Source organism: Thamnophis sirtalis, unplaced genomic scaffold (assembly GCF_051295495.1).
Source record: "Thamnophis sirtalis isolate CommonGarterSnake01/CBP01778 unplaced genomic scaffold, rThaSir2_p1.2 scaffold_3, whole genome shotgun sequence".
In the NCBI taxonomy this organism is placed as follows: Eukaryota; Metazoa; Chordata; class Lepidosauria; order Squamata; family Natricidae; genus Thamnophis; species Thamnophis sirtalis.
In genome coordinates this window covers 48,097,918-48,386,275 of record NW_028261383.1, presented here as the reverse complement: position 1 = coordinate 48,386,275, position 288,358 = coordinate 48,097,918, and the positions used below count along the sequence as shown (strand labels likewise).

The window sequence follows — 288,358 nt, the reverse complement described above, 5'->3', positions numbered from 1 at the left end:
AAAAATTTTCTAAACAGTGATCTACAAATACGGACTATATTCTAGCTCTGTCAAATATTATATCTATGCATATGAAACACCACAAATATTACAAGAAAAAAAACCTCTAAGTTAATTTTTTAGGAGAATAGGCCCATTTAATTTCCATATTTTCTGCTTTAGTTGACTCTGTGGGGTCCTTAGTGCTCTCTGAAGTTGGATGTTTTATTGCTTGATGTTTGATTAGCACTACTAACCCTGATGATATTACCTAGATGGGTAATGAAACTTTCTTGGATGCTTAGTGACTCCTCTGCCTGCTTCAAGGAATCTATATATGAAAAAATAACTGCTCATGTAGAGTGGTAGAATAGAATGTTTAATGAATGAAAAAGTTCATTCAAAAGTTAAACAATTACTCCATAGTAAACAATTTTCAAGGACTTTCTGCCACCATAAATATTGTGCTCAATATTGTGCGCTTTCTGAATTCCTTTAAATATGACAATGAATAGTCCCATAGTGGTTTGGGCTGGTACTATGGTGTATGAAACTGCTGGAAGAAATGGGGATTCAGTTTGTTGTCACAGCTAGGAATTAATGTAAAGAAATTGCATTTTGCTGGAACAATGTAATGTGATGTAATGTAATGTAATGTAATGTAATGTAATGTAATGTAATGTAATGTAATGTAATGTAATGTAATGTAATGTAATGTAATGTATGTATGTATGTATGTATGTATGTATGTATGTGTTCTCTCTCTCTCTCTCCTATCTATCTATCTATCTATCTATCTATCTATCTATCCATCCATCCATCCATCATCTATCTATCTATCTATCTATCTATCTATCTATCTATCTATCTATCTATCTATCTATCATCATTTCTCTGTCTATCTATCTATCTATCTATCTATCTATCTATCTATCTATCTATCAATCATCTATCTATCACCTATCTTTTACTGTTGACTATCTACTTAACCTACCTATCAACAATTTATCTATCTACCATCCATATCAATCTATTGTTTGCTCTATTTTAATGACAACAGCAAATATAAGATTAAATTGCAAATTTTTGTTTAAATAAAATCATACAATTGGTTTTTACTCATTATATATGGAAAAGCTTATTAAACAGAATAATAATATTACATTATCCATAAAACAATTCTTTGGACTACAGCATCCTTTTAAAATACATTTTCTGGAGTCTTACTTCATCCTTATAGCCAATTTGTTTTGCTGAACAAAAAAGTTTCCCAGAACTTCCAAATGTGTTGCATTAATGCATATTTCTACCTTAAATAATAATCTTTTTAAAAATACATTCATGCCCAATGAAGGAATGCATTTTACTGCCCAGGAACTCCTGTATATTCAAATGGTCAAAATCCAGAGTAAACATTCAAAATGTAACACTTGGTTTAACTTATGTTTTCCATATGACTGAATCAAAAACTGATACAAATAGATGTATCTACTCTTGTAAAACTAAATTTGTTCTAAAATAGACTGAAAAAACCCCATATTTAAGACACATTAAATAGTCTAAAGACAGTGACCCCCAACCTTTCCAGCTCCACAGACTGGCAGAGGCTGATGGTTATTCTTAGATCCTGAGAATAGCGATTTTGTAATCCAGAAAAGTTAGCACCCAAAACAAAGTCTATATTTGGGTGTCTAAACTTGCAGAGCTTCTGAGCTTCCATCATCGTCATTATCATTGTTTAATGACACCATAATCCCTTGCCGGGTGGAGTCTGGGCAACTGAATGGAGCTAGCAGTGTGTTTACTGGCTGGATAGCCTTCCTGATGCCAATGCGGAGATTTGTTCAGCAGATATATTCTTATTGTGCCCAGAGAGAGAAATATCTGCCTCTGCTTAGATCCAACTCACAGCCCCATGATTGTGGGGCAAGAGCCCACCTCTAGGCCACCGCACCACTCCAGCTTCTGATCTTCCTTGATTTGCTGAAATCATGATTCTTTACTTTGACTTACTTTGGATGCCGTTTTGAACCATGAACTCTGATTAACACTCAGCATTTTACCACCAAACGTGAATTCTAGACCAAGTTTACTCTATTGATGCTCTTTATCACCTAAAACTGTAGCAACCCTTAAGCGAGATCATCTTGATTTAACACCTCCTCTGTGACATATGCACAACTGTCCTATTAATATCTACTGCCAAGTTTCACGGTTGTCAGTGAACAACTTACTTTGAGAAAAATGTACAGAAAATAGCTGCTTCAGAAGAGGAGGACTGGATGTGACGGAATAATTCAGTGCTCAATGACCCTGCAGGGCCTGTATCAATTCCGGTCAACCACAAGGCTAATGTTCTTGCCTGGGGTTGTTTCTCTTTTGCCTGGTGATTTAACAAAACCAAGAAAGTAGAAGTATCTTCCTCTTACACAGCTAGATCAAATTAACCCAGGAACAAGACCAGATGGAAAGCCAAGATACTGAATTTTTTAGCAGGAGATGCCAATGGACTAACCAGAAGGCAGCTACAGCCTTTATCTGTAGTCATGTGCCATAGTTGTGAGATGACCCACAAGAGAAATAGATGCTGCCAGAAAGAACTTGAGAACTAAGTGTGGCATAGGTTAAGAAAAGGGAGGGAAACTGCTTGATTTTGAGGACTATATTTTCTTAGGCTAATTTGTAATTGATTAGAAACCTGCCACAGGCAGATGCAAAACCAAGAAATCTGAAGACAGCTTGCAGAGCATTTTGAAATGAAGTAAGGAGAAGCATAAACAATTGCAAGAAATACACTATATACTATCATCTCTCTCTCTCTCTCTCTCTCTCTCTCTCACACACACACACACACACACACACACACACACACACACACACACACTTTATATCCTACAACAGCCTAATTGTAAATCCCCAAAGCAGGTAATAAAAGAGTAAGAAACAATAAATGTATAGTAAAGCATACAAACAGGAATAATTTTAAATTGCCACAGTTCATTCAGTCAGTAACCCTAAACTGTTCTAATGTGAAAAAGACTGTACCAGTGACTTTTAAAGCTCTGGGAAGACTTTATTAATAGCTTGGGACAACAACTCTCTGGAAAAGGCTCAACAGCTAGAAGAAGAAAGAAGAGGCTGGTCAAACATGTAAAAGATAACAGCTAAAGGTATAAACATAAATATGAACACAGTACATGGGTACAAATAAATGGACAGGGATGGTAGGCATGCTGGTTCGCTTATGCATTCCAGGCATTGACCACTCTGTTGCTGAAGTCATATTTTCTGCAATCGAGTTTGAAGCAGTTTACCTTGAGTTTGTATCTATTGTTTACTCATACATTATTGTGGTTGAAGCTGAAGTAGTCATTGACAGGTAGGACACTGTAGTGGATATTCCAATAGAGAAGCAACCACCATCCATCTATTTTCAAATGATGGACAATCCAACAATCTATGACCAAAGCCAAGAATATTTGAGCCAGACTCATGCCAATCAGAGGGAATTGCTGTTGGGGGTGGTAGTTTTGAGTGACCGAAAGTCCCGCCTGGCATCAAGTCTGTTTAATTACTTGTGATCAGAATGGATGTTGCTGAGATTATGATGGAGAACTCAACATAGGAGAGAACTTCTCAAACTTATAAACCACATTGCCCGGTCCTGTCAAGGGCCAGCATTTTTGCATAAGAAACAATTCTCTGCCATGAGAACATCGGTTTATAAAATTACAGGATCTCAATACGTCACAAAAGAGGCCTAATTTTCAACTGACAAGTTTAATGGTTTCCAAAATTAAGGTATTTTATTCAAGGTTTGGTATCATTATATTATTCTAAAATTACTTTTAATTATATGGCATTGATCTATTTTTATGACAGCGATGTGACAAGGGTCAAAAATTATAAAATAATTGCTCTATGAATGTAAAATGAGAAAGATGTCAGTGTGACAGGAATATAATGGGTTTGCAGCCGCCGCCGTAGTGCATCCAAGCTATGGAATGTGGCATAAAAATTATTTTTTTCATCATCCCAGCTGCTGCTCTACCTGAGTACATTCCCAGATCTAGATATTTTCTCCCAACTTTTTCTATGAGTTTTCAGCTTTAATCCCTGGGTAAAATCCACTGTCCTGACAAAAAAAAATCTGGAAAACCAACATAATTATTTAAGAAAGACCTAGCCAGAAAATACCTTGGAGGCAAAAACGTTTACAAAGTGTTATGACTTTGTTTTACGTGCTAGAAATGCTGGGTTTTTTTGCTGCCTAATATAGATTGAATGGTCTCCTGAGAATATACGTCTTTTTTTAGTAGTTCATCTGCTTATGGCTCATTGTGTATTCATTTAGAAATAAGGGAACTGTTCCTTCCATTTTCATCTCTCCCTCAAATCAGAAAAATGTCTGGGGTGATTTCTGAGCCAATGCAACTATGCAACCATATTTCTCCATGATCAGGAGATGACAACAAGGGACTACAAAGTCCTACATGCCTATAGGATAATTGGCCATTAAACAAACATTGAAAAAGCTCAATTTTATAACGCCAGAATGGATTTTTGATGGGAAGGAAACTCAGAAAAACTGATGATCTGTAACTCACTAAAAAATCTCCATAAATACACATTTGTAAAATAGAGAGAAGAAGGAGCCCAAACTAATTTGTGTAATGTTGTAGGAACCACACAATTGTTAACGTAGATAACCATGATCAGCCATAAGCCACAATGCAGAAGATTTTGTGCTGATTTAGGCATATAGTACAAAACTCAGAGATTTTGATTTGTTCAGCAAATTTATGCAAACCATGCCTATGCACATGGGATGAATTCAGGTTTTGGTGAATAGGTAAAACTGCATCTGTTGCTAGGCTGCACTTGAACTTTGGATTCTGATTATTTTGACATGAATTTTCTTAGGGAAATGCTATTATTCCTAAGTAGGTTCAAAAGGTAAGCAGAAAATATGCATATTGAATCCCATAATATTGCATTGGCATACTTTGTCTCAAAAGACTATGGTATCGTGCTCTGGAAAGAGGTCAAAGCTGGAGTGTCCTCCCTAGCACAAGGCCTAGGTAGATTAATATGGAGGATAGACTGTTAGCCAAGCAGCAGATCCGCCCTCTCCATGTCGCTGAAATTGTCAAATGGAACAACAGAGCCGATATGATTAGTTACAGCTGTGTTGCAGGAGTTACCAGAATGTGGTTGTACACTGTCACGAACTGCTTCCAGGACTCCAGCTCTGGATTTTGCCTCGAAGTTGACTCCTGAAGCCTTTTCCAGTAGTGTGTATAGCCACAAGGCAGTGGAGGTTTGTAGTCAGAGTTTTGCTAGAATATGGTTCTGCCGCTTTACCTGCCCTTGGGGCATAGAGCCCTCTTTCATCTTCAAAACCATTGACCATCTCCTGTAACCCTGGAAAGGGACTCTTATGAGGTGCTACCAGCTGAGCCAGCTGGACCAAGGTTTTTTTTTTAAGGAGGACACCTTTTGTCCTGGCTTGTGACAGGCAGAGCCTAGCTTCCCAAATGTTGGGCCCAGGATGGTGGGTTTATCGGATCCCATAATAAATCAGTAGATATGTGTGTGATGAAGGGAAAAGTAAGAAAGTCATGCTCCTAACTGTGAGCACCTGCAGAGTCAACACTCAGTCAATTTAAAGACTGAAAGTCTATAACAGATCAAGAGAAAGCTTAGTTTAGTGGTTAAAGCACCAGACTAGAAATCAAGAGACTGTGAGTTCTACTCCTGCCTCAGGCATGAAAGCTGCCTAGATGACTTGGCCCAGTCATTGTCTCTCAGCCCAACCCACCACATGGGTTTTGTTCTTGCGGGGACAATAGGACAATGAAGGAGTATTAGGTATGTTTGCCATCTTGAGTTATTTATAAAATTAATAAAGGCAGGATATTAAATAAATAAACATTCCAGTTATATGAAAGTCAGTAATGAAAGCTACATCATGGGCATCAGCATAGCTCATGACAGAACTCAAAGAAGATGAGGAAATATCTTTATCAGTAATGTTTCACAATGACAGTTATAAAAGATGAAGGATTCAATTCAACGTAAAATGTTCTGGTGTAGGTCAATGATAGGTATAAAAGCCAAGATGTAAATCTGGAGAAAGTATACAAGACAACCATTCTTACTACAGCAGCTTGGAAGGCAAAGAATTGGAACAAAGATACTGCATGAAGAATTGTGTGCCTAATTCTACATGTACTTAGAATGGTTCATTGAAATACAAATATGCCTTTTGTTGAGTCAAGCCTGAGATCCATATAGCTCAGCATTGTTTAAACTGACAGTGGTTTTTCCATAAATTGAACCTGGCATCTACTGCTGCATGTACCATACTCTATTACTCAGCTGTAGCATATCTCCAGTATGTCTATGGAGATTCTCAGTCATCCAGATCATGGTTGTCCCAAATAATTCAAAGATCCCAGTGGGATCAAAGAGACCTTCTATGTCAAAATTGAACAGCCCTCTCTCAACAGAGGGGGAAGAGATACAACATCATCTATCTCCGGTCTACAACACAGTCCTTTCAGCAGTTCCAAGAAGGCTCCACACCCATTTGCACTACTGAGGTGACCCTGATGACACAGATAAACCTCCAGGTGTCCTTAATGACTCACTAAAAAAAAGCAAATTTGAGTATTTGAGTATTTATTAATACTTATAGGCCGCCCTTTTCCCTGAGGGGACTCAGGGCAGCTTACATAAAATGAAGGGAGGGGGTATACAGACAATAAACACAAACAATACATAGAAGTAAAATAGTAAGCAACATTCATTCATCATTCGGGTGGGGGCAATTATCTTTGTCCCCAGGCCTGACGGGCTAGCCAGGTCTTAAGGGCTGTGCGGAAGGTCTGGACGGTGGTGAGGGTACGAATCTCCACGGGGAGATCGTTCCAAAGGGTTGGAGCTACTACTGAAAAGGCTCCCAACTGTCTGCAAGGAGTATAAATCCTTTCATTCCCCACCATCCAGTCAGTGCTGATGGATGAGAAGAAAAATGTATTCACTGAAAAACCAGAAAGTCCAGCTGCCTCTTGAAAAAGCACCTTTGGGATGCGTGCATATTGTCTGGAAGATTTGCATACCAATTCTTTTCATGAGTATTGAGTCAAATATTTTGCAGTAGTTAAAAAAAGACAGAAATGAGAGCTGGGCACAGAACTTAAAAGAGGTGGTTCACAAAGCACATTAGCATGAGTAAAGCATCTCTCCACAGACTTTGAAAGCAGGCATGTCCTTTGGAAGGCTTGCTTTGAAGGCTTCTGGCTAGTTGATGTGTGTCTGCGTCTACAAACAACTTTATTTGAGGACCAGTAGCATGTCTGAGCAGACAACTGAGGAACAGACTTTGAAGCAGCCTCATGTCTCTTCCAAAGGACATGGTTGCTTCAATGATTCAGAGAGCATTCTTGGCTTGCACTCCTGGCTACGTCACAAAACCTTCGATTATATATATGTGTGTGTGTGTGTGTGTGTGTGTGTGTGTGTGTATGTATGTATGTATGTATCTATCTAACTAACTAACTAACTAACATGTATGTATGTATGTATGTATGTATGTATGTATGTATGTATGTTATATTTGTGCTGATAAATAAATAAAGGAAGACTAGTATAGATCTATTTCAAGCTATTTAGCTTTCATCAGTTAGCCATACCCTTACTGGGAATCAAACCTGTGCTGTATTGCCTCTTAGGCAGATGTGTTAACCACTGAGCTACAGGGCTCGACTCCTTATCAGCCAAGCCAGGGTGAAAGGTATATATTTAGATTTACAACCCCTGGTATGCCCAAATATGGGAGGAAGATCACTACTTCCATTCTCTGTCCTTCGGCTTGTCACAAGAGACCATCCAGACAGAAACCCAATATTTTTTATTTATTTATCAGCACAAATATAACAAATGTAACAAAAAGGCAACAGTAAAAAATATTGGGTATATATACACACACACATAAATACATACATACATACATACATACATACACAAAATACCACTCACACATCATCATGAAAACACCAGAACTGTAAAGCCTACAAACTTGAAATTTGGCACTTATATTCCTCTTGCTTCTAGATTTTTCTTATTCCTAGAAAAATCTAGGATTTTTCGAAATGACCATCAAATCATTAGTATTTCTTATAGTATTATTAACATGCTCTGATGCTAAGGAGTTCTACCCCCCCCCATCCCACCTGAAAATAACTTTGTTCCAACTGCCACTTGGGTGTGGGTGTGGGTGTGGCCAGCATGTGACTCATCCAGCCTTGGGCTCGGAGTTTAGACATTTTATTCCCCCTCTCCACCTGAAAAACACTCTGATGCTAAGGAGTTAGACTGAGGGAGAGAAGAGGATAGGAGAGGATCAATAGAGCCAGCCTGAGGGAGAGAAGGGATTAAGATAGAAGAGGCTTCTGTGGGTCAAGCCTGAGGGAGAAAAGGGGAGCGGAGAGGCCAATCGTAACTACTCATTTATTTTCAAGCTGTAAGTGTCGATTTATCAAGCCTGATCACATAGTTTGGTAGCAGTATTGGTATTCAGCTAGTATTTTAAATAGCTATATAAGGAAGCCCTGTTTATTTTAATGGGGGTTATTTCAAGTCAAGTTTCTATAGGAATTGTCCTTCTCAATACATAACAAGAATTAAGTCCTATAGAAAACAGTAGAACTGGATTGTACTCTAAGCAGGCAGGGCTAGTACCCTCCGTATTCATATCGTCAACAACCTTGTTATTTTTTTCTCCTTTCAAAGGAATGGGAACTTTTATTAATTTAAGTTGATAATGAAGTTAGATCTCTTTGTTGAAATCCAAATCCAGTGCTCTATTCACTAGAATAGAGGAATAATTTGAATGCAGAATAAAATTGCTATTCAAGAAATATGTATTCAATTGTTAATAATCTCTTTTTTCCATTTTATAGCAATGCAAGATGCACTCATCTCTCTTGGGAAAAAAATATTGCTGATCTTACTAAAATTCTTTCAATTTCTCTTTTAATTTCCATTAAAAATTAATACTCAGAACTCATCTTGACTTTTGATTGAGAAAACAATGCAGTACTAATGCTTGGCTTTGCTTAGGTATATGAATTTGTTTTACCTTTTCAAAGCAATGGCAAACAATATTGCCAATTGTTACTGCAATGATTACATAGGGACTAAAATGGAAAAGACAAGGAAATATATGGAAAACCATGAATGCATAGTTTTAGCAGACAGGAAAGGGGAGGGGAGGAGAGGGAGAGGGAAGAAGGAAGGAAGGAAGGAAGGAAGACAGAAAGAAAGAAAGAAAGAAAGAAAGAAAGATAGATTATATTACTGAATGGATTTTTTTAGCAACATTATTCTTGAGTTATTTAAATTAATCTACAAGTATGTTATAATATACAGTAAAAACAATATTTTATCCAAATTCCAGGTTAGGCTTTCCATTCATTCTTGGCCTCAAAAAAGTTTCTGAAATGGAAACTGAACAGAAATAAACCCAGAACTGGTTGTAGAGGAAACTGCCAAACATCTGTTGAAAGGCAGCAACACAGACTTTGAACAAAATTCCCAAGTCACCCAGTTACCCAGTTTTGGAAATTGGAATAGTAGATGCATTTGTCTAGCAGACACAACTGTATAATGTCATTGTTGGAAATGTTCATTTTGATTACTCCAAAAACACATAATACCAGGAATAAAATTAGGTAGCATTTGAGTGAAATTGTCTAAAAATTTTGCAACAGTACATTTTGTTGTTTTGTACTAGGAACATGTTGAAGTCTTTTAAAAGGCAGTGGCTTTACCCATTCCTCATGTAAATTTTAGAAGATTTTTAAGTGAATCTTCAGAAACCTTCCCTTGAGCCCGAATTAGCTATCCAATTTTAAATCTCTATCCAGGGTAGATTGCACACAACTGCATAGATTTTAGTTTGTGTCACTTCCTGATTTCAGCAAAGCATGTAGGTCTAATACAGAGCCTGAGTTCAAACACAAAAGAAGCATTTTTTCCAGCTTTAATCTGCTTTTCTGTCATTTGCTTTTGCTGGCCACCAAGCAAAGAAGCCCATCATCTACCATATTCCACTGTATTTCTTAGGCCATTCATTCAAAAGTACACATCGACTCTATCCCTCCCTTATTGCTTGCCTGCCAATCTGATCAGCAAAGGCATAACTCCTCTGAAACCAGAGTTTCTGTTTAACTAACAATATGAGAATTAGCAACAGATGTTCAGTCAACAAATTTGTCTAATCTGACCATCAAAACTTGAATTGTACCCACAAGCCAACAGGCAACCAATACAGTTCTCAAAGTAGTCCTGTAACATAGTGAACTACAATACATCAATACAATACATAAGCCCATTTTCTGGGTCTTTATTTGTCTATATATGTCAGTGTCCTAATGCATTATGTCATTTAATTATTTATTGTTCTTTTAATTAGTTGTTGGCTACCTACTGTTTCATAGCAAGTGGGTATCATACAAACTGACTGACTCACTAATTGATGCCGAGGTTGTTGCGTCAGGCCCGACGCAGCCAACAGCCAACAGCCGCAGCCAGAGCCAGAAGTCTGATTGGCTCTGGCACGACTGCCAGCTGGCGGGAGAAACGCCGCCACCCGATTGGTTCCCCGCCTGATAGCTGTCAGTATAAATAGCTGTTCTCGTTCTTCGCGTTCTGAAGTGTTCTTCTGTTCTAATAAAGACTGTTGATGAAACTTTCCCTCAGTGCCTGATACTTAAAACTGGCAACGAGGATGAGCGACATGGACCCTGTCCACGTTCCTGCCACTGCCGCCGCTTCTTCCTTCACTCTGTTCCGTCCTGAGGCAGAATCTTGGGATGCGTTCCTCGAACACTTTGAGGTCTTCTTGCAGGCTCACGACCTGACAGATCTCTCTGAGGGGCGAAAGCGGGGCGTTTTCCTGCACTAATGTGGTTCAGAGATCTTCGCCACTGCCCGTGCCTTGTCTGCCCCTACTCCAGCTCATTCCATGCCACTTGGCCTGCTCTTAGCTAGACTGAAGATCCTCTATGAGCCTGCCTCCTCTTGACATGCTCGCTGCCAATTCTTCTGGCGCTGCATTCAGGTGGAGGGTCAATCCATTAGTCAGCACGTGGCTGCTCTGTGGACCACCACAATTAACTGTGAATTCCTGGACCTTGATGACGCGCTCCTAGAGCAGTTCATCTTTGGCCTTCAGGACATCAATCTTCATCGCCGCATCCGGTCCCACGCTGAACTGACACTGATGATTGCTGTGGATGAGGCACGGGCCTATGAAATGGCTGGAAAATCCACGCCAGATCTCCGCCACTTCCCCCCATCAATTATGGCCTCCCTGCCTCACTTCTCTGTCCACTGTCAGCTGGGTCCGGAAGACCCTCACTCGGAAATCAATGTGGCTGTGGATCGCCTGAGGGCCATTTCCCTCAAGGATGCCAGTGCCTGCCTCAGCTGTGGTGGTCGCCACTCCCGCTCTTCCTGCTGATTCCGCTCTGCTCTCTACCGCAAGTATGGGAAGAAAGGTCACATTGCATCCATCTGGTGTTCTCCTGCCGTGGACCCAAGGGCTGCCAGGGTCCCTGGCAGCCACCAGCCCACCTCTGCCTCCTCTTCCACCCGCCAGGGGTGCTACGCCATCTCGGAACCTGAGGGGCCCTTTCCCGACTGGCTGGTGGACTCTGTTTCAACGGCCTCAGGGGGTCGGGGTAAGATGCACCTTTGCGTCTTACTCAACGGCCGACCCTGCACCATGGAGCTGGACACTGGCTCTGCCCACTCCATCATTTCCTGGGACACTCTCCGAACCTTGTTTCCTTGCCTCCGTCTGAGGCACCTTTCTTCCTCCCCTTGCTACATCAGGGACTACCAGGGAAACCGCATCCTCGTGCTGGGCTTTGGCATCTTCCTCATCCAATATGGCCAGTTCAAGGGCCCTTTGCCCCTGATTGTAGTTCGGAACCTCTTGACCACTCTTTTGGGACTGGAGTGGTTCCGCGCCTTCAGCTTTTCCATAGCAGGTGTCAATTCTCTCTGCCTGGCTTCCGATCTGGACTCCCTTTTAGCCGAATTCACCGACGTGTTTGACAATGCTCTGGGTTGTTATAAGGGCACCCATATTTCCCTTAATCTGGACCCCTTGGTAGCACCGATTCGCCTTAAGGCCCGCAGGGTGCCATTTGCCCTTAGGAAATGGGTGGACGCTGAATTAGATAAGCTGATCTTGCAGGGCATCTTAGAACCTGTAGATCACTCCCCATGGGAAACCCCTATAGTCCTTCCTATTAAGTCTGACGGATCCCTGAGGATCTGCGTGGACTATAAAAACACTGTGAACAAGGCATTGCAAGTGCACCCCTACCCCCTGCTGGTGATCCAGCATGTGCTGCACTCCTTGGGTCAGGGCAAAATTTTTGGAAAATTAGACCTGGCCCAAGCATACCAGCAACTGCCCATGGACGAGGCCACTGCGATGGCACAGACGATCATGACACACTGTCGTGCCTTTAAGTGTCGCCGCCTTCAATTTGGCATCAGTGTAGCCCCAGGGCTTTTCCAGGGTTTAATGGGGTGTCTACTCCATGGCATTCCTGGGGTGACACCCTATTTTGATGATGTCCTGATTGCCGCTGCCGATCAATCAGGACTCATCAAAACTCTTCGGGCAGTGCTGGCCAGATTTAGGGCTTCAGGTCTCCACCTGAAGTGCTCTAAATGCCAGCTGGGCATACCTGCAGTAGAAATTCTGGGTTACCTCATAGATTCTCAAGGTATTTACCCTACTCATGCCAAAATTGATGCCATTGTCTCCGCCCCCACTCCCTCCAATAAGGCGGAGCTCCAAGCCTTCTTGGGTCTTCTTAACTTTTACACCACCTTCATCCCCCATAAGGCTTCCATTGCGGAGCCTCTTCACCATTTGTTGGATGCCTCCGCCCCTTGGGTATGGACTAGCCATGACGCGCATGCTCTCGTGGCTGTCAAACGCCTCTTGAGAGCTGCCCCCATATGATGAGCACCTGCCCCTTCGCTTGCGACGCTTCTCCCTATGGTGTTGGGGCCATTTTGAGCCATTTGCTCCCTGATGGCTCTGAGGCCCCAATCGCCTTCTATTCCCGTACCTTGTCCAGGGCTGAATGCAACTACAGCCAACTGGACAAGGAGACCCTTGCGGCTGTAGCAGGGGTGAAACGCTTTCACCACTACCTCTACGGCTACCCCTTCATGCTGTTAACGGACCACAAACCCCTTCTGGGCATCTTGGCGGGAGACCATGCAACCCCCCATCATCTCCCCCCACATGTCCTACTGGTCCGAATTTCTGGCCTCCTATTCCTACTGCCTCCTCTACCGGCCGGGTAAGCACATGGGCCATGCGGATGCTTTAAGCCGCTGCCTGCTGCCTGCTCTGGTCTCAGACCCAGCTCCCTCTGTGGCTTCCTTATCGATGATTTGGAGCTCCCGCTCTCTGCTGCTGACATAGCCCTGGCCACCCAAACTGACCCTCTCCTCCAAAGGGTCCTGGACACCGTCCGCTGGGGCTGGACAGCGGACGCTCGGTCCACCAAGTTCCTGCCGTTCTTCTGTTGCCGAGACAAACTGTCCATTGCTCAAGACTGCCTCCTCTGGGGGTCCAGGGTTGTCGTTCCGGCTGCCCTGCACCAGCAAGTCCTGCGCCGCCTCCACGAGGGCCACCCAGGCATTATACGAATGAAAGCCCTAGGCCGTGGCTATGTCTGGTGGCCCTCTATGGACACAGACATTGCTGGTTGGATGCAGTGGTGCTCGCCCCGCCAGGCTGTCTGGCCTGCGCCACCCGCAATTCCTTCCTGGGAATGGGACTCCCCCTCCGCCCCCTGGAGCCGCCTCCATGTGGGTTTCTTTGGCCCTGTGGATGGTCACACCTTTCTCTTGGTCATTGATGCTCTGTCCAAATGGGTAGAGCTCTTCCCTATGCGTTCCATTACCTCCGGCGCCACCATCCAAATCTTAGATGCCCATGGCATTCCCGATGTCCTTGTCTTCAACAACGGACTGCAGTTCACCTCTGAGTCCTTCCAATGCTACTTGGCCAGTCTGGGCATCTGCCACGCTCCGGTGGCCCCATACCACCCCGCTAGAAATGGGTTGGCAGAGAGCGCTGTCCACTCTGCCAAGGAAGCCCTGGCCCGGCTGAGTTACCTCCCCTGGCCGGCCAGGCTCCAAACATACCTCCATGCCCAGCATTCTACCCTGTGTCAGGCGTCCGGCAAGTGCCCCTCCGAAATTCTCATGGGCCGCCGGCTCCGGACCATGCCTGACCGTCTCCACCCCCATTATGCCCCTTTGAGTATGCCCTTGCTGGACCCCCCTGGTGGGGGAGGGTGTCTTCGTGAAAAAAATTACACGAGCAAACCAAAGTGGCTGCCAGGCGTAGTAACGGAACTAACGGGGCCCTGTTCTTACAGGGTCCAACTCTGCAACGGACGACTTTGACGGTGCCATATAAATCAGCTGCGCCGCTGCGAGACATCACAGTTGCCCTACCAACCAGCTGCTTCCAAACCGCCTCCGCAATCACATGCCGCACTCCAGCCACAACCAGCTTGCCCCGGCCTTCCCAGCTGCATGCTGTCCACTGAAACCACGGCCGGGAACTTACCTTTAAACATTTGCGCAGGGCGAGGGGCCAGGCCTTCAGCTCAGCTACGTCATACCAACAAACCTCCTCCTCCAACGTCTATGGCGAACACTCCCAGACTGAGGCGTTCCCAACGCATGAGCAGACAACCACAATATCTGGATGATTACGGATGTGCAATCCGGGGGGAAGGAGTGTTGCATCCGGCCTGATGCAGCCGACAGCCGCAGCCAGAGCCGGAAGAAGATCTGATTGGCTCTGGTGCGGCTGCTGGCTGGCGGGAGAAACGCCACCACCCGATTGGTTCCCCGCCTGACAGCTGTCAGTATAAATAGCTGTCAGGCAGGCGCTATTCTCGTTCTTCACATTCTGAAGTGTTCTTCTGTTCTAATAAAGACTGTTGATGAAACTTTCCCTCAGTGCCTGACTACTTAAAAGAGGTCACTGTTTTCTAGACTGTGTGTAGCTTCTGAATAGTTTTCAAGGGCAGCTCCCATCATGCAAATTGTAATGGTCTAACTATAGGTGCAAAAGATAAACGTTATAAGCCTTCTGATCCAGAAATAGTCACAACTGGCACACAAAATAAAGTTGAGCAAACTCCTAATAGTTAAGTCTGCCACTCTGAATCCAAAAGGAACCCTAGATGGTGGACTTGAGGTAGTCCAGGATCACAGATGGAAAATCTCTTTGATATCTCACACCTCACTCAAGAATAGCATAAACAATGTAGTATATTGTGCGAATGGCTGCAGAAACTGTGGCTGCATGAAACTGCAGTGTTGGCTGATCAGAGCAAGACTTGTTATCACTCTGGCTGGAATCTCAGAGATTTCCAAAATAATAAAAAAAATGGTAAAAACAAATATGATCATGCAAAATCCATTCTCAGCAGAATTGGAACATTTGAACACATCCATCTAGTTGGCAAAATGTGACTCTCTTCATGTTTTATGCAATACAGGACTAGAGCTTTTCACAAAAAAGCACTAAACTTCTGTTAATGATATTCCTGGGTGAGACAAGACAAATTCTAAGGAAATTTTTGATAGTAGTATTCCAATATCTAAGAGGGTGCCATAAAGAAGAGGGAGTCAGCCTATTCTCCAAAGCACCTGAAGGCAGGACAAGAAGCAAAAGATGAAAACTAATCAAGGAGAGAAGCAACCTAGAACCAAGGAGAAATTTCGTGACAGTTATAACAATTAATCAATGGAACAACTTGCCTCCAACGGTTGTGCAAGCGCCAACACTACAGGTTTTTTAGAAGAGATTGGACAACAATTTGTCTGAAATAGTGTAGAGTTTTCTGCGTGAGCAGGGGGTTGGACTAGAAGACCTCCAAGGTACCTCCCAATTCTGTTATTCTGTTATTCTAATCTGCTATTCCATGCCATTATGTGGGCAGATTCCTCTGTGAATGCCAGGTATTTCGTTTCTCCCCTAGACCAAGGTAAAATGACCATGGGGAACAGTGACCAATAACTAGAGCAGAGGGAGTGTGCCCACTATATGCAAGGTAGCCAGTAGGAACCAACTAAATGCAAATATCTGACTATATCAGCAGCCCCTTAGTCAAAGAAGCGTTGCCAGATCATGCCCACATTAGAAAAAGGAAAAAAATAAAACAGCTAAAGATGGCTTCAGAACCTCATGAAGACTGAGCCAGGGCGGGTGGGAAAGGTTCCTGGACATATTCATGCCATTATAGAAAGTGGAGAAGACCCTATAGTGACTTAACCTCTTGCCTTTTCATCTATGGATAGATTTAAATAACACTGTTTTTTATAATTCAGCAGCTCTTCTGAGAAAAAAAAATCCTTTTTTACAAAAATATTACTATACTCCTGAATGTGCAGGTGTTTGCATGTGTTTGTGAATTCAAGTAATCCTCCATTCTGAGCGGTTTGCAATTATTTTATCTTTGTTTGCATACAGCTGTTATCGGTCTTCCTGCTTGATTATCTGAAGACTGGCATATATTTTCAGGGTGGCACATAAAATCCACAAGGACATTTGTCACTATCGAGTGAGAGGAAAAAAAGCCTGAATTCTGACTACAGTGTGGCAGGAAAACAAGCTGCCAGTAACATCATCTGAAGCAGATGGTTTGAGCTACTAGGAAAATTCCTTCCTGTGGAGTCTTGAAATAACAGAAAACTATGCAAATATGAAGAGATGGGAGGAAGATGAACACTGCACTAAATTATCTGTCATGCTCCTTGATAATAGTTTCAGTCTCAGTTCCTTGAGGGCCATCATGGAATGTTTGAATGCCAAGCATGAAACATATAAAAGACTGGGAAAAGTGGAAAATTTGTAGAGTAGCACAGCTAGTTTGAAAGTGCTTTCAGTTTGCTACCCATCAGCATATTATGATCTCTTTAGGAGTAGCAGTTTTCTGGCTGTTAGTATCAAAACTAGTTCTGGATGATTCCAATTGCCTATATGTCATGACATTACAGATAAAGTCCCTCAGATAATTCTGTCTTCATAGCAGTTATTACAGGAACCAATCTGAGATGAGACAGGAATATTTGTTTTTTTAGTTATGTCTCTCTTCCCATGTATGGTAAACACATAGATTACCTCACATACAATTCAGACATTATAAATAAGATCCACATCATTGATGCAGTCCAATTTAATGATGTAGTTCAATGGTTTGAACTGATTTTGATAGGTTTTAAGTGAAAAAAGGTGAACTCTTTCTCAAATTGTTTGAAAGTATCTGAACTGATTTACCTGGTCAAACTGAATAACTTATTTGATTCAGAGAGTTGATCTAACCACCTTCTAATTTTCTAAGCAAACCTTTGCATAGTCATGATGGGGACATTTTCATTTCCTGTTATTAGTTGCGAAGTCATGGCCATCGCAACCCCATGGACAACATTCCTTGAGGCCTTCCTATCATCTACCATCCACTGGAATCCATTTAAGGTCACACCTACTGCTTCAGTGACTCCATCCAGCCACCTCATTCTCTGTCGTCCCATTCTTCTTTTGCCCTCCACCTTTCCCAGCATTAGGCTCTTCTCCAGTGAGTCCTTCCTTCTCATTTGGTGGCCAAAGTATTAGGTGTAAAGTATCATTTCCTCATCTTGGAATAAAGAAAAGAATATCCATATCTGCATGATCACAAGGCTGGACTACAATGTTTTGTGGACATTGTATGAATACAGTGTTTACAGTGGCAGATTAAGGCTCACTGGTGCCCTAAGCACTAACAAATTTTGGTGCCCCCCTCCTCTACAAATCTTCATTGGTTTTTTTCTTTCTCTTTCAACTTTGTAGTGCCCCCTTTGGGCCTAGTGCCCTAAGCACATCCTTATGGTTAATACACCACTGTTTGTTTACAATGCCTATTTACCATCTTCTGCATATTTTGATATGTACAGAAAATGTGGGGTGGTGATGCTGACCATGGCTTCATAGCACAGGCAGTAATTGGTATCTGAATTTCTGTCAGTAAGCTATGCAGCAGGGGTGGGTTTCTCGCCCCGTTCCAACCGGTTCGGTTGGAATGGGGCCGGCGGCGTCCTCGTGCACGAGCGCAGTGCACGCATGCGTACTAGCGTCTGTGCGATGCTTCAGCTGCTCCTGGAGGATCATGCAGGCTCTGTATGCGTTCTGCGCATGTGTGGAAGCGCAGAACTCGTCAAAACCGGGTAAGAAACGTGGGCGGGTGGGTGGACCCTTCGGCGTTCCCGGAAGTTACTTACTTCCGGGTTCGCCGACCAACTGGTTCGCGGGGACCGCCGCAAACCGCCTGAAACCCACCCCTGCTATGCAGTCATAACGTGCCACATCACATGCCCTTAGTGCTGGCAGTTCCATCAGTCACTGACTTGGGTTGTTAAGTGATGAACTCAGGTGAGTGCAATGTCTGACTTCTTGAAGCTTCCCCATTGACTCTGCTCTTGAAAAACCATCAAGGAAGGTTTCAAAGCATGTTTGTGTGACTGTGGGATGCTGCAGAAGTTGGAAATCTGGATGGGTTGCCAAGAGTCTGGATCATGATTACATGACTGTAGAAGTGCTGCAGCCAATGTAAGTACAAGAGCTGGTGATAACTACTAAGCATTCAGCACTGTTGCATGTTGGAACGGTCACTGAACAAGTGGCTATAAAATGAGGACCACCTGAAATGCTCATGCTCTACATCCAGAAAATGTCACTCAGACAACCTTGTATGAACCATTACTATGTAACAAGGTTGTCGAAGACTTTTAAGCTTGGATGTTCAACAGCCACACACCTCTGCAGAGCTTAGCAACCTGCAGCTTCAGAACTTCCGGAAGTCCCTCCATCACTTTTTATCTGTACTCTCCAGAGCTCTCCTCAAACATCAATAGCTGGATTACTGAAAATCAGAAGTTCAGCCTCCCACTATTACAAGATACTAAAACTGTAGTCTAGCCTCCAAAAGAGGGCTTGCATAGTTTTTTTTTAAAAAATTAGAAATGTATATTTTATTTTATTATTATTTCTATAGTTGCCTCGCTCAACAAATGCCTCTTGCAAGTCCTCTGAAAATTGGGGAAAGAAAAACCACTTTTTGTTTACTGTGTTCATATCCATTTCTCAATTTTATCTGCCCTATAAAGCTGGAAAATGGACTGGACCAGAGGTAGGTTGCTCCTGGTTCGGCCCAGATCGGGTGACACTCTGTCCACCTGCCTAGACGTGTTGCGCGCAAGTGCAAGTGTGAAACAGTAGTAAAAAATTTGGCAACGCACCACTGGACTGGACTCAAGATGAATGTGAAGTCCTGGATAGGAAAACTAGAAAAACAATGACAATGAATCATGACCTCATGGAGATGCTGACAGACTCTACTTTGCGAGGAAAATAAGTGGGCGTGGAATGTTGCACATACAGTATTGACTATCTTTAACGGAATGGAACTCACTACTTCACATTTTGATATACATCATAGTAAAATAGTTCCTGTCCCATATTCAAATGTAACTGAAAACATCAGCTGGGTAGATCCCTCCTACAGAGGAAAAGATAAACTGCTCAATTTCACCAATGAAAGAATTAACGAGTTTTGGTGGGGATGATAAGACATAGGGCAAAAAAATTAAAGAGAAACAAAATTAAATAAATACCAGTATGAGTGCCAGTGCTAGGCAGCACTATGCCATAATTGAAAGGGTAGTGACTTATTGTTAGCATTAGTTTTCTTCTTCTTTATCTAGGTCATCAAATAGATTAATATGTATCTGCAAGCTGTTCATTCATTGTGCAGGCGTGTGTACATCACAGTAAATATCTCCCATGGCACGGATAAACTCTCAGAGGCTACAGGCCAAGGTGTTTCTGCTTCAATGGAGACATTTGTGCCAAGTCCATGCTTCTGATGATATACTTAAAGGCATTAAATTGCAGTTTCACACATCTACTGTGGTCTTAAGCATTTATTGTTTCTGTGGTGGACACCTCGCACTGTTTCTGTCATCCATTTATTGTTTTCAGTAGCTCTGAGGGAGATGGGGATGAAGGAATTTTAAAGGTTGGGTTCTGAAAGGAAAAGAAAATGGTTTAGCATGTTTATATAATACTTTATTTAATATCCAAAAGAGGGTTCAGAGCAGTGCAACATAGCACCTGCCTCAATATTTTAAAGCAGCAGTGTCTCCTTGTGAGATTGCCACTCTATTAGCTTATGGATTGCAATATGTCTTCTCTTTGTAGCAATGGCATCCTGTAATATAATTTTACTGAGTATTGTTTGAACCCCCTAGATTAGAGCTGAGAAACATGCAACCAAATTTGCCACAGCAAACCTGGATGGAGGAATTTCTTCAATTATTCCCCAAAGAGAGGAGACCCTTTAGCAGTAACAAGAAGACTACTAATGAGAATGGCCTGGGAGTAAAATACAGTGGGGTTGTATTTCCTTTTGACTAAATGGAAATCTGGGAAGTCCAAAGGTATCAGCAAGTTGCAAAGATAAGTCTACAATGAAAGGTTATATGGTGTCATCTTATCCCTAAATCAGAGTGAGGGCACCATTGTCCCTGGGATAGTCTCAGTGAAGAAAAAAAATCTTCCTTCTTTTTAGAAAGAACTTTTGAAAGTAATTTCTCCTTCATTAAATCAAACACAAACTTAGAAGGGAAGAAACAATGCTTTATTCACCTATTCTACAGCAGTACTAAGTGTTAAGAAAGGGAATTATATGTTCTCAACTTTTTGCATAAAATATTACATAATAAAGCCAAATAAAATAAGACAGTTGCTTGTAACAAAGGTAGTTGCTGAAAACCTTTATGTAACCAAGGCTTCATGACCTACTTTCAATGAAACAATTGTTAATAAAACACTGACAAGACCAGTATAAGGTAATAATTATGTAAGGCACTGGCCAAATAAACAGCTGAACATTTAACCTTGCTGTTGATAACAATCTCAATGTTATTGAGAATGGTTACCATTAATATCAGTTAATAAAACAGCAATATTGCATGTTATGTCTTCCCAAGAAATGACTTAAAATTAAAGAAAATGGCAAATTTAAATTCCTGTTTAAAAGTCTGTCAGTCAACATGTAATCTAATATAAATCGACATACATCATTAAAAGGTATGTATTAACATTAAAAGGCATGGACTCTTACAATTAATGTTTCAGCAATGAAAGAACGAGAATACCTAATTTTAATCCACTTGTTTATCTCCACGCAGTCATTTTTAGATCACTCAACATGTTTTAATAGTGAACATAAAACAATATCCCCTTCTATTTGTTCATTTGTAAGTCCTGACATTTCTAGTTAAGCACACATAAAACAGCAGTGGTTCTGTTTATTGGACAGGTATACAAATAGCAAGCTTGCCTATACTTAGTTTATAAAATATTATCTATTAATAAGAAAAGAGGCTCCGGAAACATGAGGCCTCTTAATATTTAGGCATAATCTCAAATGTTTAAATAGAGCAGGATCTCTGAAAAAGTGGTCCATTGATTTGGCTGCCAACGATGGGTTTTGCCATCATAAATCTTAGCCTGACAACTTCACAAAAGCCTCCTTTACCTAAACACTGCCAGGCATGGGTTTATATTCCTTGATTGGCTGATAGTCACTATGACAACTGATGCCACAATTCCCAAGTCCAATCCACTTTCAAACAGGCATACAGTTCATTAATTCAGCTGGACGTTTTGTTGACAATAGGGTTTGAGGGAAAGGTTTAGTACTATTTTAAGGATGATGGCATCTCCTGTTTTATGTGGCAAAAATAATAATCCATTTTGAATGAAACAACTGCCTAGTTAGAATAAAGTACCTCAGTACCATTACCAATAAGGAAGATTTAGGTGATGAAGCAGAAGTAAAATGATGGGTAAAAGTGATGTGGGAGTTCATGATTTGAAGGGAAAATAAAGCTCAACAGGCGCAGTTATTTACCTTACAAAGTAACAGATCTTTTAATAAACTCAAAGTAATGATAAACGATAAACAAGGGAATAAGGAGGAGGTATTTGGCGGTATCTGTTGCAGAGTGCAAAATGGATGACCGCAAATAAAATATGGTTTCACAAAAAGCTTATTGAAGATTTGAAGATATAACAAAGCAACAAAATAAGCCACCCGGGAAATGGAAAGATAGCCAGGTCACAAAGGAAAAATACAGAAATGCTGAACTGGTATCCAGAAAGCAAAAGTTCAGAATTGGCTAAAGTAGTGAAGGATGTGAAAAAGATATTTTTTTAAATGTACATGGTTCTGTTCAAATTAAGAGGAAAAAAAAGCAAAACGCCAACATGTATTTAATATTTTAGGTGCATTTCTCAGCATTACCTCCAAGTTATCTGAAATGACAATGAAGATTCTTACAGGGAAGAGGTGAAGGCTCTGGTGGACTGGTGCAATAGAAGTAACCTGATTTTAAATGATAATAAAACAAAGGAGATCATTGTAGATTTTAGAAAGAGCTGGCATAGTCATACTCAGTATCAAGGATGCAGCTGTAGAGGTGGTGAACAGCATTAAGTATCTTGGTGTGCAGATAAGTACTAATCTGAACTGGTATCTCCACACATCATCCTTAATGAAGTATGCAAACCAGCACCTGCATTTCCTGCATTGGATGAGGAGAGCACAGCTTTCTTCTTCTGTTCTTGCCACTTTTTACAGAGGTACGATTGAGAGCATTTTAACAAAGTGCATCACTGTTTGGTTTGGTGGCTGCAGTGCCTCAGATAGAAAGTCCATACAGAGAGTAGTAAGGACAGTCAAGAAGATTATTGGAAGCTCGCTTCCTGTTATTCAGGATACTGCTTATAAGCACTATGTGATTATTGCTCAAAGCATTGTCAGAGACCCCACATACCCACCTTATAGCCTGTTTCTGTTGCTCCCCTCTGGAAGGTGGTTTTGAAGTATATCTAGCAGGACTACCAGATTCTGTAACAGCTTTGTTCCCTATGTCATCCGTCTGGTAAACTTGCAAGATTCGTTTTTCTCACCAAGAATGTGTATACAGCCAAACTAGACTGTGTTGTTTCTCCATATCATATAGTATATGTGGATATATGCACAATTTTGAATTGATTTTGTCATGCTTATGTAGTGTACATTGGAGGTAGTGATCCTTTGAGAGCTGTATATAATGACATTTCATTTTAATGTAGGCAGATTAGTGTACATTCAAGTGACAATAAAGTTATTCTAAGTCTAAAGTACACTCACCTCAAGCATTCCTGAATGTTTGTGGCAGTGTACTTTGGTTTGTGGCAGTCTAACTCCAGCATTTCATTGGCTACTAGAGGAAGGAAAGCTTCTTTAGTGAACCACAGGATAATATAATACCATTACTCTATATGTGCGCCTTCAAGTTAATGTTGACTCCTAGCAATGCTTGAAGAAGTTCCTGCAGTTTTTTTGGCAAGCTTTCATAAAGCCATTGCTTTCTTCCTAGGGCTGAGAGAGAGTGATTGGTCCCAGATCACCTAGCTGACTTTGTGCCAAAGGCAGGATTAGAACTTATGGTCTTCTTGTTTTTAGCCTGATGCCTTAACCACTACACCAAACAGGCGTTGTTAATACCATCTAGAGCAGGGATGTCAAACTTGCGGTCTGGATACGTCATCCGCTGGCCACGCCCCGGTTTAGCGAAGGGGGAAAAAGTCACGATACATCACATGATGCCGCTGTGACGATGTGAGTTTCATACTCTTGATCTAGAGCTACTTTTACCATGAATTCTGTAGCATACAATGGTTATAATTTCTGTTGTAGAAGCAGAAAGTCACTAGTTCCTAATCCGACAGAACTTTTTCTGGTGAACTTAAATTATTTGTGTGGCTCAAAAAAGAGAGCTTTGGAAAGTGCTCCAATAAAATATAGATAATGAGGGAATGAGCATTAACATAACTAATATAATTCAATGTATGGAAGAGTAAACTAATGCATATTGAAATTGTAATTTCACATAAGCACTGAGATATGATCTGAGCTGGCAGTAAAAGATCAGGAAAGGGATCTTAAAGTGATGATGGAAAGTTCAAGCAAAATGTCAGCTCACTGTGTATGATCTGCTGTGAAAATATAACCATTAGAAAATGAGTTAGAATTAAGCAAGAATGCATAACATTTTACAATTTTAAACCACTTAGTTTTTTTTTTCTTTTACGTGCATAATGCACACACACACACGTTTTAGATCAGACTAAAATTCTACTTTTTAATTAAAAATAAAAGTAAAACTATGTCTGTTATTATAGTTTTAAAAATAAAAGCACTTTAGTCATTTGTAGGCAAGGCACCAAGAAGCCACTTCTTGCCCTTTTAAAAGTAGTTGTGGGGGTGGACCCTGAATAAAATACAAGACATCGAGTTCTACAATAAGCTGACCAAATTGCAGATGGAAAGTTGCTATGTTGAGTTCCTGTGGGTTAATTAAACAACATCTATTCAGGGAAATGGGCACTGAGTGTCTTCATTTCCTAAAGTGATTCTTGACAGCTTCTTTGATTATGCCCTACATCTGCTCCCATAATTCTTTGGATACTGAAGCCTTCAATGGGACAAGTGATTAGAATGATGGAGGTGGACAAATAATGCACGAGAATCACTGGAGATTCTAAAGTTGCTTGGTTTATGGCCTATAAAATACAGATAATCACATTAGTGTCATGCTAAGGCATGTCAGGATATAACATTGGCCTGTTGGGCACACAAAGCATTGCAAATGACATTGCATTCCCTTGACATGCCTTTAAAGGCATTTAAATTAGTAAAGACAAGAAGAAACAGAAATTAATTAGCTAATATGAAAAAAAAAACAACCCAAATCCTTAGGACAAAATCTTGCATTCTGTTGAAAAACCTGCGACTTAGCCAGCTGAATATTAGCTTCTGTTGTATCTCCTATAATGAAATAATTAAAGGATCAAGGAGTTGGCCTCTATTTTTAAATCTGAGATTCTTCAGTCTTCTTTTCCCTTTTTCAAAGGGAGACAGAAGGTGGAGAACTGCAAAAAAGACAGGTGGGTACAAAAAAACCATATTCACATTCAACGAGAGTACATATTATAAGTATGGTCATTGTACAACATTCATTGTCATATTAATAAGATTTAAAGAAAATATTTTAGCCTATACAAGTAGCTCTTGACTTGCATCAGTTTATTTAGTGACTGTTCAAAGTTACAACACCACTGAAAAAAGTGACTTATGACAGTTTTTCCACACTTACAACCATTGCAGCATCCTTGCGGTTATATGATCGAAATTCAGATTATTGGCAACTAATGGATATTTATGATGGTTGCAGTGTCCCTGGGGTAATGTGAACACCTTTTGCGAATTTCTGTTGAGCAAAGTCAATGGGGAAGCCAGATTCACTTGTAACTCTGTTACAAATTACAGCAATTCAGTTAACAAAGGTGGCTAAAAAAAGTTGTAAAATGGGGCAACATTCCCTTCACCACTGTCTCACTTAGCAACAGAAATGTTGGGGTCAATTGTGGTTGTAAGTCAAGGATTACCTGTATACCTTCATCTAGTACAATCAAATGCAATGGAACTGTTACCATTTCCAAAGAGTAGATCTGAAGGATCTACTGAAGGATAGATAGGATATCAGAAAACCCATCAAGGATTTTAAGGTTTAAGGTTTAAGGTTTATTGCATTTATATGCCGCCCTATTCCCTGCGGGACTCAGGGCGGCTAACTAACCCAAAGGGGGGGGGGGTTAAAACAAGAAGGTAATTTTTAAGACAACAACAACAACAAAAATGTGCTATATGAGAATCTATATAGTGCAAAGATTAAGTATGAGTTTAGGATGTGAGAGATCTAAATTCACTTATTGGGGCAACTCTTAATCCAACCTAAATTATAGGTTTTTATTCTCAAAATAAAACAAGATAAGCCCTCAACTCCGACTTTAGTTTTTGGAATAGGACAAAAATACAAGAAATAAATAATAAACAGGAATATAAAAGAGATCCTGCTGGATAACATCATCACCAACATCCTGTTTCTCATAGAAATGAATGTGACACTCCTGGGAATGGTCAGAAAAGAAAGTCAACATGTCCTTCCTTGCATTTGTTAGCCAGAGTTATTTTCTCCAAAGGTGGAGGACTCATATTCCCATCATGACTTACAGTCACTGACAAATCTCTCCTTCTTAAATCTATTTAATTGCCATATAAAGATTGAAGGAAAGTTAGGTAAAGAGCAAGTGCAATGTTACGATTTAAACATCAGATCAATTCCAGAGTCTGTCTTCCATTAATGCGTGACGCTCACTGGATAAACTTCAGTCAGCTAATATTATGAATCTTAAATGAATTCCCAGGTCAGTGTTCAAGATGAAGAACAGAAGGGAAATAATTATAATTAAAAGTCAGGATAAAACCATATAAGATTGGAATTTAAAGCCATTCAGGTAATTGACTGGAAGTCAATAGAAGATAGTCAAAAAGAAGCATTTTTTTAAAAAATATGTAAGCCCTTAAACTTGTATTTAAAACTACTTTAGCTAAGGGTTAAAGAAAATTCATCTGGGGCTATAAAACATGTTGATCGGAATATTTCTAATAGTTGACAAGCAGTTTACAAGTGATTTGAAATGAATGATTAGAAAAGGAAGTATGTAGACCACTAGTGTCCATAAAGGTGCCATTTGTGGTGTGAGTATCTATGAAATTCTCAATCATCTGTTCATGGTTCTCCACTATTCAGCCAGAAATGAAGAAACTTGTTGGATAAGAAACAAAACATTTTCAAGGGAAAAAAACCCAAGAAAGTCCAGTTGTCTTTGGAAAAGTACATTTAGGATGAGTGTGGCGTGACTGCAGGTAGCTTTCACTTGTCTCCAAGAGCAGTAAACCCTTCAGATGCCACTATCTTGCAATCTTCTCACAAGAAACAACTGTCTGGAGCACTTATGGGCAATCTCAAGTCATCTCCTTGTCCAGAGAGGAATTACAAAGTGCTGATCTACCTTTAGTGGAGCTGACTATTAATACTTCTCCTGAAGCCATGCAATTTCTTCCCCTGAAGCCATGCTTTTGTTTTTGTTGTTTTAAACATTCTTACAAAACCCAGATGTCTGGGCTGGAGCAAATGAGACATTTGAATAAACATTTTAACAGAATATGAAAGAGCCTTAGAATATTTTCATCCCCCCTTCACATTTGTTCAGATGGTAATCTACAAATAATTCAACAAGCACACTTGGAAGGATCATGCAACTAGTCAAACACACAAAAAAAGTCCAGTTTCCAGTTCTATTGGAAGTCTTGCTGCAGAGATTTCTTTTGACCGTTAAGAATTTCAGGCATGATTATTTGCATAAATCTTATTTCCTCTGCCATCTCCAGCTACACCTTCCCCTTTTCTCACTTCACATGCTGAACATTTTTCAGCTGCAGTGTAAAAAAAATGAGGTCCAGGGATAACTTTAAAAAACTTTTTTTGTCTTCCTTCTGAGTAGAATTGTATGATATGTTAATTAAATAGCACACAACTGACTCTTTTTGAAAATTTATACTAGAATACATTTGCAGGAATTCCAGTCTGAACTGAGACCACAACACATTTGTGAATGTTAGGCCAGCCCTCTCAGCAATTTTATTATGATTTTTTTATTTCTCTGCTCTAAAAGAGGGTACAAAAGCAATGATCAAGCACATTCATTGTTTAGATTGAAACATTACATATGGAAAAACAGAGATGTAGTAGTAAATGAAATAAGAATTAAGGGCAAAATTAAAAAGAAGAGTCATTGCTGGATCTAAGAGTAGGCAGGGGGCTCTATAAGAATAGTGGGATAGATTGCCTTCAGACGTTGGGATGCTCCATCTTTGGACATTTTAAAGAAGAGATTGGACAGCCATTTGTCCAAAATGGTATAGGGTGTCCTGCTTGTGCAGTGGGTTGGACTAGAAGATCTCCAAAGTCTCTTCCAACTCTGTTATTCTGGATGACCCTTGATAGAGAGATGAGAAAGAAACGTGACACTGTCTGCTGAGTTCTTTTTAGATGCCAAGGCATTATTGTGCTACAAGAGAAGAATTTTTCCCAGGATTCCAGAATATGCCTCCTTGCAGTCACTTTCTGTGACATCTTCCTCACCTCCCTGTTTTAATTTTTTAAAATAGGCCCACTCCCAAACAAAAGGAGAGCTAATTTAATGTAGTGGTTAAGGCACCAGGCTACAAACCAAGAGATCATGAACTGTACTTCCACCTTGAGTACAAAATTGGGTTAACACACTCACAAACCTGTTTAACACATTCATATAATCTCCCATCAAACTTTCAATGTACTAATACCAGGAAATAACATATGCATATGATTTTAGAACAGTCATACTTGGTTGATAGTTATGTGAACATCACAAGAAAAAAATGGATGATGAGACTTAAGAAGAAAGATGACAGATTCTCTGAGCAGTCCTCAGTCTGCCATATCATTAAATCATTCCATTTTTATTCTGTGCTCCTTAAAATTCAACGATCTGTTAATGAAAAGGCATAACATAATAGTAGTAGTATTAATACAAGTGCGAAATTCAGCATTATTCCAATATTTCCAAATCACAAAGCTTAAATCAACAAGATGGCCTCAAAATACTATATATAATTTTAAAAAATTAGAAAGAAAAATGTTAGCAATTGCTAGAAATATTAAATAAACCTTCACATTTTTACTATCTATTTCAGTATACTACATTTTCCTAAAATATAATAATATATATTGATTCTTATGGTGCATGTTTAATGGGATAAATATAGTTTAAAGCCACTTTCCAAAACAAGTGTCACTTCTCACTAGGCTGGTCTTGTTATGTTGCATCTCCGTGCATTAAAAGTTAAAAATTATTTAGCCTGATTTGTTAAAAATTTCATTAATGGCAATTTATGTCACTCAAACCAACCTCCTTAGGAAGAACATGGCATGCTTGTACAAACCTATTATGAGAGTTGTCAGAAACATTTGTCCTTATGAAATATAAATAGACAGTGTGTTAGATGATTTAGTAGGAAATCAGTTATTCATTTAAAAACAAACATGTTTTTTTTAATTTCATCTTTCAGCAAACCAGGTCATGTCACTTTCAGACTAATGAGAATGCATTTGTAAATATCACAGGGAACAATATATTCTTTTTTGATGAGACTTGCATATTGGCAAGACAAGAATACCATCAGCGATTTGAAGGCTGTAAAGATAAATTCCTTTATGCTAACTGGGAAAGTTGATAGATAAAGATGACCATACTCTGCACATAAGTCAATTGTTGGTTGAATACCGATGGGCATCTAGCTACCTAGCACATCCCACTTTTTGTTTTAGTGTATCATTCTAGACCTGAAATTTTCAGGTAATGTCAGAAAGTACAAAACAAGAGAATAGTGAAACCAATGCTATCAATGCAGTCAAAAACATTTAATATCAACCTTGATCTATGTTCAGAATAAAATAGCTACAAAAAGGTGCACACAAAAGGACTGTAACTTGAATGTCTACCATACTCTTGACTATGAAGGTGATTCTTTCACAATTCAAAGAAATACCAACATTTAATCAAGATGGCTAATGATTCCAATGCTGATTGGTCGGGAAGGGGGGATTTAGGTGACGGAAGAAGAGGCCTAATTCAGAACTTTGTGATAAGAATACCACACAAAATGCAATGTATCTGCCTAGGTTGATAGTTTAGCTCAGCCAAAAGGACTCAGGAATGCATTTATGGGTATTTCCTGATCACCAGAATTATTTGAATATGATGAAACATGGCTCAAGATGTCACTAACAAGTGCTAACTTCTTGATTGCCCTTGAAGAGTATCTAGAAGCTACAACTGATGCAGAACACAGCAATTCAAGCAGTTTGAACACCCTTTGAGTTGGACCTGTAATATTTCAACTATATGAACTTTAAGTACTAGGACTCTTTCCCTTTACTGAATCAGTGAATATTTGGCCATTTTCCTGCTGGCCTTTATGGCAACTGATCTCTGTTGACATCAAAATTCTCTCTAACCTGGGAAATGTTTCATTCCATGTAACTGAATTATAGAATAAAACTGCTGGAGATAAAAGGGGTCAGCTGGCCAGAAGTACCCTTAAAGGCACTTTGTATGTCCCTCACAACCTTGTTGTTGGTACCAGAAACATCTCTGAAACGTGCTAAAAAAGTTAGTGGCAAATAAATAAGATGAAACCTTATTTCTTTCTGTGGAGACTTCTCTTATTAATTATTCCTGAAGGAAATAAATAAAATATCTAGTAATCTTGCCCCCATCAAATTAAGATGTATCATTCCATCAGTGTCCAACCTTGGCTACATAAAAAGGGTGACATCCTGTCATATACCTTAAGACCTTCCCCTTCACACCCGATTCTGTGCCTCCAGGTGTGATAAAACTATTGAAGAGAATTGTGATGGGGACATAGGCTATTAAACCTGTACTATTCTAGATTTATTTATTTATTTATTTATTTGTTTGTTTATTTATTTATTTATTTATTTATTTATTTATTTATTTATTTATTTATTTATTTATTTATTTATTTATTTATTTATCTTGTATGCCGCCCACTCCCGGAGGACTCCGGGCAGCTCACAGAAGACAAGGGAAAGGGGGGAACGAGACAAAGACAACATATTAAAAACAAAACCAACATTCACAATTTCTGTGGAGGTAGATGCTTCTCAGCTCCCCCCAGCCTGCTGGAACAGCCAGGACTTGGTGGCTTTGCGGAAGGCTGGGAGGGTAGTAAGGATCCGGATCTCAACAGGGAGCTCATTCCAGAGGGCCGGAGCTGCAACAGAGAAGGCTCTCCCCCGGGGAGTCGCCAGCCGACATTGGCTGGCAGATAGATGATCAATGATGTTGTTTTAAAGACTTGCCTTGTCATTTCATTTGCCTCAAAAATAAATTCTGAATTTTGAATATCAGACACGAAAGGCTAATTTTCTGGCAAATATATCTTTAGTTAATATAAAGCAAAAGCCACAATTTTTTAAAAAAGCAGTGCAGGTCAGGGTTGAAGAATAAACAAGAAGGTGGAATAGAAGTGAAGTTTTCCTGATAGTTGAATGAAAGCAATTCCAAATGTGCATTTGGGGCGGGAATGTATCATGATTTTCAATAAATCTTAATATTTCTTTTTCATGTCTTGTCCACCCATCCACAACTGCCTTTGATAAAATGAAAAATAGAAAATAGAGTTGAAGGAGGCTACATTGAGGCTACACTGTGGTGGACTGTAGTTCCAATTCCTGGGAAAGAGGAGTTGTATTCCCAAGGAGCAAGAGACAGGAAAGTTTAGATAATTTGTGTGGGAGAAAGAGAGTTAAGGCATCTCTTCCCTGGGAGTTCTCAGAGTACATGTTTAATGGTGCAAGTAGTCTGCTTTAGTTTGGCAAGATTTCTGTCTATGAGTGAGGAACAATAAAGGAAATTGACTAAAAGAATGACTCAATGTGTCTTTCTGGGATTTTGAAGCCTGACACCACCAGATTTAAACTCTCGCTCAGTGCATTTCATTTAAGTCATCGTATGGGTTTCATATGATCTATAAATCACATTTTTCATGTAACTTTGGCTCACTACTAAAGACAACCAGGTGGGTTATAATTTGATTTGATTTGATTTGATTTGATTTATTGCATTTCTATACCGCCCTATTCCCAGAGGGACTCAGGGCGGCTCACAAACCAAAGTAAGGGGGGGGATACAAACAGGAGGAAAAAACAACGGACAAACAGCTACAGCAATTTAAAAAACACTCAACAACCACACAATTCGAGCAGGGGTGGGGGAACTCATCAGCCCCAGGCCTGTCGGAACAACCAGGTTTTAAGGGCTTTGCGGAAAGCCTGAAGGGTGGTGAGGGTCCAAATCTCCACGGGGAGCTCGTTCCAGAGGGACGGAGCAGCCACAGAGAAGGCCCTCCTCCGGGTAGTAGCCAATCGGCATTGGCCAGTAGATGGAATTTGGAGGAGGCCTAATCTGTGGGATCTAATAGGTCTGTTGGAGGTAATTGGCAGCAGGCGGTCTCTCAAGTACCCAGGTCCAATACCATGAAGGGCTTTATAAGTGACGACTAGCACCTTGAAGTGTATCCGAAGACCAATAGGCAGCCAGTGCAGCTCGCGGAGGATAGGTGTGACGTGGGTGTACCGGGTGCACCCACAATCGCTTGCGCGGCTGCTTTCTGGACAAGCTGAAGTCTCCGAATGCTCTTCAAGGGCTGCCCCATGTAGAGCGCATTACAGTAGTCCAGTCTTGAGGTCACAAGGGCACAAGTTTATATCAGACCTAGGCATTTTATCGCCCATGGGCCACATCCGTCCATTTGTCCCTGTCTAGTCTGTGGGGGTGGCAGGGAGGTTGGCAGGGGCCAGTAGCAGGGCGCAATCAAGTGTCAAACTTGATTTCATTGAGGGCCGCATCAGGGGTGATGGGGGCATGGCCAGGGTAGGCATGGCAAGGGTGGGTGTGGCCAGCTTGATGTCACTCGTGTCAGGGGCACCTGTGGTAGCCAAGTGCTAAGGCAGGACTTCCTTCAGACCCTCCTTCACCCTCATTGTAATCTCCTTCCTTCCTTCCTTCCTTCCTTCCTTCCTTCCTTCCTTCCTTCCTTCCTTCCTTCCTTCCTTCCTTCCTTCCTTCCTTCCCTCATTTCTTCTATTCTTTTTCCTTCCTTCTTCCATCACCCTTCTTCTTCCTTCCTTCTTCCCTTCCCTTCTTTTTCTTTGTCTTTCCTCTTTACCTTTCTCCTTTCCTGTCCCTTCTTGCATGCTCAAATGAAAAAAGGGGAAACCTTTCTCCTTTTGTTTTATTTTTAGTTTGTTTTGATAGCCCTCTGCCAGTGAAAAAGGAGATTGGGAGGGCTGTGTGTTAAATATGTTGAGGGAAAGACGCAGGAGCCATGGAATCAGAGAGTAAGATGTTTATTGCGAGATGACAAGCGATTCAAAACGTCCCTGCAACTGTCAGGGTATTTATAAGCAACTGTCAAATGACCAGCCAATCAGAGAGCTGGTAACAGGGAACATTTGCATATATAACACTCCTTCCCCCCAGTTATTTGCATACTCAACACTCCTCTAACATTTGCATATATAACACTCCTTCCCCCCCAGTTATTTGCTTTGTGTGCAAAGAAAGTCCAAGCCTGTCGGTAACTTTAGTTTTTTGGAGGCAGGTTGGTGTCCTCGTGCTTCAGCCTCCCATCCAGCGCCAGGCCTCGCTTCTCCCGGTTGTTGGTCAGCAGTGGAGTCAACGTGTAAACCATGCAGAAGGAGGAGCTGGGAGGCAGGCAGCTTTGTAAGGCAGGTGGCCTTGGGAGGTAGGCAGCTTTGTAATGCAGGTGGAGCAGCGGAGGCTCCAGGCAGCAGCAGCTGCAGACAGTTTGTATTATGCAGATAGAAAGCCGTGAGGAGACGGATGGCAGCAGCGGCTGCAGACAGGCAGGCAGTTCCAGCCGAGGTTGGCCTTCGCGGTCTTTGGCTCGTCCTTGGAGTTGGCGTGGCTCGTCCTTCAAGTTGGCGTAGATGGTTCGTCCTTGGAGTTGGCGTGGCTCATCCTTCAAGTTGGCGTAGATGGAAGGCTTCACGGTGGCTACTGCTGCTGCTGAGTGCATGCTGGCCATTGGTTCTCTGTTGTGGCTTTTGTGTCTGATTTTCGCGGGGCCGCGACTGGCTTATTTTTTCGTTGTTGTTTTCCAGGCTCTGCGGGAATCGCATATCCCATCCTCGTCGCCAGTGTTAAATATGTTGAGGGAAAGACGCAGGAGCCATGGAATCAGAGAGTAAGATTTTTATTGCGAGATGACAAGAGATTCAAAACGTCCCTGCAACTGTCAGGGTATTTATACTCGAGCCCAAAGCAACTGTCAAATGACCAGCCAATCAGAGAGCTGGTAACAGGGAACATTTGCATATATAACACTGTGCACTCGCGTGCTCCAGGCAGAGGCACCTTGGGCTGGTCCTTTGCTGTTTCCAAGGTGGGCCAGATTTAAGCACCCCGCAAGGCAGTTCTGTCCCATGGGCCTTGAGTTTGACACCCCTGTCCTATAGGAAGATATGTTTTAAACACACCATGCCCCCTCCCAAGATCCCGAAAGTTACAGTAAAGCCAAGCAAGAAATAGAAACAGAAACCCCAAAGAGAGATCCCCCTAAGTCTTTTCCCCTCCCACCAGAATGTCAGTGTCCCAATAGGAATCTAAGGGACCTGACAAAAATTACATTTTTTGAACCACTGTATAACCCTGGGAAGAGTGATCATTTGAGAATTCTGTAAATTACTTTTCAGAACCAAATTGTCTGTAAAAGTGGGTATGTAGAGGAAATAAGACATATCCGTGTGTACCAACCTCCCACCCTTGCAAAAGGCTTCAAAAAATGCATTGCGATAATGGGATCTAATAAACAAGAACAGACAACTGAAAAAGTAAGCAAAATGGAAACAAGGAATGTTGGATTTGAAGAAATTTGGAGCTACTTCCCAGAAGAACCTTGTGATAACTTACCCAATAAATGCTCTGTCTGCATTATCCAACACTGGATCAAACTTTCTATAAATCTTGATGAATTTCCCTGCTTTTCTCATGTTTTTTCCCCCTCCTCATGCTCCACGTCGGGTGGATGTAACAATTCAGCTCAATATTTACATGCCACCCGAGGCAAACAATAGTGACTGAACCTAAGCAAGTATCAGAAAGGTCAGTAAATCCTTCAACTTTGTTAAATGTGGAATAAAAGGAAGAATAACTTGAATTAAATTTGTGTGCCCACTTGAAATGGCCTCTGGCTGTGCTTCTGAACTTGTGCTGGGTTTTTGCATGAAAATATTCTTTTTGTCCCTAACTGATGTTCTCCTTCAAAAAGGGAGCCAAGTTTAAAAGCTGGCAATAATGTAAGATTTTTTTAAGCAAACAGATTCAATATTTCCTTTAATATGATCTCTGCATTCAAGAGCGCTTTGATTCCTCTCCTTTTTTTAAAGCTTTGAAATGCTACCTCTGCTTATATAAAAAAGGACGATTCCATGATTTTATTCCTTTGTTCCTTTATGAGCTTTGTCACTGGTTGAGCGGCACGTTGCTAAAGCCAAGAAATACACACACACACACACACACACACACACACACACACGTATAATTGCAAACTGTGCTAAATGCACCTTTTATTACGTTTAATATAAAGTTCCGTATGCAGAACTGAAGTGAATTATACATTAACTCATACCAAAATAAGTCTTCAATTTTTGTTAAAAAAAGAATCTTCATTTCTATACAATGTGTAATTAAGAGTGAACCAAAAGAGGCAGCAATAAATCAAGAACCACAATACGGTAAAATATTATAATTAATATTTTAGTATATGTTTTGATTACTTTTAGAATAAGTATAAGAAATATCAATTAGAATATATATTCAAACGCTGCTGCTTTTGCCCATTATGTTTGGTAAAGGGTTTATTTTAATTCTGGATATTGCATACAAAATAATACCTAGTCCCTAATTAAATATAAGACGGCAATTCAATTGAGAGCTTCTGCTGATGTCATAAATAATAAGCTCACAGCTCGAGGTATTAATGAATGGCAGTCAGACCCAAAAGACTGAATTACAACTTCAGTATTCCATCTCTGGATCAGTATTGTTATTTGCAGTAGATGGAAAAATGATTATTATTATTTTTAAATACAGACAAAAAGAAGGAAATTTGACTTCAACATCTGTGACTAGGTGGTAAAAGATTAGAGTGCATGTGATTACAGAGAAAGCAGTCCACTGGAAATTGAAATGTGGAAATGTGTGAGAATAATTCCAGTCTTTTGCAATCTCTATATTCTGTTAAATATATAATAGGAGATATTTTTCTTTCCTTTCTTTTGTTATGGGCTAAGCATTTTTCCCCTCCCTGGGGCTTCACTTTATATATGCATGTAGGTGTAATAAAATATCTCCAGAGGAGGAGATGGGCATGTAAAAGGCGTGGTGCATACAACAACTCTATGCATGAACGCTGTGGGTTGGGAAAGTAACACAGTCCTTTTTGAAAACATTTAAGCCAAAGAAGAAAGCTCTCTCCTGTAAAACGAGCAAATTTTGAGTGCTTCTGCCTTTAATTGTTGCTGGTGAAAATGTTCCTACATCTTGATTCCATTTTGAAATGAGGAAAGAGTACAGCAATGTGAATCATCATATCTCAAATATCTCCAGTGTTTGGAGGATTTGGAGGCACAAGGAGACAAGACAAGAAGCAATACTTGCAAATTAATCAAGGAGAGAAGCGACCTAGAGCTAAGGATAAATTTTCTGATAGTTAGAACAATTACCTAGTGGAATGGCTCAGCTTCATAAATTGTGGAATCCCCCCCATTACTTGAGGGTTTTAAGAAGAGTCTGGACAGCCACTTGTCTGAAATGGTATAGGGTCTCCTGCATGATCAGGGGGTTGGACTAGAAGACCTCCAAGGTCCCTTCCAACTCTATTGTGCTATTATTTTGTTATTCTGAAATACAATTTTCTGAAGAGGACACTAAAATAAAGAAACAAGGAGAAAAAGCAATTCTAAACAATCCTGCAGACAAGGCTTACCGATTTAGTCACATATTCCAGGTGACTCATAATTTGTCCACATGCCAACATCTGGAAATAATAAGATATAGTAAAGTTATTAACTAGATCGACACGAACCTTGAAGCAGCTAAATCTAAATTAAATGTAAACATGCCTAACAGCTTGAGGCTAATACATGAAATTCAGAATCCAATCACCTGACTCAAGCTTGGTTTGTTTGTTTTTTGCCGCTTCTCCTTCACCTATGGCTGTCATCGTATGTGTTCTTAAAGGAAAGAAACCCTAGAGACTGATGGGAGAATACAGATGGAAGATGGTATCTATTAGAAGATTAAAACCCATAAAGGTATTTTTCCAGATTCCAGGTTTATGTATATCCAAACAGACTTGATCCCTAAATTACTACCAGTTCTGTAAAGATGCTGATTTACACCAGAGGAAAATATAGTCCCCCAAAGTCTCTCAGTGTCTCAACCATCTATCATATACATGAAATCCCTTTACATTCCTGATAGCCCAAAATAAATAGTTTTAATGCCAAATTCTGATGCTCTCTGCGGGGATTTTCCTGAACAGTCTTAGAAATTCTTTTCCATCTGCAAAGAAGGAACAGAGTCTTTGTCATCTATTGTTTTTACCTGCTTTCCTCTTTTGTCCATCTCTTCTCGCTACCGACAGACCTACCTACATCATCTTAACTCTGAATGGTTTTCAAATATTGTAAATAAATGCTCTGACCTTGAAAAAGCTATTGACACAGGCAATATCTGTCTATATTATTCCTTTCTTCATTTTGCAATTCCCAAAGAACTTAAAATAAAATGGACAACATGGTGTTTTTTTTTAAAAAAATATATTTATTTAGAACATTTCTACCCAAAACAACCATGGTGACTCTGGAAGGCCTATCCCTGCCCCCCCCAAGCTACAAAACATAATGAAAAGAATACGAAGCCACTATATAAATGTCTACAAATAGTAGGGAAACAATAAAACAATAAAATGTCAACCCAAACAGCAATAACATCATCATCTAATAAGTATTCCATCACTTCATGATCCAAAGGTCCTGGGAAAAAGTCAAATCCTGACAGCCTTTGTAAATGTTGCATGTCAGGAAGATGTTCATTCAAAATCTGCCCCACAAAAAGCACTTCTCCAGAGTCCCACAAATAACATTTTACTTAGCGAGACGAGGGAAGAATCAAGAAGACTGAAAGCATCACTCCAGCAAACATTATTTTATTCTTTCTTTCTTTCTTTCTTTCTTTCTTTCTTTCTTTCTTTCTTTCTTTCTTTCTTCTCTATTTCTCTCTCTCTCCCTCCTCTTCCCTCCCTCCCACCCGCCCTCTCTCACACACACATTGGCATGGGCACATACAGACACCACCACCCCTGCAACTCCATTTTATAAGATAAAGCTTTCTATGAAAATACCCCACTAAATCCTGCTTGCTCCAGCCAATACTCTAAAGTTATTTTATAGGACTTATGAAGGTGCTATTCCACAGCAACAGCTTCACTCCAGATTTGTTTATCTGGGCCAACATTTCTACGAAATCTTTGCAATATAGTACTTTTCCTCATATCATATCCTATCGATGTGTTTTGAGAGATTGACATTTCAATCTGTTTCTCCAAAATTGTCCCTTCACTTTGTTTGACAGCCAATCATGACAACTCCCTCTCCCCACTACTCTGTTAGTAGCTGCAGCGGCCAGACGTTTTACAAGTTTTAGAAAATGCAAAAGAATTTCATAAAGTTTAAGACTAATGAACTTTGTGTAATGAGATATATTTCCCTCTCTATCTCACAGTGTTTGATGAAGTTCAGTTTTCTATCAGGACAAAAAAACTGGGCAAATTTTTTGTCAGGACAAAATACTTCCTGTTTTTTTTTACTTATTTCATTATAAGGTGACCAAGGGGTGTATACATATGTCCTTTCTTTCCTTATACAATCTTCACTCATTGTGGCTCCCCACATTTCAATAAATCTCTGGGCAAGTCTTCATGAGATAACTTGGTCTGTTGAAGTTCTCCAGATTGGGAAGTGTGGGCAGGATGCAATTTCATAAACTGCAAAACAAAAGACTGCAAAGCATTAAAAAAACAATAAACAAAAATATACTAATCATTGTTGGAGTTGCTTTTGGAAAAATAAAGTGTCTGCTTTTTAAACAGCAATGGCCAAATTGGGAGACATCATTTTTCCTCTCAGACGTTTACCTCATAAAAATAATCTCAGCCAGAACTTTGCACTTAATAGACTAAAATTTAACCTCTTCATATTTAGAGCAAATCCATAAGAAAGGCAGACCAGAATAAATGGTTGCACACAGAACTGAAAATTTCTTTCCCTGCCAGAGAATCTTAAGATCTTCAGGAAACTGTTTGAGAAAACATATTTAGATTGTCTGTAGTCTTATTTCGTTTCTATCCCCTTTATTTTTCCTCTCCCTTCAAAAGATGCTTCTCTAAGCAATTGAGAATTTTATATCATAGGAGAAATATCAAATCTGGTTGGTGACAGATTTAGGACACAAATGGCCAAGTTAAATTCACTTTTCCTATTTCTTCCTCTTCCCTCAGGAACCAAATTTAATACTATTAGTGGTATCATATCTGTCTTTTGCAAAATATTGTAATAGTTTGTATTGGTTCCCCAAACTAAAATCTCTTGATTCATTCAGCACACTAAATTTATCCCTTATGTATGTTCAGCAAAGCAAAATAGTTTGATTCTAGGCAAAGTCATAGTGGAAAATTGGCTCTGTAGTCCCAAATTTCTTCTTGGATACACTGTTATTTTAGATGCTCTTTGAAAACACTTTATCCAAGTACTAATTCACCTTAATGTTCTTGATCTTATTATTTTATATTTTATTTTAGTGTTTTATAATATTTTTGTAAAGTGTTGGAGATGTACTGTAATGTTACAGAGATGTATGAGCAGTTAAGGAAATAAACTTTTGGGGGCAGATTACAATATTGGGATGTTGCAAAGTAGAATAAAAATTTACAGTGCATCTTCACCCTCCTGTTGCATATTTGTTGAGTAGCTAATACACATGCTTACCTACATACCTACATTAAGTTAACTCAGCTTTGTGAGCTGTATTTCTCTGGCAGAATAACAGAAGAGAATGACAGAATTGGAAGGGACCTTGGAGAACTTCTAGCCCACCCCACCCCCTGCTCCAGCAGGAGACACTATACCACTTCAGACAAGTCGCTGTCCAGTCTCATCTTAAAACCTTCAAGTGATGGAGCACTCACAATTTTTGAAGCAAGCTATTCCACTAGTTAATTGTTCTCATTGTTAAGAAATTTATCCTTAGTTCTAGATTGCCTCTTTCCTTCATCAGTTTCCATCCATTGTTTCTTGTCTTGCCTCCAGGAACTTTGGAGAATATGTTTACCCCCTCTTCTTTGTGGCAGCCCCTCAAATATTGAAACACTGCTATCGTATTCTCACTAGTACTTCTTTTTATTAGACGAGGACTAGACTAACCAATTCCTGCAACTGTTTATTTATTATTTATTATAAAGTAATATCATATGAAGAAAGTTGGGAAAACAATGAGGACTTCTGGCACTGTGTGTTAAATATTTCTACTTTAGTAATATTGGAAAATAGGCTGCAGGGTAGATTCGTTCAACTGAATATGAACTTTTAAAATCCAGCTGACCACTAGATCTAGTATAAATGTAGGTTGGCTTTACAAAAAAAAAGCAAATATTAACCTGAACATTTTTAATGAGCAATTATATGGACAATTTATGATTTTAATTTAAAAAAAAACCATTTAGATAGAGTAAAAAGTGAAGTATTGGGTTCAAACAACAAATTATACATTTTACAATTATTTGCTTTACTCCTTGGATACTTCAAAATGCCTTTGTTGGTTGAAAGCAACGTTCTCCAGCTTAGGTCTTGATTTTGGGTGAAGCTATGAGCAATTGGTGTTTTGAGCTTCTGGTGTTGTTCCCGATGCCCTTCTGAGTTATGCTCACGTACTGGCCCTTATAGTCCTGAAGTTTGGTGGATGTGATGCCTGATAGGATTTTCCATATTTTGTGGAGGTAGGTTATTGGCTGGTGGTTCAATGGTATTGGCTGCTTATAGTTTCATGATTATCACTGACCTTCCTTGTGTTAGCCAGTCTGGATGGGAGCCTGCCATCTGAGCTAGGTGTTCATGTACTGTTATTAGTTTCTTTAGCCAATATCATGTCCTGTCATCAGAAGAATTCAATGCTAGGAATAGATAAGCATAGGATGTAGAACCCTCAAACTCCCAGGCTTCTGGTAGAGAATCCAAGATTGTGTGTATGGAGGGAGGGAGAGAGGGAGGAAGAGACTAATAACAACAAATATAATAACATTTCAGGAATTAGCATTCCTTTTTTCTCTATTATTATTTTAAGCATTTCCACATTCTTTTTTGCTACTTCTTTGCAATTATATTTATGTATTTTGGACTTTTTATTGTTATTTCATGACAATGTTTAAAAATGTGTGGCAAATAGGTGGGACAGAAATGTTTTAAATAATAGTTGACTACATCAATAAGCAAGCTGTTGAAATGTATTTATTTATTCATCTATTCAACTTAGATGCTGCCTGACTCCAATTAACTCTGGGTGGCTCACAACATTAAAAAAAATCAACAGTGTAGTCAAAAATAAAGCATACAATAATAAAAAGATGGCAAACAAATATATCATACACCCAAGGAGGAGTTGCAAGGCCAAGTCTTGGAAAAGTTCGACATAATTGGAGAGCATCAGATTGGGATGAAGTTATAAAACAGTGAGGATGATTTCATATTTTCTGAAGATTGCCACCTTTCTTTGTTTTTATTTTGCCAAAAAGCAAACATTAATTTTTGTGGTGAAGAGAGGACGGTGGCATTTTAAAATTCAGTGCAATTGCTTTTAAATTATCTTGCAAAGTGGCTTAATAATAACATTGGTTCTGATTCTAATTTTGCTGTTTAATGTATTTTCTTCTTTTTTAAGTGATATTTAACTGATAATGTTGGTGTGGTTTGAATTTTTTTAAAGTGCTTGCTAATTTAGATACATTGTATGGACAAAGCATAACCAATATATTTTATGTAAAAATATAAATACATTGTAAGTAAATAAGTGAGGGAAATATCCCCAGGCAACTTCAATTCAGTAATAAAACCTGCTATTTATTTGGGGGGGGGGAGGCTCTGATGTGCTTTTTTTATTACAGCTGCATATTCTCAAATTATGAATCATGATGCTCCAGGAGGCATCTTAAGACTGAAGGAGCAATTTTCTGAATTTATCAAACTTGTTGGTTTCTAAGAGAAAAGCCTAAACTGTCCAATCTGTCAGTATGGATGATAAAAGTAAGCTGAGCTCAAGATCATATAATGAAAATGGCATATTATGCAAAATTTCTTGATCAGCATTAATCAATCAATCAATCAATGTAAAGGTCAAGGTTCCCCTCACACATATGTGCTAGTCATTCCCGACTCTAGGGGTTGGTACTCATCTCCATTTCAAAGCTGAAGAGCCAGCACTGTCTCCATGGTCGTGTGGCCGACACGACTAAATGGCGAAGGGGCATGGAACGCTGTTCCTTCCCACCAAAATGGTCTCCATTTTTCTACTTGAATTTTTACATGCTTTTGAACTGCTAGGTTGGCAGAAGCTGGGACAACTAACGGGAGCTCACTCTGTTATGTGCCATTAGGGATTCAAACCACTGAACTGCTGACTTTTGTGATCAACAAGCTCAACATCTTAGCCACTGAGCCACTGTGTCCCTATAATAGCATGTAATCAATCAATTACATACTATCAAATCTGTATGGACTCTTATTGACCATATAGACAGATTTCCTGTATGATTATCTGTTCCCTAGTCTTTTGACTCTCCCAATGGTGTACTCCTCACCATTGTAATTAAGTTCATACACCTTGCTGTTGGTTGTCCTCTTATCTTTCCTTCAACTTTTCCTAGCATTATAAATCTCTCCAGAGACATAATGTCTCCAAAGTAAGATCATCTGAGTTTAGTAATTTGTGCCTTCAGTGAAAACTCTGATGGAAACCAACATGTTATATCATCCATTTGTTTGTTTTTGCCCCCCCTCCCATCCACAGTATTCTCAGGAGTGTTCTTCAACATCAAAGTTCAAAAAGAATCAATATTCTTTTTTATTCTGCTTCTTCAAAACCCTTTACTCGTCTTAACCTTGTTGGAATATAGAATATCCCGATGAAAGAACAAGGAAGCCTGCATTTAACAGAATTCTTTGAATCCTTTGAGGTTTTAGAATTATCAAAAGACAGCCTGACATTACAGCAGTCAAAATTATAGCATCCACCACCCACAGTTCTTGTTCAGACTCTGACCATATTTTTTTTTTATAATAGCAATGAAAACAATTAAATAAGAGGTCTTTGGTGCTCTCTGAGCTTGGTTCTTTTCTTACAGACATTTCATTACCAAACTAAATTAAATGAATCTAGGAAATCATGTTTTCATTCTTTATGGAATCTAGGCAACTATTAGCTGTTGCTGTGTTTGTGGAAGTTGGTTGATAAAACATGAAAAAATGATGACTCCTTATTTTTTTATTTTTAGTTTCCAATAAAATATACAACTGTCTCCACAGTAAGATAATCTGAACATAAAGTTGGGAGAGCAGAAGTATATTTATAAATTCTTTTCAATCCTACAGATAAGCAAAATAAATAATCCCTAGGTGTAGATTCTTTCCCATGAAGTCACAGATATTCTGTGTAATTAAATGAATTTCTTGAAAGTTTAAATTTACTTTATTGTCATTGCACCTCATACAACAAAATTAAATGCCATCTTCAGTGTACATCATACATAAAAAAGTATTAAAAAAATAAAACAAAAGACATATCCCTCATATTCTATACAATTGAATTGAAAACCCCTTATTCTGAATTAATATTGCACTATAAATACAGTAGAATTCAGCATAGTTATTGCTCTGGGGTAGAAGCTGTTTTTCAGCCAATTTGTCCTTGTTTTTATTGTCCTGTACCGCCTGCCGGATGGTAATAGTTCAAAAAAAGGGTGCCCAGGATGAGATGGATCTTTAAAAATGTTTTGAACTTTCTTAAGGCAGTGGGAGGGCTTGTAGGACTTACTTCAGATTTTTGCAGCCTTAAGGAAAATGATCCACAATGAACCTACCCTCATATTGCTATGAACACATTTCAGGTAACACTCACCTGGAAGTTCAAAGCTTCATTTCCCCCTGACTATTCCAGATAGGGGTTCTGAGATCTATAGGTAAGGCATTGAATACTGGAATATCTTGTCTGTCTCTACCTCTCTCTCATCTAGCTTGGCTAGCTATATCATCTACTTCCTAAATCTACTAACTGTTTGTCATGTAGTAGTCAATTATATATAAAGCACCTCTCAAGTATTAGGATTCAATGGCCCCATAGAGAAAAATGTTCTTTTTTATATGCATATGCATATCAACTTGAAAATAATTCCCATTGAGTTCAGCAGACTCACTTCCAATTACTTCTATATCTTTCCATATAAATGCATCTATAAGGGTATGTCCAAACTCCCTTTTTATGACCCTGCACTCCCTATTCGTGCAAAATTGTATGTATCTTAAACTAACTCAGATATTGCATATTATTCCAAATTTGTAAATGTAAAATTAACACTAAAACTGATTGATTTTATTTTTAGGTGTAGATTCAGGAAAATGATTGATTAGATGAAATTAGATAAAATTCCTTTGACTCAATAAGTGATTTATTTATTTAAAGTTATTTAAACCTGCTTTTCTACAGATAACAATCAGATAGTAAACACTGCATAGATTCATATAGACTGACAATTTTTTTCATATCTTCTAGGTTACAAAACTACAGGAAAATTGTTACAAGCATGATTTTTGTTAGAACAAGGGGGTTGAAGTTTCTTGTCTTCTTATATATATTAAAGAAAGGAAATTATTGAACGCTAAAAAGCTCTTTTTAAAACCTCTCAATACATTAAGCAACATGAAATAGTAGAGACTGTGTATTTCTATGAAACCCAGCTTGCAAATACAGTTTTCTAATGTTTAAGGGAATGAATATCTTGTAACAAGCTATCTTGTAGATGCAAGGGGTTTTACTGCCGCCTTGTGGGCAGTTCTCAGTGCTTCTAACTGAGACTATGGGTTAAGTCTAAAAGTTCAACAGTGTACATCCATTCAGAATACAAACTAACAGAGTTCTTGGAGGTCTTCTAGTCAAACCCCCTGCTCAAGGAGAAGACCCGATACTATTCCAGACAAATTCCAAACTCTTCTTAAAAATTTCCGGTGGTAGAGCATCCACAACTTCTGGAGGCTTCACTCATCAAATGTACTGGGAAGAGCATTTTTATTTTCAAGAATGCTTTGATTTGTCTAAGATACATTGCTAAGCTAGAGGAAATTTATATATTATTAGTGGAAACTTTCAAAGAGCTTAAAGACTTGTCCAATTGGTCTGATCAAGATGGAAGAGGAACGTTTCTTGAATTGCATTAAACATCTTCCAAAGGATTTATTGTTAACTATTTTCCACCCATAGAAATGATGATCTATGACTAGCATAAATTTCTCTGTGTTGAGATGATGTCTATTGGCTGGGATTCAAGACTTCTCTTGCATACCCAGGGATCTGGCACATCTCCTTGGGTTGTCCTTTTTTCTGCCAAGATTGGAGAATTAAGAGAGAACTATAATATTTCTCAGGTTGCAAGGGCATATCTAAGGTGCCACCTATTCTGAGGTCCATACGTTTGCATAGTACATCTATTTTGGTTTAGTTACTGAACCGATATAAATCAAAGCACATTTTTCATTCATTATCGTTAATGTCTCATCCTGGAATGAAATTCCTCAAGGACAGTGACATAGATGGCTTCTTCTCATTGATTAATAAGAACAAGGGAGCCAGAGGGTTACGAACAATAATTGAGACATACCAGTTACTATATAACAAATGCTTCATTCTGTATAATTTGTATGTCATCCACATAAGACGCCTCTTGGCGGTATAATCACAGGCATAGACCATTCTTGTATATAACTGAAGATATTTATTTAATTTCATTGTAGGTTTTTTTTTGCTACTTCCTATTAAACATTATGAAAAAAATTGGTTACCTGAATTGGTTCTAATTGCCTTGGTCCTTCAAGGGTCTCTGGTTTCCTTTTGATTCCATTGCAGCTTTGCCATTAGGATTCACTTAAACCCTCAAGTAAGTAGGTTTATGACCAAGATGATTTTTGATCACCATATACTATTGAACTTCATTGCAAATGATCCCTGATCATTAACTAAGGTGGCTGGAGATGTTTGTCTTTATTTCTGTTGTTGGAATGGTGTGATTATGAGCAACCAAAAGGATGGACTGGCATGGAAAATTTAAGATCAAATCACTCTTATTTTTCATTGATTTCTCCATCATTTTTCAATAAAGTCTGGCATTTTTTTTAACCAAAAATACATCTTGCAAAACCGTATTTATGAGCATTAGTACTTGAAAACTTGGCAGACATATTTTCCTGGACTAATCTGCTTTAGGAGATTGGTTAACCTAGGAGAGACACCTCTTAATCACATATTCTAATCATTCAACTCAGGACAGAAATAGAAGTTTTGAGCTACCATAACTGTGCAATTTTTTTTTTTGCAAATATTGCCTTTCTTCTCAGTGTCTGTCACATTTGGCTGCACTCTGTCCACAATAACGGGGGATAAGGCATGGCAATACTTACTTTATGTATCTCAAATAATGGCTAGGTATCTTTTTCTTGAAATAATTTAACTTTGTAATGAGAAAATTGTCTCAGATTCACTGAAACTATGGGACAGTGATAACCATTTCCTTTCATGGATTTCATTTCATCATTGCAGGATTTGACCATTGGGCTACCTTCATTTGAATAATTATAGCAACATGTTGAACACTTGACTAAACTATGATATTTAGGATGGCAGAAGCAAAACAATGAGCCAACATGCTTTCAAATATATCCTACATTTTTTTCTGTTTTAATTCCAATGTTAGCACCACTTCTCCTTATCCTTTTCCTCCTCCTCCTCTTCCTCTTCATTGACAAGTGGCTAATTTTATCTAAAGTTATCTGTTGCTAGGGATAGCAATTCATTGAGTCTCATATTTTACATGAACCTATCAAGTTCTAGAATCGATATGATAGAGTACATTTGTGCAGTGAAATTTTAAGTTTCAATGTGAAAAAAGTCCACAATTTGAACAAAGAACACTTGCAAAACAATATGTTGGTGGATTAATAGAAATGCACAGAAAAATGTATACAGGTTTTCTTTTGCCAAATTGTTGCAGAAACAGGGCCAAAATGAATGTACAGTCAGGAAAATGAAAACTGAGAGAAATCAAAACTGACAGATTTGCCCATCCTTATAATTAAATCTTCAGTAAAGTTATAGGTTTTCACAAAGATTTATTGTCTTAGAATTTTCAAATTCCCCCCTAGCGATATTTGGATTTTTCTAAAGAATGCCATTTCTACTACCAGATTTATGCAAGCAACTCTTAAGTATTATGAAAAACTTAGGAGTTGATTACTGCAATATACAGTGCACAGAGTTTCTTAAAGATACCTTTCAAAAACCCAGCGAAAACCACAATTTTAAGCAACGTGAGATACCTGATTGATTAATTCTAACCATCCAAAAATTAGCAAGGAGCTTGTTAGTAAAATATCACAAATCACTTTGATTATTTGGATTTCTTCAGTGTTGTAATTGATCTGATTTTTAAAACTAGAGTAGATTAAAAATAAAAAATGTATAGAGCGTCATGAGAGAATAGCGTAAACCAGAAAAAAAATCTGAAAATTTCTTTCTTTCTACTCAAATCTTATGAAAATGTTCAATTAACTTTAGCTTCTTATGTATTTTGAATACTCTAGAATATTTTATTAAAAGAGAAAGCAAGCCAGCTTTCTATACACTTTGGCACCATTTACAGAAGAGTAGCAATAAAACACACATTTTCTGAAGTGTGGCATTTGAGAAAAATGTCACAGTTTCCCATCTTATCCAAGCTGATAAGTCTTCAAGATGCCTTTCCTATTAGAACATGATTTTTTTAGTGATCTTCCTGCTGAGTCACATTGAATTGGCCATTTTCAAGAAAACTGATACAGTTTTTAAGCTCCTACAGAGCTCCAAACATGCTATATTTTCTCTTTCAAAATTCACATTAGGCTGAATAAAAGCTTCTGAAGAAACATCCATGCCTTTTCATATTATACCTTCCTTTTCTCCTATGTTGTAATAATAATAATAATAATAATAATAATAATAATAATAATAATAATAATAATAATAATAATAATAATAATTAAGGCCAAAATCGAAAAATCCTCTGATGATGCCAAATGCAGACTTTGCAAAGAAGCTGATGAAACTGTTGATCACATACTCAGCTGCTGTAAAAAAATCGCGCAGACTGATTATAAATTGCGGCACAATTCAGTAGCACAAATGATCCATTGGAATTTGTGCAAAAATTATAATATTAAAACAGCAAAAAACTGGTGGGAACATCAGCCTGAAAAAGTCACCGAAAATCAGATGGTCAAGATCTTGTGGGATTTCCGTATACAAACCGACAAAATACTGGCGCATAATACACCAGACATCACACTGGTTGAGAAAAATAAGGTCACAATCATAGACATCGCAATACCAGGTGATAGCAGGGTCGCCGAGAAGGAACATGAAAAAATCGCAAGATACCAGGACTTAAAAATCGAAATTCAACGACTATGGCACAAACCAGCAGTGGTAATTCCAGTGGTAATTGGCACACTGGGTGCTATTCCAAAAGCACTGGAATTACATTTAAAACAGTTAAAAATTGACAAAATCACCATCAGTCAAATGCAAAAAGCCGCACTGCTTGGATCTGCACGCATATTACGAAAATACGTTACGACGTCCTAGGCCCCTGGGTGGGGCCCGACTAGTAACCAATGCCAAATCCAGCGAAACAACTGGCCGCTGTGATACAATTGTACAATAATAATAATAATAATAATATCCTCTGATGATGCCATATGCAGACTTTGCAAAGAAGCTGATGAAACTGTTGATCACATCCTCAGCTGCTGTAAAAAAATTGCAGCACAATTCAGTAGCACAAATGATCCACTGGAATTTGTGCAAAAATTATAATATTAAAACAGCAACAAACTGGTGGGAACATCAGCCTGAAAAAGTCACCGAAAATCAGATGGTCAAGATCTTGTGGGATTTCAATTATTATGGCACAAACCAGCAGTGATAATTCCAGTGGTAATTGGCACACTGGGTGCTATTCCAAAAGCACTGGAATTACATTTAAAACAGTTAAAAATTGACAAAATCACCATCAGTCAAATGCTATGGCACAAACCAGCAGTGGTAATTCCAGTGGTAATTGGCACATTGGGTGCTATTCCAAAAGCACTGGAATTATATTACATTTAAAACAGTTAGAAATTGACAAAATCACCATCAGTCAAATGCAAAAAGCCGCACTGCTTGGATCTGCACGCGTATTACGAAAATACGTTATGACATCCTAGGCCCCTGGGTGGGGCCCGACTAGTAACCAATGCCAAATCCGGCGAAACAACTGGCCACTGTGATACAATTGTATAATAATAATAATATCCTCTGATGATGCCCTATGCAGACTTTGCAAAGAAGCTGATGAAACTGTTGGTCACATACTCAGCGGCTGTAAAAAAATCACGCAGACTAATTATAAATTGCAGTACAATTCAGTAGCATAAATGATCCATTGGAATTTGTGCAAAAATTATAATATTAAAATAGCAACAAACTGGTGGGAACATCAGCCTGAAAAAGTCACCGAAAATCAGATGGTCAAGATCTTGTGGGATTTCTGTATGCAAACGGACAAAATACTGGCGCATAATACACCAGACATCACACTGGTTTAGAAAAATAAGGTCACAATCATAGACATCGCAATACCAGGTGATAGCAGAGTCGATGAGAAGGAATATGAAAAAATCGCGAAATACCAGGATTTAAAAATAGAAATTCAATTATTATGGCACAAACCAGCAGTGATAATTCCAGTGGTAATTGGCACACTGGGTGCTATTCCAAAAGCACTGGAATTACATTTAAAACAGTTAAAAATTGACAAAATCACCATCAGTCAAATGCAAAAAGCCGTACTGCTTGGATCTGCATGCATATTACGAAAATACGTTACGACGTCCTAGGCCCCTGGGTGGGGCCCGACTAGTAACCAATGCCAAATCCAGCGAAACAACTGGCCGCTGTGATACAATTGTAAAATAATAATAATATCCATTCTCCATCAATAATGCTAATTCTATTTTCCTTCCTTCCTTCCTTCCTTCCTTCCTTCCTTCCTTCCTTCCTTCCTTCCTTCCTTCCTTCCTTCCTTCCTTCCTTTTCTTGTCAAAAAGCCTTAAATATACTAGATATTATTTCTCCTAACAAAATACAGATAAATTCCAAGTTGCCCTCCTTTGTCCTATGAAATCTATTCACTTCAATTACATTTAGTAAGTTGTGGAAATGCTGGCTAATACCCACTTAACTAGAGCAACTTTACAAATTTATCGTCTTGTTTTGCATAATTAGAATTTCTTACAGTAGATATCTAAATATATCTAAACTTTCAAAGCCCAAACGATTGAAGGATCTTTTTTCCCTTTAATTTAGAATTGCTTCAGTTTAAAAACAATGACTCAGCTTAACAGATATTCATGACTCGTGAGCAATGAGATGCGATCAACTGTTAGCATGACTACTTTGATATCCAATAAGTTTGTTAAGAAGAAATATGGATTCCATTCACCATTATGCATTACTCAGAGTGCCACTTGGGTTGCTGCTTTAAAGGAGTTTAACATATTCTACATTTAGGCGGTTAAGGTTTTAAGGCCTCAATGTAATGCCATTAAATGTTGAACAATCACTTGAAAATAAGTAGCTTTTGGAAGTTATACGTCTTTGAAGTCTCATTAATTAGTCATATCATTGGGAATGTATGGCTAAAGTAAATTGCTGTGTTTAAAATATCTACTCTTTCAGTGTGAAAAATGAAAGAATCCAGCTACCTTGTCTTTATACTAATGAAGATATTATTAATTGGTTTAGCAAAAACATAGATCTAACCATAATGTGCAACAGTTATTAAAGATAATTAACTACAGATCATTGGTTTGAAACATCTAGTCCAAAATGATTTCTGAAGGGCACATTATTCTATGAGATAAAATAATTAAATTTCTAACTGCTGCATAAGACAACTGTGACATAGCTAGTGTTTTAATTTCTTTTGTTCTTCTTTATGATACTATTCTGTTTTACATTTTGAAAATGCTACTAGTATTTCACTATGAACAGCCTCTACAAGTGTTTTAGACTGTGATGCTTCATATTGGAGGAGAAATGATGGAAAGAAAAAGATTAAAAATGCTGCTGATTCTGCTGATCAACCACACATGCCCACACTGTCACATGCATGTACAGACAGACACACAAACAGACACAAAGACTTTTTTTGTGAGAAATGAAAATAAGTGCAGTGTATTGGAATGGAGGTTATATCTCAGCAAACATATTCCAAACAGAAATAAACATGAATATAACAATCTGTCTATGGAGATTATCAGTCATCCATGTCATGGTTGTCGCAAAGGTGCTTTTTCAAAAGGCAACTGGACTTTCTTGTTTTTTGTTGAAGGCATTACACTTTTCACCCAAGAAGCTTCTTCAGTTCAATTCAGTCCAGAATTGAAGAAGCTCCTTGGATGAGAAGCAAAATATCTTCAAGCAAAAATTCCAGACAAGAAATAATGGATGGAAGCTGATCAAGGAGAGATTCAACCCAGTGGTGAAATTCAATTTTTTTTACTACTGGTTCTGTGAGTGTGTCTTGGTGGGTGTGGCAGGAGAAAGATACTGCAAAATCTCCATTCCCACCTTTCTCTGAGGCCAGCCAGAGGTGGCATTTGCCGGTTCTCCAAACTACTCAAAATTTCTTTTACAGTGAGAACAATCAACAATCATGGAACAGCTTGCCTTCAGAAATTGTGGGAGCTTCATCACTGGAAGCTTTCAAGAAGAGACTGGACTGCCATCTGTCAAAAATGGTGTAGGGTCTCCTGCTTGGATGGATGGGGGGTTGGAGAAGATTGCCTACAAGACCCCTTCCAGCTCTGTTATTCTGTTGTTGTTGTTGTTATTATTCTGTTATTCTAGAAACAAAGAAAGTCCAAATGCCTTTTGAAAAGCACCTTTGGTAATATAATAATCATTGACACCCTTTTATGAATTGATTGATAATATAATCACATGCTGTCATAAAGTGCAGGATCACGTTTATTAAATAACTGAAGAAAATGTATAGACATGATACATTTTACGATCCAAGATTCTATATGTGTTTCTGCTCATTGCAATCATTGTCCTAGACAGTTTTAGGTTATATTTTATATTTACAAATTAATTACCTAAATAATCTCATTCATAGAAATTAAGGTTTAGGAATACATACTGTAAGTCTGCCCTACATCAAGAATATCTCAAAAACCATCAGGCTAAATATCAAAATATCCTAAGCAGACCAAAAGATACATCAACCCCAGAAGAAAAAACAAGAGTCATCTACAACATATGATGTGAGGACTGCAACAACCATTCTGTAGGACAAACAGGCAGAAGACTGGCAGAACACATCCACGAACAACCAACTAGCAGTCCAAAGACTGATGGAAATTCTTTAATTTCACAACATATAGACAGATTTAACCATAGTTTCAATTGGGAAAATGTGTCCATCCTAGACCAAGCCAAGTCCAAAAACATCAGGGAATTTCTAGAACAATGTTGGCAAATCTTTGTGTCACCGAGTGCCGAAATGGGAGTGTATGCACAGGGGACCACCAGAAACTAGAAGAACAGTTCCCCGACACCTATGCTGAGCTTCCAGTTTCCGGTATGCACATGTGCTCCAGGGAGCTGCTCCTCCAGTTTCCGGTACTCCTGCACATGTGAAGACCAGCTGGCTGGCGCGCATGCACACGCCAGGACCCGGAAGAGCAATGGGCAATGGCTGACATGCCCTGAGAGTTGGCTCTGCATGCCACTTCCAGCACACGTGTAAAATCTCTATTTCCATCCCACTCCAGGGCAAGGATACTGTAAAATCTCCATTGTCTCTCCTCCCCACTAACCTTTTTTTCCAGATCCATTCTCCTGTGCAGGGCAACAGAAGAAGACCCAGCCAATCAGCTGGAACTTGGGAGGCAGAGAATAGATTGGGGTGGAGCCAGCCTGAGAGGGTATTTGCAGGTTCTCCAAACTACTCCAAATTTCTGCTACCGGTTCATCAGAACCAGTCAGAACCTGCTGAATACTACCTCTGAAACAGGCGGATACAACCAGAGGAGAGATCGAAACACACCTACCCACAAACATTAACACAATACATTAATTGGTTTCCTTGAAGAAAATACAGACGCCTTCTATGGCCACTGCTGGCAAAGGGAATGAAAAGATATCAGTTCCGCATGGGTTTCGTACCTTGTCTGCTTTATTTATCAGTGATGCGGTTGTGCTTTAATACTACTGTAAGCATTTTCAGTTTTCATTTTTTGATTAGTTTTGCATGATCACACGATAAAGTGTTCTTGAAAATAAGTTCAAACAAAATGAATTGAATGGTTTTCTTCCACTTGTGCCTCTAAGAACAATGAGCTTTAAGTTCATCATGACCAGCTGATCAAGCTCAACAAATCCATTCTGAGCATAACTAGATTTTATTGCATGAAGCTAGTCTTAGAGTTAAACACTTTGCAGAAGATATCCCTTTCTAACCATGTCAGTACATGATTAATGGTTTTATGGAGGTCTGTGTAGTTTTATTAGGTATCTTTTGGCTTAATTAAATCATTTTTTGTTCACCTTCTTGCTTCTTGGACAGTTGGATAGTTCTTTCAACTGAGTTAAAATATATTAATAAAGGGACAGCGCACCATAAATAAAAATAATAATGAAGTATAGCAACTTATACTTCTCCTCAAGATTTAGTAATGCTTGAAAATGAGATGGTCAGCACCCAAAAGTTGGCTACAGCCATACTGAATCATAGAGCCATAAACTGAGACCAGGATGTAGGTGAAAATGTTAGTAATACAAAAGTATGGGCAGCTTCATGTAAAGGCAGATAATACTAAAGATATTTGGCCCAAACTAGGTTTTTAAGAAATCTCTTCTTTTAAGAAGAGATTTAAACAGCTATTTGTCTAAATCTGTATAGGGTCTCTTGCTTGGTGAGGAGTTGTATGCTGTCCCTTTCAATTCTATTATTCTGTTGTGTTATTTTGTTACTCTTTTTATAGTCATGTGTATCCATCCCATCAAGGTCAAATAGAATCCAGAATGGTATAGGATCTAGAGCCATGGGCAGGAGGCTGGAGTAGAAGACCTCCAAGGTCCCTTACAACCCTATTATGACATTCTAGGTTCTATTTTGAATTGTTTCTCAAGTTATACCGTGTTTGTATTGATAAAATATGAATTAGGAGTTTAGCAGCATATTCACTTTGAGGGGTCCTTAGTGTTCTCTGAGCTTGGTTTTTCCCCCCAGATGTTTTATTAAACAAATTAGGTAAACCTCCTCAATGCTAGTAAGAAGTGGGGTTTGCTCTCAGTTTATGTTCTAGTGATTTGCCCTGTTGGAACGGTTTTAGAGATTGTTTAGTTGGGCTGTTTACTATTAACTTGTTTGGCAGTTCCTGGATTGGGGTATTGTTTACTTCTTGATTGCTGTGGTGATGTTAATCTATGCTCATCACGGTGCTGATTGGTGATGCGGAGGTGTTTCAGTCTTTTTTTCTCTTTTTGATTGTCTCTTTTGCATAGTATGTAGATATTGTTTATACCTATGTGCCTATTGATTTCAACCTGAGCTACAAATATTCTCCTTTATTGGTAGCATATTCAGTTTGCTGAATCTTCTGCAGCAGGACTGTCAAACCTGCATCATCACGGCAGCATCACGTGGTGTATAATGACTTTTCCCCAGTTTGTTAAACTGGACAAGGGCGTGGCCAGTACATGATGCATCCGGCCCGCGGGCCACAAGTTTAACAGCCCTGTTCTAGAGCCTCTACAAAGACAGTTCCATGTATATGCGTAATTTCCTCATAAGAAGGGACTTTTATACATGGGTGTGAATTTATACAACATTAGGGAGGAATTTAGAGGTTGGTATGGGCTCTCGCATCCCATATTATAGACAAGTATTTACATTTATATTTTTTTACTATCCATGAATTGTGCTTTTCAGAAATCTGCCTAATTTCCAGAATTCTGGAATAAATGAATTATCTTTTGATATGTGTATAGATGGGTTGATCTATACTTGTCTCCCCTGCAAACATTTCCCATTTCTAATGATTTAGGGGGGGGGGGGGAGTCTGTTTTCATTCATGGGTGGTTTGTTTTTTTTGCATGTTCTTTTAAAATTATTGATTTAAAATGAGTGTACTCTAATCAACATGAGTAGCCAATTTTATTTATCGTTTCCAGAAGAAAGGGGAAAAAAGTACATTTTAGTAGAATTTCACTAGAGTGGAGGGTAGAATGTGAGAGACGTGTGAAGCAATCCTAAATGTTAACAACTAACATTTTATCATTATCATTTCTAAATAGCAAGTTAAAATTAACTGCTTCATCTTCATACTGCTCACTCCTTAAGTAGTTTAAACTTACTTTTAACTGTTACATGCCAACAAAACAGGTTGCTTAATTGATTTGACCTTTCACAGTATTTTTTAATTTTCAATCTTCGTTTCATTGTTCCATCTGGCACTTTAAAACGACATCTGGTTAACTGTACTTAAGCAGCTGATCACTGTACAGTTATTTTTAAATGTAATGTATGCTTAAACAGATGTTATTTTTATAGATGCAGATCTAAACTACACTTGTATACGTGCAATGTCTGCATAAGCTCTTTCTGCAATTCCAATGTTGACATCGAAAATTATAAGTCAGGATACTTATGAACTCTATTGCTACGTTACTGTGCTTTTTTTAAAAAAAAAACCTTGCAGCTTGTTAGGTAAACATCAATTCAGTTATTTCCTCTCTTTTCAGTGCACATAAATAAAACATTAGCATTTAGCTAATGAAGAGAACATACATACAACTGCTCTTGGAATTTTTAAAAATTGAATAAATAAGATGTATGGAGTTTTTTGTGCTTTATGAGGTTGTTTGTTTCCTTGAAGACATTTAATTTACCTGACTAGGTAACATCACACACCTGAACAACAGCGGCAGGGCTCTCTACTAGACATAAACAAAGAGCGAACTCCATACTCATTAGCAATGATAGTATTGTCTTGTTGGATAATGAAATGTCTGCAAGCAAAGAACCAAGCTCAGAGAATACAAAGGATTCCCACAGTTCAACCCTGAGCTGAAGATATTTTCTTGTATTAAGATGAATGGGTGGTTGGGTGGGTGGATTTCCAGCCAGCCAGCCAGCCAGCCAGCCAGTCAGCCGGCTGGCCGGCCAGCCAGCCAACCAACCAACCAACCAACCAACCAACCAACCAACCAACCAACCAACCAACCAACCAACCAACCAACCAACCAACCAACCAACCAACCAACCAACCAACCAACCAACCAACCAACCAGGAATTAGGCATAGTATTTTCTCTAAAAGTCAAATATGCCTATTGCCCGAGTGGTCACTTGAAAGTTCATTTATATCTCTGCAAAAGAATATTTTTTTAAAAGGTTACAGCTATTGTTTAAATGGAATATTCAAATGCAACCATTTTCATTGATGCATGATTGTGTTTACTAAATTAAATGTTAAGGATAAATCAATCTACTTGAGTATCATTTTTATATTTGTTTCTCAGTGATAATGCATGATAGACAGGCACGTTTTATTTTCACCACAATGCTCCCTACAGAAATAAAACTATTTCAATTTCAGTTTTGTGTTACTATACAAGCAAAATTATGCACATTTGTCTGCATTTTACATTCCTATTCTTTCTGCTTTAATCCAGACATTCTCAGCAGTTGTAGGATTCAATTTTTTTTGTTACTGGTTCAGTGGGAGGGGCTTGGTGGGGGGCATGTGATTGACTGGTCATGGCCAACATGGCATCACTCACACTCACTCATTCACATCCCCCACCTAGCCACGCCTACAGGAAAAGATAGGAATATTTTTTAGGATCTTACCCCACCCTCCCTTCGCTAGTCATCCCCATTTCCCTGCTTCAGTGAATGTTGGTGATGGCAGCCACTTTTTTGCCAACCGAAGGACTTTTCAGCAGCCTGCAGCCAGCCGCTGGCCTCTTTGACAGCTGTTATACAAAGAGGGAGTACAAGCAAGTGGCGACCATATAGGCAGGATGGGCAGGATGAGCAACTGGCGACAGGGGGATCAGTTCAGGGGCATGGCCAGGCAGCCATCACTATCTGTTCTCCGAACTCGGCAAAATTTCTGCCACCGGTTTGGGTGAACCGGTGTGAATCAGCTGAATACCACCACGATTCTCAGACTATATATATATGCTCTCTGATTTTCCCTTCTGTACTGTATATATGTGTATATATGTGTATGTGTATATACATACATACATACATACATACATACATACATACATACATACATACATATATATATATATATATATATATATATATATATATATATATAATTTTATAAATTCTTTGGTTCTTCTGTTTGATCAAAAGGTGTTGCACACTACAATCCTCAAACACATCATTTTTGACTTTGAGTCTGAAAAAAAAACCTATCACGTTGCATTTGAAAAATGATCTTGCTGAAAATCCTAGGCTTTTGTTTATCTGATTGAGATGACAGAAAGATTATATACATACCATACATACATACGTGTGTGTGTGTGTGTGTGTTGCATAGGCAAAGTATAAATAATGGCTTTCTGTCTGGATGGTCTCTTGTGATGAGCCAATAGGCAGAGAAAGGAAGCAGTATGCTTCCTCCCATATTTGGGCATACCAGGGGTTGTGATATAATACATATACATATACATACATATATTATACACATATATACACATATACAAATATACACATACACACATACATACACACATACATATGCACACAAACACACACACACACACACATATACATATATACATATATACATATACATATATACATATATATAAAAATTTGCACTGTGTCAAATTCTATTATTGCATCCAGGAAATTGCAATAGCAAGTGGATGAGAAAATCATTCTGAGAAATGCCAAATTCAAATAATTTTCATACTTAATTCATGAAAAGCAACATTCCCAATTGGTATTTGGTTGCCTTGTTATTGTATTTTTTGTACTGTAAATTGTATCAATCACAAGCAACAGGAAAAATAAATCTGGTTTAAACTATACTTTGTTAGTTTATAGAGCTAATATCATGCTGTATATCAAATCACATATTCTTTCTTTTTCTTGTATCTTAATACCCTTCTTTTTTCCCCTTATATTTTCTTTTCTTCAAGATAGTTTTTAGAAAGGAAAACCAAGGAAAAGAGTCAAACAGGAAATAAATTTGTAAAAAGAAAAAAGTTGGATAATTTTAAGTAACTTTATATAAATATTGAATATAAAGCTAAATTTATCTGTTAGCTTATTATTAAAATAAAAAAAATACTAATTGACTTTCTAAAAATACTAATATAATTTTCCATAACAATGGTCGACATGAACTGGGACAATTTATCTAACATACCATTGGCTCTGGAGGGAAGGGATGCTCATGTCATCCCTAATTTAACAATTACTTGTCCTCTACTTGCAACAATGAGACTTTAACTGGGAACTCAGTGGGTTCAAGAAAATGAACCAAGATATTAATTTCAGGATAAATAAAACACACACGGTGGTGTGGTGCAATATATAGTTAGGAATTATCCTAACTATAGGGGGAAAGGCCCTTTTGCAAAGAGACAGCAGAGCTTGAATGTGTTTAGGACATAAGAGAGCTTGGACCCTTCTTAGCAATTCACATAGTATATGTGTGGCTCAGGGTGCTTTGTTATACCGGTCAGTACTGGTTCGCTGTCCCCGCGCTTTGCATTCACCTGAGTAAAAAGTGGGAATTAGTAACTTGGGTTCCTTCTCTTCCTTGAACATTTAACTAAATGCTGCATTTAGATATTGCTTTCTTATATTCTGTCTTTTCTGTGGATAATGTCAGGAAAAAAGAAAGCTTCTATCTTTTCACCTTAATCCTATGTAAGCTATGTAACAATATTGGTTGATCTACAGGGATGTTGTAAGAATTGTTGGGATGAAGGATGGGAAATGCTTTGAGCGCTCATACAGCACTATATAAATGCTACGTATTGCTACAATATTCATGTGACTTCTCCTGTCCTGAACACTTGGCTCTTAATTTATTCCACTATCCTAAGTAAAAGTCATTTTTTAATATCTCTTGTTGGGAAAATCTATACACATTAAACTTCTTTCGGATTTTGAAAGGTTAATGGTCTGTGTGGCACACTGTTCTTTCAAACAGAATACTCTTTATATTACAAGGGGAAAAAATATCAAAGTTCACCACAATATACAAGGCCATATCCTACTTTACACAAAGGAGGTGGTCACAGACTTTGAGGCTCTTTTTTTTTTCCTAGAGAAGTATCATTCTCAAGGTTAAAAATTGCTGCTCTACATAATACCTCAGTAATTGATAGACATTTTCTCTCTCCAGAGTCCATTTTCTGTGAAAAACACCACATAACATCTGCTCATAAACAGTCCTTCTGTGAGAACATTGACATAGGTCTTGGGCTTCTACCGGCTCAATTCCCCTGTCATATACAGATGGCATGGTGTATTTATACAGCTAAATTCCTTGTAATATGAGCCCAGTTATATCTTCAGGTAGGACTGTAGACAAATGCGTCTAAGCTATTTCTACTCTTTTATATCAAGATTGACACAAAGACAAATTCTGGTATCATTCCGTTATGTAAGGTTGACTTCGAAATCACCTTCAGAAATCAGCAGTTAACTCTACTGAGACAAGAACGTTGACTGGGATAGCAAAACCTCCAAGTCGCACTTTAATATATAAGATTAAACGCACAGGGCTATTTAGAACGACTGCTCTGTGTACCCTTGTCCTTGCAAGGAATTCCATTTTAATAGTCTAAATTAGTATTCAAGTTAAACAAAAACCAGAAGCAACTAATTCCAAATTCATGTAAAGTCAAATCCTTTATTAGGGCAGTGCAAGGTCACAGAAGACAAAGCAGGCTTTCAAGTTCTTAAGAACTTTTCATCAGGCAAACAAAGGATGGATAAGTAAGTGAGGTCTGAACATTGTCATATTGTTAAGCGAGCTGTAAATCTGGAAATGAGGTCACATCTAAAGCAGGTATGGTGTCATATTGCAGCTGTGGCTCAACTAAGAGTAGATAGGATGCTAAAGCTGTGACTGAGTCCTCCCTTTGAAAGCGAGCAATGTAGTGGTTAAGAGGTTGATCTGGCACCTGAGACACCATGTTCAAGTCCATATTGCAGTGTTTTTCAACCTTTTTTGTGCAAAGGCACACTTTTTTCATGAAAAAAGTCACGAGGCACACCACCATTAGAAAATGTTAAAAAAATTTAACTCTGTGCCTATATTGACTATATATAAAGTGTTTTTCCCAAGGCACACCTTACACTATGTCACGGCACACTAGTGTGCCGTGGCACAGTGGTTGAAAAACACTGCCATATTGAGACACAGAAACTCACTAGCTGACAGTAGTAGAAATATTAGAATACTACCGTCTTGGCTAGGTAATAGTCTTCTAATACTTGAAGAGGGGCATGGTGTCTCAGTAGCTAAGATGCTGAACTTGTCAATCAGAAAGGTCAGCAGTTCAAATTCCTAGCACTGCATGATGGAGTGAGCTCCCGTTACTTGTCCCAGCTTCTGCCAACCTAACACTTCGAAAGCATGTAAAAATGCAAGTAGAAAAATAGGAACCACCAGCATTCCGTGCACCTTTGGTGTTTAGTCATGCCAGCGACATGACCACAGAGGTGTCTTTGGACAGTGCTGGCTCTTTGACTTTGAAACGGAGATGAGCACTGCCCTTTAGAGTTGGGAATGACTAGCACATATGTGCAAGGGGAACCTTTACCTTAACCTTAATACTCGAAGGGCTGTCACAGAGAACAGAGGGTCAACCTAGTCTCCAAAGTACCTTAAGTCAGGACAATAAACAATGTGTGGAGACTTGTCAGAGGGAGATTCAACCTGGAAATAAGGAGGAATTTCCTGACAATGAAAATGATTAATCACTGGAATAGCTTGTCTCCTGGAGTTGTGTGTCCTTCGTCCCTGGAGAAAAGATTGGATAACCATTTTTCTGGGATGTTATAAGGAGTCTTGCCCTGGGCAGGAGGTTGAACTGAAAGACCTTCAATGTAACTTCCAGCTGTATCTTCTATGATCTCAACCCTGTCTATATCACATTTTTATGGAGGGAAACGGGAGGAGGGTAAAGTATGTATGCTTCGTTGAATTTCTCAAAGAAATCTAAAAACAATATATATATATATCAAGACAATGGAAAACATAATCATTCTTTGGGGAAGAAAAAACCAGAAACAAAAATAACCTGGAAAGGGTTATTAACAACGCTGAAGATAATTTTAGAAGATGATAGACATAAAGACACAAAGGCCACACATTTTGCTCTTCTTTTTAGTACTTGATCGGTGTATGGAACTCTTGGTTTGTCCCCTGAATGGAATCATGCAATCACTTTATTCAACTTGCCAGTTAAATATCTGAATTTAGTTAAATCAGAGTTCCAATGAAATGTAAGTGTTAATCCAATAGTCAGCAAATCAATCCAGCCATCTACTACAGTAGGCAAAATGGTTCCGGTAGAGCAATGTAGAAATTTCCATTTCATTCTGTAGTCTGGGATTATGTGCAAAGGATCTCAATCAGCAGATTTCTCAGAGGTCCCATTGGTGAGCTGCAGAGACATCTCTTCCTGGTGTGAAGATGCTGGTTGGATGGACCAAATATTTAATTCATTGTATGGGAGTTTGTAGCAATAATGTTCTTTCTAGGGGAAAAAAACTCCATGTATTATTTTCAGCATTTATAATTAGTTTATTTTATTAATGTTAAGTGTCCTGTGGTTTTATTCTCTATTTTCCTTATCCTAATGAAGTGTTTTATTCAAAGTATTTCAAATGCTTTTAATACAATTTGTATTTCTTCTGGTTCCCTTAAAATTCTTTTTAATTAGCAGCCAACATTTTATTTGAAGAATGCATCTTTGATTTCTGCCTTTGAATTTGGTGACTGTTCTAGTTGTTCTTGTTAGTACCATTTATTTTTTTTAGATAATCATGTTGTACTTTTGTGTATGTGCATTTTTAAATATACTCAGATAAAAATATTTCTCATGAACTTGGTAATTAAATGATTATTCTATATATCAAATAACACAATGAAAATAATAAATTATCTTTCAATTTGCCTCTTAAAACTTAGTTCCTTAAATATAGTTCACTATAAAATTTAAGGAAGAACTTGTTGGAAAGCTGAACTGATCTGCTCCAACCTCTATCTTTCAATTCTATGTTCTTCAGAGCTGCTAATCAAGTCATATTATTGAATCCAAGTTGATGCTAGACTCAATGCTATTTCAATTCCAGTGTGGAATGTTGAACTTGTGCTTTATTTCATTGGTGAAAATACATACATACATACATACATACATACATACATACATACATACATACGTATGTGTATGTGTATGTGTATGTGTATGTATGTAAGTGTGTGTGTGTGTATGTATGTATGTATGTATGTATGTATGTATGTTTGTATTTATTTATGTATGTAGGGTAGTGTGGGAATTATATTAGCAGAAAAATGGAATTGAAAAATAACCTCTCCAGTTGCTAGTATCCATAATTTTTCATCCTAGGCTGCCTTCCCTCTTCTGAAGGGATCTACCTATCATGGATTGGTGAAATACCTGGATTCTTCTTTTTTTGTGCAGACTTCCAGGTAAACCTGCAGAAGGTAGGTAGGCACAAAGGTGATCATATAAAAGGCTATCAATATTAGGGGCAAGGAACCAGAATGACACTGTATGCGTCACTGTATGCGCTGTATAGAGATGCTTCTTTATTGTTGCTCACCTATTTACAAGAATCTTCCCATACTAATTGCATATTCTTGGGAAGAGGAAGATAAAGGCTCTAGAGATTTGGGGAGAGGGGAGGTCTCCATTATTTCATTTCCTGAAGGGATTCCAAGCTTCCTAGTCTCTCCACTCCACATACTGCCAATCCCCTAGCTGGTTATTCCATCACAGTCAGTGGAAACCAGATTTCCTCAATGAGCCATCCCCAATGGTTTCCTTCTCTGTGATGGGTCAATGAGCTAAAGAATCTGGGTTCTCCACATTTAGGTGCTGTCATAACCATTGTTTAGACAGAACACCTGGTCGGCACCATTTTCAAATGGATTGAAAGCAAGACAATATGGAAACAAGCTGTCCTTGTTTCCCTAAAAGCCCATAGACAGACATTTTATTTTGGTGGCCATTTGCTCTCCTGGATTCGTACATTTTATTAGTCCATGTTTTTGTGCTCAACTGTTTTATCCATTGTTACCTACTTTTGGTTTAATTTAACAATTAATCTTTTGGGAGGCATGGAGATTTTGTGGTTGATTTTAATATTGTTATTAGCTTAAAAATGTAATCACAAGGAAAAAAATACACTTTCTTTTAAAAAGAGATAAGATACATGTATACCATATATTCACTGTTTATCTACCTTCATAAGATTTTCTATTATTCATCTGAATAACATTAGTATTATCCTTCCTGATTCTCAGCCATTTTGCTTGGCTAATAGATTTTTCATCTGTACTTCTTGTTCTCTAAATGTTTCTTGTGCCACATGTGGTATTGATCCATTCTTTAAGCACTTACATCATTTTTTTAATGAAATAAAAACAACAGTGGCTCATTATATAAACAAATCATTCTGGATTTTAATGTGATTGATTTTGTTAACTAATTCACAAACCATCTATCAAAAGAGTTACCAACCAACAAAAATACCACCTTTGAGGCATCTTTAGAAAATTAACATTGAAAATAAACTGCAAATATTTCCAGAAAAATCTCTCAATGAGTGGATGAGATAAGAGCAAAATGCCATGCATTGGGACAAGTTATCCAAATGTTACAATTCATGAATTGCCTTGTAAGTATGCTTGGTTCTCAATAAGTTACGGGGGATTGTCAATTTAGTGAAATTGTCAATTTAGCCAATGTTCTTTCACAGAAAAAAAATAAAGAAAATATTAGAAATTAGTTAGAAGGGGAGCAAAAATAGAAGTGAAACTGTTAATCTTACATAAATGCATGATGCATTGAAATATAAGACTAACATAACGAAACTCAATTAGTTTAGTTAGATTGCTTACAGAAGGCACAAACAAGGCAAGTAAATTGGTACAATCTTTTAAAAAAAACATTAATATTAAATCTTCTAGGTTGGCAGAAGCTGAGACAAGTACCGGGAGCTCACTCCATTACACGGTACTAGGGTTTTGAACTGTCAAATTTCTGACCTTTCTGATCGACAAGCTCAGCATCTTAGCCACTGAGCCACCGCATCCCCATTTCTAGATCCAATCTAGAAATAACTAATGCTGTGATCCTAAAACCAAACTTCTGCTGTTTAGAGGAGGAATCAATACAGTATGAGATCTTTATTGGGAGAAATGAAGAATTGCCTTCAGCTTCTCATGGGCAAATTGATCCTTCCAAGCCAATATATGTTTGGAGAACATGAATCCATCCAATGTATGAATTCCTAACATTAGAAATAAAAATAAAATAATAAATACACCTGATACTGGATATCAAATAAGAAATACAAAAGGTATCCCAGAGTCTATCCTATAAGATGTCCAATGAGAAATATTAACTTTGAATGAATTAACTGGTGCTACAAGTTCTGAGTTCTACAAAATGGTGATTGTGACAGATTTTGAAACAGCTTTTGCAGGAACTTCTGTAAAACAGAATAACAGAGTTGGAAGGGACTTTGGAGGTCTTCTAGTCCATCCCCTTGCTCAAGCAGGAAAACCTAAACCATTTCAGACAAATGGTTGTTCAATTTTTGCTTAAAAACCTCCAGTGTTGGAGCACCTATTTTGGATGCAAGTCATTCCCCTGATTAATTGTTTTAACTGTTGGGAACTTTTCCTAAGTTCTGGGTTGGTTCTCTCCTTGAGTTCATCCATTGCTTCTTGTCCTGCCTTCACGTGCTTTGGAGAATAGATTGACCCTCTCTTCTTTGTGGCATTTGTGTTTCAGAAATGATGATATTCTTAGTTTTACCATTATTTCAAGGTAACTTAAAGGCCAACAAAAACTTTGCAGAAGTTTGCCACCCATGCACTAGAAGAAGATGTGGAATCATTATAGTTTTACAAACAAATAATGTTCTTCATCACCTTGTTCCATTAACTTATGACATGTTTGTGTGTGTGTGTGTGTGTGAAAACAATCTGCACTTCTCTGACTCCATCCTAGGGCAGGTTTGGATATTCTGGTTGTTAATTTATTCTCTAGAATGTATTCATCCAAGATCTAATCAGTATATTTTGCTTCACTTTCATAAATGCAGGCTGGGAAGTTAACAAAACTTGAGTCAACTACCTAAATCCTAAAGTATAACAAAGATGTATGTTTATTTTTAAACAATGGAAAAAATTCTTCCTTGCCGACTTGTAGAGGAAGCTGTACTCAACATTTCACCATTGTTTATTCTTAAATCACTAATCATCCCCCTTGATCTTTCAAAAAGTTCCTGGCATTTCACTGGTTTACACATTGATTGAATACAGTTCCCAGAACTACAGGTGGCACCATGCCAAATGCTGTGATAATCAGTTGTAAGATTTATTTCAGTTGAGAAATATTATAAACATAAGGATTCATAAGGTTCAGTGTTGAAGATGAATACTAATGCTTTCCTTTAGATGGGTGAAAATGCTCTCTACCTTTGTGAGCTAGCAATATGTTCATCTTTACAGCCTCTCCTGGAGATAGAATTCATTTTGAAAGACAATCTCATTAAGTTGGGTTTGATATATACGTTAATAATTAACAGAATTCCCACAAATTAAATACATAATTGTGCATCTGCATTTTGAAAAAGAGCTTCAAAAACCCATATATCAATACCTGGTATGGAATCACTCGATTTATTTTCTGCAATAAATCTATATTTTGTAGTAACAGATAATAGTAGGCATAACTGGGGTGGAGAAGGAGGAGGAGGATGATTTAATAGTGTTTTAAAATATGTAAAGAAAAATGTTTTGGAAAATTAAGAAGAAATTTGAGGATTGATGGGAGACAACATGTCTCTATAACAAGGCACATACTTTTATGTTGAAATGATGATAAGGCAGTGCCAAGACCCTGTTACCACTTAATCTGAAAACACTAAATTAGGGGAACCAAAGATCTCATAATGTTATAATCAAGCTAGTACATATTAGGCGTTACAGAGTTGACAATCTATAATGTATGTCTGATTTTTTACAAAAATATCTTTGATACTTGCATAAAGTGAGTGACTATTGATATCAATACCTGGGAAAATGCTACAAATTTTAATTAAAAAAGTGGATTTGCAAGCATTTAGAAAGGAACAAGTTCTTTCTTCAAAGTCAGTGGGTTTAGTTAAAAATAGGTAATGCCACACTATTTTCTTTTTCTGACTAATCCCTCCCTCCCTCCCTCCCTCCCTCCCTCTCTCTCACTCCCATATCTTTCCTTTTGATAATACAGAACAATGTGGGATGGAGATCCCCCTACCAGAAGAATTTGCATCTATACCAAGGCACAGTCCTTAATGGATCTATGTTGACATGGAAATGGATATACGTATTAGCTATCCTCAATAGCCTCTTGAGTGCAAATGTTTTTAAGAAAAAGATCCAAATTTAAATGGAGAGTAATTTTCTGATAGTGAGATTTATTAAACAGTGGAAGATGCTGACTTCTGTCATGAGTACTCCATCACTGGATGTTTCAAACAAAGAGAGGACAGCCATTTTTTTGGGATAGTCTGAGGATTCATATCTTAGCCATAAGTTGGACTAGAACATTTCCAAGGTCCATTCCTTCAATATTATGACTATATGATTCCCTGAACCTTATGACTAAATGACATACAAGAAATCTTACTGGAATGTCCATCATATTTATTTCATCCACATATAACATGTACATTATATATTTATATTGCCACAATCTCTGGGATCAAAAAATGGAGACTTGCATATGGGACTTGCATACCTTAACTTGGAATGAATTACATATTGAAAACTAAGAATCAGGCATTTGTGTGCTATTTGAATATTATTGAACACTATTGCAAAATAAAGTTGTTTGTAAGTCTTTGTATCATCAAAGAATTTGCTCCTTTGCACCTAAAAGGGGTGGGATGGGATGGACTGGACTGGACTGGACTGGAATAGAATAGAATAGAATGGAATAGAATGGAATAGAATAGAATAGAATAGAATAACAGAGTTGGAAGGAATAAATAATGCATGACTTCATCCTTGATGGGGATTATCAGCCATTTCTAATATCTATTTCTGTCCTGGTTTGGGCCAAAATTAGAAAGAAAGTGTTGCTCTTAGATTGTCAATCAATGCACTTTGAGGCAATTTCCTTTGCCTCATTGAACAGCATTTCTGGATAAAGAGCATAATTATAATAGGGCTAGGTTATATAATGTGTTTTATTTAGGGCTTATTTTGAAGACCTTTTGGGAAATACCACAGTGTTAAAAACAAGGTGCAAGATGCTAAATTGGATATGTATGTCCTCCAGTATGCCTGTCCTGTTCCTGACAATTTGAAGTGCAGGTCACAGTATCTGAAAGCCTAAGAAGTTTCCGACCATGATATTTAAATAATTACTTCTCCCTTGAATAATTCTGTCCACTTCTGAATTAAATATTTTTCTGCATCTTCAAACAACTTGAATCAAATTTTTCAGTTGAAGTGTCCTAGATAAAGAACTCTTCTTTATGTCTACAGACAGAGTCACCCAGCACACCATGACCGGGCACCTGCCAGCACCTGAGAACTAATAGACTTCAACATGTTTCATTGTTCATCCTGCGAATGCGTTTTCCCCTTTTGATTTCTTAATTATGGTTTCACTGATTGTAAATTATAAACATAAATTAATTGGGACAAAGCACAGCATTCTTTATCATATTATTTCTCTCCTTCTCAGAGCACAGAAAGAGAAGTTAGCCACCTTAAAGGAACTGAGGTGGAAAGGCAATGGAAATTAAAACACACAATAATGTTGGCAGAGATACAGATAGAAGAATTGGGGGGTGGGGGTGAAGGTCTGCAGAGAATCCAAGAGAGAACAAATGAGGAAATGTATATCATGATCTTATGGGCAAACCTTTTAACCTTGCACTGTAGGGGAGGGTTGCAGCCAGTTTTACTACCAGTTTGCAAGCCCCATGCATGTGTGCTGTTGAATGCCAATTGTTTTTCTTGCATGCACAGAACAATTTACAGTGAACTGTGCACACACAGTCACTAAAAACCGAAATGGTGGCACATGACTTCATTCAGACAAATTCTTGGCTTGCTATAGATTCCCTGGATTGGACATTTTGTAAGATTCTCCATTTATTCCTTGCCATGCATAATTGGTGCTGTGTCTCTACCTGCCCAAACAAAACCAATAAATAAATAAATAGTTTTATTCTGGCCTCTCTTTATGGCTTTTAATTTTATTTGCTTTTATGGAAGATTTTCTTGGTTTTGCATCCATTGAAGTTGGGCAGCTGGAACATATTTCAATCAATAAATGAAACAAATATATAAAAGGTGGAACTTGCACTGTGTCATCATCACATTTGTTCATTTTGTTGAATTCGGAGCTTGCTATGGTTCCGTAGGATGTTCTTCTGGATAACTTCACCATTGCATCCATTTTCATTCCTCAAACCATCAGAAACATTTTGAAGATGGTCTATGACTGTTTCACTGTTGCCGAATATAGAATTCTGAGAACAAGAGGTGAAAGACACTGCTCTGCCCTGAATTGCCATAACACTTGTGGCAAGAAAAATCTCCCTGTGGGTACAACTATCAATTCTGAACTCCATATAAAAGCACTTTAAGAATATGTGCTAAGAGATGTTTGTTTCAAACTCACCATGTTTTTTGGCATGTGGCAGAACAAACTTTGTTTTTTATATAGCATCATTGGTTGGCCTGCACAGCTGGAAAGATAGGGACAATCAGATTGGGGAAAACTAATATTCATGAAGTTGCCAGTTGTGGAAAGCCATTTTCACAAGCTATTTTCTCTTCTGTCTTTAATCTAGATAAAGTCGCTCGGATTCGGACAGACCTGGACTCCAATTGCTTAGAGCCAGCCGAGGTACCGGAGGAAGGTCTTGAGCGGAATTTATGGATTGAGTTTCAACTTGTCACGCCTGAGGAAGTGGACAAGGCCATGGGAGCAGTGAGTGCCTCCACTTGTATACTGGACCCATGCCCCTCCTGGCTGGTCGCGAATAGCAGGGAGGTGACACGCGGCTGGATCCAGACGATAGTTAACAACTCTCTCCAGGAGGGCTCCTTCCCGCTCCTTTTAAAGGCTGTGGTGGTGAGACCCCTCCTGAAGAAGCCGTCTTTGGATCCAGCCATCTTGAGTAACTACCGCCGAGTTTCCAATATCCCCTTCGTTGGGAAGGTTGTTGAGAAAGTGGTGGCCTTTCAACTCCGGCGGTTCTCCTCCTACCTCTCGGACAGGTAGCAGTCGGTGTTGGTCGGAGGGCAGAGATCAACCCCTAGGGCCCTCAATTATGGGGTGCCGCAGGGTTCGGTCCTGTCTCCCCTCCTATTTAACATCTACATGAAGCCACTGGGTGAGATCATTCATCGGCACGGGATAAAATACCATCAATATGCGGACGATACACAGCTGTATCTGTCCGCCCCGTGCCAACTCAGTGAAGTGGTTGAAGTGATGTGTCAGTGCCTGGAGGCTGTCAGGGTCTGGATGGGAATGAACAAGCTTGCACTCAATCCCGACAAGACTGAGTGGCTATTGATGCTCCCTGCCAAAGATTGGCTATGTACTCCATCTCTCAGGCTGGGGTGGCGGTGTGAAATTATACGCCCCTCAGACAGGGTTCGCAATTTGGGAGTCCTCCTGGACCTGCAGCTGACTTTAGAACATCATTTGTTGGCTGTGACCAGGGGGGCATTTGCCCAGGTTTGCCTGGTGCACCAATTACGACCCTACCTGGACCAGGAGGCCCTTCGAATAGTCACTCACGCCCTTGTGACCTCACGACTGGACTACTGTAACACGCTCTACGTGGGGCTGCCCTTGAAGAGTATTCGGAGACTTCAGCTTGTCCAGAATGCAGCCACGCGAGCAATTGTGGGTGCACCTCGGTACACCCACATGACACCCATCCTCTGCAAGCTGCACTGGCTTCCTATTGGGCTCCGGACACGCTTCAAGGTGCTAGCTGTTACTTTTAAATCCCTACATGGTATCGGACCTGGGTACTTGAGAGACCGCCTTCTGCCAATTACCTCCCTAAGAACGATCAGATCCCACAGATTAGGCCTCCTCCAAATTCCATCTGCCAGCCAGTGCCGACTGGCAAATCCCCGGGGGAGGGCCTTCTCTGTGGCTGCTCTGGCCCTCTAGAATGATCTCCCAGTGGAGATCCGAACCCTCACCACCCTCCAGGCTTTCTGCAAAGCCACGAAGACCTGGTTGTTCCGGCAGGCCTGGGGCTGATGAATTTCCAGCCCCACTTCAAATGTTGTGACTGTTGTCATTTTTATTCTGTCTGTCTTTTGTCTTATTTGTATCCCCTTCCCCCCTTTGGTTGTTAGCCACCCTGAATCCCTCGGGAGTAGGGCGGCATACAAATTAAATAAACATTCAAACATTCAAACATATGCTTATTAAAAACTTTGCTTTTAATTAAAAAATAATAATTTAAAAATGTTTTTAAAATCATGATCTGTTTCACTGAACAGATTCAAAAGATTTCACGCAACTCAGTTCTAAATACCTTAGGAAAACTGTTAATTAAATTATCAGGTCAGAAATGAAATCGCTCAGGTATTCTTTAGTCTGAAGTCACATACATTATAATTTCTGGATACTGAAAAATCATCTCTTTATTTAGAGACCAAATTTGTGGAAGTTTACCCTTATCTTAAAGCAGTCTTTCTCTACCTAGTATCTTGTAGCTGGCTAAGATTTGAAGAAGCTTGTGGTAAAACAAGTTATTCTTAAGATAAGTGCAGCCCCAAATGATTCTGATATGGCTTTTTGTTAGTATGTGTGTTCTTACAGTACTCCCTGAGTTAAGGATATAGTTAGGAAGATTAGTATAAACTTTCTGATTATACATTCTTTATTACTTAAAAGCATTTTCCCCAATATTCCCTGAATCTCGATACCCTTTTCAAAGATGCTGCCTTTCCCCCAGATCTAAATCAATATAAGTCATCTTATGACACATAACAAACAGACTAATCATTAAATCTCAAACAAACATGAAATTCTGAGCAGCAACACCATAAATGAGCAATTATTTTGTAGGCATGTGTTTTTCTTTTATTTATCTGGAATCCTGAAGGCCTGAGGTTGATGTGTTTATTCTGAAGCATTTTCTGAACTGTTCTTAATTAGGTTTTCTCAAGATATGCACAACTTGGGGTGAGAAAAAAATTCCTCCCAAAATGAAGCAGTGACATCTGGAAATGCAACCACTACAATACAATATATGATCCTCACATCCTTGACAATCACCTTAACCTTAGAGTTGAAAGATGATGTTCCTACTATGTTCACTTTGAGGTATGGATATGCTGATCTGAGACTTATGATAATGATAAAACATACATACATACTCCATATATTCAACTTCCTCCCTTTGCCAAGAGACATATTCCAGTGGTCTTTGACTTACAGCCATTCATTTAACAACCATTCAAAGTTACAATGCCATTGGAAAAAAATGACTTACAACCCAAGAAAGATACATGGTGATTCTTCCAAACTGATTTCTTTCTTGTTCCATACCTATGGATTGAATCTTCCTAACTAAAGCGCTCTACCATCTGTGCCTGCAATATACTCTGGGAACTGTTAAGGAGGGGTTATCTTCACCCTCTTTCCCTCACACCAAATAGCAGGATTGAACTGTCTCTTACTCCTTTGGCATGCATTCCTCCCTCCTTGGAATCCAGCCTATTACATTCCATCACAAGGGAGGTGTACTTTTTCTGGATATTGCAGAGTGCCATATTTTCTGGTTGGAGTTGATCTCCATTCATTGGCTACGGGAAGGCAGCATTGTAGCTTTTGGACAACAATCTGCATAAAAATGGTTAAAAAAAAGCACCCTAAAAGAACAGTGTCAGCAAGCGAATTTAATATAGTGATAAAATACATCAGCTTGTGTGAAGATCAGAGAGCCTATTGTACTAGCTATTCCCTACCACCCACAATTTTCCATATTTGGAAGTGAAAAGTCTGCAAGTGAATCAACACCATATATTGTCTACTACAATTCAAGAAACAGCAGAAGAGCCACTGAATCTGTGAAGGTTTTCCAAAGGCATTAAGTGGTTCTAAACCTTCTGCTTTGACTTATTGTTTTGAAGTGGATCCCATCTTCCCTTCATGAATCTTCTCTGATGGAATACCTAGATCTAAGTTTTGTTAAATCAAAGCAGTTCTTTGACATTTTCATATCCCTAGGGTTTACTCCAGACAATCCCTCTCTGCTGAGCAGCTATTTGCTACTGAGCAAACATGGCATGCTTTCTCCTCTTTGCATACAGTAGAGGACTTGCCCTTTTGAACCATCTGAAGTAAGATTATGTTAAAGAGTGAAGAGCATCACTCAACAGTAAATGTATGAATTAATAACTCAGGTCAAATTCCTTGGGAAATAAACACCACCAGTAGAAGAAAATCAAGTCTTTTGGAATTGTTCCAAAATTGGAATGGTCACTTCAAACATGATGTATCTGTGTTTTCAATGGATATCAATTAAATCCATTCTGAATTATTTGAAGAGGAGAAACACGCACACTTGTAAAAAAAAATTTGTAACATAGAAAGAGAAAGCATAAATCGTTTGCAATACTGTATCCATGAAGTAATATGCAAAACTACTGATAGCATTAGAAATTGTCTAGAAATGTTCTTTGTTTTACAATCCACTGATGTCATCTGATTTCACAGAAGCATAGAAGAAGCACAAATTGTAGTTGATTACAAGAATCTAATTCTCCTTATAGTCATATAATCTGCAATGTTCACTGTTCAAAGTGTGGCAGTTATTAAATATATTGTTCTTTTGAACAAACAGAAGTGTTCCAGAATGTTGATAAGCTTTATATTGTTTTTTCTATTGGTTTCAAGAGTGAAATGTTACTGGTTCGGACCAGTTTGTCCAAACTGGTAGTAAAAAAAATGTGATAATAGTCAAAACTACTGGTTCGCTCCGAACCGGTAGCTCCGTCGATCAGCTGGGTGACCATCAGCTGTGCTGCATAATTTATATTCACTAGAAAGCAGGAAATCCTGCTTCCTAGTGAATCTAAATCACATGGCACCACTGTTCCCCCACCTCACTGTTCTACTTACCCTTGCAGACTCAGAAAAGGCTTCTTAATCCTTCTTTTTCAGCAGTGCATGTTAGTGCCTGTGATGCGCCTGTGTGCAAAACACACATTTGCTATGCATGCATGCAAAGCAAACCGGTAGCAAAACGAACCGGTAGCAGACTTCAGAGCATTTCACCCTTGACTGGTTCTCTTTAAAAGAATTGTGGAAAAATATGTTTTTTAAAAATGTAAAATTAGATACAGTTCACAATTCTTTCCCTAGCATAGTAGTATAGAAAGGATAACTGAATGATAATTTCATACATTTTAGTCTTAAAGAAGAAAATCAAAGAGGTCATTCCGGCAATGGAGGAAAATGCACCTAAAATGCTAACTTTGAAGTTTGTCAGACAAATCCTATAAACTTTACCCATGAACTTTGAATTACCCTGTCCATTTCATGTTATCCAGTTAAAAGGCATCTATCTGCTCCTGCCATATAATCAACTGATTGCTACACAAGAATTTTCTAAAGCTGTGACAAACTCGGATTTATGAGGTCAACAAGTTCAGACTTAATCCATTCAATAGCTGCAATTTATCGCCTGATGATAATTGTATACACAAACATTGTAATGATTTAGATGACATAGTGTAAAGATGAAACCCGTTTATTTTAAAAGGGTTTCTCACCTCTAAAATATGTTGCTGTGAATACCTTTCCGGGGCCATTTTTAACAACACAATTATTATTGTTTTATTGATCAGGTTTTTATTACCGATTTGACACTTATATTTCACGTTAATCGAAATGGGTGTAATTTTTCCACAGGAAATTTAACAAGATGATGACTGCAATTAATTATATCATTACTATGTTTTCAGTGCATTGCACTTAGAGGAGTCTAGAAAGATGGGACTAATTTATCATAGATTTATTATAAGAAATATGTAAACCTCCTTTAAGCAGGGGGAGAGCATGATCCTGTGGGAGAAGATGGAATATGACAAAGGCTCGATATTTATAGATCACTGCCTTTATGGTGACCTGGTGTTCTAATGATAGCTATTTTAGAATGGATTGTAAATTAGTAACCTAGTTGTCCAGGAAGCTTATGATATTGTCATTGCCTATTCTTAAAATACTTATCAGTGGTCATTCTCTAATGCCTTTAATAGATTAAGACAATTGTCTGCAGACAAGGAAGCAACCACTAGATAAATATGTATTGTATTTGTTTCTTTGTTTGTTCATTTATTGATATGATTTCTAGAGCTGCACATCTCAGCAAACAACTCTGGGTGGCTCACAATTCAGTAGTATATATTACAATTAAAATCCTAAAAACATTTTAAAACAATAAAAAACATTAAACATTAGTAAAGGTAAAGGTTTCCCTTGCACATATGTGCTAGTTGTTCCCAAATCTAGGGGGTAGTGCTCATTTCCGTTTGTAAGCCGAAGAGCCAGCGCTGTCCGAAGACTTTTCCATGGTCATGTAGTCGCATAACTAAAAGCCCAAGGCGCACGGAGCACTGTCACCTTCCTACCAAGGTGGTCCCTATTTTTCTACTTGTATTTTTACATCCTTTTGAACTGCTAGGTTGGCAGAAGCTGGGACAAGTAATGGGAGCTCACTCCATTGTGCAGTGCTACGGATTCAAACCGCCAAACTGCCGACCTTTCTGATCAACAAGTGGAGTGTCTTAGCCACTGAGCCACTGCGTTCCTTACATTAAACATTACATAACATTAAAAATAATATGGGAATATGGGAAAGAGACTATCAAGGCTCTGTCAATATATGAGTTCTAAGAATCCTTAACTACTCTGACAACCGTATTTTCTATGAGACTTTGTGGTAGACTTTTAAATGTAATGCAGAACTCGTAATGATAAGCAGGGCAGACTCTACAGCATTTGAATAAATGGCAAGAATTCAACTGATCTCTAATTTATTGCCATTGGTCTTTACCAAATGTAACTATATTTAGCCCTAAGATATATAAATGTGTATATATACAGGAACATAATTTATGTTCTCAGCCAACATAAATGCCATAGTAGGAATCAGAGCCTTACTTAATTAATGAATTAATAAACAAGCAAAGGAAGGATAGCTGTTCTGCTATAACATCATTCTATCTCCAGCTTTGTGTAATATTTATAATTTGCAAACTTATCACATACATTCAGATTCCATTTTTGACATATTGCCACATATGTCTAATTCATGTGTGTAATAAAATATTATAAGTGCATATAAAAACACATCTCTCAAGTTACATCTGTGTCTTCTAAACACTTCAGCATAAATAATAATCACTTTAGAGATGCGTAGTTGCATGCATAATTATAGTTTTCTACATTATTTAAAAAATGACAAGCACTGAAAACCAAAATTTTAAAAATTTACAATTGCATACTTCAAAAAGCTTTGACTGTAGTCAATCTCTGCCTCTCCATCTCTGCAAACCAGATGAATCTGGAGGAAAAAAGGTGATTTTGCATGAAATCACAAATTTCTTCATTGATATTGATGGAGATACTCTCTCACACATACCACATGCCTGCTTCTTTAGAGAAAGTGAATCTCTATCTAGAATAGGGCTGTCAAACTCGCAGCCCGAGAGCTGGATGCATCACACACTGGCCCCGCCCGATTTAGTGAAGGGGGAAAAAGCTGTGATACATTACGTGACAACGCTATGACGATGCAAGTTTGACACCCCTTATCTAGAATGTGCATCCTGTCAACAGCAAACACCCATACATGTTGCCACTCCAAATTTCACTTTCAGTTCTTTTGTTCTCAGTTAGCATATCCATATATCTAGACATAAGTCAAGGAGGTTATATAATTTCTCCCAATTTATGTATGATCACTCCATAATATGGTAATGGAGGCAAATATACATGTCACAAAATAATGTTGCAGGATCCAATCTGGGTTGGTCACCAATAGTTAGGCTTATATACCGCTTCATAGGGCTTTCAGCCCTCTCTAAGCGGTTTACAGAGTCAGCATATTGCCCCCAACAACAATCTGGGTCCTCATTTTACCCACCTCGGAAGGATGGAAGGCTGAGTCAACCTTGAGCCTGGTGGGATTTGAACAGCCAAACTGCTGAACTGCAGTCAGCTGAAGTAGCCTGCAGTGCTGCATTTAACCACTGCGCCACCTCGGCTCTTTGGGAGTAGAGGTTTGGACTTCTGAGCTTTCAGACTCTTGCTGGAGCCCATTCTCGGGGAACTTCTTTCTTGCCACAATGTGGTGTGAGAGAAGTTCCCTGAGGATGGGCTCCAGCATAAACTTCCAAAAGTTTGGAAGACTAATCCTCTGGTCCCTCTGGTCTGCAATCCACCGGATCCCGCAATGTGGTTACCAGAGGTGGTATTCAGCCAGTTCATACTGGTTCATCCAAACTGGTAGGGGAAATTGTGGGGTGGCCCACCCTCCCGCCCCAGCTCTACGCGGTCCTATGTAGGCATGTTTTCAAGCTGTGCGCATGTGTGCAAGCCAGAGGTGGGTTGCTACTGGTTCACTGATGCTCATGCATGTGCATGATGCTTCTGCACATGTGCAAAAGTGTCAGGAAGGGTGGGCGGAGCCGATCTGCACCAAACCATAAGAAACCCATTTCTGGTGCAAGCCGCATGTGCGATCAAAGTATATGTGTGGAAGACTGAGCGCATGTGTAGATGGGATATGTGTGCAAGCACATGAGTGCTCACATTTGCGAACCGGTAGGGAAAGTAAGTGAATACCACCCCTTACCCACCGAGGTTCTAAATAAAGAGCTGCATATAGGAACAGAATTTATGTGAACCAAAGCTTTAATTTCCAGTTCACAGAGTGGTTCCACAATCCCATAATTAATGGTATAAAAAAACTGAAGATTTTCTGTCGCTCTTCACAAAAGTTGGGGGGGGGGGAAATCAGGTAAACAAACTAATTAAACCTAAAAGCAGTAATTTCATATAGCATCATATGGATGATGCTGTGATGTTATCCATTCATTCCAATATATTAGTGGTTGCATTTATTCATCCATTGAAATAAATAATATCATGAAAGATGACCTAGGAATACATAAAACATGTTTCAGTCTTTTCAGTCAACAGGATTAGACTCTAAATATGCAGTGCTTCAGCATAAAATACCTAATGAGTGCTTCAGCATAATATACCAACCCATTTTACTTTAACTGGTGTGTGAGCCCTATGCTTTACTGAAGTTAATAGCATTTGCACAGCAGCATAACTTAGCAGGCAGATCAAACTGCAATCACTCTTTCCACTATAAAATATACTGCAAGAGTAAGGATTTTGAGGGGTTCCAATGAAATTCTTTGAAAAATGCAATTTGAGGATAATCAAAATAAATAAATATTAAATCCCCAACTTCTTTCTCCATCCATTCCTTCTATTTCTTGCACTTTCTTTGGCGATCCCTAACCTGACCCACTCTTCTAAACCCCATAATGTAGCAGGCAAGGAAGCTGACCTTCCTTTCTGTCTCTTTTATTGCCATCATATATCAGCTGGTGGTACAATAGGAGAAGAAAGCTTTGGGCCTGGCAGAGGAAATTCATTTCTCTTTGCAGAGTGACTTCAGTTTTACATGATTCCCCAGCCCTTTTTGCACACAAGGATGTCTTAATCTAGTCTACTAAGACCAAAGAAGCCCCTTCCAGTTCTCTCTAGTTGCTCCATTCTAGCACCCACTGCTACATAAGTTATCTGTAACCTCTACTTTGGCCACCTAATGAGAAGGAAGGACTCCCTGGAGAAGACCCAAATGCCGGGAAAGATTGAGGGCAAAGGAAGAAGGGGATGACAGAGAATGAGGTTGCTGGATGGAGTCACTAAAGTAAGCATGAGCTTAAATGGGCTCCTGGAGATGGCAGATAATAGGAAGATCTGGAGGAACATTGTCCATGGGGTCGTGATGGGTTGGACACAACTTTGCAACAACAATCTCTGCAAAAGAAGAGAGGTACTTTTTTGCATATGATACAACTCAATATCTCACAAACATCAGCAGGCCTTTTCTCAAGTTCTCACCCTAGTGATTCATTTGGCATTCTCCAGATGGCACCATTCTACTATAGTTGGGCAAACTTACCAAAGTTCACCTTGGACCTTCTTATGGGGGAACAGAAGCCAAGCCAGTCTTCCAACTATTCACAAAGTCATTAGAATACTATTCCACCTTTAGTACTGCTTTTGGGGGTCAAATACAGTGCTGCCTCTTCTGATTTTTGTAAACAAAGGAAATATTGTAGCTCAGGGTTGAAACAAGGGGTCCTTGGTGCTCTCTGCACTTAGTTGTTTTCTTGCAAACATTTCATTACACAAACTAGGTAACATCACTACACTGATAATATTACACACTTTGGGTAATATAATGAAACATCTGCAAGAAAACAACTAACCTCAGGGAGCACCAAGGATCCATCTTGTTTTTTTTGTTGAATAGTAATTCTCTGAGAAAGATTGTGACCAGCCCAAAGTCATTCGGTGAGCCTCCATGCTCAAACACAGAGAAGGAAATGAGTCTTCCTGCTCATTTTAATAACTATACCACACTGGCTTCCCTTACATCCCTACTGGTTCCCAAATTTGAGCATACACATGTGGGTGTTAGTTTTGCTCACATGTGCTTCATCTGTGCATGTGCACCACCTTCTGTGCATGCACAGTGGTCACACATTAAGTTGACACAGGTGGCTGGACCCTCCTACAGCCGCCACTACTGGTTCGCTCAAACCGGAGAGAACCAGCTGAATACCACCTCTGCTCCTCATACTGGAGACTATGGGAGTTGTAGTTTAGGCTGTATCTTTTAAGAAGCAGACAAAAAGCAGAGCTTTTCATGTACTTTGGAAGATATTTTTTCTCAAACTTGTGGCAAAGGCCGATAGTGTTGAACTGTCGAGGCTGAATCCCTTAAAGGAAAGGACAATTATGAATATGAAAGGTTTAGAAACATCTCTTAATTAATCCCAAACTTTTGTTTTCATGAGCAAAGCATATTGAACTTTCCCCTTATCGTTTTTTTTTTTTAATCCCACATTGCCCAGAAGATGTAAAGGCTTTGAATTGAGCAATTGTTAACAAGTAAGGAGACTTGAGTTTTGGTATGTATCTGTAGATTCCTTGTTCCTTTTAAGTATATTTAATAGTTCAGTTGTATGGTATGAATGCAAAGAATGGAAAATGACCAAGTCTTGCAGAAGTCATCCCCGAGTCTTTTTATTTGACATAATATCATTTTTAAATTTTTGAAAAAGGAAGGATTTTAAGCTAGAAAAAGTCATAGACAGACATTAGGGAGCTGGAATCTCTTTACAGACAGCATGTTATGCTTATTAAAGTATTCTTTGTTGTCTTCACTTATGGTAGAAGTTTCCATGAATAGGTTTTTCCCCCCTGAAAATGATTTCCATTTTATGGCCTGAGAGGTTTAAACTTTAAATGAAACTTTGATCTGCTGTATGCAACTCATGTAAATGCATATTCATGGCTACCCTACTGATTTTAGAAGAGAATTATTTGGTGCGGGGGGTGGGGGGAATTACAATGAAGAGATTCCATATAGGAAATTGCTTGGCATTTCTTAATAGAAATATCAACTACTATATTCTAATATTTCGATTATCCCGTAAAAAAAGAGTGAATTAGCAACCCTCCCCTCTTTTAATTATTTTCTTATTAAAAATGAATTTACTGCTGACCAAACTGTTCTGCAGATTTAATATTTGGATTAAAAGCCCTAGTTGTTGCAAATTTTTTATCCTGCATAACTCTCTCTCTCTCTGTGTACACGCTTCTTTGTGGAAGCACGAATGGGGGGAAAAAACAGATGCTTGAAACAAAGGGCTAACATTTAGATATTCAGTTAAGAATGGAAAGAAGAAACCTTTACACCATGAGAATCAATTTGAGTTTGTAAATCTCCCTCTCCCTTTCCCTCTCTCTCTCTCTCTCTCCCCCTACCCAATGCTCCTTCCTCCGCCCCTTTTCCCCACCACAACAACCCTGGGAGTTGAGCTGGGCTATAAATCACACTCCTTTAGTGCTACTAAACAACTACACAGTATTATATATAATACAGATTAGTAGATGTACTTATCAGCCATGTTCATTAAAATCATAGCATAGCATCAGAAAGCTTTATCACAATTTGAGATCTTTTCCAGAGTAAAATAATAAAAAGCATTCCCTAAATGCCAACAATTACAGTATGTAATTATTTTGGTCTAAGTAATATTCTAAACAGTAATCTTATTTCTTTTTCTTTTTTTCATTTTCTGTTTAGGAGCTTGCTTTAGTTTACGCTCAACATGTATTAAATGCAGTAACTTTATCTGCTTTAAATTAGTTAATGTAAATTAAAGATTAATTGCTTGTTGACATAAGATGCAAATATTACTTGATGCCCAAAGAGACAAACATTGAGAATAGCATGAATCTAATAAGAACAAACGAGGAACTAAAAAATATTGAATTACATAGCTATTTCATGATGTTTTATCAGATTTATGCTTCAGGGAATTATTTTGCTAACTAGATGCAATATGTTTTTTTTCCTAAATAAGGTAAATGTTAGATAATATAATGCTGTATAATTACAAACTCAAATACCTATGGCCATTGTTTGCTATTATTATGTCTGAGAATCAGATGGGGATTTTGTAAAATTTCTTACAATTCTTTCATTACCTTTTTGAACTTCATTCATCACTCACCTTTCTAATCATAAAATATTCCTCCCAAGTATACAATTCAAATAAAGCATAGGGGGAATTATAACAGATTATAACATTAGGACTTCTAATGCAGCAAGAGTCTCTTAAAATCTATGTTTGAAGTTTGCTTTCCCCACAACACACAGAATACCTGATGTTTAGTTGCATCAACGAAAGCAACTAATAATATTGTGCAAATGTAGGCATCAAAATATAACAGATCCTAGCATCCTAATGTCAATAGCTACTTCTTGGGAATTTAATAGGCTTTAGCATTTCACAATTCCTCATGTTCTATTCAAAAGTTTTTAAAAGCTAAGTTTAAAATGCCAATAGTTATTTGGCAATGTCTCATAATATCAATGGAAAGAAATCTTCCCTGTTTCTGATTCCTGCTTTGGAATTGGGTAATCGGAATTGAGATAAGTAGAATCAATTTGTTTTTAAAATTATATCAGTAGCACATCACACATAAGTAGCATAAGCTTTAAAATGATACAGCGTTAATGGAATTAAAAAATAATGTTTCCACTTAGTAGTGGAAGAAATCTGGCCATTCTTCTTTCTATCCTACTGATATATCTGAGGGCAGGACTGGAACTCAGTGAACAGGTGAAAGATCCAATTTAGAACTAAGGAGGAATTTCCTGACACAGAACAATTAATCAGTGGAACAGCTTACCTCCAGAAGTTGTGGGTGCTCCAACACAGGAGGTTTTCAAAAGAGATTGGACAACCATTTATCCAGAATGGTAAAGGAGTTGGACTGAAAACTTTTAAGTCCCTTCCAACCCTATTATTCTATGTTCTTTGTTCTATGAACTGGTCTGCTCCACTTCTATTAACCCCAATCCTGGACCATCTGCCTCTACCATGACTTGGAGCCGAGGTGGCGCAGTGGTTAAATGCAGCACTGCAGGCTACTTCAACTGACTGCAGTTCGGCTGTTCAAATCTCACCGGCTCAAGGTTGACTCAGCCTTCCATCCTTCCGAGGTGGGTAAAATGAGGACCCAAATTATTGGGGGCAATATGCTGACTCTGTAAACCGCTTAGAGAGGGCTGAAAGCCCTATGAAGTGGTATATAAGTCTAACTGCTATTGCTATTGCTATTGCTATACTTGCTTAAGCTTCCCATTCCCAGCTAATCAATCAATCAACCTTTATTACAATCGAAGACCAGCATAAGAAAGATGTGGTTAAAAAAAACATAGAACATACAAAAGTAAAAATTACATAAAAGCTAAAAAAATATCTTTAATGAAACTCCTCCCCCTCTGGAATGTATCTCATGGTGAAACCCTGGGAATGATTCAGCTGTGGAGATGAAAAATTTACATATTTAGGGAAAGTGGTTTGAAATACTATACTGATTTCCACCACCCCCTTTTTTTTTGACCAGGAACATAACTGTACAGGTTGATTGGCCTGGAAAGTAATGTACTTCATTAGGACAGGGAGGGCACCAAATCAATGCACTGAAATTGGCAGATGTCTCCTAAAATTAGGTAAGTATATCAATTCCCTGTTTTTGCACTATCACAGAGTATATCTTCTTTAAAGCGATCACACTTTCCATTTCTTTACCCTGAGTCCTCCAAGGAATCGGGTGAATGCAGGAGCATGGCATTGACCATCACCTTTCTCAGTCCATCTCTGAGAAGTTTGGCTCATTGTGTTGAATGTGAGGTCTAAATGAGTTGATTATGTTTAATGTTTAATAAATTTATAGGCCGCCCAATCCCAAAGGATTATCTTGGAGGGCCACCTTTTCAACAGGTTTTCAACTGTGCATTCTCCCCCTTTAGATGCTAAAGGTATCACAGAACATAGAATAACAGAATTGGAAGGAGATCATCCAGTCCACCTCTATGCACAAGCAGGAGAGTCTATACCAGTATTGGCAAACCCTTTTCAGCACCGAGTGCTGAAACAGGTGTGTGTGTGTATGTGTGTGTGTGTGAGCCAGAAACCAGAAGAGCAGCCACCCGGTATGCATGCGTGCATCAGGAAGATGATTTTCCCATTTCTGGTGCGCGCATGTGCACTGGCCACCTAGTCTTCTGGTTACTGGCATGCATGTGCATGCAAAGATCAGCTGGCCAGTGTGCATGTGCGTGCTGGAAACCAGAACATCATCTTCCTGTTGTGTGCATGTGCGCCAGGCGGCTGCTCTTCTGATTTCCAGCACTCCCATGCATGTGAAGATCAGCTGGCAGGCATGCCAGAACCTGGGAGAGCAATGGACGATGGCGTTCGTGCCCAGAGATATGGCTTTGCATGCCACTTCCGGCACACGTGCCATAGGTTTCCCATCACGGGTATATATCATTTCAGACAAGTGGCTGTCTGTCTTTTCTTGAAAACCTCTAGTGGTGGGGGCTATCACAACTTCTGAAAGCAAAGCATTCCACTGGTTGATTGTTCTCACCGTTAGGACATTTTCCCTTACTTCTCTCTTTGTTTAGTTTCCATCCATTGGTTTTTGTTTTGCCTTCTGGTGCTTTGATAAATAGTTTGCCTCCTTCAACTTTGTAACAGCTCCTCAAATTCTCCTGTCATGTCTCCCCTAATCCTTCTTTTCACTAAACTAGGCATACCCAATCTCATACTCGTTCTTCCTATGTCTTAGTCTTCAGTCCCCACCCCCATCCTCTTTGTTGCTCTTTTCTGCACTTTTCAGAGTCTCAACATCTTATGTATATTGTGGTGACCGAAGCTGGACATAATATCCCAAGTGTGGCCATAGCAAGGCATTGTAAAGCACTACTTTATATTTATATTCAAATCATATATTTATATTCAAAAGATATACAACAGTACTTTATATTTTTATTCAAATCATATGATTTCAATACATAATTTCATTCTGAAGAGAGGTAAAGAAAACAAGACATCACTACCACAATCTTTATAGACAGCAACATCCAATATCCATGGCAGATTACAGTGTCACCTCTGATGTTGTTATTATAGTATTGCCAGTTTAACTAGCTATATTTAACATTTTGCCCAAAAGTAAGTGTGACACCATAAGGAAAGTTTTCCCTAAATAACTTACGATTGGAATTTATGCAGGTGAATTCTGTAGTAGGTGATATCATATTTACTGTGGAAAGGGAAAGAATGAATATTTTTGGATTTATCCCAATTAACCTTGTAACACAATGTAGTGGAGTGCCTATTAATGATACTAATGAGATGCAGGGAGGACAATGCATAAAACATCATTGGCATATAAATTAAATTCCTATACACAGATACCTTTATGCACAAGACATGAAGGAAAATTATTACGAGGCTATTTTATTATTATTTTTTTTAAAAAAGCTAATTAGAAAGAAAATTCAATACTTTCCCCACCTCATATCCATCAATGTTAGAAACCAATCTGGGCACTTACTGATGAAATGTTCTATTGATATTACTGTGCAAGTCAGGAAATTAATTTTATGATTGTTCTCCTGGAAGCTACAGTTGCTGCAAATTCTTTTATGTCTTACCTTTGACTGTGTACTAGTTTACATTTTAATTTGACCAGGTTTATATGCATAAATTCACTTCTTTTTTAAAAAAAAACCTTCCAAGGCAGGGTTCATTAGGTATGGTATATGCAAAATAAATAATAACTTTTGCTCACATTTTATTTCCAACCCTCCTTATCAGTACGGACGTATAGACAAGGTGTGCAGTTAAATTGAAAGATAAGAAATCCCTCAGCATTTAGGATGTGATGCAAAATGATATTTGTGTTTGTGTCTCTGTCTATGCAGTAAATATATCTTTGTGCATATAATGACTTTTGGTAAGTTCATTGACACAGCCATTTAGCCTACAGTCCTAGTGTTTTCAGATTGTCTTCCATTCAAATATTAAGCACGCTGACCCTACTTAGCCCTCTATTTGAAAGTCCAGAGGTTGTGGGTTGCTGCTACTTCAACAAAATATTCTGCTTAATGGGAAAGTCCAAAAACAGAGGGGAAGATCATCAGAAGATCTTTCCAAATAGCTCTGGATTCTTACTCATTCTGATTGTTAATGATCTAACCACTTAGAATATATAGTAGACAGAATACAAGTATCTACTATAGACAGTTACATACTATAACTGTCACAAGAGACATCTTGGAGTCCTAGTGGACAATCACTTAAATATGTAGCCAACACAGTTCTATGCTACATAAACAGAGGGATAGAATCAAGATCATGTGAAGTATTAATACCACTATAATGCCTTGGTAAGGCCACACTGTATCTCACAAAATATTACCTTTAGGAGACATTGTTATTGGTACCTTGGAGATGGCATGGCAGCTTTAGATCAATTTTAAGATGGAGACCATCTGCACTGTCTCCCTAGATATGATGCTCAACGAAAACAGAGTGTGGGTAAGTAAAAATATATGATGGGTTGACAATTTTAGGAGAGAGTTCAAGATCTACCAAGAATATCATCTCTAAACACAACACCTGAAATACTGTAGAAAAAAATAAAAGCATGTTGTAAGCTTGGAGGGAGATGATTGAGGGTTGCATTTATTGCAAATGCTATGTTCTATTTGCCTAGTAATCCCACTTTATAGCATCATATAAAGGATCCTGTCTTGTTTGCTATGTGCAGTGGGTTCTTCTGAAACAATATGAAAAAATAATCAAAAGGCTGTCTTGTTAAAATATTTTTTTTTAAATCTTCCATTGTTTCTTAAGTCATTTTTCCCTATGGATTTGTTTCTGTATAAATCAATGCTGATTTGAAAAGAAATCCACATCCGCCATACATATTCTTCTATGAGGAAGTCTGCTGCCTGAGAGGCATTCTTTAAATCCTTGTATTGCAAACAAGTCACTTCCTTATGCTTAACAAGAATCAAACCTCTAGCTGTGCATTTCATGGTATGGAGAATTCTAAATAAGATTTCTCAAAATAATGATTGTTAAGCATGAACAATACTGCCTCCCTATCTCACCCCCCATGTGCAGATTTCTGTTCCTAGCACTTTTTAAAAAAAGAACGAATCTGCTGGTTGGGTCGGGGAGTTCCAGGAGTAGAAATCTGTACTGTACTGCACTGAACTTGGAAGTCACCAAAATTGGAAAAGGGTAAATTGACACATGTTCTCAAACCCGGCTTGTGAAAATTAAAGTGTCATGACATTTCACACGTATTTATCATTCTTTATTTGTTTCGTCTGTTTGTAGCCTTCTTTTGAATTTTAACTGTGAAATATATATGAATAAGAGACAAATAATTGTACTGAAAATACAAGGGCATTGTAACAAAGATACAAGCTAGTATCAATTAATACAGAAATTAAAAGAGGTAATCTCACGTTAACTGCTCTCATGCATACCATACCTTCCCTTTAAGCAACCTCTTAGCCTGGAAATATTTGAAAAGATATAGAACATAGTATCATAGATAGCAGATCCAAAATAAAGATGGCTGCAGGCTGCAGGCCCCACATTATTCTCTTTTCAGGATACGCTTTTCTTCTGAGGAGAGGCCGCCTGTCAGGCCTGCTGTACTTTCTATTATTTTACTATGTATTTTCTATTGTGGAAAAATGGGAGGGGGATTGTACGGAGTTGCTTAATGTGTAGCCAAAACAAAACTCCTTCTAGAAAGCCAAGGTCATCCTTTCTCTCTGCACCTCTGCACCTGACTGGAACTGGATGGGTGGAACTACCAGCATGGCAGTGGAAGATTGGACCATGTGATGGACTTGTGGGTGTGGGGGCAAGATCTTGAACTTTCAACTGGGTGGGAAAACCGGGAAGCTTTCAGATTCAGGTTTTCCCAGATGTGCCAACATGGCTCTCTTAATAATTTGGAAGTTTGAGCAATACCTTGCCTTGGACTCTGATTTACTTTTGGATGCTATTTGGAACCCTGACATTAAGGATGGAAGAGATTTTAGAGGTTTTCTATTCCAACCCTCTACTCAAGGCAGGAGATCTTATATCCCAGTCAAATGGTGGTCCAGTCTATTTCTGAAAATGTACAGTAATAGAATACTCACAACCCCAGGAGGCAAGACTTTCCATTGATTCATTGTTCTAACCATCAGAAAATTTCCCACTTCTAGGTTGGATCTCTGCTTCCGCCCATTACTTTTTGTCCTGCTCTTTGGTGCTTTGAAGAATAAGTCAGTCCCCTCCTCTCTGTCATAGCCCCTCCAATACTCAAAGACAGTTATAATATCCCCTAATCCTTCTCCTCAATGGTTAGCCATACCTATCTTCCTCAACTGTTCATCATACAATTTATCCTTTATCATTTTTATTGCTCTTCTCTGCACTCTTTCTAGGGTCTCAGCATCTTTTTGTAATGTAGCAATCAGAACTAGTACCTAGTATTCCAAATGCAACCTCACTATTGCGATATAAAGCAGTGTTATCACTTCTTGTGATGCTATCCCTCTGTTAACACAACTCAGGATTGCATATAATTTTTGGAGCAGCTACAACTTTCATATTTGCAATATTACAGCAATCATTGTGGGTGGGGAATCCCAGGAGCTTATTTGTGCTTGTTAAGCCAAGGAAACTGAGAAATTACCAATTTAGTAGGTATCAGTTCAAAATGGAAAAATTACATCAATGTGTTTCCACTAAGCACAGTCTGTCAGGGTTCCAAGTAACACCCCCAACGAAAGAAGATTCCAAGGCTTGAAGTTCCTCAAAGCTCCATTTTATTAGAGATGTCATATTGGCACATCTGGGAAAACCTGAATCTGAAAGTTTCCAGGTTTTCCCCACCCAAAGTCACTGGCCAGCACCCACATGTCCATCACATGGTCCAATCAAGGTACTGTCCCAACTGGAGATGCCTCCCAGTCACAACCCTCCAGCAGAGGTGGGTTGCCAATTTTTTTACTACCGATGTGCTCCCATGCGTGCTTCTACACATGTGCAGTAGTGTCCAGGCGGGTGACGGGCCTCCCGCCACCATTACCACCGGTTCGGCCAAACCGGTTCGAACCGGGAGCAAACCACCACTGCCCTCCAGGTGAAGGGAAGAATGTCCTTGACTCTCGGAGAAAGGAGTATTTTATGACTATATATCTCCCCCAACTCCATACAATCCCACCCTCCCAGTTTCCCACAGCACTATATGTGGCAGGCCAGAAGATCCAATGCCGAAGATGGCTTCCAGGCCTGACACAGTCCAGATCTGGTAGCCCTAAACTGGAGAAGGAGTTGAATTCTTCCCTTTTTCAAGTCCACCCTATTTTTACCAGTTTTGAAAATAATAAAGATTTTGCATCACATTTTTTCATATCTCCTGACATAAAGTTTGCTTTTCTATAAAGAACATGTATTTGTGTGGACAGTTGTACTTAACTGACTTTGTAAATATGCTGTTTGGTTCCTCTGAGTTTATAAGAAGCACAATGAAAAGCTATGACTCCCTGGCTGACAGCCTTCTCTCTAAACTCCTCTAGTTTAGAATTCTACAAGTCTATTTTGCATAGTATGTAGAATACGTTCAGATCTCTTGTAATTATGAAATTGTTCAGCAAAATGGAAGACTTTAAACAGCTTTCTCTGACCAGAGCTAAAATTGATTTTCATGCTGAGCTTGCTAATAGCGTTTAATATTTTTTTCTCACTTATCAAAATGATAAGAAAGAGATAAATTAAGCACACATCTATAAGAAGATATGAAAGGAGCATGCCCAAAAGCCCTCAACAAAAGCCTGGTTAGATCTCAATGGATGCTTCAAATTATGCATAGTGAAAGTAATAACTCATGGCTTGACTTATAGTTATCAGGAGATATAGGAGAGAAAAGCATATAATATTAGGTAAAGGTTTCCCTTGCACATATGTGCTAGTCGTTCCTGACTCCAGGGGGCGATGCTCATCTCCATTCCAAAGCCGAAGAGAAAGCGCTGTCTGAAGATGTCTCTGAGGTTATGTGGCCGGCATGACTAAATGCCTAAGGCACACGGAGTGTTGTTACCTTCCCACCAAAGGTGGCTCCTATTTTTCTACTTGCATGCTTTCGAACTGCTAGATTGACAGAAATAACGGGAGCTCATTCCATTACGTGGCACTATGGATTCCAACCGCTGAACTGCAGACCTTTCTATCCACAAGCTCAGCATCTTAGCCATTAAGCCACCACGTCCCAACATAGAATATTAGAACTCAGTTATTACAGTTATACATAGTGGTGCTATTTATTACTTCTATAAAGCATGTTGAGAACACAAGCAATTTTCTATTGGAAACCGATTGTCATAAGGACAAGAATCAGGCTGCCTTTTGGGTGTTTTGAACTGAGACTCCCATAAACTATTTACTACTAAAACTCTTGTGTCTGTTGGATATTTCTTAACCTTCAACTGGGTGATATAGTGCATCACAGAGCAACAATTTTTCAATCAACAGACTTTGAATGTGCTAATTTACAGAATGTGTTCAAAATCTAGGACCCATGACTTCTGTGGGATTGACTTTTGGCAAATTTGTGGCTGCTTCAGGGCCACCACCCCTTCCAAATACACTTCCCAGAAATCTGTAGGTTGCATGTTGCAAGGCAAAGATTAACAGATTAACAGAGTTGGAAGGGACCTTGTAGTCATCTAGTCCAACCCCTCACCCAAGCAGGAGACCCTATATTATTTCTAATAAATGGCAGCCCAGTCTCTTCTTGAAAACTTCCAATGATGAAGCTGCCACAACTTCTGAAGGCAAGCTGTTCCATTGGTTGATTGTTCTTACTGTCAGATGGTAGGACCAATCCTCACTCTTCTTCTCTTTCCTCTGGCCCCTGCACCGAATTATCTGGCAGCAAAGTACAAGACAACAGACAAGTGGCCATTGACTGATTTGGAACCGAGACTGAAATTTGAAATCTCTTAAGACCCTTGGGCCAGCAAGGAAAGAATGAGGGAGTGACTTAGATGCCTGTTGGCAAGGTAGAGCTGACTGGCAGTCATTGGCAACAGGTAGATGAGCTCTCTTCCTTCCTGGTGGAAGGAAACACCTGAGGATATGCAGAGTTACAGTTTTCCTCGTAATTTACAGGTTGTTGCTTTGTTTCTCTTTGCACAACAAAATGACACAGTTCCATGGGTCAGCCAAGGGCATCTCTGGGATCTTTCAGATTTGTGAGTAGAAGGGAAATGATCAAAGCCTATATAATATGTGGAAAGAGGAAGGATGAGAGAATAGTATAGTATAGTCTTTATTGTCATTGTACAAAATAAATAACTGATGTCTGCTAGTGACGTAGGGCTGGAATAGGCAGCACTTTTAATCTGTAATTGTCCACTCTTCAATTTTGAGAAATATTTTTAAATTATTTTGCATATCCCAAAGGCTCCGTACATTCCTAACCTTTGCATAACCCAGAACTGTAATTGTACTTGTTGGAAAGAGATCTAGATAACTCTCTACTGTTAAGCCTGAAACAGGTTTTGGAGACAGATTTAGGTAAGCAATTGCCTAAATCACAATTGGGAATATCTGGAAAAAAATTATCTGTCTCAATCAGGAAGGTTTTTTATATATCTTCGATGGGAATGCAATAAAATCTCAAAATTTTGGCGTGATGTTTTTAACAAAATAGAAGTAATAACCAAAAGGTTGAAATCTCACAAAATTTAAGTTAATTAGATTCAATGGAAGGAATCAAAGTTACAAAGCAGGAAACATTATATTCCTACCACTCATGGAAACAGACTTTAAAATAGCTGGACAAGAGTTGTACATATGGCTTCCTCAAGAAAGTTCTGAGGTAAAATTCAGACAATTAAGAACAAAAAAAGTGGGAAATTATTTTACTATAATTGGCAGAATTGGATTTGTTTTTAAACTTCCATCAGGAAGTATGGAAAATGTAACGCCTTAAGATAAAAAAAAATCAAAGTATATTAAATATCTAAATCAAGATAAATCTTCGTATGTTCTTGTTTACCTATGAATGTTAAAGCAAGCATTTGGAATAAGCTTTTAAAAGCAAATTAAAACTGCATTTATATCAATACAAATGTACCAATATTTATAAATACCAAACTATTTATACCAATATAAAAGAAATACCTCTTTAAAAAAATATGGATATATTTTTCTTGGAGCATAAAGTGGAGTCCAGAGCTCTTTCTCCACATGGCCGAACGACATATGTTATATTTGTTTAAAATCACAGCAACAGAGAATTGGTTTCCCTCCCCTGAACAATTATATGTTTGCAATGTCTAAAACCAGGAATCTTGTGTGATTTTAAAATACTCTATGCATTGGGCCTGAAGGATAAAACATAGTTTCATTTTATTTGCTTTCACTTATGTATACATACATGTGCATGCATGTATGCATATACCATATGTTTCTGTCTTTCTGTGTAAATATAAAAGTATAATCACAGGCCCTGAGTGGAGCAAAGAAAGAACAGGGATGCTGAACAACGAAAACTAAATTAGCAACCACGTCCTCATTGCCAAGGGCAACATTCACTCAACAGAGAATATGATAATGACAGATGAATCCGTGTTCCCAGCTTAAATTCTCTCTTCGCAACAAAATAAATGCACAATGTCTTAGATATTTCTACTCACACGCCAGTCACCTCCTTTGCAAAGCAGCTGCTGGAAATGTTGTCAGTGACAGCCAAGAAAGGTACTGTTCCCTGTCATGTTTTTGACAGGGTCACCCCAATTTTCAGCTGACAGCAGTGGGTGTTTCCCCCCCCCTTGTTTCTTGTGCCTTTTCTTTTCTGTACCTCTTTTGCCCTGCTATCCATATATTTTTCTTGTATGGGTTCTGCTCTTTCCCCCTTCTTTCCTTTCCCCCTCTTTCTCTCCTCCTTGTCCCTTCTTTTGTGCTCTTATTACACACTACATTGTTTCTATATCTACATCTTTTAGAAATGTTTTCTAAAGAAAAACCTCTGGAATAAATCAGATTCACCACAAAGATGCCATAATGAAACCCATGTTTTTGTCCATAAAAGTTATTGCAAAATTCAGAGAAACATATTACACAGCTCTTCCAAAAATTAAACTTTGGAACTACAAAGTACCTGCAACTTTACAAAGAGAGAGCATCACTTCCATATATTTTAATATGTTAAGAAAATAGTCCTCCAGCAGCTAACACACAGTCATGATTTTCAAAGCATAGATACAAGTTAAGTGAAGAGTCTTCCTTCAGTTGCTCTAATAATTATTCATTACGTCGAAGGGCAACCTAACTACAAACTAAAAAGTTATGATGTACAGGACTCCTTCAAGAGTAATAATATAGAGGCAGCAGGTCTATCAGGGAAAAAAAAGCAAAACAAAACTCTTGGAATTGTTGCTAAAATCTAAAGAAGGAAAAACATTTCGGCTGAATGTCTAATATATTTTAGTTATAGACTGAAAGCAAGAACAGAGGAACTTCGTGAAACATAAGGAGGAAAATATGAGCACATTAAAAGATGCATGTACAAGCCCTATTATTTATAGATCCATTCAGTAGCTTATTTAAGCATGGACCATTACAGAGAATAAACTGTTGGGTTTGGGTAATATTATCAGAAACTACTGCAATGGAAACATATATAAATATCCGCAGGGGAGAAAGCTTCATGTAAAACAAGTTCTATTTCTTTTTCAAACCAGTTTGGAGAGGCTGCCCCTCTAGTATTAAATTCTACCACTAAAGATCTAGAGGTTGCCAATTTTATTATAGGAAAAAAAGACCGAGCTAGCCAAAAATCCAAGGCTCTGGAGAGAAACTGTGTTTAGAGAGGAGAAGAGCACCATCATATTTCAATGTTTATGTCACACATGTAAAGCCGAGCCTAAAAGCTAATCACAATGAAATGGCTATGTATTATTAAATAACCCATCTCTAATTTTAGAACCACAAGCACTGCCATCCCTATTGTTAATTTTAATTAATATTTTTCCTAAATAATGCCTCCTTTCCGAGTCTATTTATATTAGCTCAGAGAAAGAAAAATATGCTGTGCGTTGCATCTTGAAAGGTAATGGAAATAAGGGCTCAGCAGATGGAAACTGGTTTTGTTTGGAAAGAAAATGTCCCAGCTGATTGTTGTTTAAGCAAGATGCTTTCTTGGTATGAATTTTGATGCATGGGTCTTCCATTTTGAAGTGAATACAAACATTATGGGAAAGAAATGGAATATGTAAGAGAATGTTAAAAATAACTATTTTCAGTTCAATCCGTTTATTATTTTTCCTGGATAAAAAGCTCTGGTACATTTAAGGCAATGGACAAACATATGACATCATAGATCTCTCTGTGTCTATTCAGATATTACTCTTCTTGGTTGAGACTTGTGTTCTTATACAATATAACCAAACATTGACCAATGATTCATAGGTCCTTCACCACAAGGGCACAGTGTTCGTTTGTATGGAACTTTTTATATTAGCTTCTCACAAGATCTGTTGGGAGTACATTGAGACTCCTACTGTTAATTTTGGAATGGTTATTTGATTGAAATATATTGTAGTTTATTGTATTGTTGTTAAATGAGAAAGGCTGAATTATCCCACTTCCGGACTGCTTCAAGATAACTCTTGTTCGAGATGGGACATGGAGCACTTTTAACTAGCTGCTAAGCTATCTTCTCATTGTTTTTGATCACTAGTAAGCCTAACAGGTAATGATTGTCTTCATATCTTAAGCTGAATCTAAGCAAGACCTCAATTTTCATGCCAGTATCATTGAATTGGAAGGATCCAGTGTAGCAACAGAAACTAAGGCATCCCTGACAGAACAGAAAGGACTTCTAGAAGGCCATATATTTCTAGAATCACCTTTCACTTCTCCACGAAGGTCAAATGAACCACAAAAGATTCAGCTACATTCCATTCCCTGTACATCCATAATAAATCCATTAAGAAAACTAGGAAGGTCAGTGTTAAAATGAAAGTTAAGAGAATCATTTAACCCTCTCTCATTTTTGAGGTCATGCAGGTTTTGAAATAAGTATTCCAGTACTCTAGTATTGTAAGAAAGATAAATAGCTAATCACAAGCATAGATATTTTGTCTACCTTGCACAAGATAATTCACTGTGCAGCTTGGACACATACACATAAATAGAGACATGAAAGCCAAAGCTGATATGCTGTTAATGTTTTATCTCAGGAATCCAGAATTCTGTCTTCAGTTAATACAGATGGTTCACAGTTTGTTCCACCTATGCAAATCAAATCTTATTCTCAGACAATACAGTTGGTGCAGGAATTGCCTTGCCTATCCTTCAGGCTGATACTTAAGAAGGCCTAACACAGTGGTAGAACACATTCTATAGATTTCCAATATGGCATTTAAGGCACTAATGTATCAATTATAGAAGTGTCAACCAACCAACCAACCAACCCATCAGAATAGAGCTGGAAGGGATCTTGGATGTCTTCTAGTCCAATCTCCTGCTCAAGCAGGAGACCCTATACCATTTCAGATTAGTTGCCATACAGTTTTATGTTTTGTCTGTAAATGTGCTTAGGGATCATCTGCATTGTAGTCAAGGGCTACAAGTTTTTGCAGACAGACTGGTAAGTCAGTGCTTTGAAACTGATTATGCTCCTCATGGAAACAATTTTAATGCCTTGACATCACTCAATCAGAAACATTTTGCCACCATATGTTCTCACAATTTCAAGTAGACTTGTCAAATGTCTATGGAGGTTCTCAATCATCCAGGTCATGGTTGTCCCAGAGGTGCTTTCCCCCCCCAAAAAGGCAACTGGACTTTGTTTTTCCTTGAAGATGTTTTGCTTCTCATCCCCAAAAGCTTCTTTGGTCCTGACTGAATGGTGGGAGATGGAAGGATTTATATTCTTTGTGGTCATCTTGTCATTGGCACTCTTTCAGTGAGTCACCTGAACAGCAGACCTGTCAGCTTCATCAGATGATAGGGTAAGAATAGTGACTTGTCCAGAACAGTGGAAAATTAGTCAAATATGCTTTAGTAAATGGACAAATGGGAAAATTCTTCATTTATCACACTTGAAAACATCCCCTGGAAAGCAAATATCTCACTTCATCCTTTAAAGGCCTCGTTTAATTTTTGCCTAATGGTAGCGCTGGCTCTATTGATTCACAATTATTAACATTGTCGAGATCTCAATGTTGACTCTGCCTCTGTTTAATTTAGAAAGGAAACAGTTCACTTCTATTGCTCCCCTAGTTTCCATTTTCTGCAAATAGCCGAGTCAATGGCTCATTGTGGGCTACTGTCTCCAACAAGAAATCATCAGGGATGCTAGACTTCCCAAATTTAAGAATTCGTCTTAATTCCCAAAATTATTACAGTTGTTAAAGCAGGCATTAATGGAATTATGTGCTAAAATATTTTGGCCCAGCATCACTTCATAAATTTTATTCTTATTTCTATTGTTCAGAAATTAGCTGCATCTGTTCACGGAAAAGGAAATGTCTATTACTGTAAGGTTTAGGTAAATATCTCCTAAGAAATATTTCTAAATGTAAGTTAGATATACTAAGAATAGATAGCATTTCAATCACATCTATAACAGATTTTAAGAGGTGAATATTCATAGCGTTAATAATGATATAGTCCACCCTTAATTACTTAATTGGGATTTTTTGACTTTGCCTGACATGTACCATAAATTCTCTCCAGAAAATAATGAAGGAATAGAGGAGGATAATGCAATAACTGACTTTGCTGCAGAAAAGAAAGATGTTAAGTATTCCTTCTAAACATTTCTCTCCTTTGCAACTTTTTTTAAGGGCATACTCTGGGATAATGCATTGGAAAATTAAAATTATGTGGCAGCAGCAACATATTTTATTAAAATATCTTATCAAGGTATATTATTCCCTGCCTTTAAAAAACAGGGGATGATTGATTAAAACAGCATGACAGAACTGAATTGTGTTTAAGACACACTGTGACCAAAGTCACTAGTTTAAATAAAAGGCTTTTTAGATGCATGGGGGTGTGTGATTATGAAATGCTTCTCCATTAAGAAAGTCTAAATCTTCATACCAGCTTTGTCCTGGATTGTGTTTAATCCAAATAGCCAGATAAAATAAACCCTGTGCTGAAAAAGCAGAGAAGTTACGGCTTCAATAGTGCCTTTATTAGCTGTTTCCATTGTAACTTTTTATAGCTTTTTTGTAACTTGCAACCAAGTTACAATAATGATACCTTAATACTAAGAATAGGAATAATTTCATGTGTATGTGTATATAGACACACACAACACACACACAACACACACACATAGTCAGAGAACTTTTTGTCCAGAACAATCACAAGGCACTTTAAGTACTATATATAGGCACTGCTACACTCATCATTAAACTGGGGTGGGATAGAACAGCTCTTTGTACTGAACTTCACACAACAGTTATTGCTGGACATGGTCCCAAATCCCTTCAATCTGCACAATGGCAAGGGAATGTTTGGCTTTCCCATTGGCTGCTGCCAATGGGAATCTAAATGCATTTGTGTTTATCAGAGCTATGTTTTCTGTGCCAGGGAACATGATGTTTTTTTCTCCCATGAAAAGGCACCAAAGCTGTTGGGGTCAGGCTGGAAGGCTATTTCAACCCCCGATTGTTCAGATGAAATGAACATTCAAATTTCCTCAACTTCACTACTGGATAGATAGCTATAGCTATAGCTATAGATATAGATATAGCTATAGCTATAGCTATAGCTATAGCTATAGCTATAGCTATAGCTATAGCTATAGCTATAGATATAGATATAGCTATAGCTATAGCTATAGCTATAGCTATAGATATAGATATAGATATAGATATAGATATAGATATAGATATAGATGATATAGATATATACTCAACTTATATTTTTGGAGACATCTTGTTTCCAAAGATGTTGTTGCTTTTAAGTCTTGATTGGTTACCTTACTTTTTTTAAATTGTACAGTAGGAAATATTTTCAAAATGTTGCAACTAGAAAATCTAAATCTTGATCCTATGTGCTTTTGGTCCTTTTTCTTTGATTTTGCATGCTACAGAATGAACAGAAGGTGCTCCAGATTATGTTGTAAATTGACTTCCTTAAAGAGGACAAAGTAGATCAGAAGGCCGGGAGGGCCTTCTCTGTTGCAGCTCTGGCCCTCTGGAACGACCTCCCCGTTGAGATCCAGACCCTTACTACCCTCCCGGCCTTCCGTAAAGCTACCAGATCCTGGCTGTTCCGGCAGTCCTGGGGCTGTTGAAGTATCCAGCCCCACTTTAATTGTGAATGTTGTTGTATTTAAAAAAAAATATTGTCTTATTTTCCCCCTTCCCTTTTTTATTGTAAGCCGCCTGGAGTCCTTCGGGAGTGGGCGGCATACAAAACTAATAAACTAAACTAAACTAAACTAGATCTTCCTCCAGAGGTTGAACGCATCTTTGAGACTTAAGTTCTATTGAAATAGCTACACTAGAAAGTAGTCCAGATTTTCTTCCTAGAAATGTGTTTGTTCTCCACCATCAAGATAGATTTTTTCAGACCTCATCATTGCTAGGGAAACTCTTATAAGATCACCATACTGAATATGAAAATAGATTAACCCATTTTTTGCTTATCCTTACTCACTATACTTGACATTGTATTAGTATGGGAAGTGGGAAGCACTAGCTCTTGCACTAGGGGAGACCTTAAGCAAGAGACTATGAACTTATGTGCAAGTGCTATTCACCTGTCATCAACTCAGCAGAAGGCTCTGTTGGCATAACATCTATTTGCTGTCCACATTGTTAATTTCTCTACCCTTTCTCTGTTTGATTTGCTGCCATCATGATTTCAGATGTGTTGGGTGTCTTGAGTTAAAAGGATTGGTTAAATGCCTTCTCTTTGCTGCTTTTTTTGTTTTGAAATTTTAATAGTTCCTAGAAAACATCAAGCAGCCATATGAAGATGGGGTTTGGTTGAAGTGGTGAGTTTGGGCAAGTGGTCAGACATGCTTCTCCTTCCTCATTGCACGTGCCAAAGCAGGAGAACCTGAGTTACTTATCAACTCAGCAAAACTGCTAAAAGGTTTTCCAACAGATAGGTGTCACGTCTTCCAATACAGTTAGACCCATGCAGACTTGCTTTTACTCTCAAAGTAGCACAGGTTGAAATCACTCAAAACTCTGAACTTCCTCAAGTTAGATGAATAGCCAAACGGGCTTACAGACTTTAAAAGAGAGATAAACCTATATTTGTAGAGAGGATGGATCATTCAAAATTGGGGGCTCAGAAATCTGAAGAATAGTTGCCGTTTCAGCAGGTTTCCGAGACCACCCCTCCCCCAAATTCTGAACAATCCATCAAGCAGCAAGACTAGTATATGCACAAAAATGGAAGGACACTTCAATTCCTACCATGGACGAATGGTTGCCGAAGCTGATGATGTTGGCAGAAATGGCTAAATTGGCTATTTTGATTAAAGAAAAGAATATAAGTAAGTACTTTGTTTCCACATGGAGACCACTTCTGAACTTTGTGCTTGAGGTGGGAAAAAATGAAACTTTGATTTGGGATTCTACCGATTAGATTGATAGATACTTATAGAAATGACTAGTTTAAATTACTATGAAAAATCAAAAAGTTGTGGTTTGATGTTAATGTGTTTGTTACTGCAACAGAGGGAGTCAGAAGTCAATACTTTGTTTTCTTTTTTCCAGCCCTTCCTCACTTCTCTCCCCCACTTTCCCCCCATTGCCTTCCTATTTACTTTTGTGTTTTGTATCTTATCTTATAACCTAATAAAATGTTTAAAAAGTAAAAAGAAACCTTCTGCATAGCTGTTCAAAAGGACTGCACTCTCCTGCTTTCAGGATGGCTTCGTGTCCTGCTTCAGATTCAGTCTTTTTTCAGTCATTTATTAATACACCACCTCATAAAAATTATATTCTCTTATACCACTATACATGTAAAAACACCTTCTGGAGGAAAATAAAAATGCTACTAATAATGTATAGCTAAGCAGCTCCTAATAAGTAAGAGTAGCTTAACAACTCCAATGGTATGTGAAAGTTGGACCATAAGAAAGGCTGAGCATCAAAGAATTGAGGCCTTTGAAGTATGGTGCTGTAGAAGACTCCTGCGAATCCCTTGGACTGCAAGGTGATCAACCCTGACTGCTCTTTAGAAGGCCAAATCCTGAAGATGAAACTCAAAGACTTTGGCCACCTAATGAGAAGGAAGGACTCACTGGAGAAGAGCCTAATGCTGGGAAAGATTGAGGGCAAAAGAAGGAGACAACAGAGAATGAGGTGGCTGGATGGAATTACTGAAGCAGTACGGGTGAGCTTAAATGGACTCCAGAAGATGTTTGGCAACCGACTGATATTTCTGACGGCTGCAGTGTCCTGAGGTCATGTGATCACCTTTTGTGAGCTTCTGACAAGCAAAGGGGGGGAAGCCAGATTCACTTAACAACCAGTTTACTAACTTAATAATTGCAGTGATTCACTTAACAACTGTGGGAAGAAAGATCATAAAATGGGGCAAAATTCACTTAACAAATGTCTCACTTAACAACAAAAATTTTGTACTTGATTGTGGTCATAAGTCAAGGACTACCTTATGTGACCCAATATAAAACCTGATCAACTCTGGACTTGCCAATTATAATGGTCTCTCTATACTTCCTAAACTCTGAGCACGTCATCATCAATAGCTACCATCTCTCCCATTGACTCAGAACTTTCCAGACTCTGAATAGGGGACATTTGCTTGAAATTTGTGCATCGTGAATTGCATGAATTTACAACCTACTAGCTGATAAGCCAGTGCTGCCCAGGTATTTATTTATCCCAACTCTCCTTCTATGAACGTCGCCGCAATTTCTAATGTTGGATTTCCCCTCTTACTACCAGGAGCCCTCTTGTAGAGTACTATGAAGCTGTTGCCATGGCAACTCCACAGTGCTGTACAGTAGATGCCATTTTAAGGCAGTACGGTAGAAGCCATTTTAAGGAACAACAGGCTGTATCTTAACAGAACACCCCCCGAGGGGTGTTAGGGGCATCTTACCCCCACAGTATTTGTTTCCACAGAGTAAGCAATCTGTGTTCCAAGTTTGGTTGAAATTGCTCAAGGCGTTCCAGAGTTATTCTGGAACATACACATACAGACACACACAGACACACACACACAGACACACACACAGAGAGACACAGACACAGAGACACACAGCCATTTACCTCACAGCCACACACTACCTCAAAAATCATGAAACATTATCTAACCAAGATTATACAGGCTAATGTCTCATTAGTTTCAAATGAAGCCAGTGTGATATTTTCAGTTCTTACTGGAAGAGAATGATAATGTTTTCCTTATGACTATTTGAAGTGTGTGGGGAGCATTCACTGAGTACTAAGTTGGAGAAAATAAAGTTAATGTCCCTTCCCTGTGCAATTTATTGCAATAGAAATCCTGAACCAAGAATTATACTTCAAACTTTTACAAGAAGGCAGCAAACAATCCTATTAACAGCATGTAGCAAACCCTCAAAAGCTGTATTGAGTGCCTTCTAATATAAGCTGGGGAAAATTAAATTTTCAGAATAATGTGTAATGTTAAATATGCTTTCTTTCCTACCACCCCTCCCTTTTTAACAAATAAATAAATATATGGCTACCCCAGAAAATGGACCAAGCACTCATCACAAAAGCTATGAATGGGGAACCTATGTTCCTTTAAAAGTATCTGCCTTCAGGCTAACTTCTACTGCAGAATATCTGCCCTAATTATTATTATTTTATTGAAATCCGCTTCTTCCTTCCACTTTCTGTTTGGCTGATGAAGAGTTCTTAAAAATACAAAAATTACATAAGCAAGATTACCATTTTTGATATATAATAAATACATTACTCTACTTTGGGTATCTAGATTTCCCCCTTTTCCTATATGAACCAGCATAGCTCTCATTGTTTTTAATAAACATAAACATTCAGTCACTCTTTGATATCATGACAGATAGCAGACCTTAACTGACCTTGACTTTTTTTTTAAAAAAAAAAGCTAAGACGGCCTGGTGTTGTAGATTATTCTCTGAAGTTGGAAAAAAAATCATCCCAAAAGTAGCAAAGGAAAATCACTTGCATATTGTTGCCAATGAAATAACATGGATGTGTCCATCCAGGCACCAGAAATCAAACTTGACTCAAGAAAGTGTTGACCCTGAAGATGACATATGTGTAGCCATATTTTATTGTAGTCTTTGTATTCTTTTTTTTCTCTATTAGCCTGGACTTGTAGTAGCTGCTTTTAACAACTATCTCAGGTTTGCCGAATTTTAACTGCTGTAAGGGTGGGTGGTGAAAAGATATGGGGGGAATGTGGTGTCTAGGTAGCATTCCTTTTTCGTGGGAAGAAAGAAAATGCCTGCAGCATTTGAAAGTGGAGTTTTGAGTTACTGAGTTGTTGGACTGAGGATTGATTGGAGATTGTGACTCAGGGGGAAGGTTCAAATTTTTGCTTTTATTGAGTGTAATTCTGGATCTGGTTCCGAATGCTTGCCAATTTGGGTAAAGGTTCCCATTGCACATGTGCTAGTCTTTCCCGACTCTAGGGGGTAGTGCTCATCTCCATTTCAAAGCCGAGGAGCCAGAACTGTCCAAAGACGTCTCCATGGTCATGTGGCCGGTATGACTAAATGCCAAAGGCACACGGAACACTGTTACCTTCCCACCAAAATTGGTCCCTATTTTTCTACTTGCATTTTTATGTGCTTTTGAACTGCTAGGTTGACAGAATCTGGGACAAGTAATGGAAGCTCACTCCATTATGTGGCGCTAGGGATTCAAATTGCCGACCTTTTTGATTGACAAGCTCAAAATCTTAGCCCCTGAGCCACCACGGCCTTCATGTCAATTTAAAGTGTGCTTAATAAAATAGATTTGAAAAAGATGGATGCCTTGGATTTCATTTTTCAGGGCATGTTAGTTGGAGGCTTGTACAGAAAGTTTCTGTGACAATTTCTAATGCTAACCAAGGTGTGTCAAACACATTTAAATTTTTCTTTTTGATATTGTTTGCATTTATCAAACAGTGACTAAAGAGAAAGATTCAAGGATGAAAGAACTAGCTGCCGGTCCCTTTCCTTACACTGGCACTGAGACATTTGAGGGTGGCCATTGTAGGTTTTTACTGACCTGATACAAGCAGGTCATCAATGTTTCATACAGAAAGAGCAGTGAACTGAAAGATCATTTTAAACTTAGCATTAATTTGAGGCCAATTTGAAATTTGTTGATAGCGTATGCAAATGTAATAAGGCCACCAAGAAGACACAGAGAATAGGTGATTGGCGATAACTTAAAAATCTGTAGTGCTTTTATTCCTATAGTCTTTCCTTTCTTGACACATCCTGGATGTTTTCTGCCATTGAGCTACGATTGTAGAAATGTGAGTTTATTTCAGTGAGTTACTCTAAATAAATGCAATTTGGCTAAAAAGGACATTATTTCTTGCCTGAATGAATGAAGAAGCAACAGCTCAGAGGAGTCTCCAAATAGTGAGGAGATAAGTTTGCTTATCTGGAAAATGTTATCCAATTTTTGGTTTAGTCCTTGTTTCAATAAGCTGGAAACAACAAAGCAGAAAATGAAATACAAACATGTACTCATTTAGATCCAGGCTAGCTCTCCTATGGGTGAAAGGGTTGTTTTGTGATTTTTGGAAGGGGGTAAATTCCAAAAAGTTGGTTTTGTGAAATTCTATTCATTTAGTTTACCTTATTGGTTATCCCATGGGCCATATCAAAGTGCAGAATCCCAGACACAAATTATTACTAAAATCTGATAAAAATAACTTGAAATGGAATTGGAATAAAATAAAGTTTAAAATGAAATTGGAATAAAGTAAAATAATTATTATATAGATAAATAAAATAAAATATGATAAAATTATATTTCGGAATCACCCCTACAATCCAGAGGTGGGTTCCAGCTTCAGTTACTGCCGGTTCACTCAGGAACATGCTTCGGGGATGCACACTTGATGTACACTACACACTCATGTGCAGAAGTAAAAAAATTGCTTCTGTGTATGCGCAGAAGCAAAAAACCAAGATGGTGGCGCCTACGGCGCCACCGATAGAACCAGTTCGGGAGCATGGCTTGCCGATTTACTATCTACTTGGCCTAACTGATCTGAACTGGTAGGAACCCACCTCTGCTACAATCTACCCCAATCATTCCCACATATGCCGATCTCAACCAAACCATTTTGTTCAAGTACTTTGCTGTGTTAAATGTTTCATTTCAGATTTATAAAGATTAACATAGCCCTTAAAACCTGGCTGTTCCGACAGGCCTGGGGCTAAAAGACTTGCAACTCCACTCGAATGGTATGACTGTTGTGCTTTTTTAACGGTGTATGGTTTTCATGTTTGTAACTTGTTTGTTTCTCCCCCCCCCCCACTTGAACTGTGAACCGCCCTGAGTCCCCTCAGGGAAAAGGGCGGCATACAAATAAAGTAAATTGAAATTGAAATTGAACAGAGTTGGAAGGGACCTTGTAGATTGAGCCCCTGCCCAAACTGACCCTAGACCATTTCTGACAGATGGCAGTCCAGTCACTTCTTGAAAGCTTCCAGTGATGAAGCTCCCACAACTTCTGAAGGCAACTTCTGTTCCATTAGCTGATTGCTCTGTCAGAAAATTTCTCCTTATTTCCAGATTGAATCTCTTCTTGTTCAATTTCCATTTATTATTCCTTGTTTGGCCTTCAGGTACTTTGGGAAATTTCATTTCATTCATTTCTTCTTACCCCATGGTCCCAGCTATCTCTCCAATTTCTCAGAATTGACTTTCTTCCAAAAGGATGCAGAGACCGGTGGGGGAAAGTAGAAGTGGCAACTCCACAGCACTGTACAGTAAAAGCCATTTTAAGGCAGTATAGTAGAAGCCATTTTAAGGCACAACAGGCTGTATCTTAACTGACACCCCCCCCCCCCAGGAGTGTTAAGGGTGTCTTATCTCCACAGTATTTGTTTCCAGAGGGTAAGCCATCTGTGTAGCAAGTTGGGTTGAAATTGCTCAAGGCATTCCAGAGTTATGCTGGAACACACACACACACACACACACACACACACACAGAGAGAGAGAGAGGGGGGGAGAGAGAGAGAGAGAGAGAGAGGAGAGAGAGAGAGAGAGGGAGATATGATGGACGGATGGATGGGCGGGCTGTTTAGAGGCATCTATCAGGCTCCAGTTAGTTAAATTATTGTATTAGCATGTTCCTACTGTATATGGTTTCCTACCCTACCCTTCTTTGGGTAGAGAACATCTTTTTTCTTCCATAACAATCTTGTGTGCATAGAAGGAGAAATGACTGAAAATTGCTGCTTCAAACTCAATTCCTCTACCCCAGAGGTTCCCAACCTCTAGTCCGTGGGCTGGCACTGGGTCGCAGCATGTTAGAAACCAGATTGCGCAAACAAGCGAAGCCCTATTTCCTGGATGCAAGCAGCATGCAAAACCATACCTGCTTAATGGAAAAACCTCTCCCCATGGAACTGGTCCCTAGTGCCAAAAAGGGTGAGGGGCACTGCTCTACCAGAGGCCTGGGAATTTTAAGCTTCTATGCAGGGTATTAGCTTTTCCTATCACCGCACTCTTCTGGATAAAGAGCTCTAATGATCCTCCTGGGATCTTTTGGAGTCACTCTACCCCAGAATGCAGCCGCGCGAGTGAACGTGGGTGCACCTCGCTTCACCCACATAACACCTATCCTCCGCGAGCTGCACTGGCTGCCTGTTGATCTCCGGGTGAGCTTCAAGGTGCTAGTTGTCACCTACAAAGCCCTTCATGGTATTGGATCTGGGTACTTGAGAGACCGCCTACTGCCAATTACCTCCACTAGGCCAATAAGATCCCATAGATTAGGCCTCCTCCGAATTCCATCAGCCGGTCAATGTCGACTGGCAACTACCCGGAGGAGAGCCTTCTCGGTGGCTGCTCCGACCCTATGGAACGAACTCCCCGTGGAGATTCGTACCCTCACCACCCTTCAGACCTTCCACGTAGCCCTTAAAACCTGGCTGTCCCGACAGGCCTGGGACTAAAGACTTCAACCCCACCCGAATAGTATGACTGTTGTGCTTTTTAACGATGTATTGTCTTCATGTGTATAACTTGTTTTGTCCTTCCCTCCCCCTGAATTGTGAGCCGCCCTGAGTCCCCTCAGGGAAAAGGGCGGCATACAAATAAAGTTAAATCCAAATCCAAATTAGGAATCACATCCCTGAGTGCTGCTAACACCACTGGGACCTCTTTGGGACCACATCTTCTTCAGTTCCTCCTTCAGTCCCTGGTATTTCACCAGTTTCTGATAGTCCTTCTTCCTGATGTTGCTGTCACTTGGTATTACATCCATCACCCATGGTGTCTGCTGGTCATTATCTACTACTATGATGTCTGATTGATTGGCCAGTACCTGCCTGGCTGTCTGGATTTGGAAATTCCACAGGATCATAGCCCTCTTATTTTCCACAATCTTCTGTGGGATATCCAGGGGTGGGTTTCTGCTGGTGTTACTGCCGGTTCAGTATGTGACCATGTGCAGTTGCCTGTAAATAGGTCTGAGCATGCACAGAACATTAAAAATATCACAAAAAAACATGCCGCAGTGAACAGGGAACTGGTTCGGTGGTATGGCAAACCTGCCGTCCCTACCAGTTTGGGTGACCCAGTCGCAATTTCCACTACTGGTTTGCCCAAACTGGTGCAAACCAGTACCAACTCAACTCTGGGGATATCCCACCTACACTTTGAAGGGTGTAGACCACATTCCCTCTACAGATGTTCCTGTATACAATGCTGGCTACTTAGTTGTGCCCTTCATGTAATGCTGTTCTTGCTTGCATCCTACAGTCTGCCAGTATGTGTTGGACTGCCTCTGAGGCCTCTCTGCACAGTCTCTCTACACATCCTGCTACTATTTGTTGGACTGTACCTGAGTCTTCTCAGCTCAGTCCTATCTTGTGTGGTAGATCCTAGCTTCTATTGATCTGCAGCCTGGCGCCTGTTCTTGTGCTGCTATGATCAGTGCGTCAATGCTGTCTTTCAGTCCAGCTCTTTCCAAGCACTGTAGGAATTTCCAATGTCTGTCATCTCAGGTATCTGTCTCTGGTATATTCCATGCAAGATTTTGGCAAAATACATATTGCAGCCTTTCTACCATCTCATGCCTACCTTCTTCATTAAAAGAATGGTTATTTTCTTCGATTACAAGTGCTTTACCTCAACTATTTAAAAATTAAGTGGATGGCAAATGTCTTAGTTCGAGTCTGGTGTAGGCAACTTTCAAACAACATTATGTTCTTTATCTACATCAATTATCAAGTCAGCTTATGATGCCATTTGAGGATGGTGGTGTAGAATTCAACTATTCCAGCAGAGGGCAGTCAAGCAAGAACAATTGTATAATGAGAGCAGAGAAATGATCCTGCCATTTCTACACATTTTTTTCCCCTTTTCCCCACCGAGAAATGAACGTCGTAATTTTCTTTTTGACAAATGTCTCTTTGGCAAGCCAGATTGCTCTTCACTTAACCTACATTTTAAACATGAATATGAGTCACAGTATTTTCCAGATAACAAAAACGATACTTGTCTGAAATGCTTCTTTCCATGCTAAGACGCAGGGATCCCTGTTAAAGAAAAGAGGTGTTTCACTAACCTTTGTCTCTTCTTTTCAGTTCAGGATATAAAAGAGATACTAAATCGGCTTGTTCAAATAACTTATCTCTAGTGTCTCTCCCTCACATCGTCTTCCTTTTCCCCAGATTTTAAAGCAGCTATGGTTTCTTTTTTTAAAAAAATGAACTAAACTTAAAAGAAAATTATTCTTGCCACTTGTGAATCCAAGCCATGCATAAATTGCAAAAGAGAGGGAGAAGAAGAGAAGGTCTGAGTCTATTTTATTTCAGCTATGTTAAATATCACAACAGATATTTAGAAGCACAAATATATCTAAAATTATCTAACTGGGTAGTGTCACTTTTCTCTTTTCTGCAAAATCCCAACCAGGAGCATCAATGGAAGAGAGTGAGAGTTAAGGGGAACAGCTGGGGCTAGACAATTTTAACATTTTGCACACAAAAGAGGCAATGCCTTGATTACATAGGCGTGCCTGCCATTTTGACTTTTTTTTTTACCTCTCCTTTAGATGTCCATTTCTCTAATGTTTTGAGGGATCCAATTCTTAGTTTTGTGAGTTTGATACCCTGTTTCCTCTAAAATAAGACCTCCCTGGATAATAAGCCCAATTGGGCTTTTGAACACATGCATTAAAATAAGCCTTTCCCCCAAAATAAGCCCTCCCTGAAAATATTGCAACACAGCAGCTGCCTCCATGCTTGCCTCCTCCTATACCTCAAAATTAAGAAGTCTTCCCCCAAAATAAGGCCAAGTGTTTATTTCGGGAGTCAAACAAAAATAAGACCCTGTCTTATTTGGGGGAAAACATGGTTCCATGACCAACAACTATATTGATTTGTGGGAATTAAGACCAAATTATTCCAGCAGCCATTCTTCTATTAGCCAGCTGTGTGACTCGTGGGTTTTGTGGAAATCTCTTAGAATCTTACTGATTTTGCAAAATTTTAATACCAAACTGGGTTTCTATAAGATAAGATAACTTTATTGTGGGTTTTTTTTTTACTGTGAGCACACTGGCCGACATGAAATTCTGTTGCTTACTCTCAAGTGTAAGTATATATCTACTGAAACACATACATAACACACATCTACACAGATCTGGATAGGAAGCAGCTGCAGCAGGTGTTGAGCAGGTGCTTTGGCAGGCCTGCCAAAGTTTTAAATAGAATAACAGAGTTGAAAGGGACCTTGGAGGTCTTCTAGTCCAACCCCCTGCCTAGGAAGGAAACCCTATACCATTCTAGACAAATGGCTATCCAACATCTTCTTAAAGACTTCCAGTGTTGGGGCATTCACAACTTCTGGAGGCAAGCTGTTCCACTGATTAATTGTTCTAACTGTCAGGAAATTTCTCCTCAGTTCTAAGTTGCTTCTCTCCTTAATTAGTTTCCACCCATTGCTTCTTGTTCTACCCTCGGGTGCTTTAGAGACTAGTTTGACTCCCTCTTCTTTGTGGCAACTCTTGAGATATTGGAACATTGCTATCATGTCTCCCCTAGTCCTTCTTTCCATTAAACTAGACATACCCAGTTCCTGCAACCGTTCTTCATATGTTTTACTCTCCAATGCCCTAATCATCATTGTTGCTTTTCTCTGCACTCTTTCTAGAGTCTCCACATCTTTTCTACATCGTGGAGACCAAAACTGAATGCAGTATTCCAAGTGTGGCTTTACCAAGGCATTATAAAGTGGTATTAACACTTCACGTGATCTTGATTCTATCGCTCTGTTTATGTAGCCTAGAACTGTGTTGGCTTTTTTGGCAGCTGCTGCATGGTTACTACTATTGAGCAAGTTCGGGTGTTGGTTGTTGGTGAACTTGCACACCACCCCAAGGCAGGGTTCAGTCATGGCCGTTGTGGAAACCCAGCCCTTGCCTCAAGAAGTTGTCTGAAGTATCCAGTCATGTTAAGCTAATCAAGAGGAAACTAAGGGGATCAAGTAAAGAAGCAATCTGGAATTAAGGAGAAATTTCCTGACACTGAGAACAACCAGTGGAACAGCTTGCCAACAGAAGTTGTGGGTGCTTCATCACTGGAGATTTTTAAGAAGAGAATGAAAACCCACCTGTCTGAAATGGTACAGGGTTTCCTGTTTGAGCAGGGGATTGGATTAGAAGACCCCCAGGTGTGTGTGTGTACACATACATGCATACATACATACATGTATACATACATGCATACATACATACATAGCAATAGCAATAGCAATAGCAGTTAGACTTACATACCGCTTCATAGGACTTTCAGCCCTCTCTAAGCGGTTTATAGAGTCAGCATATTGCCCCCAACAACAATCCGGGTCCTCATTTTACCCACCTCGGAAGGATGGAAGGCTGAGTCAACCTTGAGCCGGTGAGATTAGAACCGCTGAACTGCAGATAACAGTCAGCTGAAGTGGCCTGCAGTACTGCACCCTAACCACTGCGCCACCTCGGCTCTGTATACATGCATGCATACATACATACATACCTGTCCTTTTTAAATATATAGTGTAAAGAGGAAACCTGAGAGCTCGCAAGGCTGATGGAACAAAACTGTGACTGAATCTGGCTGTTCTGCTTCTGAAGCCTCGTCCCAGAAGACAACAAGGAAAATAAGCTGTGAAGAGGATGTGTAGTGGCCCAGATAATCCTGTGGACTCTGCTCAAGCTTGACACAGCCTGAATGATCAAATATTTATGCTTTGATTGCATAGTTTGGGGTTACATATTTGTGTACAGGAAAGCTATTTATTTCTCTTGGAATGGAAAGACTATTCCAGCCTAAACAGAATACTAGCATTTAAGTTCTAGATATTGAAAATCATTGGTTTCGCATCAGTGGTGGGTTTCAAAAATTGTTCAAACCTACTCTGTGGGTGTGGCCTCCTTTGTGGGAATGGCTGCCCATGTGACTGGATGGGAGTGGCTTGCCGCCCATGTGACCGGATATGAAGATGCCGACGACACTTGTCAGAACCACCTTAAATTACCTCACACACAGCACTGGCATGCATAAGAATATGATGTAAACTTGTTTTTTAAAAGGCATCTTTGGTTTGCCTTAAAACAACTTCAACACACGCAATGTTCTGATTGCACCACAAATGCAGTAGTCATCCTTACCTTTCACAGAGGCACTGAGTTTTATAAATATGAGCTTGATAGTGTAGAATAATCATATCCAAGGACCAGTGGTGGGTTTCAAAAATTTTTGGAACCTCTTCTGTAGGTGTGGTCTGCTTTCTGGGTCCACTGGTGGAACCTCTTCTAACATAGGGTGACCAGACGTCCCAGATTTGGCGGGACAGGCCCGATTTTTCATCATTTTTCCCACGTCCCGCCCGCTTCTCAAAAACCCCCGCTTTATTTCGGCGCTCGCTGGCTCTCCCGCCCATCATCAGCTGCCGCTAGCTCGCTCATTCCTTTCCCCCATCTATTCTATTCTACACTAAAAATCTAAGCCAGCCCAGCCTGCCGCTCACTGATTGGCCTGGACTCCAGCCAATCAGTGAGCTGGCTGGGATGGAAAACGCGGCGTGCTTAAAGTTTTCCATCCCAGCCAGCTCACTGATTGGCTGGAGTCCGCTTAGCAGGCCGCATGAGTCCCCCGCCCATCCGTTGCCGCTCGCATGGGCGGGGTAGCGTAGCGAGTGAGCGGGGAGCGAGCTCGCCTTTCCAGCTCCACTTCCGGACAAGCTGTGGGAAAACCTCTGCGAAAAGTGCCACCTGGGGCCGCCGCTTCTTCTCCGAACTCAGAGTAAGTGACGGGCGGGGCGAGTGAGCGGGGGGGGGGGTGGCGGGATCGCCTCCCGCTGCACTGCAGCTGACTCACCCCGGGCCAGGCGGGCTGGGAGGCTCTGGGCGTCCGGGCGGGAAGAGCGCAGAGAAAGGCAGAGCGGCGCTCGACGTGACTCTGCTATTTCTGCTGGAGGAGTCCCTAGATGGGGAAGGCGGGTGGCGAGGCAGAGCAAGGGAGCGCAAACGGCGGATCCCGGGCTCATATGCAGAGGGAGCTCTCCAGGCACAGGAGCGCTGGAAAAGTGCTCCGCTCATGCACCCACCGGGACGGAGCACGCTCGCTCGCTCGCTCCAGCCCTGCCTGTCGGCACGACTTTGAAGTGTTGGCTTGCCGCTTGCTTTCCACGTCAGCCTGCGCGGAAGGCAATCCAGCCCTTTCAAAGTCATGCCGGCAGTTTAGAACTCGCCCGCCATTCAGCGAAACATCTTTTGCTGAATGGTGGCCGAGGGGCACGCTAAAGTGTCGGCATGAGTTTGAAGGGCTGGCTTGCCGCTTGCCTTCCACGTCGGCCCGACGAGCCATGTAGATCCCTTCTTCTTTTCCCCCCCTCCCTCCTTCCTTCCTCTCCTTCCCACTCCTTGCAACTGGTGGCAGCGAAATCGTAGTGATCCGAAGGGTTTGATGGCTGGCACAATGAAGGTCTTCTTCATCTCCTTTACCTCTGCAGCGTCCCCCATTTTCCTCCCCTCCCACACCCGCAGAGCCTCTTCCCCTCCCCTCCCCCTATAAGGGATCTGCAACCCATGCGGGAAGTTTGGGGGCGGGGGGGTTGCATCTTTTCCCTGGCTTCTCCGAGCTTCGTTCCTCCCGCTTCCGCTCCTTCAGCTGGAGACAATTACACTCACACACCTCAAAGAATCCTAGGCACACAACAAGCAGCTTCCCCACCGTGGGCTTTCTTCTTAACCGACAGTGGGCAAAGGGAATAGAGAGAGGCAGCGGCGAGGCTACCTTTTGCAGGGAGAGCAGGAGCTTCTACATTTCCTCCCCACTCCAGGGGAAGGATACTATGAAATCCCCCAAATCCTCCCCACTCCAGGGGAAGGATACTATGAAATCTACATTTCCTCCCCACTCCAGGGGAAGGATACTATGAAATCCACATTTCCTCCCCACTCCAGGGGAAGGATACTATGAAATCCCCAATTCCTCCCCACTCCAGGGGTAGGATACTATGAAATCCACATTCCCTCCCCACTACAGGGGTAGGATACTATGAAATCCCCCAAATCCTCCCCACTCCAGGGGAAGGATACTATGAAATCCCCAATTCCTCCCCACTCCAGGGGAAGGATACTATGAAATCCACATTCCCTCCCCACTCCAGGGGTAGGATACTATGAAATCCCCCAAATCCTCCCCACTCCAGGGGAAGGATACTATGAAATCCACATTTCCTCCCCACTCCAGGGGAAGGATACTATGAAATCCCCAATTCCTCCCCACTCCAGGGGTAGGATACTATGAAATCCACATTCCCTCCCCACTCCAGGGGTAGGATACTATGAAATCCCCCAAATCCTCCCCACTCCAGGGGAAGGATACTATGAAATCCACATTTCCTCCCCACTCCAGGGGAAGGATACTATGAAATCCCCAATTCCTCCCCACTCCAGGGGTAGGATACTATGAAATCCCCAATTCCTCCCCACTCCAGGGTTAGGATACTATGAAATCCACATTCCCTCCCCACTCCAGGGGTAGGATACTATGAAATCCCCCAAATCCTCCCCACTCCAGGGGAAGGATACTATTAAATCTACATTTCCTCCCCACTCCAGGGGAAGGATACTATGAAATCCACATTTCCTCCCCACTCCAGGGGTAGGATACTATGAAATCCCCCAAATCCTCCCCACTCCAGGGGAAGGAGACTATGAAATCCACATTCCCTCCCCACTCCAGGGGTAGGATACTATGAAATCCCCCAAATCCTCCCCACTCCAGGGGAAGGAGACTATGAAACCTACATTTCCTCCCCACTCCAGGGGAAGGAGACTATGAAATCCACATTTCCTCCCCACTCCAGGGGTAGGATACTGCAAAATTCCCAAATCCTCCCCACTCCAGGGGAAGGATACTATGAAATCCCCAATTCCTCCCCACTCCAGGGGAAGGAGACTATGAAATCCCCACTGTCAAAGCGCACCTTTCCCGCCTCGGATCGTGCCGCCACTTTATCTTCCTCCTCCTCCTCCTCCCCTTCCGCCCTCAGTAGCAGCAACGGCAGCCGGGCCGGGGAAGGGGCACTTTGGCAGGGCTTCCGCCGCACCCCCAAGGACCGCTGACCTCGCGCCGCCGCTTCTTCTTCTTCCCCGGCCTTCCCAGTTAGCTTGCTTGAAGCTCCGAGGAGGCGGGAGGAGGGTCGCAGGAGTGGAAGTGGGGGGAGGTCTCCCCGGCCAGGAAGAGCTGAGAGGCTGCCGGCCCCTTTCGCAGGAAAGTTAACTTTTCTTGGCGAAATCCTCCCCCCCCCCCGCGTGGGTGAGTGGTCGGCTGTCCTCTTCCCGTAAGCTGCCCGGAGTTACTTGTGTGTGAGGTGGGCTGCCCTATGCATTTGCATGTGTGCGCTGGAGAGAGAGTGAAAAAGAGAGGGAGAAATAATTATATTAATTAGATAGATCAATCTTTCCCCACCTTGGAGACTTGAAAGTGTGTGGACTTCAACTCCCAGAAAGGGAGTTGGGAGAAAGGGAGAAAGGAGGAGAGAATGAAAGGAAGATGGGGGAAGGAAGAAAGAGGTAAGGAGAGGAGGATGGAAAGGAGAGAAGGAGGGGGAGAGAGGGTAGAAAGGGGAAGAGGAAGAGCAGGAGTAGGAGAAAGGTAAGGGAAGAAGGAAGGGGAAGGAGAGGAGGAAGGAGGAAAGTAGAGAAGGGAGGGAGAAAGGAAAGGGAAAGGAAAGGAGGATGGAAGGGAGAGAAAAGGAAGGAGAGAGGGTAGGAAGGGAAAGAGGAAGAGCAGGAGCAAAGGAGAGGTAAGGGAAGAAGGAAGGGGAAGGAGAGGAGGAAGGAAGAAAGTAGAGAAGGGAGAGTGGGTGAAAAGAAAGAGGTAAGGAGAGGAGGATGGAAAGGAGAGAAAGAGGAGGAGAGAGGGTAGGAAGGGGATGAGGAAGAGCAGGAGTAGGAGAAAGGTACAGGAAGAAGGAAGGGAAAGGAGAACAGGAAGGAAGAAAGTAGAGAAGGGAGGAAGGGAGAAAAGAAAGGGAAAATAAGGTGGTGTTATAACAGGAGGAAGGGATGGTAAACAAAGCAACCCAAACTGTATATTATAACCTATTAAATGAAATAATAAATGTATAAGAATGATAAATGTTAAAACACTTGTAACCAAATGACATGCTATATGTGATGATGGGTTTTTTTCTTTTTGTTTTGTTTTGTTTTTATTGTTGTGGGTATGTGTCGTCTATATAACAAAAAAAAAAGTTGATAGGCAAGAGGAAGGAGGAAGGAAGGAAAAAAGAAAAAGTGGGAGAGAGGAAAGAAGAAAAGATGGAACTAGAAAGGAAAGAAGGGAGGGAGGGAGGAAAGGGGAAGACAGGGAAAGAGCAGAAAGACAGAGAAGGTGAAGGTAGATAGGCAGAAAGAAGGAAGAAGGAAGAAATAGGAAAGGAGGGAAGGAGGAAGGAACAGAAGTGAAGAGGAAGAGAGAAATGGAAAGAGCAGAAAGACAGAGAAGGTAGATAGGCAAAAGAAATGAAGCTGAAAGAATGGAAGGAGGAAGGAAGAGAAAAAAGGAGGAAGGGAGTGAGTGAGGAAAGAAGAGAGGATGGAAGGAGAAAGGAAGGAAGAGAGGGAAAGAGCAGAAGACAGATAAGGTGAAGGTAGATAAGCAAGAGGAATGAAGGAAGAAGTGAGGAGTCTCGAGGAGGGGGAAAACATTTAGTGACCAAAGTTACAATGGCATTGAAAAAAGTGACTGATGACCATTTTTCACACTTAGCGACCGTTGCGACCATTTTTCACACTTAGCGACCGTTGCAGCATCCTCATGGTCACGTGATCAAAATTTTGTTTGGCAACAGATTCGTATTTATGCTGGTTTCAGTGTCCTGGGGTGACCTTTTGACAAAACATTTTTTTTTTAATCAAGCCCCCCCCCCCCCCCAAAGGCGTCCCTCTTTTCCAATCTGAAAATCTGGTCACCTTATTCTAACAGGTTCGGTAGATTTGACGAACCGGTTCTACCGAATAGGTGCAAACTGGTAGGAACCCACCTCTGGTTCGCATTCTACAAATCTTCAAGGGATTTAGGATGGGCATCAGACTATCATTGATATAAACCCAGCCTTTTGGATTCAGGAGTGCTTTGTTCATTTGTTAATGAACATAGCCGTCTGTGTCACAGACAGGAATTGCCTAGATCTAAGGTTCTCTGAATGGTAAAAGACCCATTGTGTATATGGTTCTTTATGATCTCCATAGGTGTAACCATTCTTTTGGAGACCTGCTACTTTCATATTCTGCATTGGGCATCTTTTTCTTATCTGAACTTTAGGAACATGCTGTGTCCTACAGAATAAAGTCCCTTGGAATAAGGCCTTTAGACCACCCTTAAAAGCACCACGATACCATTCCAGAAAACATTTAGTAAAACCAAAATATAGCCTATGGACTCTCTGGGGCCCACACTGGATCTGGTTTTATGCTGCTAGCAAAGAGTTAAACTCAGAGTAATTTTCCTGCTAACAATAATAATAATAACATGCTTTGTATTGAAATTTGTTCTTTAGTTTCTTTTCTATCTTGGCAAAAGTGTTGGTGTGCATCAATGATATAAGGTATAAGTTTGCTAGGGCAATTACCCATTACTGTTGAGCAGTTGAGTGGTCCCTTGAGAAAATGCAGGCATAATTTGTGCATAAGATATCTTAAAGCTAAGGACATAGGAACTCCTTTCCTCCTTCTTCTGTAGGAGAAGGGGGGGGAAGGGATAACTTTCTCTTAACTCCTGGTTAGTGTTTGGTCCATAAATTCAACATAACTTTCTTCCTTCTTGTCTTTTAAACCTTTCTTCTTGTCTTTTGTTTCCTACACAGAGATTCTTGTAACAAGAAAGTCAGAGATCACAAGAGGTGATCCCGGTGAGGTATTCTTTCTTATAAGAAACATCATGCTCACTTGATGTATCTTGTTCCTGGCAGCTTTATAAAGTATAGGCTCCAATTCTCAAGAAGCCCACACTTCTTCAAGCTGCTGAGGTGTTTTATTTACAATTAGTATGTGAAGTAACTTTGTAAAAAATCAAATGTGTTTGCTGTGTTGGCTATTTCACTAGCATCGTTTAGCAGAGAGAGCCATGCGCTTAATCCCTGCTATTTTATCTGTAAGTCACAAATTTATTCTTCTTCAATATAGCAGACACGTGATAGCTTGCAAGATAACAAATGCAACATTGTGATACAAGTTCCACTATTTTGTGCATGATTCAACGTGATGTGAATGTGCAAAAGGAACAGGGCTTCTGTTGGGATGTTGCATCTGTCACCTCCTCACCAGCAATCAATGCCCAGATGAACAAAGATTAACAACTAGATCAGGGGTGTCAAACTCGCAGCCCATGGGTTGGATGCGTCACATGCTGACTCTGCTCCTGCCCAGTTTAGGGAAGGGCAAAAAGTCCCGATACATCACATGATGACACTGTGATGGCGCGGGTTTGACACTCCTGATCTAGATTATTGATCTAGTGTTAATCTAGATCAACAGTAGATCAATAATCAAGAAGTAAATGATATTCAGTGAAGAAATTACCAACTCAGACAAATAAGCTAACAGTAAACAAGAGTTTAATCAAAGAACCACCAAAAACACTCCACCCAACATAATATGGAAAGCCACTAGTATATAAAAGGAGAGGAAACCTCCACTGCTTTCTAGTACTGATGTTATTACCTAGTTTGGTTACGAAACATCTGCAAGAAAACAACCAAGCACAGAGAGGAACTCACAGCTACAAATATTCTCTTCTATTGCTTATTGGGATTAATAATTTTTGTTTTCAATGGTGTCACAGTAATGTGTTTTTTTTTACTTTTTGAAATTCAGAGCTAGTCTTGGTAAAATTGAGATAAATTATAGGTAGCATAGAAATATAAAATGTAAGGATGCAATAATACCATAGAGATTATGTAGTCCAATCCTGCCCAGTAGAAAAATCTATTATTATAGCACACCAGACATGGTTATCTATTGAAATATATTCAGCAAATCAAAATCTACTCTCCAAGAAATTTATTTCATTGCTGAGCAGTTCTTACCATTATAATGTCCAAACAAAATCTATTTTCCTGTAATTCAAATTATTTATTGATTTTTTTTCTAGAACAACATTGGATAAGTCTATCCTATCTCCCCAAACTGTCTGTAACTCACACCAATTCTTCATACGTTCATAAAATGCCCTTTATCATTTGGTTGCTCCATTTTGTTTATGCCCTTCCTAAAATGTGTGCAGAAATGGACAAAATATTGTTAGTATTTTAGTTAGTAAATTCTTCTTTTTGCTCTTAAATTTTTTAATATTAATGATATAAAATGGCCTTTGTAACCTGGAATGTTTAAAAGTGGCATATTTTGTTAAATGTAGATAAACGTTAGCTAAGTTAAAGTAGATGGGATCAGAAACTGCTTTTTTGTACTAGATGAATATTCTATCTAAGTAGAAGTGTTTCTATTTTAATGCATAGATTTACTAACTAAACCAATTGTTGAAGAAATATCAGAAGAAGACTGTTTCCTAATTTTCTCAGTGCCAGATGGAGTGATCAATGTTAGTACTCTGAAATTGATATCGTCCAACTATAGACTCTTCAAAATAAATACATAATTATTCTCAACACTTTTGTGCTAAACCAACAGACCATAGAATTGCTAGAAGTGATTTATGTCACACTGGATTCTTTTCTGGATTTTAATTTCCCAACATCTAAATTATATTCTCATAGTAATTTGTTAAATTACATATCATAAATGCTTTGCTATATTAGGTATCTGAATTTAATTTAGATGATATTTGGCATTCTATTAATTCTTCCTGGTATATACTTTACTCTCGTCATACACTGGACATGCTTTAAGAAAGATGACTTCTAGATTACTCATTCTTGGTTACCTAAAATGAAAGCAGGTGAAATAAAAGCTATTATGATTTCAAAACATGTTCCTGTGATGGTTATTGCTCCATTTGAGGATCATTTACATACATTCTTTAAATGCATCTTAAATCTATCCCTGTTGAATGATACATTCTGCTAACAGATGGAAGATTCTCTTAACAGATGGAAGAGGAAATGATAGATTTTTTTCATCTTAACCGAGACTTGGTTGCCTCCCTGACTTTGATATGGAATACCAGTGCAGAATTCATTTGGAGTCTTCAGAAATAGAGTGACATTTAAGTTGAAGTAATAAATAAATAAATATCACGTGCTTCCTATAAAAAAGTATCTACAACCAGTTAAAGTTTTAGAGGAGAAATTTTTATTAGGTTGGAAAAGACAACAACATTTGAAAAAGGGAGTAAAATCTAAAAATTGTTTGGCTTCTAGACTTAATCAACTTAAGCAATATAATATTGTATCACTTCTCAGAATACAATTGGACATATTCTTTACTAGTCTTATTAATCAATGTTTACTGGATTTTATTTTAAATGGTGTAATACTACTTTTTAATCAACAGGAGATGAATTAGATTATTTTTTAACAGAATGTGAGCTTACTACACTTGTCAGGTTACTTAGTTAATTTCTTTCAAGAAGTGAAGAAATCACCACTTTATGTAAAACTATGGTGCTGGTCTACATCATTGATTGGTATAAATGTATATTGGATTTTAGTCTCTCTCTCTAGTACAAAGGTGGTGGATGATTTCTGATCTGCAGCAATGAATTAATGTTTATAATTGAAAATATATGTGAATAAGAGTATGCTTTCATCTGTGTACTTTGTTATATGGAAGTAAGAGTTGAATATGCTACAGAAACATAAGCTGAATGCAGTCTGAACAAATATCTAAAAACTTCATGTGTAAAGCAGAAAAGATAGAATCAAGAAGGAATGCCTGCTGAATAAACATGGATTAATCCACAAATGAATGACCAGTATGAAAGAAGTATTTTGAGGTTGATTTGGCCATTTGTAGAGCGAGAAAATGCCCTCAATGAATCCACTGATTAAGTGTTTTCATGTGTATTGGTACTTCAAAATACGTCTGATGAAAGTATAAGTAAGTTCTCTCAAGCATTGTTGGACAAACAGGCACAAAAATATCCAGGAAGGTGATTGAAGCTCCTCATCAGTCAACAGAATTATCAAGTGTTTAGAAGGTGAGGACTTGGCAGCACAAGGAAACAACAGCCAATTATTTAATAGCCAGCCATCAACGCCCTAATCAACTTCAAAAAAGTCACATACAACAGACACCATATAAATATCACCCAGAATAACCTAAAGCACACACTCTCCAGAGCAGGTGTGTCAAACTCAAAGCCCATGGCCGGATGCGGCCCACAGGGTACTTAAATCTGGCCCATGGGGCCAGCATGAAAATATGAAGGGACCACCTGCAGTGTCTTTGATAGCTAAAATGGGACACATGCAGACCCCCGCACCTCATTTTTACCTTCCATGGCCTTCTATAGCATTTTGCTGGCCAAAACTAGGTCACAAAATGGGCCCAAAATGAGCCTAAAATGGCCTCAAAAATGAGCACAAAACAGCTCCCCAAATGGCCCAAAATGGGCTGAAAAATGGCCCGAAAACATGCCATGCATCCCGTTTTTGGCTGGCAGAGTGCTGCAGGAGGCATCAGTCCCCCCTCTCCTTTCTCCCCATCCACCGGCCCTCAGAGTAGAACTACAATGCTAACCCGGCCCTTGAAGAAATCCATTTTGACACCTCTGTTCTACAGACTTCTGCTTGAAGACTAAAGACAGCTTGAAGACTAAACCTCTGGTCCTGGCGACTGACTCTGATTGGGTTCTACAACATGATCCCGGGAAATGTATATTTGCCTTAATTCTCTCAAACATGTATAAAGTATTTACTACAGTGTACATGGACTCTATAGGAATTTCTTCTGACTCAATTTACAGAAAACTGCTTTGTAAAAGGGCTCATATAGCACTTTGTAAAATAACACAGGGATAATTTTTCCCCTCAAGTTTTTATAAAAGAAATTGGATTCCACTATGATTTCTGGTATGTTAAGGGCCAATTTTACATCTATGCTGTAGGCAACTACAGCAACTCCATTGCCTAAAAGCAGGCATAATGTTGAGTACATCAAAAGCTGTAAGATTCTATTTCAAAGCATTTCTAGCACAGGTGCAACTTCTACCAGAAACTCTACATAGTTGATGTCTATCAGTGCAGCGTACATTGACTAAGATAGAGTTTGTGCTGATTCAGTATGATTGTTTTTCAGTTTTATCATCTGTGCTCTTATCAAACCTATTATGCTAGTAAAATGCAGACAAAACCATGAAAGATTACCTTTGTCTGTCCAGCTTATGTGCCAAATCCAGTGCTAGTTGAAGATGACCTTTTAGATGGACATGGTTTTCAAAATAGGTGATATGGTTTACAAAATACACCTATATGGTAATGCACAACACCATCTTAATGTCCAACATGTTACTGATAGGACAGTCATAATTTCCGTAAAAAGAAAGGACCATAAAGAAGAAACAGTCTTCAATCCTTCTTTTCTTCTAATATGTCAAGCACAGGAAAATCAGGAAGTCCAGGTTGTTCATATGATTATAAAGGTTTATTGCAAGCTTATACTCTGTACAAGAATCTGAACTACTAATGGTCAAAACAAATAGGCAGTAGGTAAGAATCAATGGAATTCAAAGTGGGCTGGACTTAGATCTCTTCTGGGCATTTGAGACTGATGACATGTTTGACCCTTCCTTTGGATTCAGCATGGTCATCTCCTACACAATCTTTGTGAAATTAACCTACTCGCAGATGGTCCCACTTCTAAGGAGTGATCATTGTACCACATGGCAAAGTTAGTATAAGTTATCTCTCCTTCACTTCAGTAACAGAACCTGGAATAGTTATAGCTCTGGGGAATAACTTGGAAAATATCATTTTCTGCTAAATCATTGATTCAAAAAGAGAGTGTTGTTCCCTCTTTGAAAGTTAATCAGATACTGAAAAGTAATTCTCTGGAAAGCTTTCCAGGACAGCTTTTTTCCCTCACACCAAACCCATCATCAATATGGTTCAACTCTGAATCTCCATCAATTATTCAAAGACATTTAAGCAAGCTAAGCAAATATGTAAAAATGCATGTTTCAGACATTTCATCTATATTTTTAAGCATTGTAAAGTGGCTTAAAGAGTTCATTAGCTTGATTCTTTAAACCAGTCTACAAAAAAAATGGGAAGGGGAGCAGAAGAAAGGCCTTTTTTAAAAAAAGAGTTTAATTGATGACAGCCAAAGTGATCCACCTTGTGGGAAAATGCTTAGGAAAATGCCTTAGGAAGAACCAAAATGGGTGGAGATTTTGTAAATTAAAAAAAGCTCTTCATTGGCATGAAACAAAATGCACTAATGACTAGGCTCTCAGCCAAAGAAATTGAGAGTCCTAAGCATTTAAAGAAATAAAGATTGTATAGAAAAGAGAAGGATGCAAAAAGTCTCATAAGGATTAATTTATGACATTAAGATGAAAGGGCAACAATTAAATAACATGAACTTTTATCCTTTCTACTCCTTAGAAAGTTCCTACAATCTACATAATGCTTTTAAAATGCTGTTAATTCCAGGATCCCTATTCCTTTACTAAGATGAGTAATTTCATCATACTTTCCCAGAAAATATCATGACGGCAGGGGTGGTATACACTTACCTTCCCTACTGGCACACAAATCTGAGTGTGCATGCTTGTGCACTCACTTCGTTCGCACACAGCAACTCCACACATGCGCAGATCCTTCCGCATGTGCACTTTTGGCAAAAAAGGGCCTAAATGGGATGTCATAGAGCTGGGCATGGGTAGGCGGAGTCACCCGCAATTTCCACTACTGGTTTGGACAATCCGGTCTGAACCAGTAGAATACCATCTCTGATGATGGGGTTTTTTTTTATTTGTCCGCTGAATAATTTCTCTTCAGGATCATTGACTTGACAATAGGACACTCATCCATGACCCTTGCACAACCAATGTGGTGCTCCAGGCCAAAAGTCTGGTTAATTCTTTTGCCAAATGTACTATGAAAATAAGAAGCCTATTTTAATGAAATAGAAGATTAGGCCCCTAGTTAGGTGCCTACATGCTCCCATAAGCCATAATAGCAATAGCAGTAGACTTATATACCGCTTCATAGGCCTTTCAGGCCTCTCTAAGCGGTTTACAGAGAGTCAGCATATTGCCCCCAACAATCTGGGTCCCCATTTTACTCACCTCGGAAGGATGGAAGGCTGAGTCAACTCTGAGCCGGTGAGATTTGAACCGCTGAACTGCTGATCTAGCAGTAGCCTGCAGTGCTGCATTTAACCACTGTGCCACCTTGGCTCTGAGAACAAGCCATGAGAACAAGACATAGAAGCAACAAGAACAATTATTTCCTCATTAAAAAAAGTTACATGGAAAAAAAATCTATAGATAATTCATACATCTGAAGTACAAGGAAGGCAAAATTAACCAGCCCATGATATTGTACCAGCATTAAGTAGGACATTTAACTGAGATCTTCCTTCACTGCTTTAAAATGTGTTGACTGAACCATTGAGATACTAATCTTTTTCTCCACCTAGTTTTTGAAATTCTTGAAACAGCCCGCTTTATCTTTTTGAGGATAAGGGCCTGCATACCAGAAACTTTACATGTAGTAATATTGGTTAACATGATATCTGAATTTCTTCTTTTCATCCATTGGCAATTAGGGATCTGATCTTGTCCTGACATCTGAACTGTCTGCAAAAGAATCCTGGATCAATAAATTATCCTTCAATGTAAATACATTTAGACCCACCAAATTATTGGAAAGTGTGCTTAATATCAAATTATTAGTTAACTTGGCTCAAATGTCGGCCTCTAACTCACATGAATGGTTGTTCTTATTCGACCAGCAAGGAATGAGAAAAAGAATACATATGCATGAATCTTATGGGCACATGTATTAATATGGAAATGGGTTAGATAGACTTGCTTGGCATTAATTGTCCAAAATTATATGAAATATTTTAAATTCAGCAGCTCTAATCTGTTTGCCACACATGCAATTTACTATTAACTAGAGATGGTAGGTTACCCATTAGGTATTTTTTTAATACACACGCACACACACACCGACACACACACACACACACACACACACTCTTACGTACAATAAAAAACTTTTTTTCCCTGTGAGCAAGAATGACATATGATGGGAGAGCAGAAGAAGCTGCTGTCATAACAAAAAGGAATATATTATTATTTATTGGACAAACATACGTACATAGATCTTGGATTACTATATTGGGTGACAAATGCTGGATAAGATTTTGTAAATATTGCAGAAAGATACCATTGAATTCATTCTACAGTGAATCGTTCTGGAATTCACCTTTATAAAGAACAATTGGCATTTCCCTTCAGTATGATAGGAGATTCATTTGATCTGCCATCTGTTGAGCATGAAGAGGTTGCAATGCTAAACAGATTGAATCTGACTAGTAATTCAATGTACATGAGCAATGAAAGTGTCAGAAAACAGAAAAGAAGAAGAAGGAGGAGAAGGAGAAGGAGGAGGAGGAGGAGGAGGAGGAGGAGGAGGAGGAAGGGAGGGAGGGAGAAAGGGGGGGAGAAAGAATTGGGAGCATCCATTTGTGAAACTATGAAAATTACTCTAACAAGTAAGAAATGATTACATCAAGTACAATAGCAGTTAGACTTATATACCACTTCACAGTGCTTTACAGCCCTTTCTAAGAGGTTTACAGAGTCAGTCTATTGCCCCCAACAATCTGGCTCCTCATTTTACCAATCTAGGAAGGATGGAAGGCTGAGTCAACCTTGAGCTGGTGAGGATCAAACCCTTGGCAGTGACCACTGAGTTAACCTGTAATACTGCATTCTAATCACTGTACCATCACGACTCTACAAGGCCCTTGCATGATTTACAAGAAAGCCAAATACATTTGGAACTGTGCTTTGTTAAGGATCGGGTCCCTTCCATCTGAATTTTCATCCTCCTATTTTCAATCATAGGTTCACCAGCAATGTGGTAGGCAGAATCCTACTCAGTCAGTTAGCAACATAAAAAACCCATTGTTTTTAAGATTTTTGTCATGTAAAAAAAGCTTAGAGTATTTTGGAGGGGGATGGGGGAAAGCTTTGTCTCTCTATGTCTATGTATACACATACAAACCCAGCAATGCTGTCACACATATCACAAGTTTTAGGTGGACCATGTGCAGCATCAGAACCATTCAACGATGTTTTCCAAATGTAGTCTTCAAAGCTTGGATAGTATGAAGAAGCAAGAGAAAGATCTCGTGGGACTGGGGAGCCTATGATCAAAGTTCTATTTAAAGAGATTCTGGTTCCTCAGTTGCTAAAGGCGTGTTCAATCCTTGACCTTACCAGACTCCATACATAATTCACACAAAACTATCTAGCTGCAGGTCTTGCTTTCCTTAACTTGCTGGGAAGCAGCTTGGGTGGGAGAGAGGAAAGGCAGGCTGGGAGCACAATAGCATCATAAACTAGCAGTCTCAAATGTTGTGCAAGCTATTCCCTTAACCCAATCTTTGCTTTTTGTATTCTCTATAAACTCCTCTTACCATACCTTCTCTGCCTCCTTTCCCTTCATTCATCAAGAGTAGAAATTACCAAAAGTGGCCTTGATGGATTTTTACTTTGGTTACATTAAGGGATAGCCCTACCACCTTGTTGCCATCATCTCTTCCTTTCACTTCACAAGCCCACTTGTAATCTTGGATTGCAATATTGGATGACAAATCCTGGCTAGGTTTTTGTAAGCATTGCAGGAAGATACCATTGAATTCGTTTTTCAATGGATAGTTTCCACTTCTATTTTGGCAAGGACCGTCACCTCTCCCTCCTTCTCTTTTGCATTGCTGTGCACAGGAAAGTCCCACTCATGAATAAACAGGCAGAATTTATTCAGATATGTTCAGAGATCATGCAAACCTGAAGGGTACAACTCATGCTATTAATGTACTTCTGCTCAGCATTCTTGAGATATGCCAGTGGCTTCAGCTTCTAGTCAACTACAGGTTTATCAATCACAGAATACAATGAAGATATGTGAATCAATGCCACATAACCTTAGCTCAGAGTTTGTTGTTGTTGTTAGTTGCAAAGTCATGTCCGACCCATCATGATTCCATGGACAATGTTCCTCTAGGCCTTCCTGTCTTCTACCATCCTCTGGAGTCCATTTAAGCTCACCCCTACTGCTTCAGTGACTCCATCCAGCCACCTCAATCTCTGTTGTCCCATTCTTTTTTTGCCCTCGATCTTTCCCGGCATTAGGCTGTTCTCCAGTGAGTCCTTCCTTCTCATTAGGTGGCCAAAGTATTTGAGTTTCATCTTCAGGATCTGGCCTTCTAAAGAGCAGTCAAGGTTGATCTCCTCTAGCACTGACCAGTTTGATCGCCTTGCAGTCCAAGGGACTTCTTCAATTATTTGTTGCTTAGCCTTTCTCATGGTTCAACTTTCACAGCTAGCTTATTCTATTCTAGCTCCAAGTTAGAGTTAGAGATGGGGAATTCTGTTGTATATTAGTACTTCTGGAGCAAATCTGGGGGGTGGGGGAATTCTGTCTGTCATTCTGGAGCAGAACAGCAGGCATGAAGGATCTGAGGTAGTTTCTTTTTTATATATATGGAAGGGTAACATATTTCTCAATAGGTCCATGTGATTCCCATTCCCATGTGTGAGAGACATGAAATCAATTCCAAGGGAGACTTTCATTTCTTGGAGAACCACAGCTCAGCTATTTTCTTTGTTTCGAACCTTTTCCCTTAAGGAAGACACCATCTTGATTTAAGCATAGCAAATCAGATGACGCCTCTTCCTTTCATCCTTTATCCAAAATTATTGTCAGGCAGATTTTTTTAAACTGAAGATTGTGCTTTTTCTGCGCAGCACAGCCTTTTTGTCAAACACCCAACTTTGTAGCCATTACCATAAGAAATGTTGTCAATTTCTTTTCTTTTCTTTTTTAAAAAAGAATCATTTTAGCACTAATGTGGCTGCTTCTGGCACCCAATCAAATCTGGCACTGTGTAGCACAGGAAGTCAGTGTGGAGGGGAGAATGCCTAACTCATCCTTTCAGTTTTGTCAGTGTGAGGGAATGCTGGACAGTACACAATCCGGGACTCTGGAGGAAGAGCTAAACCTATATTAATTGGATCTCCTAATCTTCGTTTCTCTTGCTTGGAATGGAAATTTCAACTACCTCAACCCTGAGAAGATGAACATCAGTTAGAAGATATTCCAGTATATTTATATATATGTATTCATATATATATATATTCCCCTACCATTTCGTGGAAACAAATTACAAGAGGCAATCCATATCATACTACTCAGCAGGCTAATGTACACATAATACTCCCAGGTACTGTAATTTGCATGCTTTTGGTGGAGAACAATTCTCTTTAGGAGAGATGAATGGGTTGAAGGGGCAGTAAAGAATATTTTGGTTACACTTTTGCTGAACTACCTTTTATTGATATTTATTTGTGAGTGCTCGAATGTGATGCATTATTGCTATTTATAAGCATATTCAATAGCTACAGGGAAAACTCCTGCCCAAGCACAGCTTATCTCTGTGCTACAATAAACTCATAAGAATTATTAATACATCTCAACATAAAATTGATACCACGGCTGTTGAAGAATACATGTAATATTAATAAAGAGCTATAAAAAAGCATCTTGGTTTAGGGTAAGATATTTTGCAGCATGTTGATTTTTTTTTGTAAAAAAAATGAATACTTGTTATATAACAAGACAGAAACATCTCATAACGTAGATACTGATCGGAGGAGCTTTTTCATCCAAAATAAAGCATTTTAGACGAGACTGCTGTACTCACCTTCCTAAGTGCAGCTTACTGAATGCAGTGGCTATAAGTTCTTATTTCAGAGTAAGAATGCAAAGCATTGTGCCATTCAAACTGATGTTGTACCATCCAAGTACATATGCTTGATGATGCAAAGGACATTCCTATTAGTAGAGTGATAGAAAAATCTATTTTAATACATTATTTCTTTAGCAAACTTCTCATAAAACTAGTTCTGTAACTATTGGTCAACTTTTGAAAGTGCAGTGATAACGCTATAAAAGTAGTAATTAACTTTGAAAACCAGCTTGCAAAAAACCCCAATAATTAGAACTCAGTGGCAGATATGAAGCTCAAGCAATTGTCAGAAGCTAATTTGTCTCACAGAAGTAAACATAGGCAGATGTCAAACAATGCAGAATTATTTGCTGATACTTTTAATTTTTCCCAATTCTACAGATGTCTGAAACAGAGACAGACATAGGGAAAGTTAGAACACAGAGCTTTGAAAATGATCAGAGAACTACTTCCGTGTTGTTGAAGGAAGGTAAGTTTCTTTGTTTATATTGGAATTATTAAGATTAGCATTATTACTATTATTACCCTAAAAGGTTGAGAAACCAAATTCCCAGAGAATAAGGTTTTATGAGAACAAACCCTAAAAGCTTCCAGAAGGCTCACAAGAAACAAACTAAGTTTCTAGGAAACTAGAATAAAGCAAATATGGCAATGTTGGTCATCATTTCTTATTCCTCAGAAAAACCTAAATTTTCCAACCAATATCTTTTTTTTGGGGGGGGGGGGGACTGTTAGGTTTTCTTCATGCTATAATGTGTGTCTTTTATTTTAAAAGTTGCCAAATTATATTAAGCTTCATCATTTATATTTCCTCAGATATCAAATATTTAGCAAATATATGGATTTTTTATTCATTTATTTAAATTTTATCCACGATTCTTCTGAAAGGTCAAAGTTCTATTTATGATATATTGCTTGATATGGGCTACATATTTGGAATATTTTGGAGTGTTTCCATTTTTGCTGAATACTTCCTTGTTTCACTGTTTTGGTTTTATTTGTTTTGATGTGCTCTGTCCAGTTTTGTTGTTATGAATGAAACTCCTGCAGCCTTTGTGTTTGTATGTATATCTGAATACAATGGAGTCCAAAAGATTGCAGTTTTTTTTAAAGTATTGGTTTCCAAGCATACAAGTATATTTTTGTTATATTTTTGGCATGTTGGCATCAAATAACAAATTCATTCAACATACAGTGTGGCTTCTCTGTAGCTGTATTGTCTTGTGCAACATCATTTCCCTGAGCTTCGTAGGACCCAGTGCTGTTGCGATTTTTAAAGCCATGGAAGTGTGACCCTTCCAATAGAGATAGGAGGGGTTCATTGATTTACTCACTGGTAGTTTATTGCTTATTGTTAACAATAGTTTTCAGTTGGTGAATTTCCAGGATGTTGGGCCATCTATTGCGATTCAAGGTACTAATTCTGACCTTTAAAGCGCTCCATGGCTTAGGCCCAGGGTACCTGCGAGACTATCTACTGCCACCGGTAGCCTCCCATCGTCCAGTGCGATCCCACAGATTTGGCCTCCTCAGGGTGCCGTCGGCCAGACAGTGTCGGCTAGTGACCCCCAGGGGGAGACCCTTCTCTGTAGGAGCGCCTTCCCTCTGGAATGAGCTGCCCCCGGAGCTTCGTATAATCCCCGACCTCCGGTCCTTCCGACGTGCCCTAAAAAGTTGGCTTTTCCAGCAAGCCAGCCTGGCCTGAACAAAACAAAATAAATTATTTATTACTGTTAGTTTTAATTTGAATTCTTTAAAAAAAATGTCATTGTCAATTTTAATTGGGTTTGGGATATCCTATTTAATCTCTTTTTAACTTTTGTATTATGTGTTTCTTTTAATGTTGTACGCCGCCCTGAGTCCTTGGGAGAAGGGCGGCATATAAATCGAATAAACCTAAACCTAAACCTACAGTGGTACCTTGGTACTCAATTGTTTGAAACATGTCAAATTTGGTTTTCAATGCATTTTGACATGAAAAGTTTGTCCCGGTATTCATTGTTTGTTGGTACTCAACACACAAGCTATAACTTGTTGGTGTTGGCTGCCTTGAAACTCATTATATTATTCCTTATGGGAAAATTTGTTTGGTACTCATTGTTTTTGGTAGTCATCATATCTCCCACAACCAATTAATGATGAGTACCACTTATAATTATTATTTTGGAGAAATGTGAAGTGACAGGATAGATCTGAGATTTGAGATAGATACCAATGTTCTCTCTCAAGGTGTTTGCATCCTTGCAATAAATGTGACATTAATTCTTCTGAACAGCAGGACAAATTTTGAAAAGCATTTGAAAAACCTCTTCCAACTTCAATTCATTAATAAAATAGATTTTGAAAGTGACCAAAAGTGGGAGGGGAGGTAAGGAAAAGGGAATGCCAAACTGACCCCCGGTTTAATCATAGTGTCCAGTTAATGGAACAAATGAAATATAATTCAGTTTCGTTCTCTTTGTAAAGATGAAAGCACACGTATTAACAGAGGAGGAATTTTAATTTTTCATGCTTAGCTATTTTGGGCTGCTGTCGATCCTAATAGTCATTGCTAACGTCATCAGTGGTGTTTAGATAAGCACCTTAAATCTGAAAACAATCCTTGGGGATTCTCAATACAGTGAATCAGGAACATGATCCAGGAGACTATGGTACTAATTTCTATAAGAAATATGGCAAAATCCCTGTAAGAGTACCAGAGTTCCTCAGCTAGAAGGTTTTCATAGTAACAACTCTTAGATTAACAGAATGTCGTTATGAGTTTTCAGCATAGATGCAAACTGGATAAGTGTGTTGTCAAAGGAGAATAGGTTTGTTTATTTGTTCATTCAAAAGTTGCCCATTTATAGGTTTGCTCATTTCAAACAGTTGTCTCTGGTAAGGTCACTTAATGGTAAGGCATCTACTTTAGGTCAAGATTTCGATTCCCCAAGTCAGTGCAGATTAGCCAGATCCTTGTGGATGAGCTAGATGGACTTGATGTACTAAAAGGCAGCTTTTTATTTTGATTTCATCCCATTATGCATTTCTTCACCTGTGCTTCACCGTATTGCATGGTGCATATTGGCGTCAGGTCACAATATTGGTCAATATTCCTACTGTACAATTTAACCATATGAGTCTGTGTTTTCCCAAGAATCACTATTCAATGTATAATATAATTCCAGTATTTACCAGGACAACATTTATACACATTCTGCCCAATTTGAACAACTTATTATTGTGAAGGCTGGAAATGGAATGAAAATCAGGAAGCACTAAGTTAGGAATGGACTAACAAAAAAAAATGACCAGAGATCCCCTTCCCCCATATATTTTTTTTATTTATGCTTGTCACACATGATTTTGAAATATTAATTTTCAGGACTCATAGCAAAAGAGGGAGTTGTGTAGTAGAATTTGATCTTGCCTGCTAAGAAGGAAAGCTGCATGTTCTTTTAGCATCCAATTTTAAGGGAAAGTTATTTTTATTCATGGTTTTATATTGATTATTTGTGCCGTCTAAAAGAAGCATCCAGGAACCACACACAATGGAAATAAGATGCTGAAAAGGTATGGAATGAAATGCCCTGCAGTTTCAGATCTTAGATATTTTTTTCACAAAACAACACTGGAAGTATTCTTAGCTCAGTTGTTGCATACAATACTAAACGTTTGTCATCTTTACAAGATAACCTTTAAGTGTTTGTTGGCTAAGCAGGTCATCATCCCTTAGTTGCCATTTGCATTAGAAATACTAATACTTTCTAATGTGAACACTTATAGATATTCCTTATAAATAGTTATAGTGGACAACCATTTAAATATGAGCCAGCAGTGTACAGCAGCTACCAAAAAAAGCCAACACAGTTCTAGGCTACATAAACAGAGGGATAGAATCAAGATCATGTGAAGTATTAATACCACTTTATAATGCCTTGGTAAGGCCACACTTGGAATACTGCATTCAGTTTTGGACACCGTGATGTAGAAAAGATGCGGAGACTCTAGAAAGAGTGCAGAGAAGAGCAACAAACACGAATAGGGGATTGGAGGCTAAAACATATAAAGAATGGTTGCAGGAACTGGGTATGTCTAGTTTAATGAAAAGAAGGAGTAGGGGAGAGATGATAGCAGTGTTCCAATATCTCAGGGGTTGCCACAAAGAAGAGGGAGTCAAACTATTCTCTAAGGAACCTGAGGGTAGAACAAGAAGCAATGGGTGGAAACTAATTAAGGAGAGAAGCAATTTAGAACTGAGAAGAAATTTCCTGACAGTTAGAACAATTAATCAGTGGAACAGCTTGCCTCCAGAAGTTGTGAATGCCCCAACACTGCAAGTCTTTAAGAAGATGTTGGATAGCCATTTGTCTGAAATGGTATAGGGTTTCCTGCCTAGGCAGGGGGTTGGACTAGAAGACCTCCAAGGTCCCTTCCAACTCTGCTATTGTATTGTATTGTATTGTATTGTATTGTATTGTATTGTATTGTATTGTATTGTATTGTATTGTATTTATCAAGAAGAATAGACTAGGAACCAGAAATATGAGGCATAATCTGACAAAGGTTATACACTTTGAAGTCCATTGATTTCAAATAAAGGAAAGGAGTTTAAATTTGGGGGAAAGAGAGAGTTATGGTAGAAGTCTTTCAGGGCTTCACCACCAGATCAAGTTGGGCTGAACTGGTGGTAGGCAACTCAATATTGGGAGGAGGCCACATTTTATGACTGGTCCACTAGTGCCCTGAAACCATGACCCGACAAATGCGCGCACGACAAAAGCGCACCGACAAAAGCTCAGCGAGAAAACCACGAGTTTGAAATTGCACCCACAACAGCACGCTGACAACAGCGCACCGACAAAAGCGCAATTAGGTTAAGGTAAGGGTTAGGGTTAGGGTTAGGTTCAGGGTTAGGTTTAGGTTTAGGTTTAGGGTTAGGGTTAGGGTTATTATCTTGTTTTCGTGTTGTTTGCTGATGGCGCGGTTTTGTCGGCACGCTGTTGTCGGCACGCTGTTGTGGGCGCGATTTTGAACTCGCGATTTTCTTGCTGCGGTTTTGTCGGCACGCTTTTGTCGTGCGCACATTTGTCGGTGAACCCCCTGAAACAAGTCATTATAGGAAATAATACTGAACAATCAAAGTCAAAAATGAACCTACAGTATTTTTAATAATGCCAAAGTCATGATGTGAAATTAAGGATGAAACTGCAGATAACCTTATTAGTGCCTATAGTCAAATTGCTCATTTTATGGCACCATAACAGGATTGCAAAAATTGTCCCTTGGAATTTATTTTGTGTGTGTGTGTGTGTGTGTGTGTGTGTTTGTGTGTGGTTTTATGGGTGTTTTATGGATGCCACCATCTTGTTTTTTGCATCTGCGCATGCGCAGAAGCATTTTTTACCTACTGTACATGTGCGCATAGTGCACATCAAGTGTGAGCACGCCCGAAGCACATCCCTGAGTGAAGCGACAGTAGAAGAAGCCGGAACCCACCCTTGGTTTGACCCCTTCCTCTGGCTCAGCCTGGTCATCTACAAAAACATTTTGCAAAATGCGGAGATCAAAATTCTCTTAAAAGCTAATTCACCAGACATTACTGATATGGAAAAGAAAAAAGGGATAAAGCCTGCTAAATGAAAAACCAGTTGATAAAAATCATGATTTATAAACTGAGACCAACATTTTATGGAGGAAAAAAACAATTGTCATACCAATTGTGTCAGAACAATACTAAAAATAATTCAGCAAATATTTAGTTGTACTTGTAGCAAATGTAAAAAAACAAACATTTACATAGATTAATAGAAAAGAGCTTCAAAATGCTGTAGCAGTGCCAGCATCATCTGAACTTACAGTTATTAATGATGTTTCTTAAATTGAACACTTTCTGATACAGGTAGCTTTCAACTTGCAACCATAACTGAACCCAATTATGATTGGGTTCATTACTCAACTGAACCCATTGAATTACACAATCTAAATTGTGGTAGAGATTAATTGGGTAAACATGCAACCATGTCCAATTTTACAAGCCTTTTTTGTGGCGGCCATTAAGCAAACACCAGGATCATGGAGCAAACCATCTTCAGAAAGGGTTTTGGTTTTGCTTTTTTGCTGGAAACTGAAAAATAATTGCCAAAAAATTGCCAAAACCACCAAAATCCATGGACATATGACTCTGGGAAGTTGCAAACAGTCATAAATGTGAGTCAGTTTCCAAGCAGCCAAAATGCAATCCCATGGGAGGAATTTGGGATTTTGCAGTAATCTTCCCCTGGAGTGGGGAGGGAATGGAAATTTTACAATTTCTCCTGATGTTATAGCAGTGGTGGGATTCAATTTTTTTTTACTACCTGTGGGCATGGCTTGGTGGGCATGGCAGGGGAAGGATACTGTAAAATATCCATTCCCTCCTCATTCCAAGGGAATGTTGCTGCCAAATCCCCATTTCCTCCCAATCATCTGGGACTCGGGAGTCAGAGAATAGATGAGGCGAAGCCAGTCAGAGGTGGTATTTACCGGCTCTCTGAACTACTCAAAATTTCCGCTACTGGTTCTGACCAGAATTTGTCAGAACTTGCTGAATACCACCTCTGTGTTACAGATATCGTTGCAGAAAAACCTGCAAGGTTAGGGCAGAGGTTAGTATCGCAGGCTAATTCTGCCAATTGCCAAGAGTTTGATCCTGACTGGCTCAAAGTTAACTCAGCCTTCCCTCCTTCCGAGGTTGGTAGAATGAGTACCCAGATTGTTTGGGCCAATAGGCTAACTCTGTAAATCACTTAGAGAGGGCTGTAAAGTACTGTGAAGCGGGATATACAGTAAGTCTAAGTGCTATTGTTATTGCTATGTAAGCTGTTCTAAATAAAGTTACTTTCTGCAATTGACTGATGGTGAATTTGTCAATGCCAATGGTATTCAAGTGCTGCTCCAGTTGCTTTGGGATTGTACCCAAGGCTCCTATTATTATTGGCCACAATCTTTGCTTTCTTTTGCCACAGTTATTTTATTTGCAGGTCTTTGTGTTTTGTCTTCCTCTTCTATTCTGCTGTATTTCTTATCAAGATAGGGGGCAAAAAATGGAGCCAAAACCTGGTGTTGCTCATCCTTTGGGTAGCCAAAATCCTGGGAAAGAGCCTTGCCAGCTTCAGGCCTCTGTTTGAGTGACTTAATCAATGCAAGCCTTGCTTTAAGTTGTAAAAAAAGGAGATTAAAAGACTTCTTTCCAATAGGCATAGAGTCTATCAAATGTAACATGCTTCCAGCTTGCTGCTATTAATTGCAGTTTTATAAGCTGAGTAGTTGTTAAATTCTGCAATGCATTCTCCTGGGGAAGAGAGAGGTTTTAAGTCCATACAGAATTGAAAGAACAATGTTCTAATAGCTGGGAAGTGCTACAAATGCTTTTGATGGCACGGCACCAACTGGACCGCTGGACTCTCCATATTGCTAACCAAGTACAGTGCACCAGTGTTTCCCAGGTTAATAGTTAGGAAGCATGGCAATATAGAGAGCCCTGCAGGCTCTTATACAGTCCCCAACAGAGAGCAAAAAGACCCTGTTTATCCTTTAGAATGATGTCATGTAGAGCAGTCTGAAAACAAGTTTCCTAAAGTCAGAAGATGCTTTCTGGAGCTGAAACTGCTTTTTGGCACTGGGTGGGAGGATGATAAGGGATGTGGTGAGCCACCAGTGGGAAGCCATCCCACTAATTGACAGTCAGTGGAAAGGAGCGATACACAAACACACAAAATCTGAATCTTTAAGACAGAAGCATAGTTTGTAGGCATTGTAACTGCTTTGGTGCTGCCCTACAACAACATGGAGGTGGACATAGAGAAAGAAGGTAGGTACATACGAGTGGTAGGTTTAAATTTATTTTACGACTGGTTCGCTTGTGCATGCACTCGTGCATTTGTGTGATACTTCTGTGCATAGGCAGAAGCATCCAGGTGGGTGGGCAGAGCCTCCCAGTGCTGGCACTACTGGTTTGCCCGATCTGGGGCGAACCGGCAGAAACCCACCTTTGGTACATACATAGGAGTGATGTGCTTACCTTTCTGTCAGTCTGTCATCTATCTATCTGTCTACCTATTTACCTATCTACCTACCTATCTACTTATCTACCTACCTTCCTTTCTACCTACCTATCAGCTATCATCTTTCTACCATACCATCTCTCTCTCTCTCTCTCCCACCTACCTGCCTACTTAATCATCCATCCCTCCACCCATCCTACGTCTGGGAGAGTAGGGAAACATGAGAAAGAGACTTAGAGATTGGTTTTAGCTATGCTATGTATAAGTTGACATTTGGCGGACTTTAAAGATTCTGTTAAGATACCCTACTATTAGTAATGATCTGTCCAGAATTCCTAATGATTCTTGTTTCCTGCCCTTTTATTTATTTCCTGCCTATATTATTTTTACAAATACCTCAAGGTGGTAAACATATCCAACACACCTGCCTCTTCCTATTTCCGCCACAACAGCAATCACGTGAGGTGAGGTGAGCTGAGAGAGAGTGACTGGCCCAAGGTCATCCAGCTGGCTTTTGTGACTAATGGCTAGGGCTGGACTAGAATGTACAGTTTCCCACTTTCTGGCCTGGTGCATTAAGAGTCCCTTGACCAAACTGAATCTCAAATTGTTTGAGAACTTGCCTGCTTCAAACTGTTTGACACCAGTCTGTTTGAACTTGAATGCCTCAAACAATTTGAATGCAGGAATATTCAATACACAATGGATAATTCAATAATTCATTTAAAATATACAAATATTAAAATAACATGGAGCCGGAGTTATAGGCCTATAGTATATCTAATTCCAGCAGTGGCTCTTTAAGAGGTCCAGACATAAGTCTTCAACTTCTTCCTAATACATGGTTTGGAAATAGAATAGTGGACAAACAACCTTTTTTGCATCAGGAATGTCTATGAGGAAGGGTCTAAAAAGATAAAAAGATAGCCACAACTATAGGATTGACATTGCCTCCTCTTTTTTACATAGAAATGTAAAAATGAATGGGGCTTCAATAGTGCAGTCACAACTATCATCTTGACACATATAGCAATAGCATTTAGACTTATATACCACTTCATAGTGCTTTACATCCCTCTCTAAGCAGTTTACAGAGTCAGCCTATTGTCCCCAACAATCTGGGTCGTCATTTTACCAACCTCGGAAGGATGGAAGGCTGAGTCAACCTTGAGCCTGGTGAGATTCGATCTGCCAAACTGCTGGCAGCAGAAGTAGCCTGCAGTACTGCACTCTAACCACTGCGCCACAGCGGCTCATATACACTCACCCACCACTGGGGACACCTTAGTATCTGTTTGTAATCTATATTCAGCTCCTGAGGCTGTGCTTTTCCTTTGGTCTTAAAAGTGATAAAGTGGATATGACTATACCTTTTTGGTGGCATCCCAGTTATTAGAATCTTCCTGAGAGCAATTAGATTGACCCGCTCTATTTTAAAAAGCCGTGGTGGCGCAGTGGTTAGAATGCAGTATTGCAGAGTAATTTTGCCAACTGTCAACAATTTAATTCTCACCAAGCTCAAGGTCAACTCAGCCTTCCATCCTTCTAAGGTGGGTAAAACAAGAACCCAGATTGTTGGGGGCAATATGCTGACTTTGTAAACTGCTTAGAGAGAGCTATAAATCCCTGTAAAGCAGTATATAAGTATAAATGCTAAGTCCTAGCATGCTGTACATTCTCCAGGCTTTTACATTGTTTTTTCTACAAACTTTCATTCTGTTTTTTAGCCCCCTAAATCCCTAACAAAGCTCATAAAATTCATTCTTACTCTTAGGGTACAATCTGAAAGGCATGACATAGAAGGAAAAGAGACAGGGAAGGAGGGGAAAAACTACATTCGTTAATGTAGATCTTTTTTGCATTTTGTTTTGACTTATTTTGTGTTTGAATGTTGTTTTAATTGGATTGATAAAATGCCCTGATGATTTTCTCTTTTTAAGCTGCAAGACAGCAGAGACATATTTTATAAATAAATGAAGTAAATGGTCAAAAATAATTGGCTGCTTATTTATTACATTCTCAGAAGATGTTGAAGAAGTCTGATTGACAATACAGCTCTGCACAAATTGCTGCCTTTTCTTTTTCTGACCCTGAGTTTTTAAATGTTTTCTTGTAATGTACCATGTCATTTTATTGGATTGAACATTATAAAGAGAGGTGAGATTTTATGCTGCAGTATTTGCAAATTGGAAGGTGTCTGGGATACAGGGCTATGCAGAAATATTGTATGTGCAGTAAATAAATAATTGCTAGTAAAGATTATCTCTAGCTTTGCTGGGAACATGCTTGCAAGAGCTTTGCATAGTTTCTTGATGGAAGAGCTTAAGTGCCAAGTTTCTATGAAATTTCAAAGATTACTTACTGGAGACAGAAAAACAATTTAGTGCATGTTGCTGCATGTATAATTAAAAGGAAAATTTGTAGCATGGCTTCTTATATTATTTATTAATGAATTACTCAGGCCTATTAATAATAAAACTGATATTAATCATGAACCATTAGAATGACCATATTGGAATAGAAGTCCATGTTTCTTTGTATTATTATTTAATATATGCCTAATGAGTAAATTTTTTCTGTAAGATGATGAGTAGGTTTTCATCAAACCATGCAGCTTTATATATTGGGGTTCACAATCTGTTATCCTGAGAACATTTGAGGTACTTTCTAGATCATAGCCAATATCTATATCTATGTATCTAATCTCTGTCTCTTTCTGTCTCTGTCTATTTCTATCTCTATCCATCCATCATTATTATCTATCTATCTATCTATCTATCTATCTATCTATCTATCTATCTATCTATCTATCTATCTATCTATCTATCTATCTACCTACCTACCTACCTACCTACCTACCTACCTACCTACCTACCTACCTACCTACCTATCTATCTATCTATCTATCTATCTATCTATCTATCTATCTATCTATCATTGAGAGTATGGCACTTGTGACATATCAGCCTGATGTGCCAAAACCTCTGGCATTGTCTTTACCATTTAGTGGGAAATGTGCATATGGAAGGACTAAACTAAGACTGGTAACATTTGTCATTTTAGCATAAGTCTATTCATACACTAAGACTAAAGTATTACCAATCCCAAAGCATGATTGATTGCATTATTAATAACAAAGAATACAGGAGGAGGAGTATGAGGTTTTGAGTGGAGGGCAGCTCATTATTTGGTAGTATCAAAAATGGATTTTGGGGGGGGGAAAGTGAAACCAACAAGAGTGAAAGCAAGGGACAGGAAAATGATGACTTCTGAAAGTGAAACCATAAGGAGGAGTTTTAGGGAGTGCTTTCTGAATCCCTTGGATAGATGTGGTTTCTTGTGCAAGGATTTGTCCTCCTTATTGCACCTGCAGTAGAGACATAGGTCTAAGTCCCAGTGGTAATGGTGACTCTTGATAATGTTACAAGTGGATAAGCACCACGGTCAGCATTCCAGAAGAACCCAATTCCAATTTAAAGCTCCAAGACAGGCATTTTCTCAAAGTTCCCTTTTATTAGAGTAGTAATACTCTACAGCTGGGAAAACCTGAATCTGAGAGTTCCGGGTTTTCCCTCAGTAAATCAAAAGCTCATCCCCTGCACCCATCAGTCCATCACATGGTCCAATCCCAATCCGTCCCAACTCGAGACATCACTCCCAGTACTCCTCCTCCAGGTGCAGGAATACCATGTCCTTGACTGAAAAGAAGAATGCTATTATGTCTAACTACATTCCCCCTACTAAATCTCCCCTCCAATATCCCAAGCACAAGAATAGCAATAGCAATAGCAATAGCAATAGCAGTTAGACTTATATACCGCTTCAGAGGGCTTTCAGCCCTCTCTAAGCGGTTTACAGAGTCAGCATATTGCCCCCAACAACAATCCAGGTCCTCATTTCACCCACCTAGGAAGGATGGAAGGCTGAGTCAACCTTTGAGCCTGTGAGATTTGAACAGCCGAACGGCAGAACTGCAGTCAGCTGAAGTAGCCTGCAGTGCTGCATTTAACCACTGCGCCACCTCGGATCTGGCAGCGTAGAAGCTTCCAGTGTTAATATGGCTTCCAAAGCTGACAACCACAATAAAACAGGGAGACAATTTACATTCTCAAAGATGTAGCAGAAGACAGGGATAGTCTATTCCTCCATGGGATTAGAATGTAATGATGGAAAAAGAATGCTCCTATCTATAATTATCCTTCATATGTTGAAAGGCAAATCTCTCTGCTAAAGAACTGAATGAGTTCATGCAGAAGCTCTACTTCCTTCTCTATTCTCATCACTATTTTAATCACCATATCCACTTCTTTTTCTTACTACCAGTATCTTCTCTCACCTGTTCAGTCTTCTTCTAAGATCAAAACTTGGTGTCCTCCAGAAACCAATGAGTTCAAATCCCATCAGCACCAGATAGCAATGACAATAGCAAGGGGCTATGGGAATTAGCCTGAAGGAATCCAAGTTCCCCAACATTTATTTCTCGTTACTTATAGACATCTAGACTGGACCAGAAGCTGTGTTCCATTTTCAGCTACAAAATTTTCTAACAGAGAATGTTATCATATACTGTCATGTATCTGCAAGACAGAAGTGAATTTAGTCATTTTTACTATAGGTGAAAACCTCAGTTCCTGCTACCTTTCTCTGAAGAGATTTTGGCAATCCAGATGCAGGATCCAGTTGCTGTTTTTAGCCACAATGTCTCCTGCTTCCCATGTAATGTCAGTTTGCCATTTCCTCACTAGAAATCAACAGTACCATATTTTCCTGGTGCAGATGAACAACTGTGGACCACATACTTTTTTGGAGCAAGTACTTTACTCTTTTTTATATCTCCGCTCCTTCTGTGAATGATAACAGAATATAACAGAGATGAAGGCATCTTGGAGGTCTTCCAGTAAATCCTCCTGCTCCTTCTAGTCCTTTTTTTCATTAAACAAGACATACCCAGTTCCTGCAACCATTTTTCATATATTTTAGCTTCCAGTCCCTTGATCATCTCTATTGCTCTTCTCTCATTCTAGAATCTCAACATTTTGATAAGAACGTAGACCATAATACTTCATAGGATCCATATTTCTAAAGTCTTGTTTTACGTGGAACATTGGAATGAACATCATGCTATCACTACTCAAAGGAAGAAGTTATATTTAATATAGAACTTCTGTGGCAGCTCCAATGTGGATTGTGCCAATCAGGCTAGATCACAATGTAGCTTGTTTGGTTTCACCCTACTATGTTGTGTGAATCCAATCATTATTGTTTCAAACCCCAGTTGAACTGGAGCTTAGTGTTGCATGTGACTCAGGCTAACCTGGAGGCTTGGACATTCTGAAGCATATAAATATGCAGAAGACTTAATAAATGGCTGCAATCAGGCTGCTTCATCAACTGTTGTGGCCTGCCAATGGCCAGCAGAGCTGGCAGCAGAGTGGACAGTGAGGAGATTGGGGAGGAACATGGGCCAGTCCTGGAGGCTGGGGAGGGCTCGGACCAGGGCTCTGTGTTGGAGGCAGAGATGGGGCCAAGGCCATCTGCCAGTTCTCAGCTGCCTTTGGAGCTAGACAGCAGTGAGGCAGAGGAACAGCTGGAGCCTGTTCCCATTGTGCACATATGCAGAGCTGCCAGAAGAAAAGAACAGCTAAGAAATCAGGGTCAACTTGGGAGTAAAGCCACAGTTGGACAGTGAATGGCCCCTCCCATAGGAAATAAAAGAGAAGTGAAAGGGGAGTGGGCTTTTGCAGGAAACAATTCATTGGTTCATTCATTTGTTAGTTTTCACGAGTGTGAAGATCTGTCCGTGAATCTCAGAGACTCTGTGCCAAGTCTTTCCTTGCACAGCATTGTGTTTGGAAAATATTTACATGGCAGCTTTCCAAGATAGATAAGGTCTGTGGCCATAACTTCATCTTTGAAAGACTGTTTACCAGGCCTTTGCTGAATGTAAATGAGAGGAATTCACATTCATCTAATAAAAGGAATTTTGTCGAGACCAGGAATCTGCTTCGTGCTTTTTGGGGAAACCTAGGTCAGAACATCATCCTTCAAATAAGGAAACCTCAAATGAATTTCTGGCTTGACTAACCTGCTGTATTCAAACATTTTAGCCTATACTTTTCTTATATACAGTGCAGACAAAAGAGGTCCTTCCAAATATAAATGAAACAAATATAACCACAACTCAGGTGTGCAATTTTCCACAATTTGCTCCAGCCATGCCTTGTAAGAGACCTCTGGTCACCATGATGAACTATTTTTTAATCATATCTTAAAATAAGATCATGTAAAAATAAATAAAATGTTGAACTAAGCAGTGGTTTTACAGTATGACCCAGCAGCATTACTTACATTAGTCCAATTTACCACTTATGATAGCAGTAATGGGACTAAAAGCCAATAAAAGTGGTCTATTCTTTCAAAGGTTGGCTTTTAGGATTTATTCTAAACATTATCAAGTGAATCAAAAGCTGTCATTACAGTGTCTAAAGAGCCTTCATACCTTGTAAGCAAACAGTGTGACTTTGACGAATAATCATTAATGTGCCGGTGTGAAGCCAGAGCCAAGAAAAAGGAATCAAAGTAGAAACCTGGTATTTTACTTTAAATAAGTCATTAAAATAATTTTAACTAGATTTAAAATGAAACAGTTTTATATGTAAAATGGCTTTTATTTGTACCTTTTGATCCCATTACATACAATACTTAGGCGGCTGAAAAATGTCTGGGTACCAGAGCAAGGAGATGTTTAGTTGCATTTTTGTGTAATATCCCCATTGTGTAGAAAATGTCAGACATTGCATTGTTAAGACTCTTCTACAGGCAGAAAGGAACATAAGCAATAATAGAGAATGGCTGCAACAAGAAGATTCACAAGGTCTCCTTCTCCCCGTGTAATGTCAGTTTGCCATTTCCTCACTAGAAATCAACAGTACTTTTTTTTCTGATGTAGATGAACAACTGTGGACCACATATTTTTTGGAAGCAAGTTTTTGCCTCTTTTTTTATATCTCTGTTACTTCTGTGAATGATAACAGAATAACAGACTATAACAGAGATGAAGGCACCTCAAAGGTCTTCCAGTGAATCCCCCTACTCCTTCTAGTCCTTTTTTTCCATTAAACAAGACATGCCCAATTCCTATCTCCGTGGCTAAGATGCTGAGCTTGTCAATCAGAAAGGTTGGCAGTTTGGCGGTTTGAATCCCTAGGACCGCATAACGGAGTGAGCCCCTGCTACATGTCCCTCAACTAGCAGTTTGAAAGCATGTAAAAATGCAAGTCGAAAAAATAGGGACCACCTTTGGTGGGAAGGTAACAGCGTTCTGTGCACCTTCAGCATTTAGTCATGCTGACCACATGACCACGGAGACGTCTTCGGACAGCGCTGGCTCTTCAGCTTTGAAATTGAGAATAGCAGTAGCAATAATAGCAATAGCAGTAGACTTATATACCGTTTCATAGGCCTTTCAGGCCTCTCTAAGCGGTTTACAGAGAGTCAGCATATTGCCCCCAACAATCTGGGTCCTCACTACCCCCTAGAGTGTGAATAGCACTACCCCCTAGAGTGTGAGGGTAACCTTTTGCTTTACCCAATTCCTGCAACTGCACAGCATTCATTTTTTTCTTTCTTCCGTTGCTTTTCATGGGAACAAGAGGAACTATCTTATATAGAACCAGATCATGGATCTGCTTTGTTCATTGTTGTGTTGACAACAACCAACAATTGCTCTCTAGGAAGATGAGGCCTTCAATTGCATTCAAAATAATTGTTTAACTCTGAATAATGAACCTCTTGGGTGCTTTTTTCCATGCTTCCAGTATCTTAAAGTATCTATCTTCCTTCAAAAGTAGGATCAATATCTCCTAAAAATATAATAGGCTATATTATAGCATGCTTGCTAGTCCAGCCATTGCATCTCACAGCCTATCTTCAATGTTCAGATGTTTCTTTGAAGTCTGTAAATGGCAGTCTGATCATGAAAGTCTCACCAAAACAGTCCCAGTCTCAGTCACATGAAGAGCCTATTTGGCTATATGTAAAGTCCCCCTTTTACATATACTTTCTCTAAACAGTCAGAAAGGGTGATGAGGAGATGGAAGTTAGCATATGATGTTGATTATTCAACTTTATTTTGTCATTCAGATAATTCAGGAAGCAGATTTGGAAAGGAAAATCTAAAGGAAGGGTCCTGATCTGGAGCAGAGATCTATTTGGACTTTTACCTCTGACTGAATGTACTCTTTGTTTGCTCTGTGTAGTGCTTTATATAAATGGAATTTCTAACACTGACTACCTTATATACCTTTTCTAAGTAAAGGACAACAGTCTCTACTTACTCAGGAAGCACACTTAAATGCCTATTGTTGCAAACAGAGGCTTTTAAGACCTAGAACACAGGTGTCAAACTCGTGGCATATGTCATGTGCCTGTATCATGATGTACATCATCATGTGATGTATCACGATGTTTTCCCCTTCTCAGAGCTGGAGTGGGTGTGGCCCAGTGGTGGGTTTCCAATTTTATTACTACTGGTCCGCTCATGTGTGTAGATGACGCTTCTTCACATGCGCAGAAGTGTCTGGATGAGTGGGCGGAGCCTCCTGCAGCCGCCACTACTGGTTGACCCAATCCAGGCCGAACCGGCAGAAAACCATATCTGGTGTGGCCATCGTGTGACACATCTGGCCTGCAGGCCATCGGTTTGACACCCCTGACCTAGAAGTACCTTGCAATAAGAGCTATCCAGCTGTTCTTTTCATCCCTTACAATTGAGTATGCAGTTGTTCAGAACATACAGATCCTTCATAGTTTCTCATGCCTTTCTGAATTCCATTGCTGGAATTGCTCACGTCTTTCTTGAATTCCATTGCTGATTTTGGTTTTTTAATGAAATAGAATGAATTTATACCAAATGAATATCTTGTCTCATAGAGGTCCAGTGGGGGTTCTTAGAAAATTTTAAACAATGATGGGTAGGTACAATACAGTGTTCTGCTTCCAGATTCTGTTTGCTGAGGGAAAGAAACGGTGCTTCTTGTAATTTAAACATATGCTGATCTATGATAATAAGGAGTTATTCAAGATTAACTAACATGGTTTAGCTTTTTTTAATAATGTACTTATACCTTGTTTTCCCAAAAATAAGCCCTTTCTAGATAATAAGCCCAAATGCTTTTGAGTGCATGTGCTAAAATAAACCATCCCCCCAAAATAAGCCCTCCCTGAAAATATTACAACACAGCAGCATCCATGAGATGACCACGCTCGTCACCTCCTGCACCTCAAAAATATTAAGACCTCCCCAAAAATAAGGCCGAGCACTTATTTCAGGGATCAAAATAAAATAAGACCCTGTCTTATTTTCGGAGAAACACGGTAAATATGGCCACTTTTATTTTAATTGTTCCACTGCATGTCAGTTCAGATTTCTTGAGTAGCCCAAGTTTTGACACTAATGTAATACTTGTAAATATTTTCCATTTCTATATTTTTACTGATTTTTACTGATGCATGTTTTGTTTTGTTAATGCAAAGATTTCCCCCTTTCAATACATTATTGTAATGCACTTTGAGATTACACTTGCTATTCTCAAGAGTACTGCCAGTCATTCCATTAATGTATGAGAATATCTGCATATCAAGGGCTTTGTTGCTAGCAAGAGGACAGGTTTCTGCCTCTCGTCGCAAAAGATGATTCCATGACCCCGGGACACTGCAACCATAATAAATACGAACCAGTTGCCAAGCATACGAATTTTTCACATTGCACCCGAGGTAGTACTCAGCAGGTTCTGACCATTTCTGGAGAGCCAGTAGCGGAAATTTTGAGTCATTTGGAGAACCGGTGAATACCACCTCTGACTGGCCCCGCCCCATCTATTCTCTGCCTCCCGAGTCCCAGCTGATCAGGAGGAAATGGGGATTTTGCAGTAACCTTCCCCTGGAGTGGGGAGTGATTGGAGATCCTGGCCCTGCCACTGCCACCAAGCTACGCCCACCAAGCCATGCCCACAGAACCAGTAGTAAATTTTTTTGAATCCCATCACTGCATTGCGCCCAAGTCACTTTTTTCAGTGCTGTTGTAACTTCAAAAAGTCACTAAGTGAACTATTGTAAGTCGAGGACTTCCTGTAAATAGTCACTAAATGAACTAGTGTAAGTTGAGGACATCCTGTAATTGTTTAGTGAATTTGGGACACAGATATAAGTTCATTCTGTCTCAGAATGAACATTTCTCCACTATAAATATTTGAAATGACAAGAATTCCTTTAAACTCAGTTGCGTTTATTTTGTGTTCATCACCTAGTAACTTCTCCTCTTCACCCGCAGAACCAATGGACTAATATTAGCAATAGCAATAGCATTTAGACTTATAAAAGTCTTCACCGTGCTTTTACAGCCCTCTGTAAATGGTTTTAGAGTCAGCATATTGCCCCCAACAATGGGGTCCTCATTGTACCCATCTCAGAAGGATGGAAGGCTGAGTCAACCGTGAGCCTGGTGAAATCCGAACTGCCAAATTGCAGGCAGCTGGCAGTCAAACAGAAGTAGCCTGCAGTTCTGCATTCTAACCACTGCGCCACTGCAGTTCCTCATTTGATAAGCAGACCCATTCAAGTTTTAGGATGCCACATTTTATGGTAGCTACGTGATTCCTTCACCATCAGTTTATAAAAAAAACAGCCATCCATTTTAATGTTCCATAATGTCCTGGATTTAAAGAATATCAGGAAGATTGTGGGAAATGCAAATAATTGTTTATGAGTCATCATCACCAGTGAGAGCAACCAATGGTCTGAGATGAATTAACAGACATAGTCAGGTGTTTTGTCCCCCCCTTCCCCGCTCGTTAAACAGATGACAGGCAAACAACTTAAAAGGAACTCTCTTTATCAGTTCTCGGCTCAGACTGGCTGCGAGCCCAAAAATAACATTAAAAAGTCTTTGACTAGATAACAGAATACCAAACAAAAACTCTTACAAGCAATGCACTTCTCCAAGTGTCTTCTTGAATCAGGGTTACAGAAAACAAAGCACTTTTCCAAGTGTATCTTACATAAACCACGACTGATGATCAATCAATGTTGAACGAACCAAGGAACATTGACTCCTGCAACTAGGGCGTGGCACCATCCGTCTTTTTATCCCCAGAATATGCCCCTAACGAGCCCCAGCTGCATAATTAATCTTGCATCCCGAAAAGACTCACAGAAGACTGCTGCTGAATCACAACAGTCAGGCTTGCAATGCTGATTCAGCAAAACAGGTTTGTTGCATAAAATATGTGTGATAACAAACACCACAAAGGAAAAAAGGAAACAAAAATACAGATGTGACGGTGCTTTTTTCCCATCCATTGCTCATCCATATTAATGTGATAGTATATACTCCAAACAAATACAGGTAGTCTTTGACTTATGACCACAATTGAAACCACAAATTTCTGTTGCTAAGTGAAACATTTCTTCAGAGAGTTTTGCAGTATTTTATGACCTTTCTTGCCACAGTTGTTAAGTGAATTATCGCAGTTGTCAAGTTAGTAACATGGTTGTAAAGTGAATCTGACTTCCCCATTGACTTTGCTTGAAGGAAGGTTGCAAAAGCTGATCACATGAATCAGAGCAAAGCAACTGTCATCAACTGTCATGAGACAGTTGCCAAGCATTTGAATTTTAATCACCTGACCCCATGGCTGTAAGTGTGAAAAATGGCTATCAGATGTTTTGTTCGGCGCCTTTGTAACTTTGAACTGTCATTAAATGAACTGTCATAAGTCGAGGACCACCTGTAATGAGCTAGGAAATAAGGAAGCAATTTGAAGCGAACAGATCTTTTCAGCAGTTTTAACAGCATTTTTTTTTCACATCGCTAACAAAATCCACTGGAGTTCAAGAGCACAGCAAATTTACATCTGATAGAATAATGGCATTGACATTGATATTACGCCAAAGCTGTTTTAAATATAATCATTCTCTGTAACACCACTTTTCATGTCACCCCCCTCACACGGAAAGGGCTCAATCCTGTTTCCATTAAGGTCAACCGCAAAGCTTCTCATTTCATTCGAGAGAGAAAAGGAATGAGGATTAAATATGGGGTGCAAAATTGGTCTTTGCCTTGAGTCTTTGGGTTGACATTGTTCCCTGAAGCACTAAAGAATGTTCATTCATCCACTTCAAGAATTACTAGATAAATGTTGTTGCTTTGCATTATTTAGCCATTGAATCAAGCCATGGCTGCAGTCGCCTTCTGTTCTTCAAAATACTTGAAGCCACACTTATTATCAAGGTTTCTCAGGGAGAAAGAGCTAATCATTTGCAGTGCTTTGTATGTATAAGATTCAGTGGCTTGTTCAACTGCCTTCTTAACTGCATCAGGTCTTATTTAGAATCTGACAACCTTCTCTCTGTGTGTACAGACAATAGCCAGATCAGTGTGGGGTTGCATCAAGGTGATGGAATAACAGCAGAAGCCCGTAACAACAAAGCCAGCGTGATCTAAAAGAAAATGCATAGGATAATTTATTGGAAGGAGTGTGCCTGCAATTTATTTTGCAGAGGACAAATTTCTATGTAAAGATACCCTATATTATTCCAGTCCAAATTTGATTTAATGATTGAGAGGCATAAGAAGACAGAATAGGGGTCTTGAAGTTGTTCAAAAGCAAACTGAGCTGACAGCCAGGCCACCTGGCTTCAGTCTTCTCCTCTATGGTGTGATGCATTCTAATATATTTAATTAGGTTATAATATGCACTGATGTTGCTTAGCTAACATATGCTAATTTTATGCAATCTAGTTTGTCCTCCTTTTAGACGCTTCATATCTTCTTTTGTGATAATGTGTAAGAAGTCACCTTATTTGCAACTGGTGTCTTGCGGTTTGCCTTTAACAAAGTATTCTGGAACTTTCAATATTGTCCTTTGCATCTTGAAAGAAACTTGACTTGAGAATTCTAAATACATTTCCCAAGATTATCTTTCCTCGTGGACAACTAACAAACATTAATTTAATCTTGATGATCTTGCAAACAAATGAATGGGTTCGCTGATATCTTTCCAGTTGTGAAAATATTTAACAGTAAGCAACATTTATATTGAGAGAAGGTAGATGGAAAAATGAGTGTGGTTTTAAAAATGGAAGAAGAAAATCAATATCTTGTGCTCTGCTGATGACACTACTGATAGTCAAAATGCAAACGATCTACAAACTCTAGTAATGAAAGTTAAATAGCACAGCAAAAAAGGGAAGATAGATAGATGATAGATAGATAGATAGATAGATAGATAGATAGATAGATAGATAGATAGATAGATAGATAGATAGATAGATAGATGATAGCTAGGTAGGTAGGTATAGGTATAGGTATAGGTATAGGTATAGGTATAGGTATAGGTATAGGTATAGGTATAGGTATAGATATAGATAGATATAGATATAGATATAGATAGATATAGATATAGATATAGATATAGATATAGATATAGATATAGATATAGATATAGATATAGATATAGATATAGATGATATAGATATAGATATAGATATAGATATAGATATAGATATAGATATAGATATAGATATAGATATAGATATAGATATAGATATAGATATAGATATAGATATAGATATAGATATAGATATAGATATAGATATAGATATAGATATAGAATCATGGTAACACATGTCACTGTGTAGTTAGAATGTGGTTAGAATGTGGTTAGAATGAAGTATTTCAAGCTAACTCACTGCTCACTCCAAGAGGTTGAATCTGAGTTGCTCAGGATGGACTCAGCTTTCCATCCCGAAGTGGGCTGCTGCTGGTTCAGACTGGTTCAGGCGAACCTGTAGTTCCAACCAGTGGCCCATCAGGATCGAACTCCAGACTGTAGGCAGAGGTAGCCTGTAATACTGCATTCTAATCACTGCTCCACCAGGGCTCTTCAGAAAACAAAGAAATCTTCAAACAAATTTACACAAAGTTCTTATTTGAGGCCCAAATTGCCAGGCTCAAAATTATCATGTTTCAGATACATTATGGGACGATCTGGTTATATTAAGAAAACTCTAACACTGGGAAAAAGAAAGAGAAGTGGTTGGCCAGCAGTGACAATTTATGCACCATTGGAAAATCAGAAGGATATCCTGGAGAAATCTCTATATGGTTGCTAAAAGTTAACCCCAACTGGATGACACAAAATCAGTAATCACTTTGCTTTTGTAGCTTCCAACAAACAACTAAATGTTTAAAATTATTGACTTGGAAAAAGATGTACACTCTAAAATAATTCTGGTTTAAGTTAAGGTCATCATGTTCTTAAATCAAACTATAAGGATAACATCTTCTCTAAGAATATGCAAATGCTTTGAGTTATTCCATATTATATAAAATGATAAGGAAGTTTAATCAATGTGGAAAAGCAGTTATATTTATCATACTTTGGATATAATTTTAAATTAGTATCTTGAAAGGAAAATGAAAAAAATTGAACTTTGATTATAAGGAATTTGTTGTTGTTAGTTGCAAAGTCGTGTCCCACCCATTGCGACCCCATAGACAATGTTCCTCCAGGGCTTCCTGTCCTCTACCATCCTCTGGAGTTTATTTAAGCTCACACCTACTGCTTCAGTGACTCCATCCAACCACCTCATTCTCTGTTGTCCCATTCTTCTTTTGCCCTCAATCTTTCCCAGCATTAGGCTCTTCTCCAGTGAGTCCTTCCTTCTCATTAGGTGGCCAAAGTATTTGAGTTTCATCTTCAGGATCTGGCCTTCTAGAGAGCAGTCAGGGTTGATCTTTAAGACTGACCGGTTTGATTGCCTTGCAGTCCAACGGACTCAAAGGATTATAAGGGGTTATAAGGAATAACTTATTTTAAAATCTAATTTCCATTTGTGCTTTGAAATGTTTACAAGTTGTTTTGCAGTTTTGTGGGCATGAGAAAAGGTTGGAGATAGGCTTTTTTTTTAAACCTGGAGGTGGATGTAGGAGAATCCTGGCATGTTGGTTGGAGAAATCCTTGCCTAGAAAAAGAGGTTGGGTTGAGTTTTTGAAGACAATATATGACGTCCTTAAGTTATTTCTTGGCTAAATATTAGATTTATGGCATTCTGCCTTTTAATCTTTAAAATTAATCTTCCATTCGTCCGAGGGCTGTAAAGCACTATGAAGTGGTATATAAGTCTAAGTGCTATTGTTGTTACTTGTCCCCAATATCTATCAAGGTTTTGTTTTTGAGCTGCTGCTTATACATCTAAGACTATGAGTATTGTGAAAGTAAGGACACTGCTTAACCATTTCCTCTGTTTTTCAATCACTATTCTGCACTTTGCCTTCCAATTGAATAACCTTTCACCCTATTTCTTTTTGACTGTTTGTTGCAGCCCTATAACTAGTATTTATGCTGTTTTAAGCCAACAATTCAATCATATAATTTTAGATCTCTGAATCTGGTCATATAGAGAAATTTTAGATTTTGAAAAGACCATTTCTCTCTCCTCCTTCCCTTACTATTTACAATTGCTTCCATTAAGTCACAGTTGATCAGTTTGTCACTGTACAATATCACATTTGCCATTCACTCATATCATGCCACCATCATGGCTACAAAATAGGATGGAATTTTCTTCTGCTTCTCTGAAAATTTGTATGTTTAACTGAGAATAAGCTCCGTTATGTAGCAAAGTCTAAGCTTTAAAAGATCTAAACAGTAAAGAAGAAGAAGAAGAAGAAGAAGAAGAAGAAGAAGAAGAAGAAGAAGAAGAAGAAGAAGAAGAAGAAGAAGAAGAAGAAGAAAAAGAAAAAGAAAAAGAAGAAGAAGAAAAAGAAGAAGAAGAAAAAGAAGAAGAAGAGGAGAAGGAGGAGGAGGAGGAGGAGGAGGAGGAGGAGGAGGAGGAGGAGGAGGAATGGTACGATGAGTAGTACCAACTCAAGGGAACCTGAATAGCTCAACCTCAATCTGTTTGCTGCTGCTCTATGGCTGATGATATGTTTGCCATATTTTAGCTCTAGAACTCAACTCTCTTTGTGCTACTAACCGACTACTACTAATTTACTATGTTGCATTGTTTAGTTCATCCATTGGTCAGAAAAAAATCCTGTTTTCTTTCTCTACTTGTTCTTATACGATTTGCTGAAAGAGATTAGATATTTTTTTCAGCAATGAATATAATCAGATATACACTGCTGTGGTTGTTATTAGCCTGTGAATTAAAACCATGTGAAACTTACTGATTTTGACTTTTTCTTTTAAAAAAACAAACAGCCTTCCCCCCCACCCCAAATTCACAAATTATAAATAACAGGAGTAGTAACATGTCTCAGGAAACCTGTTCACACCACTATTTTTATGAAACAATAAATTCCATATGGGTGACAAATGTCATTGGGATTGCATTGCGAGTGGAATAAAACACTTGGTAAATAAAGCGTTAATCTCTTCCTCCCTAAATGAATCATTTAAAAAAGCTATTAAGCTAAGGAAAATGAGCATAGTTTTCTAGTAATGACTTCTCTTCTTCAGAAGGAAATTGGTAAAAATCCCTGATTGTAGATATATATCCCTAAAGACATAAGAATTTAGAAACCTGGCTGGGCGAAGGAAAGCAATGATCTTTGTTATACATCTCTCTTCATATAATTTACTTGTGTACTTGTATACGCGGTATATTTAACGATATGCTTGGATGAACCTTTCTATTTAAAATCCCTCTAGTTTTGTGTTTTCAGTCTGGCGCTTAAAAGCAATGTTCTTCCTTTAAAAAAAAAGATACACTTCAATAGATGTATATAGACACATGTGCTAAATATAAGTACCATTTGATTCATAAGTGCACATAATTCAGATTCTGATTGTTAATAAAAATGCATTTCTAACCATCAAATTCAAGTCTATTATTCTAAGTTAATTGCATTTGCCCTAAAGAGACTTGAAACTGGCTGTCAGCCTATTTGTGTCAGTTTCATTTTAGTCATCAGTCAATCTTGTCTTTCCTTTTTTCACATCCCATATATTGATCAAATAGATTTGTTAGCATGCCTGTTCAGCTTTGGAGAAAGGGGAAGGAGTTTATGTTATCCATCAGAGTTATTTGATTACCGCATTAGTTTATATTTATCTTAATTGATATTTCCATAGCAAATAGATGCACTTTTTGATGGGCCCATAAGATTCCTATTAAATATAAATCACCTAATATGTTTCTTGGATATGGCTCTTGTTGAGAGAGGAAAATCAAGCACATGAAATAAATTAGAGTCTCCCTGTGCATCATTTTTGCTAGTCAAAAACAATCATTTTTCGTGGTGGCTGGCCAGGTTGACAATAAGACAACGTGATATCGTTAGAAAAACGTCAATAGCTAATTGATAGCTTTATAATTTATTTTACTGAAGACTCCTTTGTAACAAAAAAAATGCTCATTTATTTCTATGTGAAGAGCTTTTATTGTTATCTCCATTTTTAGGGAGGAGACTAGTAGTGAAAAGCAACAAAACCAAAAATTTTTCACTATAAACTCTTTTTTTAAAATCTAAGTTTGCACTATTTAAACTGAAATTAATTAAATGAAATGTAGATAATGGAATTTGTTCCCCTTTTGTTACACTAAAAATACTGTAATTTCTAGGTGGACTGGGGGGGGGGACATAGTTGAAAGTTTGGGGGACCACTTGCAACTCTGGGTCTCAAGGTTGTGCATTCTTATTATACACATTCTAAGGAGGAGGAGGCAGAATTTACTACTCGGTTTGATCAGAAGAACAACGTAAGCTGCAGTTCTATAGGAACAGATCCAAGTATATATCATGATGTATTCATTGGGATAGGTTTAATATTTATAAAATGCTGTTTTTAATATTGAAGCCTATGGGACTTTTAGGTGCACACCTAATTTTGTCATCATATCTAGTTTGCTCATTTCCTCTTTTTAATTGTCGTTTCAAAGTAAAAGTATTAAAGAGTTAGAGGAGATACAGAATAATCAAAATGTTTTTTTTTAAATCAAATACTTAAATATTCTTCTCAAAATATCTTTTTATTTTCCATTTTTATAACATATAATCACATTTAAGTCCAAATACTTAAATATTCTTAGTTCTAAGATAAATAAGAAAATTTGCCGGTGTGTCAATTTTTTTAGCAAATGTTGTTTTTCACCCTTTTATTTACCATTCAACTAAAGGATATTTTGCAGCATTATGTCTGTTAGCTAAAAGCAGAAATTATATAAATGTAATAAATTTGCAAACATTTAGGGGGGGAAATAAAAGTTACACCAACTCCAGGTTTCATTGGAAAGATTTGTGATTTCCCAATTTTCCCTCCAAATAAATTAGATCTACCGTAATTGAATTTTTCGCCCAACTAATTTTTTTTTTCAAAAACAGCTCTTTAAATTTATTGGAAAGCATTGCTTGAAAGATACATTTTACTGATTTACATGGACTGAGATGAAGAAAATTAAATGAAAGGAAAATTTTGATCCATTCAGAAGCATTTTCTGGGTGAAATAGCTTGATTTTATACACACGCACATGCACACATGCACACACTTGGACTTGGAGCTCTTCAATGTTCCTACAAAATCAGACATCAAATGACAACACTTACTGTACTGTATTCCCATTTCTTATCTTTTTTTAAATAAAAGTTTTATTTTAAAACAAACACAGACAAAACATCTAACATAAAAACCTCTTCAACTGCATACAGTGTGTCAATTGGTTACATGGTCTTTCTGCGTCCTTTCCATAGTCATCAGTTGAGCTTTATCAAAAATCACATATTGTCAATCAAATATCTTTGTATACATTATTATTATACTTCATTTGTTTAATTATCACTACTGTTTCTCCATTTTAAACAAGGTATTCTAAATATATATCCATTTATATTATAATGATTCATTATATCATCTTCAATATATCCAATAATAAAGAATTTTTGTATCCTATTCTAAATCATTTTATTATTTTAGTATTAATAACATTCTCTAATAATTTTCAATTCCATGTTTTTTCAATTATTAGTATCAATCTAATATACATGTATATAAATTGTTATAATTGTTAAACATCCATTAAGCATAGCTATTATTACATCCTTTCTATAAAATCACCATTGAAAAAAACCCAAATAGGTAGCTTTGATGAGATAATAAGGAAAAGTTTTTTTTAATATAATCATATTAATATTAAATAGTATGTTTGTTTTTAGCCTTGTATGTTGCCCAGAGTCACTTCATTGTAAGATCATGACTATATAAATATAATTTATAAATAAATAAGTGGTAATAGCAATAGCATGTAGACTTATATACCACTTCACAGTATTTTGCAGCCATAAACTGCCTTTAAGCAGTTTACAGAGTTAGTCTATTGCCCCCAACAATCTGGGTTCTAATTTTGCCAAACTTGGATGTGCAGATTCTAGAAAAAGAAAAAAAAATCACAATAATCAATACATGCACTAGTCTGAAGCCTGGCTACTTCAAACCTTATCTCCATCCTCATGATATAGAGTACTTTCAAAATATATTAAAAGTTAAATTTTAATTTAGTGGGTCTACTTTTCTTTTTTCTACTTCAACAGCCATAAGGAAGAGATAAGTGAATAATTTTGTCTCATTGAAGTTGAATTCATTTCCCTATTCAAGTACAAGTGGCAGAGGAGCCATTTCTATGAGTTGCAGAAGGACAGAGTTATGAAAAGTTATGGAACGCCATTACTAGTCAGCAGCCCATATAGTATTTCTAGAGTTACTATATTATAAGCCTAGGATTGGGCACCCCTGAAATATAGAGTTGATATACTTGGAAATCAAGAAAAGATGAGAGTACTTAAGAGTAAAGATGTTTTTTTTATTTATTTATTACATTCACATTATTTATTTATTTATCACATTTATTACATTTGTATGCCACCCATCTCTCTATCAAGCAACTATAGCCGGCTTACGATATCATAAATAAGAGAATAAAATAGTTAGATGATTAAAACATAAAAACATCAGACAACAAAAGCTAAAGCATTAAAATTAATATTAAAACAGATAAATAGAAACGATGTGTACTCAGAATGAAGGTGAGATCTTGCACTAGTCTACTAGCCCCTTCCATTATGGTGCTACATACTGGGTGCTTTAGGAAAATAAATATCATAAACGGCAGCCTTCAATAGAAGAACCATGCTTCCCCGGTTATTTGGCCAATTCCTTCCCCAAACAACTAACATGGTTTAGGGCCATGATGGCAAACCTATGGCACGCGTGCCCAAAGTGGCACACGAAGCCATGTTGCCAGGCATGCGCAACTTTGCCTGTTTGTCTTCTGGGTTTCTGGCATACATTCATGCATGACAATCAGATATCCTTCACACGCACAACAGTGCTGAAAAACGGTGTGTGCATGCATGCCAGCCAGATTGTTGGATGCAACGAGCACACACAGAACATTTCCATGTGACCTTTTCGACACTCGGTGCCAAAAAGTTCCTTCATCACTGGTTTAGGGGAACTCACAATTGCTAGCTTGCTACACTTGCTTAGGTTTTTCTCTGCTTCTTTCCAAAATTATATCTGACTTCCCCTTCCATTCCTCCCCAAACAACATAAATGGTAATAAACCATAACTGATGGTTGACCCAATGAATGGAGAGCCGAGGTGGCGCAGTGGTTAGGGTGCAGGACTGCAGGCCACTTCAGCTGACTGTTATCTGCAGTTCAGTGGTTCTAATCTCACCGGCTCAAGGTTGACTCAGCCTTCCATCCTTCCGAGGTGGGTGAAATGAGGACCCAGACTGTGGGGGCGATATGCTGACTCTGTAAACCGCTTAGAGAGGGCTGAAAGCCCTATGAAGCGGTATATAAGTCTAACTGCTAACTGCTACTGCTATAATGCAAATTGTAGGTAAACCAATTATGACTGTAAAATAAGTAGAAGTCATTCGCCCTGGTAAATTATTTTTGCTATTTTTTATGCAGAAACTGGATAGTTAAGTCTGAGAGATTCTGTACTTACAGCTTGCATTATAAATTTTGGCATCAAGAAGAGGAACGGGTTAACTGCCCTTCCCTTCAGCTCTATGTTCTTAATTATGAAGCTAGCCAGAAGAAAAAAGGGTCAGAGAGTCAGTTCCATGTTTAAATACCTGGGTTTTTTTGCTTTCTGGTCTGCCCATTCTTATTTCTAGCATGGCCCAGCTCTATTTTATATCCCCTTGGAGAACCAAGTAAATACAGATTTTAAGGCATTGTACTTTTGAACATTTGGTGATCTTGTTTAGGTATTCACTGGTTTAAAAAGAAGTGTTATATTGACTTCTTTTTTAAGTATTGTAAATTCTTAATCTTCTCATCATTCCTATCACCCATCTCCTCCCACTTATGACTCTATGACTGTAATTTTGTTGCTTGTCTCCTTACAGTTTATATTGATTGTTTCCTAGTATGATTTGATTGCTTATTTGTAGCCTATGACTATCATTAAGTATTGTACTACAATTCTTGACGAATGTATCTTATCTTTTTATGTACACTGAGAGCATATGCACCAAAGTCCAATTAAACTTGACAATAAAGAATTCTATTCTATTCTATTCTACCCTACCCTATTTCCTCTCTTGTTATCTATCATTTTGTCTGTCTGTCTGTCTGTCTGTCTGTCTGTCTGTCTGTCTATCTATCTATCTATCTATCTATCTATCTATCTATCTATCTATCTATCTATCTATCTATCTATCTATCTAATCCCATTGGATAGAATGATATAACTCAAAAGCTGCTTTGAGTGTTACAAGAAAGATTTCTGGAGAGATGATTAACATTGAATGTTATGCCTCAGTGTCCAAATCATTTGATCATCCATTTGATCGATTTGAAGGGTACTACTTGCTACTTAGTCTCTGCCAGCTATTGGAGGTCAGCTCATGAATATGTAGAAAGGTAAAAAGGTTTATGGGTTTGTACTTGAACCTTTGGTTTCCTTCGTGTATTTTTTTGCAATGATATGTAAACCATTTCCTATTGCTGTTTTCTTGAATATTTTCTCAATTCCCCAGTCTAGCAAACAGTCTGGAATTCCACATGCTCTCCCATCTGTCCTGACCCTACTTAACTTCTAAGGTCAGCCAGGTGATGCTACCTGTTGAACTTCCACAAAGTCTGATTCTCTTTATGTTAGGAAGGCACTCACCTGCTTTTTGAAAAATGATCTGGTCTGCCAACAAGATTACTAGCAGGCAAAATCACAAAAGTGCAAAAAATCTTTTATGGAGTCTTCGACCATATTGTTTACAGGGCTTTCAAGAAAGCTTAAGACCAAACTGGTTAGCCAATTACTCTCTTTCAGTCATCTATCTTCCCTCATCTGTGCACCCATTAAAAACCATGCAACTGCATTCTACATCACCTGAAATAGCCAAACAGAGTTTGGAGGTAGATCTCTTGGAGATTGTTGAAAGAAATACGTGGGATTTTGAAATGGAGGCCATAAACTAGTTAAAGGTAAAGCTCCCCTACTCATGTCTGATAGTCATTTCTGGCTCTATGGGGCGGTGCTCATATCCATTTCTAAGGTGAAGAGCCAGCACTGTCCGAAGATGTCTCTGTGGTCAGGTGGCTGGCATGACTAAACACCGAAGTGAATGGAGTGCTGTCACCCTAGTTGGTCCCTAGTTTTCAACGTGCTTTCAAACGGTAGGTTGGAAAAAACTGGGACAAGTAATGGGAGCTCACTCCATTATGTAGCGCTAGGGATTTGAACTGCTGAACTGCCAACCTTCTGATCATCAAGCTCAGCGTCTTAGTCACTGAGCCACTAGCCTAGCCCAATAAAGAGCCAAGACCGCTCATACTGATTATGTTTAGTAAAATGGCATTATCCTTGGTTTCTTTGCAGCTTTATGCCTTTTCATACTGTATTTTTTAAATTCCTTTTATAGTCCTTGGTGTGGGTGTTCACTAAATGATCTCATGCAACACCCCATTTCCCCTGATCAATTCAGAAAGAAGTGAATCCTTTCCACCAGACCTCGTTATGAACTGGAAATAACTTGGGCTGTATTTCTGGAATCTAACCCCTCCCCATGCCACCGCAGCCCCCACCATAACTCTTTTGTTCTGTCAATTGAAGGCAAAGTACTCATGTGATGTAATTTAGAATGGAGCTTTCTTTCATTTCATTTTTTTCCCCAAGAAAAGCTTTCAATCTGGAAAATCTTTGGGAACTCTGGGGGAAAAGCTTAGCTCAAAGCGAGAGGGAGGGAGGGAGGGAAGGAGAGAGAGGGAGGGAGGGAGGGAGGGAGGGAAGGAGAGGGAGAGGGAGAGACAGAGAGAGAGAGAGACAGAGAGAGAGAGAGAGAGAGAGAGAGAGAGAGAGAGAGAGAGAGAGAGAGAGAGAGAGAGAGAGAGAGAGAGAGACAGAGAGACAGAGAGACAGAGAGACAGAGAGAGACAGAGACTGCACTGACAGCTTCATCCCGGAGAGAGGTGGCTGGGCTGTTGTCTAACAGGTCCTCTGGGCCCTGATGAGGCAGACACAGAGGAAGGAGTCATATTAAGTGAATGTGTGCTGCCAGGGCTCAAGGAGCAATTACCATTATGCTGCACAGTTCGCTCTTCGCTATTGCTATTTCCTTCAATAAAACCCCTGCTCACTTGCCAATTGGAGCTTGTCATCTAACAATATTTCTCATGCACAATACATATAGTAAAATGCCCTTGTGTTTTAAACACATTTGGAGATGTGAACAATAGTGGTTAGACTGACAGCAAAAAAGGGCTTGCTTGGAATATAGATCAGGAACAAAGAATGGGGGGAGAGAGGATGATCTTACTCCAAATGGGGATACAGGTCGCGCTTTGCCCATACATATATACATAAGCATATATATTTATACTTTCTCTCTCTTACCTTCTCTCACTCAAACACACACATTATATGTGACTTATGTATAACAGGCCTTATTCTAATTGCTGCCTATCAGAAGTGCAAAGACCTACTGATGTCAATATATGCTTTTCAGCAGAATTGTTGACCATTAAATTCAACCAACATTCAAGTAAGTTTATAGCTAAAAAGTTAGGCTGTGAAATAGGTGGATGTCTATGGAGACTCTCAGTCATCCAGGTTCAGTTGCCTCTTGAAAGAGCACCTTTGGGACAACGGGTGGATGTTGTGCTTTCCTGTTTTGCTTTCTGGAAAATATCTCATCTGAAGTGAAGGTTACGTGAAAGTGGTAAGGATTGACCAGTTGGGATGCAATAAAGATGGCAAGTAGCTGAAGGCATACTCTTCACTTTTAAATTTTAGATGGTGCCTGTTGTATGTTGCTTTTTAAATGCTGATTGGGGTTTCTTGATGGCTGGTTTTTAAGTCGTTGGCTGTTGTTTGCTTGTGCTGCCCTGCTCTTATCATATTGTACTTGATATGCTGGTGGTAAATCAGCACTCTTGTTGTAAAGTTGAATGTGTGTCCTTGTTCAATCTGAGGCTACCAATGAGTTCAGGTCTCCTCATCTGACTGCTCGCTTGTGTTCTTGCAATCTGGTGGTGATTGTAGCTCCCTCCCCATCTGTCCTACATAGTCACAGGGACAATCCATGCAGGGATTTGGTAGATTACATTGGAAGTATCTCCCACCTCCAAATGATCTTTACAATGCATAATTTGTCCTTGTACGGTGGACTCTGGGCAATCTGTGATGCCCACTTGCAGATCTTGGAAGCTGCATTCTACAGTTTCCAAAATGTTTTTGATATATGGCAGGATGTGGCATGTTGCTTCTTGTTTCTTCCTTTCTCTCCCCACAATATTGCACAGACTACTTGTGACAAACGATTGTGGGTACCCATTCTACTTGAATTGTTCATGTAGAAACTTGAATTGTTCATGTAGGGGTGGGTTTCTACCAGCATTACTGCCAAAAGTAAAGATGGCACCGCCAACAAACAAACTGGTTCGGGTGCGTGAGCAGCTGAGTTACTACCTACTCGGCCGAACCGGGCCGAACCGGTAGGAACCGACCTCTGGTTGGAACCTGCTTTCCAGCTGTTTTGCTTGCTAGGTATTATAGTGGGTTCTCACCCTGCCATATATTGTTCTGATACAACTCTTTTTGTGTGTGAGAGTGGATGGTTGCTGTTGAAATTCAGAATGCATGGAGGGTTGGTGGCTTTTCACTAGAATGCCCTTTATAAAGCTCAGAAAACTAAATCTCTGCTTCCAGTGCCTGAGCCAAATTGGATCCTGCAGCATTCACCTTCCTTCATTTGGAATTCTTGCTCATCGGACAAGAATTTTTTTTGGGTGGGGGGGAGGAAAAGAAAAGATATACAGGTAGTCTTTAATCATTTATGGCCACCATTGAACCCAAAATTTCTGTTGTAGAACAGTTCAGTGAGTTTTGCCCATTTTTATGACCTTTTTTGCCATCATTGTTAAATGAATGACTGTAGTTGTTAAGTTAGTAACATGAATGTTAAGTGAATCTGGCTTCTTCAGTGACTTTGCTTGTCAGAAGGTCACAAAAGCCGATCACAGGACCCTGGGACCCTGCAACCATCATGCCAGTTGCCAAATGTCCAACTTTTGATCACATGATCATAGGAATATTGCAATGATTGTAAGTGTGAAAAAGAGTCGTGAATCTTTTTTTTTTTTCAGTGCCATAGTAACTTCGGATGAATAGTTGTAAGTCAAGATTACCTATAAATACTTGTAACCAAAGCATGTCTGATCCTGGAGACCTACAAAATGAGTATCAGATTTATAACTGTGCTAAGTATGTTTGGCACACTCTCTAGCTTTCTAGCAAGAAGTCAGCAAAGGCTGCCAGGTTTATCAATCTTGGAATTAGAATTTTCAACTGTTAAAGTAAATAAAAATGTTTCTAACCAAGGGTGGGCTTCAAAAATTTCAGAAATGGGTTCTCTGCCTAGTTTCTGGGAGGGTGTGGCCATGGTGGGTGTGGCCTAGCTGGCCTCCTGCATCAAGGAGGGGCATTTTCACCTTCCCCAGGCTCCAGAGGCTTTCCATGAGTCTCTGGGAGGGTTAAAACTGCCTCCCCCTCCCTCCTCTGAGGCCACTGGAGCCCAGAAATGGGCCTGTTTCTGGCCTTCCGGAACTTCCAGGAGGCCCATCTTCCCCCTCTCCAAGCCTCCGCCCAGACCCTGCACTTATCTCACATCCAAACAGTGACGTGCGGTGAGTATTATGGTTGGTGAGGCAAGAGTGTGACAGCGGCAAGAAGCAACATCCCCACCTCTGTGTGTCTCGCGTTTATGGTGGACATAAACGCGAGATGCCTGGCCTGTTGGACACAGTGGCAAGAATGTCCCTGCCGCTGCCGCGCTCCGCCACCTCGTCCCCCCGCCTCCTCTGACCCCACAGCTGTGTCCAACAGGCCAGGCATCTCGTGTTTATGGCGGACATAAATGCGAGACGCCTGGCCTGTCGGACACAGCGGAGGGGCGAGGAGGCATCCGGCAAAGAAAGGGGAGAGGAGGAGGGGGAAAGGGAAAGGGTAGCAGGACGGGGCTCCCAGTGGGGGGAGAGGGCTGCCCCCCTCTTCTCAAACAAACTCTCTCTCAAATTGAGAGTTTGTTTGAGTGAAGAAAGAAACACACACACACACACCGACACACAAACACACAGACAAATTACTCACAATAAAAAAATTACAAATTAAATTACAATAATTTTGAATTCCCCCTCCCTCCGTCTGATCCACATACCTTTTCCAGCTGTGGATTTCAACTCTCCTCTTGTCCGCCCGCCATGATGAAAATGTAAAAAATTAAATAAAAAGGCAACTTAGGCACAATTTGCTGCTCCCAGATCAGGCGGCAGAGAACCACATGCCTCCTTTGCATAAGGAATTTTTTGCCTTTTAACCCTTCCTTAACTCTGAGCAAGGGTTAAAAGGTGAAAAATTCCTTATGCAAAGGAGGCACATAGTTCTCTCACCTCCCCCTGCAATTAGCACTAAGCAGACTCAAAGTCATCCACTGTGACTCTGGAGTCTGGCAGCAACTACCTTAGCCTTTTTCATTTTAATTATACTTTTCTTTTCCTCATGACACTGGTGAGGCCCTGCTTCCCCTGCCTCCCCTGACTGCATGTCCCTGCATCCAAAACAGGTCGCATGGAGACTCCTGGGATGGGCGTGGTGGGAGGGGAGGGTGGGGTAGGCAGGTCCAGCCAGGGGTGGGATTTGGAGGCTCTCCGAACTGGCCATAATGTTAGCTATGGATTCTCCCAAACCCGGGCAAACCCATAGCAGCCCACCTCTGTTTGTAACATTTGAGGAAGGCAGCGGATTCCCTGGCACATGAAACAAGAAAAACCAATGTTTTAAGCTTTGAATTAACAAAGATATTTATAATACAAGCTGTGAGGGTTTTTAAAAAACCCAATAGGTGCTGAATTCAGTTAAATAGAATTACCCAGTAAAAGGAAGGTAATAGTTTATTAAGTGGTTCGTCTCACAAACAAATCAAAATAAACAATCTAATTCCAGGGTAAGATAGATAAAAGAAAATACAGTAATACAATATGCAGGTGATAAATACAAAGAATCAGCATTCAGGGAAATATGACACCTTACAGGATACCTGCAAAATAATGGGAAGGAATAAGAGCAGTTTGGTTACTTAGAATAGGAATGAGCACCATATCTACCCTCAGCTATAGAAGCAAACTATATAACTTTGGGCCACTTTCTTTCTTATCCTAATCTACCCCATAAAATTATTGTATACTGAAATTAGAAAGGGAAATGCTGCTTTGAACTCCTAGAAAAATAGTCGGATAATAAATCTGACCCATGGATAACTATACCCTATCTATATCTATCAAATCAATAAATATGTACAGGAAAGTAATAACAGTTTGCCATTTCTTCATATAAGGTGTCCCTATAGAATAGTTAAAGATCCAATTTAGGTCTCTGAAAGGTCACAGATTTTCTACCTTGAATACACATAATCAGTGTTATTATTGTTAAAAAAAATTAAATAGAATAACAGAGTTGGAATGGAACTTGGAGGTCTTCTAGTCCAATCCAGGCAGGAAACCCCCCACACCACCTCATACAAATGGTTATCCAATCTCTTCTTTAAAACTTCCAGTGTTGGAACATTCACAACCTCTGGAGGCAAGTTGTTCCACTGATTAATTGTTCTAACTGTCAGGAAATGTCTCCTCAGTTCTAAGTTGCTTCTCTCCTTGATTAGTTTCCATCCATTGCTTCTTGTCCTACCCTCAGGTACTTTGGAGAATAGCTTGACTCCCTCTTCTTTTTGGCAGCCCCTCAGATATTGGAACACTGCTTTCATGTCAGTGGAACAGCTTGCCTCCAGAAGTTGTGAATGTCCCAACACTGGAAGTCTTTAAGAAGATGTTGGATAGCCATTTGTCTGAAATGGTGTAGGGTTTCCTGCCTAGGCAGGGGGTTGGACTAGAAGACCTGTAAGGTTCCTTCCAACTCTGCTATTGTATTGTATTATATGTCTCCCCTAGTCCTTCTTTTCATTACACTAGACATACCCAGTTCCTGCAACTGTTCTTCATATGTTTAGCCTTCAGTCCCCTAATCATCTTTGTTGCTCTTCTCTGTACTCTTTCTAGAGTCTCCACATCTTTTCTACATGGTGGCAACCAAAACTGAATGCAGTATTCCAAGTGTGGTCTTACCAAGGCATTATAAAGTGTTATTAACACTTCATGTGATCTTGATTCTATCCCTCTGTTTATGCAGCCCAGAACTGTGTTGGCTTTTCTGGCAACTGCAGCACACTGCTGGCTCATATTTAAATGGTTGTCCACTAGGATTCCAAGATCCCTCTGACAGTTACTAGTTGATAGTTATTTGTGACTGATATTCTTTTCTTTAAAAAAAAATCATTTTGGATTGTCATTTTTAGAATAATATTGAAATTGTAACCTCTGTTCACAGCCCAAAGAACTATTGTTTAATCAGGGCAACATGGTTTACACAAATATGGGATGGCGCATACTGCTTCTGCGTTTAGCCCAGGTTTGAATCCCAGAAGGGTATGGTGAGCTGATAAGAGCTAAAATAGCTTGAAATAGATTTATACTAGTCTCCCTTTATTACTTTGTTTGTGAATATAAATTTAACACAAAAATGCCCAAAGAAGAGTTCCTTGTGTGAGATGGGTGGTCATATACATTGAATAAAATAGAATTAATATAAAATACATGTGTGCAACTACAGCTATCCTTGCCTTTCCTTTTTCAAGTACATGCTTTTTAAAAATTCAGATATTTTTTCCCTGACTGCTAGGGTTTTTCTTTAATAGCTAAAGGTAATTGTAAAGGAAGAAAAAAGGAATATAAACAATATATCGTGACTCTTGACACTCCATTGCTTTCTTAAATGAGAATAATAAAATTTTGCAGATGAACAAAAGAGTGGGAGGAAGCTATCTGATTTACAATGTTTTTGAGATAAAGAACACCATAAAAAAAGAGAGATCAATGTGAATAATAAACCATTGTTAACTGAGTCATGACATTTCTATTCTTAGGGAAAATTTGAAGAGTAGAAATCTGCAAATGAGCACCTTATGCCATTTTCAAAGTGGGAGGAAGATGTGTAATTATAATTTCTGAAGTGGTGAAAGTTTTATTTTAAATTGCAGGGGAAAATAATTGAAAAACATATCGACATATCAATATTACATAAATTGCTTTAATTTTATTAAGCTGGATGTGGGAGCAAATCTTTTCTTCTTTTTCTTCTTCCTGCCATTTCTCTTTCTCCCTCCTTTTACAATTTCTTGTTTTTGCATGATGTTCTGGCTACAGAATATCCTCCCCAAAAGCCATTTTTATTACAAAAAGTACAGCAGGAGAACCATAGGAGAGACGAAATGCCTCCAAATGTCAACCCTATCATACATTTATCCTGCTCCTTCCAGTAGTTTGAGACCCATTTAAAAATTTCCTATTTTCAACATGGATTTCACCATTTGTTTCTTCAGGGTCTATCTTTCAATGCCTTTTCCTGACACATTTAATATTTGCAAAATGAACATCAGTTATTTTAATTAAACAATGAAAAGAAAAACAAGCTTTCTTCCCAAATGTCTAAGTTAACATGGCTTGAGGTCCTTACATTTTCCTTAATCAAAGGGACGAGGAATCACGGATGCAATCGCTGACAAAATAATTTCATCCCATTCAGACTTAAAGTAGCTGTGCAGATTAACAGTCAAGAATGAAAGGAACTGTAAACTGACTTGCAAAGTATGCTGGTCCTCACACTTTGTGGACAGAGTACAGGTAGTCCTCCACTTACAGCAGTTTGCTTAGGGCCAACAGCACAAAAAAACCTGAGCGTTTTTCACACTTATGACCATTGCAGCATCTCCATGGACATGGGATCAAAATTCAGATGCTTGGCTATTGCATGTATGACGGTGGCAGTGTCCCTGGGTCATGTGATCCTCTTTTGCAACCTTCTGATAAGCAAAGTCAATGGGGAAACTGTTCTGACCCCCCTCTGTCTGGTGATTAATGCCGACACAGGCTTAGTAGTTTGCCACTTTTTATTTACAGCAATTACAATCCTGTTGGCTGAAAGCCCATCACAACTCAGAGGCAAGAGTTGGCAGCAACCCAGACTCCAACAGACAATGCAGACTAGAACTTCTCCAGCTTGTTATGAATGGTTTTGTCCTGCAAAAGGGCTCCTCCCTAAGTCTCTTCTTATATACTCTCTTGGGATGAGCCAAGCCACAACCACCTGAGCTTGATTATCTCTTATGAGTCTGTCTCCGTAACTGTTGCCTCCGTTTCTCCACCCTTTGTTGCTGGTTGTCAGGGACAAACTCCCTTTGATCTTCACCACTGCTCCATACCTCAAGCGCCTCCTGTTGACCAACCAGCCTCCTTGGTCCCTGCTCAGAGTCTGAACCCTGCCCAGGGTCCTCCACATCCTCCATAGTCGACTCATAGGGTTCCTCGCTATCGGAGTCCATCGGCAGCTCCAACGGTTCCTGCTGGGCCACAACAGGAAACCAGATTCACTTTATAACTGTGTTACTAATTTAACAACTGCAGTGATTCACTTAAAAAACGCAGCAAGTAAAGTCGTAAATGAGGCAAAACTCATTTAATAAATTGGTCACTTTGCTAAATAAATTTTGGAAAGGGGGAGGAAACAACAATGTTGGAGATAGGCTGCCTTGCTGTTGCCAGTTCTTTAGTTAGCTGAAAATTATTTAATAATTTATTTAATAATTATTTGATAAATTTCATTACCTGCAAATTATTTATGATATGATATCTAGTTTAATAGAAAGAAGGACTAGAGGAGACATGATAGCAGTGTTCCAATATCTCAGGGGTTGCCACAAAGAAGAGGGAGTCAAACTATTCTCCAAAGCACCTGAGTGTAGAACAAGAAGCAATGGGTGGAAACTAATCAAGGAGAGAAGCAACTTAGAACTGAGGAGAAATTTCCTGACAGTTAGAACAATTAATCAGTGGAACATCTTGCCTCCAGAAGTTGTGAATGTCCCAACACTGGAAGTCTTTAAGCAGATGTTGGATAGCCATTTGTCTGGAACGGTATAAGGTTTCCTGCCTAGGCAGGGGGTTGGACTAGAAGACCTCCAAGGTCCCTTCCAACTCTGCTATTGTATTGTTTTGTATTGATATATGATATATGACCTATCACTTTGTTGTTTAACACTGAGAGATTATGCACTGGAGACAAATTCCTTGTGTATCTAATTGCACTTGGCCAATAAAGAATTCTATTCCATTCTGTTCTGTTCTATTCTATTCTATTCTATTCTATTCTATTCTATTCTATTCTATTCTATTCCATTCCATTCCATTCCATTCCATTCCACTCCACTCCACGCCACGCCACGCCACACCACACCACACCATACTTTACTGTACTCTATTTTATTATTTTGACTATGACCATACATGGATAAGCAATATATATTAACATTTCACTTAGATTAGTAAAACACAATAAAATATAAATGTTAAAAATATCTATGTTCAAACACCAATGTCTAGGTCATCTACGCACTGAACTGCAGCATCATTTATATTAAAAAAGTCAGATAGCAATAGCACTTAGACTTATATACCACTTCACAGTGCTTCACAGCCCTCTCTAAGAGGTTTACAGAGTTAGCATATTGGCCCCAACAGTCTGAGTCCTCATTTTACCCACCTCTGAAGGATGGAAGGCTGAGTCAACCTTGAGCCTGGCGAGATTTGAACTGCCAATTGCAGGCAGCCAGCGGTCAGCAGAAGTAGCCTGCAGTACTGCACTCTAACCACTGCGCCACCATGGCTCATACTGGATATGTGCCCCCATCTTATAGCCAGTCATGATGTATTTGCTGCAAAAAGTGCTTTAGATAAGGATTCATAGTAGTGCAAAAAAAATAAAAGTGCCTAAGCACTGAATCCACTGCAGCACACCCAATGCAAGCTATGAAAAGGATACCCATACATCAAAGCATCTCATGAACAATCACAGTTTATTACAACTACACAGCATTATCATGGCATACAAACCAAGCCCTTTAAGGTATTGTAAGTAAACCAAAACACTCACTAGCCCAAGGGGGGAAAACTGGAATCATCTACGATATGCAGTGGAAGGACTGTAACAGCCACTAGGACAGACAGGCAGAAGTCTAACAGAGCACTTTCATGAACACCAACTACAAATCAGAAGGTGTGATTGTAACTTCTTAATCTTACAATACATGAACAGTAAGACTTTTTTGTTATTGGAAAGAGACAGATTGACAATGAAAGTTGATAATAAAAATTAGTTGATTTTGGTGATTAATAAGTAGGAATTTTGTAACTCTTAGGTTATTTTTTATTGTTATTAAATGTTTACTCGCTAACAATTAATTAACTATTATTATTATTAATAATAATAATAATAATAATAATAATAATAATTTGCAAAGAAGCTGATGAAACTGTTGATCACATACTCAGCTGCTGTAAAAAAATCGTGCAGACTGATTATAAATTGCGGCACAATTCAGTAGCACAAATGATCCATTGGAATTTGTGCAAAAATTATAATATTAAAACAGCAACAAACTGGTGGGAACATCAGCCTGAAAAAGTCACCGAAAATCAGATGGTCAAGATCTTGTGGGATTTCCGTATACAAACCGACAAAATACTGGCGCATAATACACCAGACATCACACTGGTTGAGAAAAATAAGGTCACAATCATAGACATCGCAATACCAGGTGATAGCAGGGTCGCCGAGAAGGAACATGAAAAAATCGCAAGATACCAGGACTTAAAAATCGAAATTCAACGACTATGGCACAAACCAGCAGTGGTAATTCCAGTGGTAATTGGCACACTGGGTGCTATTCCAAAAGCACTGGAATTACATTTAAAACAGTTAAAAATTGACAAAATCACCATCAGTCAAATGCAAAAAGCCGCACTGCTTGGATCTGCATGCATATTACGAAAATACGTTACGATGTCCTAGGCCCCTGGGTGGGGCCCGACTAGTAACCAATGCCAAATCCGGCGAAACAACTGGCCACTGTGGTACAATTGTACAATAATAATAATAATATGATAATGGATACAGCATAATGATATATACATGTATTGGCAATTTAGTAAAAGAAATTTCAATATAAATTGTAAATTGTGACGGGAAAAAAATCTATAGATTTTATTAACAAATTTTCATTTAGATCTTGTTATAAAGGTGTAAGATTTTTTTTTGGTGGGGGGGCTTTGCTGTAACAAAGTAGCATATGGTTTTGACTATCAGGTGCTATTTGTTGTTATGTATCAGGTTACCAGCAATCTGTATATGCTCCCCAAATGTTACCTATGCTTTTGTATTATTATAGATTATTGTTTCATGATTGGCCAAAATCATGGATATTTTTTTAAAATTTACTGGAAGAGCCAAATGCAAATTTTTCAGTAACATCCCCACTTTATAAGAGCCAACATCATTTTAGCTATGTTACATTATTATGACTTGGGGGATTTACACTCATATGGGAATTCTGGGGAAAAAGTTAAAACTATCTGAATCAAGTAATTTTGATTTCTCCCCACCATTCTAGAACATCAGCTAGCAAATAAAGATGACAAATCTATGAAAAGTATTGTTCTCAGCTCAGTATCGGAATTTAGCATCACAGATGTGCCATCCAAAGACACCAGGAGTGACAGAAAACTCTCGGACTCTACTACATCTTCATTATCATCACTCCAGAAATGTGAAACACAATTCAGCTACCTCGAAGATGCTGCATCAGGCCACGAAAGAGACAATAGTGGTACGTTTTGCTGATGAAGCACAATTTCACGAATCTTCTATATAAATCCCCTTTACTTAGCCTTGGTTCTGTACATCAAAAAGGAAATGGGGCTTTGGAGATGGGTTTGACATTCCATTTTGTGGAGGTTAGATGCTGTATGATTCAGGTTTATATGAAATGGATTTGTGGGTCTGAAGCTGTGAAGCCTCATATGAAAATCTGAAAACCCTAAAAAAAAAAAACTGTTCATGTTGGAAACTGTAGGCAAGACAGATAGGAAAATGTTGGTATTTTAGTCAAACTTTTGTCTGAATATATGCAATGACACAGTGGTAGGTTTTGGATCCCAGTGCAACTGGCATGGTGCAACGAAGCCGGGCGCCCACCACATGAACGTGCATAGTGCATGTGCACATGCGTGCAGATGTGCATGCATACTTACCACCCACGACGCTCCGCGATGCCTCTGCAATGCTCCAGCTGCTTGGCGGAGCATCGCACAGGTGCTGTATGCTCCATGCGCTGAAGCCCCGAAAACTTCAAATACTGGTAAGGAGCGCAGGCGGGCGGGTGGGCTCTCCGAAGCACCATACCAGAATGGTACCTGGCGCTTCCACCACTGCAATGACAAAATATTCTCACAGCTGACAGAAATTCAGATTTCAGCATTCTTCTTCTTCTTCTTCTTCTTGACAACTTGCAGAGCTAAATGAGGGAAAATTTATCCCAGACCATTTTTGACATTTTCTCCTTTGCCTAAAATATGAAACTTTGTATGTTAAATGTTATGCAATCTTAGTTTGGAAGCAACCTGTAAGGGTGTTTTTAATGAAAATTGGCTATTTTAAATACAATTTTTACTAGTCATTGAATGGACTGAACTGTAAAAGTCTTCATTTGTAACCTCTCATTGCTTTGCGTAATAATGCAAGCCTATGGTAAAATACAAATTCACTGACTTTTTTGCCCTACAAAATGTGTTTTAAATGCAGACTAACCCTTTGATTCTTAGACAGGAAAGACAGAAAATATCGCAGTATAGCATCTGGCATACTTTTAGCTCAGAGATTAAATCTTTCTGATCTTGCTGTTTATAAATCGTAGTAGAAAGGATTGTTATTGAATAGTTATCACATCCATCACTAAACTGTACTAAATTTGGATTGGTGCAATAAATTACAGTGTTCAGAAACAGCCATTGGGGTCAGATCTATTTTATGGTTTGCAAAATTCCTATTTCCTATGCTACAAGTGGTAAAGGGTTTTTATTTATTTGGATTCATTTAAATAGTTTGTATCTAACCAACTTGAAAAATGTGACTCTGAGAAACTAAAAGATTAAAAGGAAAACAAGATAACAATAGGTGTAAAAGAATGATGAGGAAATATAAAATATAAAACAGCATGATCAGAGGCCCAAAGTACAACATATTCAAACTTCTTAACAAATTTTCAGATAGGTTATCCAATGTCTTAATCCAGTGGAAGGTGCAGTTAACACACAACAATACCCTGTGGCCAGGAAAGGTGTGTGCTATAATAAAGCATTGTGTACAGACCTGCTATGATTTGGTGTGTACAATGGTTAAAGATCCAATTTAGGTCTCTGAAAGGTCACAGATTTTCTACCTTGAATACACATAATCAGTGATATTATTGTTTTAAAAAATTAAATAGAATAACAGAGTTGGAAGGGATCTTGGAGGTCTTCTAGTCCAATCCAGGCAGGAAACCCCCACACCACCTCATACAAAGGGTTATCTTCTTAAAAACTTCCAGCGTTGGAGCATTCACAACTTCTGGAGGCAACTTCTGTTCCACTGATTAATTGTGGCGCAGTGGTTAAATGCAGCACTGCAGGCTACTTCAGCTGACTGCAGTTCTGCAGTTCGGCTGCTCAAATTTCACCGGCTCAGGGTTGACTCAGCCTTCCATCCTTCCGAGGTAGGTAAAATGAGGACCCGGATTGTTGGGGGCAATATGCTGACTCTGTAAACCGCTTAGAGAAGGCTGAGAGCCCTATGAAGCGGTATATAAGTCTGCTATTGCTATTGTTCTAACTGTCAGAAAATTTCTCTTTATTTTTAAGTTGCTTCTCTCCTTGATTAGTGTCCATCCATTGCTTCTTGTCCTGCCCACAGGTGCTTTGGAGAATAGTTCGACTCCCTCTTCTTTGTGGCAGCCCCTCAGATATTGGAACACTGCTATCATGTCAGTGAACAGCTTGCCTCCAGAAGTTTGGTGTGTACAATCCTTGGAAAGTAGAGAGTCCTCACAATCCTCTATGCCAATGACCTCACCCAACAAATTCATGTTGATGGAGAAAAATTAAATCCCCAAAGAATATACTGTAGGGGCGTAAAACTGATTGGCTTTGGAAGAAGAAGGTGAGAAACCACAAGATCAAGATGCCCATTCCCAAAACATAATCCAGAAGAGTACCATGACAGATAGCATTAAAAGCTGCTATCAAAGCACTACCCCCATCTTCACCCTGTCAAAGATCATCTAAACGTGCAATTAACTGCTGCCAATTACCTGCAATAGACCCGTTAGATCCCACAGGGTCAGCCTCCTCCGGGTACCGTCTACCAGCCAATGCCATCTGGCTACCACCCGGGGGAGGGCCTTCTCCGTAGCAGCTCCGGCCCTTTGGAATGAACTCCGCACGGAGATTCAGACCCTCACCTCTCTCCAGGCCTTCCGGAAAGCCGTCAAAACCTGGCTGTGCCGGCAGGCCTGGGGTTGATGAGTTCCCCTCCCCTCTCGACTTGTATGGTTGTATGACTCTTTTGTATTTTAATTACGTGTATTGTGTCTGTGTTCCCTTCCCCTTCTTAGTTGTTCGCCGCCCTGAGTCCCTCCTGGAGAAGGGCGGCATACAAATAAACTAAACCTGAAACCTGAAACCTAATGCTATATCAGTTCTTTATCCTGGTCAGAGCCCAGGGAAGTTAGAGACAGATGACAATTGCCCAGAATTGTTAAATCCAGAACTGTTTTTTTGATGATGGGATAGACTATCACATACTCTCAGAGTTCCAAATAGCATCCTCCATGAAATAAGAGTCCAAGGCTAGAGATTCCTCAAAGCTCCCATTTATTAGAAGAGCCATGTTGGGCACATCTGGGAAAACCCAAATCTGAAAGCTTCCAGGTTTTCCCCGACCCAGTTGAAAGTTCAAGACTCTGCCCCAGCACCCACATGTCCATTACACGGTCCAATCAGTCACTGTGCCAAAAAAAGATTCCCCTCATTGACACTCATCCAGGTGCCGGGGCAAGATGACCTTGACTCTCTGAGAAGGAATGCTATTTTTACTACGAAGCTACCATGCTCCATACAATCCCCCCCTCCCAATTTCCCACAGAAGAAAATGTCGCAGGCTTGAAAGGCCAATGTAAAGATGGCTTCCAGGCCTGATACATACTATATTTACATGCTGATAGAACCGTGATGGCGAACCTATGGCGCGCGTGCCACAGATGGCACGCAGAGCCATTTCTTAGGGCATACAATGTGTTGTCCTGTCAGCTCCAGAGTGCATACGTGCACTGGCCAGCTGATTTTGGGCTTCATTTTCGGCCATTTTTCACCCTCCAGAGTCTTCAGGGAAGCCTCCTGAAGTCTTGGGAAGGTGAAAAACGGCCCAATGTGCAAACCGGAAGTTGGAAAATGGGACATTTCCGGCCTCCAAAGAGCCTCCGGGGAAGGCTGTTTTCACCCTCTCCAGGCTTTAGGGATGCCACGTCTGTGTGTGTGTGGGTATGTCACTTGCCATGCACAGTGGGTGGGTTGCTTGCACATGTGCAGGTGGGTGGGCACATGCATGTGTGTGATAGCGCGTGTGCACACAATTTTGTCACACCTTTAGAAAAAGGTTAGCCATCACTGTCATAGAACCATTTTTCTCTCATTGATCAATACCTCTTTCTGAATCCATCACCAAATTATCTCCTGAGAAGAAGGATCATTCAACAGAGGCATGGAACTAATACTTAGGTCACTGCATTCACAGCCCTGAAGTCCAGTAGAATCAAAGTCTTCCCAGATAATCATGCTAGATCATGCCTCAGTTCCGCAGGACCCTTGCAGCTGGAGTCCAACTAATATTTCAGGCAATTTTATCTGACAAATGCCTGAAATAGACTTCATAGGAATGTGAATATGTTCCTCAAGAGGGACCGGGTCACCTTGCAGGCCCCTGACTGGCTATAAGTGAAAATGATAAGATTTGTCCTGCTGTCACTGCTGCCTTAATTAGTATTATGGTGGGTAATTTTGCTGAATAATGACTTGAAAAGCTCCCTAGATGTTATGAAAGAAGCAGTCGTGTATTCCAATACCTGAGCATGGATCATTATAAGGGTTATTTTATTGAAGAGATTCACCAATAGAAATAATCTCTCAAATATTCAATCCCAGTTTCTGGAATTATTTAATTTAAACATCACCCAGAGCTAATCGGAACTGGCTTTAATTAAAACACCCTGTAAACTATGTATATAAACAAACAAACAACGTGTTTGCTTTATTAAACTATGTCTCTAGCTAAAGTAATCCTTTAAGATTACTTTACCTACTGTCCCTTGAGATTACTTCACACATAATATAAGGAAGGGACATGGTTCATTACAGTTCCATTAGTGGTCTTAAAAAGAAGAAACAAAGGCATCCAGTTTAAATTCAGGATTTGCCTGCATGTTGAAGGATTCATTGAATCCACCAATATGTTTTACTATACTATTCATTTTGTGATGACACTGGCTGTGAACTGTTAACCCCACATTTAATTAAATACCCTGGTCACTGACTAGTTTTACTTAAAACATTGAATCCCAGATTCAGATGATTCCATTTCCTTAAGTGTGGCCAAATTTTGTCATGTTACAAGATCAGTTTGTTTGATTGGTTTACCTAATTGGGTAATCAATATCAGTTTTTATGTATATAAGGTGCTTTATGGACTGGTCATTGACCACTATAAAAATTCACCCTCTTTCTTATGATATACATATGTATTGATTTTCAGAGAAAGCTGGATCTTCTAGAAACACCTTAAATTTTCAACAAATGCCGTAAACCTATGATTCCTCAAAAAGGATTTTTATAAGAATTTTGTTTAGTTCTTCCTCAATTATTCAATAACTTTCATTTTGAATTAAATTGAAGGTAAAGCTCCATGCAAGCTCATGGAATTGCATTCTTTATTCTGCTGAAACACCCAAGAAAGATGTTTATAGATTGCATTTGATAGTCTAGTTGATACTGAATTTCAAATTATTCCTTGTCCACCTACCCGCAGGATGAGTAGAAAGAAAAAATGATGATAAACACAGGACAAAATCCTATGCAAATCCCATCTTCTTCACTTTGTCAGCCTAGGGTTGCAACTTCAGATAAAATAAATACTAGAAATACCATACTCCCAGAAATAACTACTTGTGATATTTTTCTCCAAAATCAAATAACTTGTAAAATAAGATATCTCAGTGGTATCCATCTATCTATAAGTGGCAGCAATTATTTCACCATTCTTGTGTACCTGTGTACACATTTTGTGTGGGCACAGGTACACACAAAAACACATTCCACTCCCTCCTTTTAGCAGAAACGTTGAAGAAGAGGAAGAGGAAATGGAAACTGGACAAAGATGGGGACAGTAAAGGCATAGATGCACTAGATGAAGAAGTTGAAGACAAACAAAGGAGAGTATTGAGGATGCAAAATTGGGTAGAGATGAATAAAGGGAAGAGGTAACTGAACAGGGGAAAAAAGAGAAAGATGATTAAAAAAAGGTTCAATTCACCAGGCAAACTGAAAAGAGTAGCTAATTTTCAAAAGTATTGATGCACTGAGGCTGTCGTTTGCAGGTTTCATTATTTTGTTTTCAATAGTTTCTTCTATTGCTATCAGCAAATGTAAGAATAAATTTGAGGCAATTATTTGTGGGGAAAATAAATATACTGTAAATATGGAAGAAGTGTTAGGTATGCAACAATGGACAACTTGAAGTCCAGGACTACGTGTAGTTCTCAGATGATGAGGCTCCTCCCAATTATCCCAATTTTTAATGCAAAAATGCAATCTTAATGCAAAAGAACAAGAAAACAAAAGCCAGGAAGTGCAATTGCATTTCCTAAATTAAATATATTTAATTTAGTTAAACTTAAAGCTTTAAGTCACTTTCAGTCAAACATTCTGGTCTGTGTAGGAATTCAAATTAAAGTATTCCTATCAGATAACTATTCAGCCTCTACTTGAATGCACAATATGATGGGGCAATTTCCTGTCTTTCTGGGTAATTTATTTTAATTTTGAGTGTTAGAAATATATTTATTGTCCTAGATCTTCTTTATTCTGGACTACTTTAAAGTGTGTTCTCACCAATTTTTGAGAATGGCATATTAATGAAATTTCAGTGGCACCCTCCCACATAAGATGTACATTCTCACATTTAACTATATCTGGAGCGATGAGAAAACGTATATTGACTTTTGTGAACTAAAAACAGCTCCACTTATTCCAACTTTAGGTAGCCACGTGGTTCATGGAAGTAACTTTCCAGAACTAAATGAAATATGTGTTAATAAGAAACATGGCAGCAAAAAAGATTTATTTGGATAAATAATGGTTTGGATGAATAATAATGGTCACAAGAAATAAATATTTTGGTTTGGGAAATAATCTAAAACGAATCTATCAAATACACAGGCCAAATAAAAAACAAATGCTTGGTGCAACTTAATGATCCAGTCAGAAGAAGGAATTTAATTCACTTTGCAGAAATGATTCAGGTCACGTCATGAAGATCTATTGATAGAAATCCCTTCAAAAATTGGACTGTTTGAATCAGCAGTTGGGCAGGAGGAACTATGGCACAAAGCAAGAATGGACCAATGGTAAAAAGCAACTGAGGTCAAGAAAATGTAGAGTGAAATCAATCTGACAACAGTCTGTAGAGATTCTCAATCATTCAGGTCATCTCAGTCATCCAGGTCTGCAAGGAATATAAATCCTTCCATTCCCCACTATCTGGTCAGAGCTGAAGAAGCTTCTTGGATGAGAAGTGAAACGTCTTCAAAAGAAAAACCAAGAAAGTCCAGTTGTCTCTTGAAAAAAAGCTCCTTTGGGTCAATTTGACAACATTATTAAATATAGTTCTTCTTGTTATCATTTATCTACTGATGGAGAAGGAAGATCTTTGTTCTTGTTGAAATAAATGTGCTAATAACTTTTTTTGTGAGCAGCCAGACAGGCAGAAGACAGGAAAGAAAGTTTGGAACTGAATTTGTGGCTAATTTATTTCACGTATAAATGCATAGGAATGAATGCTCAGTTGCTAATATTTATTGTTTATTAAACATTTAAGTTGTGGGAGGAGGGAGGAATAAGTGATACATGCAAAGCTTGCAAGAAAGAATTATATCCATTACCATAGTTTCATGGTATGTGGTCTGATGGGGATTTAAAAGCATCTTTAATGTAAGGCACAGTGTATCCACCGGAACATCACTTTCTTATTAAAATGTTGTCTTTTTGTGTGGTCCTTCCTGCAAATAATGGGAAGACCTTAAGAGCAATATCCATTCTCTGATTAAAATTATGCAGATGCCAACAAGGTTAATAAACTGAGAAGCGTGCATATTATTAAGAAAACAGATCTTACATTTCAAGTCAGAATTGAAAAGATGCTTAACTTCAGATTTGATATTCTTCTATCTGAGTGCCAAGGCAGACGAAAGGGGAGAGGGAAAAACTTAATAAATATATGTTACCTAAAAGAGGAGAACTTTAATTACACCATGGACTACTGGATAAAATGATTACGTTTTCTACGCTGTAAATTTCATACAATTAAATGCAGTAGTGTCACCTTATAACATGTTTCAATTTGATAATTATTTCAGTTCATTTACTCAGGAAAAAATATAAGCATGAATTTACTTAGTATCTCCCAAATCTAGTCATTTTCATTCTCTCAGACTGACTTGGGAGTTATTTGTGCTTGTCTGAACTTAAATAGATCCCTGACAAATTTAGATAAGTATTAAAATTGATAATATTATGGATGATAGCTTACTAATAAAAATTAATTCAGCACCGTGCTTCTTAGTGTTATTATCTGATATTATAAAACTTGATTTTAATGTAATATTTGGGATACACAGGGAAGCTTTTGACTGACAGAAAGCTCCTAGGGATGAGCTGGTTTTTTTTATTCTGATGTTAAGGGGGTTATTGATTTACAATGTGAATTAGGTTAAGAAATTTCATCAAAGGGTGTTTATAGATACCAGTGAACCAAATGGTACTTCCCTGTAGTGTGGATAATTAGGAAGGGGGATTCAAGTCTAGGGCAGTGATGACAATAGTAAAATGTCACCAAGGTTAAAATGGACCAAAAATTTCCCCTTTGTGACAATCTATGCAACCAATCACAGAAAACATTTGTTTGCCTTTCAAATTGCTGTCCCATGGCTAAATAAAGGGCACTAACTCTTGAACACCAGTTTGGAATAATGATTACTGCAACAGGCTAGAAAGACTATGAGTTATAGTCTCAGTTTAGGCATGAAAGGCAGCTGGGTGACTTTGGGCCCATCACTCTCTCACCACCCAACCACCTCAATGGGTTGTTGTGGGTTAAATAAGAGGAGGAAGCAATATTAGGTATGTTCACTGTCCTGGATTATTTACTAAAATAATAAAGGCAGGCTATAAATAAGTATGGTGCTGGAGAAGACTCCTGCGAGTCCCTTGAACTGCAAGGCAATCAAACCAGTCAGTCCTAAAGGAGATCAATCCTGATTGCTCTTTAGAAGGCCAGATCCTGAAGATGAAACTCAAGAACTTTGGCCACTTAATGAGAAATAAGGACTCACTGGAGAAAAGCCTATTGCTGGGAATGATTGAGGGCGAAAGAAAAAGGGGATGGCAGAGAATGAGGTGGCTGGATGGAGTCACTCTGAAGCAGTAGGCATGGGCTTAAATGGACTCCAGAGGATGATAGAGGACAGGAAGGCCTGGAGGAACATTGTCTATGGGATCACGATGGTTTGGACATGACTTTGCAACTAACAACAATAGCAAAATAAATAAGTAAATGCAAATAATCTCTTTCTCCCTGGGAATTTTGCAAACTTATTAAAAGAGTTAAGATGCAGTTAATATTCTTGGAATCTTCTTCCAGGAGATCCTTTTCCTTACTAGCATTTTTTCCCCAAGTACAGGGTCTGCTTTCTTCAGATCAACTGATTACTGATCCATTAATTGCAAAAGAATTGACTGACCAACTGATCATCATGGGCTGAGACAAATTGATTGGCCCAAAGTCCCTGAGATGGCTTTCAAGGCCAAGGCTTTTTAGCCCAATGCCTTAACTACTAACCAAATTGGCTCATTCTCATTTAAACAGGAAAATAGTTCAACTATCAAGCCTGATTAAAACAAAATAGTCTCCATTACTTTTTAAAAAGTTTTTTATTAAAAAAAATTTAAACAAACATCGATATGTGAACAGTGTAGCACCCAGGTGCTATACATTCTAATACAAATAAAATTAATAGCATTAGTCACAGTTATTACTTTCAACCAACTTATATATTTCTAATAGTAATACATATTTAGATAGTTATTCAATTATTCCATGTCTTCTCTTATTATTGCTCTTATTTTATTATATAAAAGTGTATTCACTAATCTTCCCCTTTCTTATTTCTATCTCTTATTCTAGATTTTAATCATGTTACCCTTTGTTACAAAACATTTTATTTCTATCCTAACTAACTTCTAGTCATATCACCAACCTACAAAAAAAAAGAAGAAAGAAGAGAGGAAAAGCAAATCAAATCAAAACAACACTAAAGACAAGAAATCATCTGTCCATCATCTCTTACCCGCTTCAATACTTTAATTGCTATGCTTTTTTATTTTTGACCTGCCTCCCATATTCCTCTCTAGGATCTTTATCTCTTTCTACATCTGCTTCTTGGCTGTTCAATCTGAGTATTTTTCCCACCTCTACCCTCCTCCACTGCCCAGTTTCCAGGATTTCTGCATGGGCAGGTCTCCATTTCTGATGCAGTACTCACACATTAGTACTTTTCTTGGAATAAGTATTTAATTTGAGTCTTTTAATTTAACATTCTCTGTGACATCTCCTTTAGCAATTTTTTTTATTTATTTTTTAATGGGATGTTAGTCTGTACAGAGCCAAGGAGATATTTTAAGCATAGTAAATGAGAGTCTGGGAATCAGGAGGCCAGCATGTAGGGAGAAATGTTTAAGCCACATGGTATACTGATCCTGGCCATGATTACACTTATATAGATGCTTAGTACGTACAAATTCTTTTCACAATCTTTTTTTCTCTCTATCAATCTAGTTTTTATGGCTGCAATAAATAAGATTCCTCTAGCTAAGAGGGACTTCCTGCTAAGCAGTTGCATTTAATTTGTGCTAGAAAATGTTTCTAGTGATTCGTAGCATAAGAAGTGTATGAATCCTTTACTATTGTTATTTTTAATGTGAAGAATCTATCACAATGCCGATGGATTCCCATTTATCTTGTGAATCTCACGCTTTGCCCTTTTCCTTTTGAACACAGATGAATGTGCCACACTCATCCTGGCCTGCTTATTCTGCCAGTTTTGGGAGTTTCTGTTCATGTTGCCCGACGTCTGTGAAAACTGGCTGATCGATACCTGCTGCCCTTCCCATAGATACTACCAAACATCAAACGACACTTCCAACAACGGTGACTGCAGCTGCAACTGTGACCTTGATTGCAGCATCCTTGAGACTTGTCAGGAAAGCGGAGAATGTCTTGAACTGGCTCTGGAAATCTCACAAGTCTGTTATCACTAGAGTAAAAATACTTGTGGGGTTCCCTCAAATTATTCCTGAGGAAACCGAAGGATGGGTTGATTTAAATCAGAATAGCAAGCTTAGAGCAACATGTTTGCCAGCTTCACCTGTTTAAATGCATCTTATTTGAAATCCTGTGCAGTCTGTATAGCTTGCGCCCTCTCGCCTCAAATTGAAGAGGTTCTGGATGAGAAACTGTCTTGTAATGAGGTTTAAGAATCATGTATGTAATATTCCAAAGTGGGGAACATAGATATTGTTTTCCTTTTCTGATAAAACTCAACTTCAGGAAACTAAAGGCAGTTTGGTAAGTAGTATATTTAAGACAATTCTCTCCACTATAAATAAGTCTTCACTCAACACATAATTAATAAGATATGCTGAATTTAGTACTGTAAGATTTAATGACAGCTCAGAGGTGCTTCTTCAAGAGGCAAATGGACTTTCTGGTTTTTCATTTGGCTTTGCGAAATGTCTTCAAAGAAAAACCAGAAAGTCCAGTTGCCTCTTGAAAAAGCACCTTTGGGATAACCATGACTTGGATGACTGAGAATATCCATAGACATTTAATGACAGCATTGGCAGAAGATGGGGAGTTTTTTGCTTGTTTTTTTAAAGTTATTGATTTAATGGAGCATCTATCTATAAGATATCTCCATCTCAAGTATCATTTGCAGAGAGCAAATTAGAAAAGAGGACAATAGACTAGATATGCCTTAATTTGACCCAGCATGGGACATCCCAATTTATTAGTGAATCAATCCAATTGCTTGCAATTTTTTTTGCAAATCTTATTTACAATTGATTCTGTACTTCCTGGAGAAATGCTTGTCATATTTTAGGACCTCAGCCAGCTTATCTTCCTAATGGATTTTATATATAAACATATTCCACATTGTTGGCGATTATTAATAATGAATGATGTTATGTCCTTTTATAATTAAATTTTCATTTTTACGGTCTCTTATGACACACCCACATGCACATACTTCATTTCAATCAGAAAATTTAATGAATTAGAAAGAAGGTGAAGCATAATTACAGTAAATGTACATTTAAACATATTTTGAGTGTATTGTAAAGAACATGTATTTTACCATGGTTCTGAAAGCTGTGAGCCTGAGATTTTCATTGTGCACCAAAAGATTATGGCAGCATGATGCTTCTTCGTGGTGTTGGTTCCACCAGAAAACAAGGCCCCATTATCACGTTTTAAAAATTTTTCACTACTTTATGTATGTGTATATATATATTGATTTTCACAATTGTATCATAAGGAATGGATTTTGGATGCCATTATACTGTTGCAAAATAAATTGAATTTCAGGATGAACTAATGAGAGTTCATTGTCGATGTCGTTAAAAGTGACAGACTCCACCCCTGTCTAAAATCCATCTGTGTGTGGCATGAAATACCCACTCTCAGCACAAAGGAAGAATGCAGAATGTGATCATTCAGAAGACTAGCTTACAAACTACCTCGGGGAAACCATATTATTTTGTGCATCTCTATTAGCAAGAGATAATCTACTGTATGTTCTAGTGTATATTTTATAGAAGCACAGTCAGCAACTGATAAAAACCCTGAGCCAAAGGCAGATCATAAAGCCAGCAGTTTAGAACCAGTTTAGTACTAATACCTAACCTGGGTGACTGGATGGAACTGAACCAGAGGTGGTATTCATCAGGTTCTGACCAGTTCTGGAGAACCAGTAGTGGAAATTTTGAGTAGTTTGGAGAACCAATAAATACCACCTCTGACTGGCCCCACCCCATCTATTCTCTGCCTCCCAAGTCCCAGCTGATTGGGAGAAAATGGGGATTTTGAAGTAACCTTCCCCTGGAGTTGGGAGGGAATGGAGTTTTTACAGTATTCTTCTCCTGCCATGCCCACCAAGCCATGCCATACCCACCAAGTCATGCCCACAGAACCGGTAGAGTGTGTGTGTGTGTGTGTGTGTGTGTGTGTGTGTGTGTGTGTGTGTGTGTATGTATATATATATATATATATATATATATATATATATATATATATATATATATATATATATATAGAGAGAGAGAGAGAGAGAGAGAGAGAGAGAGAGAGAGAGAGAGAGAGAGAGAGAGAGAGAGAGAGAGAGAGAGAGAGCAAGAAGAGTCATATATATGTGTGTGTGTGTGTGTGTGTGTGTGTCTGTCTGTCTGTCTGTCTGTCTTCTAGGGCTGAGAGAGAATGACTGGCCCCAGGTCATCTAGCTGGTTTTGTAATTAAGGTAGGATTAGAACTACCAACTTCTGGTGTCTAACCTGGTGCCTCAACCACTATACCAAACTGCCTCTGCAATTCCTAGACTTGGAATTCTAACACCGCATAGGCTGATGCGTTTTATTTCAAATATACTGTATGTATATATTTAAGTGCATTTATAATTGTGTCTATTATGCATTTATTTCTATGGTACATAGTAAAAATGAGTGAAAAATACAGAGATAGGAAAAGAAAAAGGTATAGTTCTAATTGGCAAACTCTTAACTTTACAAACACTTGAAACATGAACAATTGCAATCATTTGAATTGGGCTTTAAATAAAATGAAATAATAAATAGAGCTCAAAAAAGGTATTTAAAAGCAGGTGCATTACTGAAGAAATATTATTTTTGAGTTCTTGATTATTAAATTGGATAGTACAGATTTCTTTTATTCAAAAATTGTTTTTCTGACTGCAGTGGGTAAAAGAGGAAAGCCATGATAAGTTACTATATTTTGAAAGACACCTTCTCTCTGTCTCTGTCTCTCTGTCTGTCTACATTTCTCTCTCTGTCTCTCTCTCTCCCCTCATTAAAGGAATAATCAGAGTTCAAATATAGATATTATGAGTGTCCTGGTGGTGTAGTGGTGAAGACTCTCGCACTTGGAAGGTTGAGAGTTCAATCTTAGGTAGCAGCTGATATTTCTGTCCTAGGGTACAAAGAAAATCTGCTGCAAACTTCACATGGCGTCAGGAAGGGCATCGCCAGTAAATGCTCAGCTCCATCCAGTCGCCCGACTCTGCCCTGAATTAAGGATTAAAGGAGTAAAAAGGGAGTTTAAATATAGATATTATAGCCCACTATAGATATTTTATCCCAAGTTATAGACTCACAGCAAGAAGTATTCTATCATTAGAATTTCTAGAAGTTTCATTTGTATTTCCCACAATGGGAAACTTTTTGTGTATTTGGGAACTATTCTAAGTCAGGAAAAACAAGAATAGCAAGAATGACAGGCGCATGGAATTAAGCAAGAAGAGTCTCCCTCACCAAGGGCCTAGGTAAAGAGCCAAATTTCTACTGATTTTTTTTAAAGAACAAAGTAGAGGCCATCCAGATCTCAAGAAGAGCCTCAGTTGGTGCTGGTACAGAGAAGACAGGCTTCTGGATCTGATGGGTGATATAGTTTAATCAAAGGAACTTGGACCACACCAAACCTGTAGAATTGAATCAGCTAGGCAGATGTTATGGGAGACATGTGGTCCTTCAATCAACAATCCCTCTGCTGTGATGTCGGACTTTAGAGGTAGCAATTAGCCCTTTGAATCATACCTAGAAGCAAATTGGCAATCAGTGCAGTTCATGAAGCAGAGGTATTTCATACTGGGGCATGCCCATCACTGCCTGTGCCTCTGCATTCTGGACCAGTTCAAGCTTTCAGGTTGTCATCAAGGGCAGCCCCTTGTACAGTATGCTGCAATAGTCAAGCCATAATATTAATAGGGCATGAGAAACTGAAGTAAATTTGAAAAGCATAGCACATATTTAAACAAATTGAGTCATAGAATCATAGGGGTGGAAGTTTTCTTTCAACTTCCTATCCAAGGCAGGAACTCTTACACCATCCTGGACAAATGGTTGTCCAATCTTCTCTTGAAAATCTCCAGGGATAGGGCATCCACAACTTTAGGAGGCAAGCTTTTCCACTGATTGATCAATCTCACTGTCGGGAAATTATTTTCAGGTTGGATCTCCTGATGGCTTCCTTTTAAGATCACCTGCTTTTAATCTCTTATCTTCCATTTGCTTTGTCAGGAAGTTTGTGTCATTCCTTGATTTTAATTTGCCCCCAGATGCAGGTCTACATAGCCAGCTTTTATTATATTACACACCCTCCTAGCAAACCAGTAGCGTACACCAACATATAACAACACACCCTTCTAGCAGAATACCAGCCTACGCATAACAATGTAATCATTGTCAGGGTTCCAAGTAACACCCCCAATGAAAAAAGGCTCCGAGGCTTGAGGTTCCTCAAAGTTCCATTTTATTAGACATGTCATATTGGCACATCTGGGAAAATCCAAATCTGAAAGTTTCCAGGTTTCCAGATGAAAGTTAAAATCCCTGCCCAGCACCAACATCAGAGGTGAGTTCCTAGACCAGTTTGGCCGAGTAGGTAGTAACTTGGCTGGCCACCCACCACCCCAAATCGGTTCTATCAGTGGTGCCTTTTTTTACCTACCATGCAAGCGTGCATGTATGCAAATCATATGTGTGTCCAAAGCACATCCCTAAGCAAACTGGCAGTAGAAGAAGCCAGAACCCACTCCTGATCCACATGCCCATCACACGATCCAATCAGGCACCTTCCCCACTGGAGATGCCTCCCGTCACACCACTCCAGGTGCAGGGCAAAATGTCCTTGAGAAAGTAATGTTATTTTGACTATATCTACTCCACTCTATATAATTCCCCCTCCCAACTTCCCACAGGCTTTGACTTTGCTGTACATTTTCTCATTTAGAAACAGATATCATGGCCAGGGAAAGAACGGTAAGTGCTATTAGGTAAACTGTATAAAAAGAATTCTATTAGCTCAACACAGAGGAAAAAATGAAAGACTTTATATATCTAATAAGTATAATGTACAAAGTACCACATCCATTTTGGGGAATAGACACAGAATTGTTCACAACAGCACAAGAAAACAGCTGCAATTTTTGTTTTATTCCATAATAATACATGCTTCATTTCACGCACAATGTGAGCATTTGTAGCTCATAATATTTGCATTTAATATTGTAAACTAAACAAGGTCCTGCACAATAAATTTCATGCTATATTTCAGTAAATCTTACTTCTTTTTAGACTCTATTTACATATACTAAAGTAGCAAATGTATTTACATTTACTTGGAAGTATGTTCATTTAACTTAATGGAATTAGCTGAAATTCTGAAGCACTGTATCTATGGGCCCATTTTCCTGTGAACTCACCAAACATATTAAATGAAATCTCTCCAGGAAACACTTCTAATGCAAGTGTTGTCAGTTTAAGGTAGTTTCAATCAATTAAACTGGGAAGATTATGACAAGCCCAAGCAAAATGGTGACTGTCTTCTACTCTATTCTGTTCTATTCTATTCTATTCTATTCTATTCTATTCTATGATAGGGAAAGTAAGAACTTTCTTTCTTTCTATACCTGATTGCAGAATGCACTCAATTCTCTGTCAATGTAAAGCTAAGGAATTAGACTGAGCTGGAGTCAACCTGCATTACCTATAGAAATAGAGAAAAACCATGATTATTCAAAACATAATCCCAACTGTACATGAGAGGTGAAAAGGCCAAATAAATGACATAATGCCATTGTCACAAGGCTTTTTTTTGCTAGGGATCTCATGCTGACTAATACATACATCTTTTCTTGCAATTAAATATAAATTATAATAGCAGTGCTAAAGTTTCTATATTCTGTAAACTACACAGATCTTGACTAGTTGTTTGTGTATGTATTAATATGATGCAGTCAATGGTGTGTTTCCATTTTTTACTACCAGTTTACTCGTGCATGGACACACATACGCGACACTTCTGCACATGTGCAGAAGCATCCGGGCAGGTGGACAGAGCCTCCTGCCACCACCACTACTGACTTGCCCCATCTAGGTCGAACTGGCAGCAACCCATCTCTGGATGCAGTTTTACACAGTGATCATCATAAAAATTCCATCATAAAAATCATAAAAATATTCCTTAATATTTTAGGTTATATCCAGTTCTTAGTCATATACATTTTGTTCAAGTCCATCAAAACCCATTCCAAAAATCTCTCAATACTTAGTGTTGGAACAAAATACTAAGTCCACTTAATTGCTTTTTGAATTTCCAGGAAGGTTAAAGCTAATGATCCATACCTTAATAGTGAACCACAGATGCTGAAGTCATGTGAACTGCATTTTACCTTTATGAAGAGCACTGGATGCCAAGTTCAGTAAGGGTAAACTGATTTTCTACACACTAAACAATTTCTGGATGGAATTAAAATTCAAAAATTGGTCACTTTTTTGTTTGGATTTGCTTTTTTTAAAGCTATCTTTTTAAATATGTTTATGCTTGTTTTGCCAACAATATTAATTTTACATTGAAAAGATGAAAATGCTCAGAAACATGGATGCTCTTTTTCAAAGAATATAATATCTCACAGGGTCTGTCTTTTTTTCCAAAACTATTGCTCTCAAATTACGAAAACAGATATTCTAGGGGCTTTCTTTTCACAGAGAGGAGATCAAAACTTCAAGCCAACCACTGAATAAAATGAGGCAGCTGCTTTAAAAGGCTTGATTTAGGCTTAATAAATCACCCATTGCTCTCCTGATCTGCTGCCCAGAATAGCTGAAATCTGGATGTTGAAGTCCACACATCTTAAAATTGCTGAAATTGAGAAACACTCCTTTAAGTTATTAAGTACATCTTCCTGTTCAATGCAAAGAATCCCTGACAAACATTCCTCTTAATATAAATTGATGCCAATAGAAAACATCTGGAGGTGTTTTCCTGCTTCATTCTTTTAGGACAGAATGCCACCACATATTTCATTGTGGGGTGAATCTTCCTTTACCAATAAAACAAGAAATCTCTTTATCTTTTTTTCTGGAGGTCCAGTCAGTTTGACCATGCTAGCACAGCATGTTCAAGGAACCAGCCTTTAATTAGTATAACTACAATACTTATATTAATTACATGACAACTGAAGATAGTCTTCAAAAATTAATGTTTTACTTTTGTAAATGCCTACCCTTAATGATTTTCTAAAGATCATTTCAAGCACCTTCAAGACCTTTAAATGTAATTTTAGAAAATTACACTTGTTTATGGTAGCCAGCCACACTCTAATTATTTCTTTACTAGTCTTGAGTTTGGCAACAATCTCAGTAAGATGAGATGACACCAAACTAACCAAACTAACTACACATGCATTGAGATATACCATAATTGCATACATTGGTTAAGACCTCCAACACAAGTCAGCGCAAGTGTCATATCATCATTACACATGTGTCAGCATTTGTTCCCATTTTCCTTCCTGTGGTACTCAACAGCATGCTAACTGTCATGAATTCAGGGAGGAATTTGTGTTGCAGGAGAGTTACATGTGCCAGTTCCCGGGTCAAGGAACTGTAAAAATGACAGAATTATGAGCCCTGCCTAGGCTTCTCCATCACTCATAGGAGGATGAACGCATTTGGCTGAAGGCTCATGGTAAATGTATGAAGACCTTTTCAAGCAGTTGAGTGGAGGTGATGTTTAGCTTTCCTTGTGAGAGTAGGCAAATTATATAGGGCAATTATTACACACAATGCTTTTAAAATTGGTTTAAATAGTCAGGGTTAATGTGCACTTGTAACAGAGAATGGAGACAAAGTTGTCTCGCATACATGATTTCCTTTCTCTCCATTTGAAAAAGAAATGATGTCCAGCACTGACATCTTTCTAAGCTGTCAAAATATTGTGGGCTCTGCCAGAATGTTAGCAACATATTCCAGATCTCCTATACATCTATCTTCAGAGAAGCAACAACATGTCACCACTATGCCAGTTGCCATACTAGCTTTGACATATTTGTCTGTTCTCTTCAGATTGCTATAATGCATAACAGCCTGTAGATTTACGCTGAGACTACGACAATGGGAAAACATGAAATCGATTGTATTCTTTCTGAGACAGGCATGCTAAGGAGCATTTCCATGAATGTAAAGAAGCACCGCTTGGCTGGCAAAATAGAGGAGGCCTAGCAAACCAGCCCAGCCTTTAGATTTTATGACCTTACCAGATAGCAAATTGCACAGGCTGAGCCTGTCACAGTCAGTTTAGCCAAGCCATTAGGAGTCCTTTAAACCACATAAAGTCTTCAGTATGAAATAGGTATCTTTTTCTTTTTTTCTTGAAAATAATAATGTTGGAGGTTGGCTAGAACTAATCAATTACTGTAGGAAAAACAGTATTCAATTAGAAGGGCTAAGGTACTGTATGTGTGAATCATGAACTTAATGATACTAAAAGAATCCAGCACAATTAAGATGCTTCCTTAAAGCTTATCCATATGTTAATGATATGGCAAAGATAACTGTAAATCAATGCATGTATTAATAGACTGTTATGTAGAATTGACACAAATAGCAAGAATCTTTACCTTTGATATCAAACCTTCCAGACAGACAATTAAAAAATAGTAATAACTTGAAGGATCTACTCCTTCCAACTGCTAGGCATTGCTGCCCAATTTACATTTAATTTATTTTTTATCTATATATCATATTTTATTTTTCCTAATATAAAGATGATTATGTTTCTATATTATATCCTTCGGCTTATTTTATTGAGATTTAGGTGGGAAGGGGGATTTTGGCCATACCTCTCTTCATCACCGTGCAAGGGTCAGCAATGCTGAGGTGTTTGGGGGTTGGAGTTCATCATCCCAACCTTGCATAGAACTGCACTTGTTACTCAATCAACCACAGCCATTGTATTATTCTGACACTAGGACCCCAAGATAATGGAACACTGCTATTGTATCACCCCCTAGTCCTTCTTGTCATTAAACTAAGGTAAAGGTAAGGGTTCCCCTCACACATGTGCTAGTCATTCCCAACTTTAGAGGGTAGTGCTAATTTCCATTTCAAAGCCAAAGAGCCAGCGCTGTCTGAAGACTTCTCTGTGGTCATGTGGCCAGCATAACTAAATGCCAAAAATGTACAGAGTGCTGTTATCTTCCCACCAGTGGTGGGATTCAGCTAGTTCGCACCTATTCGGGAGAACCGGTTGGTAACTTTCTAAGCAGTTCGGAGAACCGGTTGTTGGAAGAATTCTTTTGTTATTTCCCACTTTACAGGGCTAATCCTGTAAGGAAGGCAGGAAGGAAACATTCTGGTGTTGTTTCTAGCCTAATCTTTATTGCCCTGCTTACAGAAACTGCCTCTCCAGTTAACCCTTATTACCATTGTAACAACTAAGGTGAAGTGCCCATTGACCTGAGTGACATTGACTTGGACATGCCCACATGATCACATGACCACTGAGCCCCGCCTACCCAGCTGGACAGGGCAGAGAACTGGTTGGTAAATTTTTTGAATCCCACCACTGCTTCCCACCAAACATGATTCCTATTTTTCTACTTGCATTTTTACAAGCTTTTGGACTGCTAGGTTGGCAGAAGCTGGGACAAGTAACAGTAGCTTACTCCATTACGTGGTGCTAGTGATTCGAACCATCGAACTGCTGACCTTTCTGATAGATACGTTCAGTGTCTTAGCCACCGAGCCACCATGTTCCTGTCATTAAACTAGACATACCCAATTCCTGAAATTCTGTCTACCCATAGCTGTAAAAGCTCACTAGATTGAGATTGAGATTTATTAGATTTATATGCCGCCCTTCTCCCAAGGACTCAGGGAGGCGTACAACAATTAAAAGAAGCACATAATACAAAAGTTAAAAAAAATTAAATGGAATATCCCAATTAAAATTGACAATACATTTTTTTTAAAATAAATCGAATTAAAATTAACAGTGATCAATAAGTTATTTTGTTTTATTCAGGCCAGGCTGGCTTGCTGGAAAAGCCAACTTTTTATGGCATGTCGGAAGGACCGGAGGTCGAGGATTATACGAAGCTCCGGGGGCAGCTCATTCCAGAGGGAAGGTGCTCCCATAGAGAAGGCTCTCCCCCTGGGGGTCACTAGCCGACGCTGTCTGGCCGACGGTACCCTGAGGAGGCCAACTCTGTGGGATCGCACTGGACGATGTGAGGCTACCGGTGGTAGTAGGTGGTCTCGCAGGTACCCTGGGCCTAAGCCATGGAGCGCTTCAAAGGTCATAATAAGTAATTCTGGGCAAATCCTAGTCTCTCCACCTAATTTACTTCATATGTTTGTGGCTGAGGCAAACAACTGGAAGAGAAACTGCTATATTATGTCACCTTGAGTCTCCCTAGAAGAAATACGAGAGGTTAATCTAGTAAATAAGTAACTTGTAACATAAGGCTTCTGCATGCAAAGAATATCCTGCATCAAAACTTTTGCCCATGTCCAGAATGTCAGTAATGGGTATTGAATTTAGATACCACAGACAGATGTTATCATCTGACACACAATACTTTTGTCTTAAAGATAATTCATATGCTCAGCAATCTAGGAAGTGACAAATGTACTTCTGTACGTGAAGCTGCTTTATTATCATTTATAAGCTAATTTATAGCAACAAAGTTATTCATCTTCTGACATAATTTGTTGCTAAGCAGGTAACCAGTCCCGATGAAGAAGGTGGATACTATACTACATGTGCTTTTATTTATGAAAGTTTATGGCACGAGGTAATGAAGGATGAAATAAAAATCTGTTGACTATAACTCATGAGCAACGTGAGTGCAGTCGTTTTTATTGTTGGCTTTACTACAGATGAAAAACTCATTGATTACTACTGTATTGTTTATTGTAATTACTTATACTTAAGGCCCCGGAATATTTACACAGAAGAGCCATAAAAATGTAGCTACTGTAGTTTCATGATATATATCCCCATATAATGTTTAATGTTTAATGTTTAATAAATTTATATGCCACCCAATCCTGAAGGACTCTGGGTGGCTTACATAAAAAAAACAATTTAAAAGAATACTAAAAATTTAAAAAATAGAGAGACAAGGCAGTTAAAAAGGCACAACATGCACTCAACCTTAGTGGGGCTGGACCTCATTCGAGAGGTCAACAGCCCCAGGCCTGCCGGAATAGATAGGTACGGAGAAAAGCAAAGACAAGTTCCTCTTTAAAAAACTGTGGTTTTTTTACAACAGCTTCATTAAGGGTGGATAAATTAAAAGGCCACATAGTTTTATAGACAAAAGTCACCCTAATATTATCACTGCTGATTAAACATAAATTGTTTCAACTCCTACCCTCGAAACAACACTATAGAGCACTGCACACCAAGACAACTAGACACAAGAACAGTTTTTCCTGAATGCCATCACTCTGCTAAACAAATAATTCCCTCACCACTGTCAAACCATTCACTAAAGCCGTATTACTATTAGTCTTCTCATCGTTCCTATCACTCATCTCCTCGCACTTATGACTGTATGACTATAGCTTGTTGCTTGTATCCTTATGATTTATACTGACATTGATTATTTCCTGATTGCTTATTTGTACCTTACAACTATCATTAAGTGTTGTACCTTATGATTCTTGTATCTTGTCTTTTTATATACACTGAGAGCATCTGCATCAAAGACAAATTCGTTATGTGTCCAATCACACTTGACCAATAAAGAATTCTATTCTATTCTAAACATTTATTAGTGACAAGCCATAAAATGATTTTACTAGAGATGTTTAAGGCATCTGACTAGAAACTGGGAGAATGGGAGTTATAGTACTGCCTTAACCATAAAAGCCAGCTGGGTAACCTTGGGCCAGTCACTCTCTCTCAGCCCAACACACCTCACAGAGTTATTGTGGAGAAAATAGGGGAAGGAAGAAGGGGGTAGTAGCTATGTTTGCCACCTTGACCTATTTATAAAAATAAATGTAGCCATAACTTCAAGGATGAATGGTAAGTATACTTTTTCAGCCCATCATTATTTCCAACAGTTGTTAAGCAACCAGTGATAAATTGAGGACTGCCTGTCTTACAAATGTTCCTTGCATAGGGGTTTAGCCAAAAGAGAATGACCAGTTCTATGGCTGATTGGGAATTAGAGACTAAGTTTTCCAAATATATATTTTTCACACTTCAGCATATCTAGTACAGTCACACACAAGAATGTAATAAGAATGATATGATAATATCATTCTTAATAAGAAAACTTATGAACATGTATACATATTACCAGTTTTTTTTAAAAGAAAACTATACATGTGAAACTCTTGAAACAAACCCAAAGTTGGAAGTCCAAGGCTAAAATCTCCCCAAATTGGATATGTTGATTTTTCAGCTGTGTTTGGGCATTAGGCAAAAAAGAAGAAGACGGACAAATCTCACAAACGCAAAACAGCCCCGCCTGTATGTCTGCTTATTAATTAAAAGAAGAGTACTTGTGAGAACAGTGCAAATGCCTGCACTTTGATACATCAACATATAAATTCACTACATGTGTACCAAAACTTTGATAGTGGACAGTTTTAGTTGGATATTGATATTTCACCTTATCTTAATCTCTTTTCATTCTAAAAAATCCACACCTGAAAAAAAAATTATTCAGTGAATGTCCTACGTGCTTCTCTTTTGCTATGGCAGTATTTATTGTTGTGACAAATAGATCAATGGACATTATGTATTCTTGTGATATTTTAATAGGTTCATGTCAAACCTGGCACATTCCTTGAAGTTGTAAGCCTTCGGTAATCTCTTTAAATCAGTAATCCTGAAACTGTAAAATATAGAATGTGAAATATCCAAATAAATATATATAAACACCCCCATGTATAGCTTATCATCAGAGACAGGTTTATAAGTCTCAAATTGAATAAATTTACCATCCCTCTAAAGAAATCAATTTCACTGAATTCCTATCAACCCAGCGTGAGTCTTCTTAGCATTTTTCTAGCTGGTTGTTTACGAAGCATGACACAACACATTTCTTCTTGTTCGGATTCTTATTTGTATCTTGAAAAAATCTTTGAGCATTTTTCCCCTAAGAACCAGTGGTAAGTATATTTAATTATCTTATCATCCAAAAATCAATGTTTTTGTGGTTCCCAATAGCATGGAGTAATTTTTCAAACCTAAGAAGAGAAACAACATTGGTGATTCTTAAATGAATTCCATCTTGGTAGCTATGGAATGCAAAATCAAGATTTTAATGATCAAAAAGCCACACAGCAGGGATGTACAGTAATTTTTGCTTATTCCTGATGTATGGACTTTTCTTGTTTGACTCCTCATTGGTGCTTTTTCTAAAAGAATTCTTGATAACAAGTACCAGGATAGCAATGTAAACTAATGTTCTCTGAACGAAGTGTGTTGTGTTCTTCACTACAAATAAATGGCATAGTTTGTTTGTTTGAGGTTTAAAAAATGATTTGGATTTAACAGAGTTCTGTAGAACAACCTTTCATAAGCTGCCACTCATCAGTTGTGTTGGAATGATAAGCTTATCATTCCTGTTGGCAAGGAATATTGAAATTTATAGTCTACTATATCCAAATAGAAGAAAGCTTTACTAGAACTGCTGGAATCAATCAACCATTTCATTTTTCCATTAGAGTGGTGGGTTGTTTTTTTTCCAGTAGAGGAGATAATCCATTTCCAAGCTGTAGATAAGAATAAGAATCTCAAATTCTAGGAGGTATGCCAGTTTACAACTGGTCCATTTCCTCTAGTACTTAAATCCTATGACTTTAGAGTGTAACTAGACAATCATATGCATACATTCCCTACTGCTTTGTTTTAGCCAGCCTTTATCACAAATATGGTATAATGCCAACTATATTAAACAAATAGCACTATTTTTTAATATTGAAACAGGAGTTTCAAAAATGAGTACTGACATTTGCTGAACTATACAGTACTTTCAGAATAAAAATCTAGACACTTCAATAAGAGATTCTTCCTTAATTTAAATCGAAAAACCTTCAATTTTTCATGAACACACCACCACCAAGGACTTCCAGGTGAGGATCTACTGGATATTCCTGAAGCAGTGGGAATGTCATTGCATTGGAAATCAGCAGGCAGACAGTGAAATGTGGCTGACACAGCCTTACTGGATAAAGCAGAGATTGTGAAGTCATAAATCTGCACTCCAGGCAACTGCTCCCAATGAGTAGCTTGCCAGAACTGAGGCTTTTGCGGCCAACTTGTGAGTTGAAGAGCTGAGAGTTAAGAGATTTCAATCAAGCTTGGAGGTGTAATGGTACTCACAGGTCTCATTTTCTAAACAACGTTTGGATATAATTAATTTACAGCTAAAGGAAGGTTTTCTGAATGGCAAGAAGGAAGGGATGTAAGAAAGTTTAAAACAGATAAAGTGGGTGGTTAATTTAATTTTTGGTGAAGATGCTTTTGAATAAAGTGGAATTAAAATAGACAAATGAACTGAATATTTTCTGAGAATGTTTTTTGTTTATTATTAAAAACGTAGACAATTGGTGGATATTTACAAAACAAACAAGAATCAGACTGTATGCTGACTGTATGCCGAGGTGGCGCAGTGGTTAAATGCAGCACTGCAGGCTACTTCAGCTGACTGCAGTTCTGCAGTTCGGCTGTTCAAATCTCACCGGCTCAGGGTTGACTCAGCCTTCCATCCTTCTGAGGTGGGTAAAATGAGGACCCGGATTGTTGTTGGGGGTGATATGCTGACTCTGTAAACCGCTTAGAGAGGGCTGAAAGCCCTATGAAGCGGTATATAAGTCTAACTGCTACTGCTATTGCTATTGGTTGCCATTTGAATCTATAGTATGCAGGGGACAGGAAGACAAATAGAAAATAAAAAGGATATCATGGCTTTTATTTTTTCCTTTGGAAGTAAGATACCTTCATTTTTGAATTATGTTATTGCAATAGTAACTATCAGAAAAATGGCAAAAACAGCAAAAGAGATGAGAGGATTGCTAAAGCAACCTTCAGAAAAAAGAATTACACCAGATTTACTTCAGAAAATCTTTGACAAATTGAACTGAATCACTTTCAATTGGTGCTAAATTGACTAACTCACTGGATACTAAACTGACAGCTTTTGAAAAAAAGAATGGATGAAAAATTTGTAAAGATAAAAGATGAGATGAAACGGAAGAAGGTTATATGTATTTTATGTTTTTGTTTGGTTTTGTTTGTTTAAAAATTAAAAAATCTTTATTTAAAAATAGATGAGATGAAAGAAGTTAAGATGAAAACTTAAATAAGTGTCTAGATATGTAAAAACAAATTCATATCCAAATGATATACTGGCTAGTGAGACAGAAGTTATAGACAAATAGCTGGAAAGAGAATTAGGTACAGATAGTCATCAAGTTATGATTATAATTGATCCCAGAATTGTTAAAAGTCATGCCAAGAGGGTCCCCACATCACCATGCAACCCTATTTTGCAATAGTTGTTAAGTGAATCACTGTGGTCATTAAATGAATCCATTGTCCACAATAAGTGGTTTTTTTTTTACAAGAAACTGGAAGTAAATGCAGTTTCTACCAATAAATTGCACAAATTATGGTCATGTGACCAGAGGATGTGGCAACGGCTATAAATGTAGGCCAGTTGCCAAACACCCAAAACACAATCTTATGACCGCAAGGCATAGGGGAAGCTGTTGGAACTTCAAATGTGGATCATAACTTCAGTCACTAAATCAAGGGCTATCTGTAATTTATTGCTATTAAAACTGAGAGAAAAGGAATAACAAAATAAATAAATATAAGCCTATTGACATGTTGCCTAATGTTCACGTATTGGAAAAATCTCACTTGCTGTTTCTGTGGGTGTTGCCATAACATTATAGCAGTTAGACTTATATACCGCTTCATAGGGCTTTCAGCCCTCTCTAAGCGGTTTACAGAGTCAGCATATTGCCCCCACAATCTGGGTCCTCATTTTACTCACCTCGGAAGGATGGAAGGCTGAGTCAACCCTGAGCCGGTGAGATTTGAACTGCCGAGCTGCAGAACTAGCAGTCAGCTGAAGTGGCTACAGTACTGCACCCTAACCACTGCGCCACCTCGGCTCATGAATTATGACAACACCTGCTGGTTATAAGACTATACAATACTATAGCCATTGTTTCTCAACCTTGGCAACTTTTAGATATATGGACATCCATTCCCAGAATTCCCCACACCTCACAAAGTTGCCAGGGTTGAGAAACACTGCTATAGGCTATAAAGGTAACCTGCAGAATTTAGGAACACTGATTTTACCTGCTCACTCAGGGATACCTTTGTCATTTACCTTGTATACTGTGATTAAGCATATATAAGTTGAAACCCAACAGCAAAATAGACACTGAGGCAAAACTGTCTTCTGGAAACATTGCTCTTGATCTCCATTCTAATTTCAAGATTCAGTGAGAAATCTGACAGAAAGAATACAATGTTGACAGAACAATTTAGTTGCCAGTTTTAACAGTAAAACATCCATTTCAGTTACTTTTTCAAATGTTTATATCACCAACATAAAGGCATGCAGTGAGACGTTAGCTGGATTTTCAATGGCGGAAGGCCATTTCTCTCACCATAGGACATAACGTACCACACAAACACACACACACACGTTCACAGATTCCCCTTCGCAACTACAACATCAATGTGGCTGAGGCAGTGGCAGAGCTGAGTCCATTGTTAAGGGAGATGAATTGAATTTAATTAGTTGGGATTTAACTGAAATGTGGGAACTTAGATGTTTAGGAAGAGCTGGACAATGTACACATTTCAATGAAATGCTCTTGTTTGAAAGAGTTTTCTTCTAAAAATGCACAAGAAATTTTTGAGCAGAAATTGTTGTCAATTTATTGCCTGATTTGTCAATTGACAACTTATTGAACATTGCATTGATTCTTGCAAGAGGGAAATAGATACATTGTTGTGTAAATAAATAAAAGCAATACATATATCCTTTTTCAGATCTAGCAAAACCTGTCAATTTTTTTAAAAAAAATGTAAGTTGAGGAGAATCAGTCAAAGAGATCATTGAGTGACCTATATATCTTTTCTCCCCAAGCTGTTGACTGGTGACCTTGAGAAATTTAGTTAGAAACACCTTGCAGAGAAAAACACTGCCAAACACTGATCCAAATCTTTTCCTAAGTTAAATGTTTTTCGGGGGGGGGGGGGATATTCATTTTGCTTGATCCATTAATTTTCATTTAATAATGAAATCTGAATGATATTTAGCAAATCAATTAAAACACAAATTAGAAAAGAAATGCCTAGGTTAACATTTGTTTAGCACTATCAAAAATAAAACACTGACTTTTGTGAATGCAGTGATACTTTCATTTTCTCTGGGCAATTTTCTACAACTCATTATACCTTAAAATATACAGCTAATGGAGCAAATTTTGCTCTATCTTATTCTTTTTAAAGGATAAAGGTCTTAACCATTAAATGCTCAGCCAAAATCCCATTTCCTACCCAATGAAGTTGATACTTCTGTTAGTATTTTTATTCTTTGGGGTGCATTTTTTTTACAGTTCACCTTCAATAACTCTGCCAATAATACTTAAATTTGGTAATTTTCTGCTCCTTTGCTATCTAAATGCACACAGAATACTTTACATTTGCCCATTTAAATATCACAGTTACATCTCATTTAGATGTCTCTTTTTCAGGAGCTTATGACTTGTAAATGTTCTTAAAAGAAAAACATTTAAATTTCATCTAGTACAGAGTGCTTTTATTTGGAGCTTTACAGAGAGAAAAAAACTTGATTAATGGTCCAGGACGATGTATTTATACTATCTGTTTATCTATTTTATTCAGATATATCAGTGTTTTGAAAACTATAGTACTTACATGCCTTTGCTTTTTATAGATGTTGAATATTTAAGGCTCTAACAATATTGTTCATGTGAAACAAATTCTTTCTTTATTGCCAGTGATAAAACAAACATGACATATAAGATATGCATCATGTGTTAAGTGCGCATTTGCTCTCCTAAAAATATTTCAGTTCTCTAAGTATATTGTTAAAAAAAGAAGAAGTAAAACATGGAAGTAGGCCAGCATTATGATTTGTATTGGTGGGATAGTGGCATAGTTCTATGGCAGTTATGCAGCCATCATTAATATTTCTACTAATCCTCAGTCATATCAGGTCAAAAAAGTCAAGATGGTGGATGTAGAATTGCGATGCAATCCGTACTAACTGGGTATGTGCATTATTGCAACATCACATCACCATCCGATCCTTTGTGGCTGATCCCATAGGAACCACTTCTGAGCTCCCTTTCTATTGAAAATAATAATGGTGGAAACATTGCTATTGCTACCATGGCCAAATATTCTTTTTTATGATAACCAAGTATTCTGGAAGAAATATGCACATTGATTCCAGATTAGCTCCCTTGAAGCCCTAAATCTTGTCATCTTCTATCCCATCATCTTAACCTGCTCAGCATAATTTTTGAAGCACAAAGAATGCTGCATTTATGGAAGCATCCAATGCATTTGTTTGAAGAGACTTGATTGCTGTATTCAGATTAGACATTTCGCTATAAAATTATGTAGAATGCATCGATCAAATGGGAAGTGGCCAAATTCAAGGGGAGGGATAACCTCAATGGCCTTTCAAAATCCTTGCCCTAGTAACGTAACAACTAGGTCTTAGTAACAACTAATCAGAGCTACTACATTCAGATAATTTTCCATGACTAGACAAATGCTATTCTGATTCTTCTTCTTTTTTGATAATATTTTTTATTACAATTTACAGAAACAAATTCTTGAGTGAAGTAGTCAGAGCAAGATGATAGTTTTCAACACAGTCTTCATCTAGAGTACTACAGTTGAGAGAATACCAGATTAATTCAGAAATGCATATTCAAATCCCCATTCACCTGGAAGGAATCACTGGATAAGTTTAGGCAAAGCATTGTATTTCTATACACACACACACACACACACACACACACACAAACACACACACACACACAGAGCCATCATTTAATCATAGGATCGCTTTTTTTATTTATCCAAAAATGAGCCAAAAAAGATTTGTTAAACTTAAACAAGACTTTTATTTTTATTTTTGCATTTTCAACTCTTAAATTGTCAGGCTCTAAGAACCAAGGAAAACATGTGAAATTACTTCTGAGCTGAGTTTCTTTTATTGTTCCTCACCTATAGACAGAAATCAAGCCAAACAAAAGCAACTCTTTACATCACTATAGATATACTATGGATATACTATGGGAATTACTAGAGAGGAGTTGTTTTAACTTTTTCCTCCCAACCAAACTTTCACTGCTTCTTTACCCCCTGGAATACAGCACTTCACTCCTGGGAATCACCATCTCTGAAGGTTTACTTCTTCTTTCTTTCCTGGAACTGGTTCTCTCTTTTTTTTTCCTGCATCTGAAGACATAAAACAAAGGTTTACATTATTTCCTTCCTCTTTGTTTCCCTGCGCTGATGAATCCCCTGAACCTACATGAAGGATCTTGAAACTTTCTGTGAAATAGAATCCCTTGCAAATCTCCCAGATCCAACATGTTCGTTTTATAAAATAAGACCAGATGTTTTGTGTCTTTACATATTTTCATCTGAACATTTATTTAATAATGGCAACAGTTTAGATGTATATGCCTTAAACATAAATACCTATCAGTTAAGATTAATATTTTATTTAAACATATCTACATAAGCCACCTTAATCACCAGAAAAAAAAGGTTTATTTGCCTCTTTTCTGCATAGGATAACCTCCGATTAAGATAGATAAGTTTGATTGGAAGATAGGATTTGCAAAGTACTGTACTGGCCAATTTGACTCCAGCAGAGCTAATTAAATAAGTCTCCTGTATATAAAATATATCATCTTCAGATAACAGCATATGACTAAATTTTCATCTTATTAAAAGCTTGCATAAAGGCTTTCCCAGCATAATTTTTTTTACCATAGATAGGTGCTGTTTGAGGAGCCTGACAATGGACAATACTTAGATTAGGTTAACAGTGTCAAGAGAATGTATCACCTATGGCTGTATTAGGAAAAGATGAATGAGAATAATTCCTCATTATTGCCTAAAATTGTAGGGCTAAGCATTATCTGCAGAAAACTCTTTCTGTGCACGCATGCGCCATTGGCCCGGTTGCTTCAAAAGAGGTAAGGAATTTGGGCAGGCGGGATGGCCAAACGAGCCACCATACCGCTGGTGGCCGCTGCTCCCGGCTAATACCGATACAGTCGTACCAGGCTGTACCTCCCAGAACCCACCACTGAACTATGCCTATTACTTCATTTACTAAACAGGTTTGAAGAGCCACAGTCATAATTAACCACCACCTCCTTGTGGTTTTAAGTTGTTGTCATTGTTATGGTTATTTGTTCCTTATCATTACCTAGTTTGGATGCACCAAAGACATGATAAAGAATGTAGATTAAAACAGGATTTCCCAAACCCCAGTTCATGGATCCGCACTGATACATGCTTCAGTTGTGGAATTCAAATTTTTTTACTAGCGGTTCTGTGGGTGTGGCTTGGTGAACATGGCAGGGGAAGGTTACTGCAAAATCCCAATTTCCTCCCACTCAACTGGGACTCGGGAGGCAGAGAATAGATGGGGGTGGGGCCAGTTCTCCAAACTACTCAAAATTTCCTCTACCGGTTCTCTAGAACTGCTGAATATCACCTCTGACGTGCATGCCAGAAACTGCAAACAAGCAAAGCCCCATCCACGGAGTGTACACAAAACCACTCTGATCCATGGAAAAACCTCTCTCCACGGAACAGGTCTCTGGTGCCCAAAAGGTTGGGTGTCACTGAATTAAAACTTATAGCTGTGTTAACTGTTGGGCTAAAATTACTTTCATAAACATGAATTTGAACCCCAAAGCTTCAATCTCAAAACTGTTCCTTTGGATGAAGATTTCTTCTGACAAATATATAAGAATAGTAACTAAAGAGCCTTTGGAAAGTTCATAAGCAATAATGAATTATAAAAAATATATATTTCAATGTATACACATGTATTAACAGTAGAATTATATGAATTGAAAGACTAGAAAAAATATGAATAGATGTACTTTAAATGTATAAATGATTGTGATCGGCATTAGAACAGTATACTGAGACATTGAATAATGAAAGAATGAAGGATGTAATTTTGATATGAAAAGGATGTGAAGAGTTAAGTAAGAGAAATATGAGCAACAAAACAAGTGAAAGGGGATGGAAAAAAACATGTCTTTGAATTTTACAGCAATGTGGGGGAGTTAAAATAGAGATAGAAATAAGAGGGAAATAATAGTATAAATATATATTAATATGCTAAGATATACAAAAGAACAGAAAGGGTGATTGAAATTGAACAGAAATTGAAGGGTAATAATAAAATGTATGTGTAAACAATACGAAATTATGAAAATGAAATGTAATAACTAGGAGTAATAAGTTTATGTTTATTTGTATTGAAGTATATGATACCCAGTTTTCATGCATTATGTATAAATAATAATAATTTTAAAAAAACTTTGGAAAAAAATCAATAATAAATTATTTATGTTTTTGATTCTTAGCAGCTGACACTGAGAAAATACAGATTCTGTATTGCAATGGTTACATCCAGTGGTGAAATTCATTTTATTTTTACTACCGGTTCTGTGCATGGGCTTGGTGGTGGGGTCCTGTGACTGAGTGGCCATGGCCAACTCGAGGTCACCCATAGCCATGCCCACTCATTCACATGCCCCCACCACCACCAAGCCATGTCCACATAACCCAGTGGGGAAAAATATGCGTGTGAAGTTCCCAGAAGGTGACCTAATTAATTTACGAGCCTTGAGACAAAGTTCAAAAGAAATCCATTCATTTATTAGGATCAATATTCTGGCATGTTCTTCTGCAGAGCCGAAACTGATTTCCGCTTAATTGCATTTGAACTTTACCCCTCTATCCCCTCCCTTATGTCTGTTTCATAAATCATATCCACCAACTAGGAAGTAGAACTATGAGATCCGACTCTGGCCAAAGGCATGCATGGAATCCTTCTTCCAATGCCAACCTGATAATAGTCATGGCAATGCTTTACAAGATGACATTGTGTTTGCCAATGTATTCACAGGTAGTCCTCAACTTATGACCACAGTTGAGCCCAAAATTTCTTTTGCTAAGCGAGACAGCTGTTAAGTGAATTTTGCCCCATTTTACGACCTTCCTTGCACAGTTGTTCAGTGAACCCTTGCAATTGTTAAGGTTAGTAACACCCTTGCTAAGTGAATCTGGATCCCTCCATTGACTTGGCTTGTCAAAAGGTTGCAAAAGGGGATCATATGACCTTGGAAACCGCAATGGTCATAAATATGAATCAATTGCTAAGCATCTGAATTTTAATCGCATGAACATGGGGATGCTGCAAAGGTTGTAACTGTGAAAAACAGTCATAAGTCAGTACTGCTGTAGGTTTGAATGGTCACTAAATGAACTATTGTAAGTCAAGTACTACCTGTAGTTTGGATGTAATACCAGGATAAATTAAATAATAGCTTAGCTTAGCATGTTTTTGTGATTTTTTTAAAAATGAAACCTTTAATATATTTGATATACAACTTATACAAAGACTAGTGCAGAGGACTGTATTTTATTACATTTTATGTTTGAAGGTACAAGAATTCACATTTCCTGAATAGGTGATCAGTAGAGTAAGAGATCGGTGCCTATTTTAAAAAAACAGCATAGGTAACTTTTGAATTAAATCTACTTAAATTCTCATATCCTCAATTGTAACCCATTGATATTAGATATTAAATGCTCCTGGCTTGCCACAGCACTGCTTTTAAATGAGAAACGTGGGGGTAGATGAGTAACAGCAGCTCTGAATATTCAGAAGAGGATAAAATACTTTTTAGCAGCTGGTAAATTTAGAATTCTATGTATTAATAGAAAGTCTTACATTGACATCAGCTTTGCTCTGACATTGCAAGGCATTCGACACATGATTGACACCATAACAACTCATTTAAAGCACAATGTCAGTGCAATGGAATTAAGCTCCCTTCTTGACTTACAACAGTTTCTCCAGAAACATTTTTTTCCTCCCATGATAAAATTCCCATTGACATTTCAAGGGCATATTTATTGGTGGGGGGGGGAAATGGCCTTTCCCTCCCCTTTTGTCTGGGTATTCAATGTTTCTGAAGAACCGGGGCAAGAAAAGGAATCATGTTCTGTTGCTACTGTTATTATTAATCAGCTGTATCAACGACAGAGGTCAATGCAACATCACATCACAATTCCAGATGCTTAATGGAACAGCTTGCAGGCTGCAGCTTATAAAGTCCTCTAAGGTGAGCTTTGCCGCTTGCCTTTCCTCCATCCTTTTCAAAAAGAAACAAAAAATTGGGGAAGAGAGAGAGAGATTGGGGAGGAATTTATTTTGCTTAGTTTTTTTAATATAGCTTATCTTCTTCCAGTCCCTGTACAAAGCTCATTTTGGTTATGATTCAAACTTCACAGTTCCATCTGGCTTGCAAGATTCATTTTTCTCCCCATGAACATGTATGCATCTGAACTAGATTGTGTTGTTTCTCTGTGTCATATAATACATGTGGGTATGGGTATAATTTTATATATTTGTTTTGTCGTGTTTTGTAGTGTATATTGGTGGTGACCCTTTGCAATGAAATTTCATTTTAATGCGTACCGATTAGTGTACATTCAAAGTGACAATAAAGTTAGTAAAAGTTCTAAGTTCCAAAATTTGCTATAACATCTATCATATAAAACCCACACAGAAATTCACACACTTAGACACCTAATGCAAAGAAATGCATTATCTTAATGATCTGCAAGAATTCTATAATATTGACAAACACACAAACATATACAAATACATGTTTGGAGTACAATGACATACACATAATATTTAGTACAACCTTCATCAAGGAACTCTGCTAAATTTTAGCAAATCCAATAATAATATAATTAGCAAAAAATGAGGAACTGAGGCGGGGGGAATAAATTTTACAGTTTATTTATTAACAACCTTTATCCACTATAGGCTACAGGGTTAGATCAACCATGATGGCAAAAGATATTTTTAATTTGTTGGAAAATAGTGCTGTGATCCATTAACCTGCAAATATTTTTGTGCAGAAACATTCCTTCCGCTTAGCAAATGGATTCTGAATATGGATGTGCCTCACACATTATGTGACTGATTACAGTACCTAGAGCTACACCCTAAATCAAATATATAGTGTTTTCAAATGGATGGTGAACAATTAACTAAATGTGTAAAGAACAGAAAGCAAGTTGGGAAGTCTGTTAAGAGTGCTGGGTGAAATCCAGCCTCATTATGAGCAATGAGAGCTTTGCTATTGATTTTAAATGGGAAAATGTATTGCTTTCTTTGTTTTAATGCAAAAGGGCAATAATGGATTTTTTTTTTCCAGGTGAATATAAGAGCTTGCAAAAGCATTTGGCTATAGGTTACATAATACTCATTCTCCCCATAAGCATAACAGGGTGTTGAAGACAGGAAAACATTGAATAAGTGCTAATACTTTAAAAACAGAGGTACCCAACTTTTTCTGAACTGAGGACGGTATTTGACTGTTGAGTGGCATGCTGGGAGATGCAATTCAAATGATAGCAGATGGGACCAAAGTAAAACCTAAGGTTGTCTTTATGAACACATCCATATGCTTTTCTTGGTTACAAAACCAGAATTTTGCCATTTTCCTCTTGTTGTTTTTACTTCCCAGTCCAATTGGTGATCTTCATCTAAGTGCTAGCCTTCACAGAGCCTTCCTTCCTTCCTTCCTTCCTTCCTTCCTTCCTTCCTTCCTTCCTTCCTTCCTTCCTTCCATTCATTCATTCATATCCTACCTTTATTATTTTCATAAATGATTCAAGGCAGCAAACATACATCCTTCATTCTATACTCCTTGGGATGAGCAAAATTCTGCAGAGCACAAGTAAGAAATGGCATACAAAGAAATGAAAAGTTTGGAATAAGAAAAAGAAAAGATCACCAAACCATTCAATAAATCCCTTCATACATATCTGATCTAGAGGGTCATTCCTGGTGCCACACATCTAGTCTAGATGCTCATGCCTTGTCCTTTGTGTTTGAAACTTCCTACTTTTTCAGGAGCTCATCAACTCAGCTAAGTCAGTTTTTCTTCCTTTCAACCTAGTTACTGTTATTTCATATATTTGTTGCAATCTGATCCTTATTAGAGCTTTATATGCCCAAATCACATCATGTATTTTTTATTCTTTTGCATAAATTCAGCATCTACTCATCCTTGACCCTATCTGTTCTTGTTTTAACCCAGAATTGTGCAATATTTAGATCTAAAGTGGACCAAGATGCTTCAGATTTGGCATCCTTAAAGCAGCTGCCCTTCTGTCCTCACACAATAGTTTTGTGAGTATACGAAAATACACTTTTGAGTTAAAAAAGCATCCAAGTGGCAACGGGGCATTTTTTTTTTGCAAAACACAATAACATTAGGCTTTGATTCATTACTTCTTGGAATTGTTCTCTTGTTGTATCATACAATCTTTCAAACATTCACTGAAAATCATACAGGTTCTCAGGCAACAACTTAGTATCATTTGCCTTCAAAGGTACATATCAGTCTAAACTCCCAGCAAGCAAACAACAACCATCACAAGAATTCTTTACTCATTTATCTATTAAAAATATTAAATACATACTTGTTTTACACCCTTCTCAGGGCTGAAATATTTGCTAAGCATTCTATTTATCCTTATGCATGTTTCAATCCATATTACATTAACCAATCACTATGGACTTAACATTCATGGAAATAATCCATAATTCAAATTTATTTAGGTTATCTTACTCTTTCTCTGATTTTATTTCATTTCTATATTTTTCAATGATCTGTTGAAGAGCAAAACTGTGGTCTGCCTTCCCCTCTCTTGGCCTAAAGCCATATTCACAAATTATGCAAATTATCATACCTCATATCCATTTGATCTAAATTCTTCCCAGGCACTTTAATTCCTCTCTACTTTATGCTCATACTCACTACTATTCCTTTTATATAATGGAATACTACCAGCATTATTTCAATTGTCAGGTACAGATGCAGCCTTCATGCACATGCTAGACAAGTCATGTACCGGCTCTGTAAGCAAACCACAATCAGAAAAAAAAAGAATGAGTGTAAAATAAGTGTCAACTGAATATAAAAGAGAGCAAGCAAACTGAAAGAAATCAATTGAGTTGCTTTGATCACACAGAAAAAAATAAATGGATCAAATCACACATAAAATAGACAAAAGAAAAATGAGAGGATGGAGAGGAAAGAGAAAAGCAAGAGATTGATGAAATCCTTAAGAAGAAAAAGGTGAGAAATTTAAAGAACAATGTGAAATGTATGAAGCATCATCAATCAATCAGTCAGTAGTATATCAAGGACAGTTTGCATCAATAGAAAGATAAAAGGATGCAAAGGTTAGAAAGATATGGAGAGGATAACGTTGATATACATAGTGAATAATGTTAATATACATACTACTAAAACAATCAAATTGTTTCTTTGTAACCTTCAATTGGAGGAAATAGTGCATTACAGGACAACATTTTTTAATGCAATGCAGGGGTGGGTTTCAGCCGGTACGCACCGGTACGCTCGTACCTGATCGTGCAATTTAGCGTGCCTTCCCGTACCTGAGCTTCCGGAGGCCCCATACTGGAATGCTCCTTCCCCTGGCCTGCCACCCCAGTTTGCTCTCCCAGCCCACCCAGTTGCTTCTCGCTCGCCCTGCCTGTCTGCACCAGGCTTGCCCCGCCCACCCACTTCCTTTGCTGGAGCGGAGGATTGAGAGAAGCCCACATGGCACACACTCCCTTCTCTTTGACAGCTGCCTGGTTTCCAATGGGGGGAGGGAAGAAATCCATACATTTTTCCTCCCTCTGCATGGATTTCTTCCCCACCACCACCACCATTGGAAACCAGATGGCTGTCAAAGAGAAGGGAGCGCACGATGCATGGGCTTCTTCCAACAACCGAAGAAGGAACAGGAGGGGAGGATTCGGCTGTTGGGGGATAGCCCACATGGTGCGTACTCCCTTCTCTTTGACAGCCACCTGGTTTCCAATGGGGGGGGAGAAATCCATGCTTTAGAGAGGGAGGAAAAACACATGGATTTCTCCCCCCCTCCCCCATTGGAAACAAAGCAGCTATCAAAGAGAAGGGAGTGCGCACTGCATTGGCTTCTTCCAATAGCTGAAGAAGGAGCAGGAGGGGAGGATTGGGCTGTTGCGGGATAGCCCACATACTGCACGCTCCCTATTTGACATCCACCTAGTTTCCAATGGGGGAGGGGGAGAAATCCATGCTTTTTTCCTCCCTCTCTGCTAAAACGGTGGGAACCAAGGCCAAGAGATAACAGGACGACTAACCATATTCGGTTAGCCCCCAGAGTGGTAAGAGGCTGAATTGGGAGCTCTGAATTGGCTTGTAGGACACACAATGCCATGATCATAAGATTTATTGGCCACTGGTTTTAGTTCATAGAATATGTCTATGAATGTAATTGGAGGGATGTGTGTGTGAGGGGGGGGTAGAGAGAGAGAGAAAGAAAGAGAGAAAGAAAGAATTGAAGGAAGGAAGGTAGGAAGAATGGAGGGAGAGGGAGAGAAAAAAGAGAGCGACAAAGATAGAAAGAGAAAGAAAAAGAAAGAAAGAGAAAGAAAGAAAGAAGGACAAAAGAAAGAAAGGAAAAGGAAGTGTGAGAGAGAGACAAAAGAAAGAAAGAAAGAAAGAAAGAAAGAAAGAAAGAAAGAAAGAAAGAAAGAAAGAAAGAAAGAACTTATGACCACAATTGTGCCCAAAATTTTAGTTGCTAAGCAAGAGCATGGTTAAGTGAGTTTCACCACATTTTCCAAGTTGGCCATGCCCACCTAGTCATATGACTGCCAAGCCACTCCCACCCAGTCACATGACCACTGAGCCACTCCCACAAAACAGGTCACACCTATAGAATAGGTTCTAAATTTTTTTGAAACCCACCACTGATCAAATGGGATAACTTACTGAATGATTCCAAATTCAGGACACATGACTCTTCGGGGATTGAAATTTGCTGAGTTGTAGCTACTTCAATGCTGCCACACTACCATGACACTCTGTTGTCATCAGCCACAGTCACAGGACCATAATTTCCAATGCTCTCTGCCAGTTTCCTACCAGGAAAGTGAATGGGGAAGCCCGCAGAAAGTCAAATGTCACTCGTATTCCCTCTGTTATTTTGTCCATCATTCTGTTTCTCTGTTTAGCTAAGGAAATATATGTGAAGTGATTATCCAAAAGGTTATTAAATCTAATTAATTTAATAAATATATTTAACTTTTTTTACATTACTATTTCTTATTCCTTTTCTGAGCACTATATTTCATTGCTTTCATTTTCTGAGCACTATATTTCATTGCTTTCATTGAAAGAATGAGATTACATATCTACATATGAGGAATAGTTTAAAGCATTGTTCATTCTCACAGAGTGCAGATGATTCAGAGATCATGTTGGGAAGGATGCACTATTAGTATGAACAATGTAAATATATCAGTATTGGGTTGAGTTAATAAGGATTGAGGGATGGAGAACTGGGTGAATAGACAGCAGACATGCATGTACACATATGACTGCTTTTGTTTAGTGTAGAGATGTATGCTTTTGTGGGGTTTTTTTTAAATTTTGACTTCCCCTTTTCTGTTTCCAAATACAGAATAAAAATAATTCTCAATATAATATTAACGGATGGCTATCTTGAAAATTTTCTGAAATTTTCTTTTGTTTTCCAAACTAAGCTACCTGTTCTCTAATTAATCAGAAGTTAAGATAGTGTGTTTCACTTTTGTGCCAGGCAGTAGACCAACAATTTCAAGACTAGATTGGGTTTACCAATGCTGCAGGCAGATCTAACCCTAATCAATGCAATTGCACTCACTTTAGATCTAGTGTTATCACCATCACTATATGTCACTCTATAAGTTTCAAAAGGGTAACAAAGAGGCATCATATTCATTAACATTTTAGCATAATGGACCAATTTACTATCCTTCACAGCAAAAGCAATCTTAGAAATCAATACTGCATATTATGTAATGATAATGAAGGCCAAAGTAAGACACTAAAACATTTTAATGGGATAGTTGGTTGAAAAATGCCAGTCAACGCTTTCTCTATAATTCACAAATATGTTGGAAGTATTAAATTGCAAGAAGGCATATGCTTTCTCCATTACACAATTTTCAATGGCCTCTCCAGCTAGTCAAGTCTACATGATACTAAAACTGCTTATGAACCATCATTATTTTTACTTCTCAATATGCCAAAGCAGTTTGAAACCAATCAGGAATTTGTGAATTTAGAATGTAAGATATTTGATGAAATCACCATGAACCAGTCAATATCCCTTCCAGGTGCCAATAAGACATTCCTAATGGAATCTCTTCTAAATTAGGTCATTTTAATTTTTCCTGAATATTTGGGGACAGCCAGGGCTGGATTTTCCTATAGGCTAACTAGGCTTCAGCCTAGGGCCTCAAGATCAAGAGGGGCCTACATTCAAATTGTTAGCAAAATTAAAATTACACTATTCTAAAAACAGTGAACATTAAAACACTGAACCGAAAATAAGTTCTATGCATATGACTAATAAACAAACATAAAAATGTATTGGTTAAGATCGCTCCAGCGCCACGGCAGTTGGGGAGCCCGCCCACGTTCCCGGCATCGGCGGTCGGGCGAGAGGCGCGGCCTCTCCCAGTAGCCGCCCCATCGACGTGGAGCCCACCAACGGCCAGGCAGGTGAGGGCGAGGGGGCTGAGCCGGGCAGCTGAGTGCAGCAGGGGAGGCAGCTGGCCTCGCTGCCTTTGCCGCAGAGCAGAGCCGCCCTCCGTCGGGAGGCCAGCTATATATATTGATATATATTGATATATATCACAGTAATGATGTATTTTATTGTCTCTCATGTAATTTACAAACTTAAAAATGGGAGGTGAAAGGGCCTCATAAGTGGAATAGCCTAGGGCCTCTTTTCATCTAAATCCAGATAGCAAAGAACCTGGCATCAGTGAAAGGTCAGTGGAATGGAAACAGAAAACAACTTGCAATGTTACATTACTTGTAATGGAAAAATGGGGTCTGCAACTGACTACATGGTTTGGTTGTGCATTGGAACTAGAAAGTAATTCCTCAAAATCATACCATCCACTTGAAGGATGTCCAGGTATTTGAGGGGATTTTATTTATCCAGATTCTTGATGTTATTTCCATAGGACATCTGGATTCCTTTAGTTTTCACTAGTTTTCACTGAGCCTCAGTGACACAATGGCTAGAGTGCAGTACTGCAGGCTACTTCTGCTGCCTGCCAGCTGCCTGCAATTTGGCAGTTCAAATCTCACTGGCTCAAGGTTGACTCAGCCTTCCATCCTTCCGAGGTGGGTAAAATGAGGAGCCAGATTGTTGAGGCCAATATGTTGACTCTGTAAACTCCTTAGAGAGGGCTGTAAAGCACTGTAAAGTGATATATAAGACTGAGTGCTATTGCTATTGCTATTTTCCCCTAGTGGTAGTATAGGTGACACATTTGAACTCAGTTGCAATATCTTGAATGTATATATAGACAGCATTGAGTACATATTCTATTTCAAATAGCATCTTTATATCCAGCTTCAGATCATCATGTAAAGGAGGTGGGAAACCTTGGCAGATGCTTTTAGTATTTTATAACCATGGCTTGACTTGTTCAGTATTGTTGACAGGATCAGTGCAATGACAAACAGTGATTGTGAGAGCAATTCTCCTTGAAATATTCTTCTCTTGATATATTATCTCTCCCCATTGATCAGCAACTATGTCTTCGATTGGGTCAGTGATCTTTGCACAAAGCTTCTAAAGTTTCTACTTATCCCTGTTATTTCTAGGTACTTTATTATCCAATCATGTGGCAGGGAATCAAATGCCTTCTTCTACAGTTTTCCAAAATCATCTAATCAATTACGTAGGAGCTGACCTTTCTAACCTTTTGTTCCTCTGCTGCTTGGACAGTTTCCTTTCTGCTTCAGTGGAAAAATCTTGTTTGCACTTAAATGTTGTTGGACTGCCTCAGCTACCACACCAATTAGCAATCTGGAAGGTGTTGGTAAGCAAGTGCTGTCCCTTTTGCTGGATCTTTCAATATCAGGTAGTTTTTGCCAGATGTTAACCAATCTTCAATTAAATCCAGCTTGTCTTATAAAAATATAAACAAATGAAACAGGACAGGCTGAATTAAAACATAATGAGAGTCCCATCTCCCCCCCTCTCCGCTGAGCTGCCCATCAGAGAATCTGAAAACTCCAAGCTGCCTTGGAAGCCAACAAGGTTGATCAGTTGCCTGAGATGGGACAATCTAACAAGTCCTGTTTTCCTAGTGAAGAATTGCACTGGTAAGACAGAGGGCCACAAAAGGGATATGTCTATGGCAACAGACTGGTAATAATGCCCTCTAGCACAGAATGCTGTGATGGAATGTGCACCTGGAGGAGCAGAAGGCAGGCATTTGACAACACAAAGCTTTTCCAATGAGAGGCCTGGATTAAGAAACTGTGCAGTCCTGACCTGGATGGAGGATAGGAGAAGAGATTCACCCTTAGAGTCTCTTAGGATATCTCTAATAGTTTAGAAAGTTATAGCTTTATTTGGCAAGATTCTGTTTATTAGGTATAAACAGATAAAGGATTGAACTCAATTGGATTTTGCAGTGTCATCTCTGGTCTCGGATCTGACAAATGCACTGTAACTGCTCCAAAACAACAAACAAACTATCCAAATCTAGTGGACCACACCTGGTATGCATCAGCCCCTGTATGACTTGGATATATCTATGGTTGCCATGGACTCCTGAGCTAAAACCACCAGGAGCTAGGGTAAAATCCATAAGGGTCATTAGCGTCAGGGAATCCTCCACCAATCCAGCCATGAATCCAGCAGTCCAAGCAGGGATGATGGTGAATAACAAGGATGCAGAGGTGGTATTATAGCAGTGGACTTATATACCGCTTCATAGGCCTTTCAGGCCTCTCTAAGCGGTTTACAGAGAGTCAGCATATTGCCCCCAACAATCTGGGTCCTCATTTTACCCACCTCGGAAGGATGGAAGGCTGAGTCAACCCTGAGCCGGTGAGATTTGAACCGCTGACCTGCTGATCTAGCAGTAGCCTGCAGTGCTGCATTTAACCACTGCGCCACCTTGGCTGCAGGTTCTGACCAGTTCTGGAGAACCAGTAGTAGAAAACTTTGAGTAGTTTGGAGAACTGGTAAATACCACCTCTGGCCCCTCCCCCATCTATTCTCTGCCTCCCGACTCCCAGCTGATCGGGAGGAAATGGGGATTTTGTAGTATCTTTCCACTGCCGCACCCACAACCATGCCCACAAAGTCATGCCAAGCCCACAAAGCCATGCCCACAGAACTGATAGTAAAACATTTTGAATCCCGCCACTGCAAGGACAGTAGTACACCAACAGCAGAACTAACTGTTCTCAAGGCCAACTTAAGCCAAGGAGTCTCACGTCCAAATGGTCAAGGCATAACAATTCAACAGTTGCTAGGCACTAGAATATTAATAAGTTGAGAAAACTAAATGAAACTCTCAAGGACAAACTTAGAAACTTTTTGCCTGACCTGATTCCTCTTTATCCCCAACATCTCAAACACACAAAGAAGAAACCTTTGGAGAATTATTTAAAGGCTTAAAAACCAAACGCTTGAATAACATAAAAGCAACAGACCTCTTGCTAGAAGTGCAAGTTAAAGCTCTGACTTTAAAATATGAGGGTTGAATGAAAAGTAATGTCTCCATATGTGTAACTTTAGTTTAAAATAAGAACATTTTAATAAACAAAATGAGAATATTCCTTATAACGAGCTCTCACTCAAAGTGACTCTGGGCAGCATAAACAATCAAATAAAACAGTACATGTATAAAACAATCATTCAAAAGAATCATAATTAAAAATAGATACCATCAGATACAAGGGAGAATAAATTTATCCCAATGGTGGTGCCATCTTAGAATAGCCACTGTCCTCTGGGACACCTAGGCCCGATAATAGAATATTAATAGGGATGGCACTAATCTCAGTAAGAATAGTTTCTGGTATGTATTATTTGCTTCTCCTCTTCTTTTGTTTTTGCAAATTTGGATTTTATGGCTTTAATTCTCTTGCTTTTCTTGTATCCTCTGAGTGTCACAAGATTGCAGTAAGATAGAAATAAATAAATAAAAAATAAGCAAACAAACAAATTCATTCAAACAAGTCCATTCCTAAGAGGCCAGTGGGGGTGTACATAAGTGCACCAGTGTGCCTAACGTCCCTGTCCTATTGTCCCCATTTATTTGTCCCCATTTCCTGTGTTCTTATTCATCTTTATTCTTTTCCTGTTATCTTGTACACGAGTGACAAACTAAATAAAATAAACAAACAAACAAACAAATTCAATAAATTAGATGATAGATAGATAGATAGATAGATAGATAGATAGATAGATAGATAGATAGATAGATAGATGATAGATGGATGGATGGATGGATGGATGGATGGATAGATAGATAGATAGATAGATAGATAGATAGATAGATAGATAGATAGATAGATAGATAGATAGATAGATAGATTAGAGATGGAGATGGAGATGGAGATGGAGATGGAGATGGAGATGGAGATGGAGATGGAGATGGAGATGGAGATGGAGATGGAGATGGAGATGGAGATGGAGATGGAGATGGAGATGGAGATGGAGATGGAGATGGAGATGGAGATGGAGATATAATGTAGCTGGTATAAATACATAAAATGTAAGATGCAATAAGAAATAGGGATTGGAAACTGGACATATCATAGATCAAGGTAGCAGGGAATTGGAGCAAATGATTACCTGCTATGCCCAAATGGGGAAGAACTAGTGGAAGTAGATGAATCTATATTTTAATTATGATGAGGAAATGGATGGAGCATTTTAAGACATCTGCTTATGCTAGCAGAAAAGTAATGGATAATGTGTGGTATGTTGAAAGAAATCAATGTTTGTTGAAATAAGCAAAAATAATGTATGAGAAGGATGCCCACTTTATTATATGGGAGTGAGAGTTGTGTATAGTATGTAATAAAAAAAACATAAAAGTAAGTTGGTTTCAGGGATAGTGGGATAGTTTTAAAACGTGTTATGTTAAAAGGAAAACAAGAATGAATAAGGGCCAAATGCAAAAGTGGGTTCCTACGGGTTCGGCCCGGTTCAGCCAAGTAGATAGTAACTCAGCCGGCCATGCCCCCGAACTGGTTCTATTGGTGGTGCCATAGGCACCACCATTTTGTTTTTTGCTTCTGAGCATGTGCAGAAGCAATTTTTTACTACTGTGTATGCGCGCATAGTGTGCCTCATTTGTTTCTATTGAGTTTGAATATTATTTCTGCATTCTAGGTTTAGTTGTTTTATCAAATTGTCCACAAATTTGTTAAGATTTCCTCCATATCTTCTTCCAAGTCATTTAATTAAACTGTCAGGAATGAATTAAATACAGTTTAAAGTTCTGCAATTTAATTTTGGAAAACATTGTCTTCCTCTTCCTCTTCATTTGATGAGCAATCAATATAGAGATTTGTAACAATATTGCTCTTATTCATTATCCAATTATTTTAAAGCAGTTTTGTTCACTTTGAGTTCTGAGCAAATGTTAATACTTTTGACATACAACACAATTTCATTCTTCGCTATTGCTTTCTATTCTTTTGAATAAACTGGATCCTTCAAGTTTTTTTAATCCCAATTATAGGAGTCATCTCAGGTCTCAATTATATCTACTATGAAATCTTGCCCTTGTGTGCTTAGAATTCAAATCATTTATTACCCATACTAGTTGCACATTCAAGTTATAAGTTTGCCATTGTTTAGAAAGTCTGCCAATCATAATCCAAACACAGATAGATGTTGGGAAAGACTAGACTGAAGTAATCAACTCAATATTTTCTTTCAGACCTATAGTTCACCCTAAGTAGCCTTGATATACCTTAAATCAGGTGAAGAAAACTATATGGGATGGGAGATCTTCTTTAGATACTCTAAAAGTTATATATGAAATCAGCAGCATTTCCTAAGCATTAAAACATGAAATTTTTCCATCCCCATACATGTTCTTTTTATTGCCAACATCACAACATCCATCTGGGACCAATTTTCCATCTTTAGTTTAAGTCATCCCTCCCTTTCAAATACGACATAATGACCCAGTTGTTAAGAAATGAACTTGTCATATCCTGGGATGATTTTCAGAAGTTGGACAGTAAGTGGGTTAGCTGACCCATCGGAGTTTTTAAGATCATCTTGCTCTACTTCAGAGCTCCTCTGTGGAGAACCGCTTAACATTTTCTGACACTCTGGTGCAAGCTGCCCCACCTTTTGGGAGGCACATGGTGGAGGATGCAGGGAAGAGTTAAAAGTGACGCCTCTGCCTATTTGAACTGTTTTCTCCGCACTGCGTGTACACAGATAAACTTTTGATGTGTTAACTAGAGAATCTGACGGAGGGAGAACAAAGCAGCTGTCACTGAAAGGAAGATGCTGATGAAGAGCCACACCGCCTTTTATTGAAGAACTGTCAAGATTGATCCTGCAGCACTCAGTTTGTCTGTAGTATTTATCAAAGACCTAGATCAGATGAAGGAAATTAAAAAATCTCTCTCTCTCTCTCTCTCTCTCTCTCTCTCTCTCTCCTTCTCTCCTCTTGGCTGGACAGTTATTAATGGCATCCCGGACCGTGTTGTATTTTAAATGCCCAGGGAAAGGGGTTTTCTTAAAGCTTTATATGCACAGCAAAGAGTAAACAAATAGTTGCTCCTAACCAAGCAAATGTACATAAGGCACATTCGCTGAGACCTTTAAATGCAGCAGTTGTTATTTTTCAAATTGACTTCTGCACCAGCTTATTTGCTCATTTACATGGCATTTGTTCACAGAGCTGGGCTGATCTGCTGTGCTCCAGTTCATTTCTCACAACGATTCCTGATAGAAAAAAATAATATTGCCTGTATTTGAGTGTAGGAGGGCGGCCGGGGGTGGGGGAGGGACCATTATCATTACAGCATTATTTTTCTCGATCCCTTGTTAGGAGGCTAGCCCAAATTTTGCCCTTTGATTCCTCTCTGTGGCAGGGCAAGCAAGTCACAATTAAGAGGGCCTTTTCTAAGCTAGGTGAGGTGATTCAATCCAACAGTCTTTCCTCTTTTCCTTTGAAATGGTATGGGGTTCCCTGCCTGAGCAGGGGATTGGACTAGAAGACCTCCAAGGTCCCTTCCAACTCTGTTGTTCTGTTCTATTCTATTCTATTTTCTTCTCTTCCATCCTATATGCTAAAAAAAATAAAGTAATATAAAGAAAAATAATGCAGAAAAGTAGGAATTTCAGATCCCAGAATTTCTCATCCAGTGGAGCAACTGCTGAGAATTCTGGCAGTGGAAATTCAGAAAACTAAAATGCACCCATACTAGGAAAACGTAAAGGAACCAGATTTCAATAAATTGCATATTTATTGTAGCAGTTTTTTTTTTAAACTGCTTCCTTACTAGGGATTTTTAACATTTTTAAAAATAATTACTGCTATTTATTTTATTTCATTATTCTTAGAAGTAATAAATAATTATAAATATTATATAATTCTTATAAAATTGAAACAATTTTATTTAAATTTTATAAATTATAAAAGCTATAAATGTAATTAAAATGTGTTCAAACTTACACTGATGCAATTTTATCATGGATTTCTATAATATCTTAATAAACAAATATTATAGATCTAGGTAGGACAGGGGTTGGCAAATGTTTTTTGGTAAAGGGTTGGATCTCTTATGCCTTCACAGGCATGGCTGGCAGATCTGCAGAAGAAGGAGTGCAACAACCATTGGATGGCACTGCTGATGCCCAGGATGTCCTGGTCTTCCACACCTCATCCTGGGAAGTCATTTAAGGCCAGGTGATGTGTTGCCCACTTGCTATCCATTCTTAGCCCAGAGGCTGTATTAAAACAGGTGGTGGGTCAGATTTTACCTACAGGTGATAGTTTGCTGACTCCTGATGTAGGGCACTAGAGTGAGAAGAATAGTAGGTTCCATAGTTTCTTGAAGAAGTTCAGCAAAGAAGTTCAGCCTTCTTCACTTCTGTTACCAATATTTAAATATAAATATAAGGGACTGTTTGGCTACTTTGCTATTGATGAAAAACAGGGCAAATGTCTCCATGTGCAGCCCTTGGTGCTCTCTGAGATTGATTGTTTTGTTACCCAACTAGGTAACATCTGAAGATGTTATCTAATTTGGTAATGGAACATCTGTAAACAAAGAACCAAACTCAGAGAGCACCAAGGACTCCATAGATCAACCCTGAGCTATAGAGATTCTCTTCAAATGTCTCATTCCAACAACACTTAGTAGAATAGAGTACAATATAATAAAATAACAGAGTTGGAAGAGAAGTATTCTAGTCCAAGTCCTGCTCAGGCGGGAAACCCTATATCATTTCAGACAAATGGCTATCCAATCTCTTGTTTAAAACATTCAATGTTGGAAGAATTAACAACTTCTGGAGATAAAACATTCCACTGATTAATTGTTCTCAATGTCAGGAAATTTCTCTTTAATTGCAGGTTGATTCTCTCCTTGATTAGTTTCCATCCATTGCTTATTGTCCTACCTTCATGTGCTTTGGAGAATAGCTTGACTCCCTCTTCTTTGTGGCAACCCTTATTGGAAGACTGCCATCATGTCACGCCTAGTCCTTCTTTTAATTAAACTAGACATACCCAGTTCCTGCTACCGTTCTTTATAGGTTTTAGCCTCCAGTCCCCTAATCATCTTTGTTGCTCTTCTTTGTACTCTTTCTAGAGTCTCCACATCTTTTCTACATCGTGGTGACCAAAACTGGATGCAGTATTCCACGTGTGGCCTTACCAAGGCATTATAAAGTGAAGTTAATACTTCATGCGATCTTGATTCTATCCCTCTGATTTTTGCAATCTATTTCAACACTGATGAAGAGTGAGGATATTACACTAGCTGGCTCAGGAGATGTGGGAAGAGTCATCTGACTTCCAACAATTGCCATTCAACAACTTCTTCCTCAAGTAGCCCCCTCTACCCTGCCCCTAATCATGGCACAGCTTTCCTTGAAGATAATGTCCTTAGTATAAAACACAGATGAGACATGCAGTCCCTGAGAAAAAAGTAAATTAGTTCTTTCTATTTCCATTAAAATTTTGGGCCGGGGTAGGGTGATGACAGGTATCCTGACCCATGATCCATTTGATTTGTTGAGTTAATGCATGAAAGCCATTTTGCTTCTAAAAAAGTTTAACATTAGAGAAGGATGATCCTCAAACCAGAGTAAAGGCACTGAAATAGGGTGAGTTTTTTTTCTCTTATCCTCTGGCAAAGCACATGTTTTAAAATACCTGAAGGCTGGAAAACTGAGCAAACTGACAGTTACATCTCTCAGGAGCAACAGTTGATAGTAATACCATTTTCTGAACATTCCTGCCCTCTGCTTTACGGATCATTAAACCTAGATCCAACCTGCATTTTATTTTAGGCCATAATTTTCCAATTTAGGAGGGGGGAAAGCAGTATAAAGAAAGAGAGATTATGTTAAGGTTTAATTTTCTTCTTGCACGATCCAGTTACATAAGATGCCAATTTTAGTCTAGCGAGAGAAGTTCTTATTCTGTTGAGGGGGAGAGATTCAGTTTTCCTTTTCAGTTTTTAATACACTTTAATAACAAAATACAAGTGGTCATTCAAAAAGAGTTATTCAGAAGCATACTTATTCATTCACACACAAGCAGAAATAAGTAATACAGGCTGTCTCCGCTGCAGAAAATGAAAGCTACAGCAAAAGACGAAAAGGCTAACAGCTTTTGAGGGACTTTTGAAAGCATACTGTCAATTGCAAAAGGTGTATTTTTCCCCTTTCATGTAAATAAATAGGTCACTTTACAGCAGATTTCAAAATGGAAAGTGAATGAAGGCTATTCCAAAGACTTTTATTCCTCTCTTGAGTAAAGCATTACTAGCTTGAAATGTTATTTTTAAAAGACTTGATACACAAAAGAGAGATTTACTTACAAGTATAGCTTATCCCTGATTTAAGAAAAATGTGGGGATCAGAGAGAATCACTACCTTATCAACTGATATCTTGGTAGTGTTAATGTCAAGGCAAAAAATGTCACAGCACCAATTAGTGACCTAAAATGTTCCTTTTTCTACAAGTAATGTGGTGCTTAAATATAAGGGAGGAGGGTCTTCTATGCATTTCTGCAGCAAAGTTTGGCACAAATTTCAAAATGATGCCAAACTTTCAAAAAGCTAATCTAATGTGCAAATGCTGAAACATCCAAAAGCAGATTGAGAAAATTATTTTGAAGCACTTACTGAAATGAGATCTGCATCTGAAGCCCTGTTCAGGCTTCAGGCAATAAATATTAAACACCAATTCTTAAACAGAGTTATTCTTCCCAAAGGGATTTTGAACCAATAGTTCTTCTGATACCTGCCTGCTCCATTTAAGTCTAATTTTATCCCAACTTTGTTATAGCTAATGGGAAGAGATTGTACCTAACTGCATTCATTTGATTTGGATGCTTGCCCTTGTAAACGCCGTCTTTCAGTGGGCCCACTCTTCTGACAACGAATCCTTCTCCTTCTCTAATAGTTTTCAACCCAGTGAGGATTAACCAACTATACATGAAATTAATGCATACAAGGCAATACTTTAAAATGTTTCCAATTGCATTGGTCTTTCATGAACCCCGTGCTTCTTCGAGGTCCTTTTCTTAGTATTGTGATTTGTACTGGTAGGTTGCTACTTGGAAAAAGGACATGGGATGCAGACTGATATACTATAGGTGATTTTTTTTAAAAAAACCCACACCTTTTAAAGTTGTTCTTATGCAGTTATTGCCCCATTCCAATGGTTGTTTTTTAATCGATACCCGTTGTTCTGATTTATTGGCTGATGCAGTGAAATGCAGTGTAAAATACTTTTAATAACTCAATAGCATTTTAAATTAACATTCAGAGCATGTGACAAGCTTCATGGAAAGAATAGGGCTTAGACAAAGGATGTTAACTCTTTCTTCTGATCGTTCACAGCAACAATCCTTAATACAATCATCTCTGGGCTTCAATAGGAGTTCTTGCCCACTGCCCTGCATGTCTAATTATTTATGGGTTTAGCAGAACGTTCATGTCGATAGCCAAAAAGTGACGTTGGTATTCTTTTTTAAGCTTCATGATATGTATTATTTACCATTAGATGTAGTTAGGCAGAGAGTAAATAATTAAATCCTTCAAAAATGGAAAGCTTTCACCTGGCATCTTCCTCTGGACAACTCTGGAAATATCAGTAGGCAGGAAATGATATTAGGTAAAAAGCCAGTTTACCCCTGGTTAGAAAAATGGTATATTCAACATGCAGAAGGATCCTTTGATGATCCTCTCTTGAACATTACTGATAGCCTTTGAATGGGATTTAATTGCCATAAAAGAGCCAGGAAAATTCTTACTTGGAGTCAGTGGTATGAAAAAGAATTAGGGTCACAACTGCACAAAGTCCCACTGCTTTGTTTTTTAAGTATCATGCATTTGACACATATAACATAGAACAGGGATTCGACTTGCTTAACCTGAAAGAAATGGGAAATTCTGGAATGTATGAAAATGGTTTTTAAGAAGCAACCTAAAAGGTACATTTCAGTCAGTACAGTGAATTATTTTAATTGGAAGTGCAATTAAGGCCTTAATCATTCAGAGGAATCCTAAGCAAATAGTCTCACTTCCACATTAATATGTAATTTGTGACATCCTATATACATCTCCAATTCCTCAAACTTAAAACAGTCTGTTGGGAGAGGGAGGGGAACCCAACTGGGATTTTTTTTAAGTGTAAGAAAATTACAGGTTCACAAATTTAATAGCTCTTCTAGAAACTGTTAAGAGTCTGTCAAGCAAACTTTCTTTCCTTTGCAGAATTAATGAAGCTTGTTAAAACTATATTACTTCAAGTAGCCTGAATAATACGAGTGGTTATAAAGGATCAATTTGAACTGCTCAGAGAATATTTTGCAGACAATGGGCAAGAAACTTTTGAAATACAGAAGAATATTTTGGATATACGAATATGCCATGTCAATGTAGCTCTACTGGAAATTTTAGACATAAACCCAAACACTACAGTCATAGGACATTTCTATATCCCAATAATTAGATTTTCACAAATTGGGCACATGGAACATTATATAAAGGTATTTAGGAAGCTATGCTCTCTCTATTAGGGATCATTTAATTTTTGGGACCCTTGTTGCTGTCTACTATTACCTCCATATTTACTTTTAGAAAGTACCTATTTAAAACATTGCTACTATTCATCTATGATTCACAATGTATGAAAGGGACCGTTTTTAGCCTAATGCAGCCTTCAATTTGCTGGACTCACACATCCCAGTTTCCATGATCCTAATTATCATTATCTGGATGGGCCATGAATAGAATTAGGTTACATTTTTCCTTGGCTAACCACAATCAACTTACAGTTTCTTTTGCCACCTGTCTTCTTAGAAAATTTCATCTCTTTTCTACATTTTATGTATATGGGATTAGCTAAAATACAAAAATACGAATCATCTGTATTTAATGTTGGTTTAGCCAATTCCTGCAGATTTGAATACCCATAAATGAATCATCCTTGCCAGATCTCCATATGTTGAAATTGTTGAAAAGTATGTTGCCAGGATGATTAGCACAAGGGACAGGAGTCTTAAGTCACCAAATATTATCCAGGATACCAAATACCATCTAAGCACAGGTTGATACTGGTTTTTAAACGTGGCTATTGATTGATGGGTCATGTGGATATAAAGCAAATATCTCCCTTTTTTGCCTGCAATGGCTGGCATAAGTTCAAATCCCATATTCCTGTCAAGTTTACAGAACAGGCTTTTTACATACCCAATAAATCTACTTTCTCTCTCCCTCTCAGTTAAATCTAATATAATGCAGAATTTACCTCAGTAAATAATTATTTTTAAGCCTAAAATTTAGGCAGCATTAGGTTTTGATGTTATGCTAATGTTTGACAATTACTAAATGTGGATATCAGCCAGTATTTTTTTAAGTTTAATTTAAAGCAATTTGACAGGGAAAGGTTATTACTTTAGTTGCCAATAAAAGCTGTACTTTTAACATAAGTGTACACTAGACCCTAGGGTATGTGACTATTATCTTTTCTGCAATTATGTGGTGTTCTACATAAATGCTAAAAATTAGAAATATCAAAAGTACAAACTTAGATGTAATATTTTAAAAGTTGAAAAGATAAAACAAGAGAGGGATTTGATATAAATGTAAAGGTAGGTTGAGATTTCCCCCTAGAGGTAATGTTTGGAATGTCATCTAGCTTTTTAGTTTAATGCATGCATTCAGGTTTTAAATTTGATTCTAACACCAAGTCATATTCATCTTCTTTTGTTAGCACTTGCAGTAAGCAAGTAACCCCATTTTTAATAATCAGTCTAACATAGTTTTAAGGAACTGAAGAGCTTGTTCATCATTCTGCAGCAACTGACCCTAATAAATTTATTATCTTAACTATGAATTTTAGAATGTTCTAAAGGATTTTAAAATGTCATTAATTTTAGAATAATTTTAGAATTTCTTTCTCTGTTAACACATGCTTTGTTACCGCTATAACACGTGCTCTGTTAACGCGTTTTCTGTTAACACATGCAAATATTATTGCTGTAAATACACATTAAATATTTGATTTCAGACTGAAAAAGCCTTTTGATAACTGTTTAAGTGCCTAACGGATTTGTAGGAGTGCCAACATAGCCATTTATATTTATATAGCTCCTTGTATATGTTCAGTAAAACGTGACTTGGAAACTTCACCAACATCTGTTTCTTGGGATCGGTCTCCTATTTGCTACTCTTCCGGTTTCCCATCTTGCAGGTTAATTTGGCTGGCCATCTATCAGAAGAGAGTGGAAAGACTTTTGGCTACTTCTGTTAACATTGGTAAGGCAGGATAGAAAACAGGTTTTGAAAAGTAAAGCTGAAAAGTAGAAGTAGTCTGGACAAGGAGCCATGTTCAGGAACTGAGCAGTAGGGATGAGAAGGCAAGAAGAGAGAAAGCAAAACTGGAGAATCAGACTGGTTGAAGTACAGCCATGGGGTGGTCTGAAATGAAGTTTGAAGTTGATATACAGAACGTCTTCCAAACTCAAGTGTTTGCATAGAGCTTTTAATACATAAGATCAAAGTAGACCACATTCTTAAAAGTCTTAGACAATTGCTTTTGCTGTTTGAAATAAAATGGGAAGTACCTATGCTAAGATTTCAGCTTATGGTAGCTACATTACTAAACATTACTCTCCCTAGGAAATTCTCTCCCTAACCCCTATTTTATGTTTTTTCAATGAGTTTACTTTTTAATTGTTTTTCTGGAAGTTTAGAAATCAAATGAATTTGTTTCAATTCTGCTATATTGGTACTTAATATCTATTGAAGTCTGTAGAGATTCTCAGTTATCCAGGTCATGGTTGTCCCAAAGGTGCTTTCTCAGGAGGCAACTGGACTTTCTTGTTTTTTTTCCTTTGAAGACATTTCCAGAGGAGAAAATTCAGACTACAGGAACCAGGAGAACTACTCAGGTGACCCTGAGGACACAGAAAAACCTTCAAAGTGCTTCAACAACTCTCTAAAAGGATGCAGATTACCAGCTGTCTGCAAGGAATATAAATCCTTCCATTCCCCACTATCTTGTCAGAGCTGAAGAAGCTTCTTGGATGAGAAGCTAAGTGTCTTCAAAAGAAAAAACAAGAAAGTCCTGTTGCCTTCTGAAAAAGCACCTTTGGGACAGCTAATATACATTGACAACTCTGATCTTAATGAATCCACAAAAGTTCATTATGTTATATTCCAGTTGGCCTATTTATAATATTGACAGCACTAATCCAGAGATTGGCATTTCACACTAAACAATGAACAAGTGAAGTTGCAACATGTGAATTCAACCAATATTAAATGGAGAAAGAAATGAAATTGAGAACCATCATGATTTATAGAGGAAGATTATAGTATAGTGTAGTTTAATGGCAATGATGTGACTCATTTTGTGCATTTGTACCAGATGTTTCCAGTTTTAAACTGCAAGAATCATTATGTGTGCACACATGAGTTCTCAGGTCTGATTACTCCATGGTTTTTTGACCAGTTCTGGCTGGAAAACAAGGCTTTCACTTACCAGTTAGAAATGAAAGGATTATGTTTCTAATTATTTGAAGTGAGTTATTTTTCCTCAATAGGGGCTCATAAAAACTACAGGGTGCAAATCCCCCTATATTTAGTTTGAAGAACTCTTGCTTGTGCATCACACCTGGATTTAGCAGCTGGTCTTAAAATGAAAATCAAAGCAACTTTTTCCAAAGCATGTCACAAAAAAGGATTCTTATACAATAAGCACCCCAAGAAAATAATTAAGTATAAGGTAGTTTCAAAATTTGTTCACTCTTGATGCCAAAATGTAATGCTTAGAAGGGCAAAAGATATTAAGAGAAGGACATGGAGCCAACTGAACTTGTGATGGAAAGGAAAAATCTGCAAAGACAATAGGTTGAAGGATAAGATATATCTAAATTTGTGGATGTAAAATTATTTCAGACTTTTTCATAAATTTGCATCCAGATATTTGGTCCAAGGACAATGTAATGATGAAAACGCTCATTAGAGAGATGACCAGTAGCCATCACATCTGATCATTGTTCCTTCCATACAAATTAGAAATTAATTTTCCACCAGATTTTGCAGTGTAGGCCGATTCTATTCAAACCTGCAGATAATCTAGATCCAAAAAGAATAATCTTATGTATGGAAGAAGGGTGAATACAAAATAGAATGATCTACCTTTCCCTTATTGCAAATCAAGTAGGATGCAGAAATAATTCTGGGAAGCTAGAATATGACACACACTTCTTATTCTTTCAAACAGAAAGTGTGGTAATCTGCATGAGGCAAAATAATGCTTGCTTACTATGAACTAGTGCAAGTAAACAAATTTGACTTGGTGATTGTTATTTTCGTTTTGTAATGCAAGAATGCAGTCCCCACCTTTCCTAGCAATTGCTAAAATAATTTGAATGTTACAGATAGAGATGAGGAGAGAAACACGTAACACAGAATAATTAAAATGTTGACCATCAGTCCTCCACCTATTTATTCCGTCAATTTTTCCTGCTGGGAGACCTAGCATTACTTTCTCATTTTATGTTATGGTCGTACGGAAATGACCAAGGCTTTTTTCCTTGATTAGATGAAGCAATAACTTAATAAGAAGACTAACATGAAGTTGTTCCCAAAGGTTAAAAAAAACCTCTTCCAAAGCAAAATGAATTCTGTTCAGCAGCCACCCACAATTCATTTATTTCATTGAACTGAAAGGATCTTTACAGAACCAATTTGGAGACCCAGCAATTTTAGCCAGTATTGAAGAGGATCAGTCCTTGTTGTTGCTGTTTTTATAAAACAAGAACTATGATTGAGGTTTTTAAAAAAGGAATGAAAAAGTGTAGGAGCATCTGTGGGTCTCTATATACATATACATACCTAGGCAAACGTACTCATATTTATGACAAATTGCACTAACAATTGCAATTGAACCTTAGGTCATCTAGAGCAGGGGTCTCCAATCATGGCAACTTTAAACTTGGCCGACTTCAACTCCTGCTGGCTGGGGAATTCTGGGAGTTGAAGTCCGCCAGGTTTAAAATTGCCAAAGAGACCCCTGGCCTAGAGTTTGGGTGGGATCAAGGTCTCCTTGGCTAAACATTCCATTTTTTTGCCTTCCTTCAATACCTAATTACAGCCAGTTATCATCCATAGCTGCAGGTACCCCGTAAACCATGACATGTGACTTGAACCAGTTTTTTAACTGGGATGTCTGTGCACAAGCAGTTTCATCTTTTTTGAATGGAGAAAAGTCATCTCCACAATCCCTTTTACACAAAGCAGCTGGTTATGGCCTCCCTTCTTTTTCTCCTCTTTCAGCTGTAACAGGCCATTCTGATTCAGAAGAAAGCTGCAGCCTTCCTTTTTTCATTCAGAAGAAAAAGTAACCGGAGTATGCGGAGAATGCTTGGCATCCTGCATTTCTTTCCTTCCTCGGAAATTTCAAACATGATTTTCCTCAAAAGCCTTCTAATCCAGTTTTTACTTATGCTTACGAACCCTTGTATCTTTCATTTATTTTCCCATTAGTGGCCCCTTAGTTAGCATAATGCCCCAATTGAAATATTTCCTTCAAAAACAGTCGTGTCATTTAAATTGAAAGTGACTTGCCACCAGTTACTTGTAAATAAATGTTTTTGAAATGGACATGCCGATTATTCTGGATGTTAGTATATGCAGCTCAAGTGAATCTATAGCAAGCTCCCAGTGAGCTGAAAAAATACAGAATTTCAGGTGCTTGTATCTTTAAAATTCAGGACCTCGGATTTTTGTTTACTGAATTTAAAGTTAACAGTCATATGAACTGTTACATTACAATAAAGAACATTTCATTAGAATGACTCCAGTTTAGATATTTTTCCAGAAATGTCCACCAGGAAAGCTTTGGAGAGAATGGGAACCTCAGATTTCTCAAACAGAGGTGGCTTGGCTTTAAACAATAGCCAACTTGCCATCCTCTTCCTTAGCTACATATACAAAACAATATTTATATCTGAAGAAATGTTCTAATTTCTCCCTCCTCCAGCCCCTGTATAAATATATTTACATAACTGTGCCTAACGAGAAATTACATTTAACTCCTCAGAAATGACAATAACTAAAACCTGCACTGCCAATTCCACTTCATTAGTGTGGTAGAAATGCATTCCAAATGTTAATAAAAATTCCAACATGCTGATAAATTAGCGCTTCTAAGGAGCATGTGACACCTTGGTTAACATATTCAACCTCAATTATATTTCTCTTCAGCACCCTGTTATCTGGAACCTTTGCTGGCAATCAGAGGTGCTGTTTTTCAGCGGCCAATTTCTAGATAATGTAGCTTATCAACACTGTGGGTAAACTTGCCAATGAAATCAGGCCGCACTGAACCACACACACGCTAATTGCATCTCTTTTTTATGCATATTTACAGACTGTCACTTCAAAGAAATCAGTGGCCCATTGAGGCACCCAGTTAGCTGGAAGAATTGCCTCTTGCAAATTAAAATTAGCAAACAAGCTAGTGATAAATATGAAATGAACAAAGTCTCAAAATGTCATTTTGCTCTTAAATTTCACCCTCATCCCAATTTGTACTTCCAAAGAAATAGGTTTTAGAAACACACTGAATTGAGGGATGTCAAGCCCGCTCCCCCCACCTTTTTTTTGTTTTAAAAGGAAGTCTGTTTGATATCATTTAATGGATATGAGTCAGATTTTGCCCTCTTCTATATTTACATTTTTTTTTCTTTAAAATTGCTAACCAGGTCATTCTTTAAATTGTAGCCCCCTTTTTTTCCAGACGGAAACTGACAATAAACAGTATAGCTACTCATAAATAATACCACACAAGGGCAATTTGATTGACCTCTGGCACCATCCAGCATTCCAAAGTAATATTATAATCACAATATTATTTTCCCCAAGCACTTCCTTCCCCAGTCTCTGTAGTCCCTCGACTGAAGTGTGTGTTTGCTGGAAAAACAAAGCAACCGGCAGGCTTCACTTGGTGTGTTTTTTTTTTTACCTCCATTTTAATTTCTCTCTCTCTCTCTCTCTCTCTCTCTCTTTCTCTCTCTCTCTCTCTCTCTCTCTCTCTCTCTCTCTTTTCTCCCCCTCCCCCTCATGCATGTATGACATATTTTGCAATGCTGTACAAAATATAGATGCAAGTACTTAAGGATAGTTCCTACTCCTTTTCTACCATTGCTGTAATAGACAATTGCTGAATACAGGTAGTCCTCACTGAATGTTCACAATTCAGACCAGCAATTCCGTCATTAAGCAACTCGATGCAATGGTTGCGAAATCCCCAAATCTCTATCAAGAGACTGTGGGGATGCTGCAATGGCCATAAGTATGAGGACTGGTCATAAGATTACTTTTTCAGTGTTGTTCAAAAACAGGGTCACTGAATACTTCCTGCACTGACCAAGTTCTCATATATTTCCTGTGAATTTAATATTGACCTTGTTAGAAATAAAGGACTTTTTATGACAGGATTTTATTTCCTTATAACTATTGTTGTTTTCATATCAGATAAATTCTCTGATTTTCATAATACTTTTAAGAGATAATAGGGTTTTTTCCCCTTGAGATATATGCTATAACCATGTATGTAAAAGTTCAGTAGGTAGATAAGCTTTGGGCAACCTGCTGTATTCCAGAAGTGTTGGGAGCAGTTGAAAATAAATAGACAGAAGGAAGATCGTTTTGCTTTTTTTTTTACTTTATTATCTATTGAAATGTCATTTAAATGAACAGACTTATTTGCAGTGTTTCTTGGACATTTTTTGTCCCTTGGAATCTGTATAAACTGGGAGGATGCCACAGCCTTTTCTGGCAAGCTGCCTGAAAAATCATTTATTTTTCAACTTGTTGCCTGAGGAATTCTGGGAGTTGAAGTCCTTACATCTTTGAGCTGTGGCAGGTTGAGAAACATTGGTCTAAACCAGGGTCTGGAAGAGGATCTGGGGACAAAGCAAAGTTACAAACCTTTCCCCCAACTTAGTGCTATTATAAAAGGTCTCTCTGCTAAGATATGTATGTGTGTATGTATGCATGAATGTATGTATGCACGTATTTCCTGCCTTTATTATTTTTACAAATAAGTCAGTGAATATATTCAACACACCTTCTTCCTTCTATTTTTCCCACAACAACCCTTTAAGGTGGATTGGGCTGAGAAAGACTGACTTGCCCAAAGACACCCAGCTGGTTTTCATGGCTAAGATGGGACTTGAGCCTTTAGTCTCCCACTTTCTAGCCTTGGTCTAGTTGCCCTGACCACTAGACCAAACTTATTACATGTGGTGGCCCACCAACGGCCAGCGGAGCTGGTGGCAGACTCAGACAGTGAGGAGGTTGGGGAGGAGCCCTGGAGTCTGGGAAAGGCTCTGATGAGGGCTCTGCATCAGAGGCAGAGATGGGGCCAGGTCCGTCTGACAGTTATCAGCTGACTTAGGAGGCAGAGATCAGTGGGACAGAAGAACAGCTGGAGCCTGTTCCTGATGTGCACATGCGCAGAGCTGCCAGGAGAAGGGAACAGTTAAGGAACAAGGGCCAACTCTGGAATAAAGCCACAGGTGGATGGTGAATGGCCCCTCCTACAGGGAATAAAGAGGAGTGAAGGGGGAGTAGCGTTTACAGGAGATAATTAGTTTGCTTACTTAGTGTGAAGATTTGTTTGTGACGACTCCTTTCCAAGTATTTTCTTGTACAGTGTTGAGTTTGGAAGATATCAGCCTGGCAGCTCTCCAAGCCTGATAAGGTCTCTGGTTGTAAATTCACCCTTGAAAGACTGTTTGCTGGGACTTTACTGGATGTGAATGAGAAGAATTCACATTAGCTTAATAAAAAGGAGTTTTGTCGGCACAAGGAGTCTGCTTCGTGATTTGATGAAACCTAGGTCAGAACATTACATGCATAAGCTCTTCAATATATTTTAGGGAACAAAGGGTGACACTTTAGTTAAGTTTGCCCAGTGTGCTTAGCTTCTGTATGAAACTGATCCACACTCTGGGTATACGCAATACATTGAATCATAAATTCACTGAACCGGCAGAATTTTTAGTACATTCTAAGCACGTTTGCACAAAACTAACTAAGGTTAAAACTAAGCAAGCTTTTCCTATTGTCCAAATGCAGCTGCCAAAGGTTCAATTGACCTGGTTAGAATATTGTATAAACTCAAACTATGCCCAATTTTGCTTGAACTCAAGCACACCTAATTTGATTTCACCAAGATGGCTGCAGAAACTGTCTCCTTTGAGCTCCTGGGGAAACAGTCCTAGGGATCAGAAAAGCTGCAGTAAGACTCAGGCAACTTAGAAGAAAACAAGTATTTCTGAAATTAATTTGAATATCTACCTATTAAAGGAGTATGCCTTGCTTTTAATGCATTTAAAAAACATTGATGATGAAGACGACAAACCTTACATTTAGAGAAGTAAATAATGGTAAATGCATTCTACTGTAAGGACACATATCTATAAATATTAGGCTACTCCCAATACTGAAAATTCTTTTGGACAGCCTCAGTGCCAAGATAGGAAATTTAATTCTGGAAATGGAAAAACCCTTTTAGGCAAATTTGTGTTGGCTCTTAACTATTCTGAGCGGTGACAACTGCCAATGCATTAAATTCCCATCTCATCTGGAATGCAACATTGTTGCATGACAATCTTTTATTATACTGGATATTCCTTAACTCAGATGCAGATCTGACATTTTGCTTCTGACACACAGGCAGATTTAAAACTCAGTAGACACAAAACAAACTCTACTTTGTGCCAGTGTGCATATTGTTTCTAAGGGTACCACTCGTCAGCTACTTCATTTAGTTATCTGCTCATCTTCCAAAGGTGAGAAGGGGGTTAGATTCCATCTGTGTCTAAGCTGATTTCTTTCAGATGAGATATTAATTTGACTTCATTTACCCAAGAAATGTTTAATCAGTAAAATCCACTTAATTGGGATGTCTCCCAAGAAACCAGATAAAAGCTCAAAGATACTTAAAAGCAACTGCTGTTGCTTAATGGAGATAATAATGTTGGTTAATTGCGTTGCCTTCAAGTGATGAGTGGTGTGAAGTTCTACTCACTAGTGTAGATTTATGTCAGTTCTATCTATAAGCTTAAAAAAAAGATATTTAACTTCCAGGCTGGAAATCAGTTCTGGGATATTTGTTTACCCACTTGTGCTGGAGTAAGTCATTTGTAATCTGATTATTCTCAGTATCAACTAGATCCTTTGTATTAACACAAGATCTGGGGTTTACTGGGTATTAACTTAAAAATGGCTTTCACATCTATCTAGCTACAAGAAAATTAATTAATAGGAAGCAGGTATCATAGGTAATAGAACTTAGAGGCGTTTCATCACTAATTGCTCAAAAGTGGACAGAATGTGTTTTGCTTGCAGAATAAGATATATGCGTGTAATTTATGCAATTTATCCCCTCCCTAAATCCAGAGGAACTTAGGTACTTAACTGATATTAAAAAGATAGAAGAGCTAAATAGATAAAAATCACAATAATGGATACTTATACATACTAATAAAGGTAGTGTTAGCTACATCTAATCCCCATAGCTCTTCAGAACACCAGAAGGCCATAACATTAGGGTTCATTCTTGTCTTAGGGTGGAGACTGTTTCAGAAATGTGAAGCTCCAACTGCGAATATCTGCCAAACCTCCTGGTAGATAGAAGCCCTCCACAGGCACTCCCTGGCTGCTCAGATTATGTGTGTTAGATACCAGAAATATTGATAATGGTTTACACCAAGGCCCTCTGTTACGGCGGGAACAGAGATTCAATCTGATTGTCAAAGGGTCTGACAGCTCCCTATAAAAGGGCTGCTGTCAGACTGAACCTTCACTTGATTGTACATAGTTGACTTGTGCTAATAAAGAGCTGTTTGTTACTCTGACATCTGAGTGTGCCTTCATTCATGCAATTCAACACTGTTGACGAAGGTGGGATTGGAAGGCAACTAGGCAGGCAAAAAGAGCATGACAATCCAGCAAGTCAATTCAGCCCGGAGCACGGCGTAGCATTGAGCAGCCATCTTTGAGTGGCAAATTCAAATGCACTCAGGAACACAAGATGACAACGTATACCCCACCCACTCTGTACAACCCAGCCACCGAACACTGGGAATCCTACATGATGATGTTGGATTGCTTCCTCGAAGCCAACGACCTCATGGGCCTTTCTGAAGGCCGGAAAAAGAATATGTTCCTGAGCTACTACAGACCAGAGATGTTCGAGACGGCAAAGGATTTGTCTGAGCCAACACCACTCCAACTGGTTGCTTGGTTGGTTCTACAACAGACACTGAGAACATCCTACGCTCCCAAGACTGTCTAAATACGTCCAGAGACACGAATTCAACATCCATAACCAAAAAGAAGGGGAATCCATCAACGAATACATTGCGGCACTCAGAAAGGCCACAACGTACTGCAAGTTTAGAGATCTTGATGAACTACTACTTGACCGCATCATATGCGGTGTTAGGGACATTGGCCTGCAGAAGAGGTTATTAGCAAAAATTAATCTTACTCTCCAAATTGCCCTAGACGAAGCCAGGGCAAATGAGTCTTCAATTAAATCAATGGAAACTCTGCAGTGCCAAAATAGTCCAAAGAGCATGTGGAAGAGCGCAGAGCCACAGAGCCTGAAGGCCGGCGTGAAAATTTGAACCATGTTTCCCGCCTTGTGCCGGTTGTGGAGGAAACCACCTCAGAACACATTGCTGTTTCCGCAATGCCATCTGTCAATGCTGCGAATGCAAGGGGCACATCTTCAAGGTCTGAAGAAGCGATCACCCCGCTGCAACCTGGAAGCCCAGCCCTAACCGCCAGCAGAGGCCCAGCCAAGGGGCATTGCAGCTGCCACCATGGCTAACAGAAGGCAACATAACTCCTTAGGCCAAGTCTTCACGAAGTGGCCAAAAAAGCTGAAAGTCACAGTCCTCATTGAGGACTCTCCGTGCAATATGGAGATTGACATGGAGTCATCCTTGACCATAATATCTTGGGCAGCGCTCAAGCAAGCTATACCTAGCCTTAAAAAGCATCAGCTGTGAGTTCCAGACATCTGCCTTAACAACTACCAGAGGAAGTGAGTCCCCATCATGGGCCAGGGGACCTTCCAGGTGAGGTTCAAGACCTTCTGCGGCCAGCTACCAGTGACAGTAGTCAATGGAGACCTACGGAGCCTCTTGGGGCTTGACTGGTTTGAAGCCCTGGGCCTAGAAGTAATTGGAATCAATGCCATACTCTCATAAAGCACTGAGGAATTCCTTAAGGAGTTCAAGGACATCTTCGGCACCGGTCTAGGTAAGTATGAGGGGACTCCAATATCTTTTAATTTGAACCCTAATGTAGCCTCCATCCGGCTAAAACCCAGGAGAGTACCTTTGGCTCTCCATCCTAAAATTGATTTGGAACTAGACAAATTAATTGGCCAGGGAATTCTAGAGCCGATAGATCACACACACTGGGAGACCACCTGTCAAGCGTGACAGGTCTGTCCGCATCTGCATGGATTACAAGTGCATGATAAACAAAGCTTTGCAGCAAAGCGCTTATCCTGTACCCATTGTACAGCTTTTACTGCACTCATTAGTCCCCGGAAACGTTTTTGCCAAATTAGATATGGCACAGGCAAACCAGCAGTTGCCTGTAGATGGCGCCACAGCAGAGGCCCAAACCATCGTGACGCACAGGGGTGCATTCAAATGCACCGGCCTTCAATTCGGAGTTAGTATCGCCCCTGGACTGTTCCAAAGCATCATGGAATGGCTTTTGCTGGAGTCGTCCCCTATTTTGATGACATATTGGAATCAGCTGCAAATAGAACTGGTCATCCCTGGCACAATGATCCTGAGGAGTTCTTTTGTCAAGAGGCAAGCAATAATTTATATGTGACAGGGGTTAGTCCCAAAGGATTAGAGGCTTTGTATTTCATTGCGTATTCTACATACCAGACAAACATCCTGGGAAGGTAATATGGAAAATATTAAAGCCTGTGGAAAGATTTAGCACAAACAAGGAATCCAGTTCCCAGCCAAGGTATACCATCCAGAAAAACCAAAACTATTTCCTCCCCAGGTTTCTAATTATCATTGTCCTGCAAAAATATCCTTGGGAATCTGCACATCTATTCAAAAATCTTTTTCAAAAGAAGAACCGTGAAAGACAATTTGGTGATGAAACTCACAAATGCATTAGTTACATTTTCCTACCATCTTCTTTGGGCAAACTTGCCTTTTTTAAAAGAGGCACTAACAATCTTGCCACATGGCTACCCTCTCGAATGGGAAAATAACCTACTAATAATATAAATAAATATATAATTATTTGTTAAAAAACAAACAAACAAAGGCTTCTGGTTTTACCGGTGATTACTTTACTGTACTGTGGTTCTGAGCAGAGATGTTTCCAGAGTGACTTGCCCAGGCTGATTATTGATTCTTTAGTGGAACTTCTGTAGAGATTTTCAGTCATACAGGTCATGGTTCTCCCAGAGATGCTTTTTCAGGAGGCAATTGGATTTTCTTGTTTCTTCTTTGAAGACATTTCACTTCTCGTCCAAGAAGCTTCTTCAGCTCTGTCAGACAGCTTCCAGTCAGAGCTGAAGAAGCTTCTTGGATGAGAAGTGAAACGTCTTCAAAGAAAACCAAGAAAGCCCAGTTGCCTCCTGAAAAAGCAGCTTTGGGATGTCCTTCAGGGAAGAAAGGAAAATAAGAGTGGGGGGCCTCTTTCATAACAGCATAACAAGATTTATCACCAGGATCCTGATTTTTTTGGCTTGTGCTTTTCCTTTCCTTGATCTATGCCCCTAAACATCTCTTATCAACATGATATCCTTTCCAGCTGAGAAATATGAGAATTATCAATAAGCACACAGGACAGCCATCAGGCTAAAGGCTAGATTGTATCAGGTCCACATTACATATCGGTATTTGATTTATTTATTTAACAAATTTAGAAACCGGCCAGCTCCCTCACAGAGGGACTCTTGGCAGTGTGCAACTAAAATATGAAAATAGAAAAACTCTGCATAAAGTTTACGGTATGTAAGAGAGAAAAATAGATAAAATTCAACATTAAAAGTTAATTAAAACTCTCCATATCCAACTACAAGGTTCTCTTTTATTGTTAAAAAGTGATGTGCTTCCAGTCCCAATGTACTTTATACTTTAAGGGGCAGAATTACAAACAGCAGAGTTCATGAGGGTAGATCAAGTTGGTGAGATCAAAGTCCCAGGCACGTCTTTGTGCCTGTAACACAATTGAGTATAAAACCAACTCTGCAAAACCTTAAGCAAAACACAAGACAACAGCAAAGAGTTCCCTCTGCCTTTTTGCAGCCCTGCTTCTTCTTAAATGAGCAGTAATATAGAAAGAATAACTCGGGGTTGAATTGAGGGACCCTTGGTACTTTCTGAGCTTGGTTGTTTTATTGCAGATGTTTCATTATCCAACCTTGGTAATTTCATCAGTGCTAACAGAGAGCACCAAAGACCCCTCAGTAATAAAGAAAGATTATATCTGGAAAGCTACCCTTCATGCAACTGGAGTGCATGTTATTAAATGGCAGGACCTTTTCAAAAATTCCAAAGAATCTCCAGCAATCAGACTGAGTCTATGTTTGTGCTATTATCTTGGTGCCCTCAAGTCAGTGTCAATTCCTGGTGATTTCTTGGACAATTCCCTGCAGTTTTCTTGCCAAGGTTTTTGGGAGTAGAGTAGAGTAGAGTAGAGTAGAGTAGAGTAGAGTAGAGTAGAGTAGAGTAGAGTAGAGTAGAGTAGAGTAGAGTAGAGTAGAGCAGAGCAGAACAGAACAGAACAGCATGTTCACACACCAAAATCTGAACTGCCTGGGCTCTGCCCAGGATGCTACTTTTATGCCGTGTTCCACACTGTGCATTCTCAAGGAGTTTCCATACACGAGACAAGCATGACATTTCGAAAAGCAGAAGTTCATTTGGAATGTAACAGAGAAGTACATAGGAAAAATACAAAAAAGAGAAGTTCCTATAATGTCTTAAGCTGTCAGCAGTTTTACCTCTGTTCTATCTGACACCACGCCTGGCTTCCTGTGCCCCTCCTTTACAGGGTCTTGCCACACTGTTCAGCCCTATTTTTAATACTTATGAGGAAGTTGGAGAGAAAGTTCACTCCAGCTAAAAGTCAACTTTGGAACTCCAGGGCACTAGAATGAAAAGCCAAGCTAATATGAATTTATAAGGTCCATTCTATTAAGACCACCTAACCTGGCCAGCCACTGGTGGGTTTACCTGTGCACCCCCTCCTGCATTAATAGAATAGAATAACAGAGTTGGAAGCGACCTTGGAGGTCTTCGAGTCCAACCCCCTGCTTAGGCAGGAAATCCTACACTACTACAAACAAATGGTTATCCAATACTTTCTTTAAAACGTCCATTGTTGGAGCATTCACAATTTCTGGAGGCAGGTTGTTCCACTGCTTTGCCCTTGCTTCCTGTGGGTGAGTGACTGGTCCACAGTCCCCCAGCTGAGTTTGTGCCACAGGCTGGACTAGGATCCATAGTCTCCTGGTTTCTACTCTTGACACCTTAACCATTACATTAAACTGGCTCTCTATATTTCTTCTATCCTCATCTCAAATTTTCTTTAAAAAAAAAAGAAGGTACTCACAGATGGCTAGTCAAGAGTATATTCTGAAATAGAACTGTTAATCTGTGGAGGTTACTTTAATTGTTGCCAATTTATTTTCCCATACATTCAATCTGTACTTTATTTATGGAGAAATGCAGTTTATTCTCACTCCGTAAACGTCTGTACTCTCTGGTGTCTGAATTAGATTTACGACCTGGTTTTCAATGCACTGCAAGCTAATTGCTTCTGATAGTGGGGAATGGGAGACCGGAGCAAGTGCAAGTAACTATTTAGCACATATTAATGGAGAAATACTAAACACAATTGCTTCTCTACTAAACATACACATTCTTACCTGTCTGTATATAATACGATATTATACTGATTTCTGGATGGATGGATGAATTGAAAACTGAGACCAAAACAATCGCAAACAAAGCCCTAAGCATCTAACCTAAGTGTTTAACAGTGTAATTGTATGCTTGTCAATTCAAACACAATAACTTTGAATTCCGTAAGACTTACCGCTAGGCAGAAATATCACAGAATTCAGCCTAAGATATTCTGTATACATACTTAGCTGTTCTATTCTGCCTAAAAATCCATTTCTGTAAGTTCAGGAATGTATGCAGCTGTTAATGATCTTATGACTCCCCACCCTGCCAATCTCTTCTGCATCTCTGCTTTTTGGGGGATGGAGGAGGGGGGAACTATTCTATGATTTCAAAAGTCAAAGAAAGGTGTATGAATTCAGTTATGGCCCATTTAAGAAGCAGTTCTACTCAGTACTTGACTTTTGCTAACAGGGATATATTTTACAAGTTATTTCTGCCTTATGTCTGCCTTTAGCCTTTAATTGGTATGCTGAGATCCATCTTTCACAGAATAAAAATAAAATTGATTTCATTTATATTTAAATTAATTAAAATTTAAAATGCCTAATAGGATTCCTCTCCCAGCACATATTTAAGAACATTTCCCCCCATTACTTTATAAATTACAATTTAGTGTATTCTTGGGTTTAAAATGTGCACGTATGTTGTGTTGGCTGAAAAGCCTCCTGAGCTTTTCAGATATTCCTGCGACTATGAAGGTGCATTCAGTTCTTTAAGAAATTCATACAGCTGTACCACAATATCAGATCACTTTATATAGACAAGAAGCCCTAGTCATCCACTAGCCATTTCCTATCGTCCCTTTGAGATAGAATGGTTTTGACGCCAAAACCATGAATACTAAATCTATTTAGTATTTATTAAAAGTTTACAGTAACATAATTTTGCAATTCTGAATGAACCTCCCCCTCCTTGCTTTTATCCTAAAGTGAACTACAGGTAAGATGCAGTTGCCTGTCCAGTCCTGTCCAACATATCTGTGGTCATGTGGTCATCATAACTGTACACGATGCACTGAATGCTGCTACCTTCCCACTGAAATGGTACCTATTTATCTACTCACATTTGCCTCAGTGGGGTGATTTACAATTTTTTACTAACAGTTCTGTGGGCATGACATGGTGGGGGTGGCAGGGAAAGGATCTTGTCTATTGCATAATAAAACCTAAATTGTAACATGTTCATGAATGTGTAAAATCCCCTTGCTTTATTTAAAAATGGATCCAATTTATTTACAAAAATATTTCTGAAATATAATTTAGTAAATAAATAAATGCATTCAAAGAGATTTTAGAAATGTTGTCTACTCTTAGGCTGTTGTTTTGTCTGGCAAACGAACATCTAGCACTCCATGTGGGTTGGCGGAAAAGAGGAAAGGAATATAATTCCTTGATTAATTACTCTACCGAAGATCCAAGTTACCTACAACTTTGGTAGTTAACCTCATCACCTTGCAAAAGGGTGCACCTGTTAAACTTTCCAAATATGCCTGCATATGATAAATTACTTACTTATGAAATAGTTGCTTAGAGGAGTGAAATGCTTCTGCAACTTACCCAGATGAGATTAGAATTTCTTTCCAGACAATCAGAAACTCCTTTATTTCTTCAACTTGTCCTCTAGCTCAGGCAAGCTTGCTGCAGCGATGCTCAAAACGTTTGAAGAGAAATTTCTAAACTGCTGGGACCCTTCGCTATTATATACAAGATGAAACAATAATGTAAATAATGTGTTGCTAATTAATCATTAGCCTCCTCCTTTTTAAAAAGAATGCTAAGAAGCTTAACGCCTTACAGCAATCAAATACCCAACAGAAAATAAACTTTATGAAATAAAATTACCTAGAGATCAAATTTGTTTCAAAGTCTGCAGCTTGTCATAAAGAACCACTAGCTTAGGAAGGGACTACAGTATATTTCAGTTATCTGGAACAGCTGCTTGGTGTGTAACATCTCCACATGCAGCAAGTGATGGGGAGGAGTAGGAGAAGGAAGAGGAGGAGGGTATTGATTAAGTCAATTGACCATATCAAATATATAAAACTGATAAAAATGCAAATAGATTCAAAGAAAATAAAGCTTCATAAACCATCATCCCTACACCTAACTAAGGAAAGTGACCATTATAATCAGAAAAGGCAATTATTGATTGGGAATAATAGGCAGCAATGTTTATCAAAGCAGAAATTACAACTCTCTTGAAGGGTTTCCTAAAGATCAAGAAAGGAAATTTGACTAAAGTAAGTGGAGGTGATCAGAAATAACGATGTGCTAGATGACTGAGAAGAATAATTGCTAAGATAAATTCTTAGTACTTAGCACTTCTAAGTTCTAATGCTCTAGAATAATAGATCTGAAACCAAGAGAACTCACAGATAGACCAATGCATGTTAGGGTAAGTTAGCACTGTTCTCAATATATCCATGAACTAATTTGGTCCAAGGCAATGTTATATATTTCCAGGCATATTATCAAATATGCTCCTACAAATATTGCCTTAAAATATTTGGATTCACAATGATCTTAAGTAGTTATTACAATAAAAATGACCCGTATAATAAAACAGGTTTCATGCAGAAAATGTAATGGTTGGAAAATCCAATTTCTTATACCTGTGGACTGAGTGCTAGTTTGTATTGGTTTCCACCCAAAGAATCGCAGATCTGTAGACACTTAATTCAGAAGATTGACTGTTTCTCATAGAGTTGTATCTCCAGACTCTGACAACCTTGGTGACACACTTCTGAACTCGCTCCAAAAAGTCTCTATCTTTAAAAAAGGAGAACCCAGGAAAGTATAGACCTCTCTGTACTTTGGCTTTTATATTGGGCAAGTCTATGACTAAGATTATCAAGAGCCGAGGTGGCGCAGTGGGTAGAGTGCAGTACTGCAGGCCACTTCAGCTGACTGCTAGTTCAGCAGTTCAGCGGTTCAAATCTCACCGGCTCAGGGTTGACTCAGCCTTCCATCCTTCCGAGGTGGGTAAAATGAGGACCCAGATTGTGGGGGCGATATGCTGACTCTCTGTAAACCGCTTAGAGAGGGCTGAAAGCCCCATGAAGCGGTATATAAGTCTAACTGCTATTGCTGCTATTGCTATCAATCAAAATGTCAAAGAACACTTGACATGCCACAATTAACAGATGTCAGCATGGGTTTGTTGCAAACAAGCCATGCCACAGTAACATTTTCTCCTTCTTTAATATAATTATTCACCTAGTAGAACAGGGAACTGGTATAGTCCTAATGTGTCTGGACCTTCATCAAAATCCTTGATGAAGTGCTTCATGATATTTTTCTGCATCTCCTGGTAAAATGCAGGCATAAAGATACTGCTATCGGTTCATTAATTAATGACTCCACTTGAGCTCAGAGGAAAGAATCAAGTGGAATGCCACTCAGCTCAGTACTGGGCCCTCTGCCGTTCAGCCATTTTATGGATTAGTTGAATGAGGTAATTGATGGGACACTTATATCTGCAGATAATACATCACTAGAAAGAAGAGCTAATACTTTAAATAAAATAACAAAAAATATGCACTGGCTTGAGGGATCAGCTAAAACAAATAGCAATCCATTTGCTTTTTCAACGGACAAAAAAAATTAAATTATATGCTAGAAAAATATAAGGCACAAGTATGGGACGTTGACTCCTGGATTGGCAGCATCCGATTTTCTTTCCCAACCACAAAGTAAAGTGGGGATCAGGATGGGAACCTTAGTAAGGCCAAGTAGTTTTGGGTTTTAAGACTTTCTATCTCTTGTTCTGGTTGGAATTACACTGCCATACACTGGGCATAGTCTGAGGCAGAGGTGGGCTGCACTTACTTTAATAATGGGTTTGCTGGTTGCGAGAGCTCTCTCAAAGCACCCTTTGGGAGAGTAACAGAGCTTTGAACATGCTCCTAATCAACTCAGGCAGCTTCAGTGAGTACAGCAGGAGCAGCGCAGATCACAGCTGGGCCAGCCAACGAGCCAAAAAGTGAGTTATAAATGGAAAGCATAGCATAGCACAAGGGCATGTGGACAGGCCCAGCCAGCAATCAGAGCTAAGGGTTCACCCCAGGGATGGATTCCGACTTCTTTTACTGCTGGTTCGTTAAGGAATGGGCTTCGGGCACATGCACTTGATGCACACTATGCACACATGCACAGAAGTAAAAAACCAAGATGGCGCCATCTATGGTGCCGCCGATAGAACCGGTTCGGGCGAATGTCCAGCCAAGTTACTACTTACTTGGCTGAACCGATCCAAACCAGTAGGAACCCACCTCTGGTACACACGAACCCGTGTGACCATGCAGAACCCCACCACTGGTCCTTTAGACCAGGGGTCAGCAAACCTAAACACTCAAAGAGCCCTTTGGACCCGTTTCCCCACAGAAAAGAAAACACCAGGAGCCACAAAGGTCCTAACGGAAGCCCCCTGTTCAATTCTGGAGCTGACCGAAAGTTCAGTTCCCCCACCATAGAGTCTCCCCCCCCCCAGCATGGCATACTTTTTCCTCCACCTCATAACCGAAAGCCCTATCAATTGTGGAGACAACTGGAAAACCCTCCCCTTGCCATAGAGTCTTCTCCTGGTGCACTGTACTTCTCCCCTCCGGAAGCTCCTCTTAAAATTGTGGCGCCGTCCGGTGATGGAGCCGCAGCAGAGGGAGGAAAGAGCCACATGCGGCTCCAGAGCTGCAGTTTGCTAACCCTGCCATAGACTCATGGTTTCTGCTTGAAGGCAGGTGGCAAAGGTAGCCAGGAGGGCCTTGGTAAAGTTTTGTTCAACAAGCTGCACCAGGTAGCACTATGCTTCCAGGTACAATTCAAAGTTTACCCTTTAAAGGGAATTCATAATTTGGTGTCAGGTTATCTACTGGACTGTTTTTCCTCAGTGGCTCCTATCCATTACATCTAACAGGAGAGGTGTGTTCTGAGTCTGATCTGTGAGGTAGTGCTATCTAGCAGGAGTCTTCTGCTGTGGGACCTGCCCTCTGGAACATCTTCCCTATGAAGATCAGACTCCTGATGGCTTTTTGCAAGGCCTCAAAGACCTGGTACACTGTAGGGTTGCACAGGCAAAGGAGATAGATTATACTTGCATGCAATGGAAGGAATTTGATAGTGGTACCAAAATTCACCCATGCCTACTGTTAGAATTCAGGGCCAGCCCAAGTCTGCAGAGTAAGGGGAATCCCTATGTGATGAGATACCTGAATGCCTGGGACTCTGCTAATTTCAGTTTGACCCAGTTTCTAAGCCCTTAAGGGATGAATCACTTTTCCTGAAAAGCATTTAGAGCAGCGGTGTCAAACTCATGTCGTCATAGTGACACCACTTGACGTATCATGACTTTTTCCCCTTTGTTAAACTGGGTGTGGGCGTGGCCAGTACATAATGCATCTGAATCATAGGCAGCAAATTTGATTTAGTGCATCCATTCAGAAATTTTCCTTCTTTTCCATAAGTACAATATTTTGTTAAGCCTTTAAAAGTGAGGAGCCTTTAATAGGGCATTCAACATGTGAAATGGCCAATTTCTCCATAATATAGTGATGGGTTTTATGCGTACCAGTACAACTTTTTTGGGGGGGGGATGATATTGGAGTTCTGCTAAATGTAGAAGTACATGATAAGTGTTGAAAACATGCCAGTTGCATGTTTTCAACATTTACTATTTCAGATATACAGGAGGGTAAACTAAAGGGAACAGTTTGCATATTCATTTTGTTACTTTTACTTTAAACACATATTATTCTTTTCAGAAACAACATGGTATATTTTCCTAAACATTACTGGCTAAAATCGATACTTCTTAATTAAGTTGTTAATTAAGTCCATCATCTGTTATCTAGCAGTATCCACCCCATCATTTCTTTTACCAGAATGCTGAATTAATTACTAATTACTGAATTTGTAATTATTATTTACTAGTTACTGAATGTACCGCTTATGAGTGGTATGGTGGCCTAGAGGTGAAGTTCTTTCCTCACAATCAGGACGCTGTGAGTTCGATCCTCGGTAGAGGCAGTTATTTCTCTCTCTGGGCACGATGAGAACGTATTTGCTGAATATATTCTGCTCAGAGGTGGTATTCAGCAGGTTCTGAACAGTTCTGGAGAACTGGTAGCGAAAATTTTGAGTAGTTCAGAGAATTGGTAAATACCACCTCTGACTGGCCCCACCCCCATCTATTCTCTGCCTCCCAAGTCCCAGCTGATTGGGAGGGAATGAGGATTTTGTAGTATCCTTCCCTGCCATGGCACGCCTGCCAAGCCACACCCACAGAATCAGTAGTAAAAATGTTTGAATCCCACTACTGACTCAGCTCCATTCAGTTGTCCAGACTCCACCCCCAAGGGATTATGGGGTCATTAAAAGAGGATGATGATGACTGAATGTACTGCTTACCTAAGTTTGCCAATCCGATTATTCTTAAAGGTGTCACCAATGTGTCCACTTTTGGTTGCATGTTTCCAATATCAACCAATTGGAGACAAGTGTAAAGAAGTGGGATATGGTCGTAAGCCACCCAAAGTTGAAATAAGATGGGCCGCCTATAAATTTTATAAATAAAGAAACAAGTAAATAAATAAATACAATAGGGAAATCAGTGATACATTTGAACCCTGGTATTGGAGAAGATGCTTAAAAATATCATGGACAGCCCCCCCCCCTCCAAAAAAAACCCAAATTGATACATCATCAAACAAATCAATTCAGAGTTCTAACCCTGAAACACAAATGACCAGATTCAAATTATCCGACTTTGGACACATTGTGCAAGCACCCACCTCTCTGGAAAAGACTCTAAGGTCGAGAAAGGTAGAACGAAAGAGAAGCGGATGACCAGCAGCCAGGTAGGTGGGCTCAATGACAGTGGCTATAGATTGGCTATAGAGATAGATTGCCATGGAGAAAATCTATCCATGTGGTTGCTAAGGAGTGAAAATGACTCGATGGTATAATCAATCAATAAAAAGCTACTCATCAAGCACATCTCATTCCATTCATTCATTCAAATGGAATTTATACACGATATCCACACTGACCTTACACAATAAATCTACAACCCAAGTGCTTGCTGCAATTTCCATAACATACTCTGCTAGGTGTTAGAAATATCATTGCCTGATTCTGAATTACAGCTAACAAAACAATACAGGATATAGCCTTTTATATTTCTGTCTGTACTGACAGTACACATTCTTTTCTTCAGCCAAACTGTGGTTCTTTTTTCCTAATAGATCATTTGCATGCAATAATTCCTTACACTTGAGCAAGAGCTGTTTCCTGGGTGTGATCATCATAAGTGGGGCAAAGTACTTGAAAAAAAGATTAACAGCCACATAAATGTTTTTTTCCCCCCTGAAGAAACAGTTAAAGTTACCGAGTAATAAATGGAACACAAAGTCAAAGAATGTCAAACTGGGCACAGTAAAAATAAATGGTGTTCCCAAAGAAAATAAAAAGACTGTATATTTATGTGTATTTAGCAGATGGACACGATATTAATATCGAGCGACTCAGTTGTACTTTTATAGCTACTAGGCTTTTTTTTTTTTTTTTTTGGCCTAACTTGGCAGCTCACAGGCACCATTTGATTTTTGGATTTGGACAATCCTGCAACAGATGTCCAGACCAATAAAACAAATTCCTCAAGGGCTCTGCTTAATTTGTGTAATTGATCAATTTTTGTTACATGGGCCTCAGTTCACCAGCATGTAACTGCCTTCCAGATTAGCTCAGCAGTTGGGATTTCGTTCCATATGCTGCAAAGAGTTTATTGGCTCTTTGATGCTGCTGCCGATACAACAGCTCCAGTGGAGGCACCTGTTGGCACGAAGCATTAAACAGAACAATTTGGTATTAGAGCAAAAGCAAGACAGCCCAGCTGGCCCGCAAGACACCTGCAGGCAGCCATTGGCCCTTGATTGGCTTCGGAAGGGTCATTGCCAATAACAAACAGGCTGGAGCCAAACCGGCTCTTGCGTAAGCAAAGCAGGGAAGAGTCATGAATGCAAACTACGAACGACGAATGTGATCGTCGGAAGCTATTTTTTAAAGCTTTTTAATTTAAAAATGCTTTAAAAAGCTAAAAAAAAAAGCTGAAAGTGAAAAAAGATTGGCCACACCCACCCAGTCACAGCCACGCCCACAGAACTGGGGGGGATTAGATTTCACCACTGCTCGTGTTCCTTTCTTTTTAAGTGTGGGAGAGGATTAACAGCTATGTAACTTTCTTACCCCATAAAATGTGTCAGACTCAAGAAGCTTTAACCCCACCTCTTCTATCAAGAGTAATAGGTGCTCTCAAATTGAGAGGACAGATAAATGTTGAAAAATGGTATCAATAAAATTTTTGTAGTACATTTCTCCCTAATACAAAATGTCAGTGATTTACTTCTATGCAATCCTGGCTTAATTGATTCAAATAGCATCAGTAGTAATTAAAATATGGATTCTGAAGCACAACTGTAAGCTCTCATCACTCACCTATTAAACTTGCCATAGATGCTGTGTTAATTATCTTCCCATATCCTTGATTCAGCATAATGCGGCCTGCAGCCTGTGATTGAAATTAAAGGAGAGACCACTGACCCCTTTTGTGATTCTGCTAATAATGACATGATAATAAATTAGTCCTCACTTTTCAGAAGAGTTTATGTGCTAACTAATCCCCACCACCACTTTAAAGGGCTTGATATAAAACCTTGATAGAGGGAGAAAACAGTTAAAGCAGAAAAAGTTTTTGCTGTCCTAGTTTAGTGCATTTCCAAATGGGCAAATTTGAAATTGAACTTCAATTTATTTATTTATGTGTTTGTTTGTTTGTCAAACATGTAGAAGATAACAAGTGTAGGTATGAACATAAACATGAACAAAGGAAGTAAATCAGTATTGGGATTCAAAAATTTGTACTACCGGTTCTGTGGGTGTGGCTTGGTGGGCATGGCAGGGGAAGGATACTGCAAAATCCCCATTCCCTCCCAATCAGCTGGGACTTGGGATGCAGAGAATAGATGGGGCGGGGCCAGCCAGAGGTGGTATTTACTGATTCTCCGAACTACTCAAAATTTCCGCTACCAGTTCTCTAGAACTGGTCAGAACCTGCTGAATACCCCCTCTGAAATAAATACAGATAAAGGGGGACAGTACGGCGGGGATGGTAGGCATGCTGGTGTGCTTATGCACGACCCCATTTTTTTAGACACATTGCTAAAAAAAAAAGTAGCCAGGTTTTGCCTGTTGTGGATTGAAAATGGATAAAGGATCACAGAAAAAAGTAATGCATGGTTACAAGTCATCTTATTTTATTTACATATATGAGATGTTTATCTTGCCTTTGGTAGGCTAAGACCAAGAACAATGCAGAATAATCCAGACAGAGTTCAGTTCTTTGTTTGCTCACACACACAATAGACAGAATCCTGCCAGCCTAAATCTTTGCTATTCTCATCTTAATGAATATACTCTGGAAGATTCTAGAAAATTACTGTCCTTACTACCTTCCTGTCTCCTAACCAGTTCCAAACTGTGCTGCCTCTTGTCTCACCCCTCTTTCTGGAATGTGCTCCCATCTTCCTGGGAAACTGACCCTTCACTGTAGTCCACTACACCAGCTCTCTCTCTTTAGACACCATTCTTCCTCTAAAGAGATTAAGCTGCTATATGGGTTTCTCTACCCTTTTTATTATCAGCCCTACTGCAAAGTAGGTGAGGCCAAGTAATGTTGTTTGAGCAAGAACTTGACATGGCTGGGTGCAAGACATTCCTGGTCTTATCAAACTCCAAGGACAACAAGTGAATCAAGTTCTAGTCTTAGAATAGAATGGAATGGAATAGAATAGAATAGAATAGAATAGAATAGAATAGAATAGAATAGAATAGAATGAGCTGGAAGCGATCTTGGTGGTCTTCTAGTCCAACTCCTGCTCAAGCAGTAGAACCTATATTATTTCAGATAAATGACTGTCTAGACTCTTCTTTAAAACATCCAGTGATGGAGCACTCACGATTTCTGGAGGGAAGCTGTTCCACTGTTTTGTATTCCCCTTCCCTCTTTGATTGTTAGCTGCCCTGAGTCTCTCGGGAATAGGGCGGCATACAAACTGAATAAATCAAATCAAATCACTGGTTAATTGTCTTCACGGTTAGGAAGTTTCTCCTTAATTCCAGGTTGCTTCTCTCTTTGATTAGTTTCCAACCATTGTTGGAAGCAGTATACTTAATATAGATCACAGATATGAAAGGTGAGCAATCTTATTTTTTTCCCAGATTTTGTGCCCCATTCCTCTAATCTCCTGGATGTCCTCAGGGAAGACCTATGCATTCCCCAATAGAGGTAGATTTAGGAAAGAATTTCAGGAAGAATTGTAATGTCCATAGGAGTTATTTGGAAAACTAAAATTAACTATCCATGACTGAAATCTGTCCTCCTGGCTGTAGAGCTTTAATATTCAGCAAGCAGTAAGAACAGAACAACTTTCATTCAACTAGTATACAAGTAGTCCTCAATTTACAACAGTTCCCTTAGTGACCATTCAAGTTACAATGGCACTGAAAAAAGTGACCTATGACCATTTTTCACATTTACAACCATTGCAGCATCCCCATGGTTACATGATCAAAAATCAGATGCTTGGCAACTGACTCATAGTTATGATTGTTGCAGTATCCCAGGGTCATGTGATCCCCTTTTGCAACTTTCTTGACAAGCAAAATCAGTGTGGAAGTCAGATGCTCTTAATAATTGTCTTATCAACTCAACAACTTCAGTGGTTCACTTAACGGTCGTAAAATGAGACCAAACTCAGTTAACAAATTTCTTGCTTATCAACAGAAATATTGGACTCAATTATGGTCATAAATCGAGGATTACCTGTACTGTATTATTCACTATGGCATTCATACTGTGATTACCTAAAAATGCGACAAGGTCTTATTTTCTTTTTACCTACAAAATATGGCTTGGGCTTTATTAGGGGGGGGGGGTAATTGTTTTGGGGTTGCCAGACGGCTGCTCTCTTGCGAGCGGGCTCCCAAAGAGCCGGGCACAGCCTCATGGGTGAATGGCTCTGTTGCACTGTCGCAACAGCCATGAAGCAACCACGCTCATGAGCAGTCACCCAGCAAACCCCCTTTGCAGCCAGGCACAGTGCCATTCACTGACCTAGGGGTATCGCCAAACCGCGTGAACACCTGTTCACTGCTGCCTGACTCCCGCAGCTTGGCGCCTTCCAAATGCGAGTGAATGGCGCTCTACACGGCTGGAGAGGGGGTTGCGTGACCGGCTGTTCCACTCTCACTCACCCGCCTCCTAGCCTCACGATGCATGGCCCAGCTCTCATTATGGAGCAAGGGCACCTCTGCCGCCGCCGTCATCCCAGCCTGGCTTTTTCTATGGCTTCCAACTCGAGTCTTTTGGCAGTGGCCGCTCTGGGCGCATGCTCTATGGTTGTGGGCCAGGTGCCTGCAGAGCGTACAACCATAGAGGGTGCGCCCAGAGCGGCCACTGCCAAAAGACTCAGGTTGGGAGCTGCAGAAAAAGCCAGACTGAAGAGCAGCCGCCCAGCAACCCCCTCTTCAGCTGGGCACAGCGCTGCTCACCAACCTAGCGAAGACGCCAAGCAATGCATCACCTTTGTCTCCTCCCAGGTTCCCACGACTTGGCACCTTCGGGATACTTCTAGGTTGGTGAGTGGCGCTCTGCCTAGAAGGAGGTCCAGGGGGCTTATATATGGGGGGCTTATATTTTTGCCCACCAGAAAAATGTGGCATGGCTGTATTATGAGGACATGTCGTATTTTCGGGGAAACACAGCATATTATCTCAGACCACAAATGAAATACTGAGAGAGAAGACTAAGAAAACTTTTCAAGCCTCAAGAGACTGTGGAGCCTATACAAAATTATAAATGGGTATTATTATTTATCATTGTTATCTCTAGGTTTCACAAATTATCCTCAATACTTTAAACAGTAAAATACTCTTAGATAAAATATTACAGGGTCCAGGAAACCAGAAATGAGTCCAATAAATTGACACATTAAAGTTTTTGTTCCATTTTTCTAGTAAATGAAATTTGCTGGGAGAATTTGCTATCTATTAAAGTCTGCTTTGTTACATGTAAGGTCAGCTATGCCATTCTTAACACGTTTTGGTGATCGGTTTTGCTTAGATCTGATGGTATTCCAGAAAGAAATAATAATTTATTTAGTTTAAGTAGGCCTTTTCCTTACTGTACTTTCTTACAGTCTGTATGGTAATGCTAATCATTTGCCAATGCATGATTCCAAAGAAGCAAAATACTTTAAAAAAAAAAAGATTTATCATTTCAGAAGCATATGCATGCCACTTCTAAGATGCCAACATTGGTAGAAGTCTTTGTACACTCTGCCATCTACTGTTGAATAACTGCAATGGTCATACTCAACGGATCATTTCTATTTGTGTATTAATTTGGCATTCTGCCTTCTTACCCTTTTAGCCTTAAAATGTAATACATCGAAGGAGATCCAGGTATGAAAATGACTGCAACTCAGAAAATGAAACTACAGTTGTGTCAAATGCAAAGTTTGTGCCATCTGAGATGCTACATGAATGCTCAGTTTTCTGGTTCTGTGTTCAGGTAGATTGTTGCTCTCATCTTATATTTGCTTTTCTTTGTTTTAGAAATTGAACTGGAGTCCCAGTCTTCTAAATCTTAGAAATGTTCTCTTTTCTCAGGACAAAATGCCACTGATGTATATATGAACTCAAGGGACATGGTGGCTCAGTGGCTAAGATGCTGAGCTTGTTGATCAGAAAGGTTGGCAGTTCAGTGGTTCAAATCCCTAGTGCCGCGTAACAAAATGAGCTCCCCGTTACTTGTCCCAGCTTCTGCCAAGCTAGCAGTTTGAAAGCATGTAACAACGCAAGTAGAAAAATAGGAACCACATTTGATGGGAAGGTAACAGCGTTCCTTGCGCCTTCAGTATTTAGTGATGCCAGCCACATGACCACGGAGACGTCTTCAGACAACACTGGCTCTTCAGCTTTGAAACGGAGATGAGCACTGCCCCCTAGAGTCAGAAATGACTAGCACATGTGTGCGAAGGGAACCTTTAACTTTTTATATATGAATTCAAAAGCCCCACACTTGTAATAATTATAATCACCTACCCTGATCTCTGTTGAGCCATTACAGTATAGAGATCTGACCTGTTAAAAAGAAGAAAATTGACATTTGTAAAATATCTATTGTATTTCACTTCCTAAACTCTCAAATGCTTTCTTTGGCCTTGAAACTAAGAACTTTCTAACCAGAAGTGCTGGAGCTTAAACCTGGATGTGTTTCCAGGGCATTGCTCTGACAAAAGCAATGATTATAATCCCAAAGGAAGTAAAATTTTGCAAATAATCTAATTCCATCCCAATCTTCCATTTTTAATATCTATTCTGAATCGCAAGCAGTTTGCTGAACTTTGTGGCTACTATTTAGGAAGCTTTATGGTGGTGGTATTGACCAGGAAAAAATGCAGTAAATTGATCAAATTTCAAAACCGGAGTAAAGAAGGATTCCCTTAATATTAAAACTTTGACAGAGCTGACAGGGGTACAGTTCATGTCTTTCTGTGGTACCCAACTTAATTCTGGCAACTATTTCTGCCTGGATTCTGTGTGTGCAAATATTACAGCAATTAATACCTACAAAGCATTGTGCATTGAGTAACATTTGATCAGAAGCTATCCCTAATGTGTTGCAGCTATTTAATTGAAGATATGCTCCTTGGGAGCATAAATATAAAAGAGAGTGCACTTTCTGTTTGGCTCGACTTTGTTAGGGAAGTCTTAAATGCCACCGCTGACACATGATTTATTGTATGGAACACCTTCTTTTGCTGGATGATTGATGTGTATTATATAGAACCGGTTAACAAAAGATTGCTCTCCTCTGTTCCCGTCAGTCATGCCTCATTGTATGTTATTTTTCCTTCAAGTACCCCAGTGAAGAAATTCTATATAGGGTAATTTGCTTTCCTGGCTGAATCATGTCTGCTAGGCAACAGCATATGGCTCAGTTGTGCAAGTCCTTGTTTATCAATTGGAAGTTGATATGGTATCTTCAGAAGAGTTGCTTTGATCTAGTATTGATGTATGGACCATTGCTGCAGCTGTGGGTCAGCAAACCACACAATCATTTCATCTTCATTTTTTCTGTTGCTGTTGTAAAGAGAAAATCCTGAAGCATTTTCCAAAATCCTAAGAATCTAAAACAGTAAATAATTCAGTGTATAGATCAATTGTTGTTGTTGTTGTATTGTTGTTGTTGTTAGTTGCAAAGTCGTGTCCGACCCATCGCAACCCCATGGACAACGTTCCTCCAGGCCTTTTTGCCTTTTGGTACTGTCCATGGGGTTTTCATGGGAAAGATACTGGAGTGGGTTGCCATTTCCTTCTGCAGTGGATCACATTTTGTCAGAGCTCTCTGCTATGACCTGTCTGTCTTGAGTGGCCCTGCACGGCATAGCTCATAGCTACATTGAGCTAGCAAGCCCCTTTGCCACAAACAAGGCAGTAATCCATGAAGGGGGATCAATTGCAACCTAATAATTCAGCTCCATTAGAAATATTGAGCTAATTTAATTCCATTTTTCAAATCAATTTTTAAAAAAGGGCTTTTACATGAGCTCAGTTCAGAGGCTTTTCTGAATTGCTGAATTATTTTGGAAGCATTTGAATTGATACCACTCAGAGATTGAGATTCAACTCTAAAAGTTTATTTGATTTGGAGAGTTGACAGAATTGGCTTTGGATTAAATTTCTCAAATGAAAAGCTTTGCAAAGTCTTACTAACAACTCCTATAAAGAGAGAAAGAGAAAAAGGAAGAGAAAGAGAACCAAACCAAGTTGTGGATGCTCCAACACTGGAAGTTTTTAAGAAGAGATTGGACAACCATTAATCTGAAATGGTATAGGGTTTCCTACTTGAGCAAAGAGTTGGACTAGAAGACCTCCAAAATCCTTTCCAGCACTTTTATTCTGTTATTCAAACCATCTCATCCAAAGTGAAGGTGGTACTTCCTCCTAAATAAAAAAAAAAGCTGGGAAAAACAGTGGTAGGAATAGCAATAGCACTTAGACCTTTATACCAGTTTAGAGTGCTTTACAGCCCTCTCTAAGCGGTTTACAAAGTCAGCCTATTGCCCCCAACAATCTGGGTCCTCATTTTACCCACCTTGGAAGGCTGGAAGGCTGAGTCAACCTTGAGCCTGGTGAGATTTGAACTGCCAAATTGCAGGCAGCTGGTAGTCAACAGAAGTAGCCTGCAGCACTGCACTCTAACCACTCCACCACCACAGATCTTTCTGTACGTGATATTTGCTATTTGATGAACCTTGAATTTCTGCTGAAAAACAAATGATATCTAAAAACTGCTTACCCCTGCTACCAAGCATGTAAGGTGTAATCCATAAAGCCCAATACATTCTTCCAGCTTAGGCAGAGTCTATTTGCTTGATCAACCAGACTCTTGATGTCTACTTTGGATTGGAGAGGATACAAGAGAGCAAGAGAGGGAAACTGCTTGCTGAGATGTAAGGAGATGCAATTGCTTCGGTGAATCACACCTCCATTGCTTACTGCCCAACTCACCTATTTTCATATGGTTGCATTTACAGCAAAGGTAGCCAGCTTGAGGGCTAAGTCATAGATGCAGCAAATTCCTTGGTGGGTGGAGAGGGCTTCAAACAGACTGTAAATTTTACTGCCAAAATTTAACACCAAATAGGAGAGGGGCTGAATATAGAAGTCAAGAATTAGAAAGGACCTGGGACATCATTACCTAATACCCTGTTCAGCAATGGTTCAAGTACAGCAGCCTCTCTGAGATGGCTACCAGCTTCTATTTAAACTTGTCCAGGGTGAGAAACCCAAACCAGTTTATTCCACTGCTGATCAGTTCTTAACTGTTAGATATTTCCTGTGTTTTAGAACAGCTGTCTGAACAATTCTGCTTGTCTTCTATAGGATAGTTCTTCAAATAGTTAGGCAGTCTCACCACTATCTTCTCTTCTTCAAAGCAAACATATCTAGTGCCTCCAATCATAGTTTTTGTACCTTCCAGGTTCCTTATAATTTTCCTCTGGACACATTCAATTTACGAATGTTCTTCCTAAAACACAGGCTCCAGTAATGGGTACGATGTTCTAGGTGTTTTCCAATCAATTAAAATAAAGGCTGTGAGGGCAATCTGGCTGTGACATCTGTCACTCCAGTGATTGTCAGGGTTGATTTGACTGATCTGACTGGCTAGGCAGGTATTCCTTTCCTCTCTGCATGCTCCATGTGATTCCTTTCTGAAGTTAGTTTTAGTTAGAAGGACTATACGTATCTTCAATCAAGGGTATATAATATCTGTGGTCCTTTGCTAGAACCTCAATGCTGGAATCTCGGAGCTCAATGCAGAATAGAAATGAAACTATTACTTCTTCTGATCTTGGCAGTAAACCTATGCTGATGAGATTTGATGCTATATTTGCTGGTTTTTTCAACCTACATCACACTAAATGAACTGCCAAATCTTATACCTGATTTTTCCTACCTAGTTGAAGGATTTTGCATTGTCCTGTTGAAATTCATTTTGTTGGTTTTTACCTATTGTTCCAGGTTTTCAAGAATCTTGATACTATCCCATATGGATTTGCTATCCTCCTGTAATTGTGTTATCTTTAAGAAGAATTCAAATGGAATGGAAAACAAGGTTTAGAAACTAAAGCTATTGAAGGAGTTGGGTATCTTTAGCCTTGAGAGAAGATGATTGAATGGGGATATGAAAGCATCATTCAAATACGTGAAATGATGTTATATAGAAGAAGGTCAGGACTTGTTGTCTATCATCCCAAAATGCTAGACATATAATAATGGATATAAGTTACAGGAAGACAGATTCTGATTGAAAGTGAGACAAAACCTCTAATAGTAAGAGTAGATTGACAGTGAAACCAATTATTCAGAGGACTGGTAGGACTCCTCTTGGTGAATGAATTCAATCAGAAGCTTGTCAGGATTGGTTTAAAAAGATTCCTGCGCTGACTAGGGAATACACTGAGTGAGTCCTTCCAAATCTATGATGCTTTGGAGTTGAGTTTGATTGGATATCTATATGCAGAGCGCATCATTTTCTTACAACCAGTTTACAAGTGAAGGAATGGTTTTGTTGCCAAAATACTAGTAACATTGGTTTCTGCCCCATTCCACTTGATCCAGCAGAATGAGCATGCTTCAGGTTGCCCTGGTATAGGATCGCTACCTGATGGGTCCTAGTGTGGGAAGAAATATCCATCTGGTTCAGTTCCAAATCAGTAGAAAGGCACTGGAGGCAAAATGGAGAGCAGAGGCTGATTGGAAAGAGAGTCCATAATTGATGAACAGAAGCACATATTTGTGGTTCTGATGCAGCTGACCACATGGAGTTGAGAGTGAGGAGTTTTTATACCTTCTCTTGAGCTTTGTGCTTGAGCTTCCTGTTCTTGTGCAAGAGCATGTATTCTATTGGCTGTTGTAGGGGTTATGTAGGGGCCACTGCTGGCTCTATAGGCAAAGTACAAATCCTAGGTGTTTGCCTGAGCTAGGTTTGGTTGAAGTTTCTGAGGGTGATGCAATGTCCTCAGGAAATTGTGTAATGTAGTGAGCTCTGTGTCTCTGATTTAATCCTATTACATCCTGAAAGATCATGTCTTAATCCCTTCACCCTGAAGCTGAAGATCTTTTGTTTTGTAGGTAGAATGGCCTAGTCTTTCTTAATGGGCATAAAAATATCTCCTGTGGACAGTGAGACTGAGTTTCTATCTCCCTTAAGATTTTTTATTTCGCCTTTAGGGGAAATATAATATTCTGCCTTTTAATAATTCCCAAAATATTTCATTCTTCTAGTCTTCCCACACTAGGAAGCAAGCCTTCTCTAGTTTTGGAACCACCTTTATGGAATGGTGTCCCACTCTGGAGATTTCAGTGGATCTAATCCTGTTAGCCTTCCAGAAGGCCACAAAGTCCTGGATTCTACCTCAAGCATTCAAGATGGGATTTAAGAGTGTGTAATGCAAATACATGCCGATTGCCATGATGGCCATAGGTGTGAATATTAGGCCTGGAAGCCATCTTTTGCATTGGGCCTTCTGGACTGCCGCATTCAAAGCTGTGGGAAAATGGGAGTGGGGATTATATGGAGTATGGGAGATATAGAGTCATAACAACATTCCTTTCTCAGAGAGTCAAGGACGACTTGCCCTGCACCTGGAGGGTTATGACTGGGAGGCATCTCTAGTTGGGGCAGTGCCTAATTGGGCCATGCGACGGACATGTGGGTCGGGGTGGGTTCCAGCAGTCACTTTTTGCAGAAGCAAAAAACAAGATGGCAGCACCTATGGCGCCATCCAGAGAAATAGTTTGGGGGCATGGGAGGCCTGGGTATCTGCCAGTTCCAGTGACCCAGGCCACCAAACTGGTCCAAATCAGTAGGAACCCACCACTGATGTGGGTGCTGGGCAGGGACTTGAACTTTCACTTAGGTGGAGAAGCTTTCAGATTTGGGTTTTCCCAGATGTCCCAATATGACATCTCTAATAAAATGGAACTGTGAGGAACTTCCCTCGCCCTCCACTAGAGTTGCATGTAGGATGAATTCAGCCAATTGTTTTATTCATCGTCATTGTTTAGCCCAGAGTATTAATCCTGCCAATGTCTGCAGTAGGATATCATTCAAAGCCTTAAATGTGCTACAAGCCAGTAAATCTTACACCTGGCTTCATGGAGAATATTTTGTTTCTCCTAGGGCAAAGATTAAACAGATTTTTTTTGTCCTGGAATTTAAAGAGACATTTCAGGCCCATGCCAAAAAGCAGGCAGGTTCAAGATGAAGATTCAATAAATGTAATGTAAATTAAATTTTAATTAAGATCCCATAAATGTAATGTAAATTTCAATTAAATTGAATTATATTGATTTTATGCTTGATTAAGAGCTTTCGCTAGCATTAGACTCTCCCTTTGCCAGACTGAGTGAAAATCAAGGAAACCATTTGAACCAGAGTTCTTACAGCCCTTATTTTTAACCTTATAAAATTTCAGATTTAGAAGTGGCCAAAATGTATCGAATCCAGGTCTGCAATTTCATTCATTCATTTCATTTAGCTTCTCATTCAGATATGCTTGTTCATTTCCCCCAGGTTTTGCCTTCTGAATAGATTAATCTACCACTCTCAGAATTCTGGGAATATCAATCTACTACAGAGCACAAATCTGGAGTTCTAATTGTCGTATAAACCCTTAATCGTATAAACGAGACAGGTATTTCAACCTATTGAATGTGCAACTTGAGACAGGAGAATGGTGAAAAATTCAATGTGTTTATTGTTTAGTTTCACAGTCACACTGCCTTTGCTTAGTATTTAGATCAAGATAAATGAGAGAGGAGGGAGGGAGGGAGAGAGGGGAGGGGAGAGGGAGAGAGAGAGATGGCAACTTACAAAATTGTCCTTAAATCAAATGTAATTTATGTTCTAAGTAGCTGTAGCTCTTCCAGCCCTTTAGACCACTGGTGTCCAACTCGCCACATCACGTTGCCATCACTTGATGTATCACGATGTTTTTCCCTTTGGAGAGCTGTGGTGGGCATGGCCTGCATGTGATGCACCCGGCCCATGGACAGCTAGTTTGACACCTGTGAATTTAGACACTGCAAGCAGTTAAAACTACAGCACATGTCCAGGTTTCCAACTGATGCAAGACACTTGGTATAGGCTTAGCATTTCTGAATCAGAAACACAATCGAAAAGAGCCCATCCTCACTCCTGACTTACTTTAAATCAGGTATGACTGTTACTAAGGGAATCAATTTGCAAAGAACTGACCAGGACTAAAGGCACCTTCAGAGCTCTCCATTCATGGATCAACATGCCCTGAATCGGCTGTCCTAGACTTCAAGGCCCCGGGATTTGGTGACCTTTGCCCTACTTTATACATATTGAGGGACATGGTGGCTCAGTGGCTAAGACACAGAGCTTGTTGATCAGAAAGGTCGGCAGTTCAGCGGTTCGAATCCTTAGCACTGCATAACGGAGTGAGCTCCCATTACTTGTCCCAGCTTCTGCCAACCTAGCAGTTCGAAAGCATGTAAAAATGCAAGTAGAAAAATAGGAACCATCTTTGATGGGAAGGTAACAACATTCCATGCACCTTCAGCATTTAGTGATGCCAGCCACAAGACCACAGATAAGTCTTCGGACAGTGCTGGCTCTTCAGCTTTGAAACGGAGATGAGCCCCGTAGAGTCAGGAACGACTAGCACTTATGTGCAAGGGGAACCTTTATTTTTATACATATTAGCCAACACAGCAAACACTCTCCAGGGCAAAGAAAAACAGATTATCTTCCAATGTAAGGCATGAGATGTAATGGCAGCTGAAAGAAAAGAGCTTTGGAAAGCTCTCAGTGTTCAAACTGGCCCTGAAATGCCCTGGACAGATAACAGCATCAAGGAAATCACAGGTTTTTGACCTGCTATGTCTTGTTCCTGACTCTTCTATTGGGAATGTGAGATACAAGGGTAAGCTCCCCTTTTAAAAACACCATGAGACGATTCTTTTCTTTTAACAGGCTGGATGTGAACATCCATTCAGGTTGTTCCTGGATGCTGTTCTACTGCGTCCTGTTTGTATTCCCTGACAAAGCTAAATCTCGGGGGAAGTTAGAGAGGGAATGCAATTTCTAGTAATAACAGCTCACAACAGTGAATACTATCCACTTATCCCCACAATTTCCAGCTCTTTTGGACTCCTTTCTGAATTAACCTTTCATATCAAAAGGAGCAATTCGGCACACAAGAGACTCCGACACAATTTCATGCATAATTTATCCACTCGGTTCAACATTAATCGGGGAGTCCTTGACTTTGTCAAGGTGGATTCTGTTGGCAGGCTTCACAAGCAGCAAAAGAGGGGAAATAAGATCTGTGCTTCCACCTCTTCACCTAGGCTGCTGAATAAATGAGAGCAGGGGACAGGGAAGGGAGCAAAGTCTCTGACATGCAGCTGGGGTAGGGCGCAATTAGCAAAATCTCCTAGCTATGGGATCATCATTTGTTCAATGGTACAATCTTGCTCAAGCTTCCTAACTTGAACCTTATCAAAATAGCAGGCTGAGTGCAGATGCAGAATTTAAGACACGGAAGAAAACAAAGCATGTTCCATGACAGCAAATGATAGTATAGAGAGAGAATGATGGAGAACCTTTTAGGCACCGAGTGCCAAAAAGGGAGCACGGGTGCATGCTCATCTGGGCCGCAACCCAGAAGAGGAGCTGCCCAGGGGGCATACATGTGCCGGCTAGCTTGTCTTCCAGTTACTGGCGTGCATGTGTGCACGACGATCAGCTGGCCGGCGCACATACATGCCAGAAAACGGAAGACCAGCCCTTCCAGTTTCCAGCACTGCCTCACTCATGAAGGCTAGCTGATAGTTACGTGTGCATGCGTGCCAGAAACCTGGGTGACACCGCACGTGCCAGGTGACATGGCTCTGCATGTCACTTCAGGCATGTGTGCCATAGGTTCGCACACCCATCATACACAGAGTAAATTAAGCAGGGAGTGATCCATAGATTCTACCCAGATCCAGCAGACAATGGATAAAGGATAGGCAGATAAAGGAGATAATTATCTCCAGCAAGGAGATAATGCCTGCATAAGCATAAGAAGGCAATCACTGGCTAATTGACAGCTGTTCTGAGCAAAATCTGGAAGGGAATTAATAGTGGAGTGGTGTATAACCAAATCCAGCTTGTGGGTACCCCTATCTGTTAATTCCTTTTTTGGGGGGGGTTACTACATATCTAAAACTTCTGTTATGGTGCTGCTTGCAACTTGTAAGTTGGAGCATCCTTTTGTGGTTTTGGCATATGTTACACCAGCCTCTTTTCACTTCCTCTGAACCATCCTAATAGGATTGTGGTAAATTTGGCTTGAAAGCGTCTTCTATTGGAGCCAATGAAAAGCTTAAAATAACCACATGGAAGAAATCAATCCCCTTTTATTTTAATTCCAAGGTCAGAGTCTTTTTGTCCAGGGGCAACTAAAAGCATTCTAAGCATCTTGGGTACAATAGAGGGAGGGGTGTACTGCAAATTCATTATTTAAAATATATATAGTATGCTTAATAAGCATCACACACAATGCCTAACTAGTTACCTGGGTTTTGTTCTCGCGTTGATTCCTTTATAAAGTAATCCTGTTTCTGTGTTTTGATGACCTCCAACTTGGACCACCAAATGTATTCTGTTCATGGAAGTTGCAATTCTGAGATAAGCAATCCAAAGATAACTGGGATCAACAAGCAGGAAAAGATATATGTATTTAAATATGTTAATTATTCTCCAATTTAGACATCATATATTTTTGAAGTTGTAAGAAAAAGGGTTGAAGGTTTGGATTAATCTTAATTCCTGGTCACTTCTTGGACTAGTGACTGCAATTTTCTTGGCAAGATTTTTGGAAGTGGTAGAGCTGAGAAAGAGAGGAACTTGTCCAAGGACACCCAGCTGGCTTTGTGCCTAAGGTAGGATTAGAATTCACTGTGTTCTGATTTTTAGTTTGATATCTTTAACCACTATTCCAAAGTGGCTTCCCTATATAGACTAGGAACATTTTATCTTGGTATGTTTATTGAGCTGCAGTCAAAAAGAGATCTTTTTGTAGGAAATGACCAGGCTTAGCCCAAGGGATGGGTCAAATGCATTATGAGTCCCAGTGGTGAGTTCCAGATCCCGATGCAACCGGTACGGTGCAATGGGGCCAGGTGCCTACCACATGCACACGTACAGCATGCGCGCAGTGCGCGCGCAGCGCACACATATGTACCCACCACCCGCAATGCTCCAGCTGCTCGGAGGAGCATCACACAAGACGCCATATGCTCTGTGTGCATGTGCAAATGCCCTGATTGGCTCAAATAGCGGTAAGGACAGCAGGCGGGCCCTCTGGAGCACCGTACCAGAACAGTACCTGGTGCTCCCAGCAGGCACCGGTCCGCCCATATAGCAATAGCAATAGCAGTAGACTTATATACCGCTTCATAGGCCTTTCAGGCCTCTCTAAGCGGTTTACAGAGAGTCAGCATATTGCCCCCAACAATCTGGGTCCTCATATTTGGGCATAGCGGTTGTATCCCACCACTGATGAGTCCCTTCATGTCCAGAAAATGTATAAGTTCAGCCCACCTTGAATTCCCTTCTATTCTTAACTCCCACTAACCTCCCTTGTCTTAGTAGTTAGTAGTTGAGATTCTTGTAAAGAGCTGAAGCTCATAAAAATATTTATACACATTTGAACTGCCTGGATCTCCCGATTTCCCTGGTGCATGACATTAACCTTAACTTGCTATTAATCTGAACTACTAACAGTCAAGGGAAAGTAGTGAGAATTAAGAGCAGAAGTAATGCAAGGTGGGCTGGGATTTAGATCTCATGTGGGCATGAAGGGACTCATGACTAATATATGAAGGGACTCATAACCCCTCCCTCGGGCTCATCCATGTCATCTCCTACACTTTAATTATTTATATCAGTAAAAATACAATATAATCTCTATGTCAAAAAACCCCATAAACTTTAATTAAATAATATCATGCCATTATTCAATTGGTTGGCAACATCTCATCCTTAAAAGCTTTCCAAAATAATTTGGACTTTAACAACTTATAGAAAGCAAACAGAGAGGAAGCAGACTAAATTTTGGGGGGATGTTATAGCAAAGTACAGGCATGTACACAGAGAAAATACATCTGCAAGTTTCCACCATATTTCAAAAATGTGTAGTCACTAGCAAGTTCTCCCAAGATATTAGAGTCAATTAGTCCTGTAAGTATCCCATTGTTATATAACATAAAGAGTTTAAAATGAAAATTGGAGTTTAAATACGGCTCTAAAACATAATTAAGTAGTGCTTTTATTTTTAAAAAATCTGTCCTTGTGTGTTTCTGGAAAACACATACACTTTAGGACTAGAAAATCATGGCATATTTGTAATGTGCTGTGTGAATTCAGCAATTTATACTTTATCCTATAAGCAAAGGTTGGCTATGTGCAATGTTTGCATTGCATTGCTTTGAATAATTAGCAAATTAGCAAGATAGTGATCTTGTAAACATTTTGGCAGAAGCTGTCTGAATCCTGACATATTTTTAATGGTTTTGTAGAGAAAATTAGAGAACCCCAAAAAGGGTACAAGTGATCAGGAGAATTTATCAGCCTCTGAATTTCCTTTTCTCTTTTTGGGAGGTGAATTTCTGCTCCTCAGCATGGATTTCAGCAGCTGAGTGGGAAGCAGCTGTACATCATATTTAAAGTTTTAGCTCTTCCGGAGGGGAAAAACAGAAAAGTATTAATATACAAATATACGTTCAAAGAATGAGGTATGTGTAAATAATAGATTGGAAAATATAATGAGGAAAAAGGAATGTAAAATGGTAAACATAAAGACAGAACTGGACTTGCTGGAATATCTTCCTGAAAATATGCCAGATGGAAGAGGAAAATATGCAATCACAACAATAGAAAGAGGAAAGGAAGAAAGGAAATGTAGAAAAACGAGAGGAGAAGAGAGGAAAGAAGAGGAAAAGAAGAAAGAGGAAGAAAGGAAGATAGGGAGAGGTGAGAAGAGTAGGAGAGAGGGCATGAAGGGGAAGAAGAGGAAAGGAGTGGGGGAGAATCAGGGGAAGAAGAAAAGGGAAAGGAGGGGAGGAAAGAAGAAAGTGGAGAAGAAGGGAGGGAGGGAGAAAAGGAAAGAAAAGTAGGGTTGTGGTAAAATAAAAATAGGTATATGGAATGGTAAGCAAAGCAATCCTGATTATATATTTTAATTTTTATATGGAAAAATGAATGTTCAAAATTGTTAATAATAACTATGAGAATGTATACCTGTAAAGGTATATGTATGAGATTAAAAATACAAAAAACTTTTTATAAAAAGAAAACAAAGTTTTAGCTCTTCCCAATTTAACATCTCTTTGAGATCCTAAACCCTTCTGAAAAAGTATTTTTTGTGGGGTCCTTTTGAAATCTGGGATTATTTAGACTTTTGCAACATGGCAGGGAACAATGTGGTAAAAAAAACTCAGTATCACTTTCTCCCTGAAGGACTCCTTTGTCGTATCTCTGTTGCTTCTATCCAATCCCTCCTTAAATCTTCACACCACAAGTATTCTGCTTGCCTCTGGTTATTTTTATTCACATTCACTTACACTGAATGAGCACTAGAGAGCAACAGCAATTCAATTAATTTCACACTCTCTGCAGGGAGCACAATGAATTTAAGCCTTGAACATTGCAGGTGATCTGTAACATCCCCCCACCCTCTGTCTCAACAAAAAATATCATTGTATTCAGAAGTAGATATTTACTTCCTATAAAATTCATTGCATTCAGCAGAATTCTGATCAAAAGAGCACTCAAAGATGATAGTGAACAAAATTGGACAAGTATAGGGAGAAAGACTTGCAGATCAGGTTTTTGCTCTTCAGCAAGTCATTAAGAAATATATGAAAATGACAAAAAAAAAGATATTCATACGCCTGTAGAGTGAGGGAAAATGTCAACTTTTGAGTTATGGCGTGTTTTGAATGAATATAAAATTGCTGAATGTGATAAGAACAGTATATGATAGAAGCACAGCGAGTGTGAAAATGAAGTGAATACTTAGTGAATGGTTTGATGTTAAGCAGGGAGTCCAACAAGAATATGGGATATCCCATTGGTTGTTTAATGTATTTATGGATAAATGCATAATGAATGCTGAGCATGACGTGATGTGCGCGCTCACATTTGCAAACCGGTAGCGAAGGTAAGTTGATTTCACTCCTGGTTGAAAGGGACCTTATAAGTCATCTAGTCTAACCCACCCACCCACCCACCCAAGCAGGAGACCCTACATCATTTCTGACAGTTGGCAGTCCAGTCTCTTCTTGAAAACTTCCAGTGACGAAGCTCCCAAAACTTCTGAAGGCAAGCTGTTCCATTGCTCGATTGTTCTCATTGTCAGAAAAGCACTCCTTATTTCTAGGTTGAACCCTTCCTTGACCAGTTTCTACCCATATGTCTTTGGAGTTGAAGAATAAATACTTATGTGGGTGATAATCAGTAAAACAATTCATGTATTCTTACATTGGTGGTAGCAAGGTATGCTACAAAATGCTTGCAAACTAGATTTAGCTAGCTCTTATTCCTTTTTTTTTCTATCTCTCTCTTTTTAATCGTCTTTAATTTTTTTTTACTGCACTGTATATTATTATACTGCAACGTGCTCTACATGGGGCTGCCCTTGAGAAGCATCCGGCGACTTCAGCTAGTCCAGAATGCGGCCGCGCGAGCGATCGTGGGTGCACCATGGTACACCCACATAACACCTATCCTCCGCGAGCTGCGCTGGCTACCTGTCGATCTCCGAGTGTGCTTCAAGGTGCTACTTACCACCCATAAAGCCCTTCATGGTAGTGGATCTGGATACTTGAGAGACCGCCTTCTGCCAATTACCTCCTTGCGACCCATTAGATCTCATAGATTAGGCCTCCTCCGAATTCCATCTGCCAGTCAGTGTCGACTGGCAACTACGCGGAGGAGAGCCTTCTTGGTAGTAGCTCCGACCCTTTGGAACGATCTCCCCGTGGAGATTCGTACCCTCACCACCCTCCAGACCTTCCGCACAGCCCTTAAAACCTGGCTATCCCGTCAGGCCTGGGATTAAAGAATGTAACTCACCCCCACCTGAATGGTATGAATGTTGTGTTTTATTTTTTACTTATGTATTGCTTTTATATGTTATTGTTTGTATTCCCCTCCCCATTAGTTGTGAGCCGCCCTGAGTCCCCCCAGGGAAAAGGGCGGCCTATAAATAAATTTCAAATACAAATACAAATACAAATCTTGTTGCACTTAATGTAGTGCATTGTCCCCTATGGAAATACAATTATGGGTGGGTGTGTTTGTATGATCAATTTCATGGAAATGTAGAGGTTAAAATGTTCGTGACTAACTCAGAACCAAAGACAAGATAAGACTATTAAAACAAATCATGCTACCACGATCTAACAAGAATGTGCAGGTAAGTCTCCAACCTACAACAATTCTTTTAATGACTCTTCAAACTTATAATGGCACTGAAAAAAAGTGACTTATGGACGTTTTTCACACTTGCCGCATCCCTGTGGTCTCGTGATCAAAATTCAGATGCTTGACTACTGGCATATATTTATGATAGTTGCCATGTCCCTGGGTCACATGATCAATTTTTGCCACCATCTGGCAAGCAAAATCAATGGGGGAGCCACAACCAGGTTACTAAGTTAAGAACTGCAGTGATTTGCTTAACAACTGTGGCAAGAAAGGGGAAAAAATGGGGCAAAACTCACTTACCAACTGCTTTGCTTAGCAACAGAAATGTTGGACTCAGTTGTGCCCATAAGCTGAGGATTATGTGCACTAGCCTAGTCTTTCTCAACCTTGATAACTTCAACTCTGGAATTTCTCATTCAATGTGCTTTACATTTTTAATCAGTAGATTAAAATGCCTTGTTACTAAATCAACAACATTCTTATTCTAAACAAATACTTCCTACTTTGCTATGAGGTTGGTGGCTACAGCAGCCACAGAAGAGAGAGAAGTTCTTAGCTCCTAAACTGGAACTACTGGTATGTTAAGCTACTGAGAAAAAGAAATGTGTACCAATCAATCTGACAATGCACTCAGTCTATGTCCCTCCACCAGTTCACTGCACTCTAAATTGGATGTGGAGAGTAGCCAGGCATGTTATAGAAACTGTTGTGCATGCTAAGCTAGTCATGTATGCGGCAGCATCTGTTCTAGCTTGCACTCCATTAGCACGGAAGTTAAATATACTGAAGACCTTGCTACTATTTCTTTGTATTTAGCTTGGGGATCAAGAGGTTGTAAGAAGAGGAATTAAATGGTTTGTCCATCCTCTATCAGCCTGTTAACTTGCTTGCTTGTATGGAATTCCTGCTCACTTGTGGCTATCGGATATGTTGTTAAATATGAATATAGTATTCACACTCCTCAGTGATCTGATATGATCAGTGACGTGTGGTGAGGTTTATGGCTGGTGAGGCAGTCCTCTGCCCTGACACCCCACTGACTAAAGCACTTTCTTTCGCCTGCCTGAGCTCACGGCAGAGCTCAGGCGGGCTGCCGCGAGTTCAGGCTGGCGAAAGAAAATGCTTTAGTCAGTGGGGTGTCACAGGAAAGGAGAGAATGCCTGAGCATTGCATTTATTAAACAAAAAAGGAAATTTGAAGGAAAAGAGGGAGCGTGGGGTAAGGGTGGGGGGCATCAGAAACGGAGAAAGAGAGGAGGAAGAGTGAGCGCGACGCTGCAGCTTTAAACAGAATGAGAGAGTTGAAGCCTCTAAAAATGTGCCCTCTACTATGAAGCAGGAGAACTGCGTGCCTCAACTACCTTGGGATTTTTTAGGCTTTTAATCCTCACTTAACTCTGCTCAAGCGCCTAAAAAGTCAGACTAGGTGAGGCATGCAGTTCTCCTGCCTCATAGTAGAGGGCACTTTTTTAGAGGCTTTTTTAAACAGGCAGTCATTCACGGTGTGGAAGCAGCTAGCTAGCCTAACCTCAGCACTCGCCTTTTCCAGTTTACATTTTTTTTCCTTTTCATGATTGTGCCTCCCCTGGCTCCCCTGACTGCACGTCACTGGATATAATATGGTAAGCTCTGTTTATCCCTGGATTTAATGGGGAGGATACATAACTGCAAAGTTATGACATGACTGGCTGCAAATATTCAACAGAAAATAAAATGATATTGTCCCAAATTTATTTATTTAGACACACACATATGGCATTTGGTCACATACTGTAGGTATCTAGGTGCTTCACAATTTAGATAATAAATTAATCAAGTACAATAATGACAACATATATCCTCTCTAAAAAAATTTTTTAAAAACCTTACAGAAATGTTTAACATTTGTATTCTCAAGATAATTCCATAGCCTGAGCCAGCCACATAGAAATCTCTTATTCTTAGTTAATGATGCAAATGACTGGAGTACCTCTCTTTTGTGACCAATATGTACTGGGACGGACATGAGCATCAGACAATCAACAACATTTTGAAGCATGCTCTTGAGTTCACAGGGAGCCAATAAAACTCCTGAAGCATGGGAGTGATGGATCAGATTTTTGAAATTCCTTAGACCAGATGTCCTATTGTCCATTCTTTAACTTAAGAAATTTGGCCACCAAGGTTGTGAAAGAGTAGAGAAAAGTAGGGTTGGAGTTTCTCAGATAATAGAAAAGTTCTGGACCACAGCAACTTGCTGGAGTTGACACTGGAAGAGACTGGTTTAAGATGATTCCTAATTCTGGAATCTTTGATAGTGCATACTAGTGATAGACATATCCTGTTCCACAATCAATCCCCATCATATTATTTTTTGTCTTTCAGGCATTGGAAATTTAAATGTTAGGAAATCTGTTTCTGGGATGCCTTTTTAAAAAGATAATAGGACTCCAGCCTTTACACACAATGCAACTGCTATCATTTTAAACTCTCTGTGGAGATTCTCATTCAGCCAGGTCATAGTTGTGCTTGTCATTTGCATTATTTTAGAGCAGGGGTGTCAAACTCAAGGCCTGGCCCAGAAATTGCAAAGGACCGGCCCACAGTGTCTCTGGCAGCTAAAATGGGGTACGGCCTCCCCACAAACCCCCCACAGCATTTAAAAGACAAAGGCCACTCTTGAAGACAGCAAAGTCCACATTTAGGACATAGAGGACTGCTGGTTTGAAAGAGTGGTCAAAGAGACAATCTATGTCAAAATTGAACAGCCCTCTTTCAACAGAGGCAGAGGGATACGACATCATCTATTTCCAGTCTACAACACAGTCCTTTCAACAGTTCCAAGAAGGCTCCATCCCCATTTGCACTATTCAGGTGACCTTGACGACACAGATAAACATCCAAGTAGCTACAAAGACTCTCTAAAACAGGGGTGTCAAACTGGATTTCTTTTGAGGGTTAGATCAGCATTGTAGTTCTCCTCTGCCAGCTGGCTGGTGTGGGGGGGGGAGGAGATGGGATGGACTCCCTGCAGGCTAAAACAGCACCCTGCTGGCTAAAACGGGGCATGGCCCATATTGGTTTGCAGTGTGTTCCAGGCTGAAAATGTGTAACGTTATATTAAACAATAAATTGTGGTCTACAATTTTTTTTAAATGGATACAACACAGGAAATCAAAATCCAATAAATCATATTAATGCTCAAACAATGTTTAAATGTTACTTTAACGAACACTTGTATCTATTTTTTCACTTTGATTAAAGATCTAAACATATCTAAATATATACTATATTTATACCAATCACAATATTCCCTTCTGGAGTAAGAAGGACCCAGAATGGCAGTAAGAAATAGTTGGCCAAAGAAATTAAAGACATGAGAAGAAGAAAAAAGAAAACATAGCTCATCTAATTTACAATAAGATCACATGCTACATCTCTCCATCTATTTATGTCCTTGCCAACCATTTTTGAAGTCAATCTGTCTGTGTGCTGCTTCATATAATAGATTTTCTTTAAACTCCTTGACTACCTTTTTTTGAGGAGCCTATCAACTTCATCCAACCTCAACGTTATTTATATTCTCCTTCTCAACTGATTCATTTTGTCTTTATGGATTCATTTTGGACTCCGATTTTCATCCATTCATCCATATTACTTTACAAGAACAGTTCAGACTATTTCACAATCTTTCTCAAAAACTCATTTCTGTTCTACCATTATCACCATTTACTGGAACATAATGTCAACTATGACATCCTATGATGCTTTGCTTTTCACATGCACACCCAACACGAACATATATATATATATATATATATATATATATATATATATATATATATATATATATATATATATATATATATATATATATATATATATATATATATATATATATATATATATATATATATATATATATATTTAACACTCTACCAAGGACACAACCATATCTTAAGACCTTTGCAAAAAGCTAAGGAGTTGGGTCCAGTTAATACTCAGGGGGCAAGCTGTTCTATAGGTCACCAATCACACAGATTCATACTTTTTGACATATGTTTTAGACTCTTCACTGGAAATGAAATCCTGACATGTATTCATTGACTCCATTCCATTGCACAAGATCAGAACATCATTCAGATCTACTATATCCTTTCCCTTTCTCTTAGATCCATGCTTACAATATATTACCTTTTGCTTCCCTTATTTAATATATTAATTATGCTCTTTGCCACTTATTCCTCTTACATGGCAAGTCTCACTTTTCAATATGACATAGTCTTCACTTCACATCAAATATTGACCTCTACTTTCATTGTGGCTTTGACAGACTGTGATGACCCGGGGCACGGCAGAGAGATAACACAAACAGCTGGTAGTTCAAACCGCCTCTTTATTGCTCCAAATTTCCCAAAACGCTCCCATGTCTCTGGCAAATCCCAGAGCAAAGTGATGACAAACCCCCACACGAAACCTCAAGCAGCCTCTGGCTGTAATTAGTCCAGCCCAGCACTATGTATACCAAGCCTGCACAGCAATAAATCCAGCAGGGCAAATCAAGGAGTTCAGAAAGCAAAAGATGCAGGTAATTAGCCTAGAACACCAGAAAGAATGCAAGGACTCTTGGAAAGTTCAAATGTCAGCATTCAACACTTCAGGAACTCAGTGTTTGTTCCCAACAAATGCCCCTCCCCACAGTGTCTCCTTAAGTCTTAAGGCCCTACATGTGCCTTGTGAAGATTGGTGGGGCACGCTTCTCCCAAGTAGCTTGCTCAGTCTGTGCTGTTCACGCCTTCTCCCCACTCTCTGAGCTCTTGGATCAGGAGTGGGTGGTCCTTGCTCTTCGCCTGAGCTATGTCTCTCATGTTCATCCTGCCCCTGTTCTTCCCTGTCTATAAGCTGTCCTGATCCTGAAAGGCCCTAGCCTGACTGGCCCTGCCCTTCCCCATTTTCCTCCAAAGATAATGAAGCCACTCCCTCGATCTCTGTCGGTTCAGGTTCCAGCTCGCCTTCCCCCATAGATTCAGGCTCCAATGGAGGCATGACATAGAGCAAGGTTTCAATTATCACTTTTTAATAAGAGAGAAAGTGTACTCTATTCAGCATTACTTGCCCATAGTAAGGATAGTAGGAGGCAATTTTACCATACTCAGAGGCATAAGATATATAATAGACCTTACCCAGAATATACAAAATTTAACGCTTTAGCCCCCTAAATTAACCTAAATTGTGCCTGCATCCCACCTTATTAAAACAAATGGAAACAAATTTACAAAAGTATACAAAAGTGACAAAAGTGGTACCTAGAAAAATGTTTTACCCTGTTGGAAGTTTATCCAACTATGAATTATGAATTCTGTGCAGTCAATAAAACTTAATGGCTTTCAGAAAAGCTGTTAAAACCTGGCTGTTCCGGCAGGCCTGGGGCTATTGACCTTAGTATGTAGGATCCAGCCCCAATTTGAATGTATGCGTGTTGGAGAATTTTTATTTTTATTTTTATTTTATTTTGTTTGTTTTTCTTTTCTTGTTCTGTGTAAGCCGCCTGGAGTCCTCCAGGATTGGGCGGCCTATAAATCTAATAAATTAAATTAAATTAAATTAATTGAGCAATTTGGGCATCAGGGGACAGTCACAGAGATGTCTTTCCTCAGTAGCCTGCCGCTACTGAGCCAGCCACTGGCTGTCCCCCAGACTGTGTTTCAGAGTCACCTGTGGGCCCCCAACTAGCTGCCTCTTGGTGAAATAGGAGCATCTGGGCAGCTGGTCTCCCTAGATTTTGGTCCCTACTCTGGGGCCTGTGCTAAGCAACACATGGACAGTTAGGCAGGATTGAACAGGGCAGTGCCAAGACTCTGCAGTGGCACAGGTATAGGGTTTCTGCTTGAGCAGGGGGTTGGGCGAGAAAGTCCCTTCCAAATTCTGTTATTCTGTGTGTAGATGGTGCTTTGGCTTAAACGACAAGCATTTAGATGGCAATCCATTAAAATTGTTTTATTAAGATTGTTTTAATACCAACTCCCTGCAAATATTTTTTTTTATCCAGTAAGAGATCCTTCTTAAAAACCCAGTGCAAATTTAGATTGCATAAATTACTACTTGATTATATACACAAAGCTATTAATTTAGCTGGATTGTTAAAAAAGTTGTACAAAATTCATCTACCTGCAACTAAGTAGCTACTTTATCATTTTGATTTCAATATTCTAGGAACAAATAATCAGAAGTGACCATCACTTTTAAGTCCCAGTTATACTGTATGACAGTATTATGTATACTGTATGACAGTATTATACTGTATGACAGTATTATGACTAATTATGTATCCAACAGGAAAAAAATATTGTAAGAAAAATGACAAAGAGGATAATCAGAAAAATCTTAGGAAGCCAGTCCCAGCCCTGTATCCAACTAGTAAGCCAAGAGGACATTCCAGACAGTATAACCATTGACTATTAATCAATGAATGATGATAATTCATTTATTTGAATTATCAAGGAAATATCGATATTGTTATAGCTGTAATTTGTACCATGACATCATTTCTCATATGCAACTGATATCAAAATGATGACCCACTCACTAAATTGCAAGCATACTTTGAACCCTCTTTCTTTTTCCCTTAGAAACTCTCAAAGGAAAGAAAAGATTAAGAAAAGATTCTGAAATTAAATCAGAGTTAAATCCAGTGCAGGAACACAAATCCCTTGGCTTCCAAAGGCAGCCTGACTTTCTGTCCTTGTGCGCATTATGAAAAAAAAGGTTAACAAACTGGTTACAATCATGGGCAGCTTTAGGCCAAAAGCACAAGGCATTTTTAGGAAGCCAGGTGTTGAAAAGGGGGTGAACTTTTAATGCATAACACACTGGTTGTTTACATGCACTTCCTCCCTGCCTCACTTTAAGGTGGGGGATAATTAGTCTATTGGTACAGTTAGCTTTTCAGGAAATCTCACAATGCCAATGGCAATATTTTAAAGATCTGGCTAGTTCTTCTTCGTGAAAACAATCTCCCCAACTGAGCAAATTAGAGCCCCAAAACATTTGTGAATGCATAACCTAAAGCTCATATCTGAAATACAGATCATTTTTCTCCCCTCTGGTCTTCTGGGATGTAAGATGGAATTCATATTCCATAACAGATGCGCTCAGCTACTCCAAGATTGGAAAAGGAGGACATTTAAGCTAACCTCTTAACTGCCCCTCACTGGTGTCTTTTAGAGATTTGATCAGATAATGTATAGCTATTATCACCCAGCTCATGGAAGTCAAACAATTCCCACCTATTATTTCAGCAACAAAACTAACATTCAGATTTCCCCATAAACCGCCGTCTGGAACGGTTTACACATTGTTAATTCCTAAGAAAAGAATCAACTTTTCATTCCTCGCCCCACCACATAGCAGAACATATGTTGATAAATGGGGACTATTTAGCAGGCTTCGTTTTGCTTCTGTAGCTGAGAAAGGAATAATGAGGGTAGCAGTCAGACTGTTGAATTAATGATACCTAAAATTAGCTTAATTAATTAGTTTAGTTACTGAAACTAATTTAGTTAGCAGATTAATTAATGTTCATAAAGAAAGTTATTTGAAGACAAAAGCCCTGGTGGTGCCTAAAAGATCTGAATGATTGCATCAAGTCCTCAATTGTATCCTTCGACGGTTTTGGGAGCTCTGAATTCAAGGAAGGAAGACAGATGTGTTTTGTTTTTTCCATGCACTTTTCTGATCATTTGTTTCCTTATCTCAATTATTTCATTGACATTTTACTTATATATTCATTTTCATCACTACATGATGAATGAGGGGACAGTCTCTAAATAATGAATAGAATAGAATGGAATGGAATGGAATGGAATGGAATGGAATGGAATGGCATGGCATGGCATGGCATGGCATGGCATGGCGTGGCGTGGCGTGGCGTGGGGTGGGGCGGGGCAGAATAGAATAGAATAGAATAGAATTTTTTTAAAGTTTGTCTTGAGCTTAAGACACATGAATTCACACATGCTTGTTATCAAACATTTGAGTTTTTGACGTGGTTTTTTAATGTTTTACATTATGATAGTAAATCACCATGGAATAAATTATGTGTCTGATTTTATGTTCAGTCTCACTGTGTACCATCATAGGTTCTATAAACCTGGAATTGTTTTCTTGATGCCTGTTTTCTTGATACCAAGTCCTCTCTGGAATGACTGAAATAAGATTACTTTTGACCATTTGTCCCTGTTTTTGCATGAAGCGTCTCCTGAAATTTTGCATGATTTCTCCATTTTGCCATTTCCCCCCAAAAAGAGTTTAATTGACACCATCTGTGCTGATATGTTCAGAATGATACTTTTCCTTTAAGTCAGCCATAAAATAGAATTAGATTTTAGATTAGTTAAGTAATAAGCTACTGTATATTCATGTAACGACTTACCAATAAAAGTCTCCCTATTGTATATGAAGTTTTCTGCCAGCAATGCTGGGATGCTAGGATTTTTTTCAGGGATGTTAGGATCATTTCCGTGTTACACCTCTGGTTTAAGAATCTCAACTTTAATCTCAAGGAATATTTCTAAAAAACAAAAACAAACCCCAGAGCAATAGAGTTTAACATGGAAATTATATATATATAATAATCTATACTATAATCTATACTAGTCTCCCTTTATTTATTTATCAGCACAAATAAAAAAATATATATGTGTGTGTGTGTGTGTGTGTGTGTGTGTGTTGTATTTGTGCTGATAAATAAATAAAGGGAGACTAGTATAGATCTATTTCAAGCTATTTAGCTGTCATCAGCTAGCCATACCCTAACTGGGATTCGAATGGCTAGCTGATGAGAGCTAAATAGCTTGAAATAGAGCTATACTAGTCTCCCTTTATTTATTTATCAGCACAAATACAACACAAATATAACAAAGGCAACAGTAAAAATATTGGGTTTCGGTCGTGATGGTCTCTTGTGACGAGCCGATGGACAGAGAATGGAAGCAGTTAGCTTCCTCCCATAATTGGGGCATACCAGGGGTTGTGACACTAAATATATATATTTATCCAGGGGAAAAGAACGGGGTCTGGTGTCATTTCATGCACTACCTAGATCCTGTGCATGCATAGATAAAGTTTCACTCACTTGTACGGCCTGGTTCCCAACAGGTCATGGACTGGTACCAGTCCATAACCGGCAGCTTGGGGAGCTCTGGATTAGAATATACAACTGAAGATGGAAATTATATGGGAATATCAACAATGACGCACATCAAGTTTATCAAGATCAGTTCTATAAGACAAACACAGGCCTAAATGTAGCATGCATTCAGTAAACGAGATGAGTAATTGTCAAAGATGTATAAACTTTGTTGGCAATGTAAATGTAAAGAAGGAATCTTCTGCCATCTTTTGATAAAGCAAAGAAACACTGGCATAAGATTTATATTTTAATACAGAAGATTCTTAAAGTAAAAATCAAGTCAGAGACTTTTCTTTTAGGCTTACTGATCAAAGAACTTGGAAAAAGAATTGGAATTTTTCTGTTATGTATGTTGATAGCAGCAAGAATGCTTTATGCACAAAAATGGAAAGATACTTTAATTTCTATCATAGATGAATGGCTGGAAAAACTGAGGAAACTAGCAGAGATAACTAAACTAATAGTTTTTATCAAAGCAAAGAACAAATCCAACTTGGTTTCATCTTGAAATCACTTCTGGATTTTGTTGCTTGAGATGGAAAAAATGAAGCTTTGACTTAAGTATGTAAAAATAAAAAGTTGAAGCTGTAATGTTGCTTCCTTATTCTACTGTGCAAAAAAAAAAAAAGTTGGAAATCAATGCTTTTTCTCCCCCCTCATTTTCCCACTATTTCCATTTTCTTTTGCATGTTTATTATTTATTTATATTTAAAAAATAAGGCAGCAAACATATCTTGATAAGTTTAATGAAATTATTAATAAAATAAAAAAAATAAAAATAAAGGAAATGTGTATAATGCTTATTTATTTTTTAAATTTTATTTATTCAATGTTGAAACCACTCATCTCTCTCATAGAGGGACTACATGCACATTTCTTCATATTAGATTTTGTTTATAAAAAGGAATCACAACAACATACTCTGTTAAATATGGGGCATCTGTTTGGGGAGAGGGTTTATTTATTTATTGGCCCTGCAATAAATTATGTCATACATAAATACACACATATACCCAACATTCTCCTTAAGTTGTTTTACACTAATTGTTCCACTGGAATAGATATAATAATATCATTTTAAGACATTCAGGAAGAATGATTCTATAGCCCAGACTTCACTTCTGTGTGTGTGTGTGTGTGTGTGTGTGTGTGTGTATGTATTTGATACATACATTGGAAGTGCAGTTCTTCAAAGTCCCAAGTTACAGTCTAAAAGTGCTGAAAGACACTGCACTAGGGAATGCTTATGCTGCAAAAGCCAAATATCATATAAAAGGATTTATTTATCCTATTTTTATTGTCTTATCCTGGATAATGAAAACTTTAAAAGCTTCTGAATCTGTGCCAAAGTCTCTGCAAAATCTTCTACCTCTTCTTAACTTGTTATATGAATCCTAAGTATTGTTCACGGTATAGGATTTTTTAAAAAAACACCAAATGTGTATTTAGTATTTAGTAAACAGAAAATCAATACCTGATGTTCTATAAATATATGAAAAAAGTAATTAAGGATCTGAAAGCAAAATTATCTTTTTCTGATAGAATTTCAGTCCAACAATGGGGAACACAAAGGACAAGCAAAATAGCATTTTGATCAACACTGTAACAAGGAAGTTAAACAAATGCCTTCTTTGGCACTGGCTAGTAACCTTACTGAATTTGCTGGACTAGGTTAAATATTTTATTATTAAACAGTAATAGTTATTTTAACCATTAATTATAAATCATGGAAAGCAGGCATGTGGCGAAGCAGCAGGCCAGCCTCCAGTACACTCTTTATTCGTTTTACAAAAATTGCCTTAGGGCACCACCTGAACTATATAGATATTACAAATAAAGGTGTTTGCTGGATGCAAACCAGTGCCCTGAAAAAAAATACAAAAGTAAATGGCCGCAAGAATGGGAACTAGTAATGGGGATTTCAGAAAATAATCTCAATGCTGCCTCTTCCAGTAAATGCACATTTTATGACTTCCACCTCTACCACGAAGACCATCTTAGCAGGCAGCAAGACTTCCCCTGGTAGCCATTTTGTGAGCCCACTTATGACATGCTCTGGAGAGCCCAATTGTACCTACCCTGAGGGTATAATATCCACCTCAATGGTTTCAGAAGGCTGCTATTTTGCAGTGACTTAAAACATTCAGACTCTTGGAAATGGGGGACTGTTATTCAAAAAAGAAAGAAACAATCATGCAATAAATGTTAGCCACTCAAATTTCTGCAAGTACCTTTGTCATAAAACACTAACTATAGAGCATAATAGTCATTCCCCAGAGCAAAGGAGACCAGAGGACCTTCAAGCAGAAAATAACACTTTTCCACAAATCTTTAGGCAGTCATGTTCTATCTTTCTCTCTAAACAGCATTTTGAAATATCAAAACAGTTCTTGAACAAAATATAAGCAGCCTTTCCTTTTGCATAATTTCAAGCTATAATTTAGAAATAGAGAATGCTGCGTATGTGGTTATTTGGCTGTCAGGTAAACCTTTGAAAGGAAGAAAAGAAGCACAGATAATACATTTTGAGTATTATCACTTGAGAGAAGAAACAAACATTATGTACAATTTCATAGTTCTCTTAAAAAGGGGGGAGGGAGAATTTTAAGCCCATTTGGAATATTTTCCCTCGTTTATTTCATTTTTTATCCATCGGGGGGGGAGGGGGTTTGGCAGATGAAAAGACAAAATGCTCCTCAAAAATGTTGTAAAATCCAGGGTGAAATTCAGCCGGTTTTGACTGGAAATTTTGAGTAGTTCGGAGAACCGGCAAATACCACCTCTGGCTGGCCCTAAAATGGGGTGGGAATGGAGATTTTGCAATATCCTTCTCCTGCCACGGCCCCCCAAGCCATGTCCAAAGAACCAGTAGTAAAAAAAATTGAATCTCACCACTGGTAAAATCCCAATATAATGTGTGGCAAATTTCCTAAAGTAACACTAAATAAGGTGAATAGAATAAAATAGAATAGAATAGAACAACAAAGTTGGAAGGGACCTTGGAGGTCTTCTAGTCCAACCCCCTGCATAGGCAGAAAACCCTATACCACTTCAGACAAATGGTTATCCAACATCTTAAAAACTTCCAGTGTTGGAGCATTCACAACTTCTGGAGGCAAGTTGTCCTTAATTGGGCATTAATTGTTATGTTAGGAAATTTCACCTTAGTTGTAAACATTGAGGTTTTTCCCTAAAGGTAAATAGGACTGAGCTATATGAAATTCCTAATCACTAATAATAGCAATGGTCATTGATCATGGCAAATCGCCAGTCAATTTGTGGACAATCTTCTATGGGATCCTTGGTGGTTTCTTAGCTTGGTTGTTTACTTGCAGACATTTCATTACCCAACTAGATAACATAATCAATACTGGAAAGCAGTAGGTTTTCCTCTCTGTTTATATATCGACTTTCCTTTCATTGTTGGTGTTGGCAGGAATTTCTCCAACTAATAACCCTGACACTTTATGCCTGTATAAAAATGTACATTACAAAATGTCAAAGATCTCTCAAGAAATCCCTGAGATAGCAGCAGACCGATAAAATCGAGGAGATTATAATTATGTACAAATGTTTGCAAGAAATGAAACAAGTGAGCAAACCTTTTAATATTTTCTTTCTAGTTTTCTTTGTGAGAATTCCTCTGAATATCAGCATCCTATTTCTCTGTCTTCGCCTATTGAGAAGTAAGAATTGTTTTGTTTGATAGATCTAAACAAAAAGAGAAGGGAAAGTGTCTCAATCAAGTATATAAAAAATAGAACTAACTAGAAAAGAAACATCTTTTTAAAGTCAAAGAAATCGCAGGAAAATATCTAATGCAAGACTGTAAAATAGAACAATTACAATGGATGCTTTACAAATAGGAGCATAGCATGACAGAAATATTTGCAGAGAAAGAATGTGTTCAGGAATGAATTTCATGAGACAGTCAAATAAGAAAGCAAGATGTAATACCAAACTGTTTAAACCTTCAGGGGAAGCAATTAAAGTGCTAACCGTTTTGTGTCAACAAATGTAAAAGAAGACTGTTTGGCCTAGACACTGGAAAAGATTACTGTAGTGCATATGCAGAAAGGAGATGCAAGAGACAATGCAAATCACCGAACCATTGCTCTACTATCTTAGAACAACAGTTTGCTTAAGGTTTTACGCATGGTGAAAGAAACTCCAAATAAACAAGCACATTTAAGAAAAAGATAGAGTTTAGTTCTTCAATCTATTGTCAGATTATATAAGAAGGAGGCTTACCTTTGTTGAATGGAATGGAATGGAATGGAATGGAATGGAATGGAATAGAATAGAATAGAATAGAATAGAATAGAATAGAATAGAATAGAATAGAATAGAATAGAATAGAATAGAATAGAATAGAATATGGAATTCTTTATTGGCCAAGTGGGGACTGGATACACAAGGAATTTGCCTTCAGTGCATAAGCTCTCTGTGTACATAAAAGATATAAATGATAAATCATGATCATAGTCATCATAAATACAATCATCATGAATCATAAGGTATAACAGCGATATCATAGGATACTAAATAAGCCATCAATATAAATCATACTAGGAAACTAAATAAACAATAAAATTGTAAAGATACAAGCAATAAAGTTATAGTCATAAGTAGAAAAGGAAATAGGTAATAGGAAGGATGAGAAGAAGAATAGTAATACAATCTTAGTAAAAATTTTGACAGTGCTGTGGGATCAGTTGTTTAGCAAAATGATGGCATGATGGAGGGATGTCTCTGTGTCTAGTTCTTCTGGTGTGGAATGTCCTTTTACGTCATTTTGAGGGTAGAAGTTGAAACAATTTATGTCCAGAGTGTGAGGGGTCTATAGATATTTTCTCAACCCTCTTTTTTGACTCGTGCAGTATACAGGTCCTCAATGGAAGGCAAGTTGGTAGCAATTGTTTTTTCTGCAGTTCCAATTATCCGTTGAAGTCTGTGTCTGTCTTGTTTGGTTGTGGAGCCAAACCAGAAAGTTATAGAGGTGCAGATGACAGACTTAATAATTCCTCTGTAGATTGCAGATTATTTGCAACAGATTGTATCAGAATGCTAATAGGAATGTCAGAAGACCTGCCCACTGTTAAAAGTAGTTTCACAATGAACAAGAAAGCATTGTAAAAAAAAATGACTTATTGAAATAGAGTGGACTTTATATATTTGAACAGTTACAACAGTAATAGGTTTGGAATAGATGATGGATGGCATCAACAATTAAATTAAATGCTGGCAGTCTGAGATCTGCAGGAGTTTTATTTTATGAGAGATAGGAGACTGAAAAAGAGCTCATTATGAAAATAAAAATGGAAAGTTAAAAAAATCCTGGCAATGTCAACTTTGTGGTTAATGAACTTGCAATTGATGTGAAGAAATGTGATAGCCAGTTTAGTTTTCTTGGGGTCAAAATAGCTAAATGAGCTGAAAAGTAAAAAGAAGACTAATCCTAGTGAGAAAGACAATGACAGACTTGGATAAGGATGAAGGATAAGGATAGTTATCTGCTATTTAGGATCAGAAAAGTAAAAACAAGTGTGTCTCGCCCCCTTCCCAGTGGTCATATGTGGCTGTGGAAAAATGAACATGAAAAACAATGAGAAGAAAAAGATAAGACACTTTTCAGTTATGACTCTGGAGACAGCATGAAGTCTAGCATTGATGGCCATCCCAAATGTGTTTTTTTTTTCAAAATTCAACTGGACTGTCTTTGCTTTTGCTTGAAAATGTTTTGCTTCTCATCCAAGAAACTTCTTCAGTTCTGAAGTTTGGGTAATGAAACATCTGCAAGAAGCCAGCCTAGCCACTCACTCACTGTATGAATTTCAAGAGCAATGAGTCAATCAGTCCTGGATCAAAGAAAAACTGACTGCTTGAGTTGATGATCTATGCTTGCCTGTTCTTTGGACACAGTGCAGACATCCTTAGGATTGCTCTGTAAGCCAAAAAACTCTTGATGAGCACATTTACTGTTTCCATATAGACTGGAACCTAAACAAAAATCACTATTTCATCTCCCAGGGCTTCTTAGTAAATTAAAGAAAAAACCTTGGCATTGGCAAAGTGGGAGGACAGGCAACCTATGCTGTAGGCCATCACATCTAGTGTCTAAGTTACCTCCAAATTCTAGAAATAATTCATCAGAACTGTCAGATCGCTAAAACCCTTCCTAGGCTTTTGCTGAAAACTCACTGGGTCCACAAAGTACCCAATACAGATAATCTTGATCTCCTTGATTAGTTTCCACCAATTACTTCTTGTCCTACTCTCAAGTGCTTTGGAAAATAGCTTGGCTTTGTCTTCTTTGTAGCAGCCTCTGAGATATGGGAAACACTGCTTTCATGTCACCCCAGTCCTTCTTTTCATCAAACTAGACATACCCAGTTCCAGCATGTTTTAGCCTCCAGTCCCCTGATCATCTTTGTTGCTCTTTTCTCCATTCTTTCTAGAGTCTCAACATCTTTTTTACATCATGACAACCAAAACTGGATGGAATATTCCAAGTGTGACCTTACCAAGGCATTATAAAGTGGTATTAACACTTCATGTGATCTTGATTCTATTCCTCTGTTTATGCAGCCTAGAACTGATTTGGCTTTTTTGGCAACTGCAGCACCCTGCTGGCTCTTATTTAAATGGTTCTCCACTAGAACCTCCAGATCCCTCTCATAGTTACTACTATTGAGCAAGGTACCACATATTCTGTACCTGTGCAATTTCTTCTTCTGTAAGTCATCTGGGTATAATTTTGGGGTATTGTAATTTGAAGAAATGAATGGATTCATCCAGAGGTGGGAAAACCTGCTCTAGAGCTAGATCAGGCTATGTTCTCAAACATATTTACATATTGTTGGGTTAGCCTTTTATTCCTTGGAATATTTTCTGATGAAATTTTAATGTTGGTGTTATAATGAAATATAAATATATTTTTAGTTATACTGAAAAATTACATACACTTATTTGTCAATATTATTATTCATCCTACTCCTGAGTGGGCTTATTGGTGTGCCTGTGATTTGTAGTTGCCCTTTGGGATAAGCATATCTTTTGGCTAAATTCTTTCCCTATAATTCTCATCTAAATGTAAAAACAAAAAATATTTAAAACCATGAATAATATCAGCATCAATTTCACAATATAGATTAGGCAACTCAATGTGAAATGGTTCAATTCTTGCCTCTCATCAGCTGAGACTTCCAATGACGCAAATTATATGCTACTTTCAGACAAAAGAACTTACAAATTGGAGTTACACATTAGAGCAATACGAATTTCCTTGGTCCATGTTGAATTAGGCTTGATCATATGGAACTAATCTAATATGGATGTTACATTAGTTCTGCATTTGTCAGAGAAATTATGTAAAGCTGCAACATTTAATAGAAATAACAAAACTAGAATGCAGGTTCCAGCTATACAGATTTATCTTTCTTAGAACTTCTCCAAGATCAATTTTCCAGCATTATCATCATTGCCTTCTTTCCATGATGAATTTAGATGCCCTTTTCTAAAGGGGTGGCTGTCCCATGGGCTTTGAATGATCAGAAAAAAAACTATGTACTGTTCATAGATCTTGTGACCTATGTAAGAAATGGATAGCTGAAACTAAACATAGAAATTGCTGGATTGTTCAATAGTGAAATCCATTTATTTCCTCTAATTGTTCTCTCACATCTTCTAAGATGCTTTTGTTTTTTAAGTCAGTAAAAGATAGCAATGAATTTCTATGTAATTTAGCTGCAGTCCTGCCTAGATCAGGTTGAATTGCCGACACCTTCCCATATTCCAGCTTTTCCCATTTTCTCTGCTAATAGGTTAGTCTCCTTTCCAAAGTGACTCCATCTTAATTCTTTTGAGGTGTCTTCTTTCTCAATAGCAAAATGTACCCACTTCCTTTATACTTTCAAGACTGATTTTTTTGCTTTTACCTACTTTAACGATACTCCATTAGCTGTTATCCACTCTTCCCTCATTTTAGTAGAGGGCACAATGGCTTAATGATTGAAGATGCTGAGCTTGTCAGCTGGAAAGCTAACAGCCCAAGTTCAAGACCCGAGTGCAGCATGATGGGGTGAGCTCCTGTTACTTGCTCCAGATCCTGCCCATCTAGCAGTTTGAAAGCATGCAAATGCAAGTCGATAAATAGGCACCACTTTGGTGGGAAGGTAACAGTGTTCTGTGTGCCTTGGCATATAATATTTGCTGGCCACATGACCAAGGAAAGGATCTTTGGATAATGCTGGCTCCCTCAGCTAAGAAATGTAAATAAGCATCACCCCCTAGAGTCAGACACAATGGGACAGGGGGAACCTTTATCTTTATCTTTTAATTATCTGTTTCCCGCCTTTCCTTTATTTTAGGCTCCTTTTGACTTCAAGCTTTGTGATAGACTTTAAACAACACTTTCAGAAATATTTCATTGTCAGGAATAGGAAACTTTCAGGTCTATGGCTACTTTAATGGGACCATTAGTCTAATGTTGAAAGCTCTCTTCAGAAATCACTTCAAGATTCCAGCAAGAGATAAATATCTTTTCTTTAGGAAGGAGGGCAGGAAGAAAGGAGGGGGGGGAAGGATAGAAAGATTAAATAAACAAACTGAAGTGTGGGTTGTCATCTCTAAGGCCCTTCATGGTTCAAACCCTTGCTAGCCTTAGGATCACTTTCTTCCAATAACATCTGCCTTGTTACTAAATTCAGTGAAGACAGCTAGCACTCTATCTCCTTTATCAGGGATTGTCATCCCTGAGGGAAAAGTACGACTCCTTTTTTTTGAACAGATTGTCCCAAGATAGCAGGCCTGAAGAACAGATTTTTTTTCATTTGGGGTCATTGATTATACAGTAGTATTCCTGACTGGTTTGATTAATTAGTATGGGTGATTTTTTGTTTTCTTCTCCTTTGAATGTATTTGTTGTTGGTTTGCTATTCTTTTATATCACTTTGTTAATTGTTTTAAATCTGAATTTGTGATAATGGGAACCCGAAGATCCTCAGAGTTGGTGTTGATATTAACATCCCATAAGCCTTGTAAAGTCAGACATACATGTAAAGTCTCTTTAGGAAATGGGATCTTGTAATTCTGGGCATATGACTGTATAGACGTGTCATTCTGAGAATATTCTTAAAGTGTCAATGACACCCACAGGGGGATTAGAAGCCACAATGCATAGATAATATGAGAAAGTACTAGGATTATGTAGCTATTGAGTGATCCCAGGAAAGACATAACTACTTTATGGTGTTAAATAAAGTCATACTTTTGCACAATCTAAGATATCTTTTGGAGTCCAAATCCGAAATACTCCATATACCTGGTAGGAATAGAGCTGGATTCCCTTCCTCCTCCCCCTCCTCTCCCTCCCCCTCCCCCCTCTCAGGATATGAAAAAAATTAATTACACCAACATTTAAATTGTCACTATTTATTTATTTGGATTGAACTTGTTTATTATATCATCCTACCTATAATAATACATATAGTTGTGTGGTGCTTTATTTTCACTCATTTTCAGAATAAGTGAAGATAGCTTTACAGATTATAGATTAACGGTGTTGGAAGGGACCTTGTAGGTCATCTAGTTCATCCCCCGGCCAAGCAGGAAACCCTACATCATTTCAGACAAATGGCAGTCCAGTCTCTTCTTGAAAGCCTCCAGTGATGAAGCTCCCACAACTTCTGAAGGCAAGCTGTCCCTTTGGTTGATTGTTCTCACTGTCAGAAAATGTCTCATTTTTAGTTTGAATTTCTCCTTGATCAGTTGCCATCCATTATTCCTTATCTGGCCTTCAGGTGCCTTGGAAAATAGCTTGACCCCCTTCCCCTCTGTGGCAGCCCCTTAAATATTGGAACACTGCTATCATGTCTCCCCTGGTCCTTCTCTTCACTAGACTAATCAAGCACAGTTCCTATAACCATTCTTCATGTTTTAGTCACCAGTCCCCTAATCATCCTGGTTGCTCTTCTCTGCACTTTTTCTAATGAAATATTTAACAGAATTATTTGGAGTCTGAAATGAAAAAAAATGCAGGAAATTCAAAGAAAAAAACTCGGATTATTCCTGCTGCTTAAAAAAATTGTGGAACTGAAGTCTAAACATCTGGAAGGCTGCAGAATGATACTGAACAGTGTCTTAAAATTATCCAATCATGGTTATTTTTGCAGCTATTTCCTTTTTCTTTCTTTTTTATGTTTCTTATTCTGTAATTTGTCCATATGTTACACTTTGCCAAAAAATATGGACCATAGAGAGTGCACTAAGATGGATACAACTTTGCCTATGTTATTTAATGCATCTATAGTCATCATGACTGCAAGTGAAACAGAAATATCATGTACCTCTTAGTAAGGGAAGAAAGCGGAGTTTAGGCAACCTGCGTGCCTGCTAAACGTATATGCTAAGGGCTAGAAGTTGATGGGCAACTTTGAGATCTTAAATCTTCCTTCATATGGATTTGAAACTGAAAGACCATCAAACAGGACTATTCTTTGGTCACATTAGAGGATACAAGAACTTTAGTTCCATTCCAAACTTCATTGTTAAGAGAGCATATGGTTTGTAATTCTGAAATAGGATTAATCTCAACCGGATACCATGTTTTTAATAAAACCTTAAAAGCAGAACATTATAGTTTATAGGACTGATCTTGGGCTTAATGTGAAAAGAAATAAGTCCATTTATTAAATATTTTGGTTCAAGAAGTGTTCTTACTCCAAGAATGTTTACTTCCAATGACCGGTGAAACAACTAAAGATTCTGGTACAGCTTATTATCAGACAGTTGGGGATATTTAGTCACTTGTGTATTCTGAGTTTCGGTTTGTTTTAAGTGGTAACTGAATTTTAAGATGTATACCAGCTCTGCCAGTCATTTAGCTGTAAAAACAATGAGTATTTCTGAAGGCTAAAAATTATGCAAAGCAGAAAAAAATGTGAATTTGGCTTCAATCAGGAAGATGTTACGCAGGTTTTTTTTTAAAAAAAAATTAGTGCAGAGATTATATCATCTCTGCTTTCAGATGATGGCCACCATTTATGAAAGCAGTCTGCTTTTTAACAATAATGTTAAAGTTATTTGTAAAGAGTTTATTAGGTATTTACCTATGCTGCTGGAAAAAAATGAAAAATGATATTCTCACTATCAGCAAATTATGCAAAATCAATACATTGTAGCGTCACGTCAAACCTACTAGATGACAGGCAGGCAGGCAGGCAGGAATAGTTCATATGAAGCAAAGTTCTACAAATCCAAGGTATTCTTTGTTATTCATATTCACAAGTTAACATCAGAAGTCATTCTCTGGTTTAAAACAGATCATTCTATCACATTCTACATGAATTATGAAATCATTACATTAAAAAAAAACCACTTTAATTCATCTATTAGGAACAGTTCAAATTATTTAATTGGCTTACATAAACCTGACCCATAATTTACAGTGCGATGGATCATACACAACTTATTGCTGCGGCCAACAGCAGATGAAAAGATTAACAGTATGGTACTATACATCCAGAACTAGAGGCAGTAATCCATATATCACTTTTTCAAGATACAGAGGCCTTTTCTACTATCAATTTCTTTTTTCCCGCCAGTGCATTTTGTGTCCAACCATGTGATAAGTGCATTATTTTGTGCTTTGTTTTTTGTTTCTTTTCTCCCAAAGGCTTTATAGGCAAAAGAGTTAGTATTGCTTTTTATAACTGTTTCAAAATACTAAGGAAGCTGCTCATGGCACTAACAAGTCTTTGTGATTTTGGCAAAAATGAAATTGAACTCCATGTCCGAACAGCCACTTCAGGATTCTCTTCTATTTTTCTCATCTGGGTTCATGCAATCCTTGTACTTTGAGATTCAGTAGAGTTTAATTCTCTACCACGTACCTGATGGCCCTGACATCTCTCTTTTAAAAATGCAACACACACTGAAAGCCTAATCAGATTGGGGATTTGGGTTCTAGATGATGATGATGGAACACCCCCCCCCAAAAAAAAAATCCTTTGGGGCCATGTGTTACACCGGCAGGTTTGGCACCAGTCTTTTAGATTTGATTTGCATGAATTATAAGTGGGACAATATGAAAATTCCAACGTAAGCCCATTACAGGGAAAACCCAAAGAAAAATAGTGAATAGCTAGTGAGAAAAAGGCAAATACTGTATCTCATGTTGCAGACTGTGAAAAGGGGAGCTCTGTATTCTAAACAGCATACAACAGGAATCGTGGAATGCAAACACTTCAACTAAGGGAATCAAAGATGACAAGATTGCATTTCCACTAAGGTGTGAGATGCTCTAAATTCAGTGACAGGGCACAGTTACATTTTATTTAGGTCTAAGGGTCTGTTTCTTGATTCAAAATACTACAAAACAGAATCCGGCAGAATGTTGTTGTTGGGTTTTTGTTTTTTTGTTTTAAAGCAGCCTCGTTTCACCCTGGAGGCTACGTATGCTGTATGTTACGTTGCAGCCACAGAACTTGACACCGGAGCAGAATTTCTGTTATTAAAAATCTTAGGTTCTGTTTTCTCCCTCCAGAAGAAATAAGAATATTCCTAGTCCTTATGTATGCAAAGGCAGATTTGAAAGCCCATAAAAGTAATGCCTGATAATAATATTAATAATAAACCCCACAGAATTCAGAGAGTAGATTACAAACTCCATGCCTCTTGTCCCGGTCCCCACCTTAATCCCCACTCTCGTGTGCACTGAAAACAGCCTTAGACCTTCATTGGATCGGCATGATGGACATTCTGACAATTACATTAAATGAAATGGTTTGTGCAAAAAGAAGCAAATATGTATGTTCAATATGCATAATTTACACTGTTTGCATTGAAGTTAAAAGGAGAGAAAAATGTTGTATCAAGAATGCTGACTCCTGCAAAGCATGTCCAGATCCAACTCTCTATTCACTTAAAAAAAGGAGGGGGGGAATACCTTATAATACAAGACATTGGCATCACTTAGGATCAAGCTATGGCCTGCTTGGTTAGGCTTTGAACAGCATTCTCTCCCAAAGTCAGAGATACTTAAAAAAATAATTATAAAAAGAAAAATATCAAGAATTCAGGCCACAACAAAATGCTAACTACAGTTAGATAGTACATGGCAAGTTTCATGCAACCTACTGCCTCCAAATACTGTCTAGGAACATCTGTGATGGGCATCAGTTTGGAGAAAGTAGATCAATGGCGACAATAGTTTGTTTATCGTCTACTGAACTTGAGGTTTCTGCTGTGCATGGGCTGAATATTCATTCCCAGATTATATTGTTTTGCAACAATATAATTAACTTGCAAAAAATACTGAGCTGATTAAAGTTTCTTAGCAATAAAAGCATTCAAATTTCTACTCCTATCTTACGGATACAAATATTCTTAAATATTATCAGCGTTCAGGTAGCCAATTTGCCGCAAACTGAGTCATTGATGAGCTCAAAAAAATACGTTGAGGTTAAGAAAGAAAAGGTCTTTACTTCAAGTCATCTTCTCTGCCTCTTAAGAGATCAGCAAAGCTGAAAACAGGACCAGGCCCCATTTCCACTGTGCAACTCAGCTTAGAGAGCAGCACAATTCGGCCTGAGTGGTTTCAAGGAGGTTTCATAAAGCAAAAAGTGCATGGCACCTCATGATTGTGGAGCTTTATTTTATCACAACTTGATCAGTGTTTCTCACTAGCATTCTGAAGGCTTATCTTTGACCAGTAGCCCAGACTTCCTGAATATGTAAGCAAAGCAGATCCAGACACGGGAGTAAAAAAAAAAACTTTAGGAAACGCAAAGACTGTGGGAAGATCAGAAACTCTTTGTTTCGTGATCTAAGCCCAAAAACTACCCCTGTATGATTCCTTCCCTTCTCCCCATAATTTCTGATACATCACACTTCAGTCATAGTTCATAAGGATTACAGCTAAATTTAAGGCACTTCATTCTCCAGGAGATAGGATTCCATGCTATGGTGGAGGCTTATCTCTTGCTCAACTGGTTAGATTATACAACCTCTGTATAAAATAATTAGGCAAGGTTAGGGTTAGGATACAGGCGCCACTACTGTTATTGCATAGGCCTACACCAGAGTAGATAATGCACAGAACATGCTCTTACAACAACACTGTTGCACGGTTAAATCTAACATTGTTGGGCTCAAAACACAGTCACCTGAAGATACAGTCATTTTTTTTCTAGCACGATGGCTGAAAAGTGTAATACGGTATGAAAGAACATAGCAACCTTATTTTCAACAATATTACTCTCACAAAAAAAAAAGAGCATGTTGGGGTTTCCCCCATTCCCCAAACTTTTTGTTTTACACTGTTTTGTTAACTAGATTAAATCTGTGTTACTATTTAAACTGTCTGTGTCAAAACATTCCTTTCAAAGAAGACTGTAATATACAAAATAGCCACAAATCCACTCGTGAAAAGACAGGTACCTGCATCAAAGCTTATACTGAAATGTGCATTAAAAAAAGTAAAACAATCCATTCAGTGGAGCTTGTGTGTGTGTGTGCCTTCCAGTCAGTTTTTGATTCCTGGCAACTGCCTGGAATTTTCTTGGCAAGATTTTGGAAGTGATTTGCCCTTGTCTGTTTCCTAGGGCTAAGAGAGAATAATTGGCCCAAGGTCACCCATTTGGCCTTGTGCCTAAGGCAGGATTAGAACTCATGGTCTCCCAGTTTCTAGTCTGGGGCTTTAACCACTACACTAAACTAGCTTTCTTTCAGTGAAATTTAACTGACAAAAACTTGATGCAATGGCTAGACTGCAGTGTTTCTCAACCTTGGCAACTTGAAGATGTCCGGACTTCAACTCCCAGAATTCCCCAGCCAGCGAATGCTGGGGAATTCTGGGAATTGAAGTCCGGACATCTTCAAATTGCCAAGGTTGAGAAACACTGGGCTAGAGGCATTTTCTTATTTAAAAAATGTATTCAGAATGAAATGTTGAATAAAAAATTGAAAATTTCATTTAAATCAAGTATTTGTACATTTTTTTTTAAAAAAAAGATGAAATGATTTTTTATGCCCTGTTGAGAGAAAAATACTAAGTTTGTATTATGAAGTCTTGTATAATATTTTTTTAAAAAATAATTTCCTCATGATTATTTAAAGGTAATGCTTTTTGAGACGTAATTTTGAAGAGTGCTCGCTTAATGGATAATAATAGGAACTTAAATATCACTGAATCTTGGCATTAAATCTAGCTTGAAC

General features: G+C 38.8%; 2 protein-coding genes across 6 annotated transcripts in view; one reads left to right on the top strand and one right to left on the bottom strand.

Moving 5' to 3' along the window:
• The first annotated feature begins 52,678 nt into the window (after positions 1-52,678).
• On the top strand, positions 52,679-180,076 carry MDFIC2 (MyoD family inhibitor domain containing 2). Its single transcript, XM_087708208.1, has 6 exons — positions 52,679-52,790; positions 93,992-94,220; positions 94,818-94,866; positions 127,239-127,326; positions 169,009-169,224; positions 179,817-180,076. Exons 1-6 carry the CDS (start codon positions 52,679-52,681, stop codon positions 180,074-180,076), a joined length of 954 nt encoding a protein of 317 aa, XP_087564334.1.
• Positions 180,077-284,537: 104,461 nt separating this feature from the next.
• MITF (melanocyte inducing transcription factor) overlaps positions 284,538-288,358 on the bottom strand; it is a 171,571-nt gene continuing 167,750 nt past the window's right edge. For all 5 annotated transcript variants that reach the window (XM_087708873.1, XM_087708869.1, XM_087708870.1 and 2 more), the window contains one exon: positions 284,538-288,358. This exon is cut by the window's right edge and continues 926 nt beyond it. The gene's annotated coding sequence lies outside the window, so the exon portion shown is untranslated.

What these genes read in the sequence shown, in the direction of transcription:
- MDFIC2 (XM_087708208.1), top strand. Translation starts at nt 52,679, where the DNA reads ATGTTGGCAAATCTTTGTGTCACCGAGTGCCGAAATGGGAGTGTATGC. An exon ending in TGCTGAGCTTCCAGTTTCCG is followed by an intron (nt 52,791 to 93,991) that starts GTATGCACATGT and finishes TCATATCTTAAG; the next exon opens with CTGAATCTAAGCAAGACCTC. An exon ending in CCATTAAGAAAACTAGGAAG is followed by an intron (nt 94,221 to 94,817) that starts GTCAGTGTTAAA and finishes AAATGTGCTTAG; the next exon opens with GGATCATCTGCATTGTAGTC.